Source organism: Pantherophis guttatus, chromosome 10 (assembly GCF_059756535.1).
Source record: "Pantherophis guttatus breed Tessera chromosome 10, ASM5975653v1, whole genome shotgun sequence".
NCBI classification, from domain to species: domain Eukaryota; kingdom Metazoa; phylum Chordata; class Lepidosauria; order Squamata; family Colubridae; genus Pantherophis; species Pantherophis guttatus.
This window is the reverse complement of record NC_142072.1, coordinates 17,116,761-17,405,000: the sequence shown is the minus strand read 5'-3', so window position 1 is coordinate 17,405,000 and position 288,240 is coordinate 17,116,761. Positions and strand designations below refer to the sequence as shown.

Genomic DNA, 288,240 nt, shown 5'->3' with positions numbered 1-288,240 from the left:
GGCTGCGCACAGCCCTCCCGAGCTCCGTTTTTGCTGGCAGAGGCACCGCGGACCAGTCCTCTGCTGTTTCCAGGGTGGCCCTGCGGGGGCCAGATCTAACCACCCCCTGGGCTGGATCCGGGCCCCGGGCCTTGAGTTTGACATCCCTGTTGTAGAGTAAGATCTAACACAGGCTTGAATACAGTATATAAAAAATAAAAACTCTCCCAATCCCTAAACTGGAAAGAAACTCACAGCTCACAGAAGCTGTTGGTGGTATAGAAAACACTTTTCCAATAAAATTAAAACTCAAGGACTTTCCAAGGCTGTTTGGATTTGCCACAGTTCTGAACTAGTGGTACCAGTCCATCAAGTTCTGGCTGTTGTAGCATTTGTAATGGAATGTAAGGATCAGTGGGTTGCTCCTGGTTCTGTCCGGTTCTTTAGAACCGGTAGTAAAAGCAGCGAGAGGCTCCGCCCACCCGCCCGGATGTCATATTTGACAATCTGTGCATGCTCCTGTTGCGAACTGGTAGCAAAGGTAAGTAGAACCCACCCCTGGTAAGGATGATCTTGGGGAAAGAGAGGAGGAGATGCTACCCAAGAAACAATTAGACAAGAGGGGCAGGAACTTGCAGCCACTTAACGGAGAAAGAAACTAACGAATCAAGTAGTTAAAAATGGAGGCAAAATTTGGGCCCTTGGACTTGCAAGACTTTGTTCATGTAGCTTTATAATACTGTAGAATTTGTTTTGCCATGTTTCCTGTCTGGTTTATGTGGGAGGGTTGGAGGGCCGAGCACCCCTGCAGCTATGTGATTGCAAATGGAGAACTCAGCAACCATCCCAGACTCCTGACAGTCACAAGATGCCATAGTCATGTGATCATGATTTGCAACCTTCCCCACTGGCTTTCCATGAAACAAGTCAGTGGGGAAGCGGGCAAGAAATTGGAAGTCATGGTCACAACCTGTGCAATTCTTTCTGAAGAAGTGTAACCAGGGACTACCGGAACGACTGTCACTAAGCAATGTGGTCACAAAATGAGACTGGTCTGTTTTCAAATTTCCCCAGGGAACAAGAGGGACAGCCTAGCTGTAATAAAAGCTTCTTCTTTAGAGTCAGTTTAGCATCTTTATCTTCAGCAGTTCTATGTCGGATGTTTAATAAAATAAATATAACTTGCCAATTTTGCCCCTGTGGTTCCAATTCTGTTAAATTCATCCTATATATGTTGCTATGTTATTTCTTTATGCACACAGGCAGAAAAGTTTCATATTTGTTGTTGTTAGCTGACCCAGGTCAATCTGACAGATTTTTGTTTTTGTAGGACAGCAGGAATTAATATTTCCAAGCCCTTGAGTTTGATATGATGAACAGCCTTCAAAGGATTTCTTTAGGCCTTTTTGTACTTTTGGTATACAAATGTCATTTTACTTTTATTTTGGGTTTGATTTCAATAAATAAAATGATATTTGTTTCTACCTTGTGATAATTATAATTATAAAACAAGGAAATTACATTTCACGTTGCTTGCTTTATTAAATCGGCAAATGTTTAGCTGGACAGTAGCACTTTGCCAATCTTCACTAATCTTAAAAAAAAAAGCATTTGGTAAACCTAGTTAATATTTGGATGAGAGATCATCAGGAACTCCAAAAATTTATAACACTAAGAAACTGAAGGCTCAATTTATACAGATTCCTACAATTCAACTGCATTTGTCTTTTCTCAATTTAAAAAAAAAAATCTATTTGCTGATTAACTTTTTCTGTTTCCAACTTGTGGGTTTATCTTTTTTCCATTCTTCCTAAAGAAACTATCCTAATAATATCTAGTTAAACTGTATTTTTATTTATTGCTTTTTTAAAAAAAAAAATAGATTCTGATTTTTGACTGTTGTAAATTGCTCTGGTAAAGATTTTTTTTTTTTTAGAGACAATGTGCTTTTCATGTTTCCAGTATTTTTTTTTCTCTGTTGCTTCCCTGAGTCACATAATGAAAATCTAAACTAATTTTTCTAATAGAATTTGATCTAAATATCCAGTGGTATTCTTAAACATTGTATTTACCTACTGAAAATACCTTTTAATTTTCATTAGTGGAAACTGCTACCACTAATAGATGGTTTTTAAATGTTTATTATCTGTATTTTAATAATAAAGCAGTATTTTTAAAAAGGAAATTTAAAGAAATGCAAACTAAGAAGAAAAAGGGGAAAAAACCTATCATTAATAGAGTTACTTTAAAACAAAAATACAGAAATGACAATTAAGCTATTCTAAAGAAGGTTTGAGGAGAAAAATTGTTCCAGTTTCTGATACAACAAGCATTCTCAGTTCCTCAATTGGACTGATAATTAAAAAAACAAAAACTTTCACAGCTTGCAAAAAAAACCCAACAAAAACCAGTTGCCTGTTGTTTGAATGAAACAAAAATTAGGTACAATAACTTGACCAGAAAGTATTCCATCCATATGTCAGTGACACTTCAACAAACCTCATAGAAACTGCGCTGATTGTATGGATCCATTGTCATAAAACCACAGAATCAACACAGAATTAAGTTGTAGTAGAGTATCTTTTTTGTAGGCATGATGACCTCGGAATTTTCAATTCTGACAAACAAGAAACCATGAATTCAAAAACAGGAAGCTATAAAGATATACCTGAAATGGGACACCATTGGGGTAACGGCTTTGCAGCTCAGAAGGGAAAAAGCCATCCATGATATCTCGCAGGCAACGCTGAAACCACAATCAGAACCAACTCATTAGATTTCCCCCAGAGTGACAAAGCAACCGCAATGGAGAAAAACTCAAATTATTTGCCTGTTGACACCTTATCTATTTCCGTTTATGTAGTCCCCTTTTATCAGGGTTGTGAGATAGAAAATATTGATTGTTCCCCACCATTTAAAAAAAGAAAGAAAGAAAGAAATTAAATGGGTCAACATTTTCTGTGGGAAAATTTATGGACTCCATCTGAATTGAGTAGCAATGGCAGATAGGGAATGGCCTGGGTAAAAAGAACAAACCAAACCATCTTAAAAAATGCAGGCTTGGACATGAGAAGACCAATGAGCGACCCAGTCTGCAACTAGACTTGGTTACTGGCTACCTGGTGAAAACTGAACATCAAGGAATGAGAGCTACCCAGCCCAGCAATGATAGCAACCAATAAAGATGAGGCCAAGAATAAAAAAGAATTAAATAAAAAGGAGGGCTAGACAGAGACCTATTTGGGAGGCATTATTTCATCAACTGTCTAGACTATAATTTGTCTTTTCAAGTTTCTTGACTGGTTATTCTGTGGATTAGGTAAGAATGTACTTTATTATACTAAGAAACCAAAGGCTTAATTTACATGCAATCCAACAATTCAATTACACTTGTCTCTTCTCAATTTTTTTAAAAATTCTACTGCATGCCTATTTTGCTCCCTTCCTTTCCAACATGGTTAATCAAATTTTATCTGAATTTTTTATCTGTACGGCTCTTACTTATGGTTTTAATGTTTTATTTGGTCTCTTAATTTCTTGACTGTAAGATGCCTAGAGTTGCCTTGACGAGATGGGCAGCACAGAAGTCTAATCATAATAAATAAATAAATAAATTGATCCAAAGTCACCCAACTGATTTTGACTAAGAGCCTTGGTGGCGCAGCAGACTAAAGTGCTGTTAAGTAACACCAGCTGCCTGCAATTACTGCAAGTTCAAATATCACCAGGCTCAAAGTTGATTCAGCCTTCCATCCTTTCGAGGTAGGTAAAATGAGGACCCGGTTTGTGGGGGCAATAAGCTGACTTTGTATAAAAAAGAACACCGCTTGGGGGGGGGGGGCAAAGCCCTATTAAGCAGGTATGTACAAAAGTATGAAAGCTATTGCTTAATGCACTGTAAGCCGCCCTGAGTCTCCGGAGAAGGGCGGCATATAAATGGAACCAATAAATAAATAAATAAACTGGTTTCATGCCTAAAGTGCGTGTGTTCAGTTCCAGATTGTTCTGGTCGCACCACGAGGCTAGTTGTTCAACCTCCCATCTGTATGCGGATTCATCATTGTCTCGAATGAGACCGATCACTGTTGTGTCATCTGCGAACTTCAGTAGTTTAACAGACGGATCGTCTGCAGGCGGTGGCGCAAGAGCTGTTGAAGTTTGTGCACCCCTTGCTTGGAGCTGGTCTGGAAAGGAAAAAAACTGCAGCCGAATTAGGCGGGACATGCCCCACCCAGATCCCTCCAAACGGGTCTCCTTTTGGTAGCCTCTCCGCTGAACTACGTTACCCAACAGTGACCACCCACCCAAACGGAGCCCATTCTTTCGAGCGCCTGCTCTTTCTTGCAGCGAATGACCTGGGGATGTGAAAAGCGCTTCCGGCTTGTCTACCTGCATACTGTTACTGGCTCTGCACCCCCCCCACCCCAAGACCAACAGGACGCCACTCCCCGGGGCCACCGGTCACTACCTGGGTGGAGAGCCTGTAACAGAATGCAGGCAGAGGAGAAGCAGGACAGCTTTTCAGAGGGAAGGCTACCGTAGGGAGAGCCGTTTGGAGGGATCTGGGTGGGGCGTGTCTCGCCTAATTCGGCTGCATTTTTTCCCTTTCCAAACCAGCTCCAAGCAAGCGATGCAGGCGGCAGCGGAACAGCTTTTGAAGTTTGCGCACCGCAGCCCATCCCCTTACAATGGTAAGAAAGAGGCATTTGGAGAAATCGGGAGCTTTGCCACAGACCCCGATGTCACCAGAGGCCTTCCCTGGATGGCTAATATGAGGCCAGCCAGGCCTGCCGCCCCCCTACCGAGGATCCAGGTGGGCTGCCATGTGTGTGTATGTGGGAGCTGTTGCCGCCGTCGTTGCCGCTGCCGCCGTCATTGCTGCCACTGTCGTTCCGCCAAGAAAGCCAGGGCCAGTATCAGTAAGAGTTGGAAAGGACTTTGGAGGTCATCTTGCAACCCTTCTCATGCAGGAGGACTACACACCTTTTAATTCTAGACACCTGCAGCCCATTCCTGCCTCCTCAGGTGTTGGAGCATGTGCTTTTCAAGGAGTCACAAAGCCGGCTTAGAGCAGAGTCATTCTGACAGTGTCTTTTAAAATTGCTTGGAAGAGCAATTTTTTCCCTAACAATAATGGTTTGTATACTGTGGAATAAAACATATGCTTGGAAAAAGTACTTGCAAAACTTGGACAAAAGGAAAAAAAAGGTAGGACTGGACTCATTATCAGTAGCTAGTAGTTCATTGTTATCAGTGACTCCCACTGATTCCAAACTCATTTTAAGACTGGGATTGGTGACTACTGAAATTTAAGTATTCAACACTGGTCTCAGAAATCTTTGAGAACCTGCAGAGGTGAAGACATTAGGTGGCCATCAGACATTACCTTAGTGATGAACTCAAAGAAATCAGGCATGACATTGCTTATTTATCAGAACTGTTTGCAAAGTTCAATGAAGTGAATTTGCAGTTGCAAGGAAATGAGGTCAATCTTATTAAGGCCAAATTTGTCATCTCTACGTTTATTTCAGAGTTAACTCTATTCAAGTGCAATATAGGCCGTCGCGAGCTATACCAATTTCCGAGCTTGTCCCAGCTAGAAGAGAAAGGTAGGATATAAAATGATGATCTGCAAGGTTTTTGTGACCATTTGGACACGCTGCATAAAGATATGTCTGAGCGATATCAAGGTTTTCTTTTGATGGAAATTCCAGATTGGGTGATAAATCCATTTTCAGATACTGAGGAAGATGGCGTAGTGGAGGAACAACTAATAGAGCTGCAAAATGACACTGAGCTGAAGCCAAAGTTTAAGAAATCGTACCAAGAGTTTTGGTTACAGAAGGAAATTTCTAATTGCTATCCTGCACTATGGACAGTGGTTAAGAAGCTCCTTGTTGCATTTGCAACATCATATTTGGTGGAACATGGTTTCGGTGTGATCACCCAACTTCTCTCCAAGCAAAGAAATCGACTCCAGATTACTGAATGTGGTGATTTAAGATTCCTGCTAAGTGACCTTAAAACCAGACATTGGGAAACTGGTATCATTTCATCAAGCCCATCCATCACATTAAGAATTTACTGAACAGTGGTTACTAAATTTTACTGAGTTTACTAAGTATAATGTAGGTAATGCGGATCCAGCTAGATGATCACTGAAGGGTCCTCTTTATTCATAGTATTGTAAGAAAGAAAATGTGCTTGTTTGAGAGAAGCAAATGTATCCAGTAGAAATAGTACAAAGGCAGACAAATTCCTTTGAAGTAGAAACATTCTATAAGAGGGGCCCCTCGGTTGTCAGAAATAGAGACATTTGGTGATATACAGTTTGAAGGTTAAAGAGACCAAGGATGACCACATGAAATATCAACAAGAGATAATTTGAATCTATGCTTCGGTGATTTACAAGAAGAATTATGACTGTTTGGCAAAGATAATGTAACAAACTTAGTAATTAGAAAAATATCATTTGATGTAACAAATGTCTGTAATGATAAAACTGCTGAGTTAACAGAATCCTTTGTCTTAGAAGTGTATAAAACCATTGTAACAAAGTTCTCTGTTTGTTCAAAGCTTCATGTACAAAACTGGCTCTGAACCTATTGCGCAATACACTGTCTCTGACTAACCTAGAAATGTTGCGTTGGTCTCATCATTCCACAACAAGTAAGTAGTTACTAAGGTTCTTGATAAATGACTATCAGACTTTGAAAACCTGGTATCACTGGATCGTGTTCCACAATTTTGTTGAATTAACAAAAGATTTTTAAATTGGATTTTGAATAAATGTGCAATTAATTGTTACAGTTTTGAATTTTACTGTTACTATCTTCCTTAGTGGGTCGTGCAAACCGCTATTCCGAACAATGCTATTTATAGGGGTGGGGGACACTGAGGATGAGTTTGTAGCACCAAGGGGGCGGTGGACTGAAAAAGTTTGGGAACCACTGCTTTAGAAGGTCACACCAAGCATGCGGTAAAGGCCCCAGACAGCTTGGTTATTGTGGATGGGGAACTGCAGCAGGCTGAAAACAGGAAGCAGTTTCCCCTCCTGGCAGATGTGCAGTAAGTGACCTTGAAATGCTATGAAGGCAACATACAGAGATTCTTGTGCTTGCCTGAAAAAGAAAGCCAAATGGCATTTTCACTTCCGCCAACTCCCTTTCAGGCTGAGAATCAATAGGACGTGGCTCTTCAAACGTGAAGCTTTCCAGTTGAAGAGGGCAAACCAATGAGAAGTAATAAAAACCTTGTTCTCTACCGTTTTTTTATTTCACAATTTCAGTTCTTTGCGAGAAAAATAAAACCTGCAGCCAGAGTCAACATCCCAATATTGGAACCCTTGTTTTTCAGAAATCTCTGGAAACAGAGAGAGAGAGACTGTGGGAAATAAGCAGTGGTGAAATCTAAGATTTGTTACTACCGGTTCTGTGGGCGTGGCTTGATGGGGGAGAGGGTAATGTGACTGGATGGGTGTGGCCAATTTTTTTTTTCTTTTTTAAAATTTTTTTCTACAACTTCTTCGGCGAAGAGGTTGTAGAAAAAATGCTTTCAAAAGGCTCTGACGATCCCAGCTGAATTGCCTGATCGGCAGAGGCTTTTTTTCTTTTAAAAGCCTCTGCCGATCAGGCAACTCAGCTTGGATCTTCAGAAGCTTTTAAAAAAAAAAAAGCCTCTGCCAATCAGGCAACTCAACTGGGATCATCAGAGCCTTTTGAAAGCATTTTTTTCTACAACCTCTGAAGAGTTTGTAGAAAAAGTGCTTTTAAAAGCCTTTGACGATCTCAGCTGAGCTGTGCAATCATCAGAGGCTTTTTTTTTACTTTTAAAAGCATTTTTTTTGCCAAAGAGGTTGTAGAAAAAATGCTTTTAAAAGTAAAAAAAAAGCCTCTGATGATTGTGCGGCTCAGCTGGGCATGGGGGGTGGGCAGGGATTTTTGCTACCGGTTCTCCGAACCACCTGCCTCCATCGCTACCAGATCGGGAGCATTTCACCCCTGGAAATAAGCCATAGGTGGAAGGGAAAGGTGCTTTCCCCACACATTACGTTTTAAAATCATGATGCATTCAAATCAGGGGTGAAATCTACTTATCTTCCTTACTGGTTCGGAAAATCGTGTGCGTGGAAGTGTGTCTGCACATGCATAGAATGTAAAAAAACATTACTTCCTGGTTAAAACCAAGAAGTAATGACACCCAGGCGGCGATCGCTACCGGATCACCGAACCACAGGGAAAAATCGCTACCGGATCAGGCGGTCCGGTCCGATCTGGGAGCATTTCACCCCTGATTCAAAGAGCCTATGACAACAGCTAGGCTCAAGCTTGCTAACTGTAAAAGAAGATAGATCTGGGTTTCAGAAGGGAAACAGCGAAACATTAAGGGAGGAGAAAAGATCTCTCAGTCCTAGAAATGGCTTGTTGTAGAAAGTTAGCACCCACCCCTTTCCTAGAAGAATGAAACACTTTGAGAAATATTTAAAAAGGCAGAATATATTTCCCCTAAAAGAGAAATAGAAAATCTTAAGGAAGACAGAAACTCAGAGCCACAGTTCCCTGCCCCCCAAAGCAGATACTAAACTGAGGCCAGCTTTTAAGAAATGCAGATTTGGTAATCCATTCAAGACAGGATATTTTGAACAAAGGCAGAAATCGGTAGAATGGTAGAACTAAGGAGAAACTTCCTAACAATGAGAACAATTAACCAGTAGACTGGCTTGCCTCCAGAAGTTGTGGGTGCTCCATCACTAGAAGTGTTTAAGAAGAGACTGGACAGCCATTTGTCTGAAATAGTTTAGGGCAGTGATGGCTAATCTTTTTGCCATCGTGTGCCAAAAGCGGGGGGAGCACGGGGGGAGGGGTCATATGCACGCGTGCCCACATCCATAATTCTATGTGCGGCCCCCACGTGCTCCCCCCACTTTTGGCACGCGATGGCCCGGTGGGCCTGGTAGGCCCATTTTTCACTCTCCCAAGCTCCAGAGCCTTTCTAGGAGCCTGGGGAGGGTGAAAATGGCCTTCCCTACCCTGGAGGCCGGAAACAGTGTGTTTCCTGACTTCTGGTGGGCCCAGAAGGCCCGAAAATCAGCTGGCCGGGGCACGCATATGTGCTGGAGCTGAGCTAGTGTGCCCACTGATATGGCTTCAAGTGCCACCTGTGGCACCCGTGCCATAGGTTTACCATCACGGGTTTAGGGTCTTCTGCTTGAGCAGGGGATTGGACTGGAAGACCTCCAAGGTCCCTGTGCTGTTTTTCTGTTCTGTTAATTTCTGTAATATTTCTGTTACCCAATTCACTTGAGTTGGAATCCTTCTTCTTTCTTTTCTCTAATTGGACTTGCTAATTCAATATTCTTCTCAATAACTTCTCCATATCTTATTATCCCATTTCATTTCATTCATTTCATTTATTTTCATTTCCCCTTCTGTGCTGCTATTTTGAGTCCCCAGTGCTTCCTTTTTGTTTCATGTTTCCCTGCCAAGTTCCACATTTTGTTTTCTCTTTCAAGCATGGTCATCATCATCATCATCACCATCATTAACAGTAATATTACAAAACTCTTGTTTCTGGGAAGCATAAAATTACATACCATGCACTATTTATGTTGGAAACTGCTTATTCCAAGGCTGAACTTCCAGAGATGTATGTCTTGACCCAACATGGAATAAGTGCGGTTCCACATCAGTTTGACAAACTACATGTTGCATCTTTGCAGCTTCTTACCTTATCAGTCTTTTCAAATGTAATGATCAAAATGCCCAATGATCCACTAAAAGATAAGATTCTTGCCATTCTCTGCCACAATATAAGGAAGGGGAGGGGCTTGGCGATGGTTGTGGGAGAATGTTACTGCCACAAAAGGCTTATTTTGTACATGTACTAGTAACTCTCAAATTCCAATAAAAGAGAATATTTCTAGCTCAGGGTTGAAATGAGAGATCCTTGGTGATCTATAAGCTTGGAGGTTTCCTTACCCAAATTTCGCAATAACATCAGGGCTAATGCTATCAGATAATCTCAGATAATCTTATATTAGCTGCTAGTCAACTATTTCGTTTCTTCGAAGCTTGATTCCTACCTGTGTGGAAGGCTCTTCGTATGACCGGAAAGGTCCATTGAACATGACAATCCCATTCTGATAGAAGGTGATCGGAACTGAATCCAAGCGCTTCAACCGAGCTCCACCTGTAGTGTGTTTGATTTGGGACACACCTTCTCCAGCCAGCACATTCAAATCTGTCAGATTCTTGAAAATCAAATCAAAATTGATTGGGGTTTCAGAAATGATGGCTTCACCTGTATGAAAAGAGAAGTGACTGTGGGAAGGCAAGGATAAGGCATCTTCCAGCCCGTGATATTTAGTTCTGAATTTTAGTGCAAGCTTAGTATTTGAACTGCAGCTTTGCTGAAGCAAAACCAACATTCCAATGCAACCTTCCCAAACCCAATTGTGATATCCTCCAGCCCAGGGGTGAAATCCAGCAGGTTCTGACAGATTCTGGAGAACTGGTAGCGGAAATTTTGAGCAGTTCGGAGAACCAGCAAATACACCTCTGGCTGGCCCCAGAGGGAGGGTGGGAATGGAGATTTTGCAATATCCTTCCCCTGCCACACCCACAGAACCAGTAGTAAAAAAATTTGGATTTCACCACTGCTCCAGATGCCCTCCTGATAGGAATTCTGGGAATTGTAGTCTAACTACACTTGGGGGGGGGGCATTAGTTTGGTATATGGTGGCAAACACACGGAATGTTATTATCTACATTTCTATAACAAAGGCATTGCTTTATCTGATAAGTTTCTCATCTTATGCTACAGGTATAGTGATTCCCCACCCCCCCAAGGGAGAGCTACATAGCACAGTCTAAAAACGAAGATATGTTTGTGGCTTTTAAAAATATATTTTAAATTTCTACAGTAATTCTCACTGCAAAGCCTCCTCCAAAGGATCTGCAATATAATTCAAAGTATATAACTAAAATAATCACAGCATTCAATTGAATTATAAACAACAAAGATCAAATATTTAATATTTAGGAATATGGCAGAAGAATCTCCAAACTCATCTGAATAGAAGAATGAGTGGAACAATTCCCTGAGGACTAAAAAGGCCAATTTGTGTTTCCTAGTATATAAAACAAATCAGCTTTGATGGGAGCAGTCAATAAAAGCTTTCTTCCAAGACCCACCTGAAAGTCTTGCTATTTGTTATCACAAATCTAACTATCAGCAGGATTGTCTCAAAGGCGCTTTTCAAAAAGAAACTGGACATTCTTGGAGTTTTTTCCTTGAAGACATTTTGCTATTCATCCAAGAAGCTTCTTCAGTTCTGACTGAATGTCCCACCATTCAGTCAGAAGTGAAGAAGCCTCTTGGATGAGAAGCAAAATGTCTTCAAGGGAAAAAACCCCAAGAATGACCAATTGCCTTTTAAAAACATCTTTGGGACAAACACAACATGGATAATTGAGAATCTCTATAGACATATCAGCAGGATTATATAATGAACACTGATGGGGAGAAGATATCAAAATACATAGCTACAAGGGTGGGATTCAGCCAGTCGGACTGGTTCGGGAAAACCGGATGTTAATTTTTATTTATTTATAATTATTTATTTATAATTAAATTTATATACCGCCCTACTCCCGAAGGACTCAGGGCGGTGAACAGCCAGAAAGTAAAATATACATAATACAAACATTAAAAACCCTTTAAAATACATTAAATACATTGGCCAGATTTAAAACTCACCAATTTTAATCTGGTTCGCCGAACCGGTTGTTCCAAGGGCTGGCTCATCCCGCCCACCCCACCCCGCCCCTCCCAGGAGTTGCCACGCAGCCCGTTTTGGATGCCAGGTAAGTGCAGAGCACACACGGAGGCTCTGGGAGAGCAAAAAATGGGCCTACCAGAAGTACCAGAAGTCCGGAAACGGGCCAATTTCCGGCCTCCAGAGGGCCTCCAGTGCCTGGGGGAGGCCACTTTCGCCCTCCTGGGGGCTTCAGGAAAGCCTCCAGAGCCTGGGGAGGGAGAAAAATGGGCCTACCAGAAGTACTGGAAGTCTGGAAACGGGCCCATTTCTGGCCTCTGGAGAGCATCCGGTGCCCAGAGGAGGCCGTTTTCCCTCTCCTGGAGGCTCGAGTAAAGCTTACGGAGCCTGGGGAGAGCGATAACGTTCCGTGTGTCGTCCCCCCCCCCCGCTGTGGTGCAGGAGGCCAAGTAGGTCATGCCCCCATGACCATGCCCACCCAGCAATCGGGCAGCAAGCCAGTTGCTGAAATTTTTCAATCCCACCCCTGTATACCTACTTTATGAAATTTTGCCAAGAAAAAAAAGACCGTTTCCTCTTTCAAGAAACTGATAATATGCCTTTCATTATTCATAAAATCAATAGAGAAAGGGGAGAAGAAGATGAGATTAAAATAAACGATGAAGTATATTTTCATGCTTCTTTAAAAAAAAGTCATTCCTCCCAGCTAACCTGGTTTCCAAAAAGTCCTTGATGTCAGACTCTCTTCTTCCTCTCGTGACTCCAGTTCTCTCAACGAATCTGGGTCTTCCCCAACCCAGATCAATCCATAGTCATTCAGAAACCGCTTTATGGGAGAGGAAATAGAAAATTCAGAGGACAAGAAAATTGATAGTATGTATTAATTGGTACATTCATCTTTTTATCTGCAATGACAAAATATGTACATTCCAAGATGGAATAGAAAAACTAAGTTTGTTAAAATTTGAAATTTGCTAATTTTCCTGCAAGTCAACTAAGGCCATTTTTAACTAGGGAATTTTATTGGTGATATGTGCTTTGATATGGCCTATAGCAGGGGTCCTCAAACTTTTTAAACAGGGGGCCAATTCACGGTCCCTCAGCCTGTTGGGGGGCCGGACCTGCTGGGTAGGTGTGGCTAGGTGGTCGTGTGACTGGGTGGGCGTGGCTAGGTGGTCGTGTGACTGGGTGGGCGTGGCTAGGTGGTCGTGTGATTGGGTGGGCGTGGCCAATTTAGCAGTCTATTAAACAATACACACAAATTAAACTTTAATTTGTTACGCTCCTGGGGGTGGAAAGCAGATTAGTGAAGGGATGTTGCTGCCTGGGGGGGGGGTATTTGTGTGTGTGTCTCTTCCCCTCCCTCCCTCCCCTCCTCTCTCTGGTGGCTGGGGAGGCCAAATACAGGCCCATTTTTGGCCTCCCGAGGCCTCCACACGTCCCATTTTTGGTCCCCTCGGCCCAAAATAGTTGATATTTAGACTTATCACAAGTCTAACTATCAGCAGGATTGTCCCAAAGATGCTTTTCAAAAAGAAACTGGACATTCTTGGGGTTTTTTCCTTGAAGACATTTTGCTACGCATCTAAGAAGCTTCTTCAGTTCTGACTGCATGTTGTCCATTCAGTTAAAACTGAAGAAGCCTCTTGGATGAGAAGCAAAATATCTTCAAGGAAAAAAATCCAAAATCCTCTCTCTGGTGGCTGGGGAGGCCAAAAACGGGCCCGTAAGCCGTTTGTAAGCCGCCCTGAGTCTCCAGAGAAGGGCGGCATATAAATCGAACCAATAAATAAATAAATAATAAATAAATAAACCCGCTGTAGTTTTCCAGTTCAACATCTGTCAGTTTTCCTTGAATTCATGAAAAAGCTCAGATTCCTAGAGGGAAAAAGAATTTTTTAAAAATAATGTCTTTCCATTATGTAGCTAACCTCCATTTCCCAAACCTGACGTTGCAGCTGAAGGCATAACATTTCCAGTTCCTCAACTCGGGTTGCCCCTGGTGACGCTTTTTCTATAGGGAGGCCAAAAAAAAAAAAAGAATTTGGAATTCCTTTTTTTTTTCTTTGAAATATTAAACTATACCAAACGAAAAATCAATAAATGTTCTGATTCAGAACAGTAAATAAGACGAGTTTACTTTGGGATATATATATATATATATCTTTCATATTATTTTTCCACATTTCATCAGTTTCAGATCTTAGTAGTCTACAAAGTCTTAAAATCCATCTCTCTATTAATGCTATGCATGAAACATGGTCTCTTGTTTCGCATTTCCCATCTTCTTTCCTAACAAAGATGATTAGGTGACTGGAGGCTAAAATATATGAAGAACGGTTGCAGGAACTGGGTATGTCTAGTTTAATGAAAAGAAGGACTAGGGGAGACATGATAGCAGTCTTCCGATATCTGATGGGGCTGCCACAAAGAAGAGGAGTCAAGCTATTCTCCAAAGCACCTGAGGGTAGGACAAGAAGCAATGGGTGGAAACTAAGCAAGGAGAGAAGCAACTTAGAACTCAGGAGGAATTTCCTGACAGTTAGAACAATTAATCAGTGGACAACTTGCCTCCAGAAGTTATGAATGCTCCAATAGTGGAAGTTTTTAAGAAGATGTTGGATAACCATTTGCCTGAAGTGGTGTAGGGTTTCCTGCCTGGGCAGGGAGTTGGACTAGAAGACCTCCAAGGTCCCTTCCAACTCTGTTATTCTATTCTATTCTGTTCTGTTCTATTCTATTCTATTCTATTCTATTCTATTCTATTCTATTCTATTCTATTCTATTCTATTCTATTCTATTCTATTCTATTCTATTCTATTCTATTCTATTCTATTCTATTCTATTCTATTCTATTCTATTCTATTCTTACCAAGACATTGTCACTGCCGGCTGTTGAGGACTAAAAGAAAAGAAAGGGTAATGCGACGTTACCTGTTCTCTTTTGAAAAGTTTTGATCTGCTCCTCAAGTTCTCTGATCTTCTTATTCTGCCAACCCAAAAGCAAAGGCCAAAACAAGTTGCTTTTTGTATTAATGCAAACTCAACTTGATTATTATAGACATAGAGCCAGGCAATTTTCTGAAACTTGGAAAGCACGTTAGTCCCCTATCTATTTTCAACTGTCAGTATTCATGCTTCATTATCTGCATTGGAAAAATTCTCCTACCTGTGACTATTTCTAGTCCCCCCTGACAGTGCAAAAGATTAGGGCCCATACATTAACCCGTAGCACAAAATATTTATTCAAGCCCACGCACAAGAATTTAGTCCACTAATGGCCCACACTAATCTGGTACTCAATAAGGGTCAAAGGAATTCAAGGGGGGCTGGACTTAGAGTATTTGTGGACACATAAGAATTCTAAGCTAATGACACGTTTAACTCCGCCACCTAGTCCTGCCTGCTCTTCTACAGTCAGCTTTAAAACCAGACATGGCGTTCCATGGTCATGTAACTGATTCACAATGCTTTTTACCAGTTTATGGCAAAATCTACCCAAAGAATGGTTTCGCTTAACAACTGGCTCACTTGCTTAACAACTGTCCTGTTCACTTAACAATCTCCATATTTGTTTAACAACCCCACCCCATTCACTTAACACCCACCATGTTTGCTTAACAACTAGTGCCAAATCAAAAATCAAAAATTTACTTCTGCTTATGTGGTGCCTCGACATATAACCATAGCAACATAAAACCAAATTCCTGGTCCCAGTTACAGTCATAAGTCAAGGAACTACCTGTACCTCTTTTCAGGTATATCTATTCAGCTTTTAAGATTGCAATCTTCCCTAAGTGCCGTGTCAAAGAAAACACTTCTGAGTATTAACTCCAAACATACCAATGTAACAGCAACTATAATAATGCCCTTTTAGCATACAGGTTTTTTTATTGTATCTTTTAAATGTCTTTGCACATCTTGTGCCAAATTCTCTACATTTATTATCCTCTGGTCTCATTTAATGTGTTGTTTTGATCTTATTATATTACCTGTTTTATACTATTTGTATTGTTATCATGACTCTCCTTAATTTTGCTGCTTATCCTAATGAGATATCTACTACAAGCTGGCCTAAAAAAATAGCATAAAAAATTAAAAATAACAAAATGGTTAGTAAAATCTTAAGAAAATTTCAACAGTTTCCAGTCTGAACTGTTACGAATAGTTCAAGGGCGACTTCTGCACTGGTTGTTTTGTCACCTTCTCTTGGATGGCTTGTGCTTGGCTCTTGACTTTCTGCTCCAAAGAAGCAATCTTCTGCATCATAGAAGTCATCAACTCCATATCAGTCGGAGCGTTTCCTGAAGACATGAAACATGAGGACAATTGGGAAGTGAGCCTTCATGCTAGCAATCAGTTTAAGGGCACTTTGTATTGTTGAAAAATGGGGCATACTTCCAGAAGATTTGCTATGTTGTCTACATTGGCTCTTTACCTATAGCAGTATCTCCACTTTCGTGAGGAGAAGCTATCTGATTTCAGGGAGAGGGGCTTTATTGGTTTTGTTCTATTTTTTAAAAAAATTATTTATTTGTCAAGCATATATAAGATAACAGGTAAAAGTATAAACATAATTTGAATACATGAAAAGAGTAAGAGTAAAAAGAAATATTAGGACAGGGACGGTAGGCACGCTGGTGCTCTTATGCACGTCCCTTACAGAACTCTTAGGAACGGGGTGAGGTCAACAGTAGACAGTCTAAGGTTAAAGTTTTGGGGGTTTGGGGAAGAAACCACAGAGTCAGGTAGTGCATTCCAGGCATTGACCACTCTGTTACTAAAGTCTTATTTTCTGCAATTGAGTTTAGAGTGGTTTACCTTGAGTTTGTATCTATTATTTGCTTGTGTATTATTGTGGTTGAAGCTGAAGTAGTCATTGACAGGTAGGACATTGTGGCAAATAATTTTATGTACTACACTTAGGTCAGACTGAAGTCGGCTTAGTTCTAAGTTGTCTAAGCCCAAAATTTGAAGTCTGGTGGCATAAAGTATTTTATTGCGGGTAGAGGAATGGAGGACTCTTCTCGTAAAATATCTCTGGACTCTCTCAATTGTATTTATGTCTGATATGCAGTGCAGGTTCCAGACATATGAGCTGTATTCAAGAATTGGTCTAGCAAATGTTTTGTATGCTCTAGTTAGTAGTACAATATTACCAGAGAAGAAGCTACACAAGATTAGGTTAACAACTCTTAATGCCTTTTTGGCAATGTTTTACAGTGGGCTTTGGCACTTAAATCTTTAGAAATGAATAATCCAAGGTCCTTGACAGAGTGAGGGTCATCTACACAAGGTCATGTCCATCTAATTTGTATTTTATATTTTGATTTTTTTTGCCAATGTGCAAGACAGAGCATTTGTTGGTTGAGATTTGAAGCTGCCACTTGTTAGACCAATCTGACACATAGTCAAGGTCTTTTTGAAGGGTAGTTGCATTGTCGGTGGTGTTGAATAGTTTAACATCATCAGCGAAGAGAACACAGTTGCTTTTAATATGATTGCAAAGGTCATATTGAGGTTTTTAGGAATCCAAATTCTAGTCCAATTCTATAAGGAACCACAAAGTATTCTTAGCACAGGAACATGGGTCTAATTAAGTCTGAGTCAGCTTTTTAAACTGTATAGTGAATTATGATTAAACTTACTCTTACTCATTCCAAAGTGAGACTGTGCGGCTAATATACATGCTTAGCATTACCCAGTGCAGTTACATAATTCTATGTCCAATTCTTTGACTCATACCAAGAATGGTTGATTGTGCTGTAGCTCCATTTGAGCAAGAAGGCAAATTAATTTGTACTGGAATTTGAGCTCCTGGCCCTAGAATTTCATCCATCATAGCAGCTTCATCTTCTGTGAATCAAAGGAATTACACTATTATCAAGAGCAAACCTATGATATTCTCTTTATTCTGCTTGTTTACAGAAAAAGAGAGAGAGCAAGCCCCACACTCTTCTAGCACTGATGATGTTATCTAGTTGGGTAATGAAACATCTGCAAGAAAACAACCAAGCTCAGAAAGCACCAAGGACTCCATTGTTTAGAAAGAAATATCCATGGCCACATGATATCAAATCAATTGTATCATTTTCCCATATAGACTGATATAACAAAGGGAAAGCTGATTCAAAGCAGATTTTTCCCCAAGGTCACTGTGTAACACACTAAAACAGCATTAATTTCAACTACGATCATTTACTAATTGTCATATATATGGCAGTAAAAGACAATCGGATCAAATCAATTGGTCAGATCAAGCAGACCTTTCTTAGTTCCATATTTCCTATATATGCCCCAAAGGTTATTTTCATACCATTTTGTACTTTAATTGTTTGCTGGTAGATTTTTAAAACCTTTATGGAAATATATAACATTAACCAGTGGTGAAATCCAATTTCTTTTTACTACTAGTTCTGTGGGCCTGGCTTGGTGGGCATGGTGTGGCTTGGCGTTTGTGGCTTGGTGGGCGTGGCAGGGGAAGGATACTGCAAAATCTCCATTCCCAGCCCACTCTGGGGCTAGCCAGAGGTGGTATTTGCTGGTTCTCTGAAATTTCAAATTTCAAATGCTCAAAATTTTCACTACGGATTCTCCAGAACCTGCTGGATTTCACCCCTAACATTAACGATATGGTATTTAAACACAAGCATTTTTTTTGAATACCTGGGATGTGAAAATATTCCTATGGATCATTAAACTATAAGAAAAAGCTTACAATGTTTACAACCAGTATTTAAAATAAAAGGTATGAAGCTTTGTCAATTTACCATTCTGGATATTTATCGGGAGTGGTCCTGCCTTTTTCCTAAAATCCAGAAACAAATGGGAGAAACAATTAAAAAAAATAAAGAGGAAAATTCATTCAAATTATCATGTCAATATAATCACATTTGCAGGGTTGCTATACAAATTATTCTTTGGAATGTTTTAGTTCTTCTTTTTAAGGAAATTAGACTATATGCATAACTCAAACAAGATTTACAGGATTTCCTGTATGAATACGTAACATCAAAATAGGAAAAAATACAAATATATACAAGTTCATGACTAATAGTTTCAAACTGTAGTAAAACTGAATAAAACTAAGTGTATTAGAAACATTTAAATTCTCCTATGTAATGCTCTCACTACTGGAAGAAGAAGCTTAAGGGTCATTTTAGTCATTGAAAAGAGGGAGAACTGTCCATCTATTGTAATATTCAGAAGCCAAAATATGGGATGTTTTTCTACCACAGATTTAGATGATTTCCTCCAATAAGCCCTCACTTACTCTGTTGGCTGCAACTGAAGTGGCATTCTACGAATCTTGCTGAGAGAAGAGAAGGGAGATGACATGTTTTCCCCCTTGAACAAAGTTTTAATTCCTAGGTGGAGAAAAGAAGTAAAAAATGCTTTACTTTGGAAACCATCTTGTAAAATTATACTCCGTTTGCTCAAAACAGCAAAAATATCCTCAGGTGAACTATATCATGATTACAACACATGAATACACACTGGAATGCAAAAGAGTTAGCAGTAGTGCCAGATAATCCTGAAGTATTATCGTCTCTGCAGGAGATAAACATGAGCAATATTCTTTTTGTAGCAGTAACTGCCCCACTGAGTGGTAAATTTGACTCTAGCTTTGGCCAATTTGACAGTCCTACATATGTGAAATGACAGCTCCCATCATCCCATTTATCACTTATAAGTTTTATGTACACAGAGAGTTTATTTATTTATTTATTTATTATATTTCTATACCGCCTTTCTCCCGTAGGACTCAAGTCGGTGTATAGTCAAGAAAAATATAGATACAAACATCATAAAATTGCTAATTAAAATTATTATTATAACATAATATGTTTATGCACCGAAGACAAATTCCTTGAGTGTCCAATCACACTTGGCCAATAAAGCATTCTAGTTGTTCAAAGTTCAAACCTTTATTGTCAATGAACAACATGTGTACAATGAAATTGAATGAGCCTTCCTTGGTGCAGCCCACCCAAAAACACAGAATACATCTCAATAATTAAACTTTATCTCTTAGATTATTATTGGCTATGGATAGAATAGAATTTATTGGCCAAGTGTGATTGGACACACAAGGAATTTGTGTGGGACAACTTGCCTCCAGAAGTTGTGAATGCTCCAACAATGGAAGTTTTTAAGGAGATGTTGGATAACCAGTGGTGTAGGGTTTCCTGCCTAAGCAGGGGGTTGGACTAGAAAGACCTCCAAGGTCCCTTCCAACTCTGTTATTCTATTATTCTATTCTATTCTATTCTATTCTATTCTATTCTATTCTATTCTATTCTATTCTATTCTATTCTATTCTATTCTACCCCTACCCCTATTCTACTCTACCCTACCCCTACCCCTACCCCTACCCCTACCCCTACCCCTATTCTATTCTATTCTTACCAAGACATTGTCACTGCCTAATTTATTCTAAACTCCTTATCCTGAGATGAAGGTCCCTCTTAAGACCAGGGGAACTCCTTGGCTGGGTTCAGACAACCTCTTAGGCTAGGTGGGAAAGCCATGGGGGAATTTAAGCTTCAGCGCATACTTCCAGGGTCTGAGCCAGCCATGGTCTGAGCCTTGTGAAATCAAGTCTATGTTTATGGCAGAGGTCTTCAAAACTTGGCCGCTTTAAGACTTGGGAGTTGCAGTCCACAAGTCTTAAAGCGGCCAAGTTTTGAAGACCTCTCTTTTATGGGAACAGACTACATTGAGCAAACCAGGCAACTGGTGGTGTTTGCTAAGGAGTCAGCTGCCGAGGCTCAGAGGAGACCTTTTCTGCCATGGAATATCGTTGGAATATCGCCATCTCCCCCACCCCCACCCCCCAATAAAATTTGTCCCCGTCCCTGTTGCCCTTTCACACGGTCTTCAAAACTTGGAAGCCACCTCGCTGGGATGAGATGGAGAGCCAACGTGCCCCACTAGTTTAGGGAGGCGCCGGGGATTTTTCTGAAGGTCTTTTCGTCGCAATGAGGCAGCCTTGTCAAGGGCAGGTGGGGAAACGAGGGGCGGGGGGGCGTCGGGGGGGGCTCCCACTCCTAGGCTGGACTCACCATCCCCTCCGGAGGCTTCAGAGAGGCGCCGCCATCTTGTTTACCGGCCGTTGCCTAGGCTACCGCCCCAGCTTCAGCTCCCGGGACTACACTTCCCAACATTCCAAGCGCGGCCAGCCTCCCTACCTTGTTCAAGCTGGACTTCTCAAAAGTTGCTTTTCAAAAGGCAACTCAGTGGTGAAATCCAATTTTTTTTTTTACTACCGGTTCTGTGGGCGTGGCTTGGTGGGCGTGGCAGGGGAAGGATACTGCAAAATCTCCATTCCCACCCCACTCCAGGGGAAGGATACTGCAAAATCCCCATTCCTTCCCCATTCCTGGGGGAAGGATATTGCAAAATCCCCATTCCCACCCCACTCCAGGGGAAGGCTACTGCAAAATCCCCATTCCCTCCCCACTCCTGAGGGAAGGATATTGCAAAATTTTCATTCCCACCCCACTCTGGGACCAGCCAGTGGCGATATTTGCCTGTTCTCCGAACTACTCAAAATTTCCGCTACCAGTTCTCCAGAAACTGTTAGAACCTGCTGGATTTCAACTCTGATCCGTCAGTTTGTTTTCTTGGCTGTCCATAGACTCCAATTCCTATAAGTCTCAGCTCACCCCATACAATGTCAAATATCTAGAAAACCCAAACTGCCTATCCGGGATGAGAATGCCAAAAGCCAAACATTGTGTTTGCATTCATCCCATGTATCATGGCATAAACATAACGTTGGATTTAAATAAATCTGGGCATTGTGGTTTGTAAAAATCCTTTTTTTCTTCCTTAGACTGACATTGGGCAAGCCTTCGTGTTGTTTTCTCTGCAATGCTGTAAACAAGGGGCTTTCTTTCTTTAAGGAAGATTTTGGCTATTGCTCCTGATGCACTGACTTTCGAATAGCACAAAGATAGATGAAAGTGGAATTCACTTTATTAGGGCAATTTTCTTTTTTTTGGTATGCAATTTTTGTGCAGTCAAAAAAGGACAAGAGAGGAAGATGAAAGCGAGAAGATTCTGCTAAATCAAACAAGCCGCATCTAGCCTAGGATTGCCACACGGATCGATCAAGTGTCTTGGGGAAACCCCCAAGCAAGTTAGACAAATGCAGCCTTCCTGTTGACATTTTTCAGTTCCATGGTATTAAAAGGCCCTGAAAGTTAGTTTAAGTTTATTATATTTATATACCGCCCTTCTCCCGAAGGACTCAGGGCGGTGAAAGTAACAGAGAATCTCTAACCATTTTTCAGATTTATTGGTCCCTCCCAATTTACAGTCAACATCAGTAAGTAAAGGTAAAGGTTCCCCTCACACATATGTGCTAGTCGTTCCCAACTCTATGGGGCGATTTCAAAGCCGAAGAGCCAGCGCTGTCCAAGGACATCTCCTTGGTCATGTGGCCGGCGTCACTAAACACCAAAGGCACACGGAGCGCTGTTACCTTTCCACCAAAGGTGGTCCCTATTTTTCTACTTGCTTTTTTTACGTGCTTTCGAACTGCTAGGTTGGCAGAAGCTGGGACAAGTCACGGGAGCTCACCCCATTACGTGGCACTAGGGTTTCGAACCGCTGAACTGCCAACCTTGCGATCGACAAGCTCAGCGTCTTAGCCATTGAGCCACCGCATCCCTTCAATATCAGTAGAGTGGTGCATGATTTGAAAATCGTTCAGATTATTTCCTCTGCTATCTGCAGAAGCCTTAATCCAGCACGTGTTTAAAGTATCTGCAGCTATTAATAAATCTATTCATCTGTGTCTTTTTTTCTGAGGAAGCTTGAAAAAAATTAGCTGCTTTAAAGAGGTGCTGCTTCACACCCCTTGCATTCTGAAGACAATCTTCTGATCATTTTTGAAGAATGCATAGTCCTACTTGCTGATCAGATGATCTGCCACTTTGGCTGTCTAAGCATTAGCGCATGCACACTGAATTAAAAAAAGCAAAACGCCTAGAAGCCAGCAGATTCATTTTTTGCAAACAAATAAGAGATTTCCATAAATCCTGCCTCCCATCCAAATTATTTTACTCTGTGTTCACGGAGGTGATTAATTTAATTAACCTGACAATATATATCCCCCTAAAAAATCATAACATGCTGAGGAACGAGCAAAAATTCACTAGCAACTTCACTGTATTTAAAACGTAATAATTCAGTATTTAAATTTATTTAAAACATAATAACCTAAGCATAAATGCATATATTCAGTGTTTCCAATCAGATGTATCTTCAAATATAATTTTCAATAGATGTATCATGATTGACATCCTGCTTCAAATATTATTAGTTCCATCAGGAAGGCAGAAAACGTTATGAGCCATATATTGGTAGAATGTACGACTTCCTGCCAAATGTGCTGCATAGACAATAGGGAGAAATTAATTTTGGTTTGCCTTTTTGAGATGAATGTACTCAGTTTCCCTTTCTCAAATCTATATGCAGGTTAGCAAGCTAATTTGATATATATATAACTCACATTTTCTCTATATAATAATCAAGCAGCTATTGCCGCTGCTAAAGGCAATCACATTCAAGTGTTCCATCTTACAAACCTTATGTGACCTCATAGCATTCAGGATCCTCCCAAAATACAGTACTTTGCAACTTAAAACCAAGAAAAAGACAGTGTCCTTTCACCTGCAAAAGTTAACTGCTAAACTGTTAAATTTTACAGATTCTGCCACACTTGAGGTCAACAGGCCAGTCAAAGGATGAAGACAGACTACAGACAGTCCTCAACTTATGACGACAATTGGGATCAGAATTTCTGTTGCTAAGCAAGGGGATGTTAAATGAATTGCACCTGATTTTAGGGCTTTTTATTGCCATGGTTTTTAAGTGCAATCACTGCAGTTGGACAAAACAATTAATCAGTGGAACCTCTTGCCTCCAGAAGTTGTGGGTACTCCATCATTGGAGGTTCTTAAGAAGACATTGACAGCCACTTGTCTGAAGTCAAGTCAAGTCAAGTTTGAAGTCAAGGAGCTGCTGATACAGTTCTACAGAGGAATTATTGAGTCTGTCATCTGCACCTCTATAACTGTCTGGTTTGGTTCTGAAACCCAACAAGACAAACACAGACTTCAGAGGATAATTAGAAGTGCAGAAAAAACAATTACTACCAACCTGCCTTCCATTGAGGACCTGTATAATGCACGAGTCAAAAAGAGGACTGTGAAAATATCTACAGACCCCTCGCATCCTGGACATAAACTGTTTCAACTCCTACCGTCAAAACGATGCTATAGAGCACTGCACATCAGGACAACTAGACACAAGAACAGTTTTTTCCCAAATGTCATCACTCTGCTAAACAAATAATTCCCCCAACACTGTCTGCATTACTATTACTTTTATTTATTTATTTATTTTTATTAATTTAATTTGTATACCGCCCTTCTCCCAGAAGGGACTCAGGGCGGTGAACAGCCAAAATTAAAAAACATACAAATGCAAAAGTTAAGATAATTAAAAGAATTAAATCATTGGCTACCCAAATTTAAAACCCCAAATCCATAAAATTTAAAATCCCAATTAAAAAACCATTTAGGCTAGGCCGGCTTGATGAAATAAAAACGTCTTCAGGGCTTTACGTCTTCTCATTGTTCCTACCACCCATCTCCTCCCACTTATGACTGCATGACTATAACTTTGTTGATTGTTTCCTAGTATGATTTGATTGCTTATTTGTACCCTATGACTATCATTAAGTGTTACCTTATGATTCTTGACGAATGTATCTTGTCTCTTTATGTACACTGAGAGCATAGGCACCAAGACAAATTCTTGGTGTGTCCAATCACACTTGGCCAATAAAAAATTCTATTCTATTCTAAATGGTACAAGGCCTTCTGCTTGAGCAGGGGATTTGACTAGAAGACTTCCAAGGTTCTTCCCAACTCTTATTATTCTGTTAAGTGAATCATGTTGTTCTTAAGAAAATCCAGCTCCCTTCTTTCATTTTGCTTGTCGGAAGCCAGTTAGGAAGGTCACAGATGGAGATCACATGACCCCAGGATTCTGAAACTATCATAAAGAGCCATGGTGGCACAGTGGTTAGAATGCAATACTGCAGGTCTAACTCACTGCTCAGCAATTCGATCCTGACTGACTCAAGGTTGACTCAAGGACTCCATCCTTCCAAAGCCGGTAAAATGAGGACCCAGATTCTTGAGGGCAATATGCTGACTCTGTAAACAACTTAGAAAGGGCTGTGAAACACTATGAAGTGGTATGTAAGTCTAAGTGCTATTGCCCTTCCTTCCTTCCTTCCTTCCTTCCTTCCTTCCTTCCTTCCTTCTTCCTTCCTTCCTTCCTTCCTTCCTTCTTTCTTCCTTCCTTCCTTCCTTCCTTCCTTCCTTCCTTCCTTCCTTCCTTCCTTCCTTCCTTCCTTCCTTCCTTCCTTCTTTCCTAGCTGTGGTGGTGCAATGCTTAGAATGCAGTATTGCAGGCTCATTTTGCTGACTGCCAGCAGTTCAATTCTCACTGGCTCCAGCTTGTCTCAGCTTTCCATCCTTCCGAGGTCGGTAAAATGAGGAGCCAGATTCTTAGGGGCAATATGCTGACTCTGTAAACTGCTTAGAGCGGGCTGTAAAGCACTATGAAGCAGTATATAAGTCTAAGTGCTTTTGCTATAAATACAAGCGCCCAAATTTTGAACACATGACAATGAAGATGCTGCAATGATAGTAAATCCGAGGACTCAAGACACTTTTTTTTAATGTTGTTATAACTTTGAATGGTCATTAAACAAAGGGCGGTAAGTTGGGGACTACCTGTCTATAGCATATGTGCATCTCTATTCCCCAGACAGAGAATAAAATGGGCATCCCTGCTGTCATCCAATAATTTCTACTACTTCAGGTAGCTGCCTCAATCTGCCTAATGATAAGACCAGCCCTGTTAAACTGTTAATTCTGTCAATGATGGCAGAGGACCTAAAAGAATAACAGCTAAGGTTGTCCCAAAGGAGCTTTTTTTCAAGAGGCAACTGGACTTTCTGGTTTTTCTTTGAAGACATTTCACTTCTCATCCAAGAAGCTTCTTCAGCTTCCAACTGGATGGTGGGGAATGGAAGGATTTATAAGGACATATCCATAGACTTACAGACGAGAAGCAAAACATCTTCAAAGAAAAACAAGAAAGTCCAGTTGCCTCTAGAAAAAAGCACTTTTGGGACAAACATGACCCAGATGACTGAGAATCTCCGTAGACGTAAGAGCTGAATCAAATAACATTCAATTTGACTTTTAGAGAGAGAAAAAAAACAGCCAAATCAGTTCTCAGAAGAGAAAATTATCATCAAGGTCGATTTCACTGATGTGGCAATATCAAGAGGTAATCAAACTGAGGAAAAATCACCAGAGGAAGAAACAAAATACTAAGATTTACAAACTGAGATAGAAAAATTATGGCGGGGGGGAACCAGTTGTCACATTGATTGAAATGGGAGCTTTTGGCGCAATGACACAAGTTGCCAAACATTAGGAATTTTAAACTTACTGGTCTTGGCCCCATTGCATTCCCACTCACGCCAGTAATACTATTACTAAATATGCCGATGATACACAGTGGTGGGTTGTCCCCGGTTCGCACCGGTTCTATAGAACCGGTAGTAAAACTGGTGGGAGGCTCCGCCCACCAACCCCGTCATTGAAACGCTTCTGCACATGTGCAGAAGCTTCTGCGCTTGCATAGAAGAGCGGCCCCGCTGCGAACCGGTAGTAAAGGTAAGTAGAACCCACCTCTGATGATACAACAGTGGTGGGACTCATCTGGGGGCGGGAGGGATGAGTCTGCCTATCAAAATGAGGTGGACTGGTTGCTTTCCTGGTGTGGAGCAATAACTTTGGACCTTAACACCAATAAGACCAAAGAGCTTACAGTGGACTATAGAAGGAATAGATCAGACATCCAGCCCTTGCTTATCAATGGAGACTGAGTGGAGCAAGTGGCCAGTTTTAAGTTTCTGGGTGTTATCATAAAAGAGGACCTGACCTGGGGCGCTCACATTGCAGCACTGGTCAAAAGGGCCCAGCAGAGATTAAACTACTTGAGACTTCTCAGGAAACAACAACTGGATGAGAAACCGCTGGTGACCTTCAACTGCTGCACCATAGAGAATATTTTAACCTACTGCACCTGTGCATGGTTTCCCAACTGCACAGTGGCAGATAGGACAGCGCTCCAGAGGGTCAACGTCATTGCCCAGAGGATCATTGGTTGCCTCTCCCCTCTTTGGAAGAGCTTTATAGCTCCCACAGCCTCAAGAAAGTTCAAAACATTCTTAAAGATCCATCTCATCCTGGGCACCCCTTTTTTTTTAACTATTACCATCTGGCAGACGGTACAGGATAATAAAAACAAGGACAAATAGGCTGAAAAACAGCTTCTATCCCAGGGCAATAACCATATTGAATTCTACTGCATATTGCAATATTAATGCAGCATCAGGGGTTTTCAATTCAATTGTGTAGAATGTGAAGGACGTGTGTTTCCATTTTATTTTTTTTTATAGTTTTCGTATGTACGATGTACACTGAAGATGGCATTTAATTTCGTTGTACGAAGTGCAATGACAATAAAGTAAACCTATCGCTTGATTTTGCAAAACATGACTAGAGCCGAAATCGTTGTAATTGTCACCCGGTTCATTACACCGTCAAATTCATTTAGAAGAAGGGAGGAAGAGGAGAAGGAGAAGGGCTCTGTTTTAATGATCAACAGTTGTCGTGCCTGCAGATCCCTCCTTTCAGACAGTGAGATTTACAAAATGTCCATCTGGCCTCTGATTGACCAAAGGTTTGCTGTCCCTTGAATGCACTTCCATAAGGCCACCTGTTGTAGCTCTGTTCTTCTAGGCCAGCAGAGCTCTGGATGTGTTAAAGGACCAATCATCGTAATCCCCACCCATCATCACCCACACAAAAGCAAATCAGAAGATGTTGGTTGTGATGGGTGAGTTCCTTCTGCTTTTGCCTTAGCAGAAAACCTTCTGCATCTCTTCTGAGAGAGAGATTGCTTTTCCCAGACGCTCCAACCTTGAGAGCTGTAGAGAGCTTAACCATGAAGGCCGCTTTGCTCCTTGGTGTCATTCTCTTGATGAGCCTGGTTATGGCTAATGATCAAAGTAAATCTGAAGAAAAGACTGAATCTGGAGCTAAAGTTGAATCGGTGAGTCGAATTAGAATCTTTGGTTATTTCAAACAGCAGGGTTTTATTGGAGGAAATATGTGTTTGGGAACTGGGTACAGGTTTTCAAAGAGCGATATATTTCTGAGATGTTCTACTAAACATGGAAGAACTAATTTCTAAGTAATTTCTAAGACTTCAATGGTTTATGCTTCATATTGGTATTAGTGGGTTTCTACTAAGAATGAAATTTCCCTAAGTTATATAGATCTTACTTGCTGATTGTATGTATGTAGGTATGTATGTAGGTATGTATGTATGTACCATGTTTCCCCAAAAATAAGACCTGGTCTTATATAATTTTTTGCTCCAAAAGATGCATTAAGCCTTATTTTCTGGTTATGTCTTATTTTGGGGAAAATATACTATTTGCGTCTTTCTGGCTGATGATCTTAACTGGGGCTTATTTTGGGGGTAGGGATTATATTACGAGCATCCTGAAAAATCATGCTAGGGCTTATTTTCTAGTTGGGTCTTATTTTCAGGGAAACAGGGTATGTAATTGAAAGCGCCTTGGTAGTACAGGGGTTTAAGGCACCCTGTTATTAAGCTGGTTATTAAGACCAGCTGCCTGCAATTACTGCAGGGTTCGAATCTCGCCAAGGCTCAAGGTTGACTCAGCCTTCCATCCTTTCTAAGGTAGGTAAATTGAGGACCCAGTTGTGGGGGCAATAAGCTGACTTTGTATAAATATACAAAAGGATGAAGGCTATTGCTGAGCACATTGTAAGCCGCCCTGAGTCTTCGGAGAAGGGCGGCATATAAATCAAATTTAAAAAAAAAAAGGGGCATGTACTTCAAAACTGATTTTAGAGAACATTGGCATCCAAGCTGTTTGTAACCCCAAGCAGCCTTTCTAACACATGCTGCATTGTGATTTCTACTGACATAATTGTATTTTTATTTAAGACTGGGTAGATGATAGATGGATAGAATGAATGATAGATGGATGGAATGAATGATAGATGGATGGGATGTATAGATGGATGGGATGTATAGATAGATGATAGATAGATAGATAGATAGATAGATAGATAGATAGATAGATAGATAGATAGATGATAGATAGATAGAAAGATACCAACCTGTCTACCATCCTATTGTGATTGCTAGTTGGCCATTGAAAACTCCTTCTATTTCTGTATCTTTCAGGGGAAAACCTGTTCAAAGTTTGTAGATAAAATAGCATAATCCTCTGAAGCATACTATAAATAAGGTGATCCTTATGTATAAGGATCAAAGATAATGACCACAGTCAGTTGGCAAAAATTGGCATCGCTTCATTCCAGTTTCCAGAGGGAATCCTGTTAAATTTTTGCAAGTGCCTCAAATTGTATTCTCCCGTTTGAACTATTCTCCCTTCTTTTTTCCCCAACTTTTCTGCTCCTCCTTCCTCTTTTCTATGTCTGTTCTCCATGGGTTGATTGGAGCATCCTCCCTAGTGGGTTTTTACAAGCAGACTATACCAACCAGGGCTTCCTTTTTGGGCATCAGAAACCTACGCTACAGCATGGTTTTTTCCTCTCTATTTCTTTGCTGCCATCTGGTGGCCATTCCAACTTTTGGATGCTTAGTCCAGTCCAGTAAAGTTACTTGGCAATTATTTTGACTTAACTGAGCACAAATTCATCTGTCTACCTGCTGGGGTCAACCTTTGGGTTTTTTGTTTTTTTTTTGCTTTAATTTATATGCCACCCTTCTCCGGAGACTCAGGGCGGCTTACAATGCGTTAAGCAATAGCCTTCATACTTTTGTATATTTTATACAAAGTCAGCTTATTGCCCCCACAATCTGGGTCCTCATTTCACCTACCTTTGAAAGGATGGAAGGCTGAGTCAACCTTGAGCCTGGTGAGATTTGAACTTGCAGAAATTGCAAGCAGCAGATGTTAATAACAGTGCTTTAGTCCACTGTACTACAGGCTCTTCTGTAGTAAAAATAATTAAAATAATGTATGCCATATGGATTACTAAGAGAACCAGGTTTCTTCCTCTTTTTTTCTGCCTTAACGTATCTCATAAAAACAGCAGCCGTGATGCTTTGTATTCTGTCTGCCCAAACATACACAGTTCCTTTTCGGCACATATATTTATGTAGAATACATGGCATTTAGCAGAGAACACTGGAGGGCTTACCCAAGCCATGATGACTTACTCTCTCCTCGTTGCTTATAAAGGAATATTTACCATTATCTTAACCAACTTTCAAAGCAGGCTGCTTTGGAGCCAAATCATCCTCTGACGACATAATAACAGGCTGTTTCCAGAGATGGTCATACTTTAAGAGTTAGAAACTTAGCTGACAGCAATTAAATTCTAGGAAACTCATCCTGACTCAAAATTCATTTCTTACAAAAACTCAAACAAAATTTCTTTCTAGTGCGCTGCTTTTCCAGCAATTAAATTCAGCATCTTGGAAAGCAATATGTCTTCATAATTATTTTATTTAAACAATGTGCTGTGGTCCTTAAAAAAAAACCATCACATTGGCTGTGTTCCTGTAACACGTAGCCAAACACATTATCTTATAGTGGTGACTGTAATGAGATCATTTGGGTTTGATTAAGCTGTAGTAATTTATAAAATATGAATCCTGGTTTACAACCCTAAGACTGAAGAAGGAATGGGGTATCATGAGCAATAAATTGAAATGAAAAGGATCTATTTGCTATTATTTTAGATACATACCTATATATGGTATGATTTGCCTTTCACTTTTGGAGAGGAACAAGAAGTAACCCCATTGTCTTCATTAACTTTCAGTTCCCCAGGTTTAACCCGCTAGATGATACACAGAAAAAACACTCATTTCCTCACAGCAAGTGTCACTTAATAATTTATTCAATGACTCATTTGACCTCAATCTGCAATTTCTTCAGTTTTATTCTAAATGTTCAAGATTTGTTGTATGCAATGCCTGCATTTTTTAAAACATTATGTTTACGCACACTGCAACTACTGTCATTTTAAAAATTATTTAATCTGGTGGTTCCTATTCCATTCCATTCTTCCATTTTATAACTGAAGTGTGGTGTGCACATACACCATCCCCCCCCCTTATTCAGCCATATCCAATTCTCAGGCTATCTGGACAGATCCCTGCAGTTTTCTTTGCAAGGATTTTCAGACGTGGTTCCTGGGTTCCTAGAGAATGTGACTGGCTGCCCTTATGCCTAAGGCTGGACTACCACTCACCATCTCCCAGTTTCTACTGGTAGCCTGGTGGTTTAATTACTACTCCAAACTAGTTTGTCACACATTCTTCATTTAATTTCATTAAATTAAATTTCAGGTGGAAGGCTAATTTGACCAAACAAGCAGGCTTCACATGCTTTGCTTTTCCCTTCATTTTATTTTATTTATTATTTATTATTAAATTTATTTTATTTATTTATTTATTATTAAAATGCCATTTTATTTTAGCTCTCTGACTTGTCTTGATTCCATTAAAGAAAAAAATAGAGATCGGAACACATCAGGGCACTAAAGGCAGTGGTGGGATTCAACCACTTCTCACCACTTCGGGAGAACCGGTTGTTAACTTTCTGAGCAGTTTGGTGAACTGGTTGTTGGAAGAAATCATTAGGGCAGAGAACCGGTTGTTAAATTATTTGAATCCCACCACTGACTAAAGGCATTGGAGAATCCCGTGTAAGGTGAAGTGTTTCTGTCCTCTGCCCTGCCTAATAGCAGTGTTCCAATATTTGAGGGGCTGCCACAAAGAAGAGCGGGATCAACCCATTCTCCAAAGCATCTGAAGGCAAGACAAGAAACAATGGGTGTCACCAAGGAGAGAAGCAACCTAGGAGGTATTTCCTGACAGTTAGAACAATTAATCAGTGGAACTGCTTGGATGGAATCTAATCAAGGAGAGAAAGAACCCGGAATTAAGGAGAAACTTACTAACAGTGAGGACAATTAATCAGTGGAACAGCTTGCCTTCATAAAATCATGGGCACTCTACCACTGGAGGTTTTTAAGAAGAGACTAGACAGTCACTTATCTGAAATAGTATAGGTTCTCCTGCTTGAGGAGGGGCTGGACTAGAAGACCTCCAAGGTCCCTTCCAGCGCTATTCTATTCTATTCTATGCTATTCTATTCAGTTGATTAATTTTCCTTTAGAATCAGCTAAGCACAGCAGCCATGATTAATGTTGCTTTTTTCTTTTTTTGTACAATAAGATGTGTTTACTGGGTTCTTCAAAAAAAAAAAGAAACTTAACAAATCATTTGGTATCAGGATAGCAGAAGCAAATGCCATTGCTGTTATTGCTAGGCTAAAAATTAGAAAGTCAGCACGCTTGCAGTATCTAATTTACAGTAGAGTATCAAGATTACCATAGTTATGTTGTATTTCACCCTTAAAAAATGGGAAGGAAGGAACAGGTGCAGGCCAACTTTCCTCAAGATTTGATCTTCCAGACCTGCTAAATTTTACCAACATGATCAAACGCTACTATTCTGGGCGTTAAATTTAATCAACGCAGCATTCTCCGACGTTGGTAAAGCATGGCATGATCACGGAGCAGATAAATGTTACTTCTGTACAAATAAACCAATTCATATTGCTGCCCAAAAGGAGGCATTTATAAAGCTATAAAAAGGGACGCGGTGGCTCAGTGGCTAAGCTATACTGAGCTTGTCAATTGAAAGGTCGGCAGTTCAGTGGTTCGAATCCCTAGTGCTGCATAACGGGGTGAGCTCCCGTTCCTTGTCCCAGCTTCTGCCAACCTAGCAGTTCGAAAGCCCATAAAAAATGCAAGTAGAAAAATAGGGACCACCTTTGGTGGGAAGGTAACAGCGTTCCGTGCGCCTTTGGCGTTTAGTCATGCCGGCCACATAACCACGGAGACATCTTCGGACAGAGCTGGCTCTTCAGCTTTGAAACGGAGAAGAGTACTGCCCCCTAGAGTCAGGAACGACTAGCACATATGTGCGAGGGGAACCTTTACCTTTAAAACCTAGCTGGTCTGCTGCATTACACCAAATGTTGCTTATTTTTAAAAATCATCATTATCATCATTATTATTATATTTATGTTGCTCTGGGTTACTGCCAAACAGCCTTATAAAGTACATTAGGCTGAATCCAAAACCCAACACAACAGAAGAGATAATTCTAAGATTTTCATGGACCATCTGACTGATGATTTGATTGTGGACCACTTACCCTATAACACTTGAATTGAGTCCAAATCTAAAACTTCTGAGCATTAAATCATATATATGCTCACAACGAAGATTATACAATCTATTAAAGTTTGGCCAACTTCTTTAGAATTCAGGTACAATTGTGCAGCCTTCTGAGAGGCTGAGAGGCTAGATACCTCTTGCTCTCTCAAAATGTCATTGATTTCAGCATGGTCTGAGATTTCAGTATTTCTTTTTTATCCAAGAACTTTATTTTAACATTTTAGAGAATGTCTGCTCAGATTAATTCAAAATTCGAACCTAACTAATTCTACCGTTCTAGGTTTGGGGTGACATTCGTTTCCTTGGAGATACATGTCTTAAAACATTGCTTTCAGCTTTTTCTGCATTTCCTTTTCTGTGCACTAAAATAAGATGCAGGAGCAGGCACTCTTTAGGCAGGAAGAGGAAACCATAATTTTGTAAGTGTAGCCAACAGGTTTCTTCAAGTTCTAATTTGTCCGTTGCAATGGTTGCATTGGTTTAACTGATAACTTGAACAACTGGTGCCAGGATCTGGGCAAGGTGGAACACAACACATTATGAAAGTATAAACAGAAATTTAATTAACCCTTGGAACACAATGAGACAAAGTTAGGAGGTCTGTGGACGAGCAAGTCATGGAGACAATGGGGACAAAGGATGTCTTACGCAGGCATTCCCTGTGCAGCTTCTAACCAAAATTCTTCCCAAAGGAATCATGCGTGTTTTCAGGTTCCAGTTAAGATTCATGGAGTCATTTGACCCAGGGAGAGGGTGATTCACAACAATCTGCTTTTTCCACAATTTTTCCCATGTATCTACCTGCTTTGAAGATCTTTATGTATTTTCTAGATACAGTGAGATTTGGAGAGTTTGAAGCACAGGGAGTTTTGAAGCCAGAATGCATTTAGATGTTCTTTTTCAGACCTTTCTTAAAATGCGAAATGAACTCTTGAGTTGAGTGGCACACCCTCTTCCTCTTTGTGATTTGGATCTATCTGTCCTGCAGTCAGCGTCCGCCTAGATTTTTCGCTTTAATGGAGTGGCTTAAAGGGAACCCTAAAAGATATCCTTTCCATATACAATGGTACCTCGATACCAGAGATGGGTTTCAGCAGGTTCTGACCGGTTCTGGAGAACCGGTAGCGGAAATTTTGAGTAGTTCAGAGAAGCGGTAGTAAAAATTCTGACTGGCCCCGCCCACATCTATTCTCTGCCTCCCGAGTCCCAGCTGATCGGGAGGAAATGGGGATTTTGCAGTAACTTTCTCCTGGAGTAGGGAGGGAATGGAGATTTTACAGTATCCTTCCCTTGGAGTGGGGTGGGAATGGAGATTTTACAGTATCCTTCCCCTGCCATGCCCACCAAGCCACGCCCACAGAACCAGTAGTAAAAAAATTTGAAACCCACCACTGCACGATACTCCTACCTAATTGGTTCCGGGATGAGTACCAAAAACAATGAGTACCAAACAATTTTCCCCCCATAAGGAATAATGTCATGAGTCACAAGGCAGCCGACACTGACATGTGCTAGCTTGTGTATTGACTTCCAAACAAACGCTGAATATCAGGACAAAATTTTCTTGTCAAAATGCATTGAGTACCAAACGTGATGAGTTTCAAAGCAGTTGAGTACCAAGGTATCACTGTATCTCCTATTAAAATTTCTTTTCTGGGTTTTTTTTAATGCCTTTGCTTCTCCAATCATATTAGAATATTATAGGTATTGCTAGGAGGGGAGGAGGAACAGATGTTAACGATATTTCGGAATAAATGTTCCGTGTTCTTCTATTTTGCATACGTTGTTATTTATTTCGTTGTTATTTTTATTTTTTAAATTTTGCATGCCTCCCATCTCACTTTCCAAAGCTACTCTGAATGGTCTGAAGATCTTACCTCTCTACCCTGGTGGGATACATAGATGTCAAAATCATGTATATATACAGGACAAACACATATTCCAGCTCTGTGAAAGGGGACACGTGTCAGTGAATAAAATAATTGTTAAGTGTTCAGGTTTCTGCATGCCCTATTTGACCCAATATAAAACATCTTTCTCAATTTCTCTTTCAGCAAAACAGGACAGGTATTCTTACTAAGTCTACTGGCATAATGGTGTCTGAGAGCCCAGTCTTCTTTTTGTTGCCACTGATGTGGATGGTGATCCATCTTCTTCACATTTAATGAACCTGAAGCTTCACTTTTCAGGAGAACATGAAGGTCCATCAGTCCTACCCAAGTTTAAGAAAGGGAGCTCCTTTCCATTCCTAACAGCTTAATAGTCCAGCCGGCTTCCTGCTCTTGCTGCAATATTAGTCCAACATGTTGGACTATCCATGATTTCACTGCATCGGCCAACTAAACAGGGAAATGAAAAGAAAGCCAGGGAAATATCTGATGTCAATCCTCAAGTGCATGCATTTGTTTGCAATATGACTGTCACTGTTCAGAGGAAATCTGGCATAAGAGGAGTTATGAAATATCTCAGACGCCTCTTCTGCTCCTGAGAGAGATAATCCAGATCATACTTTCCTTACAATATCCTTTTGCAGAGCTGTCTAAAGATGGACATTAGCCACAGATGCCTGTAATCATGTCTCATCCATTATGGTGTCCATCCTACTGATGCTCTTTTATATTTGGTCTCCCAAGCAACGATGATGTCACCTCTGGAGAAACGATTATATCTTTTCCCATGAATCTGCCTTGTGAGAATCCTTCTCTTGTCTCAAAGAAAGAAGTAACTCCTCTACCCAGAAGGCTTCATCTTGATGAGCTTCATCACTTCAAGATAAGAATACCAGTTGTTGTACAGTAAAGCAACATCTAGCGTGGTGGTTCCACCAGATTATCCTTTTTTAACAGGACAGGAGAGGACAATTGTTCATCAGACTGGAAGTAACGAAACATACAGAATGTCTTTGATTGTAACTGCATCTGCCTATGTGTGAAATGTAATTAGGTTTTTTTGCATTTGCCCATTTACAGAAAACAGCCCAAAGTTAAAATAATAACACAAGATACAAGTTTGTTTTATAAATTGGTTGCTGTTACCTTCTGTAATATACGTGCAGGTTGATTTCAATAAAAGCTTTTTGGCTAGCTGGCAATTTTGTCTTTTTTAATTGTCTGGGCTATTTAAGAAAATCCTCCAAGGCAAGGTTGCTGGGTTAGCTTTACAGAAGAGCAAAATAATGGCGAATTCTTTGAAGAGAGTAGCGCAAAGACGGGGGAAACCCTGGATGATGGATTTCATTGCATATATATATCAGTCTGATCTCACCTTATAAAACTCAATTTCTAAATTCTTTGGGCAACTCATAGGGACATAAAAAGATTTGGCTGAGTAGAAAGAGACTACTATGTCCTATCACTTGGACCAGTGGTAGAATTAAAAAAAAAATTATTACTGGTTCTGTGGGCGTGGCTTGGTGGACATGGCTTGGCGGGCATGGCAGGGGAAGGACACTGCAAAATCTCCATTCCCACCCCACTCCTGGGGGAAGGATACTGCAAAATCCCCATTCCCACCCCACTCCAGGGGAAGGATACTGCAAAATCCCCATTCCCTCCCCACTCCTGGGGAAGGATACTGCAAAATCTCCATTCCCACCCTACTCCAGGGGAAGGATACTGCAAATCCCCATTCCCTCCCCACTCCTGGGGAAGGATACTGCAAAATCTCCATTCCCACCCTACTCCAGGGGAAGGATACTGCAAAATCCCCATTCCCACCCTACTCCAGGGGAAGGATACTGCAAATCCCCATTCCCTCCCCACTCACTCCTGGGGGAAGGATATTGCAAAATTTCCATTCCCACCCCACTCTGGGGCCAGTCAGAGGTGGTATTTGCTAGTTCTCCAAACTACTCAAAATTTCTGCTACTGGTTCTCCAGAACCTGTCAGAACCTGCTGGATTTCACGCCTGACTTGGACTCTATAGTCCCCTATAGTATTTACCTTATTTAAGCAGCTGTGTCTCCATTGGCTCACATTAAGCCTGTGGTTTACTTTTTCATCTTTGGCAAGTTTAAAATGTGTGGACTCACAGCAAAGCAAAACTGGCTGGGGAATTCTGGGATTTGAAGTCCACACATCTTGCTAAGGTTGAGAAACACTGGTTAAACACCAAGATCTTTTTCATGTATGAACTAGATCTCTCTTCCCCTTCCTATGTTTTTTCACCCCTTCTTCTTCTTGTGCCATATCTGTCATGGAACGTTGGCGATCATGCTGGTGATTTTTCAACCCAGAAGCAGAATTTCATATATTTTTTCCTGCTAAATTTTATCTTGTTGTTTTTATTGGCCATTCTGGGTCTTTCTGAATATTCTCTTTCTCTTCCAAAGTGTTGCTCCTTACTCTTCATTTTACAACATCAGCAAGTCTGATAACCATTTCCTCAACTCCTTCATCCAGGCCGTTAATAAAAATGTGCCCATTGTGTCATTTCATTCAATACTGCTCTTCAAGCTGATGTGGAGTTATTTATTAAGTATGCATAAAACCAGTATACGTAAAAAGTAAGTATACATAAATGAATCCATTGGGATGGCGGTCATCCTTGCAAGCATTAATACAATTAATACAATTGAGCGAGTCCAGAGGTATTTCACGAGAAGAGTCCTCCACTCCTCTGCTCACAACAGAATCCCTTATGCCATCAGGCTTGAAATTTTGGGATTAGACAGTTTAGAACTATGCCGCCTTCGGTCTGACCTAAGTGTAGTAAACAAAATTATCTGCTACAACATCCTACATGTCAATGGCTACTTCAGCTTCAACCTAAACAACACATAAGCACACAACAGATACAAACTCAAGGTAAACTGCTCCAAACTCAATTGCAGAAAATAGGACTTCAGTAACAGAGTGGTCAATGCCTGGAATGCACTACCTGACTCTGTGGTTTCTTCCCCAAACCCCCATAACTTTAGCCTCAGACTGTCTACTGTTGACCTCACCCAGTGGGTTTCAAATCCCATCGCTATTAGTTTGCTTGTGGGCGCTCGTGCGTGTGTGCAACTCTTCTGCGCATGCACAGAGACATCTGGGCGGGTGGGCGGAGCCTCCCGCTGCCGCCATTACTGGTTGTCCTGATCCGAGGCGAACCAGCAACACACCACTGAACTCACCCCATTCCTAAGAGGTCTGAAAGGGGCGTGCATAAGTGCACCTACTTGCCTAACCATCCCTGTCCTAATGTCCCATTTATTCGTATCCTTATCCTGTATTCATAATCATATTTATACTTATATCTGTTATCTTATATGTGTTTGACAAATAAATAAAATAAATAAATAAAAAGGCAGAGTGTCCTATAGTGTGCAAGCCCTTTTAGCAATTCTTTGCAAAGGAAAGGAGCCTGGATAGCTCTGCCGACTAAAAGCACTGTAATTTAACACCAGCTGTCTGCAATTAAAGTAAATTCGAATCTCGCCAGGCTCAAGGTTGACTCAGCCTTCCATCCTTTCTAAGGTAGGTAAATTGAGGACCCAGTTTGTGGGGGCAATAAGCTGACTTTGTATAAAATATACAAAAGGATGAAGGCTATTGCTTAGCGCATTGTAAGCCGCCCTGAGTCTCTGGAGAAGGGCGGCATATAAATCAAATTAAAAAAAAAAAAAAAGGCCCTGCCTGCTTTTCAGCTCCAGGCAGAAGGATTTACAGGGTCTCCTTCCCCCATTTTGTTTTTATTTCTATTTGTAGATCCAAGCAATTCCTGAGTCTCTATTTCAATGGTGTTCAAGCTCTTCTTTTTTTAGCAATTCTTTCATGCAAAATTGCTGCTTGCCTTTTCAGGACACATGTTTATATTTATTTGTATTTGTAGTATTAGCAGTATTTTTTGTATTTGTATTTGTCAGGCATTTATCTGGAATAGCATAGGGTCCCCTGCCTGAGCGGGGGGTTTGACGAGAAGACCTCCAAGGGCCCTTCCAGCTCTACGTTCTATTAGAACTCAAAGAGGGGGTCAATATTTCTTCTCCTCCAGTCTTCCAAGACTTCACCAATTTCTGGAGACAGCCTTGTATCCTAATATTTAATTTGTATATATGTCTTTGGACTCACTGTCCAAAAAAAAAAGACTCACTGGAGAAGAGCCTAATGCTGGGAACGATTGAGGGCAAGAGAAGAAGGGGACGACAGAGAACGAGGTAGCTGGATGGAGTCACTGAAGCAGTCGGCATGAGCTTAAATGGACTCCAGGGGATGGTAGAGGACAGGAAGGCCTGGAGGAATGTTGTCCATGGGGTCGCGATGGGTCGGACACGACTTCGCAACAACGAATGTCCTCGGAGGCACCCTGATTAGCTATTTTACATTTTCAGGAGACTGGCGTATCCCACTAACAATAAAAACACAATCCAGAAATTAATGTTATTTCAGATTTTAGCCCGAAACATGTCACTATTGTTAACACAAATTTGCTTCGCCTTTTTTTTTCCCACCTAATTTATTGACTGTGTTCCTACTTAAGTAGGCAAAAAAAAAAAACACAATGCTATTGTGAGGTGTGGGGTTTTTTGCAAACGTTCTGCAGCTTCTGAGGGTGTCAAGATGAATTAGAACACCTGCTCATTTCACAGAGCCTCCTCACTCCTAGTGACAGCCGCAAAGCCTACATCGCTGGTAATCTTACACCCACCGGAGCTGAATAATGCACCGTTCAGGAAGTGGGTAATTTTTCTATCTTCAGATTTTATCACCACCGATTCATGGAGACAGCACTGAGAGGGGAAGGGAGTGCATTCAACCCGCTTGTTTTGTGACTGTGTGTGTACATGGGTCTCTGGTGCTGATTTCTTAGGTTGGAGACAAAATTCCTACCGTTGGAATTTTATGTTCAGCTGCAAAGTAAAATGGGAAAGATTGAAGAAATTTAAGAAAAGAGGCAGATACCCTAAGCCAGTGTTTCTCAACCTTGGTAGCTTGAAGATGGGTGGACTTCAAATCCCAGAATCCCCCAGCCAGCAGCGCTGGCTGGGGGATTCTGGGAGTTGAAGTCCACCCATCTTCAAGCTACCAAAGTTGAGAAACACCGCCCTAAACACTAGCATAATACACTGGAGGTTTCTCTTTGGCACTTGTTTTTGTTTTAACGTTCAAAACAGGATGTCTGTGTGTGTCCCTCGCCCACTCTACTGTGATACATCATGCTCCGTTGCCTACAAAACATGTGAACTGATGTTTCAGATAAAGATAGGAAGCCATTTCCTGTTCTCTACCACAGACTGCTTAACTCAGTCCTTACCTGTTCACTGCCTTCATAGACACAGTGGGAGAGGAAATGCCACCTGTCAGTTACTTTGATTATCTCCCACCCCACCCCGGTGAACACACACGCACACGGAGTATTAAGCAGCCTCCTTAAGCCCTGGAGGAAAACCTCACAAACTATATAGTCAGGATAGGTCCATCCATAGAGTCATTTCTCATTTTGCACCCAGCCACAATATCAACATGCGCTGACAACATGATATTGCTTCCTGTTGAAAGAAATATCCATCTGGTTCAGTTCCAAGCCAGGAGAAAGGCACAGGAGACAAAATGGAGGCTGATTGGAAAGAGGGTTTGAATGGTGAAGCAGAACCACCAAGCACATGGTTCTGGGTAGCTGACCACATGGAGTTGAGAAAGAACTTGAACTTGAACTTCCTGTTCCTGTGCAAGAACATGTATTCTATTAGGTGTTGTAGGGGTCATAGCTAGGTTGTCCCAGGTTTGGTTGAAGTCTGCTGGGTGATACAATGTCCTTGGTGATTGTGCCATGTGGTGAGCTCTGCTGCTAGATGGGTTAATCCTATTATGTCCTGGAGGGTCATGTCTTAATCCCATCACCCTGGAGCTGGAGGTCTTTTGTCTTGTAGATAGGCTGGCCCAGTCTTTCTTAATGGGCCCCAAATATCTGCTGGGGGCAAGGAGCTGCTCTTTGCCTTGAAAACATGTTTATTATTTTATCATCCAGGGAAATATCATAGTCTGCCTTTTTAATATTTTTCAAAATATTTCATTCTTCTAGGAGTGGGGTAGGTGCTAACTTTCTACACTCCTTCTACTTCATAGCCTAGGTCAGGGATGAGCAAATGTGGCTCTTTTACAACCTGTGGACTTCAACTCCCAGAGTTGAAGTCCACAGGTTGTAAAAGAGCCACATTTTCCCACCCCTGGCCTAGGAGAAAGCCTTAGGGACCCTTAGCTGCATCCTCACACAATAAAATTTGTCTCCTTGTTCCGGTACCATTCAAAATCAATGTCAACATGTTAGACTTTGTCATTCATTAGTTAATGGAGAAATTATGAATATTCAGGGCCTAAAGGGGAGCAGGAATCAGGGACATCCCCTCTACAGCAATGTTTTTGAAGCTTAGCAACTTTAAGATGTGTAGACTTCGACTCCCAGAATTCCCTAGCCCAGTGGTTCTCTCGGCCTTTTCTTCACCATGGACTCCCCATCCCCCCAAAATACCTTTTGTGGCCAAGGACCATGGCTATGGATCTCCAAGACCTAATTCAATATTTAAATCATAACATTTCAAGCCTTCGTGGACCCCCTGTGATGACATCATGGGGCCCCCAGGGATCCACGAACCACAGATTGAGACCACAGATTGATAGCCAATATGCTGGCTGGGGAATTCTGGGAGTTGAAGTCCATACTTCTTAAAAGTTGCTGAGATTGCAAAAGACTGCTCTGCAGGATGCTTCTACAGGAATAGAATTTCTCTACAGCAACATTCCCGAACTGCATTGAGTTCTGTGGGCTCAAGAACAGATGCAAAGGCTTCCATATTCCATCTGTTCAACTGTCTGATCCCTTATGTACTCCATAGGGCCTGTCATAACCTACTCCACATCAAGGACAACCTTGTCCTTCCACATTTGATGCACTTTCTTCCCAGGATCCGGCTGGGATACTGGCCAGAAGTAAACAAGAAAAAGAAAGAGGACATTACACAGCCAATGTGGCTTGCCATGAAATGTCTTCTCCACAGCCATTAAAATGAAGATACTCTTTTGTTTTGGGACCTCAAGCCATGAATGCAATGGGAGATTCTCCTTTTCCTCTGAATGAAGCCCCTGAAAAGTTATTCCAAAGAATTTGGTGGGAATTTGACGGATTTATGAGTCATTTTCAAGACATGCAAATCTAATTAGATGCATTTTTTTCTCATTATTCCTCCACATAGCATTTATGGACACCAATAAGCCAAGTATTCCTCTATGACAGGCATCTCCAACCTTGGCAACTTTAAGACTTGTGGACTTCAACTTCCAGAATTCCTCAGCCAGCAAAGTTGAGGAGCTTTGCTGGCTGAGAAGAGGGAGTCAAGCTATTCTCCAAAGCACCTGAAGGTAGGACAAGAAGTAACGGGTGGAAGCTAATCAAGGAGAGAAGTAACCTAGAACTAAGGAGAAATTTTCTGACAGTTAAAACAATTAATCAGTGGAACAACTTGCCTCCAGAAGTTGTGGATGCTCCAATACTGGAAGTTTTTAAGAAGATGTTGGATAACCATTTATCCAAAGTGTGTAGGGTTTCCTGCCTAAGCAGGGAGTTGGACTAGAAGACCTCCAAGGTCCCTTCCAACTCTGTTATTCTATTCTGTTCTGTTCTGTTCTGTTCTGTTCTGTTCTGTTCTATATTTGTATCTAGTTTCTCACACATTCCTGTGAGGAGCTACTATCTGTTATGGCTCTGCTGCTGAATGGGGCTTTGTGCAATATCCTATGAAAAATTCACCTCCTTAATAGAAGACATGAGAATGGATTTGCCAGCAAAACTGCAACATACAATTCAAAGCAAACATTGCCCTCCAAATGGCTGAAACTATGATGAGACCCAATTATTTCTGTAACTCACTGTAACCTTCCACCAAGGCTTTGAAAAATCAAAGAGTCTGTTTAATGATAGACAGAAATATAGATGATCTACAGCAGCTCCATACAAAACAAACCTTTTATTCACCTTTGGATAATGTTTGGGCCCCCAGCTAATTATCAGTAACTTTTTCTTTGTGGACATGTTTTGTATATTTTATGTCCTTACAGGTAATTTGTCCTCAGATTTTAATATTATTGATCCGCTGCGGGAAGATTTCAGATACGCAGTGCATGCAATAAAGTGAAAAATATATTTCTGAGCAAGACGAATTCTGCAAGAAAGAGTAGGGGGGAAAAAATTCTAAATGGAAAAGCACTGTAGAAAGATTTTAATCTTGCTATAGGAGATGTTTGTTAGCCTTTATTTCTGCCAAGAGAGATGCTATAAAGTGCCTAACCTTTTTCATAACCCTGTATATAGTATTTCCATGCTCATCATATGCCTGGAGCCTATTTCAGTGGGAAATAAAAGAATCATACAAATCCACCAGAGAGAGATAAGTTTATAAAAGCATCTTATGTTACATAGATACATAAATAGAATTTTTAAAGGTAGGAAGGCCTCTTTCCCTTGGGAAAAAAAAGAGTAAAAGGCACAAGCATGATTGTGCATGCCTATATATGTATATGTATGTATAGGTTTTTATGTTAATTGAATTTCTCTTTAAATATCCAATCCAGCTGGGATGCCTCTTCCTGCTTGAGTCCCAGCCCTGTCAACGGTGAATAACTCACCTCTTCGAATTGTGCAATAATCTGTACTTTGGAAAGCATCACTCTGGGCAGCTAAAAAAAAAAAAAAGAGTATAGAAGGAAGAAAATGTCCAGTGCAAACCGACTGAGAAAGTCAGTCTCAGATCTGTGTCATTAAACAATTGTGCTTTTTTTTCCAGACTGTGAGCTTTAGAAAAGGACAGGTGGCTTAGCTTGACCAAAAAACACGGTTAATCTTTTCCAACCCAAACATGACTTGCAAGACGAGCTCTTGTTTTTGCTCCCGATCCCCTTCCTGCCTTCTTCACATCACTTGAACATCCCAAATCTGCGTGGGTCTCTCTTCAGAGGAATCCCAGAGGACAGCGTGATCCTGGTCGTAGGTTCTGCCTCCTGCAAGAAAGGCGGAAAGGAGTGAGTGTGCGTGGGAAAGAAGCAACGGGAAGTTGTACGTAAACAACAAGGCGCAATGTGGGAGATCAAATTCTTCCGGTATCAGTTTCAATTTTTTCCAATCTAGGTAGTCCTCCACTTACAAACAAAATTGAGCCCAACATTTCTGTTGCTAAGCGAGTCATTTGTTAAGCTTTTCGAGAAGAGATTGGACTGCCATTTGTCAGAAATGGTGTGGGGTCTCCTGCTTGGGTGAGTGTGGGGGGGGGTTGGACTAGATGACCAATAAGGTCCCTTCCAACTCTGTTAATCTGTGAAGTGAGTTTTGACCCTGTTTTACGATCTTCCTTGCCACACTTGTTAAGGGAATCACTGCAGATGTTAAGTTAATAACCCGGTTGCTAAGTGAATCTGGCTTCCCCATTGATTTTATTTGCCAGAAGGTCGCAAAAGGGAATCCCACGACCACCGGGACATTGGAACTGTCATAAATACGAACCAGTTGCCAAGCGTCCGAATTTTGATCACATGACCACGGGGATGGTGCAATGGCTGTAAGAGTGAAAAATGGTCCTAACTCCCCCCCCCCCACTTTTTTCCCCCAGTGATGTTGTAACTTCGAATGATCACGAAACAAACTTTTGTAAGTCAAGAACTCCCTGTATTTTTCTTTAGGTTGCTTGCTCTACCCAACTTGAACTCTGCCACAGGACCTGCTGCAGTGACGGGCACTGTATGGCCCAATTGTGTTAGGATTTGGCGGGGAGGGGGTCACTATTCTCCTCACCTCCCAAGAGATACAACAGATCCCTAGATTCCCTAGGATTGTTGGATTGTGGTGTCTGACTTTGCTGAATCCCACGCTCACATTAATGCAAGAGAAGGAGGTGTCCTGATCTAGGCTTCCCCAGCAGCACAAATCCAAGTCCTCGTCCCGATAAATGCCTTTTATTTAATTTACAGTGAATTCCTCTCCAGCAAAGTCTTTCCTCTCCCACAGTCTTTCAAGATAGTTCACAACCACCGACCTCTATAAGGCTTGGAGAGTGGCCAGGCCGAGATCTTTCAGACCAGTGGTGGGTTGCTATTGGTTCACCCCGGTTCAGGCAAACCGGTGGCGGCGGTGGCAGGAGGCTCCGCCCACCTGTTTGGAGGCTTCTGCGCATGCGCAGAAGTGTTGTGCATGGGCGCAAGCGCACGCGTGCCCATGAGTGAACCGGTAGCAATGGGTTTTGAAACCCGCCCCTGTTTCAGACACTGCAATATTTGGCAATAATGCAGAAATGAACTACCGTATTTTTCGGAGCATAAGACACACCTTTTTCCCCCCAAAAAGAGGGTGAAAATCTGGGTGCATCTTATACTCCGAATGTAGCCCTGCCCGGCTTCTCAAACGGAGGTTTCAGAAGCTGAAAAAAGCATCAGAAACGAAGCTTCAGAAAAGAAGCCCCCAAACTCAGAGGCTTTTTTTCTGAAGCTCTGTTTCGGAGGCTTTCAGAGACAGATTTTTTTTTTTTTTTCTGAAACAGGGTTTCTGTTAGGTTCAGCTTGTAGCTTACTCCTAACTTGTTGGTCAGGCAATATATCTGTTTCTTTAAGAAACAACTGAGCCACGTAATCAGGGTTTGCTGAACCCTGTAATTAGGCCACAGTGAATAAATAAGCAGCGCAGAGAAGCGTTCTTGTTCTTGATTGATCCTGTTCCTGTTGCTTCCTGCGTCTTTCTGCTGATTGGTGTTAGACTAAATTGTTATATAGTACTGTATACCAAGAATTACTAAAGTCTGTTTGCTTTGGTAAGGGAAGATACTTACTGGACTGATATTACTGTTTATGACCTTGGACTGTTTTACCTACACCGAGACTGCTTATTATCTTGTATATAAAGTATTTTTCTCACACGAGCTGCATGTTTATCTCCTTCCCTGTGTGTTTCTGCTCTGCTTGTTGCACAAGCAACAAATACTTTTTACACACACCCTAACATTGGTTATGGGCCCAGAACGTCCCAGGGCTCTTTAATTTGTTTCAGAGGCAGAAAAAAAAGCAAAAAAAAAAAAGAAAGAAAGAAAAAGAAAAAAGCAAGGCACAGAGCTCCCAACCAGGGAACTTGTTGCTAAAATTCACCTCTGGGAACAGCTGATTGGGGGTATTCTGGGAGGCCGATCCACCTGCCAATCAGCTATTTTCTTATTTTCCAAAAACTAAGGTGCGTCTTATACTCCAAAAAATACAGTAATTGTCTCCTGCAAACACCCCTCCCCTTTTGCTCCTCTTCTATTCTCTATGGGAGGGGCCCTTCATCGTCTACCTGTGGCCTTACTCTCAAGTCGACCCTTGTTCCTCAGCTGTTCCCTTCGTCTGGCAACTCTGTGCATGCGCACCCTGGGAACAGGCTCCAGCTGTTCGTCTGCCTCACTGATGTCTGACTCCGAAGGCAGCTGATACCTGTCCTACGGCCCTGGCCCCTTCTCTGCCTCTGACGCAGAGCCTTCATCAGAGCCTTCCCCAGACTCCAGGACTGGCCCATGTTCCTCCCCAACCTCCCCACTGTCTGAATCCGGCGGGCCACAACAGGAGGAAAGCAGAAAGGCACAGAGAGCAATCCCATTAACAGAATTAAGACATTCGATTTTAATGTTCATTAAAATGAACATTAATTTTAAATTAAGTTCAATGTATTTTGGGCCCTGGCTCTGCTGTTTTTTCCAATGTGGCTGCTGGCACATTGCTCAAAGGGCAGCAGCTACCAGCTGAGAGGGAGTTGCTGAACTGCTATCAGGAGGGTTTGCTGTGGGAAAATGCCAGTAAGGCATTTGAGAGCAAATTAAAGGCCCATATTAAGTTAATATTACACATTATTTATATATGACTACATCACTAGGAGATAATGCAGTTCATGTGATATATTACTTCAGTTAGCTATATTACATATTATACTGTATGTGAAATATTACTATGAAAACACAGATAAGCGTTTTAAATGCATGAGAACAATTACAGCATATTATATAACATATTTATATGCATTAACTATATATGCATTTTAAGTACAAGAACTATATTATTATAAAGTATTCCATTTCACATACCGTGAAATTCCATGCATTTTAAAGACTCTTACAATATGAAATGTTATATTGCTGTATTAGCTATTTGTGTAACTATATATGTTATCATGAGATAATGTCATAAATAGTTTAAAATAGTTACATAATATGAAGTACTATATAATATATTACATATTTCACCATAATGCATATAAGCAATTTAAACAGTATCAACTGTTAAATATTGCTGTAATATATAATATATTATACATAACTATAAATTACAATGAAATAAATGCCTATAATACACACAATATCAAGCACTACTGTATATTGCTGTAATATATATATTAGGACTGTATTTAAATATTACTATGGAATAATACGAATGGGCATTTTAACCATATGCAATACCAAGTCTTATATTACTCTATTACAATAACTGCATATTTATATATTACTATATTAATAAGAGATAGCGCGTATGTAGGAGGCATTTTAAACATGCATTTACCATTACGTAATACAATAAATAGAAATTATTTTTAGGTCCTGGGAATGGAGGAAATTCTAATGAATGCAGGCTGATTGGGCTATGCTTTGATATCTCCTGCCAGAATAAACCATATGCTACTAAAATTCTAATTCCTATAACCTTTAACTGGGCAAAATGGTGCACCATAGGACAAAACCTTTTGAACCCAAGTACCTCAAATGGGCTAACTTACAGAATGTGTCCAAAATCTAGGACCCTGGAGCTGAAATTTGGCAAATTTTATAAAACATTTTATGACATAAACGTTATCATAAAGCAGTCTACTCTATGACAGGGGTCTCCAACCAGGGCATTATTCACTTACCATTGCTACCGGTTTGCAAATGTGAGTGCATGTGCAGAGCGTCAAAAACAGGACATGATGATGTCCGGGCAGGTGGGCGGAGCCTCCCACTGCTGCCACTACTGATTTGCCCGAACCGGATAGAACTGGCTGAATGCCACCTTTGTCTCCAACCTTGGCAACTTTAAGACTTGTGGCTGAGGAATTCTGGGAGTTGAAGTCCACAAGTCTTAAAGTTGCCAAGGTTGGAGACCCCTGCTCTATGACATAATACAAAATGTCATTAGACGTTTCCTGTGCTGACGTTTGACCGTGCTATGGAGTTCAACATGGGCTATTTTCAAGGCAGCTACATCTCTGAATGTATCCCAATTTTTCCAGGGAAGGTAAATATATTAAAAGCTCTGTCATTGTTGAAGAGATTGAGGAATCTGGTAAGCAAATGTCTTTTTGAAACAATGGCTCCATGTAGCACAGGTTGTCTAGTCTCTCCTAAATCTTGTCTTCTGAAACTGTTCTTTGGAGCTAAGTCAATATGATCACTCCCCCATCCTCTTACCTTTTACATCTAGAACTTTATCTTCGAACATCTGGCTGCATATTCTCCCAGACGAATCAATTCTCCACGTCTGCCGAGGCATTCGACTCTCAGACCATAACACCACTTTGGTGCCCTTTGCAGCTGCTCCAATCACCTGGAGACTCATATTGGGTGCCACCTGAAAACCAAGAACAGGTTAAGCATTTTTACCAATTCTGGTAAAAAGCACCATTATTAGTATTTTTTTATCTTCATCATCAGGTAGCGTTAAATTATGAGACCTTTCCTCAACCTGATCTGGTCCAGATACATTGGAGGTATAATCGCCAGGTATAAGAGCCGTTGGATTGGTTGGCTGAGACTAAAGGGATTATACTCCAACATACATGGAAGTTATTGGCTTGTGCAAGAGTTTAATGGTGGAGGACCTCAGTCCAGTGGTGGGATTCAAATAATTTAACAACCTGTTCTCTACCCTAATGACCGGCTGGGTAGGCGTGACCATGGTGGGCGTGGCCAGGGAGTATGACAGGCAGCACTCAACCTACTGTACCCCCCTGGGAGCAAAAATGGACCGCCCCCGTGCCCCGTTTTGGGCCTAGTGGCCTCCCTGCAGCTTCCTGGGAGCAAAAATGGCCCTCAGGGGGCCTGCACTGCACCCTCCCGCATCCCATTTTGGGCCTAGTTGGCCTCCCTGCACCTACCTGGGAGCCAAAATGAGTGGGGACTCCTGGAAGGGACAGGGCAGGGAGAGGCGGGGCCAGCCAGCAAATTAACAACCAGTTCACTCGAACTGGCCCGAACCGGCTGAATTCCACCACTGCCTCAGTCAGAAGACTTTCAACTCAGGGATGATACACCTCTGTCAATGGTTGCTAATCATGATGGCCACTTATTAACTCCAGGATAAGAAGCAACTGAATTTGGGAGTGGGGGGACAGAAATATCTGGTTAACCATTCCAGGAAATGGTTGGATTTAGGACACTTTTGGCCTGATCCAAAACTTATCTTCTGGCATTTTTATGGATGAATGGACAATCTTGCCTATCTTTGGAGGTAACAATATGATCTCTAAGTGATGGCCCAAGTGCCAGTACAAATTTGTTTAAAAAGTATAAAGAATTTGCATTAGTACAGGATCACATATTGATTATTTAGAAAAAAACAGAATTTAAGCTTGGAGAAACTGATGTAGCCAATAGAGATGGTCAAGTTGAATTGTTTTATTCACTCCAGGGGTAGGGGACGATTTGAGCAAGTGGGATGGAAATCTAATGAGGAGATCAAATAGAATTCTGAACTGGTATACTCCATTCTGTAACTTCATGTTGCAAGTCCCACATCTAGGATTTGCTTGTTTCTGAAGCCAAGAAATTAAAAGACAATTGCTCCTGGGGAGGAAAGCTATGGCAAATCTAGGCAGCTTACTAAAAAGCAGAGACATCACCCTGCCAACAAAAGTGCACGTAGTCAAGGCTATGGTTTTCCCAGTTGCAATGTAGGGCTGTGAAAGTTGGACCATAAGAAAGGCTGAGAGCTAAAGAATTGAGGCCTTTGAAGTCTGGTGCTGGAGAAGATTCCTGCGAGTCCCTTGGACTGCAAGGTGATCCAACTGGTCAGTCCTAGAGGAGATCAATCCCGACTGCTCTTTAGAAGGCCAGATCCTGAAGATGAAACTCAAATACTTTAGCCACCTAATGAGAAGGAAGGACTCACTGGAAAAGAGCCTAATGCTGGGAAAGATTGAGGGCAAAGGAAGGATGAGACGGCAGAGAACGAGGTGGCTGGATGGAATCACTGAAGCAGTAGGCCGGAGCTTAAATGGATTCCAGAGGATGGTAGAGGACAGGAAGGCCTGGAGGAACGTTGTCCATGGGGTCGCGATGGGTTGGACACGACTTCGCAACTAACAACAAGAACAACACTATTTACCCTACTGGGGAACAAGTTCCCAGGACCTGGTATAAATGTTTGGATATGTATAGAACCAGATTGATACATTCTTGACTGCCTCAATCTCTATCTCTATCCAGGTGGATGAAGGTCCTTACTTGGTTCTTCATAAGTCCCTCTTCATAGTACCAGATGCAGCTGTTCTGATCATTGATCTCCGAAACCAGAACTCGCCCAGCTTTCATGTCTTCAACATCATCGGGCACCGACAGGAAGGACTTCAACTCTTGATTTTTTAGTCGGAAATAGACCCTTCTCTGCAAAAAGGGGAGGAGAGATGAAGGTAAACATGGCACACTGTGAATTAGTTTGAATTGTCTGTGTTTGTAAACAAGTCCTGTACTGTGGAATAACATCTCTACAGTATCGGTAACCAAGATTGGGAATGCTTACTTAGATGTTACGGTTACAGGAACACAGAGCAACAAAAACAAAGGCAGAAAATTCTGGTTGCAAAGAACTATATCGGTCATAGAATTGAAAGATACCCCAAAAGTCATCTAGCCTATCTCTTGGCTCCAAGAAGAAATGCACCGTATAGAGCAATGTTTCCCAACGGTAGCCATTTTAAGATGTCTGGACTTCAATTCCCAGAATACCCCAGCAATGCTGGCTGGGGTATTCTGGGAACTGAAGTCCAGACATCTTAAAATGGCTACCGTTGGGAAACATTGGTATAGAGAGAAAACCATCCTTCTTCCTTTTCAGGAGAAGAGAGACCACTGTTTTACAAACATTTCGTTTCCAAAAGAGCTTGCACTATTGAGATGTTGCTCCTAATGCAGACTTGCGATCCTTTCTTAGATGTAGAACCAATATGTATTTATTTCTTACTTATAACATACATAGAAATCTCCTATCTGTTTGCTTTATTTCCTTCTAGCATCCCTCACCCTGCCCAAGTGCCAAAGAGTTTATTCTGGTTGGGTCACATTATTCATTCAGTTCCTTCTATGTTTACCCATCCACCCCAGATGATCAGAAAACTGCGAGACTCACCTGCTTGATGGGATAAAGGGAGCCAATATGTTGAACCCCACTGTATGTCAGCCAGTTGGTGATCTCTGTGCATTCCAAAACCCACTGACGGCCTCGGAAGTCACTGTGTTCGCACAGCACCCAGCTGCGAATTGGAATCCGCATGAAATCAACCATAGGAGGAAAAGCATTAACAAAAAGCCCATTGAACAGGATCAGTTGTCAAATATTCTTTGTCCAAAAGAAGCCCAAGATACGTTAATTGTACCAAGAGAAGTGAATATTTGTAGCTCAGGGTTGAACTGTGAGGTCCTTGGTGCTCTCTGAGCTTGGTTGTTTTCTTGTAGATGTTTTATTACCCAAGTAAGTAACAGTAATTACTGTTCTGACCCAGCCTTAGCAGAACCCATAAACAGACTCCTTGTCCCGAAAAAAACCCTCTTTATTTAACTACTGTGAATTCATGGCATTCACACACAGAAAAGACCAGGCAATAATCCTTCCAAGGGTCAATTGCAATAACAGACCTTATCAGTCCTTGGATAATTGCTAGGCAGAGAGCTTCTAGTTGCAAAGCTGTAAATTAATTCCTGGCAAGAAGTCTCTGAGGAACGAACCACAATAAGGAAAGAAATACGAATTGTTGTCTCCTGCAACCACTAATCCCCTTCTGCTTCCATTTATTCCCCAGCCAGGGAGGGGCCATTCAGCGTCCATGTGTGCCTTTCTTCCCGATTCGGCCCCTGTTCCTCAGTTGTTCTCCTCTCCTAACAGCTCTGCATGTACACGCATCTGGAACTGGCCCCAGCTGTTCTTCTTCCCCACTTATCTCCGACTCTGAAGGCAGCTAGGAAATGTCGGACGGCCCTGGCTCTATCTCTGCTTCCGATGCAGAGCATCCATCAGAGCCTTCCCCAGACTCCAGGATTGGCCCAAGTTCCTCCCCAACCTCCTCATTGTCCAAATCTGCCACCAGCTCCGCTGGCAGCTGGTGGGCCACAACAATTACTACCCGACTTTTCATTTCCCAACTATGGAGATAATGGTGATTACTACACAACGCAACACTGATGATGTTACCTAATTAGGTAATGAAACATCTGCAAGAAAACAAACGAGCTCAGAGAGCACCAACGACCCCCTACATTTATTCCTTACACAATTGGTCTCAAGGAGAAATATGTATTGCCTTGAAAAATAATAATATTATAGCAACTGCCCTCAATTAGGGCTCACTTTCAAACCCGCCCATCCTTCAGTCAGTGAGAGCCAGTTTGATGTACTGGTTAAGGCACCAACTAGTCTAGTGCCGCTTTAGGCATAAATCCAGTTGGGTGACTTTAAACCAGTCACTCTCTCTCAGCCCTAGGAAGGAGGCAATGGCAAGCCACTTCCAAAAAAACTTTGCAAAAAAAACCCTGCAGGAACCATTCCAAGCAGTTGCCAAGAGTCAATGCTGACTTGAAGGCACAAACCCAGAATCCTTCAGTGGCACACGTGGACAATCACAGGTTGGGAAAAGTTTAGGACCAAACCCAGAACAACCAAATAAGAACAAATGCAAAATATGTACCTAAAGACATATATTAGAAGGATATGCATATAAAAAGCATTATGCGCAATGGTGGAAAAAGGAAACACCCCACCCCCCGGAAGAAGAAATAATAAAGAAAAATTTGACATGTTGCAGAAATGGACAGACTGACACTAGAACATAAAGACAAGGACGAGACAGAATACTATAAAATTTGGAACAAAGTGTATCAATGGTTGGAAAGGAGAAAAGGAGTTGGAACAAAAAAGATTTAGGGTTTGTAGAACTGACGACAATATTTAGACAAATATGTAAATGAGGACAAGAGATATGTTTATAAGAACAAAGTAGCAATGTATGTTAAGTAGTAATTATATTTGTTGTTATGTTAAAAATATGTATGGATATGACAAGACCAGGATGGTCACACTGTGTCCAATGTTTTTAATGTTTACTTAATGAAAAACTTTTTTAAAAAAAGCATTGCTCAGTGATGGGAATGGCTGATACACATACACAAGGAGGAAACAGTTTGAATAAGAATGTATATACACTATTGAAAATGGATTCAAAAGTTCAGATAAACGTTTTGAGCCAACTTCATAAGAAGCTGGGCTGAACTTGTGGTCTGGAAGGAGACAAACTCAATGCAAAGTGAAATGAGCCAATGGTCCATCCCCTCGTTTTTTCTTTACTTACATTCCACCTTTTACTCGGACAGAGAGCACGTGATTATTGAACCCTTCGGCTTTCAGGCTGCGTACTTCACTATTCAACTCAATCTCTTTCCCTTCGAAACATTCCAATCCATGCAGAAAGATGGAGGGCTCAGAGAAGAACTGTAAAAAAAAAAACGGGAAGAGCAAAAAACAAGATGAAAACAAGGTTGGGGGTTATTTGATCAAACAATAAAATGCGAGCAGCCCCTCAAAGTTTGCTTGGAAAGCTCTTCGGTGAAAAATTGGCATGCCATTCTGAATTCAGAAAAGAATTCAAATTCTGTGAGTGGTTGCTACTCCAGTTTAAAGAATTTCAAGAGAATGAGATTGATTTTGGAAAAGATGTCCATGCGGATGATCCTAACAGGTATAAATTATTCCAAGTGGTATAGACTTCCTTTTGCTGAGTTGACATCGAGATCTCTGCTTGGAAAAATGGGGAAAAGCTGAGTGATAATGGACAGTATAGAACAGCTTTCCCACGAGATGTTCTTCAGAAGAACGTTGGACTACAGTTCCCATTGTCATTGGAACAATATATACAAGTTGGCTGAGGATGATGTGAACTATAATCCAATGCTTCTGAGAGGCCCAACACAATGAGGGGTAAAAGAAGTGCAACATGAAAAATTATTGTATGAAGGAACATAAAGGTAAAGATAAAGGGTTCCCCTCGCACATATGTGTGCTAGTCGTTCCCGACTCTAGGGGGCGGGGCTCGTCTCCATTTCAAAGCCGAAGAGCCAGCGCTGTCCGGAGATGTCTCCATGGTCATGTGGCCGGCATGACTAAATGCCAAAGGCACACAGAACGCTGTCACTTTCCCACCAAAGGTGGTCCCTATTTTTCTACTTGCATTTTTTTTGTGCTTTCAAACTGCTAGGTTGGCAGAAGCTGGGACAAGTAAAGGGAGCTCACCCCGTTATGCGGCACTAGGGATTCGAACCACTGAACTGCCAACCTTTTGATCAACAAGCTCAGCATCTTAGCCACTGAGCCTTAAGATTATGAATCCACCTAGTACTTTCCTTTCCACAGTGACCTAACAGCACTGCCAGAAGCCCATGGGCAGGAACAAGGCTCTTCTTGATGCCTCCAACACCAAGAGGTTGCCCCAACAGCTCAAATCAAATTACTGCAGACATTTTGTCTAGCTGACCAGCCATTTCCATATCTTGTAACAAGCAGTTTCTTAATTGTTCCTAGTGTGAAAAGGTAACTTCTTCTCCCTATCCTGAACTTAGACTTCCCAAAATGGGACAATCAGAAAGAGAAAGACTCTCTTGAATCAAACTTGACAATGTAGTTTTCTTGGCAGCAACTGAGTAATAAGAACTCCAGATAAAAGCTTGGAAGGATGGACATCATGACTTACAATAGGGATTTTCTTCAAAGAGCAGATCGCTGTGGTGAAGGCGCAACCCATGGAGCTCAGTGTCGGATACTCGCCTTCTGAGAGTATGTGCTGATCACCATCAAACTGGTGGCCATCGTAAAGAATCCAGCTAAGAAGAGACAATTTGAAGTTGATGTGTGTGACTTTAGAGGCAGTGACCAAAAGCTCATCAATGAAAGAATTATGAGTTCATGGAAACCCGATCTCCCTTTAAAGCAGTGTTTCTCAACCTTGGTAGCTTGAAGATGGGTGGACTTCAACTCCCAGTATCCCCCAGCCAGCAGCGCTGGCTGGGGGATTCTGGGAGTTGAAGTCCACCCATCTTCAAGCTTCCAAGGTTGAGAAACACTGCTTTAAAGTGTACCTTAACACCATCTGAAGAGCAAATAGGCATCTACTGAAAACACATTCACCTGGGAATAATGGCTAGAAAAATTGGAAACTGAAAATGGAAGTGTTGTTCTTAGAAAAAGATGATACACTCTTTTTATAATTATATAATATAAGCCCAAAGAAGGCATAGGGATTCCTCTTAGAGGCTCAAAGGAAAAATGTTGATTTCACTCCTCTCCCATCTGCTTTTTCTTGCTACAAGTATGTCATGGTAATTTTCCCCCTCTGTTTCTCCTCTCCCCCCCACCTCATTGACGTCAATGGCTCAGTTGACAGGACTGTCTGGGGAAACCCCACAAAATGACTCAGAATTATATTTTAACTACTTCGACATTGCTGCTTTATATGAAAAGTTATCAACCCATTCAGTCATTTCACTCTCTGAACTGTACTTTGGATAGACTTCCTTCCCTTTAAGAACTGCTCCAATTCCCCCCTGTAGAAATCTCTGGGCCCTACCATGTTTCCCCGAAAATAAGCCCTCCCCAAAAATAACCCCCCCAAAAAAATAAGCCCTCCCCAAAAATATTTAAGTGCATGCGCAGCTGATCCCTGCCATTTCCTCTGGTTAGGGTTAGGGAAACAGAGGTGGAAATCAGGTAAGACGGCAAGAGGAGCCCCTCTTGCTCCACACGTCCCAAAATAATAAGACCTCCCCCGAAAATAAGGCCAAGCGCTTATTTCGGGGTTCAAAAAAATATAAGACAGGGTCTTATTTTCAGGGGAACACGGTACCCCTTTTTCCCTAAGTGGAAGGGAACGGAGTACCATTTCTTTGGGATCCAGAGCAGGAAATACTAGCAGAATGGCAAGAACAAAATGAGAATGAATGAAGGAGGCCCTGCTGGTGAGAGATGCTTACCTGCCTCCATTGACCCTACAGGAATGGGGGATGAAGTTCTCTGGAAGAGTTGGTTGGTCCTCCTTAAAAGTCATGGAGTTCCCTGAGAAATCAGGCTCTGAGAAGAGTTGGATCTGGGGAGTCAAAAATATCTTGATGTGAACAAGAGATAGACTGAAGTGGCTTGGAATAACTGTCTCACAGGCGTAATTGTTTTATTTTAAAAATGATGGTTTTCAAAATTCCATAAGGAAAGGAAATCATTTTGCCTTCTCCATGCTGGCTGGGGAATTCTGGGGGTTGAAGTCCACCCATCTTAAAGTTGCCAAAGTTGAGAAACTCTGGCGTAAACATTGCTCACAGGGCTGCAGGGAGCTATTCAAAGGACGATAACTGTTTTCATTGATGAACCTAATGTAACAATGTGATCGTCAATCCTGCTTCTCTGAAAATGCTACATCTATAAAATATAAATAACCTGATCATCCAATTACTACAGGAGATTTTTTTGTAATCTGGGAGGGGAGGTATGCTGCATTTTTAATTTTTATTTAGCTAATTGTCTGCAAGGAACATAGGAATCGTGGCAAATTATACCACCAAAAGAAGCACAGTAAAGATTTTAAATTTCAGGAAAAGCTCTATTAAATACAGCCTTTATTTATTATTGGGATAGGAGAGGGAAGCAAAATAGGATCAGCAGTCCAGTTTAGTAAAGGCTCAAGAAGCATCACGTAAAGCCTATAAACAGCTTTGGGTAAGCCGGCCTCTGATTTAATGGACCAAACCAACTCAAATGTGGTAATCCTGCTAGAATAGCGTAACGTGACATAAAAGCTACCTTCATGCCTTGCTTCTCAATGCCAACTGCTCACCTTAGAAATGAAGAACAAGCTGCGTTCCCCAACCTGTGAGGAAATAAAAGTGAATTATCATATGCTATTTAGATCAGGTTAAGGAAATGTATTACTGACTGCATGATCCAGCTAGCACAAAATAGAATAGAAGTGTAACTATGCTACAGAATTCACTCCTACGTGAGTGAGATCTGAAATGGGAAAACGGCCAGTGCATTGCAACCTCTTTTCAGTTTTGGACTGGAAAGAGTTCTCTGAAAAAAACATGTGTGTTCAGCCAGTTTTAACACACCGCTCATTGCTTAGCTGTTAATCTCTGAAGAAAATACGTGAGCATACAAAGCCAAGCTTTGAGGCTTCTCCTTTTTTAATGGAATGGGGTTCCTACTTCAGGAGGACTATATGCAAATGCAGCAGGATCCAGAGAAAGTTGTTGCTTGAAGATTTGGGAGTGTGGGTTGTGGGACATCATATCTGAACTGGAGGGAAGTGAAGGCAGGCATTTTGGACCCTTACCTGTAGGACAGGTTGCACGGAGGCGATCTGGCAACTGGTTGCTCCCCAGTCTTCACAGTTGCGATACACTCCTTTCTCCAAAATATATTGCTCCCCACTGAAATTCTTGCCTTCATAGGCTACCCACCTGGTCACAGCAAAGGAAAGGAAATTATCCCCATGTACTAGTCCCAAAAGAGTGTTCTGGTGGGGTATCAGTTCTATCCCCTCTGTTAGCCTTCAAATTACAGTTGCAGATCTAAAAATATTAGTGCTCCAAGAGGCCCTTAGTCCCAGGAATGCTGAGATTACAGGACTTAGTATTGTAGTCAGCCTGTCCAAACTTGGGACAGGAAGTTTGAAAGCTAACATTGCTGGTTGAGAATTTAGAAAGTTAATATCCCAGTACAGGAAGTCCTCGACTTAAAACAGTTCATTTAGTGATCGTTCAAAGTTGCAACAGCACTGAAAAAAGTGACTTATTTTTCACACTTATGAGCATTGCAGCATCCCCATGGTTAGGTGATTTCATTCAAATGCTTGACATTTGGTAGCCTTGGTAGTACAGTGGTCTAAAGCACCCTGTTATTAAGACCAGCTGCCTGCAATTACTGCAGGTTCGAATCTCACCAGGTTCAAGGTTGACTCAGCCTTCCATCCTTTCTAAGGTGGGTAAATTGAGGACCCAGTTTGTGGGGGCAATAAGCTGACTTTGTATAAATATACAAAAGTATGAAGGCTATTGCTTAACGCATTGTAAGCCGCCCTGAGTCTCCAGAGAAGGGCAGCATATAAATCAAATTTTTTTTAAAAAATGATTCATAATTTTAACAGGTGCAGTGTCCTGGGGTCATGTGACCATCTTTTGCGACCTTCTGACAAGCAAAGTCAATGGGAAAGCCAGATTCACTTAACAACCGTGCTACCAAGTTAACAACTGCAGATATTCACTTAACATATGTGGCAAGAAAAGTCGTAAAACGGGACAGAACTCACTTAACAAATTTCTCACTTCGCAGCATAAATTCTTTGCTCAATTGTGGTCATAAGCCGAGGTCTACCTATACATCTGGAAGATGCATTGAGTAACGCTGGTGGAGCAATACGAGGCATCTTACAGAATAACAGAGTTGGAAGGGACTTTGGAGGTCTTCCAGTCCAACCCTGCTCAAGGAGTAGACCCTATAGAATTTCAGACAAGTAGCTGTCCAGTTTCTTCTTAAAAACCATCCAATGATGGAGCATCTACAACTTTTGAAGGCAAGAAGTACCATTTATTAATTGCCCTCACGGTCAAGAAATTTCTCTTTATTTCTAAGTTTCTCTCCTTGATGCAGCAGTAACTTCAGGGGTGGGTGGCTGGGGGTTTGCAGGGGTTCGGGAGAACCTCTACCTAAGATTGTGTGCAGTTCGGAGAACCCCCAAATCCCACTCCTGGCTGGCCCCACCCACCCTGCCCCACCCCTCCCAGGAGTCCCCACGCGGCCCGTTTTGGATGCAGGTAAGTGCAGGATGCGTGCGGAGGCTTGGGGAGGGTGAAAAACGAGCCTACTGGAAGTTTGGAAAGGGCAGGAATGGGCCCAAGAGGGCCTCTCGAGCCTGGGGAGGCCGTTTTCACCCTCTCGGAGGCTTGAGGAAAGCCTCTGGAACCCGGGGAGGGCAAAAATGCCCCCCACCTGTGGTGCAGGAAGCCGACTAGGCCACGCCCATCCAGCAACCGGGCAGAGAACCCCTTGTTAAAATTTTTGAATCCCATCCCTGAGTAACTAGTATTCACTTAGTGACCATTTCACTTAACAACCTGATCGTTGGAACGGTACTTGATTATTAAATGAGGAATGGGTGTACTGCAGTGAATCAAAGAGAGTTCTGTATCATCCACTTTTGAATATCTTCTTCGTTCCCGGAACAGAAAGAAAGTTTTCATCCCTTTTGCCCAGGTAACAGATTTTGCCTATTTCCATCAAGGTCATCTTCCTTACTCTCTACATTTCCTCAGCAAATACTCACACTCCGTTCAGGACATGGATGGATTGTGTCATGATCCCATATTTGGCCAGCTCAACATCTGGCAGGGCCTCACTGAGCTCAACACTGGGGCCATCTTCAAAATCCATAGCTTCAAAAAGTACAATGGCTGGGTCCACAAAGTCCTGCCCAGGGATGAAAAAAAATGAATGTAGCAATAGCATTTATTCATATTCTAGAGTATCACCTAGAATAGCCCTCTGAATAGCCCTCAAGTTATCCTGGGGTCACGCGATCGCCCTGTCAGACCTGGAAGCCATCTTTTACGTTTGGGCCTTCAGGACTGCCACATCTTCTTCTGTGGGAAAATGGGAGGGGGGATTGTATAGAGAGTAGATGCTATGTAGTCAAAAGAACATTCCTTTCTCAGAGAGTCAAGGACGCATTGCCCTGGGACCTAGAGTCAGATGACTGGGGAGTGTCTTCAGTTTGGACAGTGAATGATTGGACCATGAGGGTGCTGGGCAGGGACTTGAACTTATCTATGGGTGGGGAAAACCTGGAAAGTTTCAGATTTGGGTTTTCCCAGATGTGCCAATATGACATCTCTAATAAAATGGAACTTTGAGGAAATCCAAGCCTCAGAGTTTTCTTTTATTGGGGGTGTTACTTGGAACCCTGACACGCCTTTTGAACCTTCTGACAAGCAAAATCAACGGGGAAGTCGGATTCACTTAACAACCATGTTACTAACTTAACAACTGCAGTGGTTCACTTAACTAGGGCAAGAAAGGTCGTAAAATGAGGCACAACTCACTGAAGGACTATCTTGCTTAGTACTGGAAATTTGGGGCTCCATTGTGTGTTGTAAGTCAAGGATCACGTGTACATTGTTATAATAAATCCCCCTTTCTCAAAATACTACTTTCAAGTGAGTAATATGGTGGATAGAGGAGGCACATAATTTGTTTTTTTATGTCTTTTATTAAGTCTAAGTCACCTGAATGATATATTATTCCCCACAGCAAAGAGAAGCAGAGATGGTTAAATTGATTCTTTTATCCAAAGAAGAGAATATATCTAACCTGGTCTCTATTTTGAAATTGTTTCCGGATTTTGCTTTCAACGAAAAAAAAAATTGAAACTTTGATTTTGTTTTTGTAAATTAGATAAGCTTATTGTTATAGAAATGGCTTGTACATACTGTTGCGTAAAAGCCAAAAGTTGTGGTTGTAATGTTGTTATCTTCTACTGTGCTAAAGAGAGTCGCAAATCGGTGCCTTTTTCTTTTCTTTTCTCCCTTTACACTATATCTCTTTTTTCCCCACCCCCTTTTCTTATCCTGTTTTCCCGAAAATAAGACCTCCCCGGATAATAAGCCGAATCGGAATTTTGAGCGCATGCACTAAAATAAACCCTCCCCAAAAGTAAACCCTCCCAAAAATATATATAAGTGCATGTGCAGCTGGTCCCCACCATTTCCTCGGGTTAGGGAGATAGAGGTGGAAATCAGGTAAGACAGCAAGAGGAGCCCCGTCTTGTTCCACACACCCCAAAATAATAAGACCTCCCCAAAAATAAGGCCAAGCGCTTATTTCGGGGTTCAAAAAAATATAAGACAGGGTCTTATTTTCGGGAAAACACTGTAGTTTTTTGTATCTTTTTTTTTTCTTTGTATTTTATACTTGGATAAATTAATAAAATTTAAATTTAGAAAGCCTAAGTTACCTTCACTTGGGTGGTTGCCCCCTTGTGTTGGATATCCCACCTTTTGAATATTCCATGTTTTTTATGGATACCCCACCATTGTATTGTTCCCATTGTTCGTGTTTGTTTTGATATTTAGATTTTTAGGGGAGTTGTGGTACATTAAGATTAAATTAGAAGTGTGATAGCGAAAAGTTTAGGAATCTCTCTTCTAATCTAAAGCCATGTTCCCCAACCTTAGCAACTTTAAGACCTATGGATGTCCACTCCCAAATGTCCCCTGCCAGCAGGAATTTGGGGAGTTGAAAGTTGAGGTCCACAGTTTAAACATTTTCTTAGGTGATACTGCAAGACCAAAGCACCATAGATCTCTCGTTTTTAATTCAGTGAGCAAACAGGCAGACTTACAGTCCGGATCAGCCTCAGTGACAACAGCTCTTCATTATAGCCAGCCCAATCTGTCCAGTCGCAATACTCCCCTTCTTCCAGTAGGTACTGATGGCCACGAAAACCTTCTTTCTCATAGCCAACCCAGCTGGAGATGACAATAGACCAACAATAAAAGTGGGGTAAAGAGAGAAACTACTCTGATTCCTGAATATAAAACTACTTTCTTTCCAGGGGTGAAATTCAGCAGGTTCTGACAGGTTCTGGAGAACCGGTAGTGGAAATTTTGAGCGGTTCAGAGAACCAGCAAATACCACCTCTGGCTGGCCCCAGAGTGGGGTGGGAATGGGGATTTTGCAATATCCTTCCCCCAGGAGTGGGGAGGAAATGGGGATTTTGCAGTACCTTTCCTCTGGAGTAGGGTGGGAATGGAGTTTTTGCAATATCCTTCCCCCAGGAGTGGGGAGGGAATGGGGATTTTGCAGTATCTTTCCTCTGGAGTGGGGTGGGAATGGAGATTTTGCAATATCCTTCCCCTACTACGCCCACCAAGCCACGCCCACCAAGCCACGCCCACAGAACCAGTAGTAAAAAAAATTGAATTCCACCACTGTTTCTTTCTCTCATGTCTATGGAGATTCTCAATCATCCAGGACATGGTTGTCCCAAAGGTGCTTTTCCAAAGGGCAATTCGACTTTCTTAATTTTTTTACTTGAAAACATTTTGCTTCTCATCTAAGAAGCTTCTTCAGTTCTGTCTGAAGGGTGACTGACCATTCCATCAGAACTGAAGAAGCTTCTTGGATGAGAAGCAAAATGTTTTCAAGGGAAAAAAAACCCGAGAAAGTCCAGTTGTCTCTTTTGGAAAAACACCTTTGGGACATTTCTTTCTTTCCTTTCCGAAATCAGCCTGTATAAAAACGGACAACATGGTTCCTGCAGTTGAAAATATTTTTTTCCTATTGAACTTTTTCTTTCTTTTTTAAAAATTAATCTTTCTTTTTAAAAAGTATGTGAGAGAGATAGAAAACGAACAAGTGGAAAAGAAGGGATTTTTCTAGTGGAGAAATAGTGAAAAGTTTAATATTCAGCTCAGAAATTGAAAAAGATCTCTAAAATCCTTTTCCTTGTTGTTAAAGAGAACCATGTATTTTTATGGTTATTTTTCATCAGTGATATCCTTGAGTACTAATTGTACAACTTTTGCAATTGCTTTGTCCAGTTACTGATACAATATTTTTGCATCTTTTTTTCTTTGATTTATTTATTTCATGGTTCTGGATGGATCCCCCAGTGATGTACAGATGTATATTGTAATAAAAATATAATATGATGCAATGACAAACAATAATAAAACAAACAGCAGTAATAAAAATCAGCAAAAAAAATCAGCACTTTTTAAAGCCCAGGATGGCTTGCCTTTGCCTAGCTCAGGGATAAGCAACCTATGGCTCCGGAGCCGTATGCGGCTCTTTGGGCCCTTTGCCGTGGCTCCCTGTCAGGTGATCCCACCACTGGCTGGTCCGCTCCTCGCCCTCCCCTCCCAGTCACTTCTCACCTGGCCTGAGAAGGTAAGGGCAACCGCGGGGGATGGAGAAGCGGCCAGGGCAGAGACAGAGAGATACAGAGAGGGGGAGAGAGGGAGGGAAGGGAGAGAGAGATATGTCAAAAGGATTTTGTGGTTCCCGGTGTTTTTAACAACTGGTTCTCTGCCCTAATGACCAGCTGAGTAGGCATGGCTGGAGGGGTCATGTGATTGGTGGAAGTGAGTGACATCGAGTTGGCCACGCCCACCCAGGTTTTGTGGCTCCCGGTGTTTTCTTTTCTGTGGGAAATGGGTCCAAATGGCTCTGAGTATTTAAGGTTGCAGACCCCTTGCCTAGCTAAAGAACTGTATGTTTGGGTTTTTTTTGGAAGAAACTAATGTCTTTGCTTCCCAGAACTGCCATAGGAGAAGGAACATAATACAAATGGGAGAAATCGTGTCATCCAAAATTGCTCACCAGCCTCCCAAGATTTTCAGAGAACCAGCAGTGGACATCATGGAATCCTGGTTGTTTTCTGGCTTCCTTAAGTTGTAAATATCTCGGCTTACTTCCCAGCTATGGCCCTGAAAATGTGGCCTCTCAAAAATTAGAACCTGCGAAGAAAATGACGGAGAATGCAATGAGCATTTGCTTGGCTTACAAGTTTTTTAATACTGAAAAAAAAAATTATTGGGATGGAGGAATGAATAAATGCTGAGATTCCCAGGGAGCTGAACCCCAATTACAGATAGTCCTTGAGTGACTAAGGACTGTTTTTCACACTTGTGACTCCCCCCCCCGCTCGTTGTAACATCCCCATGGTCATGTGATCAAAATTCAGGCACTTAATAATAATAATAATAACTTTATTGTCATTGTACGTGTATACACAGTATACCCATACAACGAAATTCACTTAACATCCAAAGACCATCCAACACACATAACAATCCCCAAACACACCCCCACCCACCACAAATTCCCCACCCCTAAACCACCCAAACATCCACAGAACAGACCAAGTAATGCTGTCCAACAGCTCACTGATGGTGGCCCTTTAGTTCATTTAGGCAATTATAGCTCTGGGATGCATTGATGACACTTGCATTGTTCTGGGGTCATGTGATTATGAATTATAACCTTTCCAGCCAGTTTCCAACAATCAAAGTCAATGAGGGGAGCAAGATTCGCGTGACCATCACACGATTCACTTAACAATTGCAGTAATTTGCTTAACAAATGTGGCAGAAAGGTGATACGATGCAGCACAATTCACTTAACCGTTGCCTTGCTTAGCAACATAAATTTTGGGCTCCATAGCTCCTCCGTGGGCTGTCAGACTCCTGAATGCCACATAACATCGTAAGTATGTAGTATGATAGACTTGCAGGACCGGTGCAACGTGCAACATGCTAATATTGACGCAATATATTATAATGTAATGTTATGCACATATATGTATAGAGGATTGTGTGTTTGTTAATATGATTTCCTGGGTTAGGGATTTTCTTTCTTTCACTGTGAGTTATTGAGATGTATTGTGTTGGGGGGACCACGCTAAGGGAGGCTCAGCCAATCTCATTGTACATATGTTGTGCATTGACAATAAAGCTTTGAAATTGAAATTGAAATCTGTTGTGGTTCTTATGTGGCTTCCCCCTCGAGGTTGACACATATATGTTCTGTTCTGTTCTATTCTGTTCTATTCTATTCTATTCTATTCTATTCTATTCTATTCTATTCTATTCTATTCTATTCTATTCTATTCTATTCCATTCCATTCCATTCCATTCCATTCCATTCCATTCCATTTTCTCTTCTCTTCTCTTCTTCTCTTCTCTTCTCTTCTCTTCTCTTCTCTTCTCTTCTCTTCTCTTCTCTTCTCTTCTCTTCTCTTCTCTTCTCTTCTCTTCTCTTCTCTCTTCTCTCCTCTCCTCTCCCCTCCCCTCTCTTCTCTTCCCACCTCTCCCCTCCCCTTCCATATTTTCTATTCTATTCTATTCTATTCTGTTTTGTTCTGTTCTATTCTATTCTATTCTATTCTATTCTATTCTATTCTATTCTATTCTATTCTATTCTATTCTATTCTATTCTATTCTATTCTATTCCATTCCATTCCATTCCATTCCATTTTCTCTTCTCTTCTCTTCTCTTCTCTTCTCTTCTCTTCTCTTCTCTTCTCTTCTCTTCTCTTCTCTTCTCTTCTCTTCTCTCCTCTCCCCTCCCCTCTCTTCTCTTCCCACCTCTCCCCTCCCCTTCCATATTTTCTATTCTATTCTATTCTATTCTATTCTATTCTATTCTATTCTATTCTATTCTATTCTATTCTATTCTATTCCATTCCATTCCATTTTCTCTTCTCTTCTCTCTTCTCTCCTCTCCACTCCCCTCCCTCCCCCTCTTCTCTTCCCACCTCTCCCCTCCCCTTCCATATTTTCTATTCTGTTCTGTTCTGTTCTGTTCTGTTCTGTTCTGTTCTGTTCTGTTCTGTTCTATTCTATTCTATTCTATTCATTGTGGTTGTAAGCCAAGGACTATCTGTATGTGCTTCATGTCCTCGCCTGTATGTTTCTCTGCTAAAGGCTGGGATCTAAGAGAAAAGGGGTTGGACTAGATGACCTACAAAATCCCTTCCAACAAAGTTAATCTGTTAAAATGTATGTATGTATGTATGTATGTATGTATGTATGTATGTGTATACATATATGTGTATATGTATATGTGTGTGTGTATATATGTATGTGTGTATATACAGTATGTGTGTGTATACATATATATATATATGTATGTATATATACATATGTATGTATGTATGTATGTATGTATGTATGTATTTGTGTGTGTTCTGATTTTAAAAATGCAGTTTTGCAGCAAACTCAGACTCTTTATCTCTACTTTTTGCAAGGATGTAATTCTATCCAGTCAGACTTGGCCATGATCCCATTACCTTGGGCTCTGCAGGCGTTTCAACAACTGGGGAACCCTGAAAAGAGAATAAACACAAGAGAAAATTCTATAACTGGATCTATCGATTATGGTTTCCTTTTCAGCTCATCATTATCTGGATTCTTGAGACATTGTCTGGTACCACTTTTGCATAGGAATTCTCCCTGACCTTAGATTATCATCCGTCAAAATGGTCTTGCTTTCAATTTTAAAAATTTCAAATTTCCTCACAAATAGCATACACTTAACATTTAAAATGTTCATAGGCAGGAAAAAAACAGTCTGACCAATTTACTGATGCAAGCAGATCAGGGGTGGGTTCTACTTACCTTTACTACCAGTTTGCAGTGGGAGCGTGCATGCACACACAAATCAACCCATGATGATGTTGTGACGGGTGGGCGGAACCTCCCACCCAAACTAAGAGCCTTGGTAGTACAGGGGTTTAAGGCACCCTGTTATTAAAGCTGGTTATTAAGACCAGCTGCCTGCAATTACTGCAGGGTTCGAATTTCGCCAAGGCTCAAGGTTGACTCAGCCTTCCATCCTTTCTAAGGTAGATGAAATGAGGACCCAGTTTGTGGGGGCAATAAGCTGACTTTGTATAAATATACCAAAAGATGAAGGCTATTGCTGAGCACATTGTAAGCCGCCCTGAGTCTTCGGAAAAGGGCGGCATATAAATCAAATAAAAAAAAAATTATTTACTACCGCTTCTGTGGGTGGGGTTTGGTGGGCGTGGCAGGGGAAGGATACTACAAAATCTCCATTCCCACCCCACTCTAGGAGAAGGATACTGCAAAATCTCCATTCCCGCCCCACTCTGGGGCCAGCCCAGAGGTGGCATTTGCCGGTTCTCCGAACTGTTCAAAATTTCACCTTACTGATTTCTGAATCAATCAGAAGGGAGGGAGGTTGATGAATTAGCTGAAACTGCATTTGTGCCACAGCATGGGACTGCCAGTGCCTTCAGGGCACTGCAATATTGGCCAAAGTACAACTCCCTAAAAATAAAGAATATAAAGGGAGATATTCCTAGAACAGCCCAATCCGGACTGAATGTACTTATGGGTGTGTAGAAAAGAAAGAAAATTAAGAAAGGGAGTGGAATGAAGAACAGCGAACTTGCATTCCACTATGTAACTTCTGGTTACACGTCTCACTTCCTTAAATAAACTAAGTAAGCAATGCTTAAGTAAATGAAGAAATATACAAACATACAAGCATTCATTTGTATGAGGCACTACACTTTTTTTAAACAAATTAAAGACATGTGTTCTTAAAGAAACAAACCTGTCATTCAGCTGACTTGCACAAGTAAAATACCGGTTGAATACATTTGGTGAAAGTGGCACAATTTTTTTTTTAAAAAAAAAATTGCTGTACCTGTGCTATTTAAATCTGCCCTCTCAGGCTAAGAAACAAATAGACACTCTCTAAAATAAATTTTGCAATCTGAAAATAAATGTTGCTGTCTACGTGTTGAACACGTTCAGGATTTCCATATATGGAATTTGTGTTGCTCCCAAATGAGTCCCATATCGATGGGATCCTCAAGGATTACTAGTTTCTCAGCTAACTCACATGATTTATTTCTCGCGCACCTGCAATTGGTCTCAAATTGCAATTCAAGAAATCCCCATTTTAAGACTAGGAAGCTTTATGTCTCCCAACCTTCGCCATTTTAGGATGTATGGACTTCTGGGAGTTGGAGTCCATACACCTTTACCTGGCTAAGGTTGAGAAACACGGCTCTAAAGCAAAGATTCCCAACCTTGGCAACTTTAAGATGTGTGGACCTCAACCCAGTGGTGAAATGTAAAATTTGTTACTACCGGTTCTGTGGGCGTGGCTTCAGGGGGGATGTGACTGGGTGGGCGTGGCTAACTTTTTTTTTTTTTTACTTTTTTGAAGCATTTTTTTACAACCTATTCATGAATAGGTTGTAAAAAAAATGCTTTTAAAAGGTAAAAAAAAAGGCTGATGATCACAGCTGCGGAGCGCGATCGTCAGAGCCTTTTTTTTTACCTTTTAAAAGCAGGAAGTAACGACACAAGTAACGAACATCTCCAAGACATGGCAACTGGTGACCAGATGACCTTGCCACTTGAGATCTTAGTGCATCCATTAAGGAATCAGTAAAAAAAGAATAAACAACCAATTGAGACCTTGCCTTAATGAATTAGAACATTAAGGCTAAAGTGTACAGATGTATTTGGTTTCCAAGAATTTGTAGTGCCTTTTCCTGACTTGAAATCAGACTAATGAGACTTAATATGATGTTAACTTGCTTGGTCAGATGCTGTTTATAACAGGAAGGAAGGAAGGAAGAAAGAAAGAAAGAAAGAAAGAAAGAAAGAAAGAAAGAAAGAAAGAAAGAAAGAAAGAAAGAAAGAAAGAAAGAAAGAGGAAAGGAAAGGAAAGGAAAGGAAAGGAAAGGAAAGGAAAGGAAAGGAAAGGAAAGGAAAGGAAAGGAAAGGAAAGGAAAGGAAAGGAAAGACAAGACAAGACAAGACAAGACAAGACAAGACAAGAAAGCTAGCTTTGGGGGCACAGTGGTTAGAATGCAGTATTGCAGGCAAACTCTACCCACAGCCTAGAGTTCAGTCCTGATCAGCTCAAGGTTGACTCAGCCTTCCATCCTTCCGGGGTCGGTAAAATGAGGACCCAGATTGTTGGAGGCAATATGCTGACATTGCAAACCACACAGAAACTGCTGTAAAGCACCATGGGGCAATATATAAGCTAAATTCTATTGCTATTGATACTTTTCAAGGGAATACTTACTAGTTTAATTGGATGCATGGAGCAAATGGAGGGGTCCTTTGCACCCCAGGCTTGCAAACTGGGATACCCACCAGGTTCTAAGACATATGGGTCATCATCAAAGAACGGTTTTGAATAAACGAGCCACCTATGGAATAGAGAGATCTATAAAAGAACTGGCAAAACAAATAACAATAACATATCTCCTGAACGGAACTGTAATCCCCAGAGATCTTCTGGAAGGAGATAGTTTGCTTGATCAATGCTTTAAGCCAAGTAGCCCAATTTATGTTTTCCAGACTAATATGTGAATTAGAAGGCAATGATTGATTGATTCTGCCCATTGCGGCCCTCAATGAAATCGAGTTTGACACCCCTGTTGTAACCAATCAGCTTTCCATTAGAGAAGGAGTTAATGGCCACTCTTCAGAGCTTTCTACTTTAGTCTCTATAAAAAGAAGTCAAGCACTTTAGCTCAAGGTCACCTCTTACAAAGTGGGTACTCAAAACAGATGAGAGAAAAAAAGTGCCTTACAGGCCAGAGTGTACAATGATAGATGCTGCCTTCAAGGGTTGGCCACATGTTCGTAAATCTTCAGCAGAATCGGTGAACCTCTGTTTTCTCCCTTCGCCGTTTTCCTCTGCAAAAAATGTGATCTCGGGGAGTCTGAAATCCTGCAAAGAAGTTTGGCTTGTTAATGGAGAAAGAGTAGATTTCCATCATCGTTACTTCCTAGCATTCAGTAATGGTTACATATTCCAACAGTAGATAAAACTTTTGTTTTTCAGAAAATAATTTTCAAGAGGAGCCTAACTGATCAAGGCAGACGTGATGCATCAACCAATTCATTCAAAATATGGTCAAGTGCTTTGCATTGAAAAATTGAAGCTTCAATCACTTAGGGTTATAATTTGGTTGTTGTATGTTCATACCATTCTTTCACCCAAAAGAGGCAATACCATAAGGTAAAGGTAAAGGTTCCCCTCGCACATATGTGCTACTCGTTCCTGACTCTAGGGGGCGGTGCTCATCTCCATTTCAAAGCTGAAGAGCCAGCGCTGTCCAAAGACGTCTCCGTGGTCATGTGGCCAGCATGACTTAACGCCAAAGGCGCACAGAATTCCCACCAAAGGTGGTCCCTATTTTTCTACTTGCATTTTTTACGTGCTTTCAAACTGCTAGATTGGCAGAAGCTGGGACAAGTAACAGGAGCTCACCCTGTTACGCGGCACTAGGGATTCAAACCACTGAACTGCCGACCTTTCGATCAACAAGCTTAGTGTCTTAGCCACTAAGCCACCGTGTCCCCCTGGTGGCACTTTTGGCTACCCAATGTCCTCCTCATCTGCCACAGATGGTGAGTCACCTGCTTTTCATCATATGCAGAGGTGAATTCCCCACTCTGCAACTGAACCACATCTTGCTTTTCACTGCCTTCAGTTGCTTTCCCTGCTTTGATGAATGAGGCTCAGCTGCAAATCATGGCAACTCCAGGAAGGCTTGAGAAGAATCTACTTTTTCAAGTTTCAGACAGGAGATAATTTTGATCCAGCAAAAGGCAGCTGTTCTGACCCAGCTCCCCAAACACAACAAACCCTCTGAAGTGAACTCAAAGATTCCTTTATTAGGAGCTCCAGCAGCCCCGGCAAAAAGTTTCTCTCTCAACGCAGGCTAACAAGGCCATCCGGCAAGGAGATGAATAGTTGTCTGCCACATCTATTCATCTCTGCCCCCTGCCTTTTCTCCCCAGAGCTAGGGTGTGGCTTCACTAGCAGCAGTAGCTCTTCCTTCCCAAGGATCGGCCCATAGATTTCCACTGCTCTCCTCTCCTCTGCCTTCTGCGCATCCGTGTGTCAGGCACTGGACCCAGCTGTTCCTCCTTTTCCTCATCAGCCACCTCTAAACCTGGGGGTTGTTGACTCTCCATCTGAGCGCTGATGGACGGCCCAGGCTCCACCTCTCTCTCTCTCTCCCTCTCTCTCTCTCTCTCTCTCCCTCTCTCTCTCTCTCTCTCTCTGCCAGCTCCATTCCCTCTTCCCCCTCAGAGTTCTCAGGATGCCTTGATGCTGGCCCTGACTCCCATGCCTTCTCCTCCTCTGATTTGGTTGCTGGAGGGACCGGCGGCCAACAGGCCACAACAGCAGCTTTCTATATTCTCACTCTTCCAACATCAACATTCACCTACATGGCCAACCAACTCCCTGAAAAGAAAAAGACTTTTGAGTGAAAGTCTTTTCACTCTTTTGAAAGAGCCTGTAGTACAGTGGACTAAGCACTGTTATTAACATCTGCTGCTTGCAATTACTGCAAGTTCAAATCTCACCAGGCTCAAGGTTGACTCAGCCTTCCATCCTTTCAAAGGTAGGTGAAATGAGGACCCAGATTGTGGGGGCCATAAGCTGACTTTGTATACATATACAAAAGTATGAAGGCTATTGCTTAACGCATTGTAAGCTGCCCTGAGTCTCCGGAGAAGGGCGGCATATAAATTAAAGCAAAAAAAAGAGTGGAACTCAGTTCCTTTTACCTGCACAACCCGTTTGAGAGAACCAATACGGAATGGGGCATTATCTCCTTCTGACTCTTCCTTGCAGTACATTCTCCAAGGGTTACTGATTTCCACGTTCCCTTCGGCCAGCACACACTTCCTCCCATGGAATCGGGGCTTTTCATACATCAACCAGCTGGAGAGAACCAGAAAGAAACATCATTGGTTGAGCGTCCATTAGAGCCAAGTCTTGAATTCTAGAGTTGGATTGGCTGGGGTGTGATATTGATGGAGTTATTTGGGTACCCACCCACATTCTTTGTGGTCCTTAAAAGGGAAATGCCTTTCCTCTGTACTGAACAAGCTTACAAATATTTATCAAAAATATCTTACAAAATGTTTCGCTTCAACCATAAAACATTGGAGGGGAGCAAAAATTGTGGGAGACTCTCCTGTCCTCCTGCTATTTGCCCTTTCATTCCTCCAAGGCTCCATGATTCAGATAGACACAGTTTTATGCATTAGAGCAGTGGCACAGAAAACAGTGTTCATCCAATAATTAAAGTTGAATATGATAGCAAAGACTACTTACTTCAAAGAGCAGCTATTAAACTCATTGGGAAAATACTTAATTATTAGCCCAATTTATCTGGACAGCTCATGCACAGTATATAAGGGAAACTACTCTCTTTTACTGTAGCTGTGGGAGGGAACATCACAGGAAAGGACAACCCTTTAAGGTGGACCAAATCAGGAAACTGACTCCATAGAAAGAGTATTGAGACAGGATATAGTAGAGATGAAAAAATTCAACACTTTCCACTCTGGAGGAATGTTGGTGGAATTGACAGAGCTTCCTAAGATGGATACTCTACCTCCTTTGATTGCAGTAGAGAGAAAATATTACCTACGTTTATTGGTGATGAAACCTCTTATGGGCTTTTCTGGATAATAATGAACACAAAATGTACTTGCGATTTATATTTTTGATGATTAGACAAGATAGATGATAGAAAGAACTGGATCATGATGTAACTTTAGAGAGATTAAAGTACAAGTGTGCTTATAATTGCTGGGGAGAAGATCAGAAGTTGCTTTTTTTTTCTTTTTCTATTTTTAACTTTTCTGGCACTTTTTGCTTTCTCTTGGTTTCTTTTTCCTCTTTCTTCTGTATTTTATAGACTAGTTTATATTAGTTTTTAATCTTTCTTTTTAAAATGATGTGTGTGTGTTTGTGTGTGGAGAGAAAGAGGAATGAGAAAGAAAGGGAAATAGAAATAGAAATGAGAGAGAGAGACAGTTAGGAGAAAGAGAGAAGTGAGAAAGAGAGGGGAGAAAATGAGAGAGAAACAAGAGCAGAGAAGAGAAACAGATAATAGGGTAGGGTAGGGTAGGGTAGAATAGAAATAGAAATAGAAATAGAAATAGAAATAGGAATAGAATAGAATAGAATAGAATAGAATAGAATAGAATAGAATAGAATAGAATAGAATAGAATAGAATAGAATAGAATAGAATAGAATAGAATAGAATAGAATAGAATTATAGGAGTTAGAAAGGACCTTGGAGGTCTTCTAGTCCAACCCCCTGCTTAGTCAGGAAACCCTACACCACTTCAGACAAATGGTTATCCAATCTCTTCTTAAAAACGTCCAGAGAGAGAAACAAAAGAGAGGGAAAGAGACAGAGAGAAAGAGAAAGGAAGGGGGGGAGGGAAACGAATCTAGCAAGCTTGACAGTCTGGCTGCTTAGCGACCATTCAAAATTACGATGGACCTCCCCAGTGCCACTTACGACCGGATTTCAAAGTTCCAACGACCACGCACTGAAGCTTTTGATCCTTTTCATCATATTTTCTTGCTGGTTTCTTTTTCTGGCCGAGGGCCTGTTTTCCCACTATGCTTATCCCAAGCCAGCCAAAAGCATTGCTTACCCTCCTCGGATCACTTGAATGGAGATAGTGTTTGCAAGTTCCCAAGAAGTGGCATCCGGGACATCATTCCAGATTTCTCTTTTCTGCCCTCCAAAGCCTGCCTCGGAGTATAAAATGATCTGCAGTAAAGTAAGAAACAGATGGTGGTGGGGAGCAGTGGTGAAATCCAAATTTTTTTATTACCGGTTCTATGGGCATGGCTTGGTGGGCGTGGCTTGATGGGCGTGGCGGAAGGATACTGCAAAGTTCCCTCCTCACTCCTGGGGGAAGTATACCGCAAAATCCCCATTCCCTCACACTCCAGGGGAAGGATGTTGCAAAATCTCCATTCCCACCCCACTCTGGAGCCAGCCAGAGGTGGCATTTGCCAGTTCTCCTAACTACTCAAAATTTCCACTACTGGTTCTCCAGAACCTGTTAGAACCTGCTGGATTTCACCCCTGGGGGGAAGGAAAAGGGACCGTCTTAACTTTGTGTCTACCAAGGTATAATCTGTTTGCCGGATCCTGGGAAATGGCCCTTCCTTTTCACCAGCCTACCTTGCTAGGACGCTTGTTGATCTTCACAGGATTATGTTCCTCTTCCTGAAATTGAAAAATAGATGGGAAATTACGGAAGGTCAAAGGGCAGCCCTTGCACAAGTAAATATGGCCATGGTCAGTGGTGGGATTCAACCGGTTTAACAACTGGTTCGCTGAGCGCACGCTTCGCAGTACATTTGAAAACAGCTCTAAAACTTACCTTCTATTGCAGCCCTGGTGAGTAAAACAGCTGAGGCATGGCAATCCTCTCTGCCACGCCTATCAGCTGGGCTTCAAACAAAGGAAATAAAGGTAGGTATAGCGCAGGGGCGAGTGGGCGGGCTCAGCTGATCGTCGGAGCAAACTGGTTCGCTCTCAGCTGATCATTGGAGCTACCGATTCACCCGAACCTGTCCAAACCGGCTCCCATGGCCATGGTGGAAATTTTCAAAAGGTCTCTGTGTCTAAAATGTACATCCAAGGAACTTTCTTTGCAGTTGTGGAATAAGTAAAGAGTGTGTATTTTGGGAGATCAATTGTATATTATTTAGCTTGTTAGTTTTATATCCATCCATTCCTTCAGGAGCTCCAAGTGCCCCACTCTGTGTCTCTCCCCACAATCACCCCCTTATACAGTGGGTTGGGCTGGGAGAGACGGATTAACCTCGGGGTATTTCCATGGTTGAAAAGGGACTATGATGGAACCTCAATCCCTTAACTACAGGTAGTCCTTGACTTATGATGACAATTGAGTCCAAATTTTCTGTTGTTGAGTGAGACATTGCCTAAGTGAGTTTTGCCCCATTTTACGACCTTTCTTGCCATAGTTATTAAGTGAATCACTGCAGTTGATAAATTAGTATCCTGGTTATTAAGTGAATCTGGCTTCCTCAATAACTTTGCTTGTCAGAAGGTCACAAAAGGGGATCCCATGGCCCTGAGACACAGCGACGGTCATAAATATGAGCCAGTTGCCAAGCATCTGAATTTTGATCACATGATCGTGGGGATGCTGCAAAGGTCATAACTGTGAAAAACGGCCATAAGTCACATTTTCTAGTGCCGTTGTAACATTGAACGGTCACTAAATGAACTGCTGTAAGTTGAGGACTACCTGTACTACACCACATATGTCTCTTGCATTGCATTCAAATATTCCTTTCCTCAACATACACGGGTCTGGAGCGTTGTTGGGTCATTTCTGTTCACCTGATATAATATTATTATTCTGTTCATCTGATATAATATCAATTCTGGAGCTGGCCTGACTGAGGCCATTTTGAGCATCCAGGATTGCCACAAGGGCTAGGGAGGGGGGCAGTGGTGGGTTGCCCCCGGTTCGGACCAGTTCGCAAGAACCGGTAGTAAAACCGGCGGGAGGCTCCGCCCACCGACCCCGACATCATCAGGAAGCTTCTGCGCATGCCCGCGGCCCTGTTACGAACTGGTAGTAAAGGTAAGTAGAACCCACCCCTGGAGGGGGGGAATAGTGATAACTGGGGTCTGGTAGTCAAAACAAAATAGTTTTCCTTGTGAACCAAGGACATTCCCACAGGAGGCTGAAGAAAGGAGGAATGATGTTGTCCAAGCAACCGGACTCCACCTTGATTGGACCATGTGCCTGATTGTTTGGGAAAAGGGGAAAAACTTTTACTTTTAATTAGGTGTAAACCGTGGGAACCTTCAGAGTCGGTTTTCACCAGCCTGTGCCAATATGATATATCTAATAAAACTATTCTTTGAGGAACCTATCTACCTCGGAGTTCTGTTTGCTATGGGTGTATTACTCGGATCCCTGACATTAAACCGACTCTGACAATTATGGCTTCGAAAGCCGAGGGAGAAGACTAGTCCATTCCCCCCATCCTCTCCTTGGCCCCTGAATCAAGTTCCACAGGAATTGATTTTGCAAGCCAAACATCAAAGAACTCATCTAGTCGGTGTCATCATCTACTGAAGTCAGTTTCACAACCCCAATAGAAAGTTCTCTGAACTTAATGCATTCTTGCTTGCATAAGGAGCATTCCTCTTTCTTTGGAAGCACCACCGCAACTCTGAAACATTGTGCACCTAGCCCTGCATGGAAATCCAGATTGCTCAAAGGACCCGACATAAAAGCAATGGGGGTGGTGGTGGGGGATGGGAATGTTTATCCAGAAAAACGAGTCGGAACCTGTGTCTTGTGCTCCATAAAGGGCTGTTGTGAAACTGTCAAGTTGCAATGCCCTAAGATAAACTTTACATATCAGAAACATCTGAATCTCTTGTTCCTCTTGTTCGCTTCGCCACTGAAAATTCTTGTTTAAACATAAAGGGGGAAAAAAGGGGGGGTGAGAATTGGACATGTTTACAGATATAGATACTGATTAACAGAGTTGGAAGGGATCTTGTAGATCATCTAATCCAGGGGTCTCCAACCTTGGCAACTTTAAGCTTGGCGGACTTCAATTCCCAGAATTCCCCAGCCAGCAAAGCTGCTAGGGAATTCTGGAAGTTGAAGTCCGCCAAGCAAAGCTGTCCGCCAAGCAAAGTCCACCAAGCAAAGCTGGCTGGGGAATATTTTTTTTTTAAATTTGATTTATATGCCGCCCTTCTCCGGAGACTCAGGGCGGCTTACAATGCGCTAAGCAATAGCCTTCATCCTTTTGTATATTTATACAAAGTCAACTTATTGCCCCCACAAACTGGGTCCTCAATTTACCTATCTTAGAAAGGATGGAAGGCTGAGTCGACCTTGAGCCTGGCGAGATTCGAACCTGCAGTAATTGCAGGCAGCTGGTCTTAATAACAGGGTGCTTTAGACCACTGTACTACCAAGGCTCTGTTCTGGGAGTTGAAGTCCGCCAAGCTTAAAGTTGCCAAGGTTGGAGACCTCTGATCTAGTCCAACCCCCCCCCCCCCGCCCAAGATCTCACAACAATTGTAGTTTGAGATGAGCATTCAGCTTTGTAAAATGGAATATTGCAGTGTTTTCATCCTGTACGCCTACTGTTACCTCGGCTCCTGTCTGAGACGACCACTTTTCAATTTCTTTAATGAGCATCGCTGACTCTGTAGCCGCCCCATTTCAAGACTGCAAATAATGACCTTCGTTCAGGCACAGCATTCAAGTGGCTTTCTCTAAGCGCTGTGCAATTGAGCAAAGTGGTAGGTTCGGTCCTATAACCCTCCTTTTTGAAGTTTAAGCTGTGCCACCAGTTCCACAACTGGCTGAAGCGAAGGAGGATAGCTCATCTGGGTGCAAAAAGGGCTACGATGTTCTTTTTTTCCACACTGCAGAACTCAAGAGAGAGTTCAAAAACAGCCCTGCTCTTGAACACACCAAGTGTAGCAGCAGTTTGGAAGGGCATTGTTATTCCCAGGAATTTAGTGACATTATTTTGATTTCTCCTTCATCGTAAGAATAGTCTCGAAGTTTAGAACTCATTCTGAGCTAACCTTGCTTTTTACTCTTGCGTTTGAATAAAGGAGAAACCGGGAGGATTTTCACGTAGCCGCAAGCTTTTCTTACTGTAAAAGTCTCAGACTTTCCATTCCCATCCTAAAGTTATGTGCCATCCAGTCCTTCTGCACAGAACTAGATACTGTGAAAACTGTCCATCTTTGGGGTATCTTTGCTGGAGTTATTAAAGAGCTCCTGGCAGCTTGTGAGCAATTTGGGTATCATCTTGCTTGGGGAATCTTCTTTGGAAGAGCTTTATAGCTCCCGCTGCCTTAAGAAAGTTCAAAACATTCTTAAAGAGCCATCTCATCCTGGGCAGCCTTTTTTTTTGAACTATTACCATCTGGCAGATGGTACAGGATAATAAAAACAAGGACGAATACGCTGAAAAACAGTTTCTATCCCAGGGCAGTAACCATATTGAATTCTACAATATAATGCAATATTGGGTTTTCAATTTCAATTATATAGAATGTAAAGGATGTATGTTTGTGTTTTTATTTTTATAGTTATAACGCACACTGAAGACGGCATTTAGTTTCGTTGTACCATGTGCAATGACAATAAACTAAACTAAACTAAACTAAACAACTAAACTAAGGATGAGCCTTAGTGGAGCAGCGGACTAAAGTGCTGTTAAGTAGCACTTAGCTGCCAGCTGCCTGCAATTACTGCGAGTTCAAATCTCACCAGGCTCAAGGTTGACTCAGCCTTCCATCCTTCCAAGGTAGGTAAAATGAGGACCCGGATTGTGTGGGCAATAAACTGACTTTGTATATAAAAAAAAGAACACTGCTTAGGGGTGGGGCAAAAGCCCTACTAAGCAGGTACATATCAAAGTATGAAGGCTATTGCTTAAAGCATTGTAAGCCGCCCTGAGTCTCCGGAGAAGGGCGGCATATAAATCGAACCAATAAAAATAAAAAACTAAATTAAACTAAACTAAACTAAACGTATGCTTTTTATCTTATGCTTTTAAATCTCTTTGCATGAGCTAATAATAAAGCTTAAAATCCTTTTTATTTAGTGGTGTGCTTATTGTCCCTAGAATCCAAAAGAATTCATTGCCTGGGCATCCGATCATTGCACTGACACACTTGGCACAAAACACCACATTACAGTTATCATCAGCAAAGACCAAACAAAGCAATCTCATTCAGCTTTCCTTAACCCAGGGCTCCCCAGATGCCTTAAGACTTCAACTCCCAGAATCCCCAAAGGATGATAATGCAAGTGAAAGCCCAAGACATTACTCAGGCACAAGCTTGAGAACAGTTACATTAAAATCAACTTGACCTGGATTTCAGGGAACCCAGCAACAATTCACTCACCTGGATTTCTGATTGCGTCAAGCTTTCTGCTTCCCTGGACCTCAGGAGAATAATCTGCTTGGAACCCCCGCTTGTGTCCGGCGTTTTGAAGTGGTGCCCACCATGGAGTGCAGTTAGTGGTAACTCCTTAGGAGCTGCAACTTGCTGGTGTGCATTTGGAGCCGTCTGGCTGCTCTTTCTCTGGATAACTGGGCTCATTTCCTTCCTTTTTGTTAGGCTCTTGGGCTCAGCCTTTTCTGGGGAGATGAACTTGCTATAAAGAAAGCTGTTGTCCAAGCGAGAATACGGCTTGTCTTCCACAACCTTTCTGTCTACAAAGTTGGACAAAAGAGACATCCCTGAGAGAACATTGGTTCTGATCAAGTTGGGCTGATGATTCACGATAGTTTTGGGGGCAATATCGCTGGCCTTGATATTTGCCAGACTTTCCTGAACTTTTCCAAGGAAAGGAGGCCCAGAGTCTTCCTCAGTCTTGTACTGCTGGCTTTCCCAAGAGGAAGATCTCCTGCCTACGCTGCTATCCCATGATTTCTCTTCTTTAGTGAGGTAAGGGTTTTCGATCTCCTCTGTGTCTTCTTCTGCCAATCCCAGCTCCTCCCCCTTGGATCCTTTCCCTGCCTCCGAGTTTTCCTCGGTGAGGGAAAACAGCTCGTCTAATGCTATTGGGAAAGAAACCTTTGACTTGGGAACGATGTGGTTCTCATCGATAGGCGGAAGGACGGTGTGCTTGCCAAGCGTGGAAGGGCGTGGAGTCCTTGAGAGGGCTTTTGAAGGCTTCCGAAGTTCAGCGGAGTCCATGTTACGGAGGGTGTCTACAAAATGCTCCATTTCCCCAGCTTCCTCGGGTTCCTGTTCTCCTGTCTGGCTGATGCTTCTTATTAAGTCATTTGGGGGTTCGGGCCATGAAAAGGAAGTGTGGGACCCAGCAGGGGAAGTCTCTTGTTCCAGCGCAAATATCAGAGGGCTCTTGCCCGAAATCTTTTCTTTCTTCAGTTCATCATCCTGCGTTCTGGCTTTATGATCCCCTGGAGAAGTTGGCTGAGATGTAGCAAAGATTCCAATTTCCTCTGCGGTGTCCGAGGGGCACTTATTTCTCCTCTTGGCAGATAAGCTGGCTTTTCCCACGCCTATCCAGCTGCTCTCTTGATCTGGCCCGTTTGTTATTAGGCCTCCTGCAGTGGGCATGCCTTGCTCCTGTTCAGACCTGCTTCTTGCAAACAGGTTGCTGGGCTTCTGGGAGGCAGAATTGCTGGGCAGGCTGCCGTCTCTCTGGGTTGCGCTGAACGGATCTGCTCCCTCCCTGGCTATAGCAGCGTCTCTGTTTGATGTGCGGTCAGGGCTCGGCGCAGGCACACACCTTGGCCCCTGGGCATCCCTCACATTGGCATTTTGAGAGTGAGTCATGCCATTCTCAGGCTGTGACTCTGGTGTGGAGACGATGCAAAATTTGGGGAAGGAGGAGTGGACTCTTTGCGGGGACTTGGCGTTGGGGAGATCGTCCCAGGATGGCCAGGTTTCTTCCAAGGCAGTGGTGGTGTTGGAGCTGGGAGCATAGGGTTTCTCTCGCTGACTCTGGCTGGTGTTTCCCGATCCAGACATAACAAGTTCTCGCCCGACTTGGTAAACGGTGGAGCATCCGGGCTGAGGCACAATGACTTGCTGTTGGGCTCTAAAAACAACCGTGCTGTTCCCCATTGTACCATTGTACCACTGAGCATGGGATCTGCCTACAGTGCTGGAACCCATGGCGTTCTGGACTGGCTTGAACACACAACGCGCATCAGGAAATGCAGGGCTCGGGGCAGAGGATATGTAATTTCTCCCCAGGGATCCGGAGAATGGAATAGAATGGAGGGTGTTGGGAGAACTTTCCCTTAAGGATTGAAGTGCCAAAGCATCAGGGAAGTTGTTTTCCTTCAGGGATCCAGCATCCATCTTGGGGAAATCCCCGTTTAGCATACGGCCTTCCTTCCTGGAGACGGTTCCATTCAAGCTGTCACGAGAAAGGCCCAGATTCTGCTCTTGCAGCCCATTAGTGTTTGCGTCCTGGCTCTCTTGCTGGAATCCGGCATCGCCAGGATTGTGAACAGCAGCCGGAGAGTGTGTGGCTCCAGGTGATTCGGTAACTCTGGTACTGATGCCATCTTGCATCTCTTTCTTCACTGGGCACTTTGGCTTGGGAAGTCGGGAATAAACTTGAGAAAAGACAGGCCCATGAGCAGTAAAATTCCTCTGTGGGCTGGGAGAGCAGGAGCGCCCTTCTGTTGCTGTGGGAGAGAAGCTTCTGGAGTCCACCAGGGAAGGGGAGACCCCAACATCTGCTGGGGATGAGTTGTCTACCGAGGAGGACAAGAGTAGGGCATCTGGTGGAGGAGGCAAGCAGTTGATCTCTCCCGGGGAAGGGCACCTGGCATCTGTGGAGGAGGAATACCATCCATTGTCCGGTGGAGGGGATGGATACCTCATATCCAAGGAGGGTGAGGAGCACTTTGGAACTGCTGGGGAAGGTGAGCTCCTGGCATTTGATGAGGGAGACTTGTTCCTGCTCTCTGCTAAGGTGGATGGCCGCCTGGTGTCCACCGTTGAAGCAGCTGTGGTGCTTCCTCCACAATACAAACGCCTCATATCTGCAACAGAATAGGAGGACTTGTTTCCTGCCAAGAAGGATGAGTGCTGGGTATCATCCGGGCATGAGATGGAGTGGTTCTCCGTTCTGGAAGGGATATCTTTCCTCCCTACTGGAGAACGTGAACTGATGTTACCTTTTGGGGAGGGGGACACATGTGTTGGCTTGGCCTTGAGTGCGGGAGGGAGCTGCGGTTTTGCTGCTGGGGGCGGAGGCTGCCTCTTCTCTGCCGGAGACTGGGACCTCCGGTTTTCTGCTGTTGGCCCAGAAGGACACCAAGGATCAGGAGAACGCGACCGCTTGGCCTCCTCCGAGAAAGTGGATTTCCTTCTCCCCGTTGGAGAAAAAGACTGCTTGGCATTTGCTGGAGAAAGGCATCGCTTGGCATTCACAGAGGACACCTTACATGGCAAAGAATTCCTGGAAGTGGTGGGATGAGAAGCGTTGGCACCCTCTGGGGGTGAAAATAAGCGCCTGGCAGGTAAGGGAGAACGGGAGGGTCTGGTTTCAGCGGAAGGAGCTGGGCTAGTGGCGTCCATCCCCACCAGTCCTTTCTCCCAGGCCTCAAGCAGCTTGGACACTTTAGAGGGGCTGCTGGCTCTGGTGCCTTCTTCCTCGACCCTCTGGGAGGCTGCCGACACTTTGCCGAAGGGCGTCTTCTTGACAGCTTCAGGGGGGGTTTTCTTCCATCGTAGTAAAGGGCTTGAGGGAGGACCTCCCGGCTTGCTTGGATGGGAACGTGCCTTGCCGGCAATTTTCTCCATGCTGGAATTAGGACAAGGCAGGTCTTTTTCAGTGTCAGCCCCACTTTGAGGCTGAAGTTGCTCCTGGCTGCCTTCCCAAGGGGCTCCTCTGGTTTTGCTGGAGTGGGGAGTGGGGAGGGGTGGGGTGGAATAGGGTGGGAGAAAAGAAAAGCAAAAAATTAGGCCTGGGTCCCCACCCAGCTTGCCCCCAACCAGTGGTGGGTTTCAAAATATTTTACTACAGGTTCTGTGGGTGTGGCTTGGTGGGCGTGGCTTAGTGGGCATGGCAGGGGAAGGTTACTGCAAAATCCCCATTTCCTCCCAATCAGCTGGGACTCAGGAGGCAGAGAGTAGATGGGGGCGGGGCCAATCAGAATTTTTACTACCAGTTCTCCGAACTACTCAAAATTTCCACTACCGGTTCTCCAGAACTGGTCAGAACCTGCTGAAACCCATCTCTGCCCCAAACAGATTATTCCATGTCATTTTTCCATGGAGCCTGGCAGATTCCGTGTTCCCTCTGATTTCCTTGAACTTTACTTAAAACACAACAGCAGCAGCAGCAACAACAAAGCAGGCGTACTGCAAAATAAGGGGGCAGCTTTAAAGATGATCTTTATCAGAGATGCTTCTGGGTCTCTTCTAAAAAAAACAGATCTAATGCCTTGTGTGGAAGGGCCAGGAAAAGACCAAAATAGGATGAATTAACAGAGAGGAGGAGCCACAAAGAGGAGGGGATCAAACTATTTTCCAAAGCACCTGAAGGCCGGACAAGGAATAATGGATGGAAACCAGGGGTGGGTTCTAAATTTTTTTACTACCGGTTCTGTGGGCGTGGCTTATTTTGTAGGCGTGGTTTGGAGGTCATGTGACTGGGTGGGTGTGGCTAGCTGGTCATGTGACTGGGTGGCCATGGCTATGTGTATAGGGACTACTCAGAGGGCTGAAAAAAGTCATTTCTGACAGGTCCTCGCACTTTACACTGGTCCTCACACTTATGACCATCCTCACATTTACGCCTGTGCACCATTCTTAACAACCGTGTCACTCATTTCACAACTGCTTCTCTTCACCATGGTGACAAGATAGGGCAAAAAACGTAAAATGTGAGGACAGTCGTAAGTTTGAGGACTGGTCAAAAGTGCGAGGACCAGTCAAAAATAACTTTTTCAGCCCTCTGAGTAGTCCATATGCACAAAAGGACTACCCAGAGGGCTGAAAAAGGTGATTTCTGACAGGTCCTCATATCGTCACTGCTACCGGCTCAGCCAAACCGGGCTGAACCGGGAGGAACCCACCACTGATGGAAACTGATCAAGGAGAGATTCAACCTGGAAATAAGGAGAACTTTTCTGACAGGGAGAACAATCAACCCATGGGACAGAAGTTGCCTTCAGAAGTTGTGGGAGCTTCATCCCGGGAGGCTTTCAAGAAGAGACTGGACAGCCATCTGTCAGAAATGGTGTAGAATCTGCTTGGGCTGGGGGTTGGACTAGATGACCTACCAGGTCCCTTCCAACTCTGTTAATCTCTAATCTAAAAGAGAGCATTTGAGGTTGGCCTGAAGAGACAGAGAGCAACCTTGCTGATTTGCTTTCAATAAATGGGTCGTTTGTAATTGGACATTCTTTCCATGGCACCATATTGTGAGGGCCCCCTAACAATGAAGTCCAAATATTCAATGTGCTCAACAAGCTAATTAGGTCCCCCTCCATTGGAGCATAAAGGCATCAAAGATTTGCCAAAAGAAATGTGTATCTCCGTTGTTTAAATCAGGGGTCCCCAACCTTTCGGACCTCAGGGACCACTAAAATTCACAATTTTAAATCCCGCGGACCACCTGCCAGCTTCTACTCGCCACTCCTCGCCTGCCTGCCCGGGCTCCTTCCCAACAGGAAGCAGTTGTTGGAGCTAAGCAGCCACCATGAGAAAGAGTTGGCAAAACAGCTCAGTTCAAATTGGATCTGACCGAGAAGGAGGCTCAGCAGCTAAATAAAAGGAGGTGACTTTCCTTCTGAAGGAAAAAATGGACAGCCTGTAAGAGAAGAAAAGAAGTACAGGGAATCCTCGACTTACAACAGTTTAATTTAGGGACTCTTCGAAGTTACAACGGTAATGAAAAAAGGGACTTGTGACTAATTTTCACACTTATGACATCCCCATGGTCAGGTGAATAAAATTAGGATGCTTGGCAACTGATTCATATTTATGACAGTTGCAGTGTCCCAGAGTCACGTGATCTTCTTTATGCGACCTTCTGACAAGTAAAGTCAATGGGAAAACCAGATTCACTTAAGAACTGGGTTACTAACTTAAACCCTGTAGTGATTCACTTTAGCAATTGTGGCAAGAAAGGTCGCAAAATGGGGCAAAACTCACTTACGGTGTTTCCCCGAAAATAAGACATCCCCTGATAATAAGCCCAATGGGGCTTTTGAGCTCATGTGCTAAAAATAAGCCTCCCCCCGAAAATAAGCCCTCCCTGAAAATATTTAAACACAGAGCTGGAAATCAGGTAAGAAGGCAAGAGGAGCCCCATCTTGCGCCACGCGCCCCAAAATAATAAGACCTCCCCGAAAATAAGGCCAAGCGCTTACTCCAGGGTTCAAAAAAATATAAGAAAGGGTCTTATTTTCAGGGAAACACAGTAGCAAATTTCTCACTTAACAACATAAATTTTGGGTTCAATTGTGGCTGTAAGTTGAGGACTACCCAATAAAACAAAGCCCAGTGGTCAGAAAAAGGAGAAGAAATTTCAGCAAGAGGGCGCTTAAGGTAGACCAGGCTTAAGAAAGAAACTGTGATGCATATAAGTAATAGTATAGAGCAGGATTCTCCAACCTTGGCAACTTTAAGACTTGTGGACTCCTGGGAGTTGAAGTCCACAAGTCTTAAAGTTGCCAAGCTTGGAGACCCCTGGTATAGAGCATAGGATTATAAGTAATTGTAGTAGAGTAATAGGTAAGAGTATAATATATTGAATAGTAATAGCATATACGGTAGTATAAACATTGTTATAGTAATAGTGTAATTGTAAGCCATCCGAAACCACTTGGTTGAGATGAATAGCCATAGAAATTAAGTAAATAAATAAAATAAATAGTAATTGCATAATGATAGCATAGTAATTGTAAAAGTATTTATTTATTTAAGAAAATGTATACGGCTGTTCAGTGACTCCAGGTGGCTTACAATGGTAAAATTATCGTATCACATCATACTATTATCATAGTAATAGGACAGAAATAGCAACAGGACAAAATTAGACAGAGAACTGAATAAAAATAGAACAGAATTATAACAAAGAATAGAATAAAAGTAGAATTAGAACCAAGTAGAATAGAATAGAAAAGAGGGTCAGTTTGGACTATAGTGGTTAAGGCATCAGGTTAGAAACCAGGAGTCAGTGAGTTCTAGTCCCAGCTTGGTGACTTTAAGCCAATGGCCAGGAGACCCTAAATTCAAGTCCTGCCTTAACCATGAAAGCCAGTTGAGTGACTTTGGGCCAGTCACTCTCTCTCAGCCAACCCACCTCACAAGGTTGTTGTTGAGGGGAAAATAAGTGGAGGATGGTGTTTTGGATATGTTCACCGCCTTGAGTTATTTGTAAAAATAATAAAGGTGGGAAACAAATCAAATAAATAGATAGAATACAGAAAGCATTTTCTTATCACATTTATATGTAAATAAAACATCTCCCCATATTTATATTTATATTTCCTTTGTAGGGAAATATAAAGAAAAGACCTGTGCAGGGCCCAAAGTTTTTATGTCTCTCTTGAGTCTTAGTCAATCCAATTGGATATAGTTTTTTTCACAGAAGAATCTGCGATAACAAAGTTAGGACCAATTTACGGGATAAAATAATTCAGCTTTTATATTGTTTTGCTTGACTTGTATGCCACGTAAAGTCACTCTGTGGGCGAAACGGGCAGTTTCTAAATCTGATATATAAATGAATAAATAAGTTGTGCCGCCCCACCTCACCCCCACCTCTCAGAATGATGCCCATCATTTCAGAGACCTAAGACATCTAGAACAGGGGTCTCCAACCTTAGCAACTTTAAGACTTGTGGACTTCAACTCCCAGAATTCCCAGAACTCTGGGAATTGAAATCCACAAGTCTTAAAGTTGCCAAGGTTGGAGACCCCTGTTCTAGAAGGTGCCAGACTGAAGGGCCATGAAATCTCTGCATAGTTTGCTTAACTGGTCCAAGGTGGAGACATCCATGTTTTAAGCACAAAGGAACTGACTACATCTTAGCTTGATTATGGCAGTGCTCATTAACGCTTGCTAATGTTTGATTGTAAACAACCTTGTAGCCAAACGCATTCTGTTTTGCCCACTTTGCTCATTATGGCATGGCATCTGAAATGTCACCACTGGAATTTCATTTTGTCTTTCGAAAAGAAAAAGAAAAAAAACCTCCTTATGAGTCATTTTCCTATCCAAGCCGTGCTCAGCTGCAAAAATCATGACATACTGCTTACAAAGACATAATGGTAAAAACGAAAAGATCCCAAGCTGGAAAACAAGTTACAAAACAGAAACCAATAAGGGGACCTCGTTGCCTTCTGAGCTTTGTTTTTTTCTTGCATTTCATTATCCAAATTAGGTAACATCATCAGTGCTACAATAGGAAACCTGAGCTATAAATATTCTCCTCTATGGGAAAAACATAAAGAAATAGGCATGGAAGATAATTTGGGGTACAACACAGCAAAAGAGAGAGAGAGAGAATGGTGCCTATTCTGTCAACCTATACAATATATTTATTTGTCCATTTGTTTTATAGTCCATTTTTCGTTCAGAACCTCAGATTAGAAGCAAATCTTAAAAACCGGACAAGTTTTCCAGATTCAGTTGCTTTAACAGAAGGAAACAACTTATATTTTTCACATACAGGGGAAGACTATAGAAAGCAAGAAGAGGGGGGGAAAGAATGCATCTGAACACACACAGATTGCGATTGAGAAGTAGGTCAGTAATTTCAAAATCTTTCTCATCGGCTCAGACTGTAAAGAGATTTCTATCCAACTCACCTCACAGAGATAATGTTGTGGAGAAAAATAGGAGAAGGGGGCATGATGCATACCGCCTCGCGATATATGGAATAAAGACAGGGTATAAATCTAATAGAACCCCGGCTGTAAAGCTGCAAGCCCAGGTTCGAGATCTGAGCACCGTGCAATGCGGTGAGCTCCTGTTCCTCACCCCAGCTCCTGCCCACCTAGCACTTCGAAAGCATGCAAACGCGAGTAGATAAATAGGTACCATTTCAGAGGGAAGATAAAATTTTTCCGTGATCCTCGGCGTATCGTCATGCTGGCCAGACGACCATGGAAAATGTCTTTGGGCACCCCTGGCTCCCTTGGCCAAGAAACAGAGATGAGCACTGCTCCTTAGAGTCGGACACAACTGGACAAGGAAATCTTTACCTTTGCCTTTTATACATCTAATAATAACATAATGAATTGCTTTCTATTTAACTTACAAAAACCCTGTCAATGACCTAACCATGACTCTATAAAAACAAACGATGAGAAAGAAGCTGATAAATCTACTCATTTAAAAAAGGCATTTTAAAAAGCTCAACGCAATGAAACTAGAGCATGACAGAACAGAATAAAATAAAAGAACAGGAAATGTCATAAATAACTCCGTGAAGTAGGTTGTAGGTTGTTCCCTGGCTAAATTACAACAGAGAAGGGATCAGTCTAATCTCTCTCTCTCTCTCTCTCTCTCTCTCTCTCTCTCTCTCTCTCTCTCTCTCTCTCTCTCTCTCTCTCTGTGTGTGTGTGTGTGTGTGTGTGTGTGTGTAGTTCAAGGAGCTCCTCCTAGAAAGTCCAAATTGCCAACATATTTTTGTTTTCAAACAAACTGGGCCTCTGTCATACAGATTAGGGGACTGGAGGCTAAAATATATGAAGAACGGTTTCAGGAACTGGGTATGTCTAGTTTTATGAAAAGAAGGACTAGGGGTGACATGCTAGCAGTGTTATGATATCTCAGGGGCTGCCACAAAGAAGAGGGAGTCAAACTATTCTCCAAAGCCCCTGAGGGTAGGACAAGAAGCAATGGGTGGAAACTAATCAAGGAGAGAAGCAACCTAGAACTAAGGAGAAATTTCCTGACAGTTAGAATAATTAATCAGTGAAACAACTTGCCTCCAGAAGTTGTGAATGGTCCAACGCTGGAAGTTTTTAAGAAGATGTTGGATAACCATTTGTCTGAAGTGGTGTAGGATTTCCTGCCTAGGCAGGGGGTTGGACTAGAAGACCTCCAAGGTCCCTTCCAACTCTGTTATTCTATTAGAAATAATTTAGAAGCAGGGGCATCTAGGTTCAAAAAAAGGCAAGGTAGTGACTGCAGCCATGTTACTCGTGCCCCACCCTTCTTGTCAAAAGGGGCAGAGAGCATCTCTTGTCACTGATACCATCTTGACTTTATTTTTATTTTTTTTAACTCTCCCGGAGATACCCTTGTTTGCAGCTGCTTCCAGCTTTATTTTTGATTGATTAGAGTTAAATGTAGCCACAGTTCATAACTCCTTAATAAACAATAAAAAGAACTGAAGAGGCTTCTTGGATGAGAAGCGAAACGTCTTCAAGGAAAAACAAAGTCCAATTTGCCTTTTGAAAAAGCACTTTTGAGACAAAGAATAAAAAGAGAAACATATGTGTGAGTTTACCCATCAGGGCATTTACAAGAATAAAGAATCCTTTCGTGGCATTTGAAATATCATCAAATGCACAGAATATCCCATGCTGAAAATGACTGCCATCGAGTATCTGCATTTTACATTTCCTCTCCATAATAGTCGATCAAATCCTCCAAGGGAGGGGTGGGCGACCATGGCCCCTTTATGATCTCTGGACTTCAACTTCCAGAATTCCCGAGCTAGCATTAGCCTTATAAAAATGGAAACTTTGCTGCAAAGCAGGATGAAAACATGCTAAATAGTGTTTACTCAACCTTGTGTATCCCATGCATACTCAACAGACATATTATGTTGTGCAAACCAAGTCCTGAAATGACCAGCCTGAAAATCAAGATTACCATCAAACGTTTAGCAAGATCTGGAAGGCCTCTGTTTCTCCACCTCTACAATAGTTTAACTGCTTTATTTCTATTTTGTTTTGTTCTATTTCACACAACGAGCAGGGTCTGAATTTTCAATGCAATTCCTCTTTTGCTAGTCACACACAAGCAGGGTTTCTCGGGGAAATCTCTAATACAGTGTTATGGCATGCTGGCTGGGGAATTCTGAGAGTTGAAGTCCACACATCTTAAAATTGCCCAGGTTAAGAAAGAAACACTGTCCTAATATCCAAATTTCCATCCGCAGGAGGGCCTAGAGCTGTGAACCTACGGCATGCATGCCACAACTGGTACGCAGAGCTCTCTCTGCAGGCACGCAAGCTGTCGTCCAGCTCAGCTCCTCCCGCCGGCCAGCTGATTTTCAGGATGCCCGGGGGGGCAGCACATGTGGGAGACATGTGCGCATGTGTGGGGGGTCATGCACACATGCACCAGGGTCATGCGCGCATGCATGGGGGAGCACAGGGTGTATGGCATGCCCCACGTGGCCCGGTTTTAGGCCCAGGAGGCTGCAGGGAGGCCTACTAGACCCAAAACGGGGCGTGGGGGGGGTCGCATGCGCATCAGTGGTGGGTCACTACCGGTTCGCACAAGATCGGGTGAACCAGTAGCAGCAGCGGCAGCTGGAAGCTCTGTCCACCTGCCTGGACACTTCTGCGCATGCGCAAAAGTGTTGTGTGCGCGTGCAAGCGTGCGCACGAGCGAGCCAGTAGCAACAGGATTTGGAACCCGCCCCTGGAGCTCATGCATGGGGGGCGTGCACGCATGCGCGGGGGTTGCATTGCATTATGGGTGCCGACACACATGCGCACTTTCGGCACATGATGAGAAAAAGGTTAGCCATCACTGGCCGAGGGTAGACCACTCTGGTGACATTGTGGTGGTTAAAATGCAGTATTGCAGGCTAGCTCACTGTTCACTCCAGGAGTTCGATTCTGAGCCGCTCAGGGTCGACTCAGCCTTCCATCCTTCCAAGGTCGGTAAAATGAGGACCCAGATTGTCAGGGGAAACATGCTGATTTTGTAAACTGCTTAGAGTGGGCTGTAAAGCAATGAGAAGCAGTATATAAATCTAAGTGCTAGTCTAGTGCTAGTGCTGTACTCTGAATTCTGATAAACACACCTTTCTCCTAGCAGGAAATTCACCTGTTTCAGAACCTGCCAAGTAAAACAAACCAAAAAACAAAAACAAAGACAACAGCCAAAGCCACCGAGCGCTTGCTGTAGTTTCACCCAGAACGGTTGAATGACTCTCTTAAAATCCAGCTGAGCCAGATTGACACAGCCCTTCATTTGCAGCGTCCAAGAAGCAGGTTACACCATTCAGTTGAAGATGTCTTGACCTACTTAGCAGGAAGCGTTGTTAATTTCCAGAATGAGTCAGGCTTATGGTTGTGTATGAGATGCTGGGTGGCAGCATTCCACATCTCTGCAGCCTCCACCAAAGGAGCCACTTCCTTTCTGCTTCTAAAAAAAGAGCCGATCTTTTTTGTCTTATACCTGTACAGCAAGACCCAGGGTTTCATGGTTACAACCTATTTCATCCATGTGGGATCCCAAATGCTTCTCTATGGAAACAATCTATTCCAAGCCTCCTTGTGGTGATGTGAGCAGAGCGCATGCAGCTGGCCCTGGCTTCCCACTCACACCAAGGTACACATCTGCAAAACACGAATCGGATGCAGAAGCAAGCACGCATACACACAAAGAGACCCACAACACTTTGCTTTGTGTACAGAAGAAAAATGCATATATCTCCTGCAATCCCTGCTGGTCAAAGAGGTTGGAAAGAACTCCACAAGCCATACTTTGCGTGTTTTCTCTGCGGAAGGGTTTTTAAAGGCTTTGTGAGGTTTTCCACTTAAAAACAGCAGAGTTGACAGGGCTGAATCACACCATCAATGGTGGCTCCGTGGCTAAGACGCTGAGCTCGTCGATCAGAAAGGTCGGCAGTTCAGCGGTTCGAATCCCTAGCATAGGTCTCCTGTGTGAGCAGGGGGTTGGACTAGATGACCTCCAAGGTGTCCCTTCCAACTCTGTTACTGTTTGTTTGTTTGAATTTCATTCAGGAAGGGGTCTGGGGTCCTTACCCTGAGGCTTAACCCCACACATATGGCTTTTCAACAGCCAGTTGCTCACCTCTGCTTAAACTACCCTATTTATTTATTTTTTATTTATTTTTATCAAATTTATATGCCACCCTTCTCCCGTAAGACTCGGGGTGGCTCACAGAATAGAAACAACATAACAATAAAATAGCGCTAAAACAAGCCAATTTAAAATCCCCAGACAATTAAAACCTCGCGGCAGATCAGGGAATTTGCTGAAAAAGCCATGTCTTCAGGTCGGCGCGGAAAGTGCGGAGGTCAGGGGCCATCCGGAGCCCAGTGGGTAACCCATTCCAGAGGGTGTTTTACCCTCTGGAATGGGTTTACTACAGTGAATAAATCTGGCCATTGAATCCTGCAAGCTATTCAAGTTTCATGATCCTCTAGTCTAGTCCAGAGATGGGCAACAATTACAACTTTACAACCTGTGGACTTCAACTCCCAGAATTCCTAAACAAACCGTGATGGCTCAGGAATTCTGGGAGTTGAAGTCTACAAGTCATAAAAAGGCCATAGTTGCCCACTCCCGCCCTAGTCTATTTTTGTTGTTGTTGTTAGTTGCGAAGTCGTGTCTGACCCATCACAACCCCATGGACAACGCTCTTCCAGGCCTTCCTGGCCTCTACCATTCTCTGGAGTCCATTTAAGCTCACGCCTACTGCTTCAGTGACTCCATCCAGCCACCTCGTTCTCTGTCATTCCCTTCTTCTTTTGCCCCCAATCGTTCCCAGCATTAGGCTCTTCTCCAGTGAGTCCTTCCTTCTCATTAGGTGGCCAAAGTATTTGAGTTTCATCTTCAGGATCTGGGCTTCTAAAGAGCAGTCAGGGTTGATCTCCTCTAGGACTGACCAGTTGGATCGCCTTGCAGTCCAAGGGACTCACAGGCGTCTTCTCCAGCACCAGAGTTCAAAGGCCTCAATTCTTTGGCGCTCAACCTTTCTTATGGTCCAAATTTCACAGCCATACATTGCAACTGGGAAAACCATAGCCTTGACTGTACGCACTTTGTTGGCAGGCTGATGTCTCTGCTTTTTAGTACGCTGTCTAGATTTGCCATAGCTTTCCCCCCAGGAGCAAGTGTCTTTTAATTTCTTGGCTGCAGTCCCCATCTGCAGTGATCTTGGAGCTCAGGAAAATAAAATCTGTCACTACCTCCATTTCTTCCCCATTTATTTGCCAGGAATTGAGAGGGCCGGGTGCCATGATCTTACTTTTCTTAATGTTGAGTTTCAAGCCAACTTTTGCACTCTCCTTCTTCACCCGCATCAGAGGCTCTTTAGTTCCTCTTCACTTTCTGCCATTAGAGTGGTATCATCTGCATAGTTGATATTTATTTATAAATATTTATTTATTTCTAAATATAAATATTTATTTATTTATAAATATTGCTGATGTTTATTTATAAATAGACGTCTATTTTACATCTCTGGAATTTCCTGGCCATTTAAGGACTAGCAAGGGCTGATTCTTCTCAATGGTTTTCCTATCAAGAGCATCTTACTACTGCCATCTGCTGTTTAGCATAAGCACCTGCAAATGGAATGTACATCAGCAGAATCTGATGAAAGGCTAAATCATTTTCAGGGAACTTTATCCTTAGACCTTGAATAGGCTGTAAATGATTTATTTTTTAAAAAAATTATTCAAATTCTGGCCACTTGATACAGTTTTCTGGGACTAATGGTGGCTAAAAAATTTTGTTCATTCCTCTCCCCAAACATGGGGAACTGAAATTACTATCAGAGAAATAGGAAACTGAGGAAAACAGATTTTGAGAGATCTATTCATGTGGTAATGAAGAGATTTTACAATTTTTTTTAAAAAAAAATATCTCTGAATTCATTTTATTTTCCCACCATTCATTTTCATTTTCATTTTATTTTCATTTTATTTAATTTGTATACCGCCCTACTCCCGAAGGACTCAGGGCGGTGAACAGGCACAGAATAAAACACATAGAATACAAAAATTAAGAGCAGAAGTAAAATCGAATTAAATCAATTTAGCCCAAGACAAATTTAAAACCCCAGGTTAAGAACAAATTAAAATTTACATTAAAATTTACATTAAAAAAAGAATGGGAAAGGTTAGGCCAGACCAGCCTGGTGAAATAAAAAGGTCTTAAAAGTGCGGCGGAAGGTGTGTAGATCCAGGATCCTCCGTATCTCTGGGGGGAGCTCGTTCCAGATAGTAGGTGCCCCCACAGAGAAGGCTCTCCCCCTGGGGGCCGCCAGCCGCCAGCGACCATGAACCAACTACCCTGTTTCCCCCAAAATAAGACATCCCCTGATAATAAGCCCAACTGGGCTTTTGAGCGCATGGCAATAAAGCCAAGCGCTTATTTCAGGGTTCAAAAACATATATAAGACAGGGTCTTATTTTCAGGGAAACACCATAAGAATGCTATTATATGTGAATTATAGTCTTATCGATTTGATGCTTCATAGAACACATGGCACATGTTATAACAGTGTTTCTCAATCATGGCCACTTGAAGATTTGTGGACTACAACTCCCAGAATTCACCACCAGCCAGCAGCTCCTAATTCTGGAAGTTGAAGTCCACATATCTTCAAGTGTCAAGGTTGGGGAGCACTGTTCTACATTCTACCTTCTTCCCTATGGCCATTATTTCTGCTCACTCTTTTAAGGATGAGTGTTTGTTTGTTTGTTTTTTGAGCTAATTACAGGCTGTGCAGATAGTTCGCTACAATGGATTCTGCATTATTGTCAACTTACCTGTGATATGCTGCTAGAAAAATGTGTACACCTCTTATATAATGGGGGGGGGGAGAAATCCACAAAATTCCTCTCAGCATACAAACACTTCCTAAGGCAGAGTTCTTCAAACTTGGCAGCTTTAAGACTTGTGGACTTCAACTCCCAGAATTCTCCAGCCAGCTATGCTGGCTGGAGAATTCTGGGAGTTGAAGTCCACAAGTCCTAAAGCAGCCAAGTTTGCAGACCTCTGTCCTAAGGGACAACAACTTTAGCATTAGGAAAATATGATTGAGACACTACTAGGAATACCTCTGCAGCCCCCAATCTCTTTCTCTCAAAGGACTGGTGGACAGAGGAGGATATTTTTTTTCTGTTTTTGCTTTAAAATATGTTATTAAATTCCCTGGAATGAAGGTATTTCAAACCCGCTCACCTTGGATAAGAATAACAAATAAGAAGACAAAAGTCACTGCAATGCTATTTACTTGGTAGTCCTTGACTTACGACCACAATTGAGCCCCAAATGTCTGTTGTTAAAGGGAGACAATTATTGAGTTTTGCCGCATGTTATGACCTTTCTTGCCACAGTTGCTAAGGGAACCACTGCAGTTGTTAAGTTAGTAATGTGGTTGTTAAGTGAATCTAGTTTCCCCGCGGGACACTGCAACCGTCATGAATATGAATCAGTTGCCAAGTGTCTGAATTTTGACTGTGGGGATCATGCAACAGTTGTGTGAAAAACAGTTATAAGTTACTTTTTTCAGAGCCATTGTAACTCTGAACGGTCACTAAAAGAAAGTTTGTAAGTCAAGGACTACCTGTATCCTGAAAACACACTGTCTTGTTGCTAAAGATGTGTAAACCAGATACCCCTGACTCCAGTAAGTGTTAAGACAATAAGGCTGATTCAGGGAAGTTACTTTACTATAAATGGCCCTGGGCCTTGTTATAGGTTAAGATTAACCACATGTGGGCTAATTGTTTGGAACAATTGTCTGGATTAGTGTTTACACAGCACACGTACAATCCGCCCTCCAATAACCGAGTCAAAGATATCATTTAAACAGGGCTGCTGGATTTTATCCGGTATGTAGACATCACACACCTTTTTACAACAACGGCGGCAAGAATTCCAAGTCACCTTGGAAAATTACAAGATGTTTTAAAAATAATAATACCATCCGGTATCCATCATTTTATACTTATGTTTAAAATATGTGGGAGTATTTCCGATAAGTACCGTATTTTTCAGAGGTAGGAAAAAAAGTTTTTTCTGAAACGGGGTTTCAGAAGTTTCAGAGGCAGGAAAAAAAGCCAAAAAAAGCAAGGCACGGAGCTCACAATCAAGAAACCTGTTGCTAAAATTCACCTTTGGAACAGGTGATTGGGGGTATTCCAGCAGATCCTCCTGTCAATCAGCTTTTTTCTTATTTTCCTCCCCAAAAACTAAGGTGCGTCTTATACTCCAAAAAAATACGGTACCTTGTTCCCAGCATGAAGGTGAGAAATAAAATAAACACAACCGATGTTAAAATTGTGGTTTAGCAGAAGCTGTCATGAGACTATGAGATTCAGCAGAGCAGCAGTCTCTGTGTTGGACACACTAAAACCAGGAGGAAGCATCTGTTTATTTGTTTGTTTGTATCCCATCTGTATTATTTTTTACCAATAGTTCAAGGTGGCAAACATATCCAATACAATTCCTTCTCCTATTATCCCCACAACACAAGCCTAGGTTGGGCTGAGAGTGAGTGACTGGCCCAAAGTCACCTAGGAGGCTAAGACAGGACTTCAATTCATGGTCTCCTGCTTTCTAGCCTGGTGCCATAACTATTAGACCACACACACTGTCTCTCTATGTGAGAAGATGCTTCTTGCAGTTCTGAAAAGTTTTTTTTCCTCTGATCCTGCTCTCATGGCCTATGCAGGAAGCTTAAGTCCAAGAATTACAATAGCAGTAGGACTTATACTTATATACCGCTTCACAGTGTTGTTCAGCACTCTCTAAGCCAAGCTTGTCAAACTGGCGGCCCGTGGGCCGGATGTGTCATGCATAGGCCACACCCACCCCGGCTTTGCAAAGGCAAAAACCATCGCAATACATCATGTGACACGATCAAGTTTGACACCTGAGCTCTAAGCGACTTACAGACTTACAAATTCACTTAACTGTATTTCTAACTTAACAACTGCAGTGATTCACTTAACAAATGTGGCAAGGAAGGTCATGAAATGGGGAAATAACAATAGCACTTAGATTTATATACCGCTTCACAGTGCTTTTACAGCCCTCTCTAAGCGGTTTACAGAGTCAGCACATATTGCCCCCAACAATCTGGGCTCTCATTTTACCGATCTCAGAAGGATGGAAGGCCGAGTCAACTTCGATCAGGATCGAACTCCTGACTGTGGGCAGAGACTGCCTGCAATACTGCAGTCTAACCACTGCACCACCACAATTGCCACAAAAAAGGAATATTTGTGGTATCAATTATTTGTATTGTAGAAGGCGGATGATGGATTGATTGCACTTTCAGAGTAGTCCATTATTGAAAGTATGTGGCGGGAGTGCAAATAAATAAAAATATCATGCACAAAATAAAACTGATAAAAACAGCGCAGGTTTTGAACAAGAGATAAACCTAGTGGAACATGATGGAAACAATGCAATCCATAAGTAAGCCAAGAGCAAAATAAAATGATATATAAATACTGAAAATGTATCTGTAACACTAATGCCAAGTGAATGTCTCCGGAAAGGTAATTCCATTGGTGGAGTAGAGGCTTTTCTTTTCTTGTGCCTGTCAACTTATGTCATTTGAAATCATGAAAGCAACTGAGGGAGTCACTGATGATGTGATAGAAATAGGACAAAATCATTTTGCAGGAAAACTGTCCCCAAGTTTAATTAATCAGGCTTTTTGTTCATCAGAACCTAGTCAAAGGCACCCACAATAGTAAGAGCAGTGAAATCACATGGCAATTCTAGGTTCTGGTTCACACATCACACTAAGCTGCAGGGTGCTTTGTTGGGTTCTGACTTATGATGTCAGAACCCAACAATTGTGAATCAGGTGGTATTTACTTACCTTCACTACCGGTTCGCAAATGTGAGCGTGCGCACATGCACGCTTGATTTGCTCACTTGCACCACCTCCGTGCATGCACAGAGGGTCAAAAACGGGATGTGATGACATCCGGGCGGGTGGGCGGAGCCTCCCACAGATGCCTCAATCGGTTCACCCGAACTGCATAGAACCGGCTGAATTCACCACCACTATTGTGAATGCAGTACTGCAAGCTACTTCTGGTGACTGCCGGCTGCCTGCAATTTGGCAGTTCGAATCTCACCAGGCTCAAGGTTGGACTCAGCCTTCCATCCTTCCGAGGTGGGTAAAATGAGGACCCAGATTGTTGGGGGCAATAGGCTGACTCTGTAAACCGCTTAGAGAGAGCTGGATTGCATCCTCTCACTAGTTTTTACTTAAGGGAGGAACCATCACTGAACAGAACATATCTTGCATGGAGAAAGACCCAACTGCTCTACATTCAGATCAAAACAGATCTGATAGCAGCAGAGATCTGTGATCTCCTCCCCCATCCAGATACACTAAAGCGACACTTCCAGTAGAACCAGAGAAGAATGCCCTAAGCTTGCTGATCAAATTGTTTGATGTGGTAAAGGGCAACCTCCTAGTTTGAACAGTTAATGAAGGAGGGCAAGGCAGTTGCCCACTGAACCCTTAACTGACTACTGTATAGCAGCCTTCCCAAATCTAGATATATGGGATTTAATTCCCAGAATCGTCAACAGCAATAATTTGGGGAGTTAACATCCAAACATCTGGAAACAAAATCTAAAGACTGATTTACACAATTCTTACCCATCCCTCTATTCTCCAAGCTACATTCGAGTTTAATTCCCATAATTATTAGCCAACAGACTTAGCATTAGGCAGGAATTATGGGAGTTGACCTCTTAGAAGGTAGAAGGTAGTAGATAGAAGAAGGCTGACTTAAAATGATGGGAAGATGCTATCTAAAAGTCCCATTAATTTTCAAGAACAGTTCCTTTAGCTCCTGTACCAGATTGGCCTAATATCTCTAAAAATCCCTTTCGTGTGTGGTCATTGTACCACAAAGCTGCCAAATGCATTATTTTTTTTTTAAATATAGCCCTTAAGCTACTTAAAGGTTTGCCCATCTATTATTAAGTTCTTGTCATTTGGTAGTGACTCCAAAGGTGATTTGTGCCATTGGGTTAATCTTGACTCCTGGCTGCCTAGACAAGTCCATTGCAGTTTTCTTGGCAACACTTTTCAAAGTGGTGAGTTGTCTTTTTCCTAGGACTATTTACAGTAGCAAAGACAGTGACTAGTTTCAAATCACCAAGTGGTTTCATGCTTAAAGCAGAGCTAAAGCTCACCATCTTTTGCTTTCGAGCCCAGAGCCTTTAACGACTAAACCAAACTGATTTTCTCATGAATGGTAATGCTACAAAAATCAACACAAGAGATTAGGCCAATCCTTCCGGAGTTTCAATAATCCAATGCTAAAGCTAGGTTAATGAAAGAATGATGGGTGTATGCATTTCTTGTTCGTTTCCTTTATTCTGCTTAATTCACCATTTATAATTTCAAATGTATGGCCTCATCCATATTACATAAAGCATTAGTTCAAAGAGGGCACATGTTTGTGTATCCTGCCAACCTAAAGCCCAATGGATCCAGATATTTTGAGCTGCCTAGCTCCCCAAAAAAAAAGGAGGTATGATCACCGTCAACACCACCAGCATCTGCCATGCCCCATGCCACTGGGCAAGTCTAAGGAGACGAGAAGTACATACATTTCAGGAAAGACTCTTTAATGCCTTTAATACCTCTTTAATTTATCTCTGAGATAAATACAGAATTTTGGAGGCATCTCCCAGACCAGGGGTGTCAAACTGGATTTCTTTGAGGACTGGATCAGCATTGTAGTTCGCCTCTAAGGGCCGGCCGGTGGGGGTGGGGGAGACAGGATGGACGCCTCCTGCTGGCCAAAACAGGGCATGAGGGATGCATGCAGCCCCCCCCCCATGCCCCTTTTCCAGCCTGGACGGCCTCCTGCAACACTTTGCCGGCCAAAACGGGGGACGGGAGGCTGCACGCAGTACTTTGAGTGCTGCAGGAAGCCGTACAGGCTGAAAACGGGGCAGGGCCCCCCGCGCATAGCCGCGGCCTGTTTTGGCTGCCAGAGGCACCATGGGCCCATCTTTTGCTATTTCCAGGCCGGCTCTACGGGCAGATTTAAGCATCACACGGACCAGATCCAGTCTGCGGGCCTTGAGTTTGACACCCCTGTCCTGGACTCATTTCTAGGGAGTTAATTAAGGCAGAGTCTCTGAGCTAATTGAAAAGTGTCTTCCTTCAACCTTGGCAGAATTACTATTGATGAGGTAAGCTGACCCACCCATGGCAGCCTTTTCCATTCCTTTCCCAGACACCCCGTAATCTCTCCCAGGTTCATCCGAACGCAGTTCCATAACTCCCAGAAGTTATTATCATAACTTCATCATTCGTCATTGCCCAGAGGATTATTGGTTGCCCTCTCCCCTCTTTGGAAGAGCTTTATAGCTCTGCCTTAAGAAAGTTCAAAACATTCTTAAAGAGCCATCTCATCCTGGGCACCTTTTTTTTTTTTTTGAACTATTACCCTCTGGCAGATGGTACAGGACAATAAAAACAAGGACAAATAGGCTGAAAAACAGCTTCTATCCCAGGGCAATAACCATATTGAATTCTACGGTATAGTGCAATATCGGGTTTTCAATTTCAATTATATAGAATTGAATGTATGTTTGTGTTTTTATTTTTATAGTTATAATGTACACTGAAGGCGGCATTTAATTTAGTTGTACCATGTGCAATGACAATAAACTAAACTAAACTAAATTAACAAAAAAAAAAAAACCCACCAGGTTGGAGAAAGGTTGCAACACAGTAGCTAGATTAGCAGGAAACACTAAATCCAGGTTACTAAAATAATTGCTATGTTCACATAACATTCTTCTCCATCAGAACAAAACAGCAGCTGGAGATTTTGGCTTCCAACCTTGCAATTAAGTCCTATACTGCCTAGTACCATAAAAATGCATGCTTAATCCATTCATCTTTTGGCTACAACAACAACAACAAAAGAGGCTAATTATTAATGGTAACAGTATTGAAACAGGAAAACGAGTCATAACAAATGATTTTAAAATGAGGTGTTTCTTCCTAAGTGGCTCGAAAAGGAAAAAGGCCGCACAGATAGACCTCTATTGACAGCCACAATTGGGATCAGAATTTTGGTTATTCAGTGATGTGATCATTATGCTAGGGATCACATGACCGGAGTTTATTTTATAGGGAAAAAAAGCCTGGTTGTTAAGTGAATCAAGAGTTGTTAAACAAATTGATTTAGTTTGCTGGAAGCTGGCTGGGAAGGCTGCAAGTAGAAACCGTGCAACCTGCTGCATCCATCGTAAAACAAGCCAGCTGCCAAGCCTCCAAATTGCGATCCCATGACTGAGATGGCGCGATGGTCGTAACTTCAAGGATGGGTCGTAATTCACTTTTTGCCATTTCCAACTTTTGTGACTTCGCACTATGGTTCAACAAACAATTGTAAGCCAAGGGCTACCTATAGGCGTATGATAATGGGCCTCTTTGCATGCAGAAAGCCTCCAGTTTGGTCTCTTGAGATTTTCTCGAAACTCAACCTTGGATCCTCAACTGGACAGTGTGGAAGAAGGATTTGGGACACTGGCTGAAATGAGTGTCTGATCATTCTTTCTTGCAGAAAGAATTGGCATGTAATTGGATAGATGGGAAACTGCCAAGACACGCAGGCAACTGCCTGCTTTTTCTTCCAAAAAGACCATCACTCCACTGCATAGTCTCTATAAAGGTAAAGGTAAAGGTTCCCCTCGCACATATGTGCTAGTCGTTCCCGACTCTAGGGGGTGGTGCTCATCTCCATTTTAAAGCCAATGAGCCAGCGCTGTCCGAAGACGTCTCCAGGGTCATGTGGCAGGTATGACTAAACGCCAAAGGCGCACAGAGCGCTGTTACCTTCCCACCAAAGGTGGTCCCTATTTTTCTACTTGCATTTTTATGTGCTTTCGAACTGCTAGGTTGGCAGAAGCTGGGACAAGTCACGGGAGCTCACCCCATTACGCGGCACTAGGGATTTGAACCGCTGAACTGCTGACCTTTCGATCAACAAGCTCAGCATCTTAGCCACTGAGCCACCGCGTCCCTTATAGTCTCTATAAACACCAGGATCTCACCAGGTAGCAGCTGCTCTAATGCTTCCTGTCCTCTAATCTCCCTTTTCCCTTTTCATTTTGTACTGTGATTATTAGACTGTACGTTCTTTACTCTTCCATTATCTTAGAAAATTGTAGGTCTTTAGAAGTGTTCCAACTGGACAGCATAGCGACGTGTGGGAAAAGGAAAGGAAAACATGTTTTTATTCTATAGCCAACACATTTTGGATTAAATTCTTCTTTCTGGGGTGGGAAAAAAAGAAGATCCAAAATACAGAGAATAAAGACATTCTTTGCACAGATTTTCCTTTCTTTGGCTTCTTCTGTCAGGGTTAAATTATTACAGTTACTCCAGTTAGAAGGACCAGGCACCCATTCCTTTAACTTCTATCCGATCTTTTCTTCCAGAAGCTCAAGCAGTACATTCAGGTCTCCCCACACCTGGTTTTATCTTATGTAAAGAAGGTGAAACTGAAAAAAAAGGGATTGGTCCAAAATTGGGTTTTAGGATTCAAAGAGTAACCACTACACCTCACTGGCTTTTTTTCTTTACATTTTTCTTGTTAAGATGTACAATGCAACCAGGTGTGCTACTTACCCTGAGGCCTACTGAATGCATTTGTTCTTTTAATTAAAACCACAATTCTCATGAATTTCTTTATCCAGAAATCTTGGGCATGAAAAGTTTGTGCTTGCTGTCTCCCTCCTTTATCCAACTAGCCGTTTTCAATTCACAATAAGGTTAAAGGCCCTCCTTAAATCAAAATGGATTATTGGTCCATGATGGCTTTTTAACAATGACAGGGAAAGGACATTCCTCTGTTTGGACATAGCCCTATTGGTGGATGCAAGGACCAAAAAAAAAAAAAAAAAAGCCCCAGAACCCATGCCCCTGAGATTGAAACAGTGAATTTTCTAATCAATGTCATATCTTTCTTCCTGTAAATGTTTAGTAATTTTCCTTCTAGCTATGCCAACTTTGCTAATAGGTAGACCCAAGTGTGAGTGTTTACACCTGAGCAGTGTTTATACCTTTTGCTTCTGGAACTCCTTTAATGCTGCACAGCAACATTCAATGTATTTATGACACTTTCAATATCATACAACAGAACCGTGGAAGAAGTAGGAAGAACTCAAAAGATTTGGATTATCCCTTGTGTTTATAGAACAGGCATTACACTTCCCCAATCTGTAATGTTTGAAGATTGCTACCAGTGGTGGGTTGCTACCGGTTCGCCCCGGATCGGGTGAATCAGTAGTGGGGGCGGTGGGAAGCTCTGCCCACCCGCCCGGACGCTTCTGCGTGAACTGGTAACAAACTAAATTGAAACCCACTACTGATTGCTATTCCCAGAGTAGCAATCCTCAACCCATTCAAGGTTGCTGTTCTTGAGTCTATAAAAACAGATAACATCATATTTTGATGGCTTCCCTGAAATATAGGTGGTTTGTCTGTGTATCATACCAGTTTGATGGGTTTGAAGGATTTTTTTAAAAAATCTTTTAGCCATAAGTAAGAAATGCTAAATTACTGGCAATTCACCATTTTGTTACGGAATCAAAACAATGTCCAGTAAATCATAAAATATAGGACTGTTCTGTCCTGATTATTTTTTTTTAATCTGACTTTCTTTCTGGCTTAGTTATTGAATGGAAATGTCACCTGAATTACTGTCTAAAGCCTGAGGGAAAGGAAGGTAGGATTGTCACAAAATGTTGTTTATTACAGAAATAACCAGAGGCCTTTAGCACATCTGCTTCCAAGGAGGTTAATTTCTGAAGGGAAAAAATAAGCATGTTAAAAGCAGAGGTGTCAAATCTAGACTGTTTGGGCTTTAAATGGTTATACCCATTTAAACTCATTATGGAGATGGACAGAAAAGCGGTGTTTTAAAACCACTTTTGTGTTGGAGGTCCAACCTGCCGAGTCAAATCTCACATAAACATTTCTTATCTAAGTCTGCAGTCACCGATTCTGACTAGTTTTGAGTTTAGCAACCTAAAAGGGAGATATTAGAAAAATTAATCATCATCACCAGCAAAGTTTAACATCCATTGAGTGATGCCAATGATGGACAAAGAAGCTGTAATTGACCAAGAGATTTCTGGCCTATGCCAAAAATTCAATATGATTGTTGGCAACTAACCAATTGCCCTGTTACATTTTAGGACTGCATTGGTTGTGGAATTGTGGAAGAGATAGATGCATTTCCTTCCATCAGAACATGGCTGCTAATATAAAATGGGGAAGGGAAAGAAAAGGACAAATACCAAAAAAGAAGAATATTTGTAGCTGAGGGGTCCTTGGTGCTCTCTGGTTTTCATTACTCAAATTGATGATGTTACCTAATGTTTTGATAATGAAATGTCTGTAAGAAAACATCCGAGCTCTGAGAGCACAAGAAGCACCCCTCAAAATGACAAATGTAAACATTGGGGATTAAATGTAAAAATCTATCAGAGTCTTTTAGGCTGTGCCTACTAGTAATTTATGATGTTTTCTAGAGTCACCCAGACTTTGTTGTAGGTAAATAACAGCAATAAGGACAAGCTCTGTGTCACTTTAATGGCAGATGATGCTATGAAGATGCTGTACATCTCTAGTGAGGAAATGGCCTTTGAGAAATTTTTATCTTTAGGGATCAGTTAAATGTCACCACAGGGGTAGAATCATTATTATGTGTGGTCACTAAGTGGCAATGGATTTAGTTGTGTCTTGGGGAAGTCAAGAATTTCTCTAGCCTGAGGAATTCTGGCAGTTGAAGTCCACAAGTCTTAAAGTTGCTAAGGTTGGAGACCCCTACACTGGAGCACATCCTCATAAGAACGTCTCTCTAACACATTCCGTTAGAGAGATGTCCCCTGGGGTTGGGATCCAGCACTAGTCTGAAAGCTCCGAAGACTAAACCTCTGCTCCCGGCGATCGATCCAGATTGGATCCTGCAACGTTATCCTGGGACACCTATATTTGCCTTCATTCGTGACAAACAGTCTTGCCTAACTTCCTAACCCAAGAATCCTCTTAAGTTTTTTTTAATGAGACATACCTGGTACATGTTAAAGCCCTGAATATGTTAAATTACCACATCCATCATTCCCACCGCCCACTGGGAGAGTCAGATTCAGATAGTGCATCATCACAGTCCTACATAAAGTGGGGAGAGGGAATTAGAATATGCTGAATCAACATCCTCTTGTGGATGCCTGAAAAAGGACAAGAGCGATAGAAATAGGCAACTCGTCCTTCAGGAGGCCTGTGGTCTGTTCTATTGATCTTCTCATCAGGGAGCACCCTGGGCAAACTTCTGAGGGACCCTATATAACAGAGGTCTTCAAACTTGGCCGCTTTAAGACTTATGGACTTCAACTCCCAGAATTCTCCTGGCTGGAGAATTCTGGGAGTTGAAGTCCACAAGTCTTAAAGCGGCCAAGTTTGAAGATTTCTGCTATACAACATCACTTGAAGGTCACTGCTTCAGCAAAAGCCCTTAAAAGAGGAATGTGCTTCATAAACCAGCTACCTTTTAATGAAGTCCTGTAATAGTCTCTAGTATCTGTTTTCCTCATTGCTGTCCAGCAATATTAAAACGCCCTACTCTGCCATGCAGCAGGGCCCATGATAATGTTCTGATTTTACATAAACAAGGGCTACAATATACTGTATGTGCCAGAGCAAGCATGCATATTTCACAGGGCTGGGTGTGAGCAGTAAGTAGTAAAATATCTGGAGATAAGGAAAGACATTACTGTGACTGGGGATTTAAGAAGGAAAAAGCCAATTAAAAGGATCCTGCAGGAAACAAGGTCAATGGATATTTCAGCTGACTTCTTTTCCTTAAGGATAAAAGTCCGACAATTGTAGTGCAATTGTAGTATAGTGTATCAAGACCATTACATTCAGAAAAGCTATATTAAATTAGAATAGGAATAGAATAGAATTCTTTATTGGCCAAGTGTGATTGGACGCACAGCTTATTATTTATTTACCGTATTTTTCGGAGTATAAGACACACTTTTTCCCCCCTAAAAGAGAGTGAAAATTTGGGTGTGTCTTATACACCAAATGTAGCCCTGCCCACCCGCCGGCCCCCATCCTTTTGGAACTTTTGGAGGCTGCAAATGCAGCCTCCGAAACAGAGAGCCTCTCAAGCAAAAAAAAAAATTTCTTATTTTCCTCCCCCAAAAATAAGGTGTGTCTTATACTCTGGAGCGTCTTATACTCTGAAAAATACGGTTAAATCAGGGGTTTCTAAACTTGGCAACTTTAAGACTTGTGGACTTTAACTCCCATGCCGGCTGGGGGATTCTGGGAGCTGAAGTCCACAAGTCTTAAAGTTGCCAGGTTTAGAGACCTCTGGTTTAAATTTATTGGTCACCCAACTCCAGTGGATTCTTATTGAATTTTTGTATGCTGTTGGGGGCTGTCTGGCTGAAAGCTGACAAATATATAATCATATAGACTAGTAAGTAAGTGAACTACAGCACAGGAAGGAATTCTACTCAACAAGTAAGACTGACCATGTTGATTTCCTCCACCACCTATAATGATTGAGGTGGGTGGTAAGGAAGGTCATCAGCTTTTAGATATTATATGGGATCTGATGTACACACAAATATGTGAACCATGGGAATATGTGAAATCAACATGAACTTGCAATTTTGCACTAGAAACACTAAACCTGGATCTATTATTTAGAGTTTCATTTATTTCACTATTCACTATTATTTCACTAAAATGAAACACTTCGGAATCTGTATGCAATAAACAGAATATGTGTTAAATTGTCTAGTTAACACTTTTGTCTAGACAGATTATATAAAATAATAGGGAGGACATGATAGCGGTATTCCAGAATTTGAGAGGCTGCCACAAAGAAGAGGGGGTCAATTTATTTTCCAAAGCACCAGAGGGCAGGACAAGAAACAATGGATGGAAACTAATCAAGGAGAGAAGCAACCTGGAATTGAGGAGAAACGTCCTAACAGTGAAGTCAATTAACCACCTTTGCCTTCAGACGTTGTGGGTGCTTCATCACTGGAGGCTTTTAAGAAGAGACTGGACAGCTTCTTGTCTGAAATGGTATAGGATCTCCTGCTGGAGTAGGGGGTTAGACTAGTAGACCTCCAAGGTCCCTTCCAGCTCTATTCTGATTCTAAAGATAACAGAGTGTCAAAATAATGGCAACTCGAGAGCAGGCCTGGAATGCTTTACAAGTTGACATTTGCACCATTCAGGTTTATTATCTTGAAGTATTGTATTCAGTTGGCTATCACGGACTAAATGGTTATTTGTCTGGGATCAATAGGCAACATAAGACAATAAGATATATAATATCGGCACTTAAAATTTCAAAATATTAAAACACTGGCATAGCAATCACAGTTGAAACCTTAAAAGTTCCTCACCTTATGCAAAATAGCATAGCCATTATTTTAGCACGAGGAAAACCATGTTAAAAACTTCAAAAAGTTGACGTTTCTATCCAGGCATCCATCCTAAGAGGCTTCAAAATCCAAAAACATATAGATGTTAAAGTCTCCTTATTCCAGAAGCGAGCAACCTTGAGACTTGTGAAAATACAAATTGTGGGAAGATTATACGGCTAGGCCCCTTGTCACACTGAATAACAGAATAACAGAGGTGGAAGGGACCTTGGAGGTCTTCTAGTCCAACCCCCTGCTCAGGCAGGAAACCCTATACCATTTCAGACAAATGGTTATCCAATCTCTTATTTAAAACGTCCAGTATTAGAGCACCCACAAGTTCTGGAAGCAAGTTGTTCTACTGATTAATTTTTCTCACAGTCAAGAAATTCCTCCTTAGTTCTAGTTCTAACTTCTCTCCTTGATTAGTTTCCATCCACTGCTTCTTGTCCTGCCCTCAGGTGCTTTGGAGAATAGCTTGACTCTCTCTTCTTTGTGGCAGCCCCTGAGATATTGGAAGACTGCTATCATGTCTCCCCTAGTCCTTCTTTTTATTAATCTAGACATACCCAATTCCAGCAACCGTTCTCTATATGTTTTAGTGTTGCAGTGGCTATGGGGTTGGACTTCGTTGGGTTTATACATAATGGTTATTCTAATGAAGAGCTTCAGGGAAGGGACTGAGTACTACTGCCCTGTAAGGAAAGGTAGGTTTTTAACTGTCTTTTATAAACAGGAATGCTTTTAAAACAGGAAATAGGAATGGTGCTCTATAAATAAGACCAAAGTCCAAAGCTTTTCTGACAGCTAAAATGAATCTGGGATTTCTGTGTCTTAACCTTAAAAGGACAACCTTAAGGGTTAGGGTTTCCTATCGGTTCAGATACAGAGCAGCACCAATCTTTATTCTGTCCAAATAAACAAATAAAGTATGGCAAACACTTAAGAGAGCAATAAGGTTATCAAAACACTTGGTTCCCAATAAATGGCAAATATAAGAAACTCCTTTGGCACAAATGAACACTCATACTCAGTTCTCAGACCATTTTAACTCATTTAGTTTTGGGATTAGGTCAGTGGTGAAATTTTTTTACTACTGGTTCTGTGGGCGTGGCTTGGTGGGCATGCTGTGGCTTGGTGGGCGTGGCTTGGTGGACATGGCAGGGGAAGGATACTGCAAAATCCCCATTCCCTCCCCACTCCTGGGGGAAGGATATTGCAAAATCTCCATTCTCACCCCACTCTGGGGCCAGCCAGAGGTGGTATTTGCCATTTCTCCGAACTACTCAAAATTTCCACTGCTGGTTCTCCGAACTGCTCAAAATTTCTGCTACCGGTTCTCCAGAACCTGTCAGAACCTGCTGGATTTCACCCCTGGATTAGGTATATTTACAGTTAATACCCAAGGAAAGGAATGACAAGTTATATTGGGACTGGTGGAGAAGAACAGCTTTTAGTTCTTAAAGATGCATATATGTGTGTCTTTGTTTTCTGTTCTCCTGAGGTGGTTTGCCTAGAAGTTCCCTTCTGCAGACACTAAGGTGGAATTATCATAGCTTCATCTCTCTAAATGTGTGGGTTGTTTAATTAGCTTTATGACTAACAGCAACATCTTGATGACCAATTAAGGAGACAAAGATTTGGAACTTCAGCTAGTTTCCCCAAAGTTGAGAACAAAGTGCAACCTAGCATTATTTTCTGGGCTAGCATTGTGTGAAGCGAAAGTGTTGGTGAGAGACATGAAGCTGCTGCATTCTTTATTTAGTCCAGTGCCTTTAATACCTGTCTCTGATATGGACCAACTCAGAGGTGGGTTTCAGCAGGTTCTGACCAGATCTGGAGAACCAGTAGCAGAAATTTTGAGTAGTTCAGAGAACCGGTAAATACTACCTCTGACTGGCCCCGCCCCCAACTATTCTCTGCCTCCCGAGTCACAGCTGATCGGGAGGAAATGGGGATTTTGCAGTATCCTTCCCCTGCCACGCCCACCAAGCCACCTCCACAGAACCGGCAGTAAAAAAAAAATTGAATCCCACCACTGGACCAAGTAGAGTTGGGCATAGAAATTTTAGGCAACTTCCAAGGGGAAAGGGCTTCTGGTAGTCTAAAGGAGAACACTTTCACTGTTTTCAGAACCACCAGCCAATCCTTCACTGCCTGCCAACCATATCTTTGCAGGATATTGATGGAACGATACCAAAAGGCCCTGGGAAAACTAGGGCAGCAGTGGAAGGCGCATTAGACGTAACCAACCAAGAGACAAGAGGGCCCATTGGTAGCATATCTCATAAATAGCCACGCAGCTCAGGTCACAACAAAACCGGGTAGAAACTATTGAAAACATTCCAAGAGACTCCACCTAAATGAACTCTCTAATACAGTCTTCTTGCATTTTCCAAGATTCTGCGTTAACCCCTAACAGCAGCATTAAAGCCACCTTAGTGGCAGTGGCAGGTTGCTACCGGTTCGCCTCTGATCAGGCAAACTGGTAGCGGCGGTGGCAGGAGGCTCCGCCCACCAGCCCAGACACTTCGTGAGCGCGCGCAAGAGCACCGGTAGCAAACTAAAATGAAAACCCACTACTGCTTAGTGGACTCTAGGTTCTTGTTGCCTCCTTGATCTTGACCAGCTGTTTGGACTTGTCAGGCATTCTCACATTACTTTTCAAAGCAGACACTAATTTGATGGCTGGCTTTTGAAAGACTAAGTTCTAGAAGTGACCACTGTAACACACATATACACCCATGTCCCTATTTACACCATAATTCTAACATGAAAGCTTACAACACAAGGATAAATATAGCTCTTCAGAGCATTCCATCTGGCCTAGGGGGCTCGAGCAAGGCCCTTCCTGCTCCCCAATGCTCCTCCACCCCAATTTTGCCTCCTCTGCTCTTTCCCATTAAGAGCTGGCTTGTCCCTCCTGGTGCTTGCAAGCTCCAGATTCGCATCCCAAACCTTGAACCTTTCCCAAGGATGAAAACACATGACAACAAGCATTGGGGATCCACTACTTGTCTGCCATTACTGGCTCTCATGTCCTTCACTCAGAATTAAGCCTTCAGATCTCCATCCAGCAAAGGAAGAAATGTCCAGAAGGCAAAAGAAATAGACCACAGGAATGACAGAGACTTCCTTCTCCCAAATCCTCTTTCTTTGGCGCTGTCTGGCCAATAGCGAGCAGACATTATGTCCTATTGTCCCATAAGCAGGATTCGGTCCTTTAACTAACTGCCACGTTTGAGAATGGGTAGACAAACGGTCCTTCAGTTTACTCAGATGCTTTGGCTCCGAAATAATAAAGCTCTATTCAAAGCTACATTCATATTTAGGTTTGTTTGTTTGTTCTCTTTCTCCCAAGACAACATCCCAAGACAACCTTTTAATCAGGGGTGAAATGCTACCGGTTCGGACAGATTTGGCTGAACCGGTAGCGATGGTGGCGGGTGGTTCGGAGAACTGGTAGTGATGGCAGGGTGAGGCTCCGCCCACTCACCCAGTCATCATGTGCCCGGTCACATGCACACCCAGTCACATGCACGTGCAGACCCTCTGCGCATGCGCAAACCCTTCTGCACATTCACCCTTTCTGGTTTTAACCAGAAAGTAACCTGTTTTTTATGCACTGCGCATACACAGAAGGATTTGTGCATGCACAGAGGGTCTGCGTGCGCATGTGACCCATGCACTTCCAAACCGGTAGGGAAGATAAGTAAATTTCACCCCTGCTTTTAATCCTACGGCTCCATTGTTGATCACCATAGCAGCCAATATTTTTGAACTTTTGAACTAGCAATAGCACTTAGACTTATATACCGCTTCACAGTGCTTTACAGCCCTCTCTAAGCAGTTTACAGAGTCAGCCTATGGCCCACAACAATCTGGTTCCTCATTTTACCCACCTCGGAAGGATGGAAGGCTGAGTCAACCTTGAGCCTGGTAAGATTTGAACTGCCGAACAGCAGCTAGCAGTCAGCTGAAGTAGCCTGCAGTGCTGCACTCTAACCACTGCGCCACCTCGGCTCTAGAATTAGAACTAGAACTAGAATTCACCTAAGGATGTATTCCCACCAACAAATGCAAAAGCTGTGGAATTCTCCTGTAGGGGCTGCTGAGAAAGAAGCATTCGACTTCTTTTGGCAGTGTTCCTATGCTGCAATATGTGCCCTCCCAAAATAAGCATGCATCCAGTGGTGGGCTGCTGCCAGTTTGGACCGGTTCAGGCTAACCGGTAGTTCCGACCAGGGCTGGCCCCGCCCACCCGCCCTGGCACTATCACATCCTATATAATCGCTGGTTTTTCAATGCCATGTGTATGTGTGGAAGGCACACGCGAGCGAAGCGAGAGAGAGCGTGCGCTCGCTCATATTTTCAGTTCCAGGCGAACCGGTTGTTACAACAGACAGCAGCCCACCCCTGCATGCATCATACATCCCTCTTTCCTCCATGCTTTATAGAGCCCCAGTAATGTGAACAAGAGAGATTCAAGAGTGCAACGAAACAGGACATAATACGGATGTGTCTGCAATCAGAATACAGAATATAGATGTCTGTGCTGGATCTATCTGAAGATACATCACCTGATAAAGCACTCACCTTTTATCTGGTCATAATGCAATTCAATCTACATTCACTCAGAAGCAAATTCTACTCAGTCCAATAGAAATGTTTAAATGTTCGTTAAGTGGATATTTATTGGAACCCAGTCTTCGATTATGTATTCTTGCCCACTAACTACTGCTATTTTCTGACGTCTTTTGAAGTTCTTAAGAGGAAATCAGAAGGTCATGTGCATTGATCTACAAAAGACATCTATTTGAAGCAGGGGTGAAATGCTCCCGGTTCGGACCGGATCGCCCAATCCGGTAGCGATGGCGGTGGGTGGTTCGGAGAACCGATAGCAAACATCCCTGTCGTCCCCCCTCCCCCCGGGCCATGCCCAGCTGAGCTGCGCAATCATCAGAGGCTTTTTTTTTAATTTTAAAAGCATGTTTTCTACAACCTCTTCGGCCGAAAAAATACTTTTAAAAGTAAAAAAAAAAGCCTCTGATGATCGTGCAGCTCAGCTGGGATCGTCAGAGGCTTTTAAAAGCATTTTTTCTACAACCTCTTCGCCAGAAGAGGTTGTAGAAAAAAATGCTTTTAAAAGCCTCTGACGATCCCAGCTGAGTTGCCTGATCGTCAGAGGCTTTTAAAAGCATTATTTTTTACAACCTCTTCAGCTGAAGAAGTTGTAGAAAAAATGATTGTAAAAGAAAAAAAAAAGTTGGCCACGCCCACCCTGTCACATTACCACCCCCACCAAGCCACGCCCACAGAACCGGTAGTAACAAATTTTACATTTCACCACTGATTTGAAGGTGTTCCTCATTTATGGGAGTCTACTTATTACTTATTTGCCACCCACTTCCTAGGTCCAGGTGGCAAACAATAGGAAACCTCTCACACATAGAGGTTTCACAAATAGTACACACATAGACAATTAGAAACCCACTTAAGCAAAAGACCAACATTGTTCAGGAATTAGTTCTGTTTTATAAGGCAGCCTAGCATCACTCACAAGATGGCCTTCACTGCCTCCCAAACAGCTAATAAATTATAAAGTACTGCCCATCCTACATCCACCTTAAATGGGGGGAAGGGGGTTGAGATGAATGCTGAAGGGCTTTGAAATCACCCATCCACAACTGCATGCAGGAATTGTTACCTGGCCAAAGCCTTGTTGAAATACCTTTAATTTCTATATAAATTATAGTCATTATTTCCAAATCTCTACCTATACATTAATATAGGTACATCTCTACCTATAAATTAACTTGTGCAACCATCTTGCAAACTGCCATTCCTTTTTCTCCTTATTTTGAGCAATGCATATGTGGGTCCCAACTCAGGAAGGCCAGGCAATTGCTGAATTAAAAAAAAAAAAATCTCAGTCCTCATCAACAGCTCAAGTCATTAGTTTCTTTCCCAGCCCTTTGCAATATCCAAAGGCTCTGAAAAATGAGGAAACGCATCAGTCATTTGCAGACCCACTAATTATAATCCTGTGCAATCTTGCAAAGGAATAATCTTCTCCAGACTCGATGGGATTTCCTTTGCCACTCAGCTTTATGGAAGGAAGCTGGGTTCAAACTTTTTATAGAGAAAAAGGCACCAGTACCATGGCATTCCTTCCTCTTCCCTCAGCTATTCAGCCATTTAAATAACTGCCAATAATGCTGGCCAGCCCTCTATCCAGTGGTGGGTTGCCCCCGGTTCGGACCAGTTCGCAAGAACTGGTAGTAAAACCGGCGGGAGGCTCTGTCTACCAACCCAAACATCGTCAGGAAGCTTCTGCACATGCGGTCCTGTTGCGAACCAGTAGTAAAGGAAAGTAGAACCCATCCCTGCCTCTACCCCCTAGCACCTCCGATGATGCTGAAGTACAGTTTCCATAATCCCCTTCTAATCAAACCCAAGCTTTCCTCCCAAAAATCAGGTCCCAAGGACTGCAGCAAACAGGATGGGGATTGATTCCTTACTTTTTCTCTCTCTGTCTCTCTCTCTCTTTGCATTCTGCACAAATCCTGAACCCTGGACTAGCCCCCAAACCTGTTCACACCTCCCTTCTCCATCTTTTCTTTTCTCTGATAACTGCTTCATTCAGTGCCCTACCAAAGATTGCTGACAGGTTAAGAGTTAAAACGCCCCACCTGAGGTGTTGTGGGATAAACTATCCCAATAGGCATCCAGGACCTCCCAAGGTTTAGCAGACAGAGAAGGAGAAAAATGCCCCTCCAGCTTTCTCTTTTTCTTTGCCGAGGCATGTCTCCCGAGTCCTTCTGAGCAGTTCAAGGCTGGTTCAGAGAACACACCTGCTGCGACGCCTGGCTTCCCAACCCTGTTCCCCACGTACCTATTGGCCGAGGTCTCCAATGCTATATTGCCTTTCCCTTCCACCGAGGTGCCATTCTGTGAATGCCCTGGATCAGCACCGTTCCGCTGAGCTCCTTCCCTTGGGCTGCTCTCCAGTCCCCGCGGAACTGCCAGGCTCTTAGTGGCAGGAGTTGCTATCAAGCTGCACACCTGACAGGTTTCCACCCCATGCAACCTGTTGCAGTTTTGGAATTCCTTGCACGCTGACAACCGAGAAGCCGGTCTGGCTGGTTTCTGGTGACGTTGTCCCTCTGTTTTCTCTAATTCAGCAACCCCCAGAGAAAGTGCTGCCTTCCCAGATGAGTGGCAAGGCGAGCTTTGCTCACCACAGCCGGCTGTGGGTTTGGCTTCCACGGCTTCTTCTTCTGACTTAGTCATTGTGATCATAATCTCGTAGCGAATTATTGAAGGATTCTTGGTTGGGGTGGTTTTTGCATCCTCTGCTGCTCCTGGAGGCCACTGAACGTGTGGGCCTGCCATGACACTCTTAAGTCTTGTTCCTTTGCCAAAATGTCCAGACTTTCTGGGCCCAGTGCTGTCACTAAATTCTGAATTCCTAATAGAAAGCAGAGACGTTTCTGATTTTAAATGAACTTCTAATATATTTTCAGAGAAAGACTTGGGAGCTTCACTAGTTTCTTCTTCTTCTATTTTGGATGCTGTTGGGCAGTCCAGAGAAGAATGGCTGATGGAGAAGGACTTATCTACCCAGAAATGCAGTGTGTCTAAGGATGTGGATGGGATCAAGTCTGACCACATAGAATCCATTTCACTTGGTTGAGATGGGAATTTCTCTTTCCCAGATCCTTGAGGTTGAGGGCAGACATCAGGTCTACTCTTCATATCCACACAGCTGCCAACAGCAGGTCTCTGAAGCCGCCCCAAAGACCAAGGATCACATGCTGCGTAATCAACACAATTTGAGAGCTCATAATGGCTGCTGCGGCGCTTGTGCCAAGCAAAATTTCTGAACTTGTTGAAGAGGCTGTTCTTCCAGAGACTGGGCTCCGAGGAGCTAAGTGAGCGGGTCTGTAGAATGGAAGGGAGAAGGTTGAGAAGGGAAGTGCAATTCTTTTTTAAAAAAATTGTTTTTATTAATAATTCAAATTTAAAAAACAATGGACATGGTTTGACATCTCCGGTTTCTAACATTTTCATCTAATTCAAATTAATAAATAATATATTCCTCAATCTATACATAAATTTACATATATCTTACTTCATTAATGTCAAACATACTACATAATTCCTCCTAAACAACTATATCCATATCCAATAAACCTATATCATACACACAAGTTCAGCATACATTGACATATATATTTCTAGACATTCACTACACCTTCTTCTTGGCATTCTTCCTCTTGTCTAACCATTCATATTTATTAATTCAACTTATTAATTCAACTCATATAATTTAGTCCAGATTTCATAAAGGGAAGTGCAATTCGAATGCTTCCAAGGCCTGTTTCTTGGGTCAGATGAGTAGGATCATAGAGGCCAGATGGAGATTTAGTGGGCAGAAGGAATAACCTTGAGGCACAAGAGAAAAAGCCACAGCCAATACAATGGTCAGATAAATATGAGTCTGGGACAGAAGTGTAATTGCCTCAGACAAGACCCTCCCTTGTTCTCACAAAGATAAGGGGTTTTTTGGGGGGTTAGGGGGAAAGAAGCTTTTTCAGATTTACAAGATTCTGTCACTATAACTGTACATTAAAAATAGTATTGGCTAGCATGTAAATTGTGGCAGGTGCGACTAGAGGAGCTGAGTAACAGGAAAATAGTTTGAGTGGACCTGGGCAGCATCCTACCCATCCAGAGGTGCGTTAAAACTGGTTCATACCAGCTTGTGAGAGCCAGTTGTTAAATTTTCAGGAATTTTGGCAAGCTGATTGACAGCAGAGCTAAGCTGTTTGGTGGCTCATGCAGCAACGGAGCCAGATGTTATACAGGGAGTCCTCCTTTACAATTGCCTTGTTTAGTGACCATTTGCAGTTACAACAATGCTTTAAAAAGTAACTGATCAATCCATCACAGATCTGTTAAGCAAAGAAAAGAAAAGAAAAGCTGATTATAAACACAGTCGCAATTTCATTTAGTGGCTGCTTCACTTAATGATCAGGTTGCCAGTCCCAATTGCCATCACTAAGTGAGTACGTTTATCAGCACACCACTGCACCCAGCAATGAAACTCACAGGTCACTAATATCCCTCGGCCTCATAGGTTACTTAATAAATACAATAAGATAATTTCAGTGGGCCACTGAGATAGGTATGTATAAATACACAAATTGTTAAGACGGATGAGATGAGTTATCCAGATCTTCATGGCTACGTAGACCACACTAAGCCAGGGTTGGTTAAATCAAAGTTTCTTTCACAAACTATAATTTTCTAGGTTTACCCAACAAGGTAAGCTAAACCTTGGCAGTTTTCAAACTACTTCTCCTTACTCAAGGATATACACACTACTACAAGCACCCATCCACTTTTCATTCTCTTCCTCCCTAAAATTTAGAAATAAAAGTGGCTTAGCTGGACTTCTCAGACCTAAAAATGATGTTATAATATTTTATAGATTGTTGCTGTATTTTTTACACTAGTTTGTAACTGGCCCAGTTTTTATTTTATTTCTATGTTTGTTTATTTGTTTGTTTGTTTGTTTGTTGAATTTATTTGTATGAAACAACAATGAACAGATTTTAATTAAATCATAAACAGATTATAAAATGGGTTGAGTGGGCGTAGAAAATTAGGGAAGGCAGAAAAAGAGGCCAAGCCCCTATTCTGGGCTTAGGAGCCCCACCTCTTCTAAACACTCTGGCTGCCATCCTATCTAAGTTACATTCCAGTCATGAGGATTGACAGCTTAGCTTCTGGGCCTTAACGCTAAAGTCAAAGTTGTCACGAATTCAAGTTCTATGGCACTAAAAAAACCCCAATTATGTAAAAATGTTCCCGGGGCAGACCTGCTATCGTGCAGCTGAATTTATCGTATGTATGGCTGCCCTAATTTTATTCTGCTTCCTTTTATATAATCCTCCTTGGCCCCTTTGCCAGGCCAGGAAGTGGGTGGTTTCTCCTGCAGCAGATGAAGCATGCCTGGATAGCAGCCATGCCTACCCTCAGGGCCAACTCCAGTGACTGAAAAACAGCTCAGGGGCGCCCTACCCAGAGGAGCTGCTGAGGTAGCAGGAAACTAGATAATAAGCATCTTCTTGCTCCAATTCCACACACACCTTTGGAGAGTTCAGCTGCCACACATACCTGTAACTGTAACTGCCCCCAGGTGAGCCAGCTGCCTCCCAAACATGGCAGGGTCTGGGTTAGGAGCCCTTGGCCATACCATCGTGCTGGGGGGGGTGTCCTTTTTACCCCCTGCAGAAAAAGGTGGGATTTTGCTCATTATTTATTTATTTATTTATTTAATTTGATGTATATACCGCCCTTCTCCGGAGACTCAGGGCGGCTTACCAGGCGTTAAGCAACAGCCTTCATACTTTTGTATATTTTATACAAAGTCAGCTTATTGCCCCCACAAATTGGGTCCTCAATTTACCTACCTTAGAAAGGATGGAAGGCTGAGTCAACCTTGAGCCTGGTGAGATTCGAATTTACAGTAATTGCAGACAGCTGGTGTTAATCACAATGCTATCAGTCTGCTGAGCCACCAGGCCTAGCATTGCTCATGGGGCATGTCAATGCATTGCAGTTCCACTTTGGGTGCCACTTTGGGACAGCTGGCAGGGGCAGAGGGAAGAAAACCCAGCAGAAAATCTGTAAGAAGGAACCAAGTGAGGCCCCAAAGTCTCTCTCACTAGCTCACTCTTTCATTTCTTTGCTCCTGTTATTTTTTTCTGGGTTGGGGAAGAGAAGGTGATGGCAGGATTGGGGGTCCAGAATGGATGCTGAGTCCTCCCAGGTAACATGGTGTCAATTATTTACCATATTTTTCGGAGTATAAGACGCACCTTAGATTTTGGGGAGGAAAATAAGAAAAAAGCTTATTGGCGGGTAGATGGCCACCTGGAATACCCCTAATTAACTGTTCCCAGAGGTGAATTTTAGCAAGAGGTTCCTTGGTTGTGAGCTCTGTGCCTTGCTTTTTTTGGCTTTTTTTTCTGCCTCTGAAACTTCTGAAACCCCGTTTCAGAAAAAAACTTTCTTTTCTTGCCTCTGAAAGCCTCTGAAACAGAGCTTCAGAAAAAAAGCCTCTGAAGCTCTGTTTGGGGGCTTCTTTTCTGAAGCTTTGTTTCTGATGTTTTTTTCAGCCTCTGAAACCTCAATTTGAGAAGCTGGCATTCAGAGTATAAGATGCACCCAGATTTTCACCCTCTTTTTGGGGTGGGGGGGAAGGTGCGTTTTATACTCCAAAAAATACGGTACTTCTTTTTATTTTCAGTACTTTGATTTTTTAAAAAACTAATAGGATGTTAATATTTTTTAAATATTATATGAACTTGACTGCATTTGAAGTGAATTGAAATACTACATTTGCAACTAGCTGAGGCATCTCATCTACATGTGACCACAATTTATGGCGTAATTTTGGCCAGTTTCTGGCAAAAAAAAAAAAAACCAACCCACCCATTTGCGAAAGTGGATTCAGATTTATGATCCTGAGATTTGTTTTAATGACCACTATAAAAATGGTTGAAAAATCAGGTCTGGTTACATGGTGTTTGACTTACGACCACTCTGATTTTCAGTGGGTTTTGCCAGTTTCCAGCATTTGCTTCCAATTTCTGGCAAATCACCCATTGTTAAAAATAGATTCACTTAATGACCACTACAAAAAAAAAACCACATAAAAACAGACGTCATGTGGTGATCCACTTAACAACTGCTATGACTTACGACTGTAATTCTGGGTTCATTTATGGTCATAAGTCAAGGACTATGACATTCTGAAGAGTAAGTGAGAGTTTCCGCTACTTCTGGTTGAAAAGTTCAGATCTTACAGAGCTGTGGAATAGACCAGATAAATTTAAAAATGAAGAAGAAATGTGGATGGAGGGTAACAGGTTATGATTATTTCAGATACCTCCAACAGAAGCATTAGAACAAGGGTGTCAAACTCGCATCATCACGTTGTTGTCACATGACGTATCGCGACTTTCCCTCCCTTCTGTAAAACGGAGGTGGGGGTGGCCAGTGTGTGACGCATCCGGCCCATGGCCCGCGAGTTTGACACCTCTGCATTAGAAGATTAAAATTTGGGAAATAAAGCAGCCCAAAAGAAATTTGTGGAAATGGATGCTGTATCCATTCAATGCACTTAACCAAAATACTTAGAAACCTAATAACTACATTCAGACATGCTACGTTTAACCAGGTCATGACCTGAATGACTTAGAATCTATACATATATTTAATATACATTTAACCTGATTTTACCTTTTTTGCGTATGACTGTGTTGGGTGAATCCAGATCATCAGATTAGTTTATTGCTCAAAATATTGCATCATCTCAGAAACACAAGTGAAAAAGATTTGTGGGGGGGTGGGGGCGGGGGTGGGAATAGGATGGAGAAATTGGAAAAGAGAAGCTGGACAAGGATGATGTTGGGAGCAAGGAACTGCCCCTGGGTTTGGACAGCCAATAATATGCTTGGCAGCCGATCTCATTGGATATAGTATATGGTGTAAAATAACTGCCTGGAGCCAACCTTCTGTAGCCTAGTTCCTTTCAAAAGTATGTTGGACTTCACTTGCCATAATCAGAAGCCATGAAGGCCTTGCTGGCATGGAGCCAGGAGTGAAATGCTCCCGGTTTGGACCGGATCACCCGATCCGGTAGCGATGGCGGCGGGTGGTTCAGAGAACCAGTAGCAAAAATCCCTGCCTCCCCCATGTCCAGCTGAGCCACGCGATCTTCAGAGGCTGGTTTTTTTTTACTTTTAAAAGTATTTTTTCTACAACCTCTTCAGCTGAAAAAATGCTTTTAAAAGTAAAAAAAAAGCCTCTGATGATTGCGCGGCTCAGCTGGGATCGTCAGAGGCTTTTAAGAGCATTTTTTTCCTGCAACCTGCTTTTAAAAACCTCTACTTTTAAAAGTAAAAAAAAAAAAAAGTTGGCCACGCCCACCCAGTCACATTACCCCACCACCACCAAGCCACGCCCACAGAATCGGTAGTAACAAATTTTACATTTCACCACTGCATGGAGCCCAGTTTTTCTAGAGGCCCTGTAGCCAAGCAGTTATGGGGTACAATGTAATCTACTACCAGCACCCCGTCTACCCAAGTTCACCCTCTTTTGCTAGAGCACTGATTATCTCAGATCTAAAAAGGCTGATCTATACTGTCTAGGAAACAAAGTTCTTTCTAGAGCAGGGGCATTAAACTCGATTTCATTGAGGGCCGCATCAGGTTGTGTTTGACCTCGGGGGGTGGGGGCAAGAGGGTGTAGCCAGCTCGACGTCACTCCTGTCAGGGGCGCCTGGGGCGGCCCGACCGCTCTGCCAGCGAAAACGGACTCCCGAGCTCCGTTTTCGCGGGCAGAGGGTTGCAGGAGGCTGTGGCAGCCGAAAATGGAGCTCGGGAGCCCGTTTTCGCTGGCAGAAACACCGCGGATCAGTTCTTTGCTGTTTCCAGGGTGGCCCCGTGGGCCAGATCTAAGTACCCCGTGGGCCGTATCTGGCCCCCGGGCCTTCGGTTTGACACCCCTGTTCTAAGAGGATGCAGAAAACTGAATGCGCAACAAGCTGTATGCAAAGCAGGAGGACCTGCTCACTATATAAAAACGCTTGCCAAGTCTTCCCTCAGAAGGGCCCACCTTACTCAGGGAGTGTTCAGTCAGATACGACACAGACACATATTTATAGATCTAGCTCATATTATCTGCCCTGAGTGTCGCTGCCTCTCCCACATTTTATACAGGAATGTTTTCTCAGCTCTATCCAGAGCCAATTTCCGTCTACACATGCCCCTTCACTGAGCTGTGAGGTAGACTTCATTTGGCTCAGGTGATTTTCCCCTAAGCTGGCAAGTCTGGCTTCAAGCCAGGAATGACAAGCACTCAAGGTTTTTTTAGGCCTATGCACTTCCCTCTAACAAAAGCAGAGCGGTGAGGGTAGGGGAGGGAGATTTATTAACCATTTTGAGAGCTTCATTAAAATGACTTTGAGCTGAATTAGTTAGTAACACACCCTTCCACAGCTTTGGGAGGAAGGAAGAGAACTCAGTGGCTCTGTAACCACCCCAACAGGTTCCGCTTCCATCTGACACTGGCAGTGCCACCAAGAGTGCCATAGATAGAGCAAAGCAACCCCGTGCGCCCTTTTTAATGGTTCTTTAGGGTATTGAAAACCTAGGATATTTTTATGCAATCTTGTTTTTTTCTGCCTGAAAGATTTTGCAACAACTCTTCTGCAAATCTCTTGATTTTCACTTTCTGTTGTAATTTCTCCGAGTTTGCTCCTGGTTGGAAGAATATCTCAAAAGCCCCCGTTTTGCTTTAGAAGTGCTGGGATGAAGTTTTCTCATTTACGTTGCTAAAGAAAAGCACAATAATTTCTGCAAACTTTGCAAGAGCTAATCGAATGCATCAAAGAGGTTTTGAGCACCACTCCTTGTATACCCACAGATTGTTCTTAAGTTAAGCAGGACAGGCTTTGCAAGACTTCTGAATCATTCAAATTAAAACTTTCATCCGAATCTTATAGTGAAAACACTTATATAGTCAGACAGTCTTCCCTTCCTATTCTCTTTTTGAAGTTACTGGATCACAAACCGAAGCCGAGTGGTGCATCTGAAAAACCAGTTTCTGCTTTAATGTGGATTTGCTCACTTCTGTCCTGTGTTCTTAAAAGTACAGATAGTCCTCAACTTTCAACAGTTTATTTAGTGACCGTTCAATGTTATAACGGCACTGGAAAAAATGACTTACGGCCCTTTTCCCCACGTATGGCCATTGCAGCATCCCTATGATCAAAATTTAGAGGCTTGGCAACTGGTTCCTATTTATGACGGTTGCAGTGTCCCGTGGTCATGTGACTCCCTTTTGTGACCTTCTGACAAGTATAGTCAATGGGGAAGCCAGATTCACTTAACAACCATGTTACTAACTTAAAATTGCAGTGATTCACTTAACAACTGTGGCAAGAAAGGTCATAAAATGGGATGAAATTCACCTAGCAAATGTCTTGATTAGCAACAGAAATGTTGGGCTCAATTGTGGTGGTTAAGTTAGGGACTGCCTGTAGCAAATATTCGATTTTATGATGCTCAGTTAAATTTGCAGCCAGCCAAATGGTCAGAGAAGCAGAGAAAGACTTTGATAATGAATGAAAGGTGCATTGAAAGAAGAGAGATCCGGTCATCCTGACTACGATCAGGATAATCAATATAAACACCTGCTAACAGTGTGTTAAGATACTATCACAGCATATATTAAAAGGAAGTACTTGTACATTGTTCGAAGGCCCAGCTCCCTACAGTTACACTCTGCTCTCAGTAGAGGGCACTCTTGTTCAGGGAAAGTAACCCATGAATTTTTCTAAACCTACAGAACAACTCAACATGTGCCTAAGGGGGTCTAAAAAGTCGAAGCCTAAAACATTAAAATTTGTAAACATGTAAAAATTGTAAAAAGATTGTTAAAAGGTAAGAATTAAAAGATTGCATCCCGGCAGGCAGGGAGAAGGTCAGAAACAAACTGGCGTGCTCTGCAGCTCCTGGAGAAATGTTCCTCAGCTTTCAGCATCTTTTAAGATTTGTCGGGACTTCAACTCCCAGAATCCCCCAACCAGCACGTTGGCTGGGGAATTCTGGGACAGGAAGTCTTCCCGTCTTCAAGTTGCCGAAGTTGACAAATGCCGTGCTGGATGGATATACCAACCACCCTCCACCTCCCAAAGTTCCCAGCAAAGAAAACATTTTTTTTTTCCAGTGCAATCTGCTTCGGAAAGCAGTAAGGCTGACCTTTGAGGTTGACTTCTGCCGCTTCTTGAAGGCCGAGGAGTCTGCAGCAACACGCTTCCCACGGGCAGAGCGCACATCCTTCTCCCTTGCTCTGGAGGAAAAAAAGGTTAAAACAAAGCCTTGAATTTAGGGAAAGTAGAGAGATCATAACGGCTGTTAGCTCAGTGGTCCATCTTTGCTTTAATACCTCTTCCTGTTAGAGACCGTCAACCTGGCGCTTTCCGAGTATTTGGGGTTCCCGCTCTTAAAAGACATAGCTCCAGCGAGGATGCAGCGCAAGGATGGTAGGTTGTGTTGCTCTGGGCAGCATCAACCGGCTTAATTTTTGCTTCAGATTGCCAAGGGCAAGTTTCTCTCTCTCTCTCTCTCTCTCTCTACCAGTAGAGTAGACTAAGAATGAATGTGGTTGGCTTGGCTTGATGAACCCAGCCACACTGGTTCAGGGGCATCTGTAATGAGCCCAGCCAATTGTGGCTTACTCTCTCTCGTCCATGTGTGTTTATGTATGCTTTGCAGTATGTCATAAGTCAAGAGCCAAGAGCTCCTACCTCGAACGCTGTAGTACTTTCTCCCCTCTAGCTGGTATCCTAAAAGATAAATAAAGCTACGATTAAAGTACGACGAAGCCACTCAGCCTGTGAAGCAGTCAAGACAAGAAGCACAGCTGGGAAGATGAGCTCTGCCTTTATTGTGAAGTTACATTCGCTGAATCTTGCAAGGCTGGAGGTATTCCGTCCTTCCTTCCTTCCTTCCTTCCTTTCCTTCCTTCCTTCCTTCCTTCCTTCCTTCCTTCCTTCCTTCCTTCCTTCCTTCCTCCCTCCCTCCCTCCCTCCCTCCCATCCTTATTGCTGAACTACAGTTTTTACCAGAACTCCCGAGTCTTCCTTCCTTCCTTTCCTCCTTCCTTCCTTCCTTCCTCCCACCTTCCCTCCTTCCCCCTCCCTCCCTTCCTCCCTCCTTCCTCCCTCCCTCCTTCCTTCCCTTCCTCCTCTCCTTCCTTCCTCCCTCCCTCCCTCCCATCCTTATTACTGAACTACAGTTTTTACCAGAACCCCTGAGTCTTCCTTCCTTCCTTCCTTCCTCCCTCCCTCCCTCCCTCCCTCCCTCCCTCCCATCCTTATTGCTGAACTACAGTTTTTACCAGAACTCCCGAGTCTTCCTTCCTTCCTTTCCTCCTTCCTTCCTTTCCTCCTCCCACCCTCCCTCCTTCCCCCTCCCTCCTTTCCTTCCTCCTTCCCCCCTCCCTCCTTCCTTCCTTCCCTTCCTCCTCTCCTTCCTTCCTCCCTCCCTCCCTCCCATCCTTATTACTGAACTACAGTTTTTACCAGAACCCCTGAGTCTTCCTTCCTTCCTTCCTTCCTTCCTTCCTTCCTTTCCTTCTCCATTTCTGGAGGGTTTTAAGAAGAGATTGGACAGCTATTTGTCTGAAATGGTATAGGGCCGGGATGGCGAACCTATGACACCCGTGCCAGAGGTGGCACGCAGCGCCCTCTCTGTGGACACGCGAGTTCAGGTTCACTGCACATGTACATGAGCCTCCTGCTGGCCAGCTGGTCTTCGGGTCTCTGCTGTGCATGCGCAGGGGCAGGGTATGTGTGTGGGGGGCACGTGTGCATGCACGGGGTAAGGTGCATGCACGGGGTCGTGCATGCATTGCATTTTGGGAGTTCAGGCATGCGTGTGCTTTGGGCACTCGGTCCAGAAAAGGTTAGCCATCACTGGTATAGGGTTTCCTGCTTGAGCAGGGGGCTGGACTAGAAGACCTCCAAGATCCCTTCTCCCCTCTTTTCCTTTACTCTCCGGAAAACTACGGAGGGTCCCTGCTGAGATGCTTACCACACTTTCCCTCCTTCTGTAGGTTGAGATGTCTTTTACACACTGGTTGTCCAATCTGTGGCTCTCCCTCCTGTCTCCCAAAGTCATTTCCATAAACCATTACAGGTAGTCCTTGACTTATGACTATTCAGTCCAACATTTCCCCATTTTACAACCTGCCTTGTCACAGTTGTTAAGTGAATCAGTGCAATTGTTAAGTTAGTAATACAGTTGTTAAGTGAATCTGGCTTCCCCACTGACTTTTGCTCATCAGAAGGTAACAAAAGAGGATCAAGTAACCCAGTGGTGAAATGTAAAATTTGTTACTATCAGTTCTGTGGGTGAGGCTTGGTGGTGGTGGGGTTTAATGTGACTGGGTGGGCGTGGCCAACTTTTTTTTTTTGTCCTTTTAAAAGCATTTTTTCTACAACCTCTTTGGCCGAAGAGGTTGCAGAAAAAAATGCTTTTAAAAGCCTCTGATGATGAGGCAACTCAGCTGGGATCAACAGAGGCTTTTAAAAGCATTTTTTTCTACAGCCTCTTCGGCCAAAGAGGTTGTAGAAAAAATGCTTTTAAAAGGACAAAAAAAAGCCTCTCAGTCCAGTCCGAACTGGGAGCATTTCACCCCTGACGTGACCCCAGAATATTTCAACCCTCATAAATATATGCCTGTTGCCAATCACGTAACCAAGGGTAAAGCTGTAACGGTTGTCTAAAAAACAGTTCATAACTCCCCTTTTTTTCAGTGCCATTATGATTTCGAACAGTCACATGGTTTTAAGTTGAAAACTAGCTGTACACTAGTTTTTATGCCAAAGGGAAAGCTAGAATTCAGTCTTCTAGTCCAGTATCTTAGCTACCACACCAAAATGTCACGGTAGGGGGTAGTTTTCGGTACAGGGAGTCCTTGACTTACAACAGTTCATTTAGTGACCATTCAAATTTACAATGGCCCTAAAAAGAAAGTGACTGATGAACATTTTTCACACTTACAATCCTTGCAGCATCTCTCTGGTCACGTGATCAAAATTCAGATGTTTAGCAATCGACTCATACTTACGACACTTGCAGTGTCGTGGGGGGGGTCATCTGATCCCCTTTTGCAACCTTCTGACAAGCAAAGTCAATGGGGAAGCTGGATCCGCTTAACAGCGGTGGTACTATTTTAACAAGTGCAGTTGATTCACTTAACAACTGTGGCAAGAAAGGTTGTAAAATGGGACAGAACTCACTTAACAAATGTCTCACTTAGCAGTAGAAACGTTGGGCTCCATTGTGGTCGTAAATCGAGGACTACCTGTATGCAGTAGCCCTATTTTATGACATTTCCTGCAGAGAAAGCATTTTGTATTTCCTCATTCCAGCACATATATTTTAAGACTGATATAAGGTCATACTATTAATTCTGCTGTTGTTATTATTTGCTGTTGGCTGGGTGCGCATTTAATTCCTGCTTATTTTGCTCTCTTCATTTTCACCGCACGCTTTCATCTTTTATGGCGCCAAATGAGAATCCTCCACTGTTGAGCAGGATAGACAAGCTATCCTTGTAAATAATTTAAATACATTTTGAGCGCAAAATTCTGACATTCTCAAGACTGGAGTTAGGTGACCGAATGGATTCCAAAGGATTGCAGAAGCCAGGCTGAAGTGCAGGGAAGACTGATCACAGGCAAAAGGGGAAGTAAAACAGCACCCCCCAAAAATGCCTTGGGGTAGAAACCAAAATAGAATCTGAAAGATGATCCCTCTAAGGTCCATGCAGTGACTCAGCTACTGCCTGTTTCCTGAAACAATCAAAAGTGCTTACGCCAACTTTTCTGAACTTAGTAGCCTCTGGGCATCTCGGATTCCAAGTCCCATAATGCCCTGGCAACATGGCCAGTGGCACATTGTTAGCATTTTTCAAAGTGCAAAGGAGAGCAATAAAGGTAGCTGAACTCTTGCAGACACGCTGGCGACATTCGCTTTGTCACGGATGCTGAATCAAATCAACATTTGTCATCAGACTTCGGCTATTCAGTAACTATCAGGCTTGTTTAGAGCCAGAGTTAGCAACTAAGGTGGAGAGGAGGGGGCTTCAATGAACTATTTTGTTCCTTCCCTTCATCCATTATGAATTTGTCCCTGAATTTCAATTCCCTGCTGAAATTTGGAAGCCACCAAGTGGCGTATAACAAGAAAACTGTTCCAGAAAACCGGTTTGGAAAAATAAATTGATGCCTAAAAATATTCCAGAGGTTACATAATTGAAAAGCAAGATGATGGCAATTATTTAAAGCTAGATTTTAAAAGGAATCTGTTTACTTTTTCAAGTGCAGGCTTTCTTTGTTTCAAAGAAGAACTGCACACATTGCTTTGAAATGCAGTATGGGTAATTCTGGACTTATGACCACCATTTGAGGCCAGAATTTCTGTTGTTAAGTGAGTCGTTCCCAATTTTATGACTTTTTGCCATGGTTGTTAAGTGAATCATTGCAGCTGCTAAGTGAATCATGCAGTTGTTAGTTGTTAGGGGACTGGTGGCTAAAACATATGAAGAACAGTTGCAAGAACTGGGCAAGGCTGGTCTAGTGAAGAGAAGGACCAGGGGAGACATGATAGCAGGGTTCCGATATTTGAGGGGCTGCTACAGAGAGGAGGGGGTCAAGCTATTTTCCAAAGCACCTGAAGGCCAGACAAGGAATAATGGATGGAAACGGATCAAGGAGAGATTCAACCTAGAAATAATGAGAAATTTTCTGACAGGGAGATCAACCAATGGGACAGAAGTTGCCTTCAGAAGTTGTGGGAGCTTCATCACTGGAAGCTTTTAAGAAGAGACTAGACTGCCATCTCTCAGAAATGGTTCAGGGCAGGGGTGAAATGTAAAATTTGTTACTACCTGTTCTGTGGGCATGACTTGGTGGGGAGGGTGTAATGTGACTGGGTGGGCATGGCCAACTTTTTTTTTTTTAGCTTTTCAAAGCATTTTTTCTAATGCTTTGAAAAGCCTTTGCCGATCAGGCAACTCAGCTGGGATCGTCAGAGACTTTTCAAAACATTTTTTTTAACCACCTCTTCGGCCAAGAGGTTGCAGAAAAAAATGCTTTGAAAAGCCTCTGACGATCCCAGCTGAGCCGCGCGATCATTAGAGGCGCTTTTTTTTTACTTTTAAAAACATTTTTCCGTCGGAAGAGGTTGTAGAAAAAATGCTTTTAAAAGTTAAAAAAAAAAAGCCTCTGATCGTACGGCTCAGCTGGGCATGGTGGCGGAGGCGCAGGGATTTTTGCTACCGGTTCTCCGAACCACCCGCCGCCATCGCTACCGGATCGGGCGATCCGGTCTGAACCGGGAGCATTTCACCCCTGGTTCAGGGTCTCCTGCTTGGGCGGGGGGTTGGACTAGATGACCTACAAGGTCCTTTCCAACTCTGTTAACCTGTTAAGCTCCTCCCATTCACTTTGCTTGCCAGAAGCCAAGTGGGAAGGTTGCAAATGGCAATCCCATTGGATACTGTAACTGTTGTAAATACATACTGATTGCCAAGCACCCAAATTTTGATCACATGACCATACAGATTCTGCATTGGTTGTAAGTGAAAGTACTGGTAGTAGGTCATTTTTTTCAGTGTCGTTGGAACAGTCACTGAACGAATGGCTGTAAGTCAAGGATTACCTCTACTTTCCTTGAGGTTAAAGTAGCAATGTGTGTATTAGCATCTTTCACAGAATTGGAACCCTGCATGTTCTTTTAAGAAAAAATTAAGCTGCCAAAAACTTGTATGAAAACATATATGCTCAGTTCATGCATTGTTTGAAACATGCAGTACTCATTTATTACACAAATAATTTTGTTTTTTTAAAAAAGAATGAGTAGTCAGTATAAGGCCTGCAAACCAGAGACCAAAGAGACAGCAGAGTTTAATTTCACCACTCCTAATTTCTCCTCCCATATCAGTGAGTTATTATATTATAAAGCATTATTTCTGCAATTGAAAATGACAGCAATGATGTCCCCTCACCATCAAGACAATGGGGACAGTGAAAGCAATGAAGAACAATACAAGTCTAAGGAATAGTGTGTTAACCAAAAGGGGGGGCTTTAATTATGGCATTTCCTATTTTTTTTATAAAATAAGAGGTAGCTTGAATAGCAATAGCAATAGCCCTTAGACTTATATACTGCTTCATAGTGCTTTACAGCTCTCTCTAAGTGGTTTACAGAGTCAGCCTATTGCCCCCAACAATCTGGGTCCTCATTTTACCCACCTCGGAAGGATGGAAGGCTGAATCAACCTTGAGCCGATCAGAGTCGAACTGCTGGCAGTGGGCAGAATTAGTTTGCAATACTGCATTCTAACCACTGTGCCACCAGGGCTCCTGATAGCAATAGCACTTAGACTTATATATTGCTTCACAGTGCTTTACAGCCCTCTTTAAATGGTTTACAGAGTCAGCATCGTTCCCCCAACAATCTGGGTCCTCCTTTTACCCACTTGGGAAGGATGGAAGGCTGAGTCAATACTTTCAATCAATCAAACAGGATTTGAGCTTAATGCTCATGAACAAATCCATGCCTCACTTAGAGCCACAGTTCAGGTGTTGTGTATTCAAGAACAAACATCAGACTTTTGTCTTTCTTTGGCATTCAGGCAATAAACACATCCAAAGTCAGAACTTTAGGATTCCTGAATGTCTGAGAACTGCCAAGCCAGGAATCAAGTTTCAATAACATCAAATTATTGGGCAAGTTATCTTCACCAACCATTCCTCCATTGTGGTAGGGCCAATTGTTTCCATCTCTGTGCATACAGAAATCTCACAGCAGTTATTATACATAAAAACAAATTTCCATTACTTTTTTGCAAGTGTTTGTCCATCAATCCAAAAGAAAGATGTCTGATCTGAATTATATATTGATATCTAAAATCCTCTGAATCAGTAAATGCATTTGAATCCAGATTTTTCTAGCTTTTTTTTCATGTCCACCACGCATGATAAGAGAAAAATGCTGTACATGTTTCCAACATAAATTTGAAGCACAGTACACCATTTTTATAAATTCTGTTTAAGGTTATAATATAGTCTAAATTTCAATCCTTTCAACCACATATTTTCCCATTATTCCTTCTCTGTATTATAGCCAAAATGCTCAGCTCACTTCATCATGCATTTACTTGTTTTTCTTCTGTTTCAAATTTCAATAAAAGTTTACACATTTTATCCAAGGATGCCTGGAACTACTTTGGGACTATTTTGCATATGAAGATTCCACTTCACTTTTTTTTTCACTCCCATCATTTCACAATTAGAGTAATAATATCAGGATGCACTAGTAGTCCCATTATGAGTTTCCAGGTTATGTTTACAAACACACTGCATTTAACAAGATTAGTTAAGAATCTAGAGGCTGCATCTGCAGGGCATACTAGACATGAGATATGTATGCTGTGGGGTGGAGGGGTAGATGTTGGTGACTTTTGTCATATAAAATTAGATTAGTTTGTAATATAAACAGGTAGTCCTTGACTTACAACAATTGAGCCCAAAATTTCTGTTAGGTGAGACATTTCTTAAGTAGGTTTTGCCCCATTTAATGACCTTTCTTGTCACAGTCGTTAAGTGAATCTGCCTGCCCCATTGACTTTACTTGTTAAAAGGTTACAAAAGGAGATCGCATGATTCCGGGACACTGCAGCCGTCATAAATGTGAGTCAGTTGCCAAGTGTCTGGATTTTAATCATGTGACCATGGGGATGCTGTAACAAGTCATACGTGTGAAAAACAGTCACTTTTTTCAGTGCAGTTGTAAACTTCAATCACTAAACAAACTGTTGATCATGGACTATCTGTACTGCAGTTCCAGGAAATGGGTCAGTTCAATCATTAATTTAAAAATCTTTTGCAAATACAACGCTGGAAACAAATACACTCAAACCAGCCAACTGTATCCCCAGCCTGTTGCTTTTCAGAAGTTGAATTATAATTCCCATATCCCTGGACCATGTTGACTGGGGAATTAAGATTTGTAATCCGACAGATAGGAGGCGGGTTAGAGAATTTTGTGTAGAGGCATCTCTGGGCCTTTCCTGGACACTCACCCTTCAACGATTTTTTGCTTCCCGTCTTCCTTCCTTCCTTTGTCCATGCTGTAGTTGTGATGGACAGTTTCTCCCACCAAACTGGGACCGTTTTTATCCTCATTTCTTGAGTTATGAAGTTCTTTGAGGCCACGTTCACATCTTGACTCCAGGCCAGGCGGCTGCCTCCTGAAGCCCACCTTCTTAGTCAGTGAGGCAAATGTGGGTAAAAGGGGTGCCTGGCTCCCCATCCTGAGGTCATTGGAAAGAAATGAATGAGCCGAGGCTGCCACGCTTCACACTCGCAGCCTGTTTGACCAAGGTGAACCTCACCGCTTCATTGCTGTAGCGAAGGTTTTTACCTTCTGTTCCTTTGCTTCCCAGCTGCTGGAAAAGATCCGGTTGCAAAGGTGTGACATCTGTTGACAGTTCCCAGGTGTGTCACTCTGGGATCCTGGCCAGCAGCTGAATTGTTCCGTCATTGGAAGTCTCACCAGAAAACTAATTTTATGTTCCTCAAACACAGCCAGTGTGGGGAGCTTCTAATGGGGAGTAGTAGTAAGTGCCACCGGGCACAGCTGAGAATAGGAAAAGGGTGTAGAATTACGTACTGATAAAATCAAAGGGTTCAAGAAACAAAGAGTTGCAGGAGGAAGCTGAATACCTAAAGAGTAAATAAAGGCTCTACTGCCTCACTGATGGTTGCCTGCATCTTCTAGAGCTATTATTTGGGGAGGGAAGCTAACCTGGTCCTTTAAGACCAAGAAGACATTTCAACTGTTTTTGCTGCTGTCACTTCATTACATAGATCAATTCATGAAATCCATGCCAAAGGCAGACTCAAAAGTTACTAGAGTGTTATTAGCTATAGAAACAGAATTTTGCAAGTTCAACTGTGCTTTATAATTCCATCTCCACCCTCACCCTTATACTCATGTAAATTAGGAAGGTGTCTGTCAAGAGTTGCTTGTGCATGCCTTGATTTGGAATTAAACCATGTTTCCTCCCCACCCCCAAATGTCATTTTGGTAGCAGATCTAGCCTATCTCTGCTAAAGACATCCTCCTTTCTTTTACATCTGCCCATACTGGGATTTAAGAGTAAAACAGATCCTCTATTTTAGGCCCAGACTTGGTGGTGATCCCAAGTGCGGCTGTTCAGGGTGGCCTAGATTTTTTGGGGGGGGGAAGGGGGAGAGTAGACAATTGTTTCTTTTGTGTGTTTGTGAGAGAGTGTGTGTCAAGGTAGGCATTTTCTGAACATTTTGACATGCTAAGCCCAAAATGTTCTCCATCCCTGTGCTAACATCACACAATCTCAGATGAGTCTGGCAGCCATTTTGTTAGGCCTTCAGAGCCTCAAAGGCCGGGATTTTCTCTCAAGACAAATGGCTGGGGAATTCTGGGAGTTGAAGTCTATACATATCAAATTATCTTTAGTATGAATAGACCAGTGGTGGGTTCTAATCAGTTTTACCACCGGTTTGCATTGCGGGGGCAGGGGGGAGAGCCCAAATGAAATTCAAAGCGAATTGAATGAAGATTCAATTCTCCTATGAAGATTTCCATTACCGGCTCTCCCGAATCGGGGAGAACTGGTAGCAACCCACCACTGGTATCGACATATCAAAGATAATTGAGTCTTAGGTGGCTGCCAAGTGAAAGGCTTTCTATATTTTTCTGCCTTTAAATGCCATAAGGATTTTTGTCATTTACCGTAAACTTCTCAGATGTCAACTGAGAATACAGGAGGGAGTTCACTGAATTCCCGAATGATCAGAGATTGCTTGCAACTAAAAGTCTTTTAATAATTTTTACATTGCATTCTTTTATCATGCCTTGGTTGATATAATTACACTTATTTTTGGGTTTTTAAAAAAATGCATATTTCACGGTTGGTTGTGGGCTATACAAGGTATGTATTTAAGGTGACCGGGCATATATATAAATTTTCTAAATTAATTGATTTTGGAATTCACACCAGACTTTTAGCTTCCCATCCCAGCTTATCCATTTATGTATGCCCTATAACCGTGATGGCGAACCTATGGCACGTGTTCCTGAAGTGGCACGCGAAGCCATGCCTGTTTGTATTTCGGGTTTCTGGCGCGCATGTGTGACAATCAGCTGTCCTTTGCATGTGCGGCAGTGCCGAAAAGCAGTATGTGTATGTGTGCCGGCTGGCATGCGCACCAGAACCTGGAAGTTCAGTTTTTCCAGAGCGTGATCCCAGCACACACACAGCAGTGCTAAAAACTGGTTGGCACATGCATGCCAGCCAGCTGATCGTCAGGCACACGTTTGTTTTTTTAAAATTTGATTTATATGCCGCCCTTCTCTGGAGACTCAGGGCAGCTTACAATGCGTTAAGCAATAGCCTTCATACTTTTGTATATTTATACAAAGTCATTTTATTGCCCCCATAATCTGGGTCCTCATTTTACCTACCTTAGAAAAGATGGAAGGCTGAGTCAACCTTGAGCCTGGTGAGATTTGAACTTGCAGTAATTGCAGGCAACAGATGTAAGTGGATGTTAATTAGTCTGCTGAGCCACCAGAGCTCATGTGCGCTAGAACCTGGAAGTTCAGCTTTTCCAGAGTGCGGCCTCGATGAGCGTGTGCAGGTGCAATGTTTTCGCACAATCTTTTTGGCACTCGGTGTCTAAAAGATTCACCACCCTATAAGTGATGGCTAACCTTTTCTGGACCGAGTGCCCAAAGTGTAGGTGCGCACTCGTGAATGCCCCCGAACCTCCAAAATATAATGCGCTTGCACCCCATCCCCACACATGCAACACCCCTGCGCATGTCGCCCCCATGCATACACCCCATCCCCATGCATGTGCGCACCCCCCACACACCTCGCACTTGTGCATGAGGCCCCCCGCACACGCCCCCCCCGGCGCATGCTCGGTAGAGACCCGATGACCAGCTGGCCAGTGGGACGCATGCGCACATGAACAGTGGAGTTGAACTGGGGTGATGGCTGGTATGCCATCAGAGAGAGCGCTCGCTACATGTCACCTCTGGCATGCGTGCCTTAGGTTTGCCATCACGGCCCTATAAATAAGGCCCATTGTCTTGACCCAAAGGAAGATTTTGTTTGCTGAAAAGAAGGGAGACACAGCACATGGTTATCCATCAACTTTATTCATTTCCAACATTTTCCATAATTGGTATAAAAATGGGAACGGGGAGAGAGAGAGATGCAGTGTTGGGGATTTCCGATGTCACTGCAAGACATAAATCAGCAGGAAAGCTGCTTATTTGGACAAAGTCCTGCAGCCAAGACATTCCCCCCCCCCAAAAAGAACCCAACAATCGCCATGTTATTGCCACCCCTTCCCTCCCACCCACCTATCCACTTAATTAAAATTCAAGAGTTTAACACAAAACAAGCTTTGGTTACTAGCAGTAAACATGGAGTTACATTCGTTTTGTCTTGCAGGACACAAACATGGAGCCATGCAAGAAATGGTTACCCACCCACCCACCTACCCAAGCCCTAGTACATTCAAATTCCCTCACACCACAATGACCCTGAGCGCGGACATGGCTTTACCCTGCCTGCCATTCACACCATTTACTCTTTATGCATAGTGTCCACCACTCTCCAAATTGTATTCTCATTCCTTGTGCCAGACAGCAATTTATTTGTAAGAAGACCAAGCCAAAGACATTTCTTTCAACGTCCAAAATCTCACACCTTCCCATTTTTTGAAAAAAGAGCAACGAAAAGTTACCGCCGATGCTATCCAACCTCACTACAATGAGTTTCAAAACATGATTTTTCCGTTCTATTCATTGCTCTTACAGATAAATCACCGTTCTCCAGAAATCCAATGATCTCAGCAGTTACAAGAGAGATGGGGAGAGGGGTCTTCACCAGTTCTTACTTGGCAGAATTACAATAAAGTACAAAGAGGGAATCCTACCCCCATTTCTCTGGTGCAAATACAACCCCCTGCTTTGGCTATTTTTCTTAAGTTTGTAAACAATAATCCAAGAAGAAATTGGGAAGAAATCAGACAACTTTACATGAGATATTTACACAGACTAAACATCTAGAAAGAGGAACAAGTGTCGCTTCTCCTTCCTTTTCTTCTTAATAAAAAGCAGATACAAAACTACAAGGTGCCACAATCTAAATTTTGGGCACAGCCTAGGGAAGCATTCGTTCTTTGACCAATCTAGAGCAAAGTAACTTCCCTAATGGGTTCTATTGTATTTGACGCCTATTGTCATCAAAAATGATCCTGAGGTAGATACAGTAGTTTCTTCACAGCAACATTATCAAAATTAACCACCTGCATATTTCTCACCATGTCACTGCCATGATTTCTGTGATGGGTGAGTCAGGGGGAGGAATTATATGGAAGTTTTTAAGTTGTTCGGCATCTCTTGAATTGTATTGCTCAGTTCTGTAAGTCCCCAAAACACCTTTAGTTTTCGCTGCTCCACTTAAATGTTTTTAAGAGTGCTGCGTACTAAATTCACACCTTAGTAGCTGCAAGAAAACTATTTACTTTGATATCAAACAGCAGATCCTACACAACTTCCTAAGATGAGCAGAGAAGAAAACTGGGAACTTGGGTGCTCCAAAATACAATTCAGTGTCCCAGCCAGCATAGCTAATACAGCTATGATTTATCAACATCTGCAGTATTACATGCTCTCGCTTGCTGCCTAACCAACCTAACTCTCCATCTTTGCAGCTCCCGTCCTGCTTGCAATATCACCTCCAGCAGGCAAGTCCTACTATTCAGCAGAGTGAAATGACATCCTTAAACTATGGGTTTGGGGCAAGAGTGAGAAGGCAGCAAATGAAATATAATTTCTCTTTTCTTTTCCTGACAAAAATATGGAAAGGAGAGATGGATTTTTTTTTTATTTTTTTTTTGTCTATCTCAAATAATTCATGGGGCTTGGAATATAAGACATCCTGACCTGGATGAGTGGAAGTGTCTGCTGATGTGCCTGACACAGCAAGTACATTTCTCTACTTTCAAGAGGTGTCAAAGTTTTCTGACCAATTTGCAGATTCTCCCCTTTCCTATCCCAGCTTCTTAAGACTTTCAGAATCTGAACATTACATCAAACTGACAGGTAAAGGATCATATGGGTCTTGACTCTAAAATGCATGAACAAGGAATTCTGCTAGAGATGAGATGCAGAAATGGTCAATGTCAAAAGGCTCAAGGATAGGTGGAGCAGAGGAGGAGATCCTATCAGGCACCAAAACTATCCTAGGGTATAAATTGCATCACCAATATTATGCACAGCTGAGGGCTATCCTTCCCTTTGGCTTGTTGGTCCACGGGCAGTCCTCAGAGAAGCCTTTAGCTGATGCAACTTTGGGGGGAAGCCCCGCAGAAGTATCTCTACGTGGAGACTTTCCTCTGAACTGTGCCACAAATCCTTTTACCTTCACTTATATCCAAAAAAAGGGAAAAGAAGAAATCTACTAAAATACAGCATTTAGAAACATCAATGCACTCATCACACACAGAGATTGTTAAAGCTAAAAAAAAAATTTTTTTAAACAGAGGCTTTCTTATTCTTTGTGCTGTTAAACGTTGATCCATTCAGCCCCAGAGCTGCCAAGATTCTTCCATCCCTGAGATGTGTGAGAATACCTGAGAATAAATTGCAGAATCGTGTCGTTGTTTGTTTTTTTTTCCTTCCTTTTTTTTTTCCTCTTAAAAGTTTAAAATATACAAAAATACAAAACGGAATATTTATACTTTTAAAACAAGGGAACATTTCCCCTCCCCTCCCCCCAAGGAAAAGCAAAATAACAAAATAAACAAACCCAAAGATACGTCATTCACGCACATCGTAGTGCAGATTTTCACATCACGGCTTCAGAGCAGAGAGGGTCCACCCACCCTCCCTCCGGCTTTTCACACGGCAAGTCCAGCTGTCCGCGGGAACAAAATAAATTAAAGGCAGAGCTACAGAAGTTAAACTGGGCAAAGGAGCAGCGGTTTTTATCTGATGAGTGGGCTGGACAAAGTAAAAACATCTTTAAACTTAGAAGCCTTGTACTCTATTTAGAGAATGAAAAATATGTAGGTCGCATGGATGGCAATATTTGATATATGCCAAATTTGCATTTCTGTGTCTATGTGTTTGTATGATGTGTGTGTGTGTGTGTGTGTGTGTGTGTGTGTGTGTGTGTGTGTGTTAAACATCTGAATTAGCCAAACAAGCACATGCAGGAAGGAGCATGGCTATATTACTGCATGGCACAGTAGCTACAGTAAACAGATCTAATCCTTCAGGTTTGTTTTGGCAGAAATCGGACTCCTGCGCCTGCCAATGCTCCTTCAGGTCCCATAAACATCTAAAAGCATGTGGCTCTTACTTTTCCCCAACAACAAAAGAATCCCAGGTCAGATATGAAAAAGGAGGGGATTCAGTTATTTTCTGTTAAGAGAGCAGGGAGCAGGCAGTTTGGGGAGTCGGTTTCACTACAGACTTCTAAGGTGGGATTTCCTTGAGCCTCAGATTGTCTTAGAGAGGGGGCCCTGCCAGTTATCTTATTTGTATTCCAATGCTCTTGTCGATGTGTGGAAATGACATACACACACACACACACAGACACACTTAACTCAAGTACAAACGCATCCTGAGATCCATAACTTCAGTTTTTGGTTTTTGCATTTTCTTGATCTTGATTCCTCAGATTCCACACCCACTAAAAGGAGAAAAAGGGTTCTCCCCCCCCACTTCCACTCAAGTTTTTGCCTTTGCTAAAGATAAAAGCTGCTGCTCTCCTGCCCAGTGCTTGTTCACCCATAGCTTGGAGCCCATGCTGTTCTCTGCTCCCATTTTGGCTGACTTGATGCCCTGAAGCCGGTCAACTGGGCAGATTTCCTACGGATTTCCAGAGATCATTCCCTGGTTTCGGGAAGAAAGGGTGAGCTGTGCATTTCTTCCTCCTCCCGGAAGTATGTGGGTTTTCCCTGAGAACTGGGTGACTGCTGCGTTTTGATCGGGCAGTTGGCCACCATGTGGGCGATGCTTTGGCAGAAGTGGCATTTCTTAGGCTGAGGAGGGAGCTTGCATTCTTTGGCATGATGATCCAGGCCACCACAGTTGTAGCATCTGGGGGAAAAAAGAGGAAAACAAGATGGAGGGGAAAGCAGGAGGGTTATTCCAGGAAAGCTGTAGCTGTGTGTATCTCCACAACCTAGCCAAAGCAAAGGAGGAGAATTATATCATTCTGTGTTAAACCTAGGTAGCAGAGCCCTGGTGACCTTGGCTGATATCAGTAAAGGAAACCTCATAGCTATAGGCTAGACCGGGAAGTCAAAGAAATATCAACAACACTCCCATCATTTTTCAGATTCTCTCTCTCTCTGTCTCTCCCTCCCCCTCTCTCTCACACACACACACACTCTGCTTCAATGAACCAATTGCTCCCTCAAGGGAGAGTAATAAAGGGAGATCCAGCAACTTTCCCAGAGATAGATCTTCAAAAATTGGATGAATTAAAAGAATGCATAAGTCTTTTTCAACCACTAGGGGGAACTCCCCCTATTCCTATTAATAAAGACTTTTTTTTCAACAATTGTGGAAAAGCAAAGATAAGACATGCGGCAGTCTCCTGCCCATGTCCAGATGTTTTGGACTATGCCTATCATAAACTTTCGGTTTTGGTTTTGCAAGCTTGCAACTGATGGGAAAATGTTATCTGAAAACATGTTAAGAACATCTGGTTTCCCAACCAGACAAGCGGGAGAGATTTTTGTTGGCCTTCAGGCGTGTTGGGACATTCCTCAGCAAGTGGGCTATAATTCAGCAATAAAAGCACCGCTGTTCCATGCATCCATCCTCCCAACTGTATTATGTTGGTAGAAGAAGTGGATTCTTAAATAGTCTGGTGCCCGTTTAAGATATTAGAGGGCCAGGAAGAAGAGACGACCCTGAATCAACCAAGGGTGTAGGCCAGGGGTCAGCAACCTGTGGCTCTGGAGCCGCATGTGGCTCTTTCACCCCTCTGCTGCGGCTCCCTGTCACTCAAAATATGCATCGCAACCGCCAATGTGCGACACCCACCGGCATGCGATGTACTGAGCTTTTCAACCCCCGGTAGGCCAACCATGGATAAACCCAAGAAAAGAAAAGTTTCAGAAGAAAACAGAATGTTTAATTCAACTACATATGCTAGTTTTGTGGCCAATCCAGAAATAGTCAGGGACAGGAAGGGTTTTGTGGCTCCCGGTGTTTTCTTTTCTGTGGGAAACAGGTCCAAATGGCTCTTTGAGTGTTTAAGGTTGCAGACCCCTGGTATAGCCTAAAGGCTTGTGTTTCAGTCAGTAAGGCTCACCCCATCTCATGGGTTTATGCACACACTAAACCAGGGGTCCCCAACCTTTTGGACTTCAGGGACCACTAAATTCATAATTTTAAATCCCACAGACTACTAATATGATCTGCCTAATGACTGGCTGGGTGGGTGGGCGTGGCCAGATGGTCATGTGACTGGATGGGCTTGGCCAAGTTGATGTCATGTTGAGGGGCACCTCACCGGCCTCTACTCACCCCTCCCCTCCTAACTACTCCTCGCCTGCTCGCCCAGGCTCCTTAGGGCCCCAACAGGAAGCAGTTGTTGGAGCTAAGCAGCCACCATGAGAAAGAGTTGGCAAAACAGCTGGACTACGAGCATAAGCTTTCCAAGCAGAGGGAAGACCTCTGCGGGAGTGCAAGGTCAGGTACCGGCGCCTGGAGGCTCAGCGGGTTGAGATGGTCAACCAGTTCCAGGCCATGATGCAGTCCCACTGGAACAAGGCCCTCCGGTTCTTCGCCACCAGCAGCACTTCCCTCCAGCCTTTGCCCAAAGACCCACACCAGGAAGCTGAAGCAGACCCCAAGTCAGAATTTCCGCCCCACTCCGACCCACACAGAAAGACCCCAAAGGGGGAGACTTTCTGCAGCAACACAAGCGTTCATTGCACGTATCCGGCCCAGGGGCCATAGTTTGAGGACCCCTGATTTAGTGCAATATAAAAAATGCAGATAATTTTTCTTGCGGACCACCAAAATTTTCTCACGGACCACCAGTTGGTGACCGCTGCACTAAACTCTTAAATGAGCAAGTGGTCCGAGTTCATGCAAGCTGCTAGCAAAAAGGCCTAAACTTAACCTCTTATTATGCTATGCCAAATTGTTAGATCTGTAACAGCCGGTTAACAATTGTAGAAATACAGCCAGTGTAAGATAATCTGGTGCCTTCCGGATTTGTTAAGAATGCAACTCCCACAGCCACTATGATATTTAGAATATCTGGAAGGCTGGGGACAAGTGTTATAAAATATATATTTTTCCATGTACTTGCTGTGGGGAGTCTCCCTGAAGTTCTCTTCCGAGGGTGCCCGAGGGATGAGCCATCCTGCAAGCACATGAATGGTAACGGGTTGGTCTATTTCTATTCAGCTGGGGTGTGTGTGTGTGTGTGTGTGTGTGTGTGTGTGTGTGTGTGTGAGAGAGAGAGAGAGAGAGAGAGGGAGGGAGGGAGAGAGAGAGAGAACTCTGACCTTTTCCTTTGTTGCCCTAGGAATCTGCATCTGCCATTCACTTAAAAAGCCAAAAGGAAGCAACTTATGCGGAAGGAGGAGACAACTGCTGGCCAAGCCTCCACCAAAGGTAAAAAAACTGGCTGGGAATGATGGGACATATAGTCAAAACACCTCCAGAGAAGCACCAGATTGGGCGAAGCTGAATTAAAGGTAACTAATTTAAGCAAGTTGGTGGTCTTTGTGTAGGCACGTGTGCATAGCCGCATATATTAGAGCCGTGATGGAGCAGTGGTTAGAATGCAGTATTCTGGACTGCTAACAGTTCGATCCTGACCGGTTCAAGGTTGACTCAGCCTTCCGTCCTTCCGAGGTCAGTCAAACGAGGACCCAGATTGTTGGGGGGGGCAATAAGCTGACTCTGTAAACTGCTTAAAGAATGGTGTAAAGCATTATGAAGTCTAAGCGCTATTGCTATTATGCTGGATCTGAAAATGAAAAGGGTTCCAGAGGGCAGGGCAACACATCCAGAGCACTGTCTGCCACTCCTTTAAAACAGACATCTCTAAGAAACCAGACCATTCAAACGACCAATTAACAAGAGAACCAATCAGCTGCTCAGAATTTAAATATCGCTCCAAATGAACAACCAATCACACACGACCCACTGACTACACTGGCACACAAGACATTTATCTTGTGTGCCAGTACAAGGCACACAATAGGACAAGAAAATCCGGCTGATGAAGTTATGTAGTCTGGTAATGAAACCTTCAGAAACTAAATTAAAGCAAGCTTGGAGAGCAAACCACTGCCAAAATCTAAAACCCGAGCTACAAGTATTTTCTATTATTACAAACATCTGCTAAACATTTGCTAAACAAATAATTCCCTCAACACTCTCGAACTAGTTACTGAGTCTGCATTACTATTAATCTTCTAATCGTTCCTATCACCCATCTCCCCCCACTTATGACTCTATGACTGTAACCTTGTTGCTGGTATCCTTACGATTTATATTGACTGTTTCCTAATGTGTTTGATTGCTTTTTTGTTCCCTATGACTATCATTAAGTGCTGTACCTTATGATTCTTGACAAATGCATTTTATCTTTAAGCATAAGCATATGCACCAAGACAAATTCCTTGTGTGTCCAATCATACTTGGCCAATAAAGAATTCTATTCTATTCTATTCTATCTCTTCTCCCAGGCCTGCACTGGCATGCCTATTTGCCATTCCCATCATGCCAGAAGATATCTGGCAACTGAATACTTATTTATTTGATTTTTATCCCACCTTTATTTTCATAATAAGGTTACTGTGAACATACCTAATGATTCTTATTATTTTTCTCACAACAATCATGTGGGGTGAGTTGGATTGAGAGAGATCAACTAATCCGAGATCACCCGGTCAGCTTTCATGGTTAAGGAGGGACTAGAACTCACGGCCTCCTGGTTCCTAGACCAGAACTTTAACCATTAGACCAGCTGGTTCATTATCTTATTATTATCATCATTATCTTGGTGAGAATGTCAGATGTCAATATTTCTTCCTACCAGCAAATTTCTAGCTCTCGTGATGATGGTGAAAAATGAACATTATTGGAAACTTTAGAAAGCCAAGCAAGGTTTCATTGTTATTAGCTATCTTGAATGAGCTAGCTATAGGTGAGACAGAATCAAAATAATGAAATAAATAAAGAATGCCTGGATTTGCATAATATGCCAAACTACTGAAAAGGGGAAAAAATCATACATCTTTTATAGGTTATGTGGAAAAGAGTTCCAAACTTAATTTAAGTTGATTGTTGTTTCTTTTTCCAGCAAAAAAACAAAACAAAAACCTTACTCTCACAAAACCGATTTCTCTATTTCTATACTCCCAATACACAGAATATCCATTGCATTTTCAAGCTTTGAAATTTTGTTGTAAGTTGAAAGGTTTCCGGACTCACGGAACAAGTCCCTGAACTAAGCCTTACCGATCTCCTTTCGACCTGCGTTTCTGAAGGCTTTTTCCCTTCGGTCTCCTTTCGCTGCCAATGCAGAAAACTCCTCCAGGGCCAGTGACTCGGATGGACTCCAAACCTTTAGAGGATTTCTTGAAAGTGAATTCGACTGCTTCTCCTTCTTTCAAGCTGCGGAAACCTTCCATGTGGAGCTTGCTCTGCAGCCCAGAAAAAGAGCGGGAAGAGCCGTTTAGCCAACAAAGAGGAAATTATAAAATACTGACAAGCAAGGCAGAGAATGTTCAGATAAAATCAATCGTGCATTTTCACTGAATGTGATATGCATATTCACCCACAAATCTGCAATAGATGTTTGATTTAACTAACTAAAGTTTTGGACCACTTGAAAAGGCCACTCCATTTATCATGGACTGGACATAAAATACAAGTTACAAAGCTTTCTCTGCCCAGAAAGGAACACAGTTGGCATGCTGAACTACTTACTTTTATGTATTTTCATATTCACTGTGTTATTAACAAATTCTTATTTTGTTCCCTATGACTATCATTAAGTGTTGTACCTTATGATTCTTGATGAAGGTATCTTTTCTGTTATGTACACTGAGAGCATATGCACCGACAAGTTCCTTGTGAGTCCAATCACACTTGGCCAATAAAAAAATCTATTCTATTCTATATTTATTGATATATTTTCATTAATACATCTGATCACAGAATGCTTAATTTTGAACTCAGAACACTCCAAGGGCTATTTTGAGCTAGTTGAAAATGTAGGGAACAACACAGAACTTTGAAAGACCCTCAAAACAACAGTCTTCTAATATAACTGTACACAACCAGTTACGAGAACAATATATAACTGTGTATACACCTCATTGAATTTCTTCAGAATCATCATTTTCTGTTTCAAAACATTCTCTGAAAGCAAATTGAAACAGACCAAGAATAGTCCATTCCATTCCACAGTCACGAACAAAAACCTATCTTCCTCAAAATATAATAACATCAATTCAGAAATTTCTCCCCATGCTACAAATGCATCCTTATATCTGTGTTCAGGGGTCAAGTTGGTAGCCCAATCCGGTACCTGCCTGTTGAAAAGCAGCTGCCATTGCATTATAGGTTATTAAATAATATAATTAAAGGGGGTGGACCATATATCTAACCCAATGTTTTGGCGACTTGAAGATATTGGACTTCAGTTGCTAGAATTCCCCTCCACCAAGTGTCTGCCTGGGGAATTCTGGGAGTTAAAGTCCACACATCTTCAAGTTTTAGGACTGAGAAACACTGATTCAGCCCAACCTCTCTAAAATGAAGGAATCCACTACAGCACTAATAACAGATGACTATCCTGACTCTGATTAAGCAGCTCCAGTGAAACAGAGACCATCGCTGAGGAATCCATTGCTGCACACTTGTGTTATAAGCAATTGTTCCTGACATCCAACCAAAGTCTATTTCCTTTTAATTTAAACACATTGTTGTGTTTCTGCATCAACTCTTCAGAAATTCCCCCCTATCATCTACATTAACAGCTTTTCAGATATTTAAAGACACTGACCTAACCTTCCTGCAGTCTTCGCTTCTCCTGGCTAAACATACCCAACACCTCTCACCATTCCTCTGAAGTTCTCCCTTCCAGGACCCCTTATCAGCTTGGCTGTTCTTCTGTAGACATGTTCCACTTTGTCAATGTCTTCCCTAAAATGTGGTGCCCCAAGATGGATGCAATATTCTAGTAACAGTCTGATCAACATTGGAAAGAAGCTCAATGGAGCTTAACCCCACAAAATTACTTACAGGACTGCAATTAAAATCTTTTCAGTTTTCATAGAGGGTGAGAGATTATAATCCTGTTGTGGTCCGCCGGCAGCCTGCGGACAGCGATGAGGCTGAGGAAGAACATGGGCCAGTCCTGGCGGCTGGGGAAGGCCTGGATGAGGGCTTTGTGTCGGAGGCAGAGATGGGGCCAGGGCCATCGGGGAGTGATGTGCGGACTCCGGAGCCTCCAGAGGCTGACAGTAGAGAGGCAGAGGAACAGGAGGAGCCTGTTCCTAGTGCACGCATGAGAAGAGCTGCCAGAAGGCAGGAGCAGCTAAAGCAGAGGATGACTCGGGAGTAGGGCCAAGAGATGATTAGCCCCTCCCATAAGGCTTAAAAGACCAGCAACAGCTCTTGGTCTCTTTGCCAGAAAACAACCGTTGAGAGAATTGCTTCTTCTTTGGCTGTAGTTATTTCTTCTGTTCCTGAACTGTTGCCAAGAAAAGCCTTTGGCAGTTTGGCTAATTATCCCAAGGTCAGAGATAAAGACTGGTGTTTTGAGGATTTTGCATTTATTTATTTATTTATTTATTTATTTATTTATTTATTTATTTATTTATTTATTTATTTATTTATTTATTTATTTTTGTATACCACCCTTCTCCCGAAGGACTCAGGGCAGCGAACAGCCAAAATTAAAATACATACAATATAAAATTTAAAAATAATTTAAAAACAGAATTAAATCGAATTGGCTTCCCAAAAGTTAAAACCCATTACCCTTAAAATAACCCATTAAAATTTTAAGCCAGCCCAGCTTGCTGAAATAGGAAGGTCTTCAAAGCTCGACGGAAGGTCCGGAGGTCCGGGATCAGTCGTATTCCTGGGGGTAGCTCGTTCCAGAGGGCGGGTGCCCCCACAGAGAAGGCTCTCCCCCTGGGAGAGATTAATTTAGAATACGCTGAGAATAAGTTAATTCTCAGCTGTTTTAATAAAATCTGTTTGATTTTTGGAACTGTTTTGCATTTAATATCAACTACGTGGGCCTGGATCACAACAAATCCCTGGAGATCTGTCTACCCCACCGAACTGACCCCAGTCGCCAAAGAAAACCCACAGTAGTCCTAGTACTATTTGGTCAGTTTCTGTCATCACCTCCCCACTGTGATCCTTATCTCCCCTCTTTATATTCCCTCAAAGCCCCTCTAGGTTATCAGCTTTGGATTCAACGCAAAAAGGCTTTGAAACACAAGGGGGTACCCATGGAGAACTGTCAGCAACTCCTTCACAAGCAGCCAACACTTGATACTCAGGATCCAGAAGGATCTTGACAGAAGTTGTGTATCGAGCCCTATTCAACAAGATACAGTTCAACAATGGCGAGAAAAGTAAGGACCAGCATCTAGGGAGGAAAAACCAAATCCATAAGTATAGAATAGGAGATACCTGGATCAACAGCAGTAACTGTGAGATAGATCTAGGTTTCCTGGTGGACTACCACTTACGTAGTGTGTTGCAGCCATTTTCGCCCTCCCCAGGCTCCAAGAAGCCTCTGGAGCCTGGGGAGAGCGAAAAACAGGCCTACCAGGCCCACCGGTAATCTTTTTGCTGTTGCATGCCAAAAATGGGGGGAGAGAGGGGGGGTCGCACACACATGCGTGGGTGAGTGGGGCACAGGGGGCATTGAATTATGGGCGTGGGCACACACGTGCATGACCCCCCGCACTCCCCCCGTTTTTGGCACGCGACGGCAAAAAGGTTAGCCATCACTGGTATATGGTCTCCTGCATTGAGCAGGGGTTGGACTAGATGACCTCCAAGGTCCCTTCCAGTCCTAGTATGATTCTATGTTCTATACTGCATTTTTTTCCCTCTGCTGCTTCAGCACAATCCTGGAAAATATCTGATGTCAAGAGTTGCAGACCAGTGCTACCTAGATGTCCCTGTGTTTCTGGAAAGTTGTGGTGGTGAGGTTTTTTTTTTTTTTCTCTCTTTCAAAAGCACTGCATGGCATCTTTATTCAGATTTTATTAAAACAGTCAATAAGGTCATTCTCTTAGCCTTATGTTAATTACTCAGGGAGTTAATTCTGATTCGATGTTAAAACACATCTGCAAAACCCAGCACAATCAGAAACAGTATGGATGTCCACAGACTCTAACCAATTAAAACTTTAATCAGCTTGATTGGAAGCCTCCTTTGAACCCCTTTATTTGTTTGAACCACAGATCAGGTCTCTAAAGACCCTCTCCTAACACTTTTCCTAATTCATTCTCAACTATAAGAATAGATCAATTATTGTTCTGCCTTGTTCTGTAGCCTCAGGAGCTCTGAGGGCTTTTTCCCCTCACTTCACCCATTTTGGGAAGCTTTTTCCTAAACTTCATTTCTATTTTTTTAAAAAATAATTTTTATTAAACAGTTTGTCTTTAAGAACAACACAAAAAACAATCACACATATATAAAAACAAAACATGTCAAAACATAACGTACTGAACATTATATAACATTAATGGTAATTTTACAGCATTTTGTATCAATTTACGTACTTTGCTTTTGTAGTTCTCTATTCTATCATTTCTATTTACTACTCAACAGTAGAATAATCGCATTACTCCTATACACACACACACACACACACACATTATAATATTCATTTGTTCTTATCTATACATTTATGTTCGTTTATATTTACCTCTCTTTATTTAATGTTGTACAGTTACTTTAAGTTTCATCAGTATTAAGTTAAACATTTCTTGTTCTGATTTCTCTTTTCGAGCCAAGTGTACATTTTATTCCATATTTCATAATAGTCCGAATCCTCTCTTTCTTTCAACTCCATAGTCATTTTATCCATCTCTGTGCATTTTAGAATTTTCCTAATTACAGTTTCATATGAGGGTATATTTTTTTGTTTCCAATTTTTTGCGAATGTGATTCTTGCTGAGGTAAGTATGTGCAATATAATGTATTGAAGGTTTTTATTCATTTTCGGGTCCTCTTGCCAAAATAGATTTGAAACCTGAATTGTTTTTATTAGGAATACTGGACCCGAAAATGAATAAACTTCATTTCTAAATTCCTCAACCACTTCATCTCAACTTTTACAAAGAAATATTTATTTATGTATATTTTTGTGCTGGTCAAGTATGAAAAGTGGAACGATAAATTGTGAGCTCGTTTCTCATACAAATTTCATCACCAATATAATGAATTCCTGTGTTATGCTTTTGTTGTTGTTCACTACCCTACTACACTAGTAGATAAGCAGTTAATATACATTTACAAAATAAATAAAAAAATAAAATAGCTGCTATGTCTTTTCCAACATTTCTGAGGTAGAGATAATGACCAATGTATTGCAACAAAAAGTGACAAATGATTTTTCCTGGAATTGATCTTCGCAATTAGTAAGAGTTGACAAGCAAAAAGAAAAAAAAAAGTAACTTCAGCTGACTTGTAGCAGTTAACAAATTCATAAAATAATAAATAATAATAAAGTAACTTGATCTCGCTGTTGCTATCTGGCGAGATCCGGCCATGAATGATGTGAATGGGTTTTAATTGTTTTTAATGTTTTAATGTTTAATGTTTTTATATATGGTTTTTAAATGCATTGTAAGCCGCCTTGAGTCTTCGGAGAAAGGCGGCATACAAGTTGAACAAACAAACAAATAAATAAATAAACTTCCATGTAGGATTACCCCCCCTCCATATAACCAACCCCCTGAAAAAAGTTAGGGGGATCCCTATGTACAGTACATAACATAACCATGCACACTTTATATAATCCTCCATTAAAACTGCAGTTCTTTCCTCCCCCAATATTATGTATAGCACCCTAGGCCAGTTATGCAAATTATCTTACATTATTCCAGATCACACCTTACCCCAGGGAGTAAAGCACATAGTTTAATAGAAACCATATGCTTGGCATGCCCAGATCCATATATAAATCCAGCTCTTGTTTTAAAAGAAGTAGATAGTCCACAGTTTGAAAACATTTTGCTCTCAGGGCTGTGTTTTAACCAAGGGTCATTCTCTTTGTAGAAAGTTGAATTAAACCAGGAGATTTGCCGACCACAATTATCTTCAACGGTTCTACTAAAACAGGGGTGAACAACTTCAGTAAAGTTTAAGAAATGTGCCGGCTGGGGAATTCTGGAAGTTGAAGTCTACACATCTTAAAAGTTGGGCATCCCTGAACTGTACTAAATAATAAAGAAACAAACAAATAACACAGAGACGCTACATCAGGGGGAAAAAAATTAAAATATCCAAAAGGTCTGGTGGAAGAGCTGTTTTTTTATAAAAAAATTTTCCTAAAAACAAACAAACACCCCAGCACATCTTATATATTTTCACTAGAAGAAATGCACTACAACATGATATGACTTTGTTTTAACTTGGCCTATTATACAAACTCGACTGTGGTAGCCTGTAAATCATATTTCTATTGGTATGGTGGTAGCAGGACCGCCTGCTACCACCAATAGCCTCCCACCGACAAGTACGCTCCCATAGAGAGGGACTCCTCCGGGTGCCTTCAGCCAAACAATGTCGACTGGTGGCCCCCAGGGGGAGAGCCTTCTCTGTGGGGGCACCTACTATCTGGAACGAGCTCCCCCCGGAGATACGGAGGATCTCGGATCTGCGTACCTTCCGTCGCGCGCTCAAGACTTTCTTATTTCATCAGGCTGGCCTGACCTAAGTCTTTCCCCTTTTTAAATGGAAATTTTAAATTTGGTTTTAAAGTATTGGGGTTTTAAATTCAGCCAAATTATTTAATTCGTTTTATTCTATTTTAAATTTTGTATTTATATTGTTTTTATTTTATGGCTGTTCACCGCCCTGAGTCCTTCGGGAGTAGGGCGGTATAAAAATTCAATAAAACTAAAACTAAACTAAACTTCTATGATTTAGTACCTTGGATGAACCTAGCCAGTTGTGACACTTTTGGAATATAACATGTGACGGTATTCAAAAGTGCAAGGAACGAAGACTTGCTCCCAATTTTAAAAAAACAGTGCTGATGATGAGAACCAAGTTCAGAGCTCGAACGAAATGCTTCATTTCCCCAAAAATTTACAACACCCTGAAGTCAGTTCGCAATTGCGGGTCAAAATCCCAGTGAAAGGGATCATCATTCCCAACATTTGATGCCACTATATACTTAATTTGGGTTGTTTTGTGGCAAGTTTCCACTGGTTTGGCTGCCACAAACTCCTATAATGATCTCCTACCAGCAGAGCAATTTATCCTCTCAAACACTCACTGACTATTAAAATGAGCTCTATGTATACCCCTAATCCTTTTGGGAGGGGGAAGGGAGTGAGTGGAATGGCAGAATTAATAATCTGTCCCTGCTGCTCTGTCCTGAGCCATTTTCAAGCCGGTTCAGGCTGTTCCTTCTGGGTCTGCAGGCCATCTGCCGCGCAGGAGAGAAGAGCCAGCCTTTTCTTTCATTCTTTTTTTCCCCCTTTCTTTAATGAATGGAGCAAACCCCTCATTCACGAGTTGTTCGGTAACACAGGTCAGATGATGGCACTTCCCTGGGGCTCAAGGGTGACCAATGCCATATTTAAGAATACTGAAAAGCAGTTGTGTAGCACTGCACTACACTAGTTTGGCATTTCCCCAAATGGATGCCCTCAACTGCAATGGCCATAATCTGCTCACTGCCCAGAGTCCCTCTGTTAAGTGGTTTTAAAAATTTGGTAAAGAGATAAAAAATAATTTCCAAACTGCCATCATGCACCCTTTTAAAATTTCCCACCAAAGCTGTAACTTTTAATGAAGCCGATCGTAGTGAGGGGAGGAATAGAATAGAATAGAATAGAATAGAATAGAATAGAATAGAATAGAATAGAATAGAATAGAATAGAATAGAATAGAATAGAATAGAATAGGAATTCTTTATTGGCCAAGTATGATTGGACACACAAGGAATTTGTCTTGGGGAGAAGGGGAGAAATATTTTGTGAATTACATAACCCAGTCACCTGAGTTCACCCTTCTGCATTTCAACCATATATGAACCATTCATTAAACAAACCAGATTCATACCAGAATGTCAGTCCCAAAGTCAACAATAATCAAGCTTAAGTGTTGTACAACCAGACTTATTAGATTTTTAAATGACCTGGGTAAACATGCCATGCTAAGACTGTAGAGGAGTAATCATGTTAATTGTAATTCAATCTGAATTAAACTGGATTTAGTTTAGATGTTATCCTACCCCATTCTACTTGTCTTGCCCCTGTCAATTATTTGGTGCTCAGTACACCCTTCCAGAGACAAAGCAAAAAATTACATTCATTTTATTTCAGTTCATTTGCTAGGCTTCTAGCTACTCCAATTGTTATTGCCCTGGAGTGTTCACAAGCCTTCTTTGTAAGTAACATTAAAACAATACCGAACAATTCATCAATTAGATTTATACTCTTCCTTCCCTTCATGAATTCAGGGCTGCATGCAGGTAATCCTCGACTTACAACAAAATTTGAGCTTCAGATTTCTATTATGGAGCAAGGCCATTGTTAAGTCAATTGTCCCTTTTATCACCTTTTTGCCAGTTGTTAAGTGAATGATGCAGTTGCTAAGCAAATCTGGCTCCCCCACATTCATTTTGCTTATCAGGGGCTGGCTGGGAAGGTCGCATAAACACATGCCAGTTGCCAAGTGCCCAAATTTTGATCACAGGATCATGGGGATCATAAGTCACTTTTCCCAGCACCATTGTAAGTTCAAATGATCACTAAAGGAATGGCTGTTAAGTCAAGGGCTACCTGTATGTACCTCTTTCTTCCCATACTATCCACATAACTCCTCTGTGAGGTAGGATGAGCTATGGGCGAGAGACTGAGTGGGCCATCACTTAGATCGTGGCATTCCAGTTTTGATATGTGCATATTGTCTTGTTTTTTACAACCTATTAAATCTGGGTTAACAAAACACACTTGCTGCAGTCACATAATATATAACCCCTAAACCTAAAAAGTTTAATGTAATGGCCTGGTTCGCACAGCCTGCTCAGATAATGGCTACATTAACACAAAACATACTAAATCACCAACTATCAACCCCATCTTGGCCTCATGTAGGATATTGCATAATCCCAGCTATTGTTGTGTAGTTTGCCAAGGCCAGGCTAGAGATTAGTCACAACTGAAGGTGTGGAAAGCGTCTGCTTTCCTCTTTTCTTCTATCACCCACTCCACAAAAACACTTTTCCCCATGATAGGGAGATCACTCGCCATTAATAAAAGGACAATTGCAACTCCTAGCTGGAAAAAGGCAGGAGAAATGGGGCGGGGAATAAATGGGGAAGGGCTAAACAACCTCTTCTCTAGCTAGCTCTTCATTCCATTTTGGGGGGGAGGACAGGAGCGAAATGCTCCTAGTTCAGACCAGATCGCCCCATGCCCAGCTGAGCCGTGCGATCATCAGAGGCTTTTTTTTTTTTACTTTTAAAATCATTTTTTCTACAACCTAAAGAGGTTGCAGGAAAAAATGCTTTTAAAAGCCTCTGACGATCCCAACTGAGTTGCCTGATCGTCAGAGGCTTTTAAAAGCATTTTTTCTGCAATCTCTTCAGGTTGTAGAAAAAATGATTTTAAAAGTAAAAAAAAAAAAAAAAAAGTTGGCCATGCCCACCCAGTCACATTACCCCCACCACCACCAAGTCACGCCCACAGAACCGGTAGTAACAAATTTTAGATTTCGCCCCTGGGGGGGTTGCAAAAAGCCCTGGCATGTGTAGTTTCTGAGCCTTCCACTTTGCTCTAACTCAGGGATCTCCAAATTTGGCAATTTTAAGACTTGTGGACTTTCAACTCCCAGAATTCCTCGTGGTTGGCTGAGGAATTCTGGGAGCTGAAGTCCACAAGTCTTACAGTTGCCAAGTTTGAAGAGTTTTGCTCTAACTCAAAAGTGATGGGTTTGCGGGGTTATTTACATGATGTAAAAGAAAAAAGCAAATCCTGTGACTCCTGCTTTTGAAATAATTACCAGCCCATTGACCTTGGTGCATCAGCTAATCAGTTTATTTAGGCAAGACCCTCTCTCTCATTATATTTATTTTTATATATATATTGAAAGGTAAAGCTTTAACACTTTTAAATCTTGAATATTCATCATCTCGGTAAAGATCGACAACTCTATCCCCCGATGCTTCTGGCACTGCACAATCCCTCTTTGATGTCAATCCGCAAGATTCAATTAAAATGATTTTCAAACCCAATGGAACACATCGTTCAGTTGCCACAGCTGCTTCACCACACCTGGAACCTCATTCATCTAGAAGGAAGGAAGGTTTCCCTTATAGTGGCACACAGCTAATATGGAGATGGTCACTCTCTGATATTCCCAATATTTGGAAAGCTGCTTAAGAATTCCAGGAATTACAGATGCAACACATCTGAAAGGGTTAGGAACTATGCAGGATCAAACCAGAAAAACAGGCTGTCAAATGGATATTTTTGACGCCTAAGAGTAATCACATTTAAATTTGGCTCCCTATTTATTATCTAATTAGTCCTATCTAGTATTCTAAGTATTTTGCAGTGCAAAATATTTTGGTTTTGGTTCAGGATTTGGATTCTCTACTCCATTTCCTAATTCCCCTCCAAGCCTCTTTCCAGTATGATATCTTGATGGGGCCATTTAACACCCCCTCCCATTTAAATAGAGGTGGGTACATCTAAGAATGCTGCAAACCTCTCTCCTTACAATTTTGACTAAATAATAGTGCCAGGGACCCACCATCCAACACAAAGAAAATAAGAAAACCTTTGAATCAAGGTTGCAAATAATTATGACTCTCATTGTTTTAGCTAGCACAGTAAGTTTTTCCTACACTTGTACCTTCTAGGTCAGTGATCAGCAACCTTAAACACTCAGAGCCACAAAGGTCCTAACCGGAAGCCCCCCATTCAATTGTGGAGCCTACCGGAAGTCCTGTTTCCCCACCATAGAGTCTCCTCCTAGCGTAGCATCCTTTTTTCCTCTGCCGACCGGAAGTCCAGTTCCCCCACATAGTGTCTCCCCCTAGTGTGGCGTCCTTTTTCCTCTACCTGTCCTAACTGAAAGCCCTATCAATTGTGGAGCCGACCGGCGACAGGGAGCCACAGCAGAGGGATGAAAGAGCCACATACAGCTCCAGAGCTGCGGATTGCTGACCCCTTGTTCTAGGTATATTGGGATAACACTATTTCCAATCCACTCATGGGAAGGGTACCAGTTTGGGGAAAGCTGTGAAAAATTATGTTGTGTAATATTTTGTGGTAGAAAACAGATATGCCTTTGTCTGCAAACACCACCACCATTCACACATCAATGTTGCTTGCCTTGCACGCATACTATTACTGCACACCAGTGGTGAAATCTGAATTTTTTTTACTACCGGTTCTGTGGGCGTGGCTTGGTGGGCATGGTGTGGCTTGGTGGGCGTGGCAGGGGAAGGATACTACAAAATCCCCATTCCCACCTCACTCTGAGGCCAGCCAGAGGTGGTATTTGCCGGTTCTCCAAACTACTCAAATTTCCACTACCGGTTCTCCAGAACCTGTCAGAACCTGCTGGATTTCACCCCTGTGAGTGTTTTATCTGCTGGCTGGGAAGATGATAATATACTATATTCATACCGACTCCTAATAATCTCATGCATATGCTTCTTTAGTTTTTCTTGTTATTACAATCTTCCAGGATGTTTTTCAGCTTCCAATCTAAGTTTCCTAGCTTTTTCAAAATCAGCTGAAGTTGGCTAACATTCATTCAAATGCTCCCTTAAGACAACCACGTTCCCCTGGAGTATGCCTGGATGAGAATTCACCCACTGATTTGATTCTTGCCATATATATATATATATAGTACATCTACCAAATTGGTTGCTGAACAATTTTGGTAGATATATTCATGTGTGTGAATGCATGTGCACAAGTGTGGGAAAAAGCAAATTGGTTTGTGAATTCTCCACCAAGCTTAATCGACCTCTAGAGCTCTAAACTCAAAATAATTCAAAAAGATAGTCTGGTCTTCTCCGCCATATTGCTCCACACCTCCTGCAATGTAAATCAATTTGCTTTTAATCACAGAGGAAGAAAAGTTTCCTACAGGGTGCCTTCCAAAGACTAAACTTTCTTCATCCATTAGAGCTGCATTTCATACCAGGAGAGTATTGTCTTGGTAAATCCTTTTTAGCAGGTCATTACCCTGCCTTTCTGCCAAAACTGGCTTCCATTTCTACAAAAAGCTGGACTCACACAACCTAAAAGGTAAAGGTAAAGGTTCCTGACTCTAGGGGGCGGTGCTCATCTCTGTTTCAAAGCTGAAGAGCCAGCGCTGTCCGAAGTCGTCTCTGTGGTCATGTGGACGGTATGACTAAATGCCAAAGGCGCATGGAACGCTGCCAACATACTGACTGGGGAATTTTGGGAATTGAAGTCCAGACATCGTAAGAGTTGCCAAGCTTGAGAAACACAGACCTAGAAAAGTTAAACAAAGCTGGTACTATTTTTAAGTTACTCATCTTGTCCACTACAAAGAATGTTCCTTCTCAGAAAACCTTAAGAAGCTTCTCAAGATCTTCCCCAAAGTATCTTTATAAACAAGTCACACCCACCATGATCACTGTGCTTTTTTTTCATAAAAGAGCGCAAAGGGGTGTTCAAAAATAACTGGCAACAAAAACAATTCAATATAATAATCAAAAGTAAAACCATCAGGCATAAAAGCAGACAATTGCTGGTAGTCCTCAGCAATCTGTCGTGATGTCCTGGGGTGTGTGTGTGTGTCATGTGATAATCATTCATAACCTTCCCAGCAGGCTTTGGACAAGCAAAGTCAGCGAGGAAAGGCAGATTCGCTTAATGACTGCGCGATTTGCTTAACAACCGCAGTGATTTTGCTTAACTGTGGCAAAAAGGTCGTAAAATGGGGCACAACTCACTTAAAAACTGCCTTGCTTAGCAACGGAAATTTCGGGCTCAACTATGGCCGTAAATCAAGGACCACCTGTAAAAACAACAGAAATAATCCTACAACTCTTTGGACCAAAATGGAGCCTTCAACAGGTTTTAGTGTGTGATCTCAGAGCTCTGGCTTCCTCCTCATGTCAGCTGCCCGTTGCTTCAATTTTAGTTATGTAGGATCTGGCAAAAACATTCCCTGGGGAGGGGGGGGGTTCAAAACAGGGAGACCCACAAATGAGAAAGTTCTACCGGCTGCTGGTTTCACAGTCTGGGTCTACCCCAGTGATCTAAATCTGGGTAATATATTTGGAAGAGACAAACTTTTTATGTGTGAAGAGGCATAGATAATCCAGCTCAAAACCCACGGGAGATTCTACAGACGGACTTTTTTTCCACGAAGTATCTCCCAAATAGCCATTTACATTGAGGTTTGACACCAATATATCTCTGATAAATATAGATAATTGGGAGGAGTTAACATCATCCGCCACCCGCTTACACCAGTGCCTGCCTCCCTCTTAGCTGAGTGAAATGTGAAATACTGCTGTTTATTTTGAGGAGTGCTTGAGAGGTTGGTCAACCCCCCCCCCACCCCCACAAGCAATCTTGTCTTCCCTTGGGGAACAAGGGAGAGAAAATTGCAAGGAAGGCTCCTTCCCCCTCCCGGCCCTCCCTCCCTCCCTCTTGCCCTGGGTCTTTTGAAGTGACCTGCAAAAGAAGCTGGTGGTCTTCAGAACATCCCAAACCCTCCCCCCCTCCTTCCCAAAACACACACATTGTTCGAATTCCTCTGTTATCAGATAGGTAATCAAACTGAAGCCCCATTGAATTAGTCAAATAGCCCCCTTGCATCTGAAAGGAAGAGGCCCAAAGCCCCTCATCCCGGCACACCACACACAAAGCAGGAAAATTCCCAGGCCATCTCCAAAGAAAGAAAGAAAGAAAGAAAGAAAGAAAGAAAGAAAGAAAGAAAGAAAGAAAGAAAGAAAGAAAGGGGAAGGAGAAGGAAAAAAGAAAAGGAAAAGGAGGAGAAGACAAAAATTGTCCCTATACATGGGGAGGCATTCCTGACGCTCTGAACCTTTAGTGGAGGGGAGTCCAGAGCCCTCACAGATCTGTCCCCATAGAAGCAGAAGGGCCATCCTGTTTAAGAATCCATCTGACCACGCCAGTACAACAACAACAACAACAACAACAACGTTTGGTGGGGATTTCAGTCCCAGTTTTATAAACAGGGTTTTAATCCTAAAATACAAACGCCCTATCCCAGCAGTGCTGATGCATTTGCAGCATTTAACTTTTACAATGCAAGCAAGGTCCTCCTGCTGCAGTTGCACTGGCTGACAGTACCCTAAATGCACAGGGACCCCAGGGGACGGTACCAACACCCAAAGCAGAAAGCATAGAGTGATTAAACCTTGGGAAAAGAGTCACCCATCAGCTGTTTTCAGATCTGAACAAACAGAATGATATTGGCTGGCAACTCTTATTGTTCTCTGTTGCTGCCTCTATGAATCTCAGAGGAGCTCCCTTTGTTAAAAAGGAGGAGGGGGCTAAACAAACACAACATCCAAATGCAATATTCTACCATCGTGGCAAACATATAAGTGGCCACAGCAGAAAATAACCTTCCCACCATAAATTCTGCCACTGGAGATTGTAAATAAGCAATCCATCACAATCCTGCTGAAATGTGAACAAGCCAAAAGCACAGCTTCCTTTTCCTCACCAGTTCCAAAGAAGGATATATAAATGGTCACCTCCATCTTTATTCATTGATTCTCTGGGAATGCTTATTCCCACCATACCAACATACACCCAAGGTCGGAGCTGGACATTCCCAGCCCTCAAGCTTGGGGGGGGGGGGCGGTTTGGTATCCCTTGGAAGCACGCTGATGGCTGCTACTGAAAACAGGCAGCTGCATGCAGTGTAGGCAGCAAGATATATTTTAGCTAATTCTGCTGATGAGGAAGAAAGGAGGAGATGGCCACCCAAACTCCCCTTAAAAAAATCCCGCAAGTAAAATTCAATTTTTTTGCACAAAGATAGTATTCTGCTGTCGTCCTTCAGCATCACCTAAGTGTTAAATGCAGTCTTCACCCACAAAACAGTCACAACCGCCTCTATTTCAAGCCAAACAGTCATGTAAATTTCGGATATATTCCAGATTCTAATTTCTTTCTTGCCTATAAATTAGCCTGGCTAACTTACAAGCAGGTAGTAAACATGCCTGCAAATCTTGGCCATTTTATCTGCCACGTTCAAAGTACAGTATTTTATTGGAAAAAATGTTTAATAAGCGCCTAAGAAGATGCTTTCAGAGACAGTTGCCCACTGGTTACCTAAATAATTACCCAACTCTCTGCTATTGTTCTTTGTCCAAAATGTCCACATAGAGTAAATATAGAAGCGGGGATTGGCATATAGATCCTCCTTTTAGGAAAGCAACTAGATTCTGAAAATGCTGTGCTCACACCATATACTTAGCTAGCTGTTTTCAGTTTTTGCATTTTTAATGCCTTGGCCTGATATGCAAACTCAGCTTGTTTACTTTGTTTATGGTTCAGTGTATCCTACATAGTCAGAAAATGGATTAATAACCATTAATTATCAGCCCAGGTTACTGCTTTGGCCTAAGGACACCGATGAGTGATAGTGATAGGCTGCTAATTCCTGGGCCAGCTAAGAGGTTCTGTTGTAACACAGGGGTGAAACCATAGGACATATTCTTGATTTAATAGTTAATTTCTTTCTCTGTTCTCAAGAGTTTCCTATTTATTAGGAATATCAAGGTTGGGCAGAGTGCCAAATTTGATTGATTGATTGATTTGTAATTTGGACTGAACATTTTTCACTGCATTTCCTCTATCACCTTTTCTAAGGTAGAATTTGTTTTAACCCATAGGAGCAAAATGGCAATATCTTTATTTTTATTCTAGCTAGCCTGGCATGAAATGATTTTTGGTTCTTTCAGTAGACAGAGGGAAAACAGCATCTCTTTTTACATATTCTTTAAATTCATAGAAATGGGCTAGGAATCAGAATCCAGAATAAATCATGCATACAAATGTTATACCAAAGATGTAATTTATATTCCTGAATGGTGAGTATCATTCCATTCTCTCCCTCTCCCTCCTTCCCTCCCAAATATATTACTGAACGGGAATAAAGTTTTATTGTTCTGATGAAAGCTTGTTTGTTTGTTTAATTTCTATAGTTGTCATTCTCTTTTTTCCCAAGAATTTCAGTAGTTTATTAGAATATAAAATACAAAGGAAAAATGAAAATAGTGGGGAAGTAGAGGCAGGAAAAGGGAAGAAAGGAAAGCGTAGGGGGCAAAAAAACATTGACTCCCAACTCTTTTCAGCATAGTAGAAACAAGATATAGTTTTTACTTTTACATAGTACTATATCGTAGGCATTTCTACAGCAAACCTATTTAATCAGCAAGCCCAAACTTTATATCAATTAATTAAACGAAATTTGTATTCCACCCTTGAAAAGTCAGAAGCAGCATATGTGCTACTGCTCAGTACTTATCGCAGGGTAAAGTATAATGTGGTTAGTTCAGTGTTTCTCAACCTTGGTAGCTTGAAGATGGGTGGAGAAACACTGGGTTAGTTTGGATTTGATTGTGTGAATCCAGTCATTATACTTTCCTTCACAAATACAGTAAGCTGGAAACAAGTCATAGTCCTGTACAATTTATTAACTTTTTAGAGCCATCCTTTCACAGACTGTCAGGGACAGGCTCAAATTACAGAATTGCTCACAAAACGTTGGATCTGATATTTAACTTTCATCACATAAATATGTTTCTCAAAAGAGGATTTGATGTAGAACGATCATTCAGATCTACAACTGCCTTTGTTCTATTGTCTCTATTTCAAATTTCTAACAAGCTATTAAGGAAACATAGATTCCACCAAATTCCATTTTAATGCAATGTGCAAATCCAAATAACTGTGCTTAGTAAACAAATCATGTTATACAAACTATGTCAGCCTTATTTAACAGACTGGGCTGTCAAAGCCAGGGGATCTCACCATAGCCACAAAAGACATACCATTGTGTCATAATTCGTTGCGCCCATGTGACACCCCTCCTGCACGAGCTGCACTGGCTCCAAGTGGTCTTCCGGGTGCGATTCAAGGTGCTGGTTACCACCTTTAAAGCGCTCCATGGCATAGGACCCGGGTACCTTCGAGACCGACTTCTGCCACCAATAGCCTCCCACCGGCCAGTTCGCTCCCACAGAGAGGGTCTCCTCAGGGTGCCATCGGCCAAGTTATGTCGGCTGGCGACACCCAGGGGGAGGGCCTTCTCTGTGGGAGCCCCTGCCCTGTGGAATGAACTGCCCCCGGAAATACGTAAGATCTCCGACCTCCATGTATTTCGCTGTGCCCTCAAGACCCTGCTGTTCTGCCAGGCTGGGCTATCAATGTAATGATTTTAAATTAGGTGTTTTAAATTTTGGGGGTTTTAAATTTGAGCCGAAACCATTTAATAATTTTAATTATTTTTAATTGATGTTTGTCTTGTGTTTTTTAAATAGGCTGTACACCGCCCTGAGTCCTTCGGGAGAAGGGCGGTATAGAAATAAAATTATTATTATTATTATTATTATTATTATTATTATTATTATTATTATTATTATTATTCAAAAATAAAACATTATTTTTCCAGAAAACAAGCCCATTTCACAAAACCAAGGCTTAATTGGACTTTATTATCTAGATCAACGGTCACCAACTGGTGGTCCGCAAGACAATTTTGGTGGTCCACAGAAAAATTATTTGCATTTTTTATATTGCACTAAATCAGGGGGTCCTCAATCTACGACTCCTGGGCCAGATACATGCAATGAATGTTTGTGTTGCTGCATGGAGTCTTCCCCTCCGGGGTCTTTTTGTGAGGGTTGGAGGGGGAGGGGGGCAGAAATTGCGACTTAGGGTCTGCTTCAACCTCCTGCTGTGGGGCTGGAGGGAAGTGCCACTGGTGGCGAAACGCTGGAGGACCTCGTTCCAGTGGGACTGCAACATGGCCTGGAACTGGCTGACCATCTCAGCCAGCTGAGCATCCAGGCGCCAGTACCTGGCCTTGCACTCCCACAGGTCTTCCCTCTGCTTGGAAAGCCTATGCTCGCAGTCCTCAGTGAGGTGCTTCTGCTGAGCCTCCTTCTCGGTCAGATCCAATTTGAACTGAGCCAGCTATTTTGCCAACTCTTTCTCGTGGTGGCTGCTTAGCTCCAACAACTGATTCCTTTTGGGGCCCTAAGGAGGCCGGGCGGGGAGGGGAGGAGTGGCTGGGAGGGGAGCGGTGAGTAGAGGCCGGCGAGGCGCCCCTTGACATGAGTAACATCAAGTTGGCCACACCCACCCAGTCACATGTCCACCTAGCCACACCCACCCAGCTGGTCATTAGGCAGATCATATTAGTAGTCCAAGGGATTTAAAATTATGAATTTAGTGGTCCCTGAGATCCAAAAGGTTGGTGACCCCTGATCTAGATTGTACTAGTTCTTCAGTTCCAAGGCCATAATTTTTAAGACTTGTGTCAAGAAGTCTATAGCCATCTTTATCTCACCATCTCTCCACCCCATGTTTGGGAAATGACAGCTATCTAGAAACCTGCCTTCCCAATAACCTTTAAGATACTCACACAGTCCAGATGTAAAACCAGAAAGTAACTATTTGGGGGTGAAATGCCTATCATAAGATTGATAAACCAATTGAGAACATCCCAAACATTGCTTTTAGCCATAGATCCCGCAATTGCTACAGGGTGCAAAGTATTTTAAAACAGCATGGGATGCCAATGTTATTAAGAGCAAAAGATGTGAAATGCTAATGTCATCAAGCAAATAACCAAGTCAGCTTCCTGTATTTCTGAAAATGAACTGAAGTTTTTCTAGTTCCTAGCAGACCCTATCACAATTTTTAAAAAAATCAATCATGTTCCTTGCAGCACCTAAAGACTTAAATGGATTCTAGCCTAACACTTTTTCCATAACAGGGCCTTATAATATAAAATAATATGGCTGGAGGTCCATCTGGTCCTCTTCTGTTACAATTTAAGATTTGACCTAGATATTTCAGAATTTTAAGAATTTGTTAATGGTTTAAAATGGCTTTAGTTGCTAGCTCTTTTATCTCTTTTTTAAAAAAAATGCAGGTCACAAGAACCAAATCCGCCAAGAACTGCTGTAAATGTTAAATTGGATTTTATTTGGAAGATTACTACCCCCTTCTTCAGATGTATACAACTTTATCCTACAGGAGAAGTTTATCTATATTAAATGAGGTCAGAATGAAATAAAATGTAAGAGGCAGACAGGGCTAATCCTCACATTTTCTTGCAGATCATTAGAGCGTAGTTATTTTATAGAGACATTCATGTAAAACTCTATTGTAGTAAAAAATGAATAAATAATAGGCTAAGCAGATCCGATGTGGCATTTTTCCATCTATCAGATCAAAACACAAGCAATTTGTGACAGAGCCAGTTTTAGTTTTTACCAAAGTCTGTATCCGTTGTCTTGTAGGTGGATTTAAGATGGCAGGACAAATATCTGACATTATTAATTGCCCCTTCATTTTGGGGGGGGGGGCATTCACAGAATTGTTCAAGGTGACAGGGACATTCTTGCATAGTTAAAGAAATTTACATAGTATCTTTGTTCACCAGACTGATACACTGATAATGTAGTGCTACATAATACTTACATAGGAGTAAGCTTCATTAAATATACAATTGCAGCCTAAGCTAGGTTCACACAAGTAAACTAAATCAAGCTTTGTGAGGTCCCTGGTGCTCTCAAAAGTTTGGTTTTCTTGCAGACATTTCATTACCCAACTTGGTAACATCATCAGTGCTAGAAGGGAGTACGGTTTACTTAAACCAAACTCAGCAAACCCAGAGAGCACCAAGCAGGGGTGAAATCCAATAGGTTCTGACAGGTTCTGGAGAACCGGTGGCAGAAATTTTGAGCAGTTTGGAGAACCAGCAAATGCCGCCTCTGGCTGGCCCCAGGAGTGGGGAGGGAATGGGGATTTTGCAATATCCTTCCCCTGGAGTGGGGTGGGAATACAGATTTTGCAGTATCCTTCCCCTGCCATGCCCACCAAGCCATGCCTACAGAACTGGTAGTAAAAATTTTTGGATTTCACCACTGGCTCCAAGGACCTCACAGTGTAACCGAGTTACAAATATTCTTTTCTATTGAATCAAGTGTTTCCCAGATGGAATGTACAACATGTACATACACCAAAGGATCAGATCAGGTAGAGATGTGGCTCTTGTCTCATTATTAAACAATATCCGCCAGTAATTTTAGCTATGGGAAATCTTTGTGATGGAAAAATCTGGCTAATCCATTGCAGCATATAACTCTGTAGCCACGATTTGGTTCAAGGAGAGTACAGTTACTACTCCATGTTTCACAGGGAGTCATGTACATTCATTATATGGCAGTTAAGGCTAGAAGTTGCAGTAGGAATGATAGTTCAAAGAGAATGATTGGTTTTCAAAGATTCTACAGCACCCTTTCCTCCTCTTTGAAATGACTGAAGGCTTTCAGCAAGGATCTCAAAAGCAAAAGCAGCACAATATATTAGGATTGGCTCCTGAACCATTTAGGGGGTTTAACCAGGTTTAGAACTAATAAGCAGCCAAGAAATCTTTTAAAATCTGCATGATATGCTCACATCTGAAAAATGCCAATCCAGATTTTGACAGCCATGTTTTGCTGCACACAAGTTTCATTGAAGGATAGCTCTATTGATAGGATATGCTATTTAAATGCATAAAGACCAACAGACTGGAAGATACCGATTGTATACATAGCTGGAAAAAATTTCAGAGGAATCAGCATAGGAATCTCCCCAAGTTTAATAATGCTTCCATTTCTTCTCTGGGAAGCTCTAGGAAAAAAGCATGTGTATATTTTGATTGTATTTTATGTGTTCATATTATTTTATTTATCTTTTGGACTATTGTTACCCAATCTGAACAAAAAGACAAGATACTGTAGATTTCAGCTTAACATTATCAGCAAGCAAGAATTGTTCAATATGAAATTACTATTGAGCTGGTGCAGTGGTGAAATCCAAAATTTTTTACTACCGGTTCTGTGGGCATGGCTTGGTGGGCATGGAAAAACTCCATTCCCACCCTTTTCTGGGGCCAGCCAAAGGTGGCATTTGCCAGTTCTCTGAACTACTCAAAATTTCCGCTACTCATTCTCCAGAACCTGTCAGAACCTGCTGGATTTCACCCTTGAGCTGGTGATATTTTCTTCCTAGAGGTTTCCAAGATGAGTTTGGGATTATGTTGTAAAATTCCAATAACTTCAACTTCCAGAATTCTCCAAATCGCTTGACCATTACTGAGCATTCTGGAAGATGCCATTTATAGATCTGGAGGTTCTGGTGGGAGAAGTTGACTGGGCCAGATTGACTAGGCCTACTTCCAAACTCTTTACTTGTGTGCCTGGTTTTCGAAATAACCACAACAACAGTACCTTAATTCAGCACAGTGCTCTTAGCTATTTTTCAAGCGTTCTCCCCAACATTTAGCCAGGATCCAAGAATTCACCTGCACTTCCCAAATTACTTTTTGTAATGCTCCATCCTAGCTGAATGAAAAAGGAATGAAGCCTTAAAAAAGCAAGAAACGTTCTTAAGAAATTAATAACTATCCTCTTTTAACTTGGGACTGTCCAGATGGAACAGCAACTCCAATCATCCCCAGTGAAAAGAAGGGCATCGATTTTGACAGGGCTGGATGAGAAGACTGCATTTTAGACGTCTCCTATTCATTTAAACTACCCAGTTCTAGGTTTCTTAATATTAAATTCTGTGGCATCTACCGACAATTCATTTCTGGATTTTTGGGTTTCTGTAGGATTGGTTAAACTTTTGCTCTTTTGAACTGGAAGCAGTTCCAGATCAAGAAAAAAGGAAGAAGAAAAAAAAAACACCCAAGCAACCGAATGTCTCTAAGGCAAATCCATCCTCAAATGAATTCTTCCCAAGTAAGACGGTGGCCTTTCCCAGGAATTTAGCAATCCCAGAGAGAGAAGCGGCTTGCAGACAATGGCCTGATTATCTCAGCATTTTCTCCCCGCAGTGCCCTTTCAAGAAAAGGTGCCGCCTGGCTCCATTTGCCCTTAAGAGACCTGAGCGCACACATTCACCCTGAAGGCAAAGGCTGGCCAGCAAAGAAGACCTTTCTCTCCGATTGACTGCCTCTTTTTCATCTGATGTGTAGCTTCATTCCTAATGCAAGACGTTTAACTTGCGAGTGCCTCAGTCATCCTTTAAGAAGTCCTAGATGGTGGGGCCTAATTATTAAAGCAGCCCTGTCCGGTTTGCCATCGTTTGGAGGTGCTGGGCTGCAACACCAATCAGCCAGAACAGACAGAAAAGTTCCATAAAGGGGTGGGAGATTAAGAGTTTTTAAAGAGACAATTGAGATGAAAGATTTCAATTGAGATGAAATCTTAAATGAACTCCATGGTGATTTTTGAATTCGAAGTCTCTACTGTTAAGATTCACACAGCATACTAACTATTTAAAACTGCAACCAGGGCTAGGGGAGGGTCTGGTGTCTTAGGTCTACTGTATTTTTCGGAGTATAAGACACAGCGGAGTATAAGACACACCTTAGTTTTTGGGGAGGAAAATAAGAAAAAGGCTGATTGGCAGGTGGATCGGCCTCCCGGAATACGCCCAATCAGCTGTTCCCAGAGGTGAATTTTAGCAACAGGTTCCTTGGTTCTGAGCTCTGTGCCTTGCTTTTTTTCTTCCTGCCTCTGAAACTTCTGAAACTCCGTTTCAGAAAAAACTTTCTTTTCTGCCTCTGAAAGCCTCTGAAACAGAGCTTCAGAAAAAAAGCCTCTGAAGCTGTTTGGGAGCTTCTTTTCTGAAGCTCTGTTTGGAGGCTTTTTTTCTGAAGCTTCGTTTCTGATGCTTTTTTCAGCCACTGAAACCTCTGTTTGAGAAGCTGGGCGGGGCGACATTCGGAGTATAAAACGCACCCAGATTTTCACCCTCTTTTTTGGGGGAAAAAGGTGTGTTTTTTACTCTGACAAATACGGTACTTTATTTCATTTATGACTCGGTGGGATCATGAGTGTCCCAAAAAAAAAGGGGGCTGAATCTGGTAACAAAAATAATAGTGATGGGTGAAGCTTGTCCTTGAGTCATCAAAAAGCCAGCTATCATAATTTACCCTAATTTATTTCACAGTATTATGAAGATTTAAAGGTGGCGTAGGGCAGGGGTCTCCAACCTTGGCAACTTTAAGCCTGGAGGACTTCAACTCCCAGAATTCCTCAGCCAGCAAAGCAAAGCTGGCTGAGGAATTCTGGGAATTGAAGTCCTCCAGGCTTAAAGTTGCTAAGGTTGGAGACCCCTGGTATAGGGGGATTATCTCTAGGATGCTAGATTGAAGTCAAAATGCTGTAGAACGACGTTTCTCAACCTCAGTCATTCCAAAATATCTGAATTTCAACCCCCAGAATTCTCCAGCCAGTTTCCAAAATTCTGGGAATTGAAGCCCACACATCTTAAGGTTTTGAGGTAGAGAAACACTGCTAGAGACCCTCCTTTCAAGTACAGCATTTTCCTCTCACTTCCCCTTGCCTCCAACTCTTTTCAATTCCCCATTTCCTTCCCAAACATTATTCCATATTTCATATGTACTACTCATTCTTAGTCCTTAAAGGATTTTGGAAAGGAGGGGTAGCTCTTCTGATTTTTTTTCACCCAAAATATTGTTTGTCTTTTAGCAAAGGGTAGGTTGTATGCATTCAGACACCAGTGTGTAGGAGTTGCTGGATTAGGATAGGGGAAACTTAGGTACAAGTCTATTCTCAGCCACAGAAATGAATTGGGCCAATCACTTTCATTCAGCCCAACCTACCTCACAAGATTGTTGTTCTGGGGATTAAATAAAGGGAGGTCCCATATAAGCTTCCTTGAGCTCAAAAAAAGATCATACATACATACATACATAAAGTGTTTTTCTATTGAGACACCTGGTCTACCCCAGCATGTGGGAGGGAGCATACTGCATCCCTTTCACCTTTCAGCTCCAATCCAGGAGCCCTCAAGCAGTCCCATTCACGACAAAACCATTTTATACCAAATTTATATTTCGCTGATAAAGAAATAAAGGGAGACTAGTATAGATCTATTTCAAGCTATTTAGCTCTCATCAGCTAGCCATACCCTTACTTGGATTCAACTTGGGCTGCCTGCATCGCATATAAGTAATTATAATATTCTAAGTTTATTTTAACTGAGGTATGTTGAATAAACAATAACTAGATTCGCATACTTGGCCAACAAAAACCTTACATAATGGTTTAGCCTGACATGTTAAGTAAAGCAGAATTAAGTTCCTGTATAATGTTCATTCAGGTTTCGTAATTCTAATAAACAATCTCAAATCCTGCAAATTTGAGGTCTGACTGCAGTTGGAAGAAGGGAGACCTCGAGACAAGCTGACCGAGATAATTGTCCTTACTTGACTGAAACATGGGAGTTGGACAGGATGTGTGAAATGAACTATACTTGTTCCATTTGATTGGTTTAGTGCTGTCAAAATTAATGTGCAAAAGCTGATTCATACAGGCAGGAGGGGTTTCTCTGTGTTACCAGTTTTCGTGATTGAGTGGTTCCCAATGTGAATATATTGTATATTAACTAATAAAAGAAAAAGAAACCCCTGAATTATTTTCTTCCCTTTCTCAATTCATAAGAGGAATGAGCACAAAAAAAAATGTCTTGATTAGATCTACTAAGTTGTAGAGCAAACAAGCACACCCGGATCAGATCAGTTTCTTCAGTGCAACAAAAGGGCCTTTCCAGTTACAGGGGAAGATGGAGAAATTCCACCCCCACACACATTGCTAATTGCTTGAATTAGGTTGGGGGAAGGGGGAAATCATTGCCTGAGGCTGTTATCTCTTTGCTCCTGAGCCTCATGGATCCATTGATCAGCAAAAAAAAAATATGCAAGCAAAAAAGATTCCCCCCAAACAGAAACTCCAAAAACAATTCAACACAACTGTTAACCAAAACACCAAGTAAACCAGATTTAGCAGGAATGCAAACCACACGAAGCAAAATGGCTGCCAATAGCATAATGGAAGGTCTGGTGATGATCTAAAAGCGGCCTTTCACATACATGACCATTGGATGTTATCTGTTCAGATTGCAAAGCCAGGTGAGGAAACAAAAGACAAGTCAATCTGTTCTCCATTTTGCCCGAAATTTTGATTGCTTTGTTATCAGATGAGTCAACTGGGAACGGATGGTTGGAAAGAGGAGGGGGGGGGAAAAGAGAGATGGAAACTAACCCCCTGCTGGGACAGGCTATTCAAAGCTGGTTCCTGTAATAAAGTGATTTAATAGATCTAAAGAGGCCAATTCCCTTCTTTCTTCCACAGTTACTTCCTGTGGGTTATCATTCACATATGTAAATGACCAGAAGAAGGTTATCTCTGACACTCATGCAATTAAAGAAATTCTCCCATCTGTTTTTTTGAGGACACAATGCATAGATAAAGAAGCCAGATTTGTGTTCTTTTCCTGTGATGGTTTCCGAACAGTGGTCATCTGTTAACTCATGTCCAGTTCCCATTCTGGCCCATCAATGCCTTCCTACACCATGCAATATGGGCAAGCAATTTGGGAAGTAACAAAAATAAAATAGTGACATTTTAAAATGCATTTGACACCGCAGTGTAGAGGTCAAAGCACTTCCAATATCTTTCTCTTTAATACTTCTAGGAATTTATTTGAGCTGGAATTTCTCGATCCCAAGGACACATAAATGCTCCAATTTAGTGGCTCCATCCTGCAGTCTGCCAAATATCATAGGTCATACTTATAGTAACGTCTGAAATGGAAGTTCTTCTGCTTCCAATGTTAAAGTTACCTATTGATCCTCTGAAAAGAGATATAAAGCTCCCTTTTGCTACTCATTACTTACCCCATTCCTTAACAAAGCTAATTAATTATACGGAGTAGACTAGCATATCTGGGCTCTAAAAAAATTCAATGACCAATAGGTGACGGCACAGAATATGCTCTTCTTTGCTGCCATCTAATGGCCATTTGGATTTTTGTGGCCTAGTTGATAAATTTGCTGATTGATAAATAAGTTCATACTGTTGATAAATAAGTTGATAAATAAGTTCACACTGCTTTCTGCAGATCACTATGACTAGGGAACTAATACCATCCAGTAGAATACCATCCAGTAGAATACCATGATTTTAATAGATACCATGATTTAAATAGGTGCTCGGATTATGGCATTCTGTCAGAAAACATCTGCATAAAATGATGCTGAGCTTTCAGAATCAATTTTAGACCTACCTGCTTGTCCAGGCTGACTGAACTTACACTGTGTCATATTTTAGATTTGTTCTGCTCGTGTTGTCATGAATGATGCCACAGCTTTAATGTTTGTGATTTTGTGTGTATTAGATTTTAATAAATTCATATGGTTTTATAGGTTTTATTTTCTTCTGGTTTGGGTATTAGTTTTAATGAAAATTAGGTTAAAAAGTATTATAATTAGAACTATAATTGTGCCTCGTTTTTTCCCCATCAGCTCAGGGAAATTAGAGGTAAGGCATGCCCTCTAAAGTTTTATATTTGCAATTGTTGAATAGCACTTGAGAAAACTGATATATGTCAACCAATCTGCCATCACTCAAAGACCAGATTCAAGACGGTAATATTTTTAAAAACTCAGAAGAAACAGCTTTTGGTCATTTGCTCTCAACCAAAGCACAAACTGAAAACAGAGCAAGAACCAATGTTGCTCAAGTTGTATTATTTTCTTGTGTTGGCTAAGGAAAAAGGAATCACTTTTGATCAATTATGTGTTTTCTTCTACCGGTACAGGATATCCACAATTACAGTTCATAACAGTTTCAAACCATTTCCTTCCGAAGCCTGCCCATGTCAGCGATGTATCAACAGAGTAATGACAATGCTATCAATCACCAGTGTGGACTGCCATAGATTAATCTCTAGTCCAACAAGCTACAGAATGCTTATTCTCAAGACTTTATGGATTTCCCCATCAGGAACAAAGACAATTCCATCCTCTCCAACATCAGCCATTTCTACTTCCTTTTTCAGATGCTTCTTCCTGCATCTTGATATAGAATTAATGCCGGAGGATCTGGAAATCTCTATAAAGACCAGGTTTAAAAAAAAAGAGTCTGCATCACCATCTTCTCTGGTGATTTTGGGATGAGGCTTCGCTGTAATTTTCATCTTCCCTAGTGTCATAAAAGTTGCTTAAAAACAAACTGATGTTAGGAATAATTTCCTCTATTGTTCTAAAGCTGGGGATATCCATGATCAACTGTGAAGCTCACTTGGTGTTGATGGAGCTATAATAACCTAACTTACATTTTCTTTACAGAATTATTGAAAATGTATCATCCTAGAAGTATGGGTTATGAATGTGAAATTCAAATGACACTTTATACTAAAATACTTCGTTCAACGTTGTTTAGATCATCTGCAACTTTCCAGGAAACCTTAAACATCCTTAAAAATCCTTCAGCCATTTGGGTACTTTCCATCACCTAAAGCAGAGATGTGTAACTTTGTCAACTTGAGGGGGAAATAAAGCAATTCCCTTTGTTTTTACTGCCTATTCCACAGCACCTGCCACCAAAGGCAAAAAAACTTTAGGTTTTTTTTCATACCTCAAGGGATGCAACTTCTCTGGGCCAAAAGTCATAGTTGATTTTGGCAACATGCTATGACTGATTTTGATAATGATATGTACAATAATATGCTAGAGGCAGCCCTCCTAAAAGTAAGCTGGTCAAATATTAAATAGCACCCTCATACACATTGTTCATGGTTTCCCCTTCTGTCACACTAAACTTTGGTAGTCAGTTTTGGGGGAGAAACATTCAAAGCTTTTTAAAGACCTTCTGTGGCCTAAGTGGATCTAAGTTTGTGATTCTTTAACTGAAGGAAAAGCTGGCCCCTTATATCTGAACTCAGTCTAATCAGCATTCATCAGATGTATCACCTGGGTCTACCTGTCCTTATAATCATTATGCCATACATTTGTGAAATCTAAAATAGTAGGCACTGAAATAAAAGAATGCATAAGTCTTAAGAAGCTCCCCAAGATTTTGACAGCACAGTAGAACACAGTGTCCAGAAACTGTGGCTAGAAAAGCATGTCTGGATATTAAAGAATATAGAAACAAGGAAGAGGGTGTTGATCTAAAAAGAATCAGAATCAACAGCTGTGCTATTCCCTTATTAGGGCCAACAAGAAAGGTACAATAGGATGTTAAGCTTTTAAGATCTCCAGAATTCTTCCAGGCAATTCTTACAACAACAACAAAATGGGGAAAGGAAGAACGGTGAAAGTTTAAAAAACATCCAGCCTGGAGTTTTGCAGATTAAAGTCAATCTTAAGAAGGAAATAGTAGCTTGATGTTAAGGGTGCCCCAAACATGCATATTTCAAACAAATTATAAACAGTTGTGTTCATTTTTCTATAATAGGTGGGAGTATAGCAAAATCATTACAAAAATATCCAGAATCCTTCAAATTTTTTTGTAGCAGACTATTATTAGTGCTTGAAATCAGATGCAAAATCAATCCAAAATGTTTGTTTTGCCTTCCAAGTGATGGGGATGGGTTTCAAAGATCTCCCAAAGCTCTAAATTTCAGCCACATTCCAAGCAACAGACAAGGTAGTTAAAACAAAGCCAATGTCCCTCCATGCATCTCTCTCCAAAGAAAACAGGGGAATCAGCATTCCAGGTTTATTCCCTTCAGGCTTTTCCATCAACTCATCTAGGCCTTTACCTGGGGAAATCATTCCCAGAGAAGCAGTGGAGGGTCAATAAAATACAGACATTGGGAGTTGCATCCATGCATTTTGTAGATTTATCGTGTGCCTGGGTGTGAATGAAACTTCCTGAACATTCCAAAGAATTATCCAAAGCAGCTATGTGTGTTAATATGTGTCTCTGTGTGTATGTATGTATGTATGTATGTATGTATGTATGTATGTATGTATGAATTCTACATGGGTCAACCAACTTAATGTAAGAATTGAAAATAAGTGGTTTGGAGTTCCCTTCTACCTCTCTTGTTCAATAATGAAGAGACATTATAAAATACAATTCATATCAAAAAGCCAGCAAATGTGAATCATGAAATCATGAACACACAAGCCTCCATTCAAAACCCCACAGCCTTATCAAACCCACACTCATCATTTCTGTGTTTCCCCCCCAAAAAATAGGACAGTCTGCATTTAGCCATACGAACTAGCACCATTGAAAAGGCAACCCTATATGCATTCCTCAAAGTAAAGTGCTTTCAATTTAGCAAGGTAAATATGTGTAAGATTACAGCCTTGCGATATCTGCTATGAATTCCAATCTATTGAGGACAGTGGTTTGCTTCTAAGTCAACATCTATACCTCTTCTTCTGAATAATCTTGTCTGTAGTTTGGCCACCTAACTATTCCTCAATAAAATTAATGGGGCTTTTTTTCTGGGTCTATATATTTGAGGATTGTTGCACAAAGGCTGCATCTCTACCCAAAGATAGCATTATACACACTTCAATACTGCTCAAATAAATTAGGACCAGGAAAGGTGTTTCCAAGCAAAGATTAATCTTGAAGCTTCTTCCAATTAGTTGTTACAGTGTAATTATTTTCTTGTCTTAAATTAGGCTTTCTTCTGAACAGCTGTTTTGTTTCAAAAAGTTTACTCATGATCAAATCTCAATATTTGGTTCTCCATCTGAATCAGGAGCATGCATTCACATTTATTATAATTTGGACCTTGTAGCACTAAATTCAAATCTACTATTACAGAATTGGAGTTTTACCATCGTTTCTTAACCTGTATAAACAAGACCATCTACAATCAGAACTTCTTTTTGCTTATCTTTCCTCTGTAAACAGCAAGAGGTTTCACGTGGATGATAGCATAATACCATCAAGAATGGCATGGCCCCAAAGAAAATAAGTACCAGCCAGAAACTGCGGCACTATTTTATCTGATCTGGTAAGAACAAACATGATTAAAGTGAAGAAAACTGCCTAATGAGGAATGTGGCTATCCTGTCCTTACAAGGAAATTAATTCAAAAGGTGCTACTTTTCAGATTAATTATTTACCTTCGAGAAGCAAAGGAAGACATGTGGTACAGTGAGAGAAAAAGTAAAATCCACAGCTGGCTGATAGCTCTTAAGAGGATCACCCAAAATAATGAGCAAACTTTTGAGTTCACTAGGATTATTCATTAGGCTGAATGGGGAGGGGGATTTGGAAAACAGGAATGAGAAAATGGGAAGCTTGATTTTTGAGACTAAAAAAACCAGTTGGTCAGTGTTAAAATGTGGGGAAAAAGGAAAGGCTTACAGTACAGAAATACTCCAAGAGAAGACCCCCTGGATTCAAAACCAGCATCATCCAGGAAGGCTCTATTAAGTACTGTACTATAAAAATTTGGGCTGCAAGTGGGGCAAAGAAACAATGTTCCCTCCCTTTTGGGGTGAAATATAAAATGCAGCCATTTTATTGTCAGCTGATATGAACTTTGGGTAAAGAAAACAAAAGTACCTTGTATTTCAAATTCAACATGAAGGAATTTTGTTAATGTAAATTTCTCTTTCCTCGCCTATGGGACACAAATATTTATTTCACTCATTTAATAACATTTACCTATCTCCTCTCCATTCCCAACTGTGGCCAACCCCTCTGACACTCATGGGCATAGTTAGTATATTGTGTGGCATTCCTACAAGAATCTAGATTCTAGAAGACTATCTTTGAACAGGAAGTTCCATTTCATTCTGATACCTAAAAACCATCTTGGTGATATCAAAAACCTAAGCAGGGAAGGTGATCAACTTGAAATGGATTCTAATCAGTTATGCCTGTCTCCCATGAAATTCCCTTATCCTTAAAATCATCTGTGAAATTCTCCCCATTGCAACTTCTGGTTTTAAATCCACAATTTTGTTACACTTCTGTTGTAAAACAAAAAAATCCTGTACCTATTGACACTCAATTTCCCTTGTACCATCCATACGATACCCATTTTGGGTCACTGTTTCCTCTGGAAGTTGTTAATAAAATTGTATTAATAACATAACAGCCTTGCAGGATCTAATTAAAGGCCAGCTTAATTTTGGTAACTCCTACGATTTTAAATAATCCCCTAGGCCTAGGGCAGGCTTTCCCTGAATTCTCAGAGTTTAGGAGATGGTAACACAATACCTGAGAGTATTCAGCCTGATAAAGTTGGTTATTAAGCTTTCATCCACAAAAATGTACTACCTGCTTGTCCAATGATCTATTAATGTCAAAATTAGAGGCACCTGAATCTTAGATATGTACAGGATGCTCACACACACACACACACATCTGGAAAGCAATTGCTCCCAAATAGTGAAATAGACTACCCTGCAATGGCTTCAAGCAACATTTGGAAGCATGTCAAGCACCTCTTATTAATCAGAGACAGATCATCCTGACATCAGTGGCATAGGAACTGTTATGCCTTACTGGATGATTGCAAGCCAAGAAATATTGTGCCAGCAAGGCCTTTCTTAGTAAAATGTATTATTATAACATTGCACAAAAGCTTTAATGCTTTGTCCTTTCACAAGTGAGGAAAGGATGGCCTTCCAGATGCTGAACTACAATTCCCAGCATTCCCCCATCATGCTGGCTGGGACTCCTGGGAGGTTCAGTCCAGCAACATTTGAAAGACCAGTAGTCTTCTAGCCACTTTTAGCCATGCTTAGCTACTTTAGGCAGGATGCTGGCAGCTTCACCAACTCTGTTTTGGAAAGTGTGTAAAGCAATGTTACATAAACCCAGTTAGTTTGGTTTTAGCTTAGTGGATTGTGTGAGCACAGCATTTGTTCTTTCAAACCACGATTTGTGACATAGGATGCGGTACAAGCCAACCAAATGTAGTTTGAATTGCCATGCTAAAGCAACTATGCCATTCCAACAAGTTAACAAGCGAAGATATCTGATTATTATATATTTAGTGATGACACTTTAGTTCTGTGCTGCCACATGGAACCCTCTTCCTTGTCTTTCTTCCCCATGGAAATCAAGGTGAATCAAGGTCTTTTCTTTCAATGTTTTTCCCTCTTCATTTGCGAAAGGAAGATTTTACACTCTGTAGTTTCCCTGTGGACATTTTTTTTTTACAACGGCTTCTTCCGCCCTCCCATCACTGCAATCGTGATTAGTGACCACGCTGGCTTACTTTTAACGCCACAGTTCTTCCGGCTCCCCTTCCCATTTTTAAAGGCAAAGTCCCAAGCGGGCCATTTTTTGGGGTGGGGGAAGGGAGGGTGGGAGTTTTTTAAAAAAATTGAAATTAAGCCGCTATCGCTTTACAGCAACCTAACCCTTGAACCCTAAAACCGTGACGGGGAAAGCAAAGGAGCCCAGGAACTGAGCCTTCCTTCTGCCTTCGGGAGAGGACAAGAAGCCCGGGCGGGGTGCGGAGAGAGAGAGAGAGAGAGAGAGAGAGAGAGAGAGAGGAAGAGCGCAAAAGGTCCACACATGTACCTTAAAAAGCAAAACCGCGCGTGGGAGCCGAATTCGCGCAGGCACCAAAGCTTTTTTTTTCTTTTGGGGGGTGTGGGGGGGGGCAAAGGAGAGAAAGGCAGAGACTTTCCTTCTATAATGAGGAGGGGGGGCAAGCCGGCAGAGCTCCGCGCGGAGCCTCGCTTTCTGCAAAAGCCTCCCGCGCTGTTTTTACCGATCCGCCCCAAGGCGCAATTCCCAAAACTTTGCGCCTTAGACGGCCAACTCTCTCCCAGGCTGCGCCCAGCCCCGAAGGCCCCACGCTGGCCGGGTGCTTAGGCCCCAAGCTGTCTCCCGAGCTCCCACCAACCACCTTCCACCTTGCCGAGCCGAGCTTTCCGACCCCGCTCCCGGATCCCACCATCCCCCCACCCACCCCACCCCCCTTTAACCCCGCTTACCTGATGCACGAAAACGTCCACGGGGGAATCGAGGGCGATGCCTTCCTTGGTGGTCATGGAGAGGAAGCCGAAGCCCATCCGCACGTTGAACCATTTACAGATCCCGGCGCCATGCAACAGCGGTTGGCTTTCCTCGTCCGGCCTGGGCGAGTCGCCGCTGGGCTCTTCCTCGCCCGCCTTGGCGCAGCCACCTAGAAGCATACACGCGGTTCATCAGTCGAGGCGAGTCTGCGCCCCTGGCTTTCCGATTGCCGGGGCGGGCGAGGTGGGGGCGCCCAGCCACGAGACGCCCTGGGGTGTGTGGGGGTTTTTTTGGGGGGGGGGGAAAGAGACCGCCTTGTCTTTCGGTTAGCCCCACAACACCTTCGCCCCCGCCATTCCTCGATTGCCCGGAGAGCAGCTTGGAATTCCCAGCCCAGCCGAGGCATCCTGACTCGGGTTCTTTTGAGGATACGCGCAGGGGGAGAGCCCACCCTTTCATCGTCCCTGCATGGTAGACCCGGAGGCGTGGAGTGGGGGGGGGAATCCCTAAACAAGATACAATCCCGGGAATTTGGGCTGGTGGGGGGGAACGGAAATATCGGCAACTCCCTTCGCTGGTCCAAATTCCAGAAGGTGGCAACATATTAAATATATATTTGTTGCATTTTCCTTCCGAACTTTGCAACATTAGAGATTGGGGGTGGGGGGTGGAGGAGAGCGAAGTGGATATTTTTAGGGGATGGAAAGGAGGAAAAAACAAAAAAACCCAGAATGCTCTTGTCCTGGGGCGTTTGGAAATTCTCCTTTTGAAAAGTTTGGAAAGGCTTGTTGAAGAAGTCAAATGCCAGAATGCAAAATGCAAGGGGGAAAAACAATGCAAGCCAGAAAAGGAAACGTTTTTCCTCCCGAAACCATTTGGAAATCTGTACGTGCGCCTTTTTTAAAAAAAATAATAATAACTCAATCCCTCTCTTTTTTAAAAAATAATAATAATAAATCTCCAGCTGCCAAATACGGCAAAAAGTTTTCAAGCTCTCTCATCCACCACCTAAAAGAAAAAGCACATGGCAAGAGCCAAGGAAGAGGATGTACTGCCCCCCACCTCAAAAAAATAAAGTCACAAAAAGAAAATTAAAGTAAGAAGCCGAGGTAGAAAAGGGCAAGTCTTTTAAAAACGCGAAAGGGGCAGGTTCAATATTAGAAGAAACCAGAAATATCTCTCGAGCGCAGAATTATTATTATTATTTTTTTATCCAAGCTAGGATGGACAGAAGTGAAGGAAAAGTGAAAGAAGCCGAAAGAGAAGGCGAGGGAGAAAGGCCTACATTTTATACAAGAGGAGAAAAAAAATGGGATAGGAAAAATTTCACTTAACCTGCAAACTGCTGGTTAGAAACAGACCCCATTCTGCACCCCTGATGGAAATGGTGGACTCTTAGCAGGAGCCGCTTCCCCTCCTCTCTGCCAGCCTTGCTTCGGAGAGGGTGTCACCGCAGTTCCCCAGCCCCCAAAAAATAGAGAGAGGGGAGGGGAGGGGGGGAAGAGGACAGGGAAGGGGTGGGGGAAGATTCTAAACAAGAGGAGGGACGAAAAAAAAAAAAAGCCAGCCCCAAGGTTTGCTACATCTTCGCGGCAACAATAGCGGTGGGAGGGCGCGAGGCCTCCTATGGCTTCCCAAATTTCGGAGAGACAATAGAATTCCCCCAACGCCAAACCTTGCGAGATCTCCCCCCTGCCCGCCTCCTCTCCCCCCCTCCCCCAGTCTCTGCTCTCTTGTCTCTCTCTCTGGAAACCAAAAAATGTAACCTTCTGCCTCCCATCCGGCAGGCTGGAGCCGGGAAAGGGGGTGGGGGGGGAGAGAAGAATCCTGGTTAGTGTCAAAACTTTTTTTAAAAAAACCAAAACGCACACTAACCCAACATTCTTTCCCCCCCTCCCCCCCGCATCCCCTCAACTTTCGTTTTCACACGTTATCCATCTTGCTGCCTTTGGGGAACAGGAATGGGAGGTCCCTGGAGCCCGCCGGGCGGTCACGATCGGGGGTTCTGTTGGGTTCGGGTTCACGAGGGGGGGGGGGAAGCTGGCCGTGCGTAGCGGGTGGGCGCGCACACACGGACACACACACACACATACTCTTACACGTACACTTTTCCCACGTGACGATCGCACCCATCAATTTTGGCCATTCCAAGTTGGGGGCGGTATTTTTACCACCGCCACCCCGATTTTGGGGAATTGGAGGAGAGGGGCGGGTTTACCTGCCGTGGGAGGTAAGGAGCGCCTTCTCCCTATCCTATCCTATCCTATCCGGACTACTTTCTGCTATTGCCAAGAGACCGGGAGCTTCTCGTGATTGACATCCAGAGAGACACAGGCGCCCATTGCCCTCGCCTAGCCCGTTGGGTTAGGATCGAATCAGCTTGATCCTAAACGACCTGTTTAAAAAGAGAAGCCCCTCCTTCCTTCCTTCCTTCCTTCTCCATTCCTTTCTACTTTTAGAGCAAGTTAAGCCTCTTTCTTTAGATGAGTGGGCTTGATTGCCGGGCCCGCCATTCTTTTTTGGGAATCTCTTCTGGTTGGTTTTGGGAATGGAAGGAGGAGGAAGAAGAAGGACAGGCTTGTCCCCCAATTTCCCTATTTTGTCATCCTCCATTATTTCGGGAGAGAAATAAGATCGCGGGTGCTTTTTAAAAAAAATAAAATTCCCTATATTTTCTTTAGTAGGTAAATTAGAATGATCCCTGATTTATCCCGATGTATTCCCGGGGCAGAGGGAAGACAGAGTAATTTGGGAGTATGCATGCATTTTATATTTTATATGTGAATATATGATTGATAGATATTTCAAAGGGCTCATTAATGAGAATCCCAAGTAAATCCAGGCTGTGGTTGAAAACTTGAAAGTCCTACTTTGGTCATTTAGGAAAAATAATCTCCCAATTTTTTTTTCTTTGCAAATAGAACGATCATTTAAAAAATTAGATGAATTCTCTCTGCCTCGTGCTATAAAGACGAGGTGTAAATGTGTAAGCAAGACATATTTTTACTATGAATATACTTCGTAAAATCTCTACAGCAGAAACTGAAAAAGTCGGATATGATGCGATTTAAGGCTGTAATTGGGAAACCGATCCATTATTTCCCCCCCCCCCTAAGCTTTTACTCTCCACGGGAGAACGTTTTTAAATAATTTAGATCGAGCGAATGAAAGGTCTAAGGTCTTCGGTGAAAACTTTGAAATTATTAATTACATTTTAATATGCACTCTGAAGCGGTGTAATCGCAAAGACTCCTGCTTTACAAGGAAGAGGCTGGTCTTTATTTTTTTTTTTAAAAATCAACTGGGATTATAAAATAATACTTGAAAAGTTATCGAAAGAAGACACAGTATTTGCTCCCCCCCCCCCCTTCAATAAAATCCTTGGCGGGGCTAACCAAGTTTGTTTATGTTCATTACAGATCTTGGCTTTGCAGGGCACAATCCGGTTTTAATCAAATCCTGGGGCGGGAGGGGAGAGGTGGCCAAAGCGATCGGAGCAGCCTCCTGGACTGAGGCTCCTTTGCAGGCAGGGGCGCTGGTGGATGTATCCTGATGTCTATATTATCTCGCCGCAGCTGCAGGATTGATGGGCTGGAGTGGGCGGGGCCCCCGGTGGCTGCTTAAAAGACAATCGGCTGAAATGAGAAAGGCGATCAGAGCACCAAAAGGCGATGATCGATGAAAGGGAAGGGAAGGAAGAGGAAAAAGCGTGCACGGGGGACGGGAGAGAAGCGCGGACACATTCTTGGGGAATGGGGAATTTGGGGGGGGGAGGATTCACGTCTCTCCTCCTAGCGTAGCTCTTATCTGAAACGATTTGGTTTCTTGCCTTCCAACACCACCACCCCGCCGCAAATTGAGGAAGGGGATTCTGTCTTTAGCCCACCAGAACTCTGGAGCTATTTGCGCTCCCTGCGCTCTCCTGTCCCCCTCCCAACTGATGTACATTTGGGGTTACATATTTTGAGCGGAAATGGCCCATTTGAGGATCCTGGAGGGGAAAAGAGCCAAAGGTCTAAAGTTCCTTCTTCCTCATCATCTTCCCCGCCTTTCCCTCCCCCCCCCATCTTGACTCTGCCAGCGGAGGGGTTGCAGATGGGGCGGGGAGAGGTCATGCCTGATTTTTGTGAGGCATCTTGTGGTCTGGGGGCAGAAGGAGAAGGAAGGGGAGCTTCCCACTTCGCCTCCCTCCCTCTCAACCCCTCCCCCTCCTTTTTGGGGGATTGGGGGAGATTTCACGGCTGGCCGAGGACAATGGCCGGAGTGACCAGTACGAACTCGGGAGGGCAAATAGCCTCTCCATTTCCGGTGCTCAGTTCAAACTGGACAATAACAGCCAGCTATTTCCCTGAAGCAAGGCTGAACTCTTTAAAGGGACAGCAGCTTCGTCTTGAGAAACTTTCCCATTCACCCTCCCGTCTCTTCTCTTTAAATTTTACTCGTATACTGGTAGCGGAACTGGAGGTAAAAATAATTTATCAATATGCATAAGTCCCTTTGCATGTTGGATGCCTAAAGCAAGCCTGGGGAGGGGGTGCTTAAGTGGGCACACAAAGCATCATGCAAAGAGACTGGTGTTTGCCAAAGAAATGAAGGACCATTATTGACTTGGATATACTGACTATAAACTTATAATATAAAACTCTTATAATGTTAGTACGGGCGCCCAAAATCTAGGTATTTGCATAAGATAGTTGAAGAAGAGGCACTCAGAGAAAGAATACTCAACATCTATTCCAATCACAGCTGGTTTACAAATCCAGTACAAATCTGTAGTTTATATACATCATGCTACTCAAAAGAACAGAGCTTTTGGAAAAGCAAATTGATTAAGGGGTGTGTATATAAAGTTTTCATACATGTGTGTTGTTATTCAGCAAAACAATACAGTTGCATCTATTTCAGATACATTCTTTAATCTTTCACTATGTTTCTGAAAATGACAGGAGGGCATAATTTTTAGAGCTGATTTCTACAAAATGCTTTATCAATCAACTGCTTGGAAGTCTGCCTAAATATATGCTGCTCTTCATTTTTATTTTTTAAATAAAAACATTTCTTTGCTCTCTCTTGCTCACAATTACGTACATTTCCATTCAGAATTTTTTTCTGAATTTAATGTTATTAGAAACTTGATATGAGTAACGTTCATATATTAAATAATTTGAAGAGCACATTTTTTTAAAAGAACACGCATACTTGCAGTTAGAATTGTAGAAATTTGCAAGATGGGTCGGAAGAAATTTGATCACATGCAAGCAAACATTAACATAGCCATTGCATTTAATGAAGCTTATGAGAGACTTCCTTCTCACATAATATATATGAACACAGAAACTTATGGACTTTTATTATAATCACATACTCTATTTGCTATCTTATTAACAAAGAACCTCATGTTAGACTTGTAGCTATTTAAATGTCTGTGTAGGCATCAATGTTGACTAAACTCAGTCAACACTAAATGCTGACTGAACTCAGTGGAATTTACATCCCAAAGAATGTACATGGAACTGGCCTACCTGGTGACATTATTAAAGAAAAATTGTTTTTTTCTATTAGCATTGTACATAAGGAAGATTACAGCTAAAATGGCTTGGTCTCTAACACCATCCTACTTCTGTTCTCATTAAAGCTCACAGATTATTATCAGTTTCAATAATCATCATATAGACTCCAGTCTTTTGGAAGTGCTGGTTAGTAGAGGTGCTGATGAGCTTGATAAAAGCTAGACTAAGCTACTCATCTCTACCAATAACTAATGGTTAAAGTTAAACAAAGGACCCAAGAGGGCCATTGCCCAATGTGGAAGTTTCTGCATTCACATTTTATTCTTATTTGCTTGGGTTTATTTAATCTTCACTTTTTCTTACTGTGGCTCACTCTGAAAATAGAAAAGATGCTGTGGGAATTTAAAGGGAAAGACATTGTCTTTGAAAAGCAATTCACATAATACAAGTGCTGGCAGTTAAGAAAATCAGTGTTAAATGGGATTGACAATGTAATGCACTACTCAAAAATCCTACTTCATTAAATACGGTCAGTGAACAATGTAGAGAGAATCACAGTTTCTATATTCCAGTTTCTATATTTTCTGTAGCTTGGTTTGTGTGAGTGTGTATGTGAGAAAACGAACAGTGTTACATTTTGAGTAAGGATGGGGGGAAAAATAGATGAAGGAGTCACTTGAAATCTCACGCTCTGTCCAAGGTGCTGATCTGCTCGCTCGATTATGTTCTTGTGCTCTCCAGGGTGCTGAAATATACCATGGTTACACACTGTCCAGGGTTCTGAGAGGGGAATTAGAACAATAAAATAAAATCACAACAAACTCTGTTAAGACTCGCTTTTTTCTTTAGTCATGACTTTTGTTTTCAATATTCCTGCATCCACATTAGTAAAGTTATTTAGCTCTGGAAAATGGAAAGGAACAATCTCCGGCACAATTTCAGCTTTCTGAAATAAACTGAACATGTTCTTTTCGCTTGTGATGCAATGAAATGTATGGGAAATGTATACATGGTACATCTTGCAAAGGCTCAAAAAAGAATGTATTATCTACAAGAAGTTAATCCACCCAAAATCCTTGGTTTCTGTGCATAAAGTTCTATATGGAATGCATTGCTTTTATTTTTAAGCTTCAATTGATTAATATAAAGCATGAGTAAAATATGACATTTATAGACACTATATGATAATATTTTCAAGGGAAAAGGAGAGCTCAAGATCTAAGGTCTAGATCACGGGTGTTCAACCTTGCAAATTTTAAGACTTGACTTCAATGCCCAGAATTCCCAAGGCAGCATGGCTGGCTGGGAAATTGAAGAAAACCTCATAGAATGCATATGGGTCAATATAAAAGGAGAAAAGAATGATATTGCTATTGCTGTATACTACAGGCCACCCAACCAAGCAGAAGAAATAGATAAAATTTTTGCTAATCAGTTAAAAAAATGTATGTAGGAAACATACCACAGTAGTAATGGGAGATTTAACTACCCTGATATCAACTGGGAGACTAACTGTGCAGCAAGTGGGAGATCAAACAGATTCCTAACCAACCTAGTTGACAATTTTGTCATCCCAGAGGTAGAGGAGGGAGGTAGAGGAAAGGCTATACTGGACCCGATTCTTTCTAACAGAGAAAAAGTGATATAGGAAATTGAAGTTGCCAGAATTTTGGATGAGAGTGACTACATCATATTGGAATTCAATATAATGCAAACACAAGCAGTAGAACATAATCCAACCACTGTCTTAAAACTTTAAAAGAATTGATTTTAACAAACTCAGAGAGAACCTATGAAAGATTCCATGGATGAAAATCCTAAAGAGGAAAACAATAAGTTTGGGAAACTCTGAAAAATATGATCATAAAAGCCCAGGCCACACAATACTGCTGAAAAAGAAAAACAAGAAATCCAAGAAGAAACCAGCATGGTTTCACAAACATCTCTCTGATAAACTGAAAGACAAGAAGGACAAGGACAAAAAATGGAATGAGGGCACATAACTAAGGCAGAATATCAGCAGATAGCCTGAAACTGCAAAGATGAAGTCAGAAAACAAAGGCTCAGAATGAACAAAGACTTCCAACAAAAGTCAAAGATAATAATAAAAAAAAATCTTTCAGCATATAAATAACAAGTAAAAAGTGAAGGAAACAGTCAGTCCACTAAAGAGAGAATATGGCAAGGAAGTAACACGCAATAGAGAAAAAGCAGAGCTGCTTAACTCATTTTTTGCATCAGTCTTCATGCAAAAAGAAACTATAGTCCAATCTATCAAAAACATAACCATAAAAGATAAGACTAGAAATAAAAATTGAAATAAACAAGAAAATGTCTGATCTTGACCAATATAAATCACCGGGATCTGACAAATTACATCCTAGAGTTCTGAAGGAGCTGCCAGATGTTATCTCGGAACCATTATATCTTTCAAAAATCCTGGAGCACTAGGGAACTACCTGAGGATTGGAAAAAACTTGATGTGGTTCCCATCTTCAAAAAAAAAAAAAGAAAAAAGGACACACACACACACAAACCTAGAAAACTACAGACTAATCAGCCTAACATCAATACCTGGAAAGATACTGGAAAAGATAATCAAAGCACCAGAAGGCAAAACAAGAAACAATGGATGGAAGCTAACCAAGGAGAGAAGCAACCTGAAATTAAGGAGAAACTTCCTAACAGAGAGAACCAGTGGAACAGTTTGCCTTCAGAAGTTGTGAGTGCTTCATCACTGGAAGTTTTTAAAAAGGGACTGGACAGCCAACTTATCTGAAATGATCGAGGGTCTCCTGCTTGAGAAGGGGGTTGGGTTAGAAGACATCCAAGGTCCTTTCCAGCTCTATTCTGAATTGAATTGATTATATGCCATCAGGTCAGCACTGACTCTCCGCAACAACAAAGATGCATTGATTTTCTTCATGATGATCTGTCCCTAATTTGGTCTTTCAAATCTACCAGCAGTCATTGTGAATTGTCCAATCAACCTTGCTGTTGGTCATCCTCTTTTCTTCTCCTCCATCTTTAAAAGCATTGGAGGCTTCTTCAAAGAGCTAGGTCTTTGCATAATGTGTCCTAAGTACAGTAGAATAATTTGAGACTGGTCATTTGTGCCTCAAGTAAGAATTCTGGGTTGCTTTATTCTATGATCCATTTTGTTCTCTTGGCTGTCCATTGTATTCACAGGAGTCTTCTCCAACACCAAAGCTCAAAAATGTCCAATCTTTTTCCTAGCCTTCAAAATCCACTATTCACTTCCATAGAGCGTCACAGTGTATTGCTTACACCATTCTGATCTTTGTAGCTATAGATGCATCAGCATTGAAGCCTTTTGTGGTTGGTCTATCAAGTAATAGTCAAACATTTATTTATTTTAGAAGAATTGCAGCTGATTTTTCAACTGAATAAGCCTCAAGATGGCTCGCAACAGACTGCAATGCTACATAAAAGTTGAGTTCACACATTGTATTAAGCCATTATGTGTTTTGGTTGGCTAATGGCTTCTTGAAATACATATATCGCTAGATTATAAATAAATCTAGCTATATTGTAGGTGCTTTGTGAATCTTTAGCCACAAAGTGTTACATTTCAGCTCTTCAAACCCATGGTAGTTCTGGTAGAGCGCATGAAACAATCGATGAATGGCTCCTTCTTGCATGACAATCTTCCTAGGTAGACATAGACATTGCTGCCTGGTCTTCCAGTGCATTTGCACAGAGATTCTGCCTAATCTTGATCATCCTTTTCCCAAATCCATGTCATTTTGCAAGGGCAAATTCACTCTCTGGTTTTCCTGATGAAATCACTGACAAGTACGGGTAATTAATGACATTTGTAATGAAAAGTTATCATGTGTGATGTGGAGCCTTGTTCCTCAAGAACCCAGGCAAAACCCCAGGACTTGTAATACCATGGCCAGCAGGTCCTTTGTGACTTCTGACCTAGGCTCAGTGTGAACTGGCGACCTAGAGGTGAAATTCTCCATCTCTCATTAGCAGGCAACTGACACTTTCCTCAACTAATTCTGTACTTCTTTCATGGATTTGGGCTCTGGAAGAAAAAATGTCTCCCTATGCAAAATCATTTTTAAATAATGTCTGAATAAAAAAGAGAGAAATCAATATTATATTTATTAGCTTTTCCTGTATAATAATAATAACTTTATTGTCATTGTACGTGTATACACAGTATACACATACAACGAAATTCACTTAACACCCAAAGACCAGGTCCAACATACATAACAATCCCCAAACACACTCCCACCCACCACAATTCCACACCCCTAAACCACCCAAACATCCACACAACAGACCAAGTAATGCTGTCCAACAGCTCACTGATGGCGGCCCTTTAGTTCATTGTTGAGTGCAATTATAGCTCTGGGATAAAAACTATTCAGAAAATGTGTGGTCCGAGTTTTAATTGTTCTGGAAAATAGCTGGAAAAGGTATAGATACAGTAAATGCTGGAGAGATGCAAATGAAGTCTGCTCTCATATTGAAGGTAAGTGGAAGAGAGTTGGAGAGAAATCTTACTTCCCTTTTTCTAGATTAAGCCTGCAGGATTTACCATATTTTTTGGAGTATAAAACGCTCTGGACTATAAGACACACTTACCATCTTTGGTGAAGAAAACAAGAAAAAGAAATCTGCCTCTGCCTCCCAGCAATTTTGCCTCATTGCAGCAAACAGCAAACAGTCTGTTTTACTTTCATTTTCATTTTCAACATAGCTTGATTAGCACAAGAAAAAAAAATCTGCTCCCAGCAATTTACCTCCTTGCAGCAAGCAGCAGAGGCCCGCGCAGCAATAGGCAATGGGAATCCCTGCAGCCTGAAATAGCTGAGAGTCGGGAAGCCAATCCAACGGACAATCAACTTGTGCTAATTAGGCTGTTCTGAAGCTGAAATGGGCTGTTTCTTCTTGCTGCTTGCTGCAAGGAGGTAAATTGCTGGGAGGCAGAGGCCAAAGGGTGGGGGCCAGTGGGTGGGTGGGGCTACATTCGGTGTATAAGACGCACCCAAATTTTCACCCCCTTTTAGGGGAAAAAAAGGTGTGTTTTATATGCCGAAAAATATGGTAATCTGGGTGTAACTCTTTGCAAGGTCACCAAAGTGGCCTTCTAACTGATAATACAAGATGGCTTCTTTGAGTCACTTTTTTAAATCTTACTGGTGATCCTGTACTGCAGAAAATCCACACAAAACCGAATGCAAGAAGAGGCTTTTTAAATCCGGTAAGAGATATTCCTGATCAATAAAGCATTCATAACCAAGTGAAGATTATTAGAGTTACTTGATGGTGAGATGGGAGGCATAGAAATTTAAGAAATAAATAAGTACTAGTATTTCTTCATACAGAACTCTGGCCATGCTTAGAATTTTGTGCAAATAGAGCTACTAAACTCAGCTTGTAACAAATATTTGTAAAGTGTGGCATGCAGCCAACAGCTGACAACCTAAAAACATAAACTACCTAATCTCATTCTATATAGTCCAACATGTTTAATAAATGAGGGGAGGGGAATGAAGAAAATAAATTTACCCTTAGTTCCAACTTCAGGAACATCTGATACCGATTTTTAAGAGCTTAAAAACCTCCACTTTGGTTTTTGAAATGCTGCTCTGCAACTAGAATAGAATAGAATAGAATAGAATAGAATTTTTTTTTTTATTGACCAAGTGTGATTGGACACACAAGGAATTTGTCTTGGTGCATATGCTCTCAGTGTACATAAAATAAAAAATACGTTCATCAAGAATCATAAGGTACAACACTTAATGATAGTCATAGGATACAAATAAGCAATCAGGAAACAATATCAATATAAATCGTAAGGATACAAGCAACAAAGTCACAGTCATACAGTCATAAGTGGAAGGAGATGGGTGGTGGGAACGATGAGAAGATTAATAGTAGTGCAGACTTAGTTTGGGTTGTAGAACCAAATAGATACCTAAAGCAGAAGCTATCAAACTTTGAAAACTTTCCTAGTGCAGCCTACGTGTGACAATAGTGGACTAGAATTGGGGAAAACCAGGTTTGGATTTCTATTCAAATATAAAGCATTCTAGGGAACTTTGCACCAGACAGTAAACTGAGGTTACACATTTCATTCAGACAATTCACACAACATGCCTTAATCAAATAAGCCATGATATAGTGTTGCATAGTTTTGTAGGGTGAAGGTTGAGCCTCTCACATGAGGCTGTTTTTTTTTTTTAATTCCGAAGTTTGTCTTTGGGCCAGTCGTGTTGTGCTCTTTAGTTGTATACTATCCAGAGTTGCTGGCCAATAAAATGTATATATGTATACTAAAATCCTACAGCATCTCCTGATCCCTACATAATTAGATAACTGCTTTCCTGTAAAACAGATAACAAGTGGTCAAAATAGGGAGCACCCTATCAAATCCTGCACCTGTTAATAGTGGTGTCCCCCAAGGCAGCGTTCTAGGACCAACACTCTTCATACTATACATAAATGACCTTTGTGATCATATTATAAGTAACTGCGTTCTCTTCACCGATGATGTTAAACTATTTAACACCACAGACAATGCTGCTACCCTTCAAAAAGACCTTGACTTTGTGTCAGAATGGTAAAAAAATTGACAACTCCAAATCTCAACCAACAAATGCTCTGTCTCACACATTGGCAAAAAGAATCAAAACACAAAATACAAGCTAAGTGGACATGACCTTCCAGATGACCCCTCACTCTGTCAAAGACCTTGCAGTACTCATATCGAATGATCTAAGTGCCAAAGCCCACTGTAACAACACCGCCAAAAAGGCATTAAGGGTTGTAAGCCTAATCTTGCGTAGCTTCTTCTCCGGTAATATTACACTACTAACCAGAGCATACAAAACATTTGCCAGACCAATTCTTGAATACAGCTCATCTGTCTGGAACCTGCACTGCATATCGGACATTAATACAATTGAGCACGTCCAGAAATATTTCACAAGAAGAGTCTTCCACTCCTCTGCTCGCAACAAAATACCTTATGCCACCAGGCTTGAAATTCTGGGTTTAGAAAATTTAGAACTATGCTGCCTTCGGTATTACCTAAGTATAGCTCATAAAATCATCTGCTACAATGTCCTACCTGTCAATGACTACTTCAGCTTCAACCACAACAATACACAAGCACACAATAGATAAAAACTTAAAGTGAACCGCTCCAAACTCGATTGCAGAAAATATGATTTCAGCAACAGAGTGGTCAATGCCTGGAATGCACTACCTGACTCTATGGTCTCATCTCCAAACCCCCAAAACCTTAACCTAAGACTGTCTACTGTTGACCTCACCCCATTCCTAAGAGGTCTGTAAGGAGTGTGCATAAGAGCACCAGCGTGCCTACCATCCCTGTCCTAATTTTTCCTTTACTTGTATTCATTTTATGTATTCAATTCATACTTATACTTATATATATTATCTAATATGTACTCGACAAAATAAATAAATAAAAAATAAAAATAAATATATATAAAGCATGAACTCAGCTACACTCTGAATCAAGAAGGGTTTCTCTGAACACATTTTAAACAGAAATGTATGCCAGAAACACCACCAGGTTCTGAAAACAGGCCTTTTCAAACAAAAACCACTCCTGGTTTCTTTTAAAGATCCTTTCTGAGGAATCCTCTTTCCCTAATTAATTGATCCAGACCTGGTCAATCTTCTTTCCACTGCTCCCTGCAAGCCAGCTATGCAAGATCTTTCTTGGTGGGTTTGAAGTTTCAGGAGAGATTAGATGATCTTTTAGCACAGCTAGCCATTTTCCCCAAGAATTTGATTCAGTCTGAGATTGGATTACATGCAGGGGTGAAATGCTCCTGATTCGGACCAGATCGCCCAATCTGATAGCAATGGGGGCGAGTGGTTCGGAGAACTGGTAGCAAAAATCCCTGCCCTCATCCCGCCAATGCCCAGCTGAGCAGCGCAATCAACAGAGGCTTTTTACTTTTAAAAGCATTTTTTCTACAACCTCTTCGGCCAAAGAGGTTGTAAAACAAATGCTTTTAAAAGGTAAAAAAAAGCCTCTGACGATCACAGCTGAGCAGCGCGATCATCAGAGGCTTTTTTTTTTATTTTTAAAAGCAATGCTGATCATCCCCCCCCCTCGCACTGTTCTACTTACCGCAGGCCTCCTTTTGGCGTGCATTGCGCGCGCACCTTGCATTTGGTGCATGGTGCACACTGCGCATGCGCAGCCAGCGAACCGGTAGTAAACCGGTTCAGATTTCACCAGATTACATGTATTCTTTTTCTTTCACAGATGTACTATACATGTCAGCTACTCTAGGAACAGACAGACCAGCACTAGTACTTTAGCAGAAACTGGTGGAACTCTAATAGAAACAAGTTAGGGAAATCACACAGAGTGTGGGTTTTGTATGTCTTTTCTAATTCCTTTAACAGCAGGGGTATAGAAGGGTGCCTGCATTTTGTTCTGGGTGCGTGTTACATCTGTGCGTGATAGGGATTAACCAGAGTGTGTATATGTATATATGCTGCCTGTGTGTACATGTGAGTGGGTTAATGAGGGTTTAATCCAGGTGGATTCATATGGGTTGCTTTTGTATGTTTTTGTTCTCCCCTTGTGTTGAATCTCTCAGTATATTTTGCACACTAGGAAGCAGAGAGCACACTGCAGAGATACTGCTGAGTCACATGACCAGAGAGAGGAGCTTGGATTGAAGCAGTCAGCAGCATTCTGAATCCCTGGGATGCACTGGGGGAATTGATGATATCTTCTTCTTTACAGTCCCTAATTGGATCATGTGCATTTTCAAATCTTTTCTCTCCCAATGTCTCCCACTTTAGTCCATTTGGTTCCACTCTGTTCAGTTTTCTGAACGGTTTCCTGATGATAGACAGTATCTCACACCATTAAAATAATAGAATGACGGAGTTGGAAGGGACCTTGGAGCAATGGTGGGTTTCAAATTTTTTTTACTACCGGTGGGTGTGGCTTGGTGGGCGTGGCATGGTATGGCTTGGTGGGCGTGGCAGGGGAAGGTTACTGCAAAATCCCCATTTCCTCCCGATCAGCTGGGACTCGGGAGGCAGAGAACAGATGGGGCGGGGCCAGTTAGAATCTTTAGTACCGGTTCTCTGAACTACTCATAATTTCCGCTACCGGTTCTCCAGAACTGGTCAGAACCTGCTGAAACCCACCTCTGCCTTGGAGGTCTTCTAGTTCAACCCCCATTAGATTTTTTTCAACTTCCTATTGGTTTAGAAAGAATAGAAAGCACATTTGAGGGTATTCATAGCATCTGCCTGTATCAGTTTGGAGTGGACAATCTGTGGCCCTAAAACATTCCAGACCCTTTATTTTCAGCCTTTCTCCTTCACCTTCACAGTAGGCCAGGTGAGGAAACAGACACTATAAGAAAGCATCTACACTACAGAATCTTAAAAGCCTGACTTTTTCTCTTTTTCCTTCTGATAGCAAAGTAAACGACTGCAGTGGAATTTTTGAGCAATTTTTAAAAAGTAATAACTGGGCATGAATTCTCCAAAAGGCTTAGTGATTGCATTATGAAGCTGCCTACAAGGAATGCTGCTTACTTTTGGTTTAAAGCATTTGTATCACGCATGAGGGACACAGTGGCTCAGTGGTTAAGATGCTGAGCTTGTCGATCAAAAGGTTGGCAGTTCAGCGGTTCGAATCCCTAGTGCCACGTAACGGATGAGCTTCCGTTACTTGTCCCAGCTTCTGCACACCTAGCAGTTCGAAAGCACGTAAAAAATGCAAGTAGAAAAATAGGGACCACCTTTGGTGGGAAGGTAACAGCGTTCCGGGTGCCTTTGGCGTTTAGTCATGCCAGCTTTTACACCAGAGGTGTAAATGATGAATAAAAACAATCTGTGGCTGAGTTTGCGCATCACCTTAATCATGATGTGCTCAAATATAGTTTTTTGAGTAAATTATCTGGGTTTGTACAATACATAAAGTACATTGGCTGTTTTTGCACAACACACTTAGTTGAGTAGAAATTAGGCCCTCATACAGTGGAAAATGGGATCTGATTATGTGATTCAATTCCCAAGCAAACTCGGTGATTGGGTACCGGCTCTCAGCTCCAACCAGACTGACCTAAGGATTTATACTGAGTGTCTCATTAAAGAAGAACTGAGCAGAGAAGAAAAAGGTGTTGACAAGATGCTACCACAGGCACTTCTGATGGGTTAGACAGAAGGGGTAATAACCCATAATATAAAAACACCATGTAAGCAAACCAACAAAGCTGTTTATTTATTTCATTTTTATTTATTTAATTTCTGTAGCTACCCATCTCAACAAGTGACTCTGGGAAACATTTCCTAGGTTTACCACAAGATATGGCCAAACATTCCAATTTTAAAACTGTAATATTAATGTGATGAAGGAAGAAAATCAACGTTTATGGGTGTAATATTAAGGTAAAGGTAAAGATTCCCCTCGCACATAGGTTGCTAGTTGTTCCTGACTCTACGGGGTGGTGCTCATCTCGGTTTCAAAGCCAAAGAGCCAGCGCTGTCCAAAGACATCTCCATGGTCATGTGGCTGGCATGACTAAATGCCAAAGGTGCACGGAACGCTGTAATATTAATGTGATGAAGGAAGAAAATCAATATGTTTATGGGTGCAATATTATTTCACCTTAAATTGTAACATTTTAATGCAAAATTTAAATTTAAATTTGAAATTTTAATTGTAACATTTTAATTTTACAATTCACCTTAAATTGTAACATTTTAATGCAAAATTTAAATTTAAAATTTTAATTGTAACATTTGAAATTTTAATTGTAACAAAATTTAAATTATAACATTGGTGGCTAAGATGCGGTTCAAATCCCTAGTGCCGCGTAATGGGGTGAGCTCCTGTTACTTCTGCAACCTAGCAGTTCAAAAGCACGTTAAAAAAATGCAAGTAGAAAAATAGGGACCACCTTTGGTGGGAAGGTAACAGCGTTCCGTGCACCTTTGGCGTTTAGTCATGCCGGCCATATGACCACAGAGACGTCTTCGGACAGCGCTGGCTCTTCGTCTGTGAAACGGAGATGAGTACCACCCCGTAGCGTCGGGAACAACTAGCATATATGTGCGAGGGGAACCTTTACCTTTTTAATGCAAATACAACAACTTCATTTGCCACTGTGACTTCGTAAGGGAAGGGAGGAAAGGAAGACAAGAAAGAAGTAGGCTGTTAGTACAGAACATGCTTAAATAGGAGTAAGGTACTAACTTATTAGTTATATTTGTTTAACAATATATATTTTTAAACATTTTAGTTTGTATTTAATCTATTACAGATTTAATCTATTTTTATGTTCATAATTGTTTTTAGAACTCTATTTTTACTACATTGTAAACTGCTCAGAGTCGCTTTGGAGGGCAAGATGGGCAGGGGATAGATTTAATAAATAAGTGATAGTGAATCTTTGAATGTTTGTGTAACGCCTGTGAAGGTTGCACATTATATTCCAGATCATTTGGGTAGTTTACACTTCTGTGCCTTGTAAAAACCTACAAAATGGCTTAATTCAGCAATTCCACTATAAATGAGTTACTTATACTATACAACTGTAGTCATGAAATGCCATACATTGTGTACCCATGGCCAGCAAGTTGGGCTGCTGTACGGCTACTAGATCTGAGCTTCAAAAGTCTTGATGACATCTAGTGGTTGTCTGTATTTTTGGTAGATCTGGTAGCTCCAAGCTGTCCAGATTCTTTCTGGCTCATTTTTTTTTTTAAATAGGACAAATATGCCAAGCTTGTCCACTACAGTGAGGTCATTGCAATGCTATCCTGTTCCAAATTGCCCTTAGACAACCCCTCAAATTAGAAGGCTAGAGCATCTGACCTCAAGAAGTTGACTGTTCCCACTTAAAGCAAGAGATTCTAAGCAATAGGAAAATGAGATTCCTGTGGTCATTTACAATGTTTATCTGTTTTGGTGAGTGGTCTTCATGTGTGTCATACAATAGATGAAAAATGAATGGTAACTCCAGAGAATAAGCTGCTGTTTCACCAAAGCATCTTGGAAGGCTACATTTCGAATCTCTGTTGAAAGACAGCAACATTACAATTTAAAAAAACAAATGTTTGCATTCCTCTGAATCTCTAAAGACTTTTCTCCCCTTTTTTAGAAATTGATTTCTGTACTTTGACTCTCCCAAAAATGCTTGCAGATTTAATACAAGATTTCCTAAATATTTAAGGGCAAGATTCTTCCAAAGTGAAATTGTTTTGCACCCCCTACTGATCATAAAAAGAAATATCAGAAAGTCTAATTTTCTAGGCAAATTTATTGACAGGAGAATCCCACCAGCTTTAAGGATGGTTGCTTCATAACTGATTACGTTTTTCCCATCATACAGTATTAAGGAGGAATAATGTAGTTTATTCATCCTTGGCTCCATTGTGTGAACCCAACATTTATGATTTGTAACCAAATCATAGTTTATGGTTTTGCATGCTATATTAATCAAACTTCTCTGTTTAAATCATTATTACATAAACCATGGCTTAATGTGCTGTGTGAACATGGCTTACATATCCCTCAATTTTCTACTGGAATGAGAATCAACGGGTCTTGTGCTTCTTCACATATTTTACTCCAATTAATTAATGTTTTTTTAAAAAACTGGTAATGGAATCTAAGTTTGTTTTTCTCCCCTTTTGTATTATATTATCTTTTAAACCTATTACAGTATTATTTGATTTATAAGCTATTTTTTCTGGTCAAAAATCTACCAATAAGAAGTACCAGGTTATTAATTCTATATATAATTGTTTTATTCATGCCTCTGGGAAAGCAATTAAGGAAATATTTAAATAATAAACATAACTTATTGACTTTGGGGTTTCAATCCTTCTATTCACCTGGAAGAGGCCTCTTTTTACTTCAGAGAAGCTACTGTGGGTTACTTTTCTAATTAAAAAAAAAATCAGCCTAGTAATATTTTTTTCAGAGTAACAAGTTTTATTAAAAGGCATAAGCTTTCACGAGTTGCAGTTGTAGCTTATTTATTTATTTATATCCTGCCTTTATAATTTTTACAAATAATTAAGATGGCAAACGTATCCAATACACCTTTTTTCCCCCTATTTTCCCCATAACAACAACCCTGTGAGGCTGAGACAGAGTGACTATGCTTTAAGATGGGACTAGAACTCACTGTCTCCTGGTATCTAGCCTGGTGCCTTAACCACTAAGACCACATTGGCTCTCTTATGTCTTTTAATAGAGTGATTTAACCTGAGAGGTGCTACATGGCTCTTTCTGATTTGGCTACAATAGACTAACAGGTCTCTTCTCCTACAATAGTCAAGTACCGTAATTTAGAAAGTTATTCTGGGCAAGCCATTGAATCCAAAGTTTGAGATAGTAAAATGAAAAGAGAGTCAGAAAGAACTTCCAAAGTGGCAAATACAATTTAATGTAAGAACATGCAATGTTGTTCATGTAGGGGAAAAAAAAAAAAACACCACCAAACTTCATATAAACATTAAGAGGAGGATTAGGGTTAGTATTTATGATTTCACTCTTTAAATTGTTCCTACTTTTAAAATATAAGCCATCCAGAGTTGTTTGGTGTTGGCCAGTCTCTAGAATATATTAACTAAATAAATAAACTGGAAGCCATACTTAGGTTCACAAAGAAAGCTGGGATATTAACCATCAATAAAGTTATTAGTTCTTATGCAATTTGCTTTTGTAACGTGGCAGCAGCAACCCAGGAGTGTTTGGCAGAGATCATCACTGCATTTCTCAGTCCTATCCAGGCAATGTTAAAGATAGTTTTTCCTGGTCCTTTAATGATGGTTGGTGGTCACTTGCTCAAATCATGGCTTCATTAGAAAGAAGTGGATGGTGATCTTTCTAAAATGGACTTTCTGACCCTTGGTGACCTTTTGCCCTTCTGTTGACAGCCTGTAAATCTTCTGTCCCAGTCCTCCCATTTCCCCCAGGTATGTGCTGCAACACAAGGAATGGAGGTGTGCATTCTATATCCAACGCTTCAAAATATAACCATGAAGGAGATCATTCTGTGCTATGTTGGACCATCCCTGGAATTAGGTACCACCGGCAGTTTAACATCAGTAATGGACTTTGTCTTGGTTGGATTCATCATTACTTTATGGTGTAGGAAGCTTCTCTCGAGATGAATCTTCATAAAACAGAGATGAGCGACTCTTCTTGGGCAAAATAATGTGGAGAAAATGAAAATAAATACATTTTCCCCATCTTTCACTTACAGTATCCCAAATATGTTGGATTTAATGCTTTTCTGAGATATGAAAGCTTCATGCTTCATTGCTTTCTTGGGGGCTCATTGAACACTTTGACCTACCATATGGCAAACCCACTTCTGCAAATCTTGCCAAGAAAAGTGCAGGGTTTTCTCCAGGACAGTCGCCAGGAGGCAATACTGAGTCAAAAGCATGCATGCATGCATGCATACATACATAAATAGAACTGTCATAAAAGACAGAAATATGATTAACTGCTTGTACAAATCAAACATGGGTTATAAATTAATAAAACCCAGCCAAGATCAGTAACACATTACAATGACAGTTGTATGCTTATCCCCCAATAACAGTGTTATTGAGTTATTAAGTTCATTTTATTGGGTGTTTATTATATTTTAACATGCTCTTGGGAATCTTTGATGTGGAACCCAACAGATTCATTTTTTATTATTAGTTTTGTAACTAGAACTGTTTTAATTAATAATTTCAATAATAATTTCAATCACAATTATAGATCAATTATCATCAGTTTTGTTGCTACTGCAACAAACTTTAGAAAAGTTTTATCACTTGGGAAATCTTGTTGGGAGGAAAACCTTGCATATGTACAATTCGTTGTTGGTTTCGATTTGGATGATTTGCTGGATTTTAAATGTTATCTTTTTGAATAAAGCCCTTCTAAAAAAGTCATTTGTGTGTAATACTACACCTAAGTGATGTGTTTCACGGGGGTGAAGCCTTTACTGGTAAAGGCTTTCATTATGGCTCTTGATTCCTTCTAATGCTTCAGCGTGTGGTGAAACACTTTTGAGGATTCCTGCCTGGAAAATAAAAATCCTCTGACAAAGCACGGCTGGTCATCCATGATCTGGTAGACTGAAGATTCACCATACCAAAAACATTTACTGCTATCATCATCCGTTGCACAACTCAAATTATTTATAAAAAATAATAAAGGTGGGTTTAAAGAAAATCTAACATACACAAACAAACTTTTATTCAGCTCCACAGAAACTTTAAACTCTGGGCCCCTCATCGCCAGTGTGCCGTTCCAGGCTGCTGTCTTCTCTGCTGCTCTTTATTTGCACATCAATGACCTTTGCCTAAGGGCAAAAATCAATATTGGAGGTCAGGGTCTAACACTCCCCCACCTCCTGGGGTTCCTCAGTGACCAGTGCACTGGTCAGTATCTATAATGATTCCCAAAAAGTGATTGAGGAGCTGTCAGGCAGCTGTCCACTCCAATCACTGAGGATATGGCCTGCTCTGGATATATTGATTCAGCAAAATCAGAGCTGGGTTTTCATAGAATCTACTGAATGTAGCACTTGGTTACTATTTTATCCCAAACTTACAATACGGAATATCATTAATTCAGATATCATTTCCCCCATTTGGCTATTTAATATTTTATATTCACATGACTACATGATGGATGTGGAGAAGATGGAAGGAAAACTGTCCACTGGTCTTACATATATATTCATATCATGCTATAGCATTTCATTAGGTCAATATGCTAACAATTGCTTGTATTTTGTTCATAGAACACTTAAGGTGAGGTAAAGACCTACTAGTTGCATTCTTACAATATGTTCATATGCAGAATATAGGTCCGTGATGGCGAACCTATGGCACGCATGCCAGAGGTGGTATGCAGTGCCCTCTCTGTAGGCACGCGAGCCGTCACCCCAGTTCAGCTCCACCGCGCATGTGCACATGCCTCCTGCTGGCCAGCTGGTCTTCGGGTCTCTGGCCCGGATGTGCAGCGCACATGCGGGGCAGCTGCGTGCATGTGCGGGGGTGGGGCGCATGTGAGGGGCCATGCGTGCATGTGGGAGAGGTGCATGCGGGGGGCGTACGTGCATGCACGGGGGTGGGGCGTGTGCAGGGGGTATGCACGCATGCACGTGGCACGTGTGGGGAGGCTGTGTGCACATGCACAGAGGGGGCATGCACGAGGGCCGTGCACACATTGCATTTTGGGAGTTCAGATGCGCACATTAACGCATGCGCGCTTTGGGCACTCTGTCCGGAAAAGGTTAGCCATCACTGATATAGGTCAATTCAGTTATTGTGGCATTGTGTAAATGCAGCCTTAACATATCCCAAATCTAAAAGAGAGTCACCTATAAGTAATAAATGCTTGTCACCATTCAATTTGCAGAATGCTCACCAGGGGTGGGTTCTACTTACTTTTACTACCGGTTTGCAATGGGGCCGTGCACACGGAAGCTTCCTGATGACATCGGGGTTGGTGGGCGGAGCCTCCCCCCGGTTTTACTACCGGTTCTATAGAACCGGTCCGAACTGGGAGCAACCCACCACTGATGCTCATCTTGTGGTTAAGGCACCCATCTAGAACCTAAGAAATGATAAATTCTAATCTCTCTTTAGGCATGGAAGCCGGCTGAGTAACTTTAGGCCAGTCCCTCTCTCTCAGCCCAAACCACCTCAGAGGGTAGTTGTTGTGGAGAAAATAAGAGGAGGAAGGAGTATGTATGTTTGCCACCTTGAGTTATTCATAAAAATAAATAAATAAAGTGATTTCTCTCCCTATAAAGATAAGGGAATGGGTCAGTCTTTTTTAAGTAGCCCTCTCAAATGTGAGACAATGAAATCAAAGTCAAAGCAAAGTTGGGATATACAATTTTTAGTTTCTCTTTTTGTTTTAGGGTATTGAGGCTACCCAAAGGCTTGGACATTTTCCCTCACCCTGCCTCATCCCCACCCACCTTTTTTAAAAAAAATAAGTAGCAGGAAATTGAATTTTTGCCTCTCACAGTTTTTACTGAAATTCAGCAGGATGATCTCCAGAGGTTCACCATTGCAGGAAAGAGGTTTGTAATCCATGGGTCACAGATTACCAGATAACAAAAAATCAACCATGCTTGTTCAGGTCAGAGTTTCATCTACTTGGGGAGTCGAAATCCAGGGCAAGTCAGTCAGATGTCCTGAAAATTCTGGTCTGCAATTGTAGACAGCTCTTAGAATTGTTAATAAAATAACATTCCATTGTTTTGACTTTTTCTCCTTAAAAAGCATACTGTAGAAAAATATATGAAGATTATACAAATAGAATGTGCTAAAATATGGAACTTCAAATATTTAATCATCTAAGGAAAGTTTAATTTGAAGATCCTATAGCTGGGATTGAATATTAGACTAAGTTATGATTTAACATTGGTTATCGTCCAACCAAATTACAATTCTTCAGTGTCTTCAATTAACCTTTCTGATATTTTATCCTTTGTCTGCCAAGCCTGGGAGCCACACGGGATTTTACTTTGCAGCCCAGTACTGGTTAGCTGTAACAAAAAACAAACCTAAGAAAACCTGAATTTAAAGAATAGAACAGAACAGAACAGAACAGAACAGAACAGAACAGAACAGAACAGAACAGAACAGAATTCTTTATTGGCCAAGTGTGATTGGACCCACAAGGAATTTGTCTTTGGTGCATATGCTCTCAGTGTACATAAAAGAAAAGATACATCCGTCAAGAATCATAAGGTACAACACTTAATGATAGTCATAGGGAACAAATAAGCAATCAAATCGTACTAGGAAACTGTCTATATAAATCGTAAGGATACCAGCAAGAAAGTTACAGTCATACAGTCATAAGTGGGAGGAGATGGGTGATAGGAACGATGACAAGATTAATAGTAGTGCAGATAAAGATTCCCTCAGTTTGATTTCTGGTTTCCACAAGGAGCCAGCCATGTGGCTACCATGGCAACCATAGGGTAGTAATTTGCCAATGCAATCAGTATAAACATTTAAATATATTCAAGACAAAAACAATTTTAAAAAGCTGTTTACTAAAAGTAGGCAGATATAGTAAGCATTAAAAAGCTTATTCTTCACGTAGCTCAAATGCCTTCTTTCCAAATAAAAAATGAAGATTTGTTTGAATGAATCTTTTTTCCTGGTGACTTAAGTAAAAATGTCCATATACAGTAGTTTCCTTGACAAGATTATGGAAGTGGTTAACCATTGCCTTCCTTAGCTACATTTCTTCAGGTTCAGGCCTCGCCTATAGCCTGTCATTTCCTGTCATTTTTTTGAGAACACCAACGGTTAGCTAAATGTTGCCATAGGGGTGTCCATAGGGTGTAGTTAAAAAAGGCAACATCACATCTACAACGATATGACCAACCTCTTTTTATGTGAATTGCACTAAAATAGACTGAGCTTTGACCGCCCTGTCAAGACAGCCATCTTGATTGTTTTCTTACCATACTTTGAGGACATCCCTACTAAATGCTGTCACATTAACATTAAAATAAGTCATTAAATGTAATTCTAAAAGGCATAAAACCTTTGGCACTAAAAGTACTACTATAGTAGCACAGCATTTATAAATAAAAGAAGCTACTTATTTGAGTTAGAGCGATCAATATGTAAGTTAAAGGAAGAGACACAGCAAAATCTGCAACCTGGATGATAGAATAGGACTTGGGTGTAGATCAGGAGTCAGCAACCTGCAGCTCTGGAGCCACATGTGGCTCTTTCACCCCTCTGCTGTGGTTCCCTGTCACTCAAAATATGCGCCACAACCGCCAATGTGTGGCACCTACAGGCATGCAATTTATTGAGCTTTTCAACCCCTGGTAGGCCAACCATGGATAAATCCAAGAAAAGAAAAGTTTCAGAAGAAAACAGAACATTTAATTCAACTACATATGCTAGTTTGGTGGCCGCTCAAGAAATAGTCAGGCACGGGAAGGGTTTTGTGGCTCCTGGTGTTTTCTTTTTTGTAGGAAACAGTCCAAATGGCTCTATGACTGCTTAAGGTTGCAGGCCCCTGGTATAGATCCTCACAGGAAGGCTCAGACAGCAGAAATTAACCACAGGGTGTCTAAATGAAGTAGAACAACTAGCTTACTTATACTTTTCCAGATGTATAATAATACTCTGAAGCCTTAAAAAATGGACAATTCCATCTTGGACAACTCAATTTGTGACCCACTTAGCCAAACAAAGACTTGATCGGTTGCTAAGAGAACTTCAAATTGCAGAGGGACAAAAATGTAATACACTAAATAAATAAACTACAGTCTTAATTTTGGGTAATGAAACAAATTTCCTAGACCATTCACAAATTATTTAAGAAAAGCACCATAAACATTACAGAACAGTAAACATAATTATTATGTCCACAGAACACATCCAAATCAGTTAAAGACTTACTAAGTGCATGTGCATTGTTGTTTATTTAAGCATAACACCATACAAGGCAACCCATAACATATATATGTTATGAAATATGTCAAATCATAACATATTCACAATACAATATCATTTACCAGCCAGGCTCATCCAATGTCCTAGTCCAGTACCTGAAAGAAAATAAGGAATTTAAAGCAGGCCAAGAAGCTTAGGGCCAAACCTTGGGAAGTAATCTATTCCAGTGGTTCTCAACCTGTGGTCCACAGACCTCTGGGAGGCCACAATGTCATCACAGAGGGTCTGCAAAGGCTTGAAGAAATGTTATGATTTAAATCTCGAGTTAAGTCTTGGGGCCACAAAAGGTATTTAAAGAGGGTCCGTGGTAAAGAAAAGGTTGAGAGCCACTGATGTACTCAAAAGTGGCTTTATAAGTAGTACCCAGCACTCTGGAATACACCCAAAGTTTACAGGAAACTAGTGCAGTAAAATAGCGGTGTTACATGAGTGTAGCAGGATACGCCCATAACTACCCGCACTATACGATTCTGGACCAACTGTAGTTTCCAGATGATCTGCACCCACTTAGAGTGCATTACAATAGTTCAAGTAGGAGGTGACCATGTCATGATTGGCCATGAGCAGGGCTCTCTATCAAGATACGAGTGCAACTAGCAGACAAGAGGGAGTTGTGCAGAAGCCCTTTTGACCATGACTTCCACCTGCTCTTCATGAAGGAACCATGAGCTAGTGGATAAAACTTATATTGTTTAAACTTGGTTGGGTTTGTAACTTTTTGAATCTTTTTTTGTGTGGATTCAACTTGCTTGGCTAGTTTATTGTTCAATGGATGTGTGAATCCAGAAAATCAGTTAATTTCATTAATTGTGTTAAATGTGCCTGGCAACCAGAGTCAGTGAAAGCAAGATAAAACCACCAGTTTTACTTTACTTTTACTTTTATTTGATTTATATACCGCCCTACTCCCGAAGGACTCAGGGCGGTGAACAGCCAACAATAAAATACATACATACAAAATTTAAAAAGCAGAGATAAAATCAAATTAAATAGTTTGGCCCAGACAGATTTAAAACCCAATCAATTTAAAACAAATTTAAACTTTGAATATTAAAAATACTAAAAAATATTAAAAAATATTTAAAATGTTTAAAAAGAGGGAGAAAGTTAGGCCAGGCCCGCCTGGTGAAATAAAAAGGTCTTTAGAGCGCGGCGGAAGGTGCGCAGATCTGGGATCCTCCGTATCTCCGGGGGGAGCTCGTTCCAAATAGTAGGTGCCCCCACAGAGAAGGCTCTCCCCTGGGGACCGCCAGTCGACATTGTTTGGCCGATGGCACCTGGAGGAGCCCCCCTCTATGAGAGCGTACCGGCCGGTGGGAGGCTATTGGTGGTAGTAGGCGGTCTTGCAAGTACCCAGGTCCTGAGCCATGGAGTGCTTTAAAGGTGGTAACCAAAACCTTGAAGCACACCTGGAAGACCACCGGGAGCCAGTGCAGCTCGCGCAGGAGGGGTGTTACATGTCGCTCCCATAACCAACCGCGCAGCCGCACTCTGCGCCAGTTGGAGCCTCCGGGTGCTCCTCAAAGGGAGCCCCATGTAGAGAGCGTTACAATAGTCCAGGCAGGAGGTGACAAGGGCATGAGTGACCGTGCGTAAGGAGTCCCGATCCAGAAAGGGACGCAACTGGCGAATCAGGTGAACCTGATGAAAAATCCTCCTGGTCACGGCCGTCAAGTGCTCTTCTAAAGACAGCGGTGAATCCAGGAGGACGCCCAAGTTGCGCGCCCTCTCAGTGGGGGCCAATGATTCGCCCCCAATAGTCAGTGATGGCACCAACTGACTATATCGGGACGTTGGAAACCACAGCCACTCGGTCTTGGATGGGTTGAGCCTGAGCCTATTCCTCCCCATCCAGATCCGCATGGCCTCCAGGCACCGGGACATCACTTCAAGGGCATCGTTGGGGTGGAGATGTGCAGCTGAGTGTCATCAGCGTACTGGTGGTACTTCACCCCAAAACCACGGATGATCTCGCCCAGTGGCTTCACATAAATGTTGAACAGGAGGGGCGAGAGGACCGACCCCTGCGGCACCCCGCATATGAGGGGCCTTGGGGTCAACCTCTGCCCCCCTGTCAACACAGACTGCGACCGGTCAGAGAGAAAGGAGGAGAACCACTGCAACACAGTGCCTCCCACCCCTAACTCTTCCAACCGGTGCAGCATGATACCATGGTCAATGGTATCAAAAGCCGCTGAAAGATCTAACAGGACCAGGACAGAGAAGCACCCCCTGTCCCGAGCCCTCCAGAGATTATCTACCAACACGACCAATGCCGTTTCCATGCTGTACCCGGGCCTGAAGCCTGACTGGAACGGATCCAGTTACGTCGTTTCATCCAGGTGCTGGGGGAACTGTTGCGCAACCACACTCTCAACAACCTTCACCACAAAGCGAAGGTTGGAGACCGGACGATAATTTACCAACATTGCCGGGTCCAGGGAAGGCTTCTTGAGGAGAGGCCTCACCACTGCCTCTTTCAAGGCGGCGGGAAAGTCATCACAAATCATAAACAAATCTACCTATATTTGTGGTGGAAGCAGTTTTGGATTATGGATTTATTATTTTACACTATTTCATAAAAAGCTACACTGGTGATGGGAGGCCAAGCAGCACTTTCAACTGACACATTGACCTACAACCAGCCTACGAACTCCTCAGAATTCAAATCCAACCGCACAACCAATCAGCAACGACACCAACCCTCAACCAACCCACACAACCCCTCCCAACCAGCCTTCACCTCCCAATGACCCTCACCTGACATAACTCCCTCTCACTTGACACACCCACCCTGACCCATCACAAGACTCTCACTTGACACACCCATACCTGACCCATCACAAGACCTACTGACCACTCAAAGCCTTTATAAGCAGAAAAACAGACACAGACATCCCCTAAACACTGCTGAAGATATTACCTAGCCTGGTAACAAAATGCTTGGAAACCAACCCACAAGTTTGGGGAATGAATCTCCACCCTCAAAGTTTGCACAGTTTAGAGAGTGGTTTTTTGTTTTGTTTTTTGAGCTTTTGCAACTTTGCAAAGCAAGGCCACCACTGTACCGCAACTATCTTTGCAGTGCTACCATCATACATCCGGTTCATGATTCATGATTCAATTGGAACCTGCATCTTCTATCATGACCAGATGATGTTCTAAGGTGTTAACACAGGAACAAAAACATCAAAAGGGAAATTGATTAGGGAAAAAAAAAAGATAAATATCTGTTGTGAAACTTCACACTTATACCAATGAAGTAAGCATTCAGGTATTTTAGAGACAGTTGCACCCACTCAAAAATAGAAAAATAAAAGATCAATGTTTGAACAGAATGGACAGACAGGGGATGTTTACATAACCTAATTAACCTGAACTAATCTGTTTTGTGGGTTTGTACAATATACCGGAACCCTAAACTAATTGCTTTGGCTTAATTCATACATACTAATACACCAAAAATGAATCAAAGTTAAAAGCTTTGCATGTGATATACATAGGTGCAGGTGCAAAATTTGTAAGTGATCTGGTTAAGCATGTTGAGTGAAAATTAAAATTAGATAGACAGACAGACAGCATTTTATAAATTATGCCACCCATGGGCCATTGAGTCATCATTTCAGTTGTGTCATCATTTTGGAGATATTAACTTACCTAAACACGTCAACAGAATTACCTGGGCTAGTTAAAAAAAGGGGGAAAGGGAAAAAGTCAATACAAAAGCTAGCAGGGAAAGTTGCAAGTTGCTTGGATTTTACTCTTTTAGTAAAACTAAATAGTTTTACTATAGTAGGAGCTGTACCAACCTATCTCTGGGCACATTTGCTTGCAAGATTTCTGATCTTTCACTATTCTGCTCTGAATTACTGTGGTTTCTCACTATGGGTTCTTTTGCTGCTGGGAGTGCTTTACTTCTGCTTTTCCTGTAACACAATGTGGCTGTGGGCAAAGGTACTGAGGGTAGATGTTAAGGACTAGTACGAGGGAAACAATAAATAAAGATAGAATACGCAGTTTATAAGAAAAGAGCAGGGAACCTTCTTCTTCCTCATGTTGCTAAAAAGTCCCAAGAAAATGCATGTAGATTACTCACACAGAATATCTGCACTATGGAAAAATGTTCTACTGGATTTCTGCCTTTGCTTGCTCAAAAAAGGACAAAAAGTCCCTTAAGTAAACTTTCCACCAGCTCCAAGGTGAGCTTTGCAAAAGCGTTCACTACCACATTCCTTCTTTTACATGGTTGATTTACACATTGCAGTGGCACCCAATTTGGGCAGCCTTAAAAAGAAATTACAAGGGCTCTATGATTAAGATGCTGAGCTTGTCGATCAAAAGGTTGGCAGTTCAGCGGTTCGAATCCCTAGTGCTGCGAAACAGGGTGAGCTCCCGTTACTTGTCCCAGCTTCTGCCAACCTAGCAGTTTAAAAACACTTAAAAAATGCAAGTAGAAAAATAGGGACCACTTTTGGTGGGAAGGTAACAGCGTTCCGTACGCCTTTGGCGTTTAGGTATGCCAGCTTTTACACCAGAGGTGTAAATGATGAATAAAAACAATCTGTGGCTGAGTTTGCGCATCACCTTAATCATGATGTGCTCAAATATAGTTTTTTGAGTAAATCTTAATTGCATGGGTTTGTACAATACATAAAGCGCATTGGCTGTTTTTGCACAACACACTTTGTTGAGTATAAATTAGGCCCTCATATAGTGGAAAATGGGATCTGATTATGTGATTCAATTCCTAAGCAAACTCAGTGATTGGGTACCGGCTCTCAACTCCAACCACACTGGCCTAAGGATTTATACTGAGTGTCTCATGAAAGAAGAACTGAGCAGAGAGAAAAAAGGTGTTGACAAGATGCTACCACAGGTTTTCTGAGCCAGGCAGCAAACAGGTGACAACAAGGGTTAGTGAGACAGACATGTAGGCCTCATGGTGGTAACACCCATGCTGCAAGGGTTATACCAACCTTCCATATATATTGGACTACAGGTCTCAGAACACCCACCCAGTTGGGAATTCTAGGAGTAGCAATACAAATATTTGAATCCACCAGGTTAAGGAAGGTTGGTCTATGTCAGACGTAATTCTATGGCAATTCCCCAAAGAGTAGGTGCCATAGCTGTTAGTATGATAGTGTGTAAGAGATGGTGCCTACTGTGGGAGAGCTGGTGTAATGGACTTCAGGGCAGCAGCAGTTTCTCAGGAAGGAGGCAGCAGCAGTTTCTTCAGGAAGTGGGGGGGAGGCAACCTAACCCAGAGGAAGGAGGGAGACAGAGGAAGAGAGTGAAAATAGTCACTCCCTAGAATCTCCATTAGGATGAGAGTAATAGTGCCGCGGAACAGAGGGAGCTCCCATTACTTGTCCCAGCTTCTGCCAACCTAGCCGTTCGAAAGCACGTAAAAAATGCAAGTAGAAAAATAGGGACCACTTTTGGTGGGAAGGTAACAGCATTCCGTGCGCCTTTGGCGTTTAGTCATGCCGACCACCTGACCACAGAGACGTCTTAGGACAGCGCTGGCTCTTCAGCTTTGAAACGGAGATGAGCACCACCCCCTAGAGTCGGGAATGACTAGCACGTATGTGTGAGGGGAACCTTTACCTTTTAAAAACAAATTAGGCTATAAATCACACAAAACATTAAGCCACACACCAAGAGTGAACAACACAGCTCACAAGCAGCACACATTTCTTAATATCCCGTTTGCAGCTCCAATTCAATAGCAAAATGGCCAATGTTCAGTTGTACATTTGGGGCATTTGTTCTTTTTCCATATGAGAGTGAGGAGATGTCTGAAATTGCTCTTTCCACCTCTTAACTTTCCCAGGCCATAGGAAAAGCTCAGATCAAGCCACTGAAAAACACCAATTTTGGAGAGAATTGGTGGAAGAAATGGAAAGAAACACAAGAGGCTTCCCATTTCCATTCCTTCATTCACTGCCTAGAACTTAACCCAACCAAGGCTTTAAAAAAAACACTTTTCCTTCTGAGGAGCACTTGCTCTGTTTATATTCCATATTAAACATTTGTAATCCATAATTAGGCCGGTAGATTAGAAAATCAGTGCCAGTTGCACCCAATTCAGAACAATTTTTTTCAGTCTCCTTTTGTAACTGTTATGTTTTTGGAGCAGTCAACCTCCATTTGAGCCTCTTCCAAATCTCCTTTAAATTTTTCAAAAAAATTGCTGTCCTTTTGTACAGAGTTCAATTAGAATCTTTTCTATTTGAAAGTAAAAATCACATCCTCTAATGAATTTGTATTTCAATAAAAAAAGAATATTCTTTTCTTTTATGTAAAATTCTAATAGGAATTTCTTTTAAGGTAATAATATCTATATTATCAATGTTTGATCTTGTATTGAAATTCTGCTGCAAAATTTGATCCTTTGGTTTTTTGTTTTCCTTACACAAAATATCCCTTGGAACATTTAATTATTCTTGAAAAGTGCAAGTTTAGTCAATACACTTTGGCAATTTCCATTTCAAATATGTCTTTTTAGATTTTATCTAATATCTTCATCAGAACTGTCTGGAATACTTCTAAATCTCAAACAGAATATTTTCTTTCTGAGTTGCAGCAAAGCTACATTACCCATCTTTCTCTCCAATTTTCTATTCCTAAATTCTGATTTATTCTCTTAAAATGTCTATCCTATCATTAATTTATTTATATCCCAGACATTTGTTTTACAGAAATTTCCATATGATCAAGCTTTCTTCTACTTATCTGTAGCAAAAGAAAATCTCTGTCAGGTGAATGAACAATTATATACAAATGTGTTTAAGAAATGAGGATTGGTCCATTTTAGCGTCTGTATCGGTTGCATGGCAGCCTTGAATGAAGATAGAATCCTGTGCTTCCCAGCCACTCAACCTGCAAGCAAACCACAAAAAGTTCCATCTTTGCAGTTAACTCACAGGAAACATCCATCTGGTGATCTGATAAGTTGATTTCATGCCTCCTCCTTTATCTGGGAAAGTTCAGTGTCCACTACTAGCTTTTGGACACCAATCTCAACTGTGATATTGTCTCTGGTTTCCTGAAGACAAACTAAGTCATGATTAATCCTCACTGGAAGTGCGAGATGCACAACTGAAATTGATCAATCTTATTATCTCCCCACCCTTTAACACACATACACACTCCCTTTAAGTTGCGGTCATTCTTCAACTTATGATCCTTAGCATGCAAACAAGTCTTATGCTGCATTCCAAAATCACAACTGTTAGTTTCCTATAAGTTTCAAACAAAAACCTTATACAGAAGATATAATGCCAGGTTCTGTTTGTATTGTTTTGGTTGGCTTAATACAGCAGTCCAATTCTATTGAGCTTAATGGGGCTTACTCACCAGAAAATGTGTTTCTAGCACATAAGTATTTCCAGATAATAACCTTCAAAGGCTTAAAAAAGTTTTCCCTGCACTGATAGCCTCAAGAAATATTGAAATTCAACTCCCATATTCCTTATCACATATGTCAATGGAAAGGACTGAGAAAGAAAGATTTACTTAAGAGTCCAAACTTTTCTCTACAAATTGAGTAATATTCAGAACAAAACACTTGTTTTGTTAAATGCTAGGTGGCAGCATTTAGCCAAATGTGATGTAAAAAACAAAATGAACAGAAGCAGACTTAGTTAGCACTTGGATAGAAAATTAGAAGGCCATGGCCAACTACCTCTGTAATGCTGTTAAGAAAACATGCATGAATATATCCAGATCCAGAAACTGATAACTTGGACATATTACCCTTATATTGAGCCATCAAAGCTTGTTTAGTCTTAAGGAAAAGGGAATTGCTACATAGTACTTGCTTTGTATTAGATATGTTTCTCTGAGGAACCCTTTTGTTTCTCCAACTAACCTCCGAAGACCAGAGCTACAGTCTTTTTCTACAGATACAAACCTGTGATAGAATTTTGCACTTCTATAAAATTCACAAATGTGACAAAGCCCAGTGTGCTCCATAGTAAGATACACTCAAGCACAGGGCAGGTATTTGAATTTTATTTTTTTAGGCGTTGCTGCCTTATATTATCAACCTCACGGATTATTTTACATTGATTTTTGGCATTTGTTTTCAGAATATGTCAGAGCTTGGGTCAAATTCTTGGGTGAAATTCTGAGAACGGGCATGGAAAGTACCACTCAGGTATGTGCAAAATGTATTTTGATCACTGAGTCATCAGGCAACTGATATCTCCTCTATGCTGTTTGGGAGAAAGGGCAATTCTTGTTTGAGAAAATAAGCACCCACAAAGAGCATTTTCACTCTTGTTCTCTCTGTCCTCTTTTTTGTACGGGTTGGTTTAACCATCCTCCCCACCTAAAGTGAGAACCAAAGAATAAAGGACACTTCCTGTGAATTCAGACTGAATCATTCATATCGTGCATAAAAGACAATAAGGTGGATTCCCTTTTGCTCTCCAAAAATTGACTTTATAGATGATGGAACAGCAACCCAAACTAAGGTAGGTTTTCTTTGACCAACCAACTCTGTGGAAGCCAAAACTCCTTTTTATGTTTTTTGCCGGACTATTTAGCAACATTCTATTGTTCTTTGTTTTCTATGCATCTATATATATTCATACACCTTACAAATGCGCTTGATGAATTTCTCCTCATCTTGGCCATTGGTTGTCATTTCTTCAGGGTGAAATTTGGAAAGGTTTGATGGTACGGCATAAATTACTGTAAGTGTTTTTAGATCTATAATCTGAGCTCCTTATGGATAATGTTATAGTAACATAACGAAACACAATAAACATACTATAATATACTCTTCTTATAGATATTTTTACTGCAGAGCTTTTTATAGAAATTTATAATTTACAACTCTTTTTACTTTTTAAAAAAAATAAATTCTAATAGAGAACAGAAAGATGAAACAATAAAAACACAACTACAAGCAAATAAGAAACCAGCTAAAGGAGACAGAAATGGGAGAACTGAAATAAAACTAGTAAACGGATTGTTTTTGAACAATATTTAGCATAACGATACCATCTATTTTATCAGCTTTAAGAATCTGTAGTACAGGATTTTTCTTCTTTCTCTTCAGCATCCTAGTTACAAAATTGCTTTTCAAAGGAGGTAATAATGCACGATATACTAAACAATAAACTGACCACTTGAGCTAATTCATATAACACATTAGGCTAAAATGGAATTGGCACATACCATCGCTTAGTTTGTTGGTATAAGTTGTATTTTTTGGTCAGGCAGCAATTCTTATTAACGAGAAACTATCATTAGAAGTTTTGGTGGACATGAAGAAACGTATCTAAATGTTTGTTTTAAAAGGAAAATTATTACAAAAATGACTAGCATAAATGTTGCACTGGAAAAAATGGAAAGAATGACAAAGGTATCTATATATTATATTCTTTAAAAAAAATTACCTGCAAGGAAATAAGAATACAAAGAGATGTTTGCAGCATGAATGCTTTAGTCATGCTGAACTACCCGTCATGTTCATGAGCTTTCAGGAAAAGTGCATAGAAAATAAATTTTGAGTATCAACAACTCATCGTCAACAGCAGATGGAAGAAGGCTAGGAAATACTGTATCCAGAAAACCAAGTAAGTGACTCAGGAAAACTTGAAAATATATTGACTTTGCAGAGATGGATTTTAGCAGTTATTGCTAATTACCATGATGGTTTTTTCCTCCCTTTCATTTAATCATGCATGATTTTGGAGACTGCCTGGACAAGTCCCTGACATTTTCTTGGCAAGATTTTTCAGAAGTGGTTTGCCTTCCTTGGGCTAAGAGAGAAGGACTGGCCCAAGGTCATCTAAGCTAGCTTTGTGCCTAAGGTGGGACTGGAACTCAGGCTCTCCTAGTTTTTATCCTGATGCTTTCCTTATTACACCAAACTAGCAGTAATGTATTATGGACCAAACCACGTTTAGAATGCTTAAATCATTGACTTTCATGTACTACTTTATTAATTCTATATATTTGCCATAATGAGCCTCAGTGAAGGCAAATAGGATTTTTAACTTTATATATAGACGGGGAAAGAAGCTAAAAGCACAATCCCCAGAAAAGTAAGTCCTGCTGAATTTGTGAGAGTGTACATATAGTAATGCATATGGTGTCAAGAGCTGGCCTAGAGTCTACAATCAACTCAATTAGAACTTAGTTATTACTGCTCTACACAAAGCAGTAGACCCCCTTTTCACTCTCTTATTTATTTATTCATTCATTCATTCAAATTATGTGATCACCCACTTAGCAAGCAACTCTGTCTCTGATATCCATTGCATCTTTTATATCTGCAAAGGCTTCTGTCGTCTAATGATTTCATCCTCCAAAGGCCAATAAAGAAATTCAACAGTGCCTTTTTCTAGTATCCCCTCTCAACTGGAATGTACTGTTACTGGAAAAATCAGAGATGGGATAAACCTACCTTCTTTTTATAGCCTTTTCTCACTTTCACCTAATTGTGGCATAAATACACTTTGGCAACGTATTTTATTATTTTTCCTCCTATAGCTGCATGACATTGTCTTCATTTCATTCCCTAACCCATGAATAAGGCTTAAGTCAGCCTTAGCTGTATTGGGTTAAAAATAGTGCTTTTTCCTTTATGTTAACATGGTCCAAAAGAAGCTTCAACTTGTATAAAATTGGCTAGATGTTTTCAGCATTATTATGGAGGGAAGGCAGGTTTATGCAGTGAGTGAAAACAGAAGCATTAGATGCAGAATAATGCTTAGCAGTGGTCCTTGCTTATTGGCTGCCTCATTCAGGAACTTTTGGAAGTTAAAATAGTGCTGGGAAAATAACTTTATGACCAATTTATGATCATTTACAACCTTTGCAGTGCCCCATTATCCTGTGCCTGACCTATTGACCCCTCCCCTCCCCACCTTGCAGAGCAGAGAGACTGGAGAGGAAGGGATTACAAGAGAGTAAGCAGGCATACAATGGGGAATAAACTGGGCTGTTTGAATAGTGCACTGATGGCTATGGTGTTCCCCACTGTAAGATCTACATTTGATGTTTAAGCACAGACACTGCACCATTTTTCAAAGCATGCATATTACACTAGCTGGAGGGAATATTTTTTAGAGAAATAGTCAGTTGATTCACTCATTATACAAAACCAGGATTCCTTCATTAAAACATAATTGATGCAGTTTACACTGTAAGCTAAGTCAAATCATTGGCTGTAGTTGTTCAGTACTGAACCACAAACTAGTCAGATCACATTTTAAGGGAGGGAGAAAAAAGGAAGGAAATCTAACTGCATATTATCCTCATTTCAATGTAAATTAGTTGGTATTTTGAAAAGGTCTAATGAAAAGTTGCACATCATAGTAGAATAAGTATGTTTAGCCACCATCATAAGCATTTATAAATGCTATAACTAATAAATTTTTATAAATCAAATTATTATTAGTAGGCATGCAACAATCTAGAAGCAGCATGTACTTTTATAAAAATGTTATGGTTAAGGAATATTCTGACTCCTGGACTGCTGCTGTGTAATTCCCTGGGCAATGTGGTTTGCCAATGTGTTTTGAGATTATTTTCAGACCTGTTAAAACTAGATGTATTTCTTCTGAAGAGCTAGTTCAGTCTTCCAGAATAAGAAAAATAAGCTATCATTTTGAGTTTTAGGGGTAGGGCATTTGTAGTTATTGTTCCAGACCATACATTTAGTTACTACATTTCATTATATTATTTCATTATACAGTACTTTATTTATTAAATTCACGTGCCGCCCATCTCATAGTTTGAAACAACTCATACTTACTATAAAAAAAAAAAAACCAATAAATATCTCTGGAAGGCTTGCAACAAAGCAAAAACTCAGCAAAAATAATTACTGCCAAATAAAATGAATTATACAAAGACATAGGTACATAAGTGTAAAGATTTGAATAGTAAATCAAGTGTGGAGTCAAAATAATGAAGTGAAATAAGGTTTTAAACGTTTTTCAAAACATGAGAAGAAAAAGTGCCGTTTGAAGCACAGGGGAAGCATGTCACATAATACAGAAGTTCTAATACAGGTACTGTCCTCTTGTTCAAGAGAAGAGGGACTCTTAGTAGAACTTCTCAAAATGACTGGACTGGGTGGGTGGCATTGATTTTGGCAAGCATTGCCCAATAAACATGGAGAACAAACTAAAGGCTGATTATTTCAACTAATCAAATGAATCAATCTTTTCACCCGAAGCAAAACAAAGGAAAAGGGTAAAAGGTTACCAAATGTTATTTGCATTGCAATTTTTTTCAACTTGATTTCAATGGACTATAAACAGTAGAAAAACTGCGGTGAGAAAAGAGAGAGATTTTCTTTAGTTCACATGTTTTCTTCATCTTGTTCTGACCTCCTAAGTGAGACAAGCCTAAGTCATCCTTAGCTACAACTGATTAAAACAGTATTTTTTTTTCTCTTATTCTGAAACCATCCAAGAACATCCTCCTCCGGGCCTGTAAAATTATCAGGTTTTCTTACATTACCTGGAGCAGGGGTCTGCAACCTTATAACACTCAAAGAGCCATTTGAACCCGTTTCCCACAGAAAAGAAAACACCGGGAGCCACAAAACCCTTCCCGTGCCTGACTATTTCTTGAGTGGCCACAAAACTAGCATTTGTAGTTGAATTAAACACTCTTTTCTTCTGAAACTTTTCTTTTCTTGGATTTATCCATGGTTGGCCTACCGGGGGTTGAAAAGCTCAATAAATCATGTGCCGGTGGGTGTGCACATTGGCGGTTGTGACGCCTATTTTGAGTGACAGGGAGCAGTAGCAGAGGGGTGAAAGAGCCACATCTGGCTCCAGAGCCACAGGTTGCTGACCCCTGACCTAGAGGGAAGTCAGAGGACTGAAGTAAGTAGGAACTTGCAACAGGGCAGGAAAGTAATTGGAAATGGAGACAACCAATTTTATGACAGTATAGTTTTCTGCCGAATCAAGGATGGATGGATGGAAAGCATGGCAACTCTGTAGTGGGGGAACAGAGGAAGGACAGTGGGTGAGATATTTTAATGAGAAAACCAAGATGCCTTCCTCAATAATGAGCATCTTTGGAAAACTGCAATGCTCATGGTCCGCATTGATAAAAAACAAAAACAAAACTGAAATGAGTAAAGCATTCCGAATTAGAATGATAAAATACAAAGGAAAAAGAATAAGCTGGGCTGGCCACACTTTAAAAAGTAGCCACATGCAAGGGGAGATTTCATACGTAAATTGGGGAAGAAAGTCCATGCAGCTTTAGGAAACCTATCACACAGTGATCAAGCTGCTACTTGCAAAAAAAAAAAGGCTAGAACTGTATATCAATTTATCCAAAAGTAAGTTCCTTAGAACTCATGGGGGATTATTTTTAACACATTAAGCATACAACTGTGCAGAGAAGTGAAAACTCTCTGGGTTCAAATACTGCCTATCCAAGATCTATGAAGGTAATTTTAAAATGAGATACTGTAGATCATATGTGAAGGACTTTGTTTGCAATGCATTAAATGTCAGTATTTTTATTCTAGGAAAATCTGACACACACCAAACCATTCAGCAATGAAATTTCTGTTAAATTTTTCCTTAAAGATGTGCTCAATCTCTTGTAAGCTATTCTTTTCTTTCCCCCCACATTCACACATGTGTACACATACACACGCACAATCATTTACTGGAACTGTGGTGTATTTATTTAGTTGTTGACATGTTTTCTTCTGGAGTTCTAATTTTTCGGCTTAATTTTACCCATTTTTGATGGAGGTGTTAACTTCCACGTAGTCAAAAGGAATCTAATTTTGCTGACACTGTTCATGTGGAAGGAAATTATGATGCATACATAACCTTTTGTGTAAAAGCACAGCTTTATGGATACCAAATTTACCAGCTGTTTAGCAGCTCCCACATCAAAGAAACTATCCCTTCATGGGTGGTTTTACTGGTTTGACCTTCCTCTTTTGGGGGCATCGATGAATGATTTCTAGGTAATTCTATGTCAATAGTGAAACATAATGATTGGACTCAATGGAATATGATTAGAAAGATTTACATTCAAATTGTTGTTTTGCCATGGATCTCATTTAGTGACTTTGGGTTACTCATTATATGTTGGTCTATCCTACCTTATAAAATGGCCCTTAACATAAGATGTGTATGTGATGCTTTAGAACAGCATTCTCAACTGAAGTGAGTTGGGATGGCAAATCCTGAAAATTCTCATACAGTAAGAATTATAAGGGTTGATGTTCCAACAGATCTCAGATTGGAAAATTCTATTCTGGGCACTACTAGTACTTTAAGCTTCTTTTGGATGAAATTACTGGACACTTAAATAATTTGTCATTAGGCCTAATGAAGTGCTTCAAATTCAAATCTGAAAGAGTGCTCTGGAGTGTGCAGGAATTCAAACATAGCACCTATTTGAAACACTTCAGTTCAGGCATTAATGTAGTAGCAGATCCTTAAAGCAGCAGTTCCAGGAAAAGACACTATTGCTTTTATGAGTTTAAGGAAAATTGAGAGCTTGGACACTCTTGGGGGACTTATGAAACATGAACATTCTGTGTCAAACAAGCAGATCAAGTGATGCACTTGAGTCATACAAAGAGTATGGCCTCTGCCTACTGAAATTCCTTCCATTCCTGTATTTCATCATCTTTTGGACTTTTAAGACATAAATCCTCCAAACCCTCTATTGGAACCTGCTTGATCAGGTAAAACCTTGTTTTATAAACATTTGCTTAAGCTCCTGTAATCCTTCATCAAATAATATATCTATGCAAAATATGATTGCCGGGACATGATGTCAGAATCGTACTGATGAAAAGAGCCCAGGGAAGAGACTCCTCTTCATTCCAGATAGAATATCATAGATAAAAGTGAATTGCAGGGAATAAAAGGCATCCCACTATTCCAGAGAATGCAATAGCAAGTAACAACACAGATTAAATCACAGAATATAACAATGAACATACTCTCATTATAAATGAGAATGCAATTAACTGATTGGATAACATACTATTTGCCTCTTATAAGAACAGCTATTATAGACTGTGTTGAACTCCAACTCCAGTAATTCTCAACCAGAAAGCCACTTGAGCATTCTATATACAGTATTTGCAAGACACCAGATAAGGGGGATTGAAATATGAATTCAGCTCATAATTTAATGGCTGCCTTCAGATAATGTTAACTGAACCATAGTTGATCAATTAGGATAATTTTCTTGGTCTTGTAGAAGAAAAACTATAAATTACCTACATAGACCAGTTGTACACTAATGTGGCTATAAAGAAAAACAATACCTATTATTATTACAATGTCGGGATATGAAAATCAAAGATGAAAGATTATGGCATAAGCCTGCTGTGGTGGTCCCAGTGTTTATTGGGACACTGGGTACCATACACAAAAAAATCTTGGATGGCTCTTAGAAAATCTGCATTGATAAAATTTCCATCTGTCAATTACAAAAAGTCACACTGCTTGGATTTGCACGTATATGATGCCAATACATTATGACATCCTTAGCAGAATATTAATCCTTTTGTGAGTTTCAGTTCACAATATTGTGTAGTGGGAGTCAATTGAGTTTAATTAAAATAGATTAGAATTTCAGTCCTTTTTTTAAAAAAAAGATGCTACTTGCAGATACATGAGTATTGATGTAGATATGTATTACCTGCTCCTAGACTGGAATTAGAAACAAAATGGAAATAGAGCTGAGATAAGGTTGGAATTATATAGTTCAACCACTGTCAAGACAAATTTGTATTTAGGTTCAGCTGAGAATTCCAGTCAGTTTTCAAAGGCAGTTCCAAGAATCCATCCGAGTAATCCAGCAGCAGAATTGATCCAATATGTTTTTGTTTTACAGAGGAACAATAAATGGGCAGATTTACTCACCCAATTCTCAGCAGTTATTTTGGCATCCTCGTCTTTTAAAAAGAGGATCTTTTCCCCTTGATTCCAAAAACATTGCTTGTAATGCCATCATGGCACCAGCCTGTATGTCTCCATGAAAACATTACAACACAAAATCTAATTCATGACAATGCTTCCCACTCAGGATAATCCCTGAAGCAGAAGGGCAGACTTTCAGGAATTATATTGGCACAAAGATAGACACTAGCCGACCATCTCTTTCAGTTCATTCCATCTTATTTTTGTTGCTGAATTAAATACAAGGCAGTGGTAGGATTTTCAATTTAACAACCTAGACTATGGTTTTGAGATTCCAGTAAACAGTAATCCATTATAGCCCTCTATATCTCCATTATCTGGGCAATTATGCAGATTAATTAATATTATTTAAATTATCAAAGGGATTTACAATTCTGCTCATGTATTTAGTCCAAATTTATGAAAAGGAGCCTATATTAATTACAGAAAGTTAATAAATGCCAATTGTTTTAGTTCTTAAATTCCCCTTAATCATAACATGATAAAAGTTATCAAACAATCAAGAACACATATGTTTGCGCAGAATTATATAAATTAAAATTTCAGTGTGGATGCATATTTTAATAGGATGGTATGGTATTGATAGATAGCAAGAAGTTAACGCTTTAACCTCAGAAAGTCATATATTGTCACCCCAAAAGCACTCTCAATATAGGAAAGAACTATTACTAATAAACACAAGTGACCATTGTTATCCATAAGAAAAGAGACCGTGGAAACATTTACTGATCAATACACCGATATATTTCATATCATGATATCATTTAGATACACCTTCTGAATGTACATGTAACAGAACAAGCAAAGGCAACCTATTACTAAAATAGGATAGGACTTGGAGACAAAATAGGACCAAGTTCAATAAGCATATATAGCATCTAAACATAGCAGGGTTGGTTTACCACATTTTAGAGAAAATAATGTAGTATAAACTATCATGTAAAGGGGGACCATTGAATCTAAAATCTAAAATCTTCTCCATCACCAGACAGTGCAATATACATTTTGGAAGATAGCATCCTTACTTTTTATTTTCTATTTTCCTTTCTCTCCTTTCAAAGGCTCTCCTTTTGATTTTCTCACTCTGAGGTTTATATCCCTTCCTCGTTATGCCCATTCTAACTGGGATTACAAAAACAAACATTGGTAATGGATTCTGATGATATGTTATTTTTCCAATCTTTTACATAATAATTTGAACCATCAATATTGGTGAACAAAACTAGACACATGATGAAAGGGTCGTTATTCCTCTCATTCCAAGGATTCAACTATGCGTTCTTCTATTCTTCCCACAAATGTTGCTCCAGGTTCTGCTCTCCATATGGTAGCTGGACTGAGAGAAGAATGAAGGAGGCAATCAGGATCCCCTGGAGGGAGTTTGCTTTTCAGGAGCGATGCACCTATGTTGTGAAGGACCAGTTTTATGGGCCATACTCCATCCATCCCCCAGCTCAAGTTTCTTTACCCGTCAATCTGGACTTCAAGCATGACAGCAACAACAAGGTACTACTAGTATTTTCTCTCCCAAGAGACCATTTAATTCATTGATTCCATTGGTTCAACTGTGCACAATTACACATTCTCATCCTCCTTTAACTACTATTGATAAATTTTCTCCACATCTAGACAACTCCCAGATCACACAATACAGCCTCTCTAATCCGCACCGCTGCTAGCTTTTATCATGTTTGTTTCTTTATAACAAATAAATAACTCTTTATAACACTTTCATTACAAGTAATCTGAAAGCCAATGCGTCCCCACTCCCATCCTTCTCACAGCTCTGAATGGCTACAGGTTTAGCACAGATCCACAACATTAATAGGAAATCCCTAGTAAATTAACCAGCTCTCCTTTAATATCTAGGTTCCTCTTTGTATGCAGATACTTTTTTAACTGATACCACCTAAGTATGCATCAATAAAGAAGGATTCCTAATAGCATAGTGATGGCAAGCCTCTAGGGTTTTTATGAAGCAGCAGGAACATTAATTTCTTCCCACCAAAGTATATGAGAAGGAAGCTGGTATTGTATAGAAAAAAAAATCTGACCTGCTTTTGCATATTCTAAATCAGGGGTGTCAAACTCAAGGCCTGGGGGCCGGTTGCGGCCCATGGGGTGCTTACCGTATTTTTTGGAGTATATGATGTACCTTTTTCCCCCCTAAAAGGGGGTGAAAATTTGGGTGCGTCTTATACACCGAATGTAGCCCCGCCCACCCACTGGCCCCCACCCTTTGGCCTCTGCCTCCCAGCAATTTACCTCCTTGCAGCAAGCAGCAAGAAGAAACAGCCCATTTCAGCCCAGCCTAATTAGCACAAGTTGATTGTCTGTTGGATCGGCCTCCTGACACTCAGCTGTTTCAGGCTGCAGGGATTGCTATTGCCTATTGCTGCGCAGGCCTCTGCTGCTTGCTGCAAGGAGGTAAATTGCTGGGAGATTTTTTTTTTCTTGTGCCAATCAAGCTATGCTGAAAACGAAAATGAAAGTAAAGCAGGCTGTTTGCTGTTTGCTGCAATGAAGCAAAATTCCTGGGAGGCAGAGGCAGATTTATTTTTCTTGTTTTCCTCACCAAAAAAGGTAGGTGTGTCTTATAGTCTGGAGCGTCTTATACTCTGAAAAATACAGTAGATCTGGCCCACAGGGCCACCCTGGAAACAGTGAAGGACTGGCCCGTGGTGCCTCTGCCAGTGAAAACGGAACTCGGGAGGGCCGCATTCGCTGGCAGAGGGTTGCAGGAGGCTGCCGCAGCCGGAAATGAAACTTAGGAGCCCATTTTCCCTGGCAGAGTGCTCGGGCCACCACAAGCACCCCCGACACGAGTGATGTCAAGCTGGTCATGCCCACCCCGGCCCCCCGAGGTCAAACACAACCCTGATATGGCCCTTAATGAAATTGAATTTGACAGCCCTGTTCTAGATGCATATCAAACAGCTATTAGTGGCGAAACCCAGTCATTGATTCACTCTCAGCTCAACCTATCTCTGTGCTCTTAAGTAAGAGTGAACATTCATAAAAAATATATATATCTTTGTTTTCCAGGTAATTCTTTAGGGCCAGAATATTTGTTTGCTCCTTTATTCCCAAAAGCAATATGTAAAGTTTATACATCTTTATAATTGGATTCCTCATAAAAGAAATCAAATCATAAATATTTATTAGAATGACTATTGTAGAAATCAGAATTCTCCACAGCCACCTTTACCTCACTTCAGAATTTTAGCAGATTTTCATAACTTCAATTAAAAGAAGAAGCAGTATGTCTGCAAGGAATCCAGCAAGGATCAGAGGTGCAACTCATGTCTATGATTCTTTTATATGTACATGAGCTCAGATTATCTTTCATAAAAACCATGAGTGTATGTAATACCTGTGTGTCAGGGGTGAAATCCAGCAGGTTCTGACAGGTTCTGGAGAACCGGTAGCGAAAATTTTGAGTAGTTGGGAGAGCCAGCAAATGCCACCTCTGACTGGCCCCAGTGGGGTGGGAATGGAGATTTTGCAATATCCTTCTCCCAGGAGTGGGGAGGGAATGAGGATTTTGCAGTATCCTTCCCCTGCCACGCCCACCAAGCCACACCATGCCCACCAAGCCACGCCCACAGAACCGGTAGTAAAAAAAAATTGGATATGTGCACACGCATGTATACAAGCACAGAGAAAAATCTTGCTGTTGGTCTTGACTGCCTGTGACTTCACCTATATATCCATACAGTTCACTTCCTATATAGAAACAGGCTTGCCAATGTTTTCTTCCTAAACATTTTTCCATTTCTCAGTTTAGCTGAGAAAATCCCTGAGATTTTCTGGTGATCTTTTACAATATTTATTTAATCAGATTCAACTTTGTTTAGCTCTTGGAAGTCAGCCAAAATCATGTAAAATCAGCTAAGTGCTGCCACCTAGCCGGAGGTTAGTGGGGGAAGAGACAGACAGAGAGAGAGAGGAAGATCTGACTTTGCAGGACTTCCCACCACATTTTGGTGAGAGAGAGAGGTTCCCTGAGGATGGGCTCCAGCACGAGTCCAAAAGCTCTGAAAACTAAACCTCTGGTCCTGGTGACTGACCCAGATTGGATCTTGCAACATTATTCTGGAACACGTCTATTTGCCTTCATTCGTGAGAACTGACTTTACCTATTTGTACTTGCATCACTGCTTCAAAAAGCTGCATACAGAATATGCTATCTTGAAATGCTTTTCTGCTTTCTCAAATAATGTACAAGGAAGAATATGAAAAGATGGAGCAAGCCTTCACTGTGCTGACCAATTCAATTTTTTTTCAGATAAAAGCTGTGATCAGCAAAGAGTACATTCCTGAAGGTACATACTTTGGTCCACTGACTGGGAAGATCTACACCAGAGAAAATATTCCCAATCATGTGGACCGGAAATACTTTTGGAGGGTAAGTATTGATCATTGGAAAATGGTTCTCTTTCAGCCCAGGTAAAACAACTATAGCAGAGGGGTCAAACTGGCAGCCCGTGAGCCAGATGCATCATGCACAAGCCACTCCCACCCCAGCTCCGCAAAGGCAAAAAAAGTCACGATACGTCGCAATACATCATGTGATGTGATCAAATTTGACACCCGTGAACTATAGGGTTTAACATACAATGCTCTGACCAAAAGAATAGTTATCCTGAAACAAGTTATATAGCAAGATGTTATATCATGTAAATAAACAAAGTTGTGTGTCTTTCTTTAAACCAAGAGTGTCAAACTCAAGGCCTGGGTGCCAGATCTGGCCCACGGGGTGGTTAGATCTGGCCCGCGGGGCTGCCCTGGAAACAGTAAAGGACCGGCCTGCGGTGCCTCTGCCAGCAAAAACGGAGCTTGGGAGGGCTGCGTGCGGTCCTCCTAAGCTCCGTTTTCGCTGGCAGACAGTTGCAGAAGCCGTCGCAACCAAAAACGGAGCTTGCAAGGGCCACAGGCTGCACTCCCAAGCTCCATTTTTGCTGGCAAAGGGTTGCAGGAGGTTGTTTTTGCTGGCAGAGCACAGAGATCCACCACAGGAGCTCTGAACACAAGTGACGTCAAGCTGGCCACGCCCACTCTGACCATACCCACCCTGGCCCCCAAGGTCAAATACAACCCTGATGCGGCCCTCAATGAAATTGAATTTGATAGCCCTGCTTTAAACAATGGTATGTCATGCAAATTTGAATTTCATAAGTGGCCAGGATCCATAAAAATCTTGACTGAGGTTGTGAAACACTGACTTCCAAACATAGCATTTAACGAACAATATTTGCAATAAGTATTGCATTGTGTCAGATTCCAATTTAAAAAAAAGAATCATGTTAGGGAAATAATTTAAGAGCTGACCAGCTGCCATAATGCTGTAAAGCTGATACAATGGTAGTAATGAGTCAGCAGGGTTATTTGACTGTTAGCACTTTAAGAGACAGTATTATAAGAGAGGCTCTGTTAGGGCTTCTCTCTCTCCATGTGTGCTTTCGTGCTATAGTTGATGATTGCCTGACTTTGCCTAGTATATGTATGTATATATTCCTTGTAGATAAACCACTATTTGAAAGACAAACCTCTGTTTACTGTATTTTGCTCCTGGGTTGTCTCAAAATAGTCACACTATGCGCACTCTGACAAATCAGTTTGAAGAAAGATTTCCTAATACGTCACTCATTCTCTGTTCTCTTTCTTGCTCAGGTTTTTTCTGCAGAAGGAAAACTTCACCACTTTGTTGATGTGAGTGACCCTTTTTTCAGTAACTGGATGTGCTACGTGAATCCAGCTCCCACCTATCATGCTCAGAACCTGATAGCCTGCCAGCACAACCTGGAGATCTTTTTCTATACTATAACTCCCATCTTAGCAGGGATGGAACTTTTGGTTTGTCCTACTCATGGGGAATCCAGGCATTTACAGTACTTGTATCCAAGGGAACTTACACCTGAGCCAGGTGAGAATGAATCTGTTCTTGAAGAACAAGAATTCTGGCAAAAACAGCCTTGTTCCCCATCCAATAGGCAGTCCATTTTCAGTCAGATGGAGAGGGAAGACCTACCTTTCTTACATATTGAGTCAAACAAACATTCTGCTATTCAAGATGGATGGGGTAGGAAACCTGTGCATTTCCAAAGGCTGCGAAACCGCAACTTAGCAGTCCATTAATATGGCCAATAATGTAGAAAGCAAGAGATCTAGTCCAGCAACATATGAATAGCCACAGAATCTCAGCCCTGCTCTATGAGTAAGTCTACACAACCTGTGGATTTATTACAGTTCCTAGAATTATCTGGGAAGAACCCATATAAATTTATAATACCGGTATCTTGTTTATAATTATAATTATAGCTATAATTGCAATTTAACTCATAATTAATTATATAGAGATAATTTAATTGCAATTGATTACAGCCAGCCAGTCTGATGTAATGGTTAAAGCTTCAGGATAGATGAAACTGGGTTCTAGTCCTGCCTGACAGGGTTTAACTGCCACTGCCTTAGGCACAAAGCCAGCTGAGTGACCTTGGGCCAATCACTTTCTCTCAACTCTAGGAAGGAGGCAATGGCAAGCCACTTTTGAAAAACCTTGCCAATAAAAGTTGTCAGGCAGTATCTGAGAATTGGACACAATTGAATGGAGAAAAAAATCTTAATAGTATCTACCAGCTATGTGCAGTAGACCCCTGATCATATTTTCTTGCTTTCAAATCACCTTTGGTTAGATTATTTCCATTGAAGAAGGAATATTTTATTTTATTTTATTTATTTTATATTGGATTTCTATACCGCCCTTCTCCCTAAGGACTCAGGGCGGTGTACAGCCAGATTAAAAAACATGCAGAACAAATATTAAAAACAATTAAAAGATATATAAATTTGGCCCAATTAAAACTCATTTACCAATTAAAAACGTTTAAAACATTTAAAAACAGTTAAAAATTTCATCTTAAGCCAGCCCGGCTTGTTTAAATAAATGGGTTTTAAGGGCGCGACGGAAGGCACTGAGGTCTTGGATTCTCCTTATCTCTGGGGGGAGCTGATTCCAGAGGGTAGGTGCCCCCACAGAGAAGGCCCTCCCCCTGGGGGTCACCAGCCTGCATTGTTTGGCTGATGGCACCCCGAGGAGGCCCTCTCTGTGGGAGCGCACGGGTCGCTGGGAGGTCGTCGGTAGCAGCAGGCGGTCTCGCAGATAGCTAGGCCCTATGCCATGGAGCGCTTTAAAGGTGATAACCAACACCTTGAAGCGCACCCGGAAGACAACTGGGAGCCAGTGCAGCTCGCGCAGGAGCGGTGTTACATGGGAGCGCCATGCTGCTCCCGTCACTACCCGCGCTGCTGCGTTCTGGACCAGCTGGAGCCTCCGGGTGCTCCTCAAGGGGAGCCCCATGTAGAGAGCGTTGCAGTAGTCAAGGCGAGAGGTGACGAGGGCATGAGTGACTGTGCACAGGGAATCCCGATCAAGAAAGGGCCGCAACTGGCGAATCAGGCGAACCTGACAAAAGGTCCCCCTGGTTACAGCCGTCAGATGTTCCTCCAAGGACAGCTGCATATCCAGGAGGACTCCCAGATTGCGAGCCCTCTCTGTGGGGGCCAATGACTCGCCCCCAATAGTCAGTGATGGAGTCAACTGACTATATCGGGATGCCGGGAGCCACAGCCACTCAGTCTTGGAAGGGTTGAGCTTGAGCCTGTTCCTCCCCATCCAGACCCGTAATATTCTTTAAAGCTTGCCATGATAGTGGCTTTTTGTCTTAAATTTAGCTTTGTTTTTTTTCCTCTGGAGTCCCAAGCTTACACTTTATGCGGTTGCAGACTTAGAACCCCACAAAACTAAAAGCAGAGGCTATTTTAAAGATAGTTGTGGATGGAGGACTTTCAAGTACTGTTGGATTCAAATTCCTATGAGCTTCAGCCTACATGGCTATGGTGATGGAAACTGTAGTTGCCAACATCAAGAAAGTCACAGTAACCATTAATTTTAAAAGAATAAACTACCAATATATGTTCAATTCTCAGTACAGTATTTAATCTGCTTCTTGTACTAGATTAATCAAAGGTAACAGAAATTTAGAAATTGAACATTACTATATAGTATGCTTCATTTATAAAATACTTTCTATTTTTTTCTGAAATGCTGAATGCTTAAAGTCTTGGTAATATGTTATATAGATATATGTTTGTATATATCTGTAATGGCGAACCTATGGCTCTCTCTGTGGGTACGCTTGCCATCACTAGCTGCTCTTCCGGGTTCAGTCGTGTGAAGACCAGCTGTCCAGTGAGCATGTGTGCGATGGAACCCAGAAGAGCAGCTGGCCACTGAGCGGATGCACACTGGCCAGCTGCCCTCTTTCGGGTTCCGGTACTCCAGCATGTGTGCGCTCCAGTTTCAGCACTCAATGCCAAAAAGGTTAGCTGTCACTGGTATATATGTTTTATATTTTAATAGGTAGTTAAGAGAAAACTATTGCTTGTATTCTTTGTTTCCTTCACAGTTACTGTTTTTGATTTGTTCCTGTGTTATATTACAGTATACTATTCTATGTAGATCACATTCATTTTACTAATTTATATAGTCATAGGTTTGTGTTTGGGGTCTATCTACTTCTTAAAATAAAATGCATTCCAGCAAGAGCAATTGGACAAAGAGAAGAAAATAGAACGTAATGAGCAAATTAGAAAAAAGAAGTATTTCCTATAATCCACTATAGTTGTTTTCCCTAGAAGAAACAGTAATCAAAGCTAATTTATTTTATATTATTTGTTATTTACTAAAAAAGAAAATAAAGGAGTAGCTGTCTTTTTCTCCTTTTAAGAGTTTTAAAAATTTTGGAGAATGTTTTACAACATCTCAAGGACAGATAGAGATAGAGATCTGATTGTCAGTCAAAGTGAGACTAGTAAAAAGTAACTTTGATTCTTCCTTTACAGAATGTCTAAACTTGAAAAATCTTCTGACAGAACCTTCATTTGAGGTGGCCTCTCATTCACCGCAGATTAACTCCAAAGATAACAAAAAATGCACAGTTATCACAATGAAAGACAAAAGGGAAGGTGAAGAAGAAAATGTTGAACAGGATGTGCCATCAAGGAAGATAACAGGCCACAAAAACATAAAACCTATGACAGATGTCTTTCACAGAGTTGAAAAACAGCCTATGAAGCTTAAGACTTCCTGCACAGAATCCATGTCTGAATTTGCAGAAGAGATGCTTGGTCTCCCAGGAGAGAGAAATATGGGAAGAGAAAATCAATGTCATCATGGATTTAGTCCATGCAACTCAATGACTTCACCACAGATGGAACATAATATTTGCAACAAGTATTCATCCTATTCAGAATGTCATTACATGGGCAAAATGCCCAATGCCTATTGTCGTATCTGCAGCACCACTACTGCCCATTACCCCAAATCTGAAATGATTTCTCAGGATCTCAGCTTCCCATCAGATCCATCACTAACCAATTCAAGGAAAATTAAACCTCAAAGTTCATCTTCCCAGGATAGCATGGAAAAACAACCTCTATATCCCAGTATATATCATAATGTCTATCTTCCTATCTTGACTCAAGTAAAATACAATGCTAAAAAATCTCCAAATCTGTTCTCTTTCTATGGGGGAACATTTTCACTTCTGGGTTGTAATTATGAGAATCCAACCATTCTTCATGGCTTGAGAAGTCAACAGCTGAAAGCTGCTTCTCCAACTTTGTATCAACATGAGCCTGTGAACCTCAGTACTCCAAAAAACTATTCCTCAACATCAAAGGAAGGCAACAAATCCAAGTCACACCCCTTGAACAGGAAGAATGGCAAAATTAGATATGAGTGCAATGTCTGTGCTAAAAACTTTGGGCAGCTTTCCAATCTGAAGGTATATCCAGTGTGTTAATGACTGGGCGGAATGATTCTGAGTAGTTCCACATTGCAGCCTAAGTTGTTTATCTCTCATGCTACTCCTGAATGTTTCTTAACCTAACTTCAGAAATTCCAGTCTAGATTAGTGAATTGGCAACTGGGCTGGGCTGAAGCTCCAATCAGAATACAACTTTTACGAGATTGGTTGGTTCCCTGTTTTTGTCCTTCCCACTCTTACAAGAAAGTTAAGTTTTCCTATCTGGACTGATCTCTCAGTGCTTGCCTTTTTCTTTTCGTAACTGTTCCTTCTTAACTCCATTTTACCCAGATGTCTGCATACATACCATTCCCACGTATCCTTTATCACTAATACAGACCCTTTTCTTCACAATGGAAATGGGTCAAGCAGAAAGTATGGATCTGCCCTATGACACACACAAAATTATAGATAAGAAGGTGTTGTTTGCACCATGGTGAATATTACAAACAGACCTCATATACTGCCACCATTGTGTAGGTTATGCAAGAGGCCTTGCCCTGCAAATCATTGGCTATTAGGTTCTTAGTTAGTCGTTCCATTTTTAGTTCATTTAAGAAGAAGGGATTTCTTCATTCAACCAAGATGAATTGCTTTATAATTTTAGAACTGTAAGCTGCTCAGTCACTTGATTGAGTTGGGCAGCTATAGAAATTGAATGAATGAATGAATGAATGAATGAGAAAGAAAGAAAGAAAGAAAGAAAGAAAGAAAGAAAGAAAGAAAGAAAGAAAGAAAGAAAGAAAGAAAGAAAGAGAGAGAGAGAGAGAGAGAGAGAAAGAAAGATGCTTTGGGATCATGATACACTTCAGAATGTAACCATCCCCAGCCATCATAGCCATTGTAAATCAGAGGATGTGAAATCAGACATACATTGAGAAAGTCTGTCCTATTTAGTTCCTGCTGATTAGTGGGTGAAGTTAATCTTAACTATAGGAGAAGATTTATATTCAATCTAAACCAGATTGGATTTAATAAATAAAATGGCAGATCAGCAGGAAAAAGTGGGGCTACAGGCTAGCCCAAAGTTTTTTAAACAATCCTGGGTAAGGGCAAAAAGAAAAACTTGAATGCAGCTTATTTTTAGATTTCCTGATCAAAAAATATTGCCTTTTGATCAGGAGGTCTGAAATAAATAAATAAACCCAGGTTCTGTGGCCTGAAAAAATTGGCAAACCTCTGGACTACAGTAAGAAATTGGGGGAAAAAATCTCAGAAGAAAGAAGTGGAAAACCAATTGTTTTTACCAGACCAATTTTATGATTAGCAAATCTTTCATTTTGAGATTTTCCCATTCATATAAACATTCACAGAAGCAGTCAGGATTTGGCAGCCTTATTACCATCCTTTTGCAAGTAATCCCTTTTTATTATTCTATCCCTTACAGGTTCATCTGAGAGTGCATAGCGGTGAGAAACCTTTTCAGTGTCAGATCTGTAAAAAATGTTTCACCCAGTTGGCTCACCTGCAGAAACATCATCTGGTGCATTCGGGCAAGAAACCACATCAATGCCTGGTAGGTATCATTTTCCTCATCAAAATGCCAGCCAATCAGAGCAGAGAACTCCTAACTGGTTCTTCTCATGCTTGATTTGAGAAGCTTTTAGGCCATTCCTACTGGGCAGATTCCTACCAGTAAGATTTTATTCAGGGTGTCTGATTCCGGAGCCATCTTTCTGGATCTCATTAAAGAAGGAATTCTTACCAGAAGCCAACCATTTCACCAACATGGTGATCTTTTGAAGAAAAAAGCAAGAAACAAACCTAAAGGTTATTATGAGCCAAGGCATGTCTTTTAAAACAGTGTTGCTCAACTTTGGCAACTTTAAGACCTGTGGACTTCAACTCCCAGAATTCTTCAGCCAGTTGAAGTCTACACATCTTAAAGCTGTCAAGATTGAGAAACACTGTTTTAGAACGTAAGCAGAGAATAGTTTCTATGATCCACGGTATTCTACAATGTGCCAATATTGCTAACTAAAATGAATCTTGCCTCCCTGCCAGGTCTGCTACAAACATTTCAACAGTATCAGCAAACTCAAAACCCATCTACGACAGCACTTAGGGGAGAAGCCCTGTGGGTATTGGCTTTATCCATTCACCCAGCTTCTTCATGAACACCCGAATCTGAACCAATGCCCTGCCTGTATCAGAGGCTACATCTACCCATCCAGCTAGGAAGTGTACTGCCAGTAAGGGCCCATCAACTGGCTGCTCTCCTGCTCCGTTCTAGGCCTTCAGTACCATAACTGACTTCAATTTCAACCTCAACGTTGATCAACTGGAAGAGGAAAACTGTGTTTGGTTAGGACTGCTCAGGTAGAAACTATCTTTCTGGAGAAAACAGTACACTTTCACCAAGATGACTCCCTCTGCTTGCTTAGCTTAGCCTCCATACAAAATTGGCACTCTTGTCGATGAACAGTTGTACTTTTGTAGGAGAGCTCTTACCAACGCATTCAAACATTTGTAGAGCTGTTGCTGTTTAATCTGCAGTAACTTGACACTTGAGGTTAGAGGGAGATACCTGCTTATGTCTTACCATTTTCTGAGATAGGCAGATGGTTATAAAAGATGGGACTTTCTATGTCACCTTCTCTGTGTCACTACCCTGTTTCCCCCAAAATAAAACATCCCCTGATAATAAGCCCAATTGGGCTTTTGAGCGCATGGCAATAAGGCCAAGCACTTATTTCAAGTTTCAAAAAAATATAAGACAGAGTCTTATTTTCAGAGAAACACGGTAGCATTGTTTCTTTCCAGTGGTGGATTAAAACATGTTTTATTTGCTCAGAATTGGCAAATGTTTGGTGACATTTTAAACTTTAATTTTTAACATGAATGATCAACTCTTCTGTATCCTGCTTTAAATTCTTTCTGTTTCATACCGGGGTGAAATGCTCCCGGTTCTTCGAAGAGGTTGTAGAAAAAATGCTTTTAAAAGGCTCTGACGATCCCAGTTGAGCCGCACGATCATCAGAGGCTTTTTTTTTTTTTTTACTTTTAAAAGCATTTTTTCAGCCGAAGAAAAAATGCTTTTAAAAGTAAAAAAAAAAAGCCTCTGATGATCGTGCGGCTCAGCTGGGCATGGGGGCTGGGCAGGGATTTTTGCTACTGGTTCTCCGAACCACCCGCCATCATCACTACCGGATCGGGCGATCCGGTCCAAACCGGGAGCATTTCACCCCTGGTCTGAGATTAAATATTCAGTTCAAATTTTGGATAGGGCCAAATCTACTCAGAAAGATTCAGACTTGGTTTGATGCTTTCTATGCTTCTATATAATGGGTGGGTTTTTTTTTTCAAATTAACTTGGAAATCCACTTTGATTCCATGTAGATTTCTAAATCAAGTTTGAAAGCATGAATTGATTGAGCTATCTAAATTGATTCTTGAGATGAAGTGAAATTCTGCCAGATTTGTACATCCTGGCTTGCTATCACTCTCTTATATCTTTCATCTTATTCCTTTTTTTTTTTAATTTGATTTATATGCCGCCCTTCTCCGGAGAGTCAGGATTCCTGCAGCAGTTTCCTTTCCCACAAGTCCCTCCAGTTTTTTTGGCAAGATTTCAGAAATGATTTGCTCTTGCCTTCTTCTTCCTAGAGCCGAGGGAGAGTGACTGACCTCAGGATACCCAGCTAGCTTTGTGCCTAAGGCAAGGCTCAATCTCCCAGTTTCTAGCCTGACACCTTAATCATTACACCATAATGACTCTCTTTACTGTTTATCTGTTAATATATATGCATCTGCCCCCCAAAACCTACTGAGCATTTGAACTGCAAAGCAAATTGAATGGCAGACCTCCCATTCATGTTTGCAATGCCTTCAGCATTAACCACATATCCTGTGCCCCATATCTTACGTGAAGGCCAGCAAAGCAACCCAAACCACATCAAGCCCAGGGTATTTTCCCTCTGAAAAACCAATGAACTGCCATTTCTGGTTTCATCTCCTGCTTTTTCTTACAGTCTATTTTTTAAAATCGTTTATTATTCTATGGGTTTTTAAAACAATATGACTTCCTTTCTAAACTTTTTACCAATAGAAGAGAATATCTGTAGTTCAGGGTTGAGCTGTGGGGTCCTCGGTGCTTTCTGAGCTTGGTGGTTTTCTTGCAGACATTTCATTACCCAACTAGATAACAACATCAATGCTAGAAGAAAGTGGGGTTTGCTCTTATTTTATATCTTAGTGGCTTGCCCTGTCAGTGTTGGTGGGAGTATTCTTAGCAATTCTTTCATTTCATTTTAGGCTGTTTTTTCAGTTAGCTTGTTTGTCTGCATTGTAGTTCCTTGACTGGGGTATTGTTTTTATTTCTTTTTACCTTTCTACAGTAGGCCCCAATGCCTGCACTTTGTGACTCTTTTTAAAATGCAGATGTAATCAACAGAACTGTATTAGACCAATAGTAGGGAAGTTAATTCCCTCACCTTCCTGCTACATCACATTCATTGGTTTTTACTGCTCTTACTAAAATAACTTTTACAGAACCAAGATGCTATTAGTTTTTAAGACTAGCTTGTACAAAAATCTGGTTGTGAAAAATCACATATAATTTGGTGAGGAGGCACTGAAAGTTACAATGGGCAAATTAGTGCAAAATGAATAAAATGACAACATATGGATGAGTAGAGTTTCCTATTTTTCCCCCCTACATCATAGCAGAGTTGAATGTTCTGTGTTTTTAGATGGTCTAAAAATATTCTTTATCCCAGCTAAAGCTTTATGTGAAACATATAAATTCCCAATTTTTGCCATTTCTGTCTCTCTTTTCCCTTAGCACACAATAAAACTGTTATTTTCATCAGTTAGATCTCTCATTGTGCGTATTCTGTATATATCCATGTGTCCATATTTATGAGACAGGCTCTGCTAAAAGCTTGTGACTGGCTCAAAGTCACCCTATGGTAGGGACAGGGGGACCTCTGCTTCCAGGCAACATTTTATCCACCTCATCAATCTAATGTAATAGATTTCCTGCCCTAAAAGAAATGGCTTGAAAAACAGGCCTTGTTCACAAGATGCTATTCAGGTTCCTTTACAGGGTTGATTGGAAACCTGTGGGAAGAACCGGCTTTTCTAATACCCCACCTCCCACCCACTTTCATGATTGCAAAAGCCTTTCATTATACACCTTCTCTGTATGTTTTACTGTCCTAGGTTCAAATTGCATTTGAAAATGCACCCACCTTTTTGTTTTCTCCATTATCTTTTCCTCATCTATATATATAAAAGCCAAATGCCACTCACTCATCACGAAATCTCCAGAATGGTAAAGCCTACAAACTTGAAATTTGGCACGTGTATTCATCTTGGCTTCTAGGTGCTTGCTAAGAAAGGATTTTTCGAAATGACCGTCAGATATTAGTATTTCATATATATATATATATACAGTATTATATTCATACGCTCTGATGCTAAGGAGTTAGACATTCTACTCCCCCTCCCCACCTGAAAATAACTCTGTTCCAACTACTGGTTGCCTTATATTAACACGCTCTGATGCTACCCCTTCGCTAAACCGGCATGGGCGTGGCCAGCGCGTGACTCATCCGGCCTGCAGGCTGGAACATTCTATTCCCTCTCCCTCTGTGTTCCAACTGCCAGTTGCCTTATATTAACACGCTCTGATACTACGGAGTTACATGTTCTACATTAAGTTTCAGGCTTTAAGTGTCAATTGATCATGCCCGATCACGTTGTTTCGTAGCGAAACACAGGCGTCCAGCTAGTTATTAATAATTTCATAATTTAAAGAGTATTCCATACATACAACCCATTATGCAGCATGGTAAAGGCACTTACAGTCTGGCTTTTAAAGCCTAAATAGTACTTACAAATATAGCAAATTAGCAAGTGTATAGAAAGGGGGGAGTCACAAAACAATAATTTTTACTATTATTTCCTTTTTTCTCCCCCCCTCCTTTTTAGTTATTTTAACTTCTATTTAATTTGCTTCAATGATCTTTTATTTACTTTTATCAACATATCAACATATACATAACATATAACAATGTAATAGACATCTTAATATTTAATCATTAGTTCAAGACTGATATTATTATATAACCAATAATTTGATAAGAATTGCAGTGGTTCTTTTTATGTTATACTCAATTTTGGATGAAAAGTTAAATAATCTTATGCTTGTAATATTGACATCCCAAATTGCAATTAATACTGATTTTTTTTACTTTACTTTTTTATTTTTAATACCTTCAGCTAAATAATGGAATGGTAATAATTTTAATCATATAAACATTGTTCCATTGAAATCTGCATTGAAATCATACACTGTATCAACCTTTATAACATTAACATAAAAGTGGGAAAAAAGAAAAATCACAATTTGATAACAATTTTTGGAGATGCATGGCGATCCCTGGGGTTTTTTTTTCATTAATGTATGAGCCCTGAAACGTCAGACTACACACTTCCATACTATGCCTTCTACTTCTGACACTGAATGGGTTGATACAATTAAGCCACAGTTTCCAAGACTGTATGTTATAGAAGAAACCACAATTGATCTTGTTAGTCATAATTCAGGAAACACAAAGACTGAGTACACACAACACATTGAACTAAAAATCAAATAAGACACATTATAACCTAGCATGTGATATGAATTCAGCTTCTGAGGGGGACCTCTTCAAGGAAAAGCAACCTGTATCTTTCTTATGTTCAGTGCAGTAAAGGACAATGCAACAACCTTATTCTCTATGCCACAAAGAGAATGTTGATTGCAGAATTCTGAAAGTTGAAGTCCACACATCTTAAAGTTGCCAAATTTGGAGGAACCCTGCTCTACACTTTCTCGCTCATTCCCTATACATCACTCCAATCATTTCAAATGCAGTAAGCTAACAATAATATAAAGGCCTTGTGTTTTCTAGCACAGTGATTAGTCATCTGTGAATTTAGATATAGTTTGGCTCAATTTTCTTTCATCCCCAAGCTTGAACAAATTGGGTTATTTCAGTTAGGAAAGTAGACTAGCTAACACACATTTTTCTGTTTTCTATTCAGGAATTATTGGCTACTCTACCAAATTAATAGTTCTCTTCATTAGCTCTTCCACTCATTTCTATCATCACAAGAATGCAATGGGAGAATGTTTTTAATATTTGGGCTCCTTTCGCTAATCTATTTAATAACACTATTAAGGGGACAGTTGGTTTGATAATTCCCTGGGAACTAATGTGACACTGGGTTGGAAATTCTGCAACCTGTGCTTACATGTCCATATATAACTCTAAATGTTGTAAGATTAACAGCATGCAAGGACGCTCCCAGAAACATACTGAAGCTAAGTCAGAATTTTGAAAAGATAGGCGCTATCTCACAGATATGATCTAGGAATGGAGATTCCATGTGCTATCTGGAGAGCAGGTGTGATAGCCACCAGAATATTGTGGTTATCAGCATCTTGGATAAAGGCCAAGTAGGTTTAATTTGAGATCCATGAGAACTTGAGGCACTGAATGACATCTTCCCAGATTTCCAGTTGGGATCACAGGAAGGGCAAGATGCCTCCACTCCTCTTTCATGTGTGAAAAATATGTCTCGTTTGGTGCTTACTTCAAGTTAGTAGACACATTTTATCTTGATGCATTATCATAAGAAGAGGTCTTCTTGCAGATGCTTTTCCAGCTTTTAATTAATTTATTTGTTTAAAATATAAAGGATACCCATCTTTTCTCAAGGTAACTCTGGGTGGCTTACAATTATAAAAAATAAAACTATATAAATTAAAAATATAAATCCAAAAGCCCAATTAAAAGATGGGGAAGGCGTGAATAGGATGGGGGGAGATGGGATCTGTTGTTAATCAATCAACCACTTTCACTGTGATACTTCCATTCATGCAGTAATCATGTTGCTAATTTTGCTTTTCTCAAAGGTGTTTTTTTTTTTAAATTATTTTTAAAAGCAACTGGACTGAGTTTTTTGAGGAAGAAGACATTTCACTTCCTATGCAAGAAGCTTCATCAGTTGTAATGGATGGTGGGAGATGGATAGTGGGGGAGATGGTACTGACAATTGAGAATAGATGATGGGCGGAGGGATGGAAGGATAGGTTCTGACAGGATGCGGGGCCGGGTATGAAAGGATTGTTTCTTTCAAAACAAAGAAAAGCAAAAGTTTCTACTTCTGCTTTGTTACAATGTAAATTTAGAAAGAAACATTTAAATTCTCAATCATAGCCCTGACTTTTATTTTGTTTACACCTCTTTGTACATCTTTATTAATTTTATTGATTTTGTTTTATTGCATTTAAAGCTATATTATATTGTTATGGCACACAGCTACAACATTAAAACTTATTTACTTACAAGAAAACATCCATGGAATATAGCATCCTGAATCTCATTGTCATGATCCTTTCTCCAAGGATTACTCTCACTCTACATTGACCACAATATCTGAGGGAGGAAAAGAAAAATATCTTTAATACATTTATAGAAATTCCCACATCTGGGGCTTTGATCAATTTTGAGAGCATTTTGCATGTGCTGTCACCTTATGGTTTCCATGAGAGAAAGGCAAGCACGTTCCCAAAAATTGTTGACACAAGGACATGGCCAACTACAAGCACCCATTTACTGGTTGACACTCGCCTTATCCCCTTTGGCCCTTCAGGAATCTCTGCAATATATAGTTTTGGTTTCTGGGCAAGTAGTAATATTTCCAAACAAAAGAACCTACCAGTTTTGTTTTCTGAGAATGCCTGTGGGGTCATTAGAAGAAACAAGAGATGACATTAGGAAAAGATACTTCACTTTGTAGCATTCCATTGCATTGGCATCCTTCAGTCTCAAGAGACTATGGTATCGTGCTCTGGAAAGAGGTCCTAAAACAGCATCTAGTGTGACTAAAAAGGCCAATTCGAGAGTGGCAATCCCTTCCATACTGAGGGCAGATACATTCTGTCCCCTGCCCAACCCCCAGACTTCCCTGGTTCTGGGACTGCCTCTTTGCCTCAGGCTGCCGAACAAGTGTCTCTTCAAATTGGAGAAGGCAATCATTAGCTTCCAAGCTGAATGATCGGAGGTCAAGGTTTCCCAGTTGTTAATGTCCATTCCCAGGGCCTCTAGGTCCCTCTTGCAGATATCCTTACATTGCAGCTGTGGTCTCCCTCTGAGGCGCTTTCCCTACACTAATTCTCCATACAGGAGATCTTTCAGAATCCGACCATCAGCCATTCTCATGACATGCCCAAGCCAGCGTAGACGTCGCTGTTTCAATAGTGTATACATGCTAGAAATTCCAGCACGTTCCAAGACTGCACTATTTGGAACTTTGTTCTGCCAGGTGATGCCAAGAATGTCGGAGACAGTGCATATGAAAGGTGTTCAACTTTCTCTCCTGCCGTGTGTAAAGGCATGTAGCATTCCAGTATCACATTTAATGTCTCTTTTCATTTGAAAAAAAAAAATCTAAATCACAATATGAGTTGGAACAAGAAGTCAGGCAAACTTCTAGTGTGGTACCCAAGGCCAACATAGTGGGGATTTTTTCAGCTATATTGCTTTCCCTTCTGAGTTTTGGGATGTTTCTCTGAAGGATTTTTGTAGCCTGGTTTTCCATGTTGTGTTCTTCCAAGTCTCTGCATTCCTGCCCAAAAATGTTTAGGTAGTAATGAAATCCTAGTATGCCCAATCAAGGCCATCCAGCGGTATTCAGATACAGTTAACACTGCCACTGAGAAATATCATTCAACATATCTGGAAGCATAAGATTAAGAAAAACAAAGGTAGCTAAGTCCCTTCATTGAAATGATGAGAAGGGGAGTAAATTTTGGAGGAGACAACTGTTCTTTGGAGTAAATATTTCATTCAACAGATGTATGCTGCCCAGATAGGGAAAAGGAGACCTATGCAGATTACCTGTAATGATCCTTTTCTTCTAACCTGATTTCTTGTACTGAATAAACTAAAAATGAAGGAACTATTTTGAAAAGCATGAGAACGGATCATCCATGGTGAACTGCCAGGGAAACCCACACTGAAAGCATATCAATTTCTCTGCAACACTTAAGCCTACACAAATTGTTATTGCACTATATCTGTGAAATGGTGATTGCAATAGACATGTTGAAATTTTTTCTGACTCATCCACTTTCCATATTTTATTTGTCTCTTCCTTTGATCTTTACCAATGGGTTTGCCTTGAACATTCTTTTGAACTTGTCCACCAAGAAAGAATAGTTCTGTGTTCAGTCTCTCCATTGTGGAATTCTTCCACTGATCAACTTCTCATATTCAAATTCCACCCAGCATAATTCCTCCATGTTCAGCCTTATTCCTTCCATCTCTTTCAATCTTTAATCTGTGATATAGTGATCCTCTTTAAACAATTATCTCTTCATTGTTCTGTTGATACTGTTTATTTGTATACTCTACAGTAGTAAACCCTTGATATCTATGTCATTCTTTCAATATACTATCTGCCTCATGTTCCCAGTTTTAGCTGTTTCTGCTTGCTATCTTGATCCATGTTCTTGCTCTTGTCCCTGTACAGAGCAGCATGAAAAAGTTGGCCTACTTCAACCATTATAAAACCATGCATTTCTCTTAATGTCATCTCTTTGCTTCACATCCATTCAATATATTTTGACTGGTTTGCCTTACAATCTTTTTCTTCACTGCTGAAGATAACACCATCTGATGAGATATCAATTTCTCTTCTCTCAACCTAGAAGTGGGTGTGAATGGAGTAGTTAAACTAGTTTTCCTGATTCTTTTAAGAAGATATTTTGTGTAACACACACACAAAAACAAGAAGAGCTTCAATTACATCATTGCAGCCACCAATTCAACTTTTTTGTTCCACCCTATGGATATCTCTGAGAAAGTATTTTACTCTTTCTTGACCTCTCAGTTTTGCTTTTATTTATTATTTTTATTTGTTAAATTTATTTGCCACCTCTCATTATCACTTCATAGTGACAAGGCTCACACAATAATTGCCTAGCAAAGTGTAACTGCTATCCTTACATAAATTAGCATATTTGGTCACATAAATGTTATGCCCCGGTTCACATAATATGCTAAAATAATGTCCTCCTTCTCATAATACTACAACAATTACAACAATACTACAACAACTACAAGCTCTCTACTGCCATTTTAGCTTGGTCTAACGCAAGGGTGTTCAACCTTGGCCACTTTAAGACTTGTGGACTTCAACTACCAGAATTCCTAAGCCAACCATACTAGCTGGGGAATTTGGAGAGTACAAGTCTTAAAGTGGCCAAGGTTGGACACCCCGATCTAGTATGTTGTAGAAGCCCCAGCTAGTAACTTTACTGAGCATGTCTCAGTCAAATAAGCTTAAATTTATTGAAAAAGCTGCCTTAATAATTTTCTTTTTATCTCTCTATCTATCTATCTCTGCAAGCCATGGAAAAAACTATAGAAGTTTTCTGTATCTCTGAGCTCTCATCTAGTGGCTGCCCAGGTATTTGCTGGCAAGCTAAGGCACACTCCTTACTAATTACACCTTTGTAATCATTATTTACAATATATCTTTCCAAAAAGCTTGGGGCAGGGATGCACATGATTATCACCCCACCCCCTTCATCCTCATAGCAATTTTGCCAAATGGATTTGATGTCTTTCTTGATAAGTCTTAATAAAAAGGGGAAATGTTAAATTTCGTTCCCAAACAACTGCAAGAAACATTCTGTTAAACAGCAGCTTTGTTTCCTTTCTATATTGATAGGAATACCCTTTGTAACATACTGGTAGTTCCTTTAAAAATACTACAACCCCCCCTCCTTAATTTTCAACACACTGTAGAATTAAGCCCTTAGTGACTTCTTCTTCTTGTGCCATATCCATCATCGGATGTTGGCGATCATGTTGGCAATCCTATTTTCGTCAACAGCCGCATGAAAAAGTGCTGTTGAGTTTTGTCCAAACCAGAACCTTAGATTTTGAAGCCATGATGTTCTTCTTCTGCCTGGACCTCATTTGCCTTCAATCTTTCCCTGGAGGATTAAGTGAAGGATGCCGTATTTTTCTGGGTGTTGCATCACATGTCCAAAATATTCTAACTTTTGCTTTTTAATGGCTTTGATGATTTCCCTTGGCTTTCCCAGGTGGCTTATCACCTCATTTGTGATTTTGTCAACCCAGTTTATATCTAACCATCGTCTGTAAATCCACATTTCAAATGTTTCCTTAGTGACTACTGGGGGGGGGGAAACCAAGTGCAGAAACTAGCTTATATTTCCACATAAAAAAAAATAACACAACTGGGAAATGACATACTGGATGGGTACAATTTATGCAGAAGTCCCACGGGGTGTCAGGCTACAATCTACAGTCCAGGATTGCTCAAACTTGGCAAACTTGAAGGTGTGCGGACTTCAAGTCCCAGAATCCCCAATGCTGGGTTAAAAAAAAAACATTCTTATAAAAAACGCTCGCCTGGAAGTTCACCAAGAGCCTTGGTGGCGCAGTAGACTAGTGCTGTTAAGTAGCACCAGCTGCCTGCAATTACTGCAAGTTCAAATCTCACCAGGCTCAAGGTTGACTCAGCCTTCCATCCTTTCGAGGTAGGTAAAATGAGGACCCAAATTGTGGGGGCAATAAGCTGACTTTGTATAAAAAAAAAAACACTGCTTGGTGGGGGGGCGAAAGCCCTACTGAGCAGGTATATACAAAAGTATGAAGGCTATTGCTTAACGCATTGTAAGCCGCCCTGAGTCTCCGGAGAAGGGCGGCATATAAATCGAACCAATAAATAAATAATAAATAAATAACTGGGCTCAATGAACACCCTAGGACAGGGCTCCCCAAACTTGGCAGCTTTAAGACTTGTGGACTTCAACTCCCAGAATTCTCCAGCCAGCTATGCTGGCTGGAGAATTCTGGGAGTTGAAGTCCACAAGTCTTAAAGCTGCCAAGTTTGAAGACCTCTGCCCTAGGAATTCCTTCCATGGCGGACTTAAAAAACTCCGCTGCGAATTCCATTTAGCTTCCCCAACCTAGATTACTTTCGGCGTCCTTTCACCCAAAACGCCCTTCAGGAACGATACGGAGGGCAGCAATGGCGGCGGGGTGGGGGGGGGGGAGAGGAAAGAGGACAAGCATTCAAATGACAACCGCCACCCTCACCCTCAGGAGCGGCTGCCACTCAAATCAGCCGCTCTCCCGCGCGCCACTCAACGGTCGCCTCACGGCCAACCGGCGCTTCGGATCGACTCCGCAAAAGCTCGGCTCGGCTCCGCCCTCCTCCCGGCCCCGCCCCTTCATTACCTCTCCCTCCTTCCCTCCCCGCCCCCCGCAATACGCGCGTGCTGTTGCGAGAGAATGACGCAAGCCGGCAAGCCGGGGCGGCGTGACATATACGGAAGGGCGAGTCCCACCCCTGGCAGAAGAGTCGTGGCGGGACCGCCGAGGCGCAGGCAGGCGCGAGCTGGAGCCCGACAGGTGAGGGGAAGGAAGGAAGGAAGGGCTGGTAGGCACGACGCAAGCGCGCGGGGGGGGGGGGAGAGCTCCGGACCGATGCTGCTCCTGCTTTTGGCGCTTGCATGGAGGCGATGAATGAAGCGGGTGGGACGGGGAGGAGCGGGGTCCGCTTGTGCCTCTGTTTCTAATGGGGGGGGGGAGGTTCCACCGCGGTGCTTCCGAACGCGCCCCCCAATGGCGTGTGTGTATGTGTGTGTATATATATATATATATGTATATGTGTATGTATGTATGTATCCTCACGTACACGTGCAAAAGCCCTTTGGTTCATGGCATTCCCCGGGAGTGTTTCTCGTTTCATGCAATTTGCAGGACTGGCGTGGGGCGGTATATCCCAAACCTAAAGTGAACTGGGCTGGGTGAGTTTGCACAGCCACGCGAGCCACGCAAAGCTTAACCAAGGTTGAATGCTAACTCAGTTTAGCAATACGGTGCGCGCCTATCTCCCGCTGGGTTGGTTTGGCTCTGATGAAATCTGTCACAAGAATAAATCTCAGCCAACTCAACAGGATTTAGCCTGAAAGGGGTAGTATTTCTCCATCCTAACAAATCCAGGCAGGCAAAATGAGTGCAAAGAAAAAAGAATCAGTGGAACAATCTGATTTGAATTCAGGTGTGTGTACCAAGGAAGCAAGGTTATATTCTATGGGACAGAGGACACTGCACGATGTTGTACATTTTATTTAAATTGGCTTCTGTGTAAACAGTAAAAGTCTGTGCATAGACTTGTACTGCTGCACTTGTAAAACAACTAGAACTGAAAAAAGAGTGTTGGTATGACGAGAGAGTAGCCTGTATTTTACAAAAAACAAACCCTTAATTCATTGCATTTCTTTATAAATATCATTTGCAAATATTAACCTTTAATCTGTTTATATTCTATTATAATTTTACTACGAGATGAAAAATATCAATGATACAATTACATTTAGTCTTTGGGAATACTGTTGCCCCTCACAGTAATGAAAGCGAACTTCTTAAACCATTAGCCCTGAGGCTGAAGTAGCACCTGGCCATCCTTGTCTGGGCTTTGAAATAAGCACAGCTGGGCCTGGCTCATATTTGAAGGGGGTGACTATAGAAAATTCCCAGAAGAATTTTGGCTGGAAGATTTTAAAAATTTCCCTGAAGACAGCAGGGGTAGATCGGTTTGAAATTGTTGCTGGAAAAAAAACCGCTAGAGGCTTTTGGGAGGTCAGAAGGCAACCAGTTTGCGTAAAAGAGTACTTTAGCTTGGAAAGGGCCTGTAGAAAGAACAAACCCCCCCCCCCTTGAAAAGGAGTGTCATGCTTCTATTCCTGTCATTTCACTAAAACAACCATGTGAATGTTTATTATGAAGTTTCTTTTTCTCCTTGTGTCTTCAACAAAGAGATAATTTGCAACATCTTCTGGTGAACTGGCCCAAGGTGGGAATAGAACTTACAACCTCCTGCTTTCTACCCAGATGCCTTAACTACTATACCAAACTGGCTTCATTAGGTTAGTTAGAATACTTAGGTGGAAATCTATATTCCCTTCCCCAAGCAAAACAACAAGAACATTGCAGGGAAAAGGGTAAGAGGGATAATCTAGCCTAATTTGTCATCCCTCAAGTGAGGAGAGCACTCAGCCTGGCCTTCACAAATTCCAGTATACCAAAATTTGGGGAAGGCAGATGGTGCTGGCTTTCATATGTGAAGAGTTGGTATACTTATGAATCCAAAGGTTCTTTTCTGTCTCAGAATTCCTGCCCATTGGCGTTTGTTTTCTTCATTTCAAAGACGTGTTCTTGAGAGGAAGCGCCATGTCGTGGATAAGAGAAGGCGAATTGTCCCTATTGGAGAGGTTCTGTGCTAGCGTAATAAAGGTATGTACTAACTCAATGTTATCTTCAGTTACTGAAATGTAATACTTACCTAGAAATATTAGATCAGAATGTTTAATATTTAAGGGATGGGGGAACAGCTTTCTTCAAATGAAGCTCTTCCTGATGCTTTGGCCTCAATGTCACTTATTCCAGCCAGTTTAGCTGGGGGGTCAGATGATGGGTATCCTTGCCCAAAACTTTGGAAGAGATCACAGTTGAGAATTGTATTCCTAGATAATTAAATTGCGCCAGCTAAAAATTGTCTTCCTCTTCATGTAGATTCTATTTGTTAATGTATCTGTGAGTAAAAGATCCAAGGGCAAATTTCTGTGAGGACAAAAAGATATCTGCTTGGATACAGTGGGCAAAAGAATACTAAAGCTTGTAACTCTTATACAACCATCAATAAAAGATTTGGGGCCAGAATTGCACAAAGCTGCCACTCACTGAATTTAGGAGTAGAGGAATTGTTCATGTCTGCTGTCCCTACTGTATTTTGCTAATAAGTGGCCAAGTTATGTTCCCAGAATTTGAAGCTTTGATATTTTGCCCATCCTTGAAGTTTGTATGGCTTCTTCATGCTGCCATATTTATATTCTGGTTCTATTCTGGGAATCATTGGTTTTTAATGCCTATCATAGTATTTTATGGAAGGCAAGGTGAGATTTACATTTTAGGCCAGTATTTCAGGAGTATAGAACTGCAACTCCATCAGCAGGATAACGGTGGTTGTAGACCCATTGGTCAGGAGCAAACTTCATGATTTATTCCTGGTGTTCTTCTTAAGGAGGTCAGAGCAGAGAATTCATGTTTCAAATGCAGGGGCATCTCAAAACGATTCTCGTCCCACTTTTGCTGACTGCAGATCTCTTGCTCTCGGGCTAATATTTCTTGCTTCAATTCCAGGCAGGGCCAATGCCCAAGCACATTGCATTCATCATGGATGGCAATCGTCGTTATGCTCAGAAGCATCAAGTGAAGAAGCTGGAAGGACATTCACAGGGTTTTGCAAAACTAACACAGGTAGGAAAGAATCTTTCCTGAGCATCATATCAAGAATACAAAGATGATTTACCCCAAAGTGATTACTAAGATATGCCAAAGCATGACTCCTCTGTTAGGAAACTAGTAGGAAACCTATAGGAGCTACTTGGACTAATTTCAAAAACCCTTTGAAATGATCAGATTGGAACTTTGCTAAGAATCTGTTCGTTGCTCGGTTCACTGAGTGGAGAGGAGGAAATCACTGCTGAGAGCGAGAAAAAGAGATCTCTTTTTTTCCTCTTTGGATTTTTCTAGATTGGATGTTTGTAACTTGCGAGGGAAAAACCAGTGATGTGCTATGTACATATACCAGGATACCAGTTGCGTCTGATTTGCAGTTCATCAATTCCAGTCAGTTAATTTAGTAGGATGCAAAAAGGTGGATTGCCTTTTTGCCTTGTGCAACCTGCCAGCATCCCATTTTTGTGATTAATATCACAAAAAAGAGTCTTTGGAAAGTTAGTGGGCTAAAAAAAAAGAGGGAGTTTTCCATCCTGTTTTTTTTTTTTTAAGCAAGTTGATTATTTTGCAAGTTTTAAGGTAATAATTTCACTCCTTAAATTTCTCTAAATTCTCCTCACAAAATGGGCTTGGTCCTAATTACTTTTCGAATGCAGTCCTTGGTGTTCCATGTAAAACCTGATGCAGCACTTGAGCCAGTAAGAATTGTACACCCTTCATTTAAGAGAAGGGAAAACTTGTTGCTAAACAGCAGTAAATGTTACTTGCTCTCTTGCATCAGCCGTCTAAAATTCCCAAAAAGTAATGTATAATTATAGTAGAGCCTCAGTTGAATGGATCAACAGCAGGGAGGAAATGTCTGTTAACCCCAAACATAGGCCAAAACACAAATCATTCAAGGCAATTTAATTAAATTACCCAAATCCCTGCCAGTGTTGTACGTTGCATCATTTGATAATGTGATGCAAATGACATATCTGTAAATCACTGAGTGATATTAAATTAACTTAAATTGCCACCTTCAGATTCAGATGGAATGGACTTGCCCAATAGTTGGAGGGTGATATCTGTCTATTGCAATCTATCGCATCCACTAAATGGAGAGGTTAAACCAAGGTTTTATTTATTCTGCCTTAACTTGTCTTCCTCTATAGACATTACAATGGTGCTTGAGTCTGGGTGTCCGGGAAGTCACAGTTTATGCTTTTAGCATTGAGAATTTCAAGCGATCTCAAGAAGAAGTTGAGGGCTTGATGCAATTGGCTAGGCAAAAATTCATCCGTCTTCTTGAAGAACAGTAAGACTATTTTTTTCTATTTCATGTTTTTGCCATGATTAAGTGAATCTCCAGTCATTAATCATGTGATCATGATTTGCAGTCTTCTTTGCCTGCTCTCCCATTGACTTTGCTCATCAGAAGCAGGCTGGGAAGGTTGCAGATTACAATCACATGACCACAGGATGCTGCAAGAGTCATAACTTCAAGGACAGGTCATAACTCACATTTTCAGTACCATCAGAACTTCAAACTGCTGTTAAACAAATTGTCATAAATCGAGGACTACCTGTATGATTGTATATATTTCTCTTAAATTGTTTAGAATGTGAAAGTCCCCTTCACATTCAGTCAAGATGATTATTACTCGCTGAGTTCATGCATCATGCTAAACATAGTTGGTTGAAGAGCCTATAATAGCTGGGTTCACGCAGCGTTTTAGGCCAAAACCATATGAATTATATTGTAGCTTTCTGCAGTGCATAAATTCAGTCAGTGACAAGCCAATGTATATCAATTTATTTAATATTTTGTATTTCCACATACAATTACTGATATTCCTGGCCAGTTAGGTGCTTGGTTATGTAATTTTGGGGAGAGAGCTGCATCTGAGAAGAATGTGAGAGCAATGTGACTGCTAAGGACAGATGTTGCTTATCCATTCACCTTTGGAATCATGAAGAGCAGTTAAGTAAATTAATGCCATCATGTGCGTAGTAGGTGACTTTTTCATCCACTACAATAATACACGTTTGCTAATTTTAATGCCATTTGAATACCCTAACTTACCAGATAGTATATTAAAAGTCTGGAGAATTTTCCTGATGGGAAAATTTCAAACCTCTTGCTGTCTTACTATATTGCATGTAGCTGCATTTCCTCTCTTGCTCATGAGGAAATCTATTTGATGTATGTTTCTCTCCCCACATCACACCTCTTTTGTTTCAAGCTATCACTTTATTTCTGAATAACCAAGTTTCAGTTATGTGATTTTATAGATATTGCTTAGTCTTGGCTTCCTTTTTTTTTAAGAATTCAGTTTTTCTCTTCTTCATTCCTTAGAGAGAACTTGGAGAAACATGGTGTGTGTATTCGAGTTCTTGGCGATGTGTCCCTTCTGCCTCAGGATATCCAGGAACTGATTGCTAAGGTTGTGCTGGCAACTAAGCATTATAACACGTGAGTTCTTTTCCAGTTTCTTGAACTTTTTCTTCTATTCCAGAACTGCATAAGTTGTTTTCTTTTTCAGATCAAGGACCATGCTACACCAGGCTAGAATTTTATCTTGGATGCCGCTTCCCATATACAGAGAGCTACCAGTAGCTACATATTGTCCTTTTTTGCCCTCCCATTCTCTATACAGTATCTCCAAGTGTCTCTCTGCTGCCTTTCTTTTCAAAAGCATGTTCCAGCAGATTGGGATTCTTAAGAAAGCTCAGTATGATTAGCCCAATGGTGGCCTTACTTCAGGTCCTTTCAACTACAGTGACCAACCACCAAGTAGGACTTTAGAGCACCATATATTTCTTTTGTTACTTGCCTACAGCTACTATATAGAGGAACATCGCTTTTGTGCATGGAATATCTCTTTAACTGTCCGAACTACTGTAACACCTTCTTAAGTTATTTATTGTATGCTGTCCAGAGTCACGTTTTATGACATGGGTGGCTATGTAAATATGATTAATAAATAAAATGTTAGAGTTCTGGGTCTTGATTACAGGCTAGATTTGTTTGTTCAGTAACCATAATATGATTTGTTTAGTTTTCACATAGAATGCTGGGGGAAACATAATCATGCTTGTAAATTTGGAAAACAGTACGAGTTAACATATTAAATGAACCCAATGAAGTGTGGATTTGTTCAATTATCATGTTACACATATGGTTTAGTGCGGTAGTAGTTTATTAATTGAGACTAAGTTTGACTAGTTAGCCATAACTATAAAGTTCAATGCAGTGTGTGAACTCTGTCACAGAGAACTCAATGACCCCTTTCTGGCAGGCAAAATAAGGACCATGGGAAATGGTTGGTTCCTTCTGTACAGTGTCATCCTTCCTACTGGGTAGATACGTTCTTAATTCCTTGGTCTGCTTTCTCTACACAATGAATAATCTGTCTTTATTTTTTATATTCAAAGGTGTTTCTTGAACATTGGCTTTGCATACACATCAAGACAGGAGATCAGTAATGCAGTGAAAGAGTTGGCTTGGGGCGTCGAAGAAGGACTGCTTCAACCCAGGTAATGCCATTAGAACATACCACTTGTGTGGCCCTTGGGTTAATTACAGAGCTATCTGCATTTTTTCCTTGAAGCTATTTTCAAAATATTTAGTGGGCTAAATACTCTGTGAGTATTTTGAAAGTGATAGATATGCAAAGTGCTTGGAAAAAAATCAGTGAAGTAGATACAACTTGCCGCAGCCAACTCACCACAGGACAACTTGTCACAGGACAGTTCAACACAGGACAACTTGCCATGGGAAAAGAAAACTGCAGCTCACTCAAGCCTTGAGGACTTCTAACTTGAGAAGTTTCAAACCTAAAGCAAGACAAGGCCCGTTGCAATTCACTCGTCCCTCTCTTGAGTTATCCCGCATTGAGTTGTCCTGCAGCAAGTTGGTTGGCTGAGTCGGTTACAGTACTGGAGCCTGAAATATTAAAATGGGGGAAATCAGGAAGGGATCATTATAAAGATTCCCTTTATGAGAACAAGATAGTGCTAACAAGCAAACTTCAACTTTGCTACCACTGGCACTTTCTGTATTTTACAGCTAAATCAGGTTATACTCTGAAATCTTTCAATTAGATGCAACTTCTTTTTCTAAAATAATTAGCTGCATTTCTGCCTTTCCAGGTGGCTAAAAATCATGTTTCTATTCATTTATTTTTTTATATCCGCCTTTACTATTTTCACAAATAAGGCAATGAACATATCCAACGCATCTTCCTCCTGTTTTCCCCACAACAATAATGCTGTGAGGTGGGTTGAGCTGAAAGAGAGAGTGAGGCCCAAAGTCACCCAGCCGGTTTTCATGAGTAAGGCGGGACTTGAACTCATAATCTCTTGCTTTCTAGCCCAGTGCCTTAACCACTAGCTACTGCACTTTCTCATTTAACTACTTACAATATGTTCCAGCAAATTTGTTGTGAAATGAAATGGTCACTAAGTGGTCATGTTCTGTGCCTGACATTTATTTTTTCCTTTTTTGCCCCTTTGCAAAAGGATGGAGAGATTGCTTAAATTTCTATCTCTTCCTGCAAGTTAACAAGTTAATTGCAAATTAACAAGCCCATCTATGATTTTAATTATAATGGCTGGGCTGCTGCCTGAAACTGACCAGATCTCAGTCAGTTTCACACTAAAGGCTTTTATTGTCAGGCACCTGAAATTTGGTGGTAAGTGCACCCATTTATCAGAAAATGAATTTTTTATTACCATTTTTTACCAATGTATCTGCAAATAAGTAACTTACTTAGTTTTTAACTATATTTACAAATGTTTTTATGAGATCTTTTAGCTCAGAGAATAAAGGTTCTGCTGTCAAATCACAAATTTACCATATACAAGACATGTAACTTCATTGCACAATTGTAACATTTGAGAGGTAGCATACTACTATTAAGACTGGTAACTACTAATAGTCTTGCCAGAATCAAGTTGACTAACGAAAAAAAGCTTCATATGATAATTGCTAAAGACAATTGTATTTGAACATCAACTGGTAAGAAGAAGAAAGCTGGTAGAGACAGAATGGAAACAGGCATTGGAGTGAGGAGCAATTTTGCTTCATATCAAAATAGTTGTCCATCGGCAGTTGTGTAAATTGTGTAATATCAGATTCCAAATATTCTGGAGACATCCAAGAAAACCTGTGTGTCCCTGGCATGTATTGTTGGTTTGAAGTCACATAATTGTTTTTAGTTATTTACAGGACTTATATGGCTGCCTATCTCATACAAGGACTCTAGGTGTCTCACCAGGGGTGGGCTTCAAAAATTTTAGCAAGGGGTTCTCTGCCTGGTTGCTGGGGGGGGGCATGGTGAGCATGGCCTAGCCAGCCTCCTGCACCATGACGGGGGGCCATTTTTGCCCTCCCCAGGCTCCAGAGGATTTCCTTGAGCCTCCAGGAGGGCGAAAACAGCCTCCCCAGGCTCTGGAGGCCAGAAACGGGCCAGTTTCTGGCCTTCCTGAACTTCTGGTAGGCCCGTTTTTCACCCTCCCCTAGGCTCTGCCTGCACCCTGCACTTACCTGCATCCAAAATGGGCCACGTGGGGACTCCTGGAAGGGGCTGGGCAGGGACAGCCAGGAGTGGGATTTGGGGGTTCTCCGAACTGCACAGAATCTTAGCTAGAGGTTCTCCTGAACCCCTGCGAATCCCCAGCAGCCAACCCCTGTGTTTCACATCAATCCATAAAAACATATTTAAAAACAAGAATATCCTTCCCCTCCAGGCAACAAACCAAACATCCTCACAGCTCAACCCCCACCCTAGTCCAATGTTTGGGGAAAGAGCCAGGTCTTCAAAGTTAGTGGAAGGCTAAAAGGGTAGAGATCTCAGTGGCAAGCTGTTCCAAAGGGCTGCAGCAACCACCGAGAAGGTGCACCTTTCGGGTCCCATCAGGTGTCAACACCTGAGGGAGTGGACCTGCAGGGTGCCCAATTTATCTAATATAGTAGGATGGGAAGAAGAAACAGTCCTTCAAGTAACTGGGACCTGTGCCATGTAGGACTTCAAAGATAACCAGGACCTTTATTAATAAGTATTACCCAATGACTATGAACCATTAACTAATAGTGGATAACTATAATAACTTGAATAGCCATTAACAGTTGTGTGAATTTTACTCCAAACTGTAGCAATAACAAGAATTCAGAGTATGTGAATTCTTGAATTGCATCTTAAGACTAGGCTTCCCAAAATAAATTCTACTCTCTTATTCCCTCCTTCCCCCCTCAGTGATGTGTCAGAATCGCTCATCGACAAATGCCTTTACTCCTGCAAATCTCCTCATCCTGACATTCTGATCAGAACATCTGGAGAAGTTCGACTTAGTGATTTTATGCTCTGGCAGGTAAATCTATAGTGCAATATCTCACCGGCTGATTAGCAAAATTGTATTTTCTTGCTTGGTGATCATTTGACATTCAGCTCTCTGGGTTTTGTTGTTGGATACAAGAAAAAAACTTGTATGATAAACACTCCTCTTAACAAAACAAAACAAAACCACTCAACTCTCTTCCTGGAAACTGCTATAATAAGTGTTTCAAAGAGATCATTGAAAAAAATGTGGCTTTCTGCCATGCTAGTAAAGGAACTATCAAATAGGTAGACCATTATCTGATTCACTATAAAATACACAAATACCCATTGTTGTTCTTCATCAATGGTAAAGCAGGGGAGAAGCTGAATACAGTTGCTACCAAGGACTATAGTATAGTATACAGTACTATCATATAATATTGATTATATTCCAGGGGCTATAGTATATACTGTCTGTAGCATAGCATGTATCTCCTTAGTATAGCTGATGCACTGAAGTGGGGGGGGGGGTCCCTAGATTTTTTTTCTGATATCCCTTCCAATCCTTACACTCTGTGACTCTAATTGTAAGGGATGTAAATTTAGGAAATGATACGGAAGTTTTGAAAGAGGCCAGGTGTCTGCCAAGTGCTATTGCCAGCAGAGACAAGAGCCGTATCTTTTAAGATGGTCAAGAATGCCAGTAAGAACTGTGATATTGATGCTATTATACATCTTGTCACAAATGATCTGTTCCAAAAAGATGTACTTTCTCTGCAGAATGATTTCCAGAGCTTGGGGTACAAACTTAGTAGTATAGGCTGTAGGCTTACCTTTTCAGAGGTTTTACCAGTATATAAGGAACAAAAAGGAAAAGTCCAGCATATAGCGGAGTTTAATGTGTGGCTAAAAGAATGGTGTAAAAGGGAAGGCTTTGATTATATTAGTCATCATATCTGTAGCTGGTCCAATGAAAAGGAGCCCTGGTAGCGCAGCAGACTAAACCACTGTTATTAACATCAGCTGCCTGCAATTACTGCAAGTTCAAACCTTACCAGGCTCAAGGTTGACTCAGCCTTCCATCCTTTCTAAGGTAGGTAAAATGAGGACCCAGATTGTGGGGGCAATAAGCTGACTTTGTATAAATATACAAAAGTATGAAGGCTATTGCTTAACGCATTGTAAGCCGCCCTGAATCTTCGGAGAAGGGCGGCATATAAATCAAATTAAAAAAAAAAAACTCTACAAAAGAGATGGTTTGCATCCATCAAAGAAAGGGACTGAGTTACTTAGCATTAAATTCACAGATTTTCTAGATAAACATTTAAACTGAAGAGTGGGGAGAGAGAATTAATTAATACAGAACATTTCTGTCCCCAGCAATCTAAAATTAATAGGGTTATCAGGGCATGTAACATAGATGTTAAGGCGGGTAAGAATATCAACCTTGCTGTCAAGCAAAAACAAGCATTTAATAGCAAGTGCTATACCATGTGCACTAATCAAACAGGTGGTAAGGCAGTAGGGGACAACACTACTTATGTAGAAAGTAAACACAGGGTCAGTCAAAATGGACTTAAATGTCTACACCAATGCAGAGTATGTGGAATAAACAGGGTGAATTAGAAATTCAAGTAAATGAAGGCAGATACGATATTGTTGCCATTATGGAAACTTGGTGGAATGAAACCCACAAATGGAACGTACAGCTAGAGGGATTTAAATTATTTAAAAGAAATAGACCAAATAAAAGAGGAGATGGAGTTGCACTATATATAAGAAATAATACCATCTCTACAGAAATAGAGCACAACAATGATGAAAACTGTCTGGAATGCATTTGGGTCAATGTGAAAGGAGATGTGGGGGGGGGGAAATGACATTGCCATAGGTGTATACTATAGGCCACCCAACCAAACAGGAAATAAGTGAACTTTTTGCTAGTCAGTTAACTAACCACAATAGTAATGGGAGTAACATCAACTGGGAGACAAACTCTGCACCAAGTGGAAGATCAAAAGGTTCCTGACAAACCTAGCAGACAACTTTGTTTCCCAAAAAGTAGAGAAGGGAACAAGGGGATCTGCCATATTGGACTTAATCTCACTAACAGAGATTAAATGATAAAAGGTGTTGAAGCAAGAGGAATCTTGGGGGGGGGGAGTGATCATGCAATATTGGAATTCAACATTATGCAAGCACAAGCAACAGAACAAAGTCAAACTAGAGTTTTGGACTTTAAGAGAGCCATTTTCAATAAACTTAGAGAGAGCTTGGGAAGGATTCCATGGATGAGAATCCTCAAGGGGAAAACAACTCAAGAAGCTTGGGAAATTTTGAAAAGAGAGATTATAAAAACCCAGTCTAGCACAATACCAATGAAGAAGAAAAATAACAGCTCTCAAAAGAAACCAGCATGGCTGCATAAAGAACACTCTGACAAATTGACAAAAAGGACAAGTATAAAAAGTGGAAAGGGGGGCACATAACTAAGGCAGAATATCAGCAAATAGAATAGAAGATGAAGGGAGGAAAGCTAAGGCTCACAACGAACAAAGGCCTGCAATAAAAGTAAAAAATAACAAAAAAAGGTTCTTCCAATATGTTAAAAACAAGAAAAGTCAAGGAAACAATTGGTCCATTGCTGGGAGAATGTGCCAAGGAGGTGACAAGCAACAGAGAGAAAGCAGAACTACTTAACTCATTTTTTGGAAAGGAAGTTTGTTTTGAAATAATCTAGCAATGTTTTGTGATTTGATTACCTTCCTTTCGTTTTTAGCTTATGTATTAAATGCTTTTCTTTTTTCTCAGACATCCCATTCTTGCCTCGTGTTTCAAAGTGTTCTGTGGCCAGATTATTCGTTCTGGAATTTATGTGAGGCCATCCTTCGATTTCAGATGAACTACAATGCATTACAAGTAAGACTGAAGAAAGGAAAGGCTAAGCAAAAAAGTAATCTCAGGCTCTCAGCATATGTACTTTAAAAAATGGAACTGCCTGTCCCAAGATTACAGAGACAGGAAAACAGCATCTTTTGCTTGCTGAGGTTTTTCAGACTAATGTTAGGGGACAGGATGGGAAGGATAGTAGAGAAAAGTCAAAGGATGATTGCTATCCCTAGCTACACAAAAGAGTTTGGGGCATTGGAGAAGTAACAGATGTTGGAATGTATCCAAACAGTTGATAGGATTGTTCTGACAGGTCTCAAGAGTGCCCTAAAGTCCTTTCATTTTCATTTCTTGGATATTTATTGTGCAAACAGTGACAGTAATATAATTGCTTACAATACTTTGTATTTTTGACCAAAAGATGAACTTGTCCTCTGAAGAGAGATGATAATTATTTCATTAGCTCCCAGGAAAAAATGGAAGTGGCTTTGAAATCTATAATCTTAGAACGTTTATACATGCAGACATTCAAAATCCAAAAAAGGGGTGAAATAGTCTGGTTTCATTTATTAACCAATAGACAAATGGGCTGAATATCTTCCAGTAGTGAATTCTCATTGGTTCATTTTGGCTGTATGGTAAAAAAGTTTAAGAGTTTTGCCCCAACCTGATTTGGAATGAGCTGCAAATGTGCTTCTAATTTTATAAGTGTGGTTTTCTGAGCTATCTCATTTTGTTGTGTAAAAACCAATGGCGAGGTATAAACATCAAAGATCTTCAATTGTGACCATGCCAATTGTTTGCGGCAGTTGAGAGGAAAGGGATTGGAAAAAAAGACAAAATTTTACAGGACAAAGGACTAAAACCACATTACCTGCTGGCCTAAGGGAATTTTATAAATAGGAGAGAATCCAGTGAAGCAAATCATAATTTGCCTTGTATGTTTTATACTGACAAAAGGTCCTGGGAATTGAAGTCCAAGACATTTGGAGGGTACTGGTAGGAAGTTGCTGATCTATGCTGAGAAACCTAATACATGATTATTGCTTTTTTTGCCAGAAAGCCAGAGATTTATACATGGAACAAAGGAAGTGGCAACAGTTAGAAACTGATAAGGCACAAGTCTTACAGAAATTGAAGAATGAAGAATCTGCAACCTGTGGAGATACTCAAAAATGCGGGACACTTTTGCGAGAATTCAAAGCTAAACGGGAAGAGAGGATTCAAAGGTTTTTGCAGGCTCTTGAACACAAAAGGATAGACTTCCTAGAAAAACTGGCATTGGCAGCTGCAAGATAAGAAGGTTCCTCTTGGGGATAGGGGAGAGAAGAGAGGGAAAAATGAGCCAAGTTGCAAATAGTCCAATTGCTGCCCAGTGGATGACATGAAATGGGATCCTAGGTTTATTCTATGTGCACATGCACATGACTGGGGACCATGACACTTGAAGTGTATGTTTACCAAATTTAATGAAACAAAACGTATTTGTGTAGAGCTAACAAATGAAAAGAATAGCATCAAATATTTCTAGGTGTGAAAGTCTGCGCATGCTGGGGGGCTTTGCTCCATATTCTCCAAACTGCAGTTTTTCTCTTCCACAATTCAAAGACTTACCAGAATCCTGAAAAACTGCCTGCACTGGAATGCAGAGATGCTGCATCTGAGGAGATTAGAGAAAAACCCCATTGCATGCATGCGCCCAAGCAGATTTATTGTGGAATAAATTAAATGTTTATTCTTTTCTTTGTTGCCTCGATTTTTAAGACCAGCTGTTTCTGGACCATTTGTTTTTCCATTCTTGGTACCAGCTTATGATATAGGATTGTACCTAAGTTTCACAGGAACATACATTGTTCCTCTGACTTTAGGAAAATGTCATCCTCCAGGTTAACTCTATATATCCTTCTGGACTATAGAAACGTGCTGGGTACAACAGAACTTCAAGGTGTTTTTGATGCAGTATCTTCAAATGGGTTTGAGAAGGTGCTGCTTTGGATAGCAGTACAAAATGTCCTTTTACACAAAAGTGCAGCATGTTGTAAACTGTGAAAAAGATAAAGGGCATCAACTATAAATACATTTTATTTTCCAAAAGAAGCCAACAATTATTTCATGTTGCTTTTCAAAGACTAAATGAGAGTATGATTGTATTATTCTAAAGCACTTAAGTTTGAAATTCTGAAGGATGAACCAGTTGTCAAGCCTATTGATATTTAACAACCTGCTGGAACCATTTTTTTAAAATAAAACTTATACAAGGGGGAAATGGTGACCAATAAATTAATGGGTATTTTGTTTTCATGCAGTAATTTCACCTGTTACATTACCACTGTCATGTCTGAAAGACTGCTTCGTTTGATATCTACTTCTGAAGGTCCTTGTTACTGTGACAAAAAATATAAATAAAAAATCCCAACCACATGAAATCTTTTAGTGATGAGGAGATAATATATTAATTTTCTGCATTAAAAACAAATTTCCAATAGTTTCCTGAAAAAAGCTAATGGCATACTTAATGGAGAATTAGAGATTTTGCATCTTTAAAAATCCCTATGATACTGAAATCAAAGGTAGGCTCCCAGCCCTTCCGGGTTGTAGTGTGTGTCACTGTAGATATTGCTTGTGTTTGTAAAGTGTTCAACAACTTATTTCATTTGAGCATTGATTCCTGTTGGGTATTTAGATGAACAGAGGTAACTAAAAAGCAACTATTTTCATGTTTGGTGCCCCAGAACCCAACAAAAGGCTAATTACTATGCAGCATTATAATTGTGCTGTATTGTGTTACAGTCCTATGGCCAGTCATCTGCTTTACCCATTGAGCAGAAACTCCTAGATACCTATGTGAAAGTCTTGCGTATGGCTTATTGTGGGCTAGAGTGCATGCTCCTCCATAATTCAGTCAGCAGACACATTAAGCTTATTTTTATGAAGAAATTGACAATGAAGTGTCAAGTTGAATCATGAATGGAAATTTTATGTGCTCAATGAGCCAAAGACAGGATTAAAGCGTTCATACCCATTGTGCAGATCCTTGGTGAACAATTTAGCTGATGACTGTTGTGGCCATACTAGGCTTCTTGTCCCTAGTAGTGTTTCTCATTCTTGGTCACCTTATGTTGGTGGGGAGTTCTGAGAGTTGAAGTTCACATATTTTCAAATGGCCAAGGTTGAGAAACACTGTCCTAGAATTTAGGGCTAGATAATTCAAGCAAGAGACCAACTCACAAGACTTGAAGCTAGAGTTTTCTCCAATAGTTTTATCTAGAATTATATAAACCTGATTGTATAGAATGCAGATGGATTTTAAAAATTGAGGCTGGGTACTTTTGGCACTTGTCACTTTAAAACACTGTATTTTAAACTGCTTCAAAGACTTATCTTCCAGTATTTTTTAAATGTAAAAGGATGCGTTCCAGCCATTAACTACAGCAACTGGAGGAACTTTGTTTCACTTTTATGTGTTTAGTTAAGAATCCCATTTTTCTAATGCCTTTTACTCAGAGAAAGAAAAAATTGAAGTATAAAAATAGTTGAATTTATTGAATTCATGCCCCACTATATCCAAGTAACTCTGAACAACTAACAACAAATACAGCAAAATCATGATTTTAATCACCACATAGAATACTCTACCAACATAGATGACAAAAGAGTGAAATAAAAATGGCACAAGAACTTATGTTGGGAAGGTTGCAAAAATCCTCTCTGGATCTCTAAATATCACGAGGGGGCAAGTATGATCTCCAATGGGAAGTCAATTCAAAGCAACAATGTGGCTACAGAGAAGCAGCACTATCTTATTTTTCTTCACCTCCCACAAATGTGGAATCATTAACTGCTGTTCCCTACAAAATCTGAAAGGCCAGCCATTCATAGCTACGATCTAACCAAAATTATATAATTCATCTGATAAAAGAATCCCAGTCTCTGCTATTTTTAAATAGAACCATCTAGCCAGCACTTATTTACTGTGCCTGATTTGTTGTGGTCTTGAGAGAATGGCTGCACATTCAGTGCACGTGGCAGGCTAGTTTCAGTCCCTAGCAGGGACTGTAGAGGAAGTTAACACCGCAGATATGTAAATTAGGCTCTTCCAACCTGGTACAACCCAGTTGGATTGAAAAAGACTCTTACCCATCATCTTTCCAGAGTAATCAACCAGTTGCCAGTCAAAACAAGAAGGGTAGAAGGTCAGCCATATTTTGCCATGCCAGTTGCCAAGAAGTAATAAAAAGGAAATGCTAAGTTGGGTTGCTGATCCAATGTAGTTGGTATCGTTCCGTTCTCAACTGTGTGTGAGGCGGGTCATGGTAGTGGTCTAACTCTTTGCCGTCATGTTTTTTGACCTTGGAGTCGATGGGGATTGTGGTAGCACGACCGCATGGTGCTGAAAAGGACAGCTCCCCACTCGACCCCACGAAGGAAGCGCCTCGAGATTTATTTTTTTTTTTGGTTAAAAAAAAAAAGGTGGACCACCAGCCATCATTCCCCCCCCCCTTTTTTTTTTTTGGAGAGGCGCCTTCTTTCACTTGAAGCCTTTTTTTTTGCCGCCTGCTCCCGGCTGAGACCCTGGCACTTCGCAGCCAAGGTTGGAAAGGAAGGGGGCGCTGTGGGTTGCGTTCCGCCGTGGCGAGGCAACGACCGCACCTTCCTCTTCCCTTTCCAGCGCAGGGAAGAGGCCACCATCTTCCCCCCGCGTCTTGCACCCAGATTCCTGTCAAAACGGGGGTTTTTTAACGGTCGGGCGGAGGCGCTCTCGTCCGCAAGCCCGCCGGCTCCTTCGCTCTGCGCCTTCCCCGAAAGGGGAAACGCGCGCTTCGGCTGGCCAGGTGCGCCTGGGGAACTCCACCTTCCCCACTCGGTCCGCAAAGAGCCATTAGATCCCCCCCTACCCCCAAAAAAGACTGCAAGCTTCGGCTGGCGGCTCTCGGATCGTCCGTGGGGGAAGGCCGCCCAGTCTCCCGGGCCAGCCGAGAATGACTTCCACGACGCATTCACACCTGGGGCCAGGCGTGTTTATTTACCTCAGGGTGGGGCGGGCAGCAGCCAGAGTGACGTTGAAACTCTTTTTTATTTTGCAACCAGTTCGGTAGATTTATACCTCACGAGGGGGGGAGGGGGAAATAACGGCTCCCTCGGAGGGAAAAAAAATAACGTTTCTTTTCGATTTCTTTTCGGCGTAGCGGGCGGTGAGAGGGAGGGAGAAGAGAGAGGAATACCGTTTTTTTTTTTTATTCTACCTGTTCTCACTTTTTCGAGAATCAAATCAATCCTGAGGTCTACTTGCAGCAGGACCAAACGGCCGCTTTGGCGGAGATAAAAGGTGGACGTTCAGTTGCGCGCGCGCTCTCTCTCTCTCTCTTCGCCTCCCCTCCAGAACCCGCCCCGGCTGTCTGTCCCTCGCCACGTGACCCGCTCTGTCCAATGGTTGGTCGGGGCGGTGGGGATCCGGCTGGAACCGGTTGGGCCGCGTCCGGCTCTATATAAAACTTTATAAACACCCGATTCAAATTAGTGGGGTCGCGAGCTACACGAGCGAGCCCAACAAACGGAATCCCCTTTCCCCCCCTCCTTGTTTTTATTTTCCGTCCTCCCTTGCTGCGCGGCTTTCCCTCCCATACATCCGAGTTTCTCCTTCCTCCTAGAGACCTTGCCTTTCTCGTTTCAATCCGAGCCGCCTTCTCGCTCTCCCTCCCTCACGCGCCGCTGACATGCCCAAGAGAAAGGTACGTGGCTGCGGCGAGGGAAAAGGGGGAAAAAAAAAGAGAGAAAAACTTAAGGGCCCGGAGGCGAGAGGGGCGATGGGGAAGGAGAGGGGAAAAGAATTCGTGTACTCGGAAGGGAGGGATGCTTATGCGGGGGTGAGCTTTCAGAGCAGACGCCATTTTCTTTCTCTTCTTCTCTACTCCCTCCCCGCACTCGATCGCTAGCTCGCTCCCTTTCCCTCCCCCTCCGCTTCGTTCGCCTTCGGGCGATTAACGGTCGGGGAGACGAGTGGGGGAAGCGCGTGCGCGCGCGAGACGGCTCAACGGTCGTCTTCGGGACTTAAAAAAAAAGTGGGGATGGAGGAGGGGGCGGGGCTTAGGGAAAGCGACCGTTAACCGCCGCGCATTTTTTGGGGTGGCCTATGAAGGAAAGGCGGTGCGCGCGCGCGGGAGCAGTGGTAGTGGGGTGGGGGTTGAATTTTGACTTCGCGAGCGACGATACAGGCGAAGCTCAGTGCGGGGCGGGGTAGTTGTGACAAGAGAGCGCGAGACGGCCAAGCGCGCGCGCAGGGAAGCGCGAGAAAACGCTTAATTATTGGCTGCCCCCATCGCCCGCGCGCTCGCCTTGCCCGCCAATCGGGAAGGGGCACGCGCCGACTTAGGCGCGGAGCAGGGGGGGAGTGTGGAAAAAAAAGAAGAAGAAGGGAGGGAAGTTGTCAGCAGAGGAGGGAAAAGAAAGCGGGGCGATCGGTTCGCTGCTAATTCTTTTTTTTTTTTTTGGCGGGAGGGCCGTTGGCCGGAAGGAGACCCACATGCACCGTCCGTTGAAGGCGGCGGGAAGCAGGAGGGCCCCTCGTTTCTCCTCCTTCGCCCGCTTAAATAATGAGGTTACGCTGTGTTTTTCTCTTCACCCTCCCCCACACACACACGTAAATTCAAAAAGGGCGGGAAAACCATAAGAAGGCCACTCCCGTTCCAAGCCCTGTTTTAAGGGCCTTGGATGGTGATTAGCAAGGCCGCCTGATAAATGATGCCTCTTTTTGCCCAGCGTGTTCTGAGTTAAATCTTGCCCCTCACACCTGTTGTTCGGAAGACCGCATTTGCTGTTTAAAATGAAGGAAGCTTGTAGGCTGCAGCCATTTAGTTTTCAGAGCAATAGCAATCACCGCCAAGGAGTTACTATTACAGCATGCTCCTGTTTTGACTTGCCTCACAGTTCACATTTTTTCTTCTGCAAGAAGCTTTTCGGGGTTTCATTGCCTAGCTACATTTTGGGGAAGAGGCTGCCTGAGTTAAGAAAGTGGAGTGTGGTTTGGATTTAGAAATAATGTTAAAGCAAAGAAAGGCTGCAGCAGTTCAGTGTGAGATTAGTTTCTGAAGTCTAGCTAGCAGTTGCAGGGACTAGGGGAAATGCTTCCTTCTGTGAGATCAGAATTCCTGAACTAAATAACATCTTGGTGTTAACATGGATTTGGTTGAGATCATGGTATTTTGAAATAAAAGCAGTCATTATATTGCCTAGAGCTGCTCTGTTGGGGAATAAAGAAACTGAATAAGAGACATCTGTCAGTGCTGTTATCACAACTCACAAGGTTATGTGATGTACAGAAATGCAAAGTTGTGCTTATCAGTATATGAAAACAAGATATTTTGATTTTATTGGAATAATTCTAAACATGAGAAATTATTGGATTCTGGAACAGTTCTTTAAAAAAGTATGATCCTTCAGAAACTTCACTGCAAATAGAATTTGGGTGCAAACAGTCAAGCTGTGAGAGCATCAAATATCCCACAGTTCAACCCTGAGCTACAAGTGTTCTTTTCCAAAATTTGGATGCTTCAGCCAAGTAGCCAAAGGAATATCTACCTACCTGGTTATGGCTTTTTTTTGCTGCTTTTATTTCTTAAAGTGAACTGATTACACTCTGCTATTAGAAAAACCGCTGGTTTACAACTTACAAGTACAGTAGTATCAGGTTATTAATTTAGGGATGTTTGAATGATATGTAGGAAAAATAGACAATTCAAATGGTTGTGAGGTATGCAAATGTAAAGTATAAATGAATTACTCAAGAAATTAGTATGTAAATTTAGCTATCCATCAATTTGCTTTATGCATTTATATTTAAATACAAAATAAATGTTAGTTTTGTTTAACCATGTCTAAAATTTCTTGTAGGCTGAAGGGGATACCAAGGGTGATAAGGCCAAAGCAAAGGATGAGGTAAGGAGTATTTGTTTAGTTTTGTCATTTGTTCTTTATTAACATAATTAAGTTGATCAACTTAATAGCCATTCATTTAATGAGCATTCATTACAAAGGCATTGGAAAAAGTGATTTACAACTCTTCCTTACACTTACAACTGATGCAACATCTCTAGTTGTGATCAAAATTTTGGTTCTTGGCAACTGGCATGAATTTACAACAAATTGCAGCATCCTTTGGTCATTGTGATCACTATGTACAACTTTCTCAGCTGGCTTCCTGCATCAATCGGGAAAGCTGAATTCGCTTAGCAATCATGTAATAAATGAATCATGGCAAAAAAAAGTTGTAAAATTGGAGGTCACTTAACAACAGAAATTACTGTCTCAGTTGTAAGCTGAGGAGGACTATATTATATTTTTGTAGCATCAGTTCTAAGTCTAGGACTACCTGTGTTATACTTTTTAATATTCTAATAGATTACAAAGGAACCATGCTAATTCTAACAGGATTAACTTTTTTCTTATCTTTAAATAGCCACAGCGGAGATCAGCAAGGTTATCTGCTGTAAGTATGTTTTATGATAAATGCTTTCGAGAGATGAGTTAGTAAAAGTAAAAACTCCTAAAGAACTCTTAATAATAGCATATTTGTGTAACAGATAGTTTTTATATACATCAAGTGCACAAACATTTCCAAAATATTCATTGTACTTTTATTTTTAGAAACCTGCTCCTCCAAAGCCAGAACCCAAACCTAAAAAGGCAGCTCCAAAGGTAAGTTTAACACTCTATGCAACTTGGATTGAAAATGTTTTGCTTCCATAAAGTGAATTTATATATCAACTCTTAGCAAATTTACTCTTGTTTCCAAATGATCAGAAAGCTGAAAAGGTACCCAAGGGAAAGAAGGGGAAAGCTGACGCAGGCAAGGATGGAAACAACCCTGCAGAAAATGGAGATGCCAAAACAGACCAGGTATATAATAACTATTAACACTTAAGTTACTTTAGTGTTTAGAAATCAAACAAAAATGTATGCTGTTTAAAAGAAGCAGGTAGTAATCATGTTTCTTGTTCATTTCCAGACAAATAATTTAAAGTAATACAAGCATTTGGGGTGCACAAATCAGAATAATTTGAATCCACAAGCCAGATAGAATCATTGGATCAGATCTTCAGTGTGAATCAGATTGAATCAGTAATTTTTATTTGGATTTACCAAATTATCTTGATATAGTTCACAAAAAAATCAACAATATAGACATTGGGTCATTGTCTTGGTTCATAGAGTCAGTCAAATCACCTTTGAATCTCCAATTTATTTTTTCCATTTCTAAGAAGCATGAAGTCTGATTTCTGCAGAATAAAATTACTATGTGAAATAACATGTTTCCAAAAAGAAGCCACTGCGATATTTGACAATAATCTCTCAATCAATGTTGTGTTTTAAGTAATCGCATCCCCCCCAAATCCTGAAACTTTCCTTAACAAGGTCCAGCTTAAAAAAATACTTTAATTAATTGTAATTTAAAACAAATATGACATACAGGTACCAAAATGTTTTTTCCTTGACTTTCATGTTCAAACTTCTAGTTCCACATTCGCCTATTTTAACTGTATCTTGTCATGTTTACAAAACATTACTGTAGGCTTATCATGTGTTCTACTGGGAAATGTAGAACAGTTAAAACTTAGCCTTATTTATTTATTATTTATTTATTTATTATATTTCTATACCGCCTTTCTCCCGTAGGACTCAAGGCGGTGTACAGTCAAGAAAAATATAGATACAGAAACATCATAAAATTGCTAATTAAAATTATTATTATAACATAGTTTGGCCCAATTAACTAGAACCTAAAATTAGATAACATTTTACACATCAAAAGTAATTTTTTTGATTTGGTGAGAAAGTAGTACATTATTACAATATGCAGGGATGAATAGTTCAGTAAATGCAAATAAAACAGTTGCAAGAGAATTTAATGGTATAGTTCTGGAGATATTTGAAATAATTTAAAACTGATAAAATTATTTGCTTTGTTGCTTAAATTTATCTTTCCCATCAAGAGTGCTTGATTATTGGCAATAACTGCATCTTACATGCAAACACCGACCCTTTGAACAGTAATTGCACAACGTAAAATGCTCTCTGATGAACTACATTTCTCTTTCAGGCACAGAAAGCTGAAGGTGCTGGGGATGCCAAGTGAATTGTGTGAATTTTTGATAACTGTGTACTTCTGGTGACTGTACAGTTTGAAATACTATTTTTTATCAAGTTTTATAACAATGCAGAATTTTGTTTTACTTTTTTTTTTAAAGCTATGTTGTTAGCACACATAACGCTTTGTTGTTGTGTTTTAGAGGGAGGAGTGGGGACAAGTGTCATTGACTCTGTTACTTAGAATCTGGGCTTTTAAAAGTCCCCCTTCAATTTTGCCAGAGGGAATCTTTATGGGCACAAAGAGAGGATTTCCTGATGCTGTCAATCTGTATTGGTTTTTGAAATGCTTCAGACAACACTGAAATTCCTAAAATGCCTGTTTTGAGAAATAACATTAAAGCTGTACTTCTAATTTTAATTATTTCAGTGTCCCTCGCATTTATTACTTCTCTGAGTATCATGTGGCATTTGGTACTTGCTATCATAAAACCAAATGCATTCTTACAGGATCAGGCAATCCAGATTTCTGGTGTCAAATACCGAGGGAAGAAGGATGGCTTATAACTGAGCCACATTCCCTTCTTTATTGTGAATCTTCAGATTAAAAATTCTGCAGTTTTTGTTTTTTTCTTAAAGTCAGGGTAGGTTTGTGAAAAGTTGTTAAACAACATACTAAATGTGAAAGTGTCCACCCTCACTCTAAACTTTCCCTGTTCCAATTAATTGGATTTTATATAGTAACTTTACATTTTGGTAGTACAAAGAAAAGGGGAGTTGGAACTTGTTGTAAAACATTGCGAATTGTAGCCCATGTCCTGCCTGAATACCATTGATTGATCGTTTTAAGAAATGTACCTTTAATAAAGCTGGATATTGTTTGGCTTTGACTGTTTTTTTTTTCCTCTTCTATTGTCTGTTCATTTCCTGCTGCCCTATTTTTCATGTTTTTATGTTACAGCTTAAATGTACATTACATATAAGTATAAGTATAAGGTACTTAAATGTACCTTCTTACAGATAAACAGTTTAAAAGTTCCAGAACATAGACTTCCATAGACAAACTAATATTTAATGCTGTTATCTTTCATTTTGCATACATAGGTAGTAATAGTATAAATGATCCTTAAGTATCTATAGCAATAGTGAGAGGAATCTTAAATTTATGGAAAAATAGGGAATGGACAGTTGTTAACTGTCCATTAATACAAGATTGAAGTGCAAGAGTTGCATCACACAATTAGTAATTTAGTTTTACTGATTTGTATTGCTACAAAACATTGTCCAAAACTTATTAGACAATAAGTTTTTTAAAATCTTTATACAGATAGTACTTGATTTATGACAATTGAGCCCCAAAATTTCCATTGCTAAGCAAGGCAGTTGTTAAGTGAGTTTTGCCCCACTTAATGATCTGCACTCATTAGAACTAAATGCCAGTTGCCAAGCATCCAAATTGATCAATAATCATAGTGAAAACCATAAGTCACTTTCTTTCAGTGTCGATGTAAGTTTGAATAGTCGCTAAACAAATAGCTGTAAATCAAAGACTACTTGTAATGTAGAATTGCCTCTTCTAATCTGGCCCTCTTTTTACTGCCAGTGTGTTGGTCTATAGCTTCCCAGATACTCTGTTCTGAACCGAACATCATGGGTCTTAATCATGAGCTAAACATTCCATGCTTTGTAAATTTGAGACTTTTCTATTCTGAATTTATTTTCCTTTCATTAAGAGTAGCTGTTTTAATAATGCTTCCATTCATTAAACATGTATAGCTAACAGCCTTTTCTACTTTCCAAGTGTGTTTACATAACTAGATTTCGTGATAGTGCGGGTTCTTTAAAATAGTTATTGTTAAAGTGATTTAACAAGTTATGTTACTGTGCTTGTTCCTAGTGGATTGCTGTTACTCAAAATATCCTCTTTTCATACTGTTGCTGCTAATCCTTGCATCAGGTTGATGAATCATCATTGATTAATTACCAATAGTGCTATATTAGTAGGGACAGTGAGTTGTATGTCACTGCTCAGCTATTTCTACCCAGCACAATTGTGAGCATATAAATTCAATTATTTTCTTAGTCAATTATTAGGAAATCCTTATCCATTAAGTACTTAATCCAACTTTATCTGGTGATCAAATAGCAAAATCAAGATGTGCACAAGAACTATAGGTGTTATTTTTTAATCTCAGAACAGACATTGAAATTCAGACCTTTTTATCTTAGTTGTGCTTAGTACTTTTTATTCCTCATGTAGCAATTGCTGCAGTTTATGATTTAAAAAGTCTTGGTGGTGGCCAGGACAGTACAGTTGGTTGCATTGCCTGGTTTTTATATGCATCAAAAAAATGTTTCACTCCACTGTCATAGCCGCTATCTTGACTGTTTTTTAACCATACCTTGTAGATATCCTTGGATTGCTGCATTTAGTTTGGATGATCTTATTTGAATTTTGATGGACCAAAGTTTTCAAGAAAGTGCTGCATTTTCCATGTAGTTGAAATAACTGTTTTCCTATTCTCGCCCCGATTTTCTTAGTATCTTGCTCCCCATCATCACCACATTTAAATCCAAATACAACACACCACCCGTATCCCAATCTTCCAGCCTAGCTACTGCTGCCAGGCTTGAATTCAAGTTCAGCATGCCCAAATGCCCACCCATCCTCTTCCACCTTCCTAGTCTCTCTGTAGGCTTTACATTTTCCTCTGATATCTTCCAGCTTGGAGCGTTCCTGTTCAGAGGATGCGTGTTCTGACTTCATACTCACTTCACACATACACATTTTGGTTCTGGGATGGACTGCCCAGCATTCCCTATTTCATGCATGGAATGTTAGCACATTCCTTTGGAAAATACAGAGTCAATTGTTAAATGAAATTTCTGTTACTTTCTTTAGATTTTTGTATGTGAAGTGGAAGTTATAACGAATTTTCTGTACAAATCAAAGTAAGCATACTTTGTATCATACTTTATTAAATGTTACAATGCTACATAAATTGGACCAATTTTTTTTTCAAAATTGTTTTTGTATTGCTTTGTTGACAAAACTGCTTCAGAATAACTTATCTTTTTAAAGTAAAATGATAAAACAATTATACGGTAACAACAGCCTAAATAAAATGCCACTAATTGATCCAAACACAAATTAAGTACTTGTGTTAAATTCAGGACTGGATTCAAATTGCAGCTCTCGTGGGGACTATAATCAGTGTGTATGCTTCTATCTTTAATTGCAGTTACTTAAAATATATTATCTGGAATAGCAAGAGGGCCCCGAGTTACACTCTTAAATATGCAGTAGAAAAATGGAGAAAGGATCAAGTAAAAAGTCAATTAGCAATTTTAACTGCAGAAACTAAACAGCACAAAACTGGGTTTGGAGACATCTACTTTTTCAGATTTTATTTTTGCCACAAAATTATTTGGCAAATACTGCATAAAATGGAGAAATTAGTTTGAGGGAGTAGCATAAGACCGGCCAGGTATATTTTAGACTCAAGATTATTTGAAATGTTCTCGGCACAATCATTTCATGTTTTGAATTTAGAAAGCATATTGCCTATTCAGCACTAGCTTCAGCACTAGTTGATCGATCTTGGCTTAGGTTAGGGTTGGAGTCCACTTAATATTATCCATGTCCTGTTCCTCCACCCTACAGACTACCACTTGCTTTTGCAAAAACTTTTAGGACAGTTAACTTTTTGCATATGAATATGCTAAACAAAACTGCCTGTTTTCTAGACATGCATGCAAAGGAGACAAATTCCATTCTAGAACAAGAACAAAGTGATCAGAGGGTTCTATTTCCAAATTAAATTAACTGATCTAACTTTTAAGTATGAGAGTAAAAATGAGCCACATTTATAAACCATTTTGGCTTCTGTTACCATAATTAGTAAACCCAACTTTTTGCATGCTACAGTGAATATTTTATTTATTTATTTATTATATTTCTATACCGCCTTTCTCCCGTAGGACTCAAGGCGGTGTACAGTCAAGAAAAATATAGACACACAAACATCATAAAATTGCTAATTATAATATAAAGCACAATAAAAGGTTTCATCTCAAGAAAGCAAGTAAAGCCAATAGTAAGAACTGGGATGTGTACACAGTTGAGCCACCTGTGATCAAACAGATGCTCTAGATTTGTCGTGCCCCCCCCCCCCCCAGTAGCATCATGGGTATTAGTCCAGCCCAGCTATTATGGATGGCTGGTTGTGTTAAATATCCCAGAAGCTCAACTAGAACAACTTGGACTTTTGAATTCATAGAAGATATAGTTTGTCTCCAAATAAAATTTTAAAAAAGCAAATGGCCATATAAGAAGTTCTTAATTTACGACCACAGTTGAATCCAAAATTTCTATTGCTATGCGAGAACATTTGTTAAGTGAGTATTGCCCCATTTTACAACCTTTCTTGCCACCGTTATTGATTCACTGTACTTAAGTTAGTAAAACGGTTGTTAAGTGAATCTGGCTTCCCCATTGATTTTGCTTGTCAGAAAGTCACAAGGTGATCATGTGAACCCGGGACACTGCAGCTGTCATAAATATGAACCAGTTGCCAAGTGTCTGAATTTTGATCACATGACCGTCAGGATGCCACAACAGCCGTAACTATGAAACAAGTCAATTTTTTCAGTGCCGTCGTAACTTCAAATGGTGACTAAATGGACTGTTGAAAGTGAAGGATTACCTGTAATCATTTTAATATGTCAGTGACTCAAGGAATTTGAAAAAGCTATTTCTGATTTTAGGAGGAAAGTAGATTATACATTTCAATATCTGTGATTGTGAAATGTTAGATAATGCGAACACTGGCCTGCTATAAACTCCCAATAGCCTAAATTTCATAGATATGTCCCCAAGTATCCCTAAACCAATTGCAGTACCAAGTTATCTGAACCACATTTCCACAAAACATGAGTTTCTTTGTCTTCATCTACCTCAATTTTTCTTGCAAGGCATCTGTTCAGATTAATGTGCTGGGCTGAATTTCTTTTTCTCTGATCGTGTCAGTTTCTCCCGTTTGAGGGAGTGCTATCTAAGCAAAACTGGAAGTCCTTGCAAATCAGAATTGTTTTGATTACATGTCAGTAGAAGAAACTTAAGAGTAGCTCAATATCTATGGGGATTGATAGGAGGCAACTGGACATTCTGGTTTTTCTTTGAAGACATTTCAGTTCTCATCCAAGAAGCATCGTCAACTCTGACTGGATGATGGGGAATGAAAGGATTTATACACAGATAAACCTCCAGGTGCCCTTAACAGCTCACTAAAAGGATGCAAATGACCAGCTGTCTGCAAGGAGGATAAATCCTTCCATTCCCCATCACCCAGTCAGAGCTGAAGAAGCTCCTTGAATGAGAAGTGAAATGTCTTCAAAGAAAAACCAGAAAGTCCAGTTGCCTCTTGAAAAAGCACCTTTGAGACTTAGAATAGCTCATTTTATGGAATGGGCATAGTATTCAAATACAAAGCCCTTAATCACCAGGACAGCACAAGCTAACAAGCTACAGTTTTCCAGACGGACACCCCTTAAAGTCTACGTCCATGAGCTGTGAAAATAGCCCAGTGACTGATTATTTGAACTGGGCACATCCCATCATGAGCACTGGAGCGTATCAAACAGTTCAGAGGAACTGCAAACAGGAGATACGTCCCCTCTTCCAAAAGTATGGAAAATGCTTCATTCAAGTAAGAAAAGGAAATGGGAAAACACATTTTCTCTTCTCCCATCTCCAAAAACCTTCCTTTTCTCATGCTCTATAAACCAAACTTTTAATCTGAAGATTCACATTCATGCCAAAGTGGCTCATTTGTGCTCCATAACAATAAAGTGATTAATTTTTCTGAGATTGACTGCAAATTGCAAATTCAGACTCTTCAGCTATTTTTTGCAGAAGTAGTGGAGCAGATGAGAGTGCAATCGAAGGGCTCCTCTTTTCTTCTGAATTGTGCCCCACTGTGAACAAAAAAGAGTGCTCAGAACAACTTAACTGCAAAATAATGGTTAATAATGGCCATAGCTGTTATGTGCGGCAGCCTTACTCTTAAACCAGCTTTTCTAAACTTGGCCATGGCAGCTAGGGGAGGATGGGCTTAGAGGCCCAAAACATGGGTAGGCTGGGGCAGTGGTGGAATTCAAATTTTTTTACTACCGGTTCTGTGGGTGTGGCTTGGTGGGTGTGGTGTAGCTTGGTGGGCGTGGCAGGGGAAGGATATTGCAAAATCCCCATTCCCACCCCACTCTGGGGCCAGCCATAGGTGGTATTTTCCAGTTTTCCTAACTACTCAAAATTTCCACTACTGGTTCTCCAGAACCGGTCAGAACCTGCTGAATATTTATTTATTTATTTATTTATTTATTTATTTATTTATTTATTTATTTATGGAACTTGTATGCCGCCCTATCTCCAATGGACTCGGGGCGGCTCACAACAATTAAAACAAAGCAAACAAACCGTTAAAACAAAAAATCCAGGTTAAAATTAACAAAAATTCAATAAAACCCAGTTAAAACCGGCAACCAATGCAAGTCATGCAGGAGAGGTGTAACATGGGAGTGTTGAGACACCCCTGGGTGAGGGATTTAACAGATTGTGGAAGGTGATGCTAAGGAATCTCTCCTTTCTTCTTTGCTCCCTCCCCCACTCTCAACAAAAGTGTTGCCCGCATGATGTGGGTTGGATGTAGGGTTACCAAATATTTGAACAGCAAAGGAGAAACATGGACGGAAAGGAGGATAAATGGAGAGGAAAAGAGGCACACTCACCTTTTGTGGCATCCATGACAAACATAACAGCAAACAAATTACCAGAAAATATACTTAACCCTACATCTATATGAAATTACTTTTTTGTTGGTTTTTCAACTGCGATCTTTTTCCAGCTAGCCTTTATTTTCAAGAATGTAGGCAAGCGAAAATATAAAATTGATGATGATGTGTTTTTTAAATTTCAACATAGCAATGTATGATAAGTCATGTGGTCTACAGGCTACAGCGATCATAGATTTGAAGGGGCTGGATCGAAGCCAGATGTTGGAATCAGGAAATAAAACATAAATCGAGGCAGTTAAGTCTATCAATAGATAAGGGAAAGAAACTAATAGACCGTTTACAAGGTCACAATACCCAAATGTTTAATGACTACTGTCATGAAAATAGTTCAGAAACCGAAGGCTAGGGCTTCTGGATGCAGGACATGTCCTCTTTTTTTGGCCACGCATCTGGAAGTCCTAGCTGGAGAAGGGGGAGAGCCTTCTCTGTGGGGGCACCTACTATCTGGAACAAGCTCCCCCCAGAGATACGGAGGATCCCGGATCTACGCACCTTCTGCCGCGCTCTCAAGATCTTTTTATTTCACCAGGCTGGTCTGGCCTAACCTCTCCCATTCTCTTTTTAATGTAAATTTTAATTTGTTCTTAACCTGGGATTTTAAATTTGTCTTGGGCTAAATTGATTTAATTTGATTTTACTTCTGCTCTTAAATTTTTGTATTCTATGTGTTTTATCCTGTGCCTGTTCACCGCCCTGAGTCCTTTGGGAGTAGGGCGGTATACAAATTAAATAAAATGAAAATGAAAATGATCCCTTAATATCATTCTTAGGGACAGGGAGATATTTGGGCAGTTAGTTATCACACTATCACCCCATTAAACTCCTCAATCCATCATTAAAATATTCTAAATTGATGCTTACTGTTACTTTATGACATGGATTAGTTTCACTTATCCCACTAGAAAGATTTTAACCATTATTTAAATAAGCAATGATAGCTTAATTTGCATATCACACTAAGCTACAATGGCTGAATTAATACAGTAACCACAGAGTAAACAAATTATGGCTTAAATATTACTAGTTCTGCTTAGCCTGAATTTCTGGTCAGTCAATTACAGTATAATTTTCAAGTTCTAAACTTCTCATAATTTTTTTCTCCCAGATTTGGAACATAAACCTCTTAAGTCTTGGTCACCTATCTCACTCCCTCAAGGAATTTCTTAATTAAATAGACTCAAACATTTTCTCCTTTCCTATAGAAAAAATATTGCATTGCAGCTTCCAAATCATTTTGGTTACCATACTCTTTTTTAGCTCCTGAGGTTTTTTTCCCTCTGAATGGGATCATCAATGCTATATATGGCATTCCAACTGTTAATACACTATAAAATAAATGTTTGTTAGACTTTGCAACTTTAAGACAGATGGATTTCAATTCCCAGAATTCTGCCTAGTTAAGAAACACTGTTGTAGATGCATGATGTGCCATATCACTTGGGACACTTTATTTTCCATTTCGTTTTTTTAAATAATCAGCATAGAGCACTGCACACCAGAACAACTAGACACAAGAACATTTTTTCCCTGAACGCCATCACTCTGCTAAATAAATAATTCCTTCAATACTGTCAAACTATTTATTAAGTCTGCACTACTATTAATCTTGTTATTGTTCCTATCACCCATCTCCTCCCACTTATGACTGTATGACTGTAACCTTCTTGTTGGTATTCTTACGATTTATATTGACTGTTTTCTAATATGATTTGATTGCTTATTTGTACCCTACAACTATCACTTAAGTGTTGTACCTTATGATTCTTGACAAATGTATCTTTTCTTTTATGTACACTGAGAGCACATATGCATCAAAGACAAATTCCTTGTGTGTCCAATCACACTTGGCCAATAAAATTCTATTCTATTCTATTCATTGTTTATTTTTCAGGTTCTAGGTTCATGTTGTAAGGGCATAAGATCCTTTTTCTTATTTAGCCGCTGCCTCTTTCTATCCCATTAGTGCAAAATTTGATTTCATCTCCCACCAGCAATTGGGAGGGACTTTGCCTTTTCATTCAAACTTCATTTTTAATTTTTGTTGCCTAGTCTCCCCATTTGAACAGAGGCTTTTGCAGTTTTGTGTAAAATAGTTCATTTGGGTTTCCGTCATTCCAAATAATGTCAGGATTTGCATGGTTGAATAAAACTACCGCACCGCAGGAACCACTTTTGAAAGAATTTAAGTTTTATTAAAGTTTACTAGGAGATAAAATACAAATAGAAACAAAAGTCAAGAAAGATAAAGAGGAAAGGCAGAAGATAAGAGAAAAGAAAAAAGGCAGTGACTTCCTAATTTGTTTTCAGTTCAGTAGAATACAAGAAAAGTTACAGACTCAACCTTTTGCTTTACATTTCTAATTATTTCAGACCATTTCTCTAACAACTGCCTTTGAAAGTTATTTTTCAGCAAGACTTGCCACCCCATGGATTGGCAGGAGGGAGTTGAATGGATGGTGATTTCAGGGAGCTGTTGGATACTTAAAGTGACTTTACGTCAATGGTGTTTGCAATGCAAATGTAACAACTTAATTGACCACAATACAGCATACAGTAAATGCACAATCCACATCACTTACCTAGATGGTAGCTAAGATAGCTTTGGAAAATGTGGAGGTTTAACACACACATGCATAACCATTGGATGTTGACTGGAGTGATGCAATATTTTAACCCTTTGTTTGGTATTCTAAAAGCCACTTAAAGCCTATGGGAATTAGCAGCACAGTTTAATCAAGAAATTAAACGTACCAGTGTAGAAGTCTGAGTAAGAAATTAAATAAAGACATAACTTCATGGTTTCACCATTTTTCTACCACCAAACTTAAGGAAGACTTCTAGAGAACATGTAAGCTGATTTCATTATTTCCTTGAATACAATAAAGGCATTGACAGTGGAGAGACTAGGGGTATTTAATCACTATTTGTACTAAGATTGGAGAGATTCAAATCCAACCTCAACCATGATAAGCCAGTGATTAACTTAAAATCAATCTCTTGTTAGTTTAGTTAGTTTACTTTATTGTCATTGCATCTTGTACAATGAAATTAAATGTACATTATAACTATAAAAATAAAACACAATTTAAAAACCCTGATATTGCATTAATACTGCACTATACAATAGATTTCAACATAGTTACTGCCCTGGGATAGAACCCAGTGGTGGAATTCAGCCAGTTCTCACCACTTCGGGAGAACCGGTTGTTAACTTTTTGAGCAGTTTGGTGAACTGGTTGTTGAAATAAATCATTAGGGCAGAGAACCAGTTGTTAAATTATTTGAATCCCACCACTGATAGAAGCTGTTTTTTAGCCTATTTGTCCTTGTTTTTATTATCCTGTACCATCTGCCAGAGGGTAATAGTTAAAAAAAAAAAGGGTGCCCTGGATGAGATGGATCTTTAAAAATGTTTTGAACTTTCTTGAGGCTGAGGGAGCTATAAAGCTCTTCCAAGGAGGGGAGAGGGCAACCAATGAGCCTCTGGGCAATGACGTTGACCCTCTGGAGCGCTGTCCTATCTGCCACTGTGCAATTGGCAAACCATACACAGGTGCAGTAAGTTAAAATACTCTCTATGGTGCAGCGGTAGAAGGTCACCAGCAGTTTTTCATTCAGTTGTTTCCTGAGAAGTCTCAGGTAGTTTAATCTCTGCTGGGCCCTTTTGACCAGTGCTGCAATGTGAGCGCCCCAGGTCAGCTCCTCTTTTATGGTAACACCCAGAAACTTAAAACTGGCCACTTGCTCCACTCAGTCTCCATTGATAAGCAATGGAGATGTCTGATCTATTCCTTCTATAGTCCACTATAAGATCCTTGGTCTTATTGGTGTTAAGGACCAAGTTACTATCTCCACACCATGAAAGCAACTGGTCCACTTCATCTCGGTAGACAGACTCATCCACCCCCCCATCCCCCCGATGAGTCCCACCACTGTTGTATCATCAGCAAATTTAATAATAGTATTACTGGTGTGAGTGGGAATTGCAGTCATGCACATAAAGAGTATAGAGCTGTGGTGGCAAACCTATGGCACACGTGCCAGAGGTAGCACACAGAGCCCTCTCTGTGGCCCAGAAGCTGTCACCCCAGCTAAGCTCTGACGCGCATCCGCGCACACCTCCCGCCAGCCAGCTGCTCTTCGGGTCTCTGCCATGCATGAGGGGGCCCCGCATGCATGTGCATGTGCATGCACAGGGCGGGGCGGGCATGCACAGGCTGCGTGCATTGCATTTAGGGGTTCACACGTGCACTCGGTCTGGAAAAGATTAGCCATCACTGGTATAGAGTAAGGGACTTGTTCAACCTATTTCAGGATTGGGAAGAAATTGGAGAAGGGAGGACTTGGAATTCCAGAGGAAAGATGGATTTGAAAAGTAGAAGATCTATCAATAAATTTCAGGTATGGGTTTTTGATAAGCATTACTTTTTCCCTAGTTTGATGCAAGTCCATGCCGTTTCCTAACACACGGTGGCGCCATCAAACAATTAAACCCCTACTGTAGTTGAAACGTTTTAATAATGATCCACTTTAAAAAAAAACAATTCACTTTCAGCATATATAGGATATTATCATATACCTTTGCAATGAAGTTATTGAATCTCTCCAAGAACTATAAGGGAGAGTGGGATTCTTTTCTTTTAAAAAAAAAAAATTGGGGCAATTTTGTGAGAAAAGGCAAAAGTTTCATCAAGCTAATAATTATTTTGGGAAGCCCTGGCAATTGTGCTTGAGATAGGCAGCCTGATATCCGTCAATGTGTCAAAGCTGGCAGGTGGCTTGCAGATCTCTCTCTAATACTCAGGGACTTTCTTGCCCACCTGACCATTAAAAAAACATTCTATTAATTTAAAACTAAATGGTGTATATGGCTGGTGTGTGAAAAAGCCACGCCTCTAGTGTCCCCTGTCATTTTCCCTTGTCTTTTGCTCTTATGGTTTTGAGATCTTTTACCTCCTCCCCACCCACCTACATGGTATTCCCTGTATCACTCCATGGAAGGGGAAATTGGACTTTACAGAAGCAGGATAGGAAGAAAATTTGTCTGAAATGGTATAGAGTTTCCTGCCTAAGCAGGGGGTTGGACTAGAACAGGGGTCACCAACCTTTCGGACCTCAGGGACTACTAAATTCATAATTTTAAATCCCATGGACCCACTAATACGATCTGCCTAATGACCAGCTGGGTGGGCGTGGCTAGCTGGGCACGTGACTGGGTGGGCATGGCCAATTCATCGCCTCCCCGCCAAAGGCTCCTTAGGGCCCCAAAAGGAAGCAGATGTTGGAGCTAAGCAGCCACCACCAGAAAGAGTTGGCAAAACAGCTCAGTTCAAATTAGATCTGACCGAGAAGGAGGCTCAGCAGAAGCACCTCACTGAGGACTACAAGCATAGGCTTTCCAAGTAGAGGGAAGACCTGTGGGAATGCAAGGCCTGGAGGCTCAGCGGGCTGAGATGGTCAGCCAGTTCCATCTTCTCTTAGCTTGCAGCAGCCAAGCTTGAAAAGCTGGCTTAAGTAAAGCTGCCACAGGTAACAGTTCTGGCTCAGCCAAAGTTTTGCAGTTAAATTGTAGAAAATGTTATATTATGGAAATACCCATTTTCTGATTACGGTTGTGTGTTTTTTTAAATCTGTGCTGAGCTTTATTTCTCCTTCCTGTAAGTTGTTTGGCCTCTTATGTTATATCACTTTATTCAATAACCTATAGATTTATATTCCTGGATAATGCATGTATTGATTGAACCAATGTTTTCTTGTAATGGTTGTTCCCTTGGAGTCTTTGGAATTGTTATTTATTATTGTTCATGATACGTGTGCCCCTTTGGGCCCAATACTAAGGAAAAACAATAAATCCCAAAATGAAAAATGATATATAATTGTACACGTGTAATCAGAATATATCACACTTTTTTTCTTTCCTAACTTAGATGCTTTTTCTCCGGTGGGACCGGTCTATCAGGGCAACCTGGTCTACCCAATTATGGGACAGAACATACTGCTTCCTAACTTAGAAACACTTTCTGTCCATTTTTAACAACAGCCATAGATCACCTGCTTAAACAAATGCAGGTGTGTGAGTTTTTTGTCTGAGATAAGTGGGCGAGTTAACTCTCTCTCTCTCTCTCTCTCTCTCTCTCTCTCTCTCTCTCTCTCTCCTGTTTTCTCAAGCTTGGTTGCCCTCATTGCAAATTCTGTATTGGAAAAAAATACAAGAAAATATGGCTGCCTTCTGCATACAGCTGCCAATCAGAGGTACAGCCTGATGATTTATGGAGGCAAAATAATCAGTGGAGCAGCTGCAAAGAAGTTTAAGGACTACCTTGTTTCAAATGTTGGTTGTTTCAAATGCCTTGGTTTTACAGGAGAGCCTGCATAATACACAAATCAGGTCAGCCAATATTTCCTTTTCTTCTAATTCAGGTGACTGAAACCAAGTATTAGGAGTCTGATGATAGCACTCAGCATAACCAGAGTTCTGTATATGATTTTAAACAATTGTACAAAGTTGCTCTTGTCAAAGAATGTAATTAACATCTAGTAAGAGTGACTGATTTTACTAAAACAAGAAGGAGATGGCAGATCATATAAAACCATAAAGTGGTTTGTTTGGCATTAGCTTAGCATATCATGTGAATCCAGCCACTGTAATTTGTAAATTAGGGTGCATAGCTTACCAAGATGTACTAAAATGGCTAATTTCAGTTTATTCATAGCTGAGTAAATCAGGGGTTAGGGCAGTGATGATGAACCTTTTAAGCACTGAGTGCCCAAAGTGTGTGTGCACGCCCAAACTGCAAGATGTGGGCACATGTGCCCCTGTGCCCCATGCATACATGCATGCCCCCCACATGTATGGCAGAGACCTGAAGACCAGCTGGCTGATGGGAGGCGTGTGTGCACGCGTGACACAGACTCGAAACAGAGCTGGGGCGACGGTGTGCATGCCCACAGAGAGGGCTTTGCATGTTACCTTTGGCACGTGTGCCATAGGTTCACCACCACTGGGTTAGGGCAATATATAAACTTAAGAAATGGCTTTTGTTCTCCAGCATAGATGCAGGGGTGTCTGCAGAGTTTGGTTTAAAAAAAAAACACCAAGTTGAAGGCTGCAATGGTGGAATCAAAGCTCTTATCCAGTGTACACTTAAAAAATAGGTGGATCTTTTGCCATCTCTTGATTTTTTGTGAGCATAACTTGCAGATGCTTGGTTTAGGTGGTTGCTTTGTTAGTTGCGAAGTCGTGTCTGACCCATCGCAACCCCATGGACAACTTTCCTCCAGGCCTTCCTGTCCTCTACCATCCCCCAGAGACCATTTAAGCTCATGCCGACTGCTTCAGTGACTCCATCCAGCCACCTCGTTCTCTGTCGTCCCCTTTTTCTTTTGCCCTCAATTGTTCCCAGCATTAGGCTCTTCTCCAGTGAGTCCTTCCTTCTCATTAGGTGGCCAAAGTATTTGAGTTTCATCTTCAGGATCTGGCCTTCTAAAGAGCAGTCAGGGTTGATCTCTTCTAGGACTGACTGGTTTGATCGCCTTGCAGTCCAAGGGACTCACAGGAGTCTTCTCCAGCACCAGAGTTCAAAGGCCTCAATTCTTTGGCGCTCAGCCTTTCTTATGGTCCAAATTTCACAGCCATACATTGCAACTGGGAAAACCATAGCCTTGACTATACGCACTTTTGTTGGCAGGGTGGTATCTATGCTTTTTAGTATGCTGTCTAGATTTGCCATAGCTTTCCTCCCCAGGAGCAAGTGTCTTTTAATTTCTTGGCTGCAGTCCCCATCTGCAGTGATCTTGGAGCCCAGGAAAATAAAATCTGTCACTACCTCCATTTCTTCCCCATCTATTTGCCAGGACTTGAGAGCCACAAATATTCACTGCTTTTTAACCTGCTTTTGGACCTCTATGGCTGGAAATCCTAAACTGTCAGTTTAATATGTCGTAATGCTGGCTAGGGAATTCTGGGAGTTGAAGTCCACAAATCTTAAAGTTGCAAACACCCCTGCTTTAAAATATTGCTGCCAAGTAAGCTGCCGGTAGTAACCTAGTAAAGCTTGGTGAGTACCAAGAAGGAATGACTCCGGAATGCTTCCGAAGCAGATGTGTGTTGGTGATGCTTTGTGGAGATAAGTTATACAGTAATGTGCTTTCTTTGCTGTTGGCTTGGTGTGTTGTTTGAATCATGTCAGTAGGGGGCACTAGTCCTGAATGTTCTTTTCCCCAACAAAGGTTGCCATCAGATGGATTCCAGGTGACTTATACATAAAGCAGGTGAGCAATATTCAGCATATGAATATTGTTGAGTACAAGTCATCTTTGACTGAACGACCACAATTGGAACCAGGATTTCTGTTCCTAAGCAAGGCAGTTGTTGAGTGAGCCACTCCTGATTTTATCATTCTGTCCTGGTTAAGTGAATCGTTGTAGTTAAATGAATCGTGATTGTTAAGCGGATCTGGCCTCCCCAGTTGACTTTGCTTGTTGAAGACCAGCTGGGAAGGTTGCAGATAGTGATCACACAGCTCCAGGACACTTCAGCCATTGTAGGTACATGCCGGTTGCAAAGTGCCTGAATTTTGATCATGTGACTTGAGTTCCAAGTAATAATTTCATTGCAGGCAAGACTTTGAGGCACTTGAGTTCTTCAAAGATTACTTTTATTGGAAATATCATGGTGGCACATATCTGGTGAAAACCAACTCTGAAACTCCCGCACAGTTTTCACCTCATTAAAAGTAAAAGTTTTTCTACTTTCTCAAAACAGTCACATGGTCCAATCATCGTGCAGTCCAACAACTGGGTGGGCATCACTCTGCCTTCTTCAGACCAGGTGTGAGAATGTCCTTGGTTCCCAAGAAAAAGTATTTTGTTTTGGCTACAAAAATCCCTCTATCTCAAATCCCCCCCTTCCTGACCCTCAGCTCCAGTGTGGCAACACATGTTGGAAGAAATATCCTTCTGGGTTCAGCTCCAAGTGGGGAAAAAGACACTGGAAACATGGAGACTGCTTGGAAAGATGGTTTAATGGTGGACAGGATCACATGGTTTAAGTTCCTGAACAGAAAAGGGCTGAGATGCTGAATGTGCCTTGGTTTTATGCCCTCTCTGCGCTTTGAACTTCCTGGGGCACAGGAAGAGTATCCTGATTGGTTGTCAGACTCCCAGGGGGTGGGGGGTCTTAGCTAGCCTTGCTGGCTGATGTAATCTTCCCAGGTGCCATGTGGTGAGTTTCTGTTGCTAGATGGGTCCTATTGTGTTGCAGATTATGGTCCATTGACAAAGGTGTGGGGAATGAGTGAGCTTGGCTGAGGCTTAATGGCCCATTGACAAAGGTGGAGGGAGGCAGGGAGCTGCTTTGTCTTTAAAACATGTTTCTCCATTTCTCAGCCAGGGAAATATATTCTGCCTTTTTAATATTTCCTAAAATATTTTATTCTTCTAGGAGAGGGGTGGGTGCTAACTTCCGACACACTGAAGCGGACAAAAAAATGACTTCAGTCAGGACAGCTTCAGGGTTGACATGGGGATGCTGCAACTAAGATCAAGTACCAGTTGTAAGTCACTTTTTTTCAGTAGCATTGTAACTTTGAACAGTCGCTAAATGAATGGTTGTAAGTCAAGGACTATCTATAAGCCACCACATTGGGTTGGGGGCTTAGCAATGATGTGTAAGTAATGACTAAGCATTTTGTATGAACCAGACCATGATGGCTTTTTATGAACGAAAATCTTAGCTAAACACAATCTGAGATTTTGATAATTATTGGCAATCCTTGTCATAGTGGGCAGAGTCAAGGCAATATTTGGCTCCCATCCTCTTATTAAAGCAAGGCTTAAATCTCTTCCTACCAGCCTGACCTCATTTCTGCCATCATTTCACAGCTAAACTGCCAAAAACAGACCTTTGTCATAATTTACATTTTCAGTGTTTAAAAATAGATGCCTAGGAATGGCTGTGTCCCAAGGCAAAGTATTAGTTTTGGACACTGTTCTTCTATTAAAGGAATTGAAGGTGCCAGTTTATCTATTTTCCTCTAAAATCATAAACAAGGATTCCCAAATTGAAAATGAGTAAAGCCTAGCGTAATGATTGGAAATAAGGCTGAATAAAACCAGATTCAAATGTGAAAAATAGCTGCATTCACACATTTTCATTAGACAATTACATGGCTTTGTTTGGCTTAGCATGAGGTATAGATCATCAAGCCATTTTAACAAATCATGGTTTAAACAAATCATGGCTTATGCATGAATCTCATGTTTGCCCTAAGTGATTTTTTTTTTGTAGGAGGAAAGATAGGGATTTCTAGGACTAATGAATTGGGGAAAAGGAAGGTGATCCCGGAAGTCTTCAGGCTGATCTCTCTTGGTCTCTTAGAAGCGATACTTTTTTTTTAAGCAAATAAAATACTTTCTATTTTTTAAAATAACAAGACATAACAAACACAAACATAAAACATATACTCCTTCTGTACAGCAACGGTAATCCTCTATTATTTTACATTTTCCCCACTACTTTTCTTTGATTATACTTATCTTTTTGTCCCATTATCCCTTATTTCTATATATAATATATTCCATCATACCTTATCATTATCACAATACATTTTTTACAAGCATTGCATTTTTTGCGACATTCTCCCCTTTAGTGAAGCGATACTTTCACTTGGACAATTTCCCATGAAAAAGAGCCCAAACCACCATAAACCTAGACAGAGCACCTGCTAAGAACTTTTGATAGTCTATACCCGGGGGTGGGCTTCAAAAATTTTAGCAAGGGGTTCTCTGCCCGGTTGCTGGGTGGGCGTGGCCATGGTGGGCATGGCCTAGTCGGCCTCCTGCACCATGGGGGGGGGCATATTTTGCCCTCCCCGGGCCCCGGCGGCTTTCCTCAAGCTTCTGGGAAGGCGAAAACGGCCTCCCCAGGCTCCGGAGGCCGGAAACGGGCCTGTTTCTGGCCTTCCCAAACTTCCAGTAGGCCCATTTTTTGCCCTCCCCGAGCCCCCGCACGCACCCTGCATTTACCTGCATCGAAAATAGGTTGCGTGGGGACTCCTGGGAGGGGAGGGGAGGGATGGGTGGGGCCAGCCAGCGGTGGGATTTGGGGGTTCTCCAAACTGCACAGAATGTTAGCTAGAGTTTCTCCTGAACCCCTGCGAACACCCAGCAGCCCACTCCTGTCTGTACCTCGTCTTGGGTGGAACTCTGAAATTCTATCTTCCTTTAAAGCTAGTCAGGTCCAGAAGGAAAACAACAGTTTCAGTTTCCTGATTGTGATCTAACTTGCCTTACTGGCCGGCTTTTCTCACATGCTGTAACTTTACTGAATCTTCTCAGCTTGGGTAGAAAGAGCCCCAGTTTCAAAAGAGAAAGTTAGCAACAGAGCAATTCTTTTCAAGACGAAGACCTTTTCCTGACTCACTTTACTGGTGAGGAGGTAAAGAAGGGTAAATTGAAGAACGATGCAACGAAAGCGGAGTTTAAAACAATTTTAAAATAATTTCAACAGCTGAGTTGAAATTATTTTAAAATCAACTCATGATAAAGGCAGGGCTGCCAGAGATCAAGCTGGTTATGTGTGGTGGAGTGCACCTATGCTTTGTGATGTACATACCTGTCCTGATCATCTAGAAAACAGAATTGTAAGGAGGAATCTGATTTTAGATTAATGGAAGAATCACAGGGAAGATGCAAGCGAAGAACTTCTCAACTAAGTTTCTACATTGCGTTAAGCAGTTTAAGGACAATTGGTTAAGCCACATGGGTGGACTTGCACAACATGCCAAGAAGTCAAAGAAGCCACATGATGGTCAGGGGTGTCAAACTGGATTTCTTCGAGGGCCAAATCGGCATTGTAGTTCTCCACAGTAACAGAGTTGGAAGGGACCTTGGAGGTCATCTAGTCCAACCTCCTGCTCAGGCAGGAGACCTATACTAGGGATTCAAACTGCCAACCTCTCTGATCGACAAGCTCAATGTCTTAGCCACTGAGCCACAGCCGGCAGGTGGGGGTGGGAGTGGCGGAGACGGGACAGATGCTTCCTGCAGCACCCTGCCAGCCAAAACGGGGTGTGGCGCAGTGGTGGGTTGCCCCCGATTCAGACTGGTTCGCAAGAACTGGTAGTAAAACCGGTGGGAGGCTCTGCCCACAGACCCAGATGTCATCAGGAAGCTTCTGCGCATGTGCAGACACGTGCGCAAGCGGTCCCATTGCAAACCGGTAGTAAAGGTAAGTAGAACCCACCCCTGGTGTGGCAGCCACGCGCACAGCTCCCTCTACCCAGTATAGAAATAAAATTATCCTTATCCTTATTCTTACCCCGTTTTCGGCCTGAACTGCCTCCTGCAGCACTTTACAGGTCAAAACGGGGCGCGGGGGGCTCGCGCACGACCCCTTCGCGCCTGATTTTTGCCCTCTATGGTCTCCAGCAGCACTCTGCCAGCCAAAGACGGGCTGCGCAGAGACCCCGTGAGGCCCATGTGTGGCCCATTTTTGGCCTCCCCGGCCTTCAGCAACACTCTGCCGGCCAAAAATGGGCCACGCAGGAGCCATACATGGCCCATTTTGACCAGCAGAGGCACTGCAGGCTGGTCCTTTGATATTTCCAGGCCAGAACCAGTTTTCTTGTACTGTACTACTCTATGTACTACGGTATCTCTCTAGTGTTATTTTCTTAGATCAATTTGTCCTAGCCTTGCTTTAGAATCAAAACTAATTGAAGAAAAGCCTGTCTGAAGTGGTAATGGGTTGGGGAGGCAAAATGCTTGAGGAGGAGGAGGATGTGTTTATTAATTTTTAATACCTATTTTTACCCCGTTTTTCTCAGCAGACCAAGCAGCTAACAACTGTGAGCATTTAAAAGCAACAGGATTGAAAACAACAACCCCAAGGGACACGATTGGACAATTAAACTACTTTCCAACTATTTTTAAATGTTTAATCAAAAGCCTCTTAAAAGAGAAAGCGTGTGATTCTCTTGGGAAGGACTTTTAGATCCTGGGTTGCGTTGGGTGACTCAGTATAAACATCACACATAAATAAATGAAAAGCAACGAAAGCTTTGCCCCTTTTTCTATGTGTTGTCACACATTAAAACCAGGTGGAACATCAGTGGCTCACCACGGCCATCTTAATATTTTGCCCACTCCTTGTGGACACCCCAACCAGATATGAACTACTTGTAAAGGAATCTCCAGCTTGACTGGAGAGAGGTGTTGTGGGGGGGGGGGGTGAGCTTAGATCCTTGCACTGCACAAAGTGGCACAGGCCTGACCTCCCCCAGAATCCCTGAAGCTCTTATCTGACCGTTCTCAAGGGAAAACACTCTGTCTGGCATGAGACTATTCACAAGGGGTTCTAGTTGTTTGCGTCTGACATTACTTGGGGCAGCTGTCTTGAAGTTTTATACCTAAATTTTCTGTTTTGCAATGGCATTTCTCCCAATATCACAACTCTTCCTATATAAGCCTTGGTGGCACAATGGTTGGAGTGCAGTACTGCAGGCTACTTCTGCTGACTGCTGGCTACTTGAAATTTGGGAGTTTGAATCTCACCAGGCTCAAGGTTGACTCAGTCTTCCATCCTTCTGAGATGGGTAAAATGAGGACCCAGATTGTTGGGGGGGGCAATAGGCTGGCTCTGTAAACCGCTTAGAGAGGGCTGTAAAGCAGTGTAAAGAGGTATATAAGTCTAAGTTATATATTATTGCTATATAATCTATGCATGCAATAGTATTTTTTTCTGCATGTAACTGTGGCTTCCATTGGATGCAAAACCATGAAATGTGTCCTCCTTACAGCAGCCCCCTATGTGTCCATACCCACACATGGAAGGGGGTGGGCTAGGGAAAGGAAATGAGAGGCAGTAAGACTCTCCTAATGTGGAGGCTGTGCTCTTTTGGGGTACAGAGCTGATAACTCTTTTGTTGCTTCTCGGCATCTGATGTAGGATGTGTCTTTTGTTCTTAAGTCATCCCCGTGCAGGTAATGTTAAATTCAGTTAAGCATTTTAAGGGTCCAACAGGGCAAAGGTATGTGTGTAAGCTTGCTTGTTAATTTATAATGAAGGTTACAGTTCGGAGGGGGAAAAACATTATGTTTTATGAGCATTTTGTAAAGTCCCTTTAGGCCTCTATAACATCAGGTTCATTGAGTGAAAAAAAAAAAAGCTTTGTCTTTTGCATGCATAGCTAACGCAGAATTGAAACACACTTTAGGTGACTTTGTGTCGTGCTAGTTCAGCCTGTTGAATCAGCCACAAGAACTGGCCAAATTCATCTACCACATTAAGACACAAGCAAACCATATGACTTAAAGTAATGTGTAGCTTGCCCTTGCAACCCTCCAGTTGTAGCTGATGTCCTGCCAGTGTGAGATCATTGTACTTCAAAAACATCTGGGGGCTGCAAGGCAGTGGTGGGTTTCAAGATTTTTACTATCGGTTCTGTGGGTGTGGCTTGGTGGGCGTGGCATGGCTTGGTGGGTGTGGCTTGGTGGGCGTGGCAGGGGAAGAATACTGCAAAATCCCCATTTCCCCCCGATCAGCTGGGACTCGGGAGGCAGAGAATAGATGGGGGCGGGGCCAGTCAGAATTTTTACTACCGGTTCTCCGAACTACTCAAAATTTCCGCTACCAGTTTTCCAGAACTGGTCAGAAACTGCTGAAACCCACCTCTGCTGCAAGAGTAGATTCCTTCCTACCCTTTATTCAGAACTATGCAATGTATATAATAATGACGCTATACTTTTTTGTTAACAAACTCTAAAAACTTAGAAAGTGAGCTTTGTGAATTTGGTGTCCTTTGAAAGGCTCACTGAGGCTATGAGCATGATAGCTATTTGGTTTAACTCCCATAATCCAGTATTTCAGAAAACTGCTATCCTGAAATCTCAGCCATCCAGAGTTTATGTGGGTGATCTCTTGTCCACTCCTCTTTGTTTGAAGAGGTTCTAAAGAAAGAATTGGTCTACTCACTGGTTCTTTGCCTTTACCATGGTCATATTTGTATTTGAAACACACACAAAATGTAAGATTTCAGTATCCATGATCCTTCAAGACTACGTGTTAGAAAACAGACCCAGTTGTCAGCACTTCAACCTGCATTTACTCTAGTGCTGACATAAGGAGAAGAGGGGGCAGCTGGCAAGAGGACGCTTGACTTCTCACCTACTTATTTTCCCTGAAGATAATGTCCCCTAGGAGATGAGATGGGAGGGGGGACATTCCTGGGAGCTGAAGTACTAGATATGGGGAGAGTGATTTGGAAGAGGGCCAATGAGATGCCGAGAATTGGGGAATGGAAAGGGAAGATTTGGGGTCAGGAAGTCAGTGTTGGCTACGCCACAATCGGGGACAGGTTGTCGTGCTTAATAAAATGAAAGATTTCTTCAAAGATTATTTGTTTGGAAATGCAATTTATTTTAATTGAGACATCGAAACCTGACACCAGTGTTAATTGGGGTGATGTGATTTGTAGTTCCACATCTGCAAAAACTCACCTTAAGAAAATTATGGGTTTAAATGTGAGAGGGGTGAATATGAGAGCCACCATTTCTAGCACAATGAATTCCTGCTGGAAGCTAATTATTCTATAGTAGCTCAGTAAATTTCATCTGTTTTAAATCTGGAGACTGAGGTCATTGAATAGAATGCTTTAATTGACAATATCACTGGGGGCTCCACTTCCTTTCTTTTCAAATAGAACAACTTACACCCTATTGTAGGTCAAAATGTACAAGCTTATCATGTGTACAAAATATATACCATCGGATGAATGTTGTCGTTCATGCCAACATTTCCTTATGCATCTATACAATGGCTAAGGCAGTGTTTCTCAATCTTGGAAGATTGAAGATGGGTGGACTTCAACTTCCAGAATCCCCCAGCCAGCAGCGCTGGCTGGGGGATTCTGGGAGTTAAAGTCCACCCATCTTCAAGTTACCAAGGTTGAGAAACACTGGGCTAAGGGAATAAGAATAGGAAATGAAAAGAGGAAAAAGTGATTGGGTTAAAAATAGTGAGTACAGGTAGTCCTTTTTCAGCAAATGCCTTGCTTAGCCATCATTTAAGGTTATAAAGTGATGAAAAGGTAACTTTGTGACCAATCCTTGCATTTACAACTTTTGCAGGACTGTAAAGCAAAGGAAAACTGTAGTAAAATTATAAGCACAGTTTTAGTTTCACTTAGCAACCACTTCACTTGACCACAGAGTTTCCAGTTCCAATGGTGGTCACTAAATGAGGACTAACGGTTGAATTATTCTACCTTGAACAATTGTTTCTGTAACTTGATAGCTCCTATTCTACAAAAATGAAGGATATGTACGAGCCAGAGACATTTGCATATGTTTCTTAATTTAGCAAAACATAACGCTCGTCATCCTTAAGACGTGGGGCAAGAATTAACACATATAGTGTTAAATATTAGGCATCCCAACACCCATAATTGGGTAAAGCTTTCTTGCAAGGTTAAATAACATGTACGGTACGTTATCTAAATTCATGTGATTTCACAAATTGCTTGAAGAAGGGTTTTCAAATTACCTTACTAACAAATACTAAATCCCACTGAATACCTTTGGGTGTGTTGCTTAAAAGATATGCATATTCATATTTATGACCGTTGCTGTGTCCCACGGTCACGTGATCCCCTTTTGTGACCTCCTCACAAGCAAAGTCAATGGGCAAGCCAGATTCACTTAACAACCGGGTGACTAACTTACCAACTGCAGTGATTCAGTTAACAACTCTGGCAAGAAAGATTGTAAAACGGGGCAAAACTCACTTAACAAATGTTTCCTGTGACAACAGAAATTTTGGGCTCAATTGTGGTCATAATTTAAGGACTACCTGCACTGTATTAGAATATATAGTATGCATGGAAAGAGTCTTAAATCACTCCTGGCATCCACAGGTATTTAATAAACAGTCTTTAATGACAGATTCTTCATTTTGGAGAACCAGGATATCACCAATAGAGCCGAAGAGCCCTCCGCCATGCCCGTTTTCCCTCCCATGGGAGGCAGAGTGCTGCCTGTCACATCTATGGCCACACCTACCCAGCCGGTCATTAGGGCAGAGAACTGGTTGTTAAATTATTTGAATCCCACCACTGTAGCATGTCAGTTGCCAAGCACCTGAATTTTAATCACATGATTGTGAGGATGCTGTGATGGTTGGAATAGCAATAGCATTTAGGCTTGTATACTGCCCCATAGCGCATGCTATACTGCTAAACAAATAATTCCCTCAACACTGTCAAACTATTTACTAAGTCTGCATTACTATTAATCTTGTCATCGTTCCCATCACCCATCTCCTCCCACTTATGACTGTAACCTTGTTGCTGGTATCCTTATGATTTATATTGTTTCCTAATATGATTTGATTGCTTATTTGTACCCTATGACTAAAGTTAAGTGTTGTACCATATGATTCTTGATGAACGTATCTTTTTCTTTTACGTATGCACCAAAGACAAATTCCTTGTGTGTCCAATCACACTTGGCCAATAAAGAATTCTATTCTATTCTATTCTATTCTATTCTATTCTATTCTATTCTATTCTATTCTATTCTATTCTATTCTATTCTATTCTATCCTATCCTATCCTATCCTATCCTATCCTATCCTATCCTATCTTTTTTATTATGTGTAAATTGAGACCTTTTGACCATTGAATCATAAAAGTGCAGAAGTTTTCTTTTTATGCTTTTCTTTCACTCTTTTCAGCACCTGCCACTTGGGTCTTCGCTTTCCCTTTCGCTGCCTTCTCCTCTCTGAGTTTGTGATTTTTAGCATGACACGCCTCACAGTTTTGGCATATGGGTTCAATTCAGGGGTGAAATGCTTCCGGTTTGGACCGGATCGCCCAATCCGGTAGTGATGGAGGCGGGTGGTTCGGAGCAAAAATCCCTGCCCCGGCCCCATGCCCAGCTGAGCTGCGCAATCATCAGAGGCTTTTTTAAAAAATATTTTTAAAAGGATTTTTTCTACAACATCTTCGGCTGAAAAAAATCTTTTAAAAGTAAAAAAAAAAGTCTCTGATGATCGTGCGGCTCAGCTGGGATTGGCAAAGGCTTTTAAAAGCATTTTAAAATAAATGGTTTTAAAAGTAAAAAAAAAAAAGTTGACCATGCCCACCCAGTCACATTACCCCACCACCAAGCCATGCCCACAGAACCGGTAGTGACAAATTTTACATTTCACCACTGGTTCAATTTAACCATGATTCTCAAATTTTTCAGTGGATTCTTCTTAAAGGACTCTACGATGAATCCTTCTGGATCTCCTGACTTTTTAGGATTTAGGATTTAGGATTTTTAGAATAAAAATTTAGGATTTTTAGGAGTGTATTACAGTGCTCTCTGGTCGGTTTACAATGTAAACATTATTTGCATATCCCTCCCTCCCCCTCAATTATCTGGGTCCTCATCTTATCAACCTTGAGCCCCCTCAGGATCAAACTCCAGGCTGCGGGCAGAGTTTGCCTGCAGTACTATACTTAACCACTGTACCACCAGTGCAAGGAGCAATCACAACACACTTTTAGAGCTGTTGTAACTTTGGTTGCTAAACAAATGGTTATAAGTGGAGGACTACCTGTAAATAACATGCTCTTAAAAACAGCTAGAATGAATTTTGAAACTACAGAGGACCCTGAGTTGAGAATGATCAAGAGTTCACAATGAATTTTCTCAGCTCTTGGTTCTCTGCATTTCCAAACAGCAGTGTAATTTGCTTTTTTTTTTAAAGAATCAAGACGAAAACCAGGACTCAAAAGATTAAATATATTTCTCCAGTTCTGAATCCCGTAGCACAAGTTACAATTCCCTAATTAACCCAACCAATTTAAATGGCACAAGAAACACCTGTAGGGGTTTGAAGTAATCTGAATTATATTGGAATTTTTTTTTTACCTGCAGTTTTCTGTATTCCACCAGTAAAAAAAAAAACCTCATGGGAACTGAACCGATTTACATTTAAATAACGGTGTTGTATTCATGTATTTCCTTCCTCCAATAAAAAGACTTACAAACAAAGGCATCTAAATATAATCACATGCTTACACGGTTGCAGGGAAATTGATATTGTGAAGCAGCGTTCTAAAAGTAGGACTTCAAAGGAGCAGTCGGTCTCCTGTGAAAGCACTTTTCCTGGTGTTTTCAGTTGTGATAAGTATTAAGAGGGGCATGGAAATTCAAATGCCATCTTCCGTTGTTTACAGGCATGAAAATGCTTCTTCCTGGAAGTATCAACAGTGTGCAGTTTTCAATCAAAGACAGATAAAACCAATGTATTTTTAAAGATTCCAGATGAATTTAGTACAAATTAATTTGATAATTGTGCCCTAAATCAGGGGTCTTCAACCTTGGCAACTTTAAGTCTGGCAGACTTCAACTCCCAGAATTTCTGGGAAAAATTGGACAACTAAGTTGATGACAATAGCAATAGCACTTACTTATATACCGCTTCATAGTGCTTTTACAGCCCTCTCTTAGCGATTTACAGAATCAGCATAATGCCCCCCCAACAATCTGGGTCCTCATTTTATCCACCTCAGAAGGATGGAAGGCTGAGTCAATCTTGAGCCTGGTGAGATTCAAAATTGCAGGCAGCTGGCAGTCAGCAGAAGTAGCCTGCAGTACTGCATTCTAACCCTTTTAAATTCTTGTACCTTCTGCTTGAGAGTCACGACTGGATTTGCACAGCAAATTTTCGTTTTCAGCATAGCTTGATTAGCACAAGAAAGAAAAAAAATCTGCTCCAGCAATTTACCTCCTTGCAGCAAGCAGCAGAGGCCCACGCAAAACAGCACAGAGCAAAACAGCTGAGAGTCGGGAGGCCGATCCAATCAACTTGTGCTAATTAGGCTGTGCTGAAGCTGAAATGGGCTGTTTCTTCTTGCTGCAAGGAGGTAAATTGCTGGGAGGCAGAGGCCAAAGGGTGGGGGCTAGTGGGTGGGAGGGGCTACATTCGGTGTATAAGATGCACCTAAATTTTCACCCCCTTTTAGGGGGGAAAAAGGTGCGTCTTATACTCTGAAAAATACAGTACATCCCTTAAGAAATAATAAATGCATGACCCTCGTATTTGGAAATGTTTGGAGTGATCAGAGCACATCTTGGGGCAT

The 288,240-nt window shown here is 41.4% G+C and overlaps 6 protein-coding genes and 1 long non-coding RNA gene across 24 annotated transcripts in view; 4 read left to right on the top strand and 3 right to left on the bottom strand.

Annotated features, from left to right (window-relative positions):
• UBXN11 (UBX domain protein 11) overlaps positions 1–20,920 on the bottom strand; it is a 29,358-nt gene extending 8,438 nt beyond the window's left edge. For 3 of the 5 annotated variants that reach the window (XM_087876288.1, XM_087876291.1, XM_034413536.3), the window contains exons 1-10: positions 20,821–20,920; positions 19,029–19,122; positions 18,526–18,563; positions 17,501–17,611; positions 15,959–16,059; positions 14,690–14,744; positions 13,687–13,769; positions 12,467–12,581; positions 10,061–10,278; positions 2,648–2,725 (exon numbers count right to left, since the gene is read on the bottom strand). In XM_087876288.1, coding sequence (XP_087732414.1) covers positions 2,648–2,725; positions 10,061–10,278; positions 12,467–12,581; positions 13,687–13,769; positions 14,690–14,744; positions 15,959–16,059; positions 17,501–17,611; positions 18,526–18,563; positions 19,029–19,093 — 864 coding nt within the window. In that variant the 5' untranslated portion in view covers positions 19,094–19,122; positions 20,821–20,920. The remainder of the gene's footprint in view (positions 1–2,647; positions 2,726–10,060; positions 10,279–12,466; positions 12,582–13,686; positions 13,770–14,689; positions 14,745–15,958; positions 16,060–17,500; positions 17,612–18,525; positions 18,564–19,028; positions 19,123–20,820) is intronic. The other 2 variants (XM_087876289.1, XM_087876290.1) reach the window with 2 other exon arrangements.
• Positions 20,921–27,717: 6,797 nt separating this feature from the next.
• Positions 27,718–36,274, top strand: LOC117663401 (uncharacterized). The gene is made up of 2 exons (XR_004590686.3): positions 27,718–27,973; positions 35,238–36,274. It is a non-coding gene; the product is annotated as an uncharacterized LOC117663401 (long non-coding RNA).
• Positions 36,275–43,535: 7,261 nt separating this feature from the next.
• CRYBG2 (crystallin beta-gamma domain containing 2) lies at positions 43,536–114,394 on the bottom strand. Of its 2 annotated transcripts, none has more exons than XM_034413539.3 (20): positions 113,681–114,394; positions 78,771–82,257; positions 74,016–74,060; positions 73,477–73,595; positions 71,583–71,739; positions 69,590–69,729; positions 69,076–69,202; positions 66,290–66,325; positions 63,820–63,956; positions 61,838–61,964; positions 59,765–59,907; positions 57,776–57,902; positions 57,278–57,310; positions 56,424–56,536; positions 55,148–55,277; positions 53,753–53,892; positions 51,541–51,664; positions 50,640–50,798; positions 48,606–48,765; positions 43,536–44,157 (listed from the first exon to the last, which is right to left on the bottom strand). In XM_034413539.3, the coding sequence occupies exons 1-20, from the start codon at positions 114,178–114,180 to the stop codon at positions 44,069–44,071; spliced, it is 6,093 nt and encodes a 2,030-aa protein (XP_034269430.3). In that variant the 5' UTR covers positions 114,181–114,394; the 3' UTR covers positions 43,536–44,068. The 2 variants fall into 2 exon arrangements, with proteins under 2 accessions (XP_034269430.3, XP_034269431.2); XM_034413540.3 differs by lacking the exon at positions 113,681–114,394 and adding an exon at positions 87,415–87,502.
• Positions 114,395–133,633: 19,239 nt separating this feature from the next.
• On the bottom strand, positions 133,634–238,891 carry LIN28A (lin-28 RNA binding posttranscriptional regulator A). 9 transcript variants are annotated; one of them, XM_034413548.3, is made up of 5 exons: positions 238,779–238,891; positions 233,988–234,077; positions 174,774–174,964; positions 142,011–142,195; positions 133,634–137,612 (listed from the first exon to the last, which is right to left on the bottom strand). In XM_034413548.3, exons 2-5 carry the CDS (start codon positions 233,995–233,997, stop codon positions 137,399–137,401), a joined length of 600 nt encoding a protein of 199 aa, XP_034269439.1. In that variant the 5' UTR covers positions 233,998–234,077; positions 238,779–238,891; the 3' UTR covers positions 133,634–137,398. The 9 variants fall into 9 exon arrangements, 2 of the variants coding, with proteins under 2 accessions (XP_034269439.1, XP_034269438.1); XM_034413547.3 differs by lacking the exons at positions 233,988–234,077; positions 238,779–238,891 and adding an exon at positions 176,131–176,401; XR_009622529.2 differs by lacking the exons at positions 133,634–137,612; positions 142,011–142,195; positions 174,774–174,964 and adding an exon at positions 179,512–181,085.
• On the top strand, positions 217,112–228,620 carry ZNF683 (zinc finger protein 683). The gene is made up of 6 exons (XM_034413542.3): positions 217,112–217,285; positions 220,068–220,187; positions 221,453–221,705; positions 224,684–225,627; positions 227,036–227,164; positions 227,653–228,620. The coding sequence occupies exons 1-6, from the start codon at positions 217,127–217,129 to the stop codon at positions 227,824–227,826; spliced, it is 1,779 nt and encodes a 592-aa protein (XP_034269433.2). The 5' UTR covers positions 217,112–217,126; the 3' UTR covers positions 227,827–228,620.
• A 48-nt stretch (positions 238,892–238,939) lies between the features above and the next one.
• DHDDS (dehydrodolichyl diphosphate synthase subunit) lies at positions 238,940–253,602 on the top strand. 3 transcript variants are annotated; one of them, XM_034413543.3, is made up of 9 exons: positions 238,940–239,093; positions 240,856–240,980; positions 241,887–242,003; positions 243,140–243,282; positions 244,324–244,440; positions 245,403–245,504; positions 248,225–248,339; positions 251,099–251,206; positions 252,236–253,602. In XM_034413543.3, the coding sequence occupies exons 2-9, from the start codon at positions 240,918–240,920 to the stop codon at positions 252,473–252,475; spliced, it is 1,005 nt and encodes a 334-aa protein (XP_034269434.1). In that variant the 5' UTR covers positions 238,940–239,093; positions 240,856–240,917; the 3' UTR covers positions 252,476–253,602. The 3 variants fall into 3 exon arrangements, with proteins under 3 accessions (XP_034269434.1, XP_034269435.1, XP_087732402.1); XM_034413544.3 differs by having other exon boundaries at positions 238,942–239,093; positions 240,895–240,980; XM_087876276.1 differs by lacking the exon at positions 238,940–239,093 and adding an exon at positions 240,509–240,613.
• Positions 253,603–255,749: 2,147 nt separating this feature from the next.
• On the top strand, positions 255,750–262,141 carry HMGN2 (high mobility group nucleosomal binding domain 2). Of its 3 annotated transcripts, none has more exons than XM_034413550.3 (6): positions 255,750–256,905; positions 259,064–259,108; positions 259,629–259,658; positions 259,817–259,867; positions 259,973–260,068; positions 261,270–262,141. In XM_034413550.3, exons 1-6 carry the CDS (start codon positions 256,891–256,893, stop codon positions 261,303–261,305), a joined length of 273 nt encoding a protein of 90 aa, XP_034269441.1. In that variant the 5' UTR covers positions 255,750–256,890; the 3' UTR covers positions 261,306–262,141. The 3 variants fall into 3 exon arrangements, with proteins under 3 accessions (XP_034269441.1, XP_087732401.1, XP_087732400.1); XM_087876275.1 differs by having other exon boundaries at positions 255,751–256,905; positions 259,944–260,068; XM_087876274.1 differs by lacking the exon at positions 255,750–256,905 and adding an exon at positions 257,148–257,771.
• Positions 262,142–288,240: the final 26,099 nt, after the last annotated feature.

Coding starts and splice junctions, on each gene's coding strand:
- CRYBG2 (XM_034413539.3), bottom strand. CDS start 114,180: ATGGCAGGCCCACACGTTCAGTGGCCTCCAGGAGCAGCAGAGGATGCA. Junction 73,596..74,015: donor TCAACAAGCGTCCTAGCAAG/GTAGGCTGGTGA, acceptor ACTTTACTGCAG/ATCATTTTATACTCCGAGGC. Junction 63,957..66,289: donor AAACGCCTGCAGAGCCCAAG/GTAATGGGATCA, acceptor TTTTCTTCGCAG/GTTCTAATTTTTGAGAGGCC.
- LIN28A (XM_034413547.3), bottom strand. CDS start 176,161: ATGGGGTCTGTTTCTAACCAGCAGTTTGCAG. Junction 174,965..176,130: donor TTCTAACCAGCAGTTTGCAG/GTTAAGTGAAAT, acceptor GTATGCTTCTAG/GTGGCTGCGCCAAGGCGGGC. Junction 137,613..142,010: donor CGCAGGTCGAAAGGAGATCG/GTAAGGCTTAGT, acceptor TTTTTCCCCCAG/ATGCTACAACTGTGGTGGCC.
- ZNF683 (XM_034413542.3), top strand. CDS start 217,127: ATGAAGGAGGCAATCAGGATCCCCTGGAGGGAGTTTGCTTTTCAGGAG. Junction 225,628..227,035: donor GGCAGCTTTCCAATCTGAAG/GTATATCCAGTG, acceptor TATCCCTTACAG/GTTCATCTGAGAGTGCATAG. Junction 227,165..227,652: donor AGAAACCACATCAATGCCTG/GTAGGTATCATT, acceptor CCTCCCTGCCAG/GTCTGCTACAAACATTTCAA.
- DHDDS (XM_034413543.3), top strand. CDS start 240,918: ATGTCGTGGATAAGAGAAGGCGAATTGTCCCTATTGGAGAGGTTCTGT. Junction 245,505..248,224: donor GAAGGACTGCTTCAACCCAG/GTAATGCCATTA, acceptor TTCCCCCCTCAG/TGATGTGTCAGAATCGCTCA. Junction 251,207..252,235: donor TGAACTACAATGCATTACAA/GTAAGACTGAAG, acceptor TTTTTTTGCCAG/AAAGCCAGAGATTTATACAT.
- HMGN2 (XM_087876275.1), top strand. Junction 259,109..259,628: donor AGGCCAAAGCAAAGGATGAG/GTAAGGAGTATT, acceptor ATCTTTAAATAG/CCACAGCGGAGATCAGCAAG. Junction 260,069..261,269: donor GAGATGCCAAAACAGACCAG/GTATATAATAAC, acceptor TTTCTCTTTCAG/GCACAGAAAGCTGAAGGTGC.